Here is a 234,148-nt window from a genome sequence, read left to right on the forward strand (position 1 = left end):
CCTCTGCAGACTGATTTGTGGCTGTGACCTTTGCAGATTTGGTTAATATGTGTTCTCTAGGTGTTTCTAGTTCCTCCAATGTAAGACTATAATAGTCAATGGAGTTTATCACACAGGAGGAAATTCTCTTAATTTCGAATGAAAAGGAAGTGGGGCCAGAACGCATTCGCGTGGATTTGCTAGTTCAGCAAATTTACGTGAATTCGAATTGCGTCCGAACTGACTTCGCATTACCCGAAGATAGCTTGCCATCGGCCGAAATTGCGTGTGATCACCTCTCATGCAATAATGTGAAACCCCATGATTGCATTCAGACTTGACTTCCCATTGCCCCCAATTTTATGGGGGCCTGCACTCCTAATGCCAATGAATGTGGAGGGCCCACTCTAGTTTATAAAATAGAAACCTAATATATACAGTCCGCCCTTCTCTTATGCGAGGGATCTGTTCCAGATCCCCCTCGCGTAAGAGAAAATATGTGGATGCTCAAGCCCCATTCAAATGAATGGGGCTTGTGCCTGCGGCGGCAGTGCACAAGGCACACGCCACGGGAGTGTGCCCCATTCGTGTGCATATGCTCAAAGCCGTGTATAACGCGGGCACACGGTATGTAGCATCCCATTGATCCCACTTTCACTGTCATGGCTTCCTCCTGCAGAAACCTGGGATGTGTAGTTTGGGGAGAGCCTCAGTGGTCCAGGGGAGTGGATTTGCCTGGGTACCTTGTTCCCAAGTTATGGCAATTTAGCTTAAAGAGCCAGAGTAGTGGAATGGTTTGAATGTTGGATTATGACTCTGGAGAACATGAAACCTGGGGGCTGATCCTGGGCAAATCACACTCTCTCGGCCTCAAGGGAAGGCAATGGCAAAGCCCCTCCGAAGAAACCTGCCAAGAATACCCCCATGATCAGTTTGCCTTAGAAATGACACAAAGGCACACAGCAAGAGAATCCTGGGAACTGTAGTTTGCACTCTTTGGCAGAGAAGGCCAAAAGACCTTGCAAAGCGACAAATCCTTAAAACACTTAAAGCAACGTTGAACTTAACTACTTCCACAGTGTAGATGCACTCTAGGAGACCAGGCTCAGGGGAGTAATAGGTGAAATTTTGCTCCTCTGCTTAAAGTTTCACCCCCTAAAGGCACAACTGCGACAGCCGGGTTGAGAATTTGGCAAACCAACCCATGCCTGGATGGGAGTTCATGGATACTGCATGTGCTCAACAAGGTTTCTTCAAGGGTGCCATCTTCTGGGCATGGAGAGAGTACCAAGCAAGGCTGCCAAATCCATGCAGGGGATGGTCTAGCCCTGTTTAAGTATTTGAAGAGGTGTCATATTGAGGAGGGAGCAAGCTTTTTTTCTGCTGCTCCAGGGATGAGGACCCAGTGGAGCAATGGATGCAAAGCTGAAGAAGAAGAGATTCTTTCCTGGCAGTAAGATGCCAGGGATGCTATCGTGAGGATGGAGCTTGTTTTCTGCTGCTCCAGAGAAGAGTGCACTTTGCATCCATTGCTCCATTGTGCCCTCTTCTCTGGAGCAGCAGAAAACAAGCTCCAGCCTCACTATAGCATCCCTTCAATTAAACACTGGGAAGACCCTCCTGGGAGTAAGAGCTGTTCAACAGTGGAGGGCTTGGATTGGGAGTTCCTGCATGGCATGGCTGTGCCAAGGAAGGGGCCCCTGCCTCTGATCAGGTGCAGAGAGGGGCGGGAGGGGGGAGAGCAGAGGGAGGAGAGGCAGTGGGGCGTGGGCTGCCTCGCCTCGCCTTGCATTGCCTTGCCTTGCCTCTCTGCCTGTGGCGCATGTGCCAACCGCCGTCCCAGCTCCACAAGGAGCAGCAAGAGCCACCTTCGCCATGAAGGATCGTACCCAGGAGCTGCGGACGGTGAGATCCCCCGAAGGGCTCTCTCCTCTGGAGCCTTGGCTTCGGGGGGGGGGTGGAGGGTGGGGATGATGAAGGGGATGGGAAACAGGAGGAAAGGGGAGATCGGGATGATGACGACGATGGTGGCGATAGAAAGGATGGTGGTGATGAGAGGGGAGATGGGGATGATGGTGGGGATGATTATAGTTATGATGGTAGAGAGGATGATGGGGATGCTGAGAGGGGAGATCATGGGGTGATGGTGGTGATGATGATGGGAGGGGAAATTGGGATGATGGTAGTAATGATGATGGTTATGATGGTAGAGAGGATGATGTGGAGGATGAGGATGATGAGAGGGAAGATGGGGTGGTGGTGATGATGATGATGATGAGAGGGGAGATGGGGATGATGGTGGTGATTTAGACTGATGATGGGGAAGCTGGTAGCGATGATTATGTTATGATGGTAGAGAGGATGAGGATGATGATGGGGATGGGAGAGAGGATAGTGGAGATGAGCGGGGAGATAAAGATGGGGACGGTGGTGATGAAGATTGGTGATGGGGACGATGGTAGTGATGATTATGGTTATGATGGCAGGGAGGATGGTGGGGAGGAGGATGAGAGTGGAGATGAAGATGGCAATGATGTGGCAATGATGATGAGATGGGGAGATGGTTATGATGATAGGGAGGATAGTGATGATGGGGATGATGGAAATGATGGGAATGATGGGAATGGTAGAGAGGATGGTCTGGAGAAGGATGAGAGGGGAGATGAAGATGGGGATGATGGTGGGGATGAAGATTGGTGACGGTGATGATGGTAGTGATGATTATGGTTATGATGGCAGGGAGGAGGAGGAGGAGGAGGGCGAAGACGAAGTTGGAGATGATGGGGGCAATGAAGACTGATGATGATGATGATGATGATGATGATGATGATAGTGACGATGATGAGAGTGGGGATGGGGATGATGGTTTTGATGGTCGAGAGGATGGTGGGGATGATGATCGGGAGGATGCTAGTGATGATGGTCGGGAGGATGGTGGCTAGAATGGTAGGGAGGATGGCGATTAGGATGATAGAGAGGATGGTGGTGATGAGGATTGATAATGATGATGATAATGGGGATAGTAGAGAGGATGTGGTAATGAGGATGAGAAGGGAGAGGGGGATGATGGTAGTGAGAATGGTGGTGGTGATGGCAGTGACGATAACGGTTATGACGGTGGTGATGATGATGGTGATGATGATGGTGCTGGCGACGGCTATGATGATGGCGGCGACTGTTCTGATAATGGTGGGGATGATGGTAAGGATGAACCGAGCGGAGCAGACGACGGTGAAGGAGATGAGGCCTGCGATGGCAAAGAGGATGGCTGACAGCGGGCTGATGGTAGTGACAAGGATGGCGCTGTTTATGTCGACAGTCGTCCTGGTACTGTTGTTCATGGTGGTAAGGATGAGGCTGGGGAGACGAACATGGGGATGGAGATGGTGGTAATGAAGAATGAGGGCGACGATGACAGTGTTGGTAGCGATGACGGTGGTCATGGTGATGGCGGCGATGACGACGACAATGATTATGATGGCGGCGGTGACACCTGGAGTGGGCTGACGAAGTTGGAAAGGCCTGGCAGGATGGGAAAGAGGGGTTAAATCCCATCACCACCATCTTTCCTGATTTTGGGAGGGGCTCCACAATGGCAAGGGGGCCTCTGAGAACACGCAAAGTGCATTGGGTGGGGTGGGGTCTCCTCTTTGTCGACTGTGTTTTATCCTTTATCCTGTGCTTGTAATAAGTTGGCAACTCTTTCTAGAAATGCACTATGCTTATTGTAAGTTACACTTTTAGGAGTGACTGGGTGCAAGGTTGGCACAGGTGGCAGAGGTTGGCATTCAGCAGCCAAACATCTTGTGTCATCCCTGGCTTGCCAGCACCTTCCTCCTTTCTTCCGCAGCAAATTCTTGGCTGGAGGCCCCGCTTTTGTGGCGTTTGTGTCGTTCCGCCTCTGCTGGTGGTTCGAGGGGGCGCAATGCCATGCGGTGCCCTCATCTGATGCCACATTCATGCTACCCATAGCCGTTGTGCTACACATGGGTAAAGATAGGAGACAGGCCAACACAAGGATCAGTTATGAAGCGTCTGAATAAAACAAAAGGCGGGATGCAAGCAGAGCTATTCAGAGAGCTTAGAAGGTACCGCTCAACATCTGTATTCTGCAAGGGGTGGCTGTTACGTTATTACGTGGATAGCCAGCAAAGGGACCTGTGCGCAATGAGATTTGTTGCACACAGCGGGACCAAATGCACACAATGCGAGCCTGGAATTCATGCTTCCAGGGAGAGCCCAGGCTTTAATCTGTTCCAAACCATATCTGTTGGTCTTCTTGCTCCTCCATGGTGTCCTCAGCCCTCTTCTCCAATACCACATCTCCAATGTGTTGCTTTACCTCTGGTTTGCTTTCTTAACCGTCCAGCTCTCGCATCCATACATGATGATGCGGAAAACTAGAGCTCACACGACTCCCGACTTGCTCCGTTCCAAGCCATGAGGCGGTGAATCCGCTCTGGGTTTCAGACCAAACTTCTTAAGCTCCCCGAAATAAGCAGAAACCTCATCCTTACGAAGAGCGGTCGCAGGCTAAACCAGGACGCGTTGCTAGTCTTCCCGGCTCTGGAAACAAGACTTGACTGTTGCTGCTTTCTCCCCGCTTGGCAGACAGAAATGTTCAGCCTTGGGGTTATTGCAAGCAACACGAAAAGAAAAGAAATTACATTTCTCAATTAAGAGCTAAATAAGCCCTGACTTCCCTGCTGTGTGTGAGTGCAAACGCAGGCAGGGTATATATATATATATATATATATATATATATATATATATATTGCTGCTGCCGTCTCCGAAAGGAGCTACACATTTTTTGAAAGGCGGCAAACTCGGATGTGAAAGCCGTCGGATGAGCAACGCTGCCATGGACAGCCCCAGGCAATGGTTGGAGCCAAAGTAATGAGTGCCTAACCCAACAAAAGCCCAGATTTCACCCCAAAGGGATGGACGAAAGCGTTGCCACCCTTCTCTGGCCCTGAGAGATGGTGGAAAGGAAAGACCATCTTGCCTCGGAGTTAGTTTGCAGGAGACGCAATGAAGAGAAAGCAAAGGAAGAAAGGAGCCAAAAGAAAGGTCTGGAAACCTGGAAAGATCATAGAAGAGGCCCCAAGGGTCATCCAATCCAACCCCCTTCTGCTATGCAGGAATACACTATCAAAACACCCCCAAAAGATGGCCATCCAGCCTCTGTTTAAAGACCTCCAAAGAAGGAGACTTCGAGGATGTGTTCCGCTATTGAACATCTCTTACGGTCCTGAAGTTCTTCCTAATGTTTAGGTGGAACCTCTTTTCCTGTAGCTTGCATCCATTGCTCCGTATCCTAGTCTCAAGAGAAAACACGCCTGCTCCATCCTCAATAAGACATCCCTTCAAATATGTAAGCATGGCACTCTCAGACTCATTCGGCACACAGTCAGCTCTCCATATCCACTGGTTCTGCACCCATGGGTTCATCCATTCACAGCTCAAAAACATGTCTCAAAAAAGCCAACCTCGATTTTACTATTTTATATGCCATTTTACTATGCCACTGTATTTAATGGGACTTGAGCATAGATCTTGGTATCTGGAACCAAACCCCATTTTGGTTTATGTTTGCCTTTTTGGCTGTGGATGGTATCTGCAGACCTCTCCTCCAGCCACTCATCTCAACTCACCAAGTCCCATTATGGACAGCGGCATAGTAAAAAGGTGTCCCTTTATATAAAATGGCAAAATCAAGCTTTGCTTTTATATATATATGTTCAGCTCATCCCAACCGAGTTGATTCTCTTCCTATCTGTTTTCTTCCCTGTCCATCTTTCCAACCCATGCATAGAAACTGGAAACACAATAGCCTGAGCAATCCTAACTTTGGTATCCAGTTCTACATCTTTCCGCTTGAGGATCCCTGTTTTGTTCTTTCAAAGCTGCCCTTCCAAATCCTTGCCTTCTGACTTCTTCTGATTTCTGCGTGTTTGGAGGAAAGCCTTTCAGTTGTGAGCAGAAAGATTTCAGTGCCTCCCAGGCTCAGTTTCCCTCTTCCTCTAAGGCCTGCCTTATTAGAAAACCAAGCCTGCGGGGAGCAAGCTGGTGCTGAGTCGGAGCGCAATGAAGTAGGCACTGTCTGTTGTTCCCTGGGCCTCCGAGGAGCAAAGCTCTCTCTCTGCCTTAATGGATGCTCCATGTTTAAAATTTAAACTCTTTAATCCTCGGCTGCGCTGAGAGGGTGGCGCTTTTGCAAATGAGCTGGAATAGATTTCCTTGCCAAAGCTCCTCTCCTTGCCGTTGAATATTCATCCACAAATCTCTAAGCTGGCAAAACTGGGATAACTGGGGCAGATGTTTGGAGAATCTCCCTCGGTAACTTCTCGACTGAGGTTCCTTCTATCTATCAGCCAGTGCCGGCTGGTGGCTCCTGTGTCTTTCCACATTTTGGCTAGTTGCAAAAGAGTTTTTCAGACTCTGGGGCCGTGTTCTAGAAGAGTTTATGCCTGACGTTTCACCAGCATCTGTGGCTGGCATCTTCGGAGAATGGCTGGCATCTTCTTAAAACCTGGAGTGGCATGGCTGCCCCACTGGCATGGAAGGCGCCAGGCGACGGCTCCTTGAGCGTCCATCTCCACATCTCATGCTTTTAAGAGATGAGCAGATGGTCAAGCCTGGGGTTTCGTTTGAATCTGTACCCCTTTGGTTTGCCGTCTGCGTAGCAGATTGTAAAACAGTTGGAAACAGACCCATCTGTCATGGCTTCCCAGCAGCCCAGGTGAACAGAGCTGAGGAGTGGGCCTTTTCTGGTCCAAGGGAGAAGTTGTGTCTTTTGGAGAGGGAAGCAAAGAAGGGCGAGAGGACAATCATTCCAAAACCAAAGAATATGCAGAAACTCAAAGGTCGTCTCTCTAGGCTTTTGAAACAGCCACGGATTCATCTGAAATCGTCGTCTTCCAGACTTACAGCAGCCCAGCAAATGCGGAATTGGCAGGAATAGCTGTTTTATCTCATTTTCCCACCCATTTTAGGTTTTTTGCATGGAGGGGGGAGAGAAAGAGGGAAACCTAAAGCACAGTTGTTGCCAAAACGTTGCTGGCTGCGTTTGCCGGGGCTAAGAATAGCACCGCCGCCGAAGGGAAGGCAGGCCTGGCTAATTAGGCGACTGAATGGGTTTTCAAACAAGCCACCTTGGTCCAATTAGAGGCAGAGCAAAAGGCCACAGATCTCCTTTCTTGGAAGAGACGCTGCAGCAAAGACTGAATGTCTGTCCCTGGGAGGAGAGCCCCAAGGGTCATCCAATCTGACCCTCTTGCAGGAAGACACAACCAAAGCCCTCCCAATAAGGGCCAGCCAGTTTCTGCTTCCCTTCCCAAAAAGGGAGAGTCCATCACTCTCTGAAGCAGCGTATTCCACTGTCAAACAGCAATTGCCATCAATTGATTGCCATCAAGACGTTCTTCCTAATGTTGAGGTGGAGTCTCTTTTCCTGTGCAGCCATTGCTCCGATCCTGTTCTCTGGAGCAGCAGAAAACAAGCTTGCTGCATCCTCGATATGACCTCCCTTCAAATATTCAGACATGGCTACCATGTCACCCCTTAACCACCTCTTCTCGCGGCTAAATATACCCAGTTTCCTAAGTAGCTCCTCATGGGCCCTGGTTTCCCTTTTTGGCGGCATGTTTTGAAGAGTCACATTTCCCTGCTCTCCCCAGTCACCCATCAGCCATCCCCAGAATAGTAGGAGATGATGGTGGACAGACAAAAAGACGTCTCTCTTCGCACAGGACCTCACTACCCCATAGCATATTATGCTCAACAAACCGGGTGCATTCAAAAGGAAGCCAGCTTTCCAAGGTACCAAAACCTCTTCCTAGCTAGATTCAGCCCCAAGGAGAGCACCCTAAAACATGGGGTGGATTCATTGCCCCACTGACAGGGGACCCATCATGACTATTGAGATCCTTTTTCACCTCCATTCTCCCTCTCTGGACAAGAAACAAGATCAACCCCATTGCAATGAACATGGGTCACCTGGCTCCCTAACTCCAAAGACCATCATCTTCAGAGTTCCTTCTCCATGCAAAACGGCAACTTTCAAAGCAGCTCTGAACTTATAACCCAGTGATGGTGAACCTTTTCGAGGCCAAGTGCCCAAACTGCAACCCAAAACCCACTTATTGATTGCAAAGTGCCATGTCCCTCTGGCTTTCTAGTAACAAACTCTGGCAAACTCTGTGCTGGGGCGATGGCACAAGTGCCCACAGAGAGGGCTCTGAGTGCCACCCCTGGCACATGTGCCATAGGTTCGCCATCACTGTTATAACCAGTCAGCTCCATCCTTTCCTCTTCCATCTCAGCCAGTGTTTCCAATTAAACCAGAGCTGCTTTGTCTCAATTACGGCTAGACTAGAATAGGAATTAATACAATTTACCTCTTGGCTGACACACCACTCCGAATTGATCCAATGCGTCTGCCGCAATTGGGACCAACCAATGAGATCCAGGTCTATGTGGGTAGTCTAATGGGATGCAAACTAATATTGCAGATGTTTTCTGTGTTCTGCTTATAATTGGTAGAAATGTCATATTGGGAAGTGGAGAAAGGATTCAAGAAACAAACAAGGCAGCGAGGTGAATTTAGTTGCCAAAGCGGGGCCTTGGTATTCATTTTGTTGACTTGCAAAGAAGTATTCCTTCGCTGCCCACCAGATAGATATACTTCTATCTCTCTTTAGCGGCTCATATTCTCTTTGCTGCTCATCTTGCTCTTGCTCAGATGCTTCGTTACTGTCATTAATTAATACGTCAATTGAATCGTTTCCACATAATTACAGGTTAATTCTCTCTTATGCGGAATTCCGAAATCCAAAATACTCCAAAACTCAAAAAGGTTTTTCATAGGCGGCTGTGATAGCGACAGCTTGGCTTTCGGATGGTTTGGGGCACTCAGACTAAAATATTAGATTAAATTACCTTCAGGCTTTATGTATAAGGTGTGTGTGTATATATATATGTATATATGTATATATACATACATATATATAAACTGCATTACTTTGATAGTGCAGATGGACACTTGGACCCATTTGTTTGTCTTTTTAGCCGTTCCTTTCCTCCATCATGTCTTCCTGACCGCTTTCTTCCTCGTTCTGCTTTCACAGCCATGGATAGAAATGAGAAATGCCGTGTCTCATGTACTTTACAGGCGCTTTCAAGAAAAGGGGAATTTTCTGGGTTCGCAGCCTTCAAATCTTAGCGTCGCCTGAGCCCCAACCTAGAGGATAGTATGCTTTTGGTACGCACTTATTTTGAGCAGCCGGAGGAGGTGAAAGCCAATGTGTCTTGTTTGAGTGTCGAGATGTGTATTTAAAACATGGCACGTGTGAATAAAAACATGGAAAAACAGGCCTCTTTAAAAAAGAGTTAGCAATCCACAGATGGTTAAAGGGCTAAAGCGACCGCCCGAATTTAAGGAACCAAAGGATCAGCAAAAAGGCCGCTTTACCTATCCATGAGAAATGTAGGTGGCATGATCTCCGTTGGGTTTGAGCATTGGATTGCAACTCTGGAGACCAGGGTTTTGTGGATTTTGGAGGTTCTTCTACTTTGCTCTATGGCCAATATGCCTATCCTGGGATATGTTGTCTCACTAAAGGAATCTGGATCAGCTTCCTAGGCCAATGGTCCCAAGCCATTTTGGGGTTTATAGGGTCAAGCGCAGCACCTTCAAATGCGCTTGGAAGCAAAGGTGAAAGCAAAGTAGTTCTGCTAAGACAAGGATTGCATGCCGTCTGAAAGGCATACCCAACAACGGTCTGCCCAGTGTCCACTGCATTTCTTTTGCATTAGCTGTAGCTTCCAAACACTTTCTAAGGGGAGCTCCATGTTGAGGGCATTGCAGGAGACTAATCTGGAGCTCATTATGGCAAATAGTTCTGTTTGTTTTGGTTTAACAATCCTTGCAATAGATATATATTGCAAGTATGGGGCTATTAATGAGAGTCATTCATTGGTGGGATCAATTGCCTAGAGAGGCGATGGGGTCTCCTTTTCCAGATGTCTTCAGACATAAACTGGACATAGATCCCTCTTTCTGGGGACGAAGATTCTCAGGCTCGCCAACATGAGAACCAGACGCCGCCACTGCTCCCAGTGGTCTTCCCCAGTGTTCCCAGTTGTGTCTGCCGTCTCCGCCGCTTCTCTCCTTTCTCCAAACAGGGGAGCATTTGGGGATCCTGCGTGGCTACCTCCCAGCCCTGGGGATCAGGATGGCTGAGGAGCACCATGGCAACTGCTTGTCAAGGAGGAGGAGCCGTGGCTGCTGGTCTTTTCCCTGCTTGCTTTGTTGCTTACTTGCCTCCCTTCTCTCCCTGCGGATCGATGCAATGAGGTCATTGCTCCAGCTCAGCCTGTTGCATGCAAGTGCCAAGAGAGACTGAGCTCAGAGAAGCACCGGTCCAGGGAGAGTTGCAGGAGGCTGGGAGGGAGAACCTGAAGCCGGAGGCATCACAATTGGGGGGCAGGCAGGACGGTGTAGTGGTCACGCAAGGGTAGGGTTAGGGTTGGGTTAGTTTGATTTGGGATCTTATCTACACTTGATCTTAGCCAAAAAGCCAAGAAGCAATATTGCACCTTTGAGACTCACTGAAAGGATCTGCATGAGATTTGGTAGACTTGGGCCTTCCTCCTTGGAACAGAAAATCCAGGGCCAGACCTACGTAAACCTGTTGAGCATGAGAAGATCCATAGGGATGCAAAACCTTGTGAGTGTGGAGGTGGCAGGCCCATGGTCCTTGCAAGTAGGAAGGCAGGAGGAAGGATGCTGCCTAAAGCCAAGGTGAGTAGATAACCGTAGGAATGAGTATCGAGGACCAAACAGAAGATGTGAAAAAGTTGCCAAGAGAGTCCCCCATGAGCCTGGAGGGTTAGCTAATGTGCACATAACACACATAACACACCTTACAACACTAACCAATGCCCCAGCCTCGTGTGGGTTCTCTTGGCTAGTTCATCACATCCTTTTTCAGTTCCTACACTACACATCCCAATACGCATCCATACGGTTATCTCTTCACCTTGGCTTTAGGCAACATCCTTCCTCCTGCCTTGTCCCCCAACCACTGTAGTCTAAACTGAACTGGTATGCCCCACATATCTGTGGGTTCAGGATCTGTGGTTCCACTTACCCATGTCCAAAAGAATATGTCCCCTCTAGGCATTTTCTGGGTCCTCCAACACAGTTCTGTGGATCGGTAGAAGTTAACTATAGAGTTGCGCCGGAGGACCTAGAGATGCCTAGAAAGGTGCTCCGTCTAAGGATCTCTAGGTCCTCCAGCGCACTTTTATGGTCAGCCTCCTTTGGAAGTGATTCATTTCAATAAGGTTTGGTATTATCCACAATTCCATGGTTCCATGGTAAGTTTGGGAACGTATTCCCCATTGAGAAGGGGGCCATACTGTACCAAGAGACAGAGACTATAAGAGGAAAGTACCTGGGAAGGCATATGCTTTCACCCTGAGGTCTTGCAATACAGGGTAAGAGAATATAAATATTTTAATAAATAACATTAACAAATTAATTTATGCTGGCAATAGCCTGCATCCTATTTGTAATGTGATCCTATTGAATCCACCAATGGATATGGAGTCAACACTTATGTAAATGTCATTGATTTTTTAATGGGCCTCATACGTCCAAACGTTTTCTTAAAGTTAACATCTGGAAATATATTGGATGAATTGAACAGATGGGTGAACGGAAGGAATCATTGAATGACAACTACAAAAAGGTTGGCGTGAACACTGGTTTCTATGTGGGTCATCCTCACGAGGAGACATCACAAGAGATGCCCAGTAAGCACCCGTTGTGTAACACTCTCAAATTTAAAGTCCACTTTTGCTTTTCTTTCTCCAAGGCACTTTCAGACATTAGAAATTCACATCCGGTGGTGGCTTCCATGTCGGTGGCCAGCGAGGCCACTCCAGGTTTTGGCTTCAAAGGAAGCCTGAGTTAAAAACTCAGGTGGATTCGCTGTCCCACTGACATGGGAGTCTTCCATCACGGCAGTAGGGATGGTCTTGTTCACTCCGTCCCTTGTATTTTTCAGGCCAAAGACAGCGATGAAGATGACGAGGTTGCCGTGGGAGTGGATCGGGACCGTTTTATGGATGAGTTTTTCGAGCAGGTGAGGAAGAAATACATTGGAGACCCATCCACTTCCATGACTTGCTTGGTCCAGGTCCTATGTGAGCCTGACCGTGTTTTGAGGAGGCCTTTCTCTGTGTCCTACCAGCTTCATGGATAGATCTGGTAGGAACACAGAAGACAGGGCTTTCTCAGTGGTTGCTTTGAGGTGTTGCAAATAGCAATGAAGACCTATTTGATGCTCTTTGAACCAGTAGTGGCTGATGGTCCCTATGTTAGCAGGATGATGACTCCAGGGCGGGTTGAATCCAAGCTCTGAAGACTTGTGCTGAGCACAAATCCTCAACATGGTTAGCTCCTTGGAGATCTTGGAAGCCTTTGAAAACCTGTCATGGATTCACTGCCCCACTGACATAGGAGTCACCAGACAAGGAGCTCTTTGTCACTAAACTTGTCATGGATTCATTGCCCCACCAACATGGGAGCCATCAGCCTCCACTGAATTGAATTGTCATCAGAAACCAATACGTTTAACTTGAAGCTGTCACACTTTGGACGTATTAAATCAGATAATGCTGGAGAAAAGTAGGAAATGAGGAAGACTGGTGACAAGTAGGGAAGCTCCATCGAGGAAACCATGATGTGGATCTCTTTAAGGTCTCTCATTCATAGGCTTTGGCGAAGAAGACTTCTAGCCTCTCCTCTCTGTTCATTTCTGGCTTCCCATCTGCAGGTGGAAGAGATTCGGGGATTCATCGAGAAGATCGCCGAGAACGTGGAAGAGGTGAAGAGGAAGCACAGTGCCATCCTGGCCTCCCCAAACCCCGATGAGAGTGAGTAAGGCCGCCTCGCCTCTCCTTTCCAACTGGGATGGAGAAGGCAATGGGAAATTTTGTGCTAGCCTCACGAGAGTTTGGCATCCAAGTAAGTCCCCTCTCCTGCTAAGCATTCCTGGTTTTCACTACAATGTTATAACAGCTGTGCAAAGTGCTGAACCTGTCTGGATTGGACTCATTGGAGATGCAAGCTGTCATAGCCCTTCCCAACCTGGGCAATCTTGAACCGTTTTCGTCTTTTATCGGTATCACCCGCTTGCTCAAAAGCTGCCTGGTTCTTTGGCGGCTTATGAGTTTTAGGTTGCCCAGGCAAGGAAAAGAGCAATGGCAAGCCCTGATCTCCCAGGCTGAGATTTATAGCTGCGGCAAACACACACACAGAGAAAATTGTCCCCCGGAGACGCTTTTGTGTTTGCAAACCCAGAGACAGATCCTTATTATATAAGGGACAGACATGTCTTGTAAAAATAAAACAGAAGGGAAGGTTTGGGAAAGGGAGGCTAGAAATGTTTTCAACCTGAATACGGAGCTTCGTTTGGAGGCATTTGGGGTTGTGTCTTTGTGATGAGTATTTCTATTTGTGTGTGTGTGTGTGTGTGTGTGTGCGTGCGCGCGCATTCATTATATATCCATCTATTTTTTCAGTTTGAGTTTTCCTTTCTGCTTGCTAAGAGAGCTCTGCACACCCTTGACAGCCATATAAATACCCGTATTTATATGGTATCCATATTGGCTATCCATACATCACCTTGGCATCAGTTCACAACAGGGTATTGCCCCCTTTGGATCTGGATGGGAGCTGAGCTAGGAATCAAAATGTGCCATTGTATGCAGGAGCACACTCCTCCAAACTGGGCATGTTTTGGATGCACCTGCGGGGGCCACCCAGAGTCCTCTGTTGCTCTGCCACATTTGCTTGGTTACCTTGGGAACATTTGGTGTTCTAGGTAAGGACAATTATCTCTGCCCTGGGGTTTGCAGAGCGGGCAGAGAACGTAGCCGCACACCTGCCGCCTCCGGTGCCAGGTGGCATGGAGAAGTCTGGATGGGAGGGATCGATGGGAAGTGGCAGAAAGGGACAAAAGGCTCCAGTGGCTGCCTGCAACCTTTTCTGTGACCGGCTTCTTCTTCAGCATTAGAAATGCCACCGTTGCGATCTCTGCGACGTTATTCACGACAATGACATTTCTTTTCAAAATGGGAAAGGGCAGAGAAAGGATGGAGATGTGGAAAAGCACACAAAACAATTGCGTCATGGTTAAAGTCCGATTTTGGCAGAAGGCAGCTCATTTTCAAAACCTAGGATGGAATCAATATGGGGCATATCTTTGTAAGTGGATTTAGGTGTGTGGGATATAAGACTCAGCTCTTCCACAATATCCATGCTCAGCTAGGACCTGCCTTGATGTTACAATGCACATCTGTCTGTTGCATAATGGTAGCCAGTGATATAGGTCGAGCATGGCGTCGTGCTTTTAGTGTTGGACTAGGACTCTGGAGACCAGCTTTCCATTTGCACAATATGCTACACGCAATGCACAACCACAGTGCAAAGTAAAGAATGCACAGCTTTGGTGTGCAACCACAATGCGAAGAACAGGAGGCACAACCCAAATGCAAAGTATGGGAAGTACAAGCGCAATGCAAAATATAAGATGCACACAACCACAACACGCAATTTGCAAAGACAAGGGACAGAGGAAAATGCTGTCTGCACAACTCCGCTTCTGCCGCTATCACCAAAATAAATCTGTTGTGCATTGGTGGCTTTGTGATATAGCATGGGATGTGTGTTTAGTTCTCTAAGGGAATTCCAGTTGTATTGTAATTCTTCCCATAGAACCTTTTCACTAAGCGCTGCTTTGCAAGATCTCAAGTGTTGATTTCCTGCACGCTTTTGCATCGAATGGCACACGGCCCAGCCATGTGTGCACCTCATATGCATCTGCATGTTCTTAACATGTAATATATGTGCTTTTAGTCTTTTTAATAGCTTCTTAAAGGTAGTCTTAATGGGGCTGATTGTTTAATGCTTTCTAAAAACATATAATACTACTACTAATAATAATAATAGTTTTAGCACTTTTGTTTTACATTTATGTTGCAAGCCATTTACTCTGAGTCTTTTATTGGGACAAAGGCAAGTTATGAATTAATTTACTGCATCAGATAAACGACTCCACGTCTGCAGCACTGACTGAATACAGATATTCCAGATCGGCCAGATCATCTTCAGAAGGTGCCAATGCCAGGGAAGGGGCAAGTCTTTCTGCCGATTTCAAGCCTGCTTGTGCCAATCTCCTTTTCAGAAACCAAAGAGGAACTGGAGGATTTGATGTCGGACATCAAGAAGACGGCCAACAAAGTCCGCTCCAAGCTAAAGAGTGAGTATCTGCCACCTGGCGGTGGGCTAAGAAGTGAGTTACTTGGAAAGGGTGAGTAGGTGCCACTGGGTCAAGGGATTCAGCTCCGCTTCTCTCCAACTTTGGGCAAAGTACAATGCCCATATCCTCAGGAGATACATTCCTGGACCTACCATGGAAACACAAAACCATGGATAATAGTAAATCCCATTGAAATGAATGGCTTCTAGTGGAAGGTGACCATAGAGTTGCTCTGGGGGACCCAGAAATCCCTAGCGATAACACCTCTGTAGGCATTTCTAGGTCCTCTAGTGAGACTCTGTGTTTAACTTCCACCAGAAGCATAGCATAGAAACATGTTGGAGGGCCTATAAAATGCCTAGAGAGAACATGTTTTCCCCTGATGTGGGTAAATGAAACCGCAAGTCCTAGTCTCACAGATACAGGGGTCATATTGTATTATCTGCGAATCCATTCCTTTCACTGAGCAGCAATGCAAAGGAAGGCATGATGCCAATGACACGCAGATGAGGTTGGGGTTACTGAGTTCACCTTTGGGTTGGGCTAGATTTGTGGCTGCCTTAACATTTAAAAAAGCCCCACAAGTGAACAGCTCTAAGGAAATCAGGTGGGACCAGTATTTGAATGCATTAGCATTCCTTCCCCAAAGGAAAAAAACGGGCTGTAGTTGGACTCCTATGTTCTATGGATCTATTTTTAAGCTGTCCTGAAATGGATATTTGGCACGGAAGATATGGGGGCTGAGGAGGGAAAGAAAGAGGCCCATCTGTTCCTCACAGCCACCCACAACACGCGCCCGCTTACCTCTGAAAACCTTTCCAAATCGGCTCTACTCTTCTGTTTCCTCTCAGGTATTGAGCAGAGCATTGAACAAGAGGAAGGGCTGAACAGATCCTCTGCGGACCTGCGAATAAGGAAAACACAGGTGAGGAGCAGAGTGGATTGTTCCCAGTCCCCGGTTCCCATCAAACATGCCCAGTGTGGGTTTTTTGTGGGTTTTTCAGGCTATGTGGCCATGTTCTAGAAGAGTTTATTCCTGACGTTTCACCAGTCATCTTCAGAGAATGCTGGCATGGAAGAAAGTGGGGTACATTCTCTGAAGACACCAGCCACAGCTGCTGGCAAAATGTAAGGAATAAACTCTTCTAGATCGTGGCCACATAGCCCCCCAAACCCACAAAAAGCTATGGATGCCAGCCATGGAAACCTTCAACTTCACATGTCCAGTGTGCATCAGAAGTTCCCAACTCCCATCAAATGTGCCCAGTGCACATCAGAAGTTTTCAGTACCCATCAAATGTGCCCAGTGCACATCAGAAGTGCCCAGTGTGCATCGGAAATTGCTGTCCAATGTGCCGAACTATCTCCCCAAAATAGGTTCAGCACTTTAGGTTGCTCCTTGAAACACTAAATTAAAACCTGGAGTGGATTCACCTCCCCACTGACAAGGAAGCCACCATACACCAGTGCAAAGGGGAACCAAACAGCTTTATCTTCACAACAAACAAAACTGGATCCAGGTCCCCAAATTGGAAGTCAAGGGTTGGTTTTAGAAGAAACAGCACCTCTCTCTCTCTCTTCTCTCTCTCTCTCATTCTCCCTTTCCGAAAACGGAGCAGATGGACGATGCACACAGAGAGAAGCAACCGGGGAAATTATAGACACACAACAGCGCGTTCCTTAATCAAGTGCAAAGAGCTGGAACGCGTGTGCCAAATGCAGCGGGGAGGGAAGGAGAGGGAAGGATTAGGCTTTCAGTCAGCCCTCCACATTTGCAGCTTTGACTTTGGCGGATGTAATTATTTTCCCATTTGATGAATATGTCCTCCCTAGGAATCTCTAGGTCCTCTGCTGGAAACTGACCATAAGAGTTGCACTGGAGCATTGAAAGGTTACTAGAGAAAACCCTCCTTTAGGCATTTGTCAGGGTTGAGGGCCAAGTGAAAAACTAGTCGAGGTTTTACCAGCCCAGTTTTAAACTTGGTAGCCCTGTTATGGCTGGAGGGAGGACTGGTCGAATGATCTGCAATTGGGAAGACTGGTGTTTTCTTCCCCTCCTTTCCCTGTCCAGCATTCAACCTTGTCTCGGAAATTTGTGGAGGTCATGTCCGAGTACAACGCGACGCAGTCCGATTATCGGGAACGCTGCAAGGGACGCATCCAGAGGCAACTAGAGATAAGTCAGTGTGCTTCCATGCACCTTTTCTCCAAAGCTACCTCACCACAGATAAAACATAAGCTGGGTGCATCTATGCTGTAGAACTAATGCAGCATGGCACCACATTAGCTGCCACGGCTCCATCCTACAGCACTTAAATGGGTGTCAAACTGCATTATTTCTACAATCTAGATGCACTCGCTGATAAATGAAGGGGTGATTCACAATCATCCATTACCTTCCTCCACCAAAAAAAGGATAATGAACAGGAAGAAATGACATGGATATTACTTGTAAGGGGGAAAATATGTCACTGGAGATCCAGCGCTTGAGAAAGTAACTTCTGTGTGGTGGGAGTGTGAATAGCAGGCAGAACAGGTAAGAGGGCGGTGAGGATGGGAGAGATGAAAATAGAAGGACTGTGTGGGAGTCTGAAGGAAAGGAAAGATGGAAGAGAACGGGGAGGAAGGACGGGTGGACAAGTGGATAAGAGATGCACTCCAGTTGGATGTAGGACAGTTAAGCGGGTTGGAGATTCATAGAATCGTTGAGTTGGAGGAGACCACAAGAGATTGGAGTCAGGATGTAATTTTTCACTCACATTCTTCTTGAACGAAGGGATGAGTAAGTTTAGCTGTGAAGAAGCCTTCGAAAAACCATACTGAATTTGCAATTCAGGACTTATCCTGCACAGAATTTACCTCTGGTTGTTTTGTGGAAACAAATGTCATTGCCTACGCAACCCAAGCGCATGCATATTTTGTGTCCTTGACTGAGAGCCGGTGTGTCATAGCGGTTTGAGTGTCAGACAATGAATCTGGGACCAGGGTTCAATTCCCTGATCAACCACAAAGCCCACAGGATGACCTTTGGCAAGGCACATGCTCTCAGCCGCAGGGGAAGGCAATGGCAAACCTCCTCTGAACGAATCTTGCCAAGAAAACCCCAGGATAGCTTGGCCTTAGGGCTGCTATAAGCAAAAGCCTTTGAAAACAGCAGAAAAGGACTGAGATTGTGAAAGGAGTGAGATGCAGAGTGGTCTTCAAAATGAGGGATACTGGGAAGAAGAAGGGATCTGTCTCAATGTTCTCTCTTTGCTAACTATTGACTTCTTGGTGTCCTTTACAGCTGGCAGGACTACCACCAGCGAGGAACTGGAAGATATGCTGGAGAGTGGCAACCCTGCCATTTTCTCCTCTGGGGTAACACTTCCCTCCCTTGTCTGTACAATTTTGTCAGCGGAGAACCCCAAAGGGGAGGCTCTTGGTGGCCCAATGAGGAGCGCATGTCTCCTTCTCCACATTGCCATTGTATGCATGTCTGTACGCATGTCTGCAGTACATGCTTTCTATCCTTTCCCAGATCATCATGGACTCCAACATCACCAAGCAGGCGCTGAACGAGATCGAGACGCGGCACAGCGAGATCATCAAGCTGGAGAACAGCATCCGGGAGCTCCATGACATGTTCATGGACATGGCCATGCTGGTGGAGAGCCAGGTGAGAGCTGCCAGGTCGGGAGGGGAGAAGTGAATAGACAAACAGCTCTGTCCGTCGCATGCGCAGGGTGAGAGGCGCAAGGAAGCAAGGAAGGGCATGGAGCCATCACAGCAGTTCAAGCGGTGTCAACATTGCATTATTTCTGCAAGTGCAGGTGCAGCCTAAGCCCTTGTATGTTCTTTTGTCTGTATTTGTTGTTGATTTTGGTAAGTCAATGTGAGTTCCAGTTTTTATGCCAATTGGCTGGCATTCTGCTTGGTGCGGAACCTATTTAAGGGTAGAATTCAAAGGCACAGTCATGGAAATTGTCTGTAAAACCAGTCTGCATCTTAAGCACCTTTGAGACTAACAGAAAGACAGACGTTGGTAGCATGAGCTTTCATAGACTTGAGCCTACAAAAGTCAACAAACGCTCATGCTACCTTTCAGTTAGCTGCCTTTCTAGATTTCCGTTAGTCTCAAAGGTGCCGCAATACTGTTTAAGGGTAGGTAGACTCCTTCCCTTGATCCGAACACTATGCTCCTGTCAATGTGACATAGAATTGCGTTGGCTTTTTGACATGTCTTCATTCACTGTCAAGCTCTCAAGACCTTGGAAAACCGTATTTTGGTGGTACTGCCCTGCTTTGAGGATGGGTTTTGTGCCATCCAGAGTAAAAAGGGCAGAGATCTGGTGCCCCTTGGAAGCAGAGGTTTGAGCTGGCCTTTCTTCCTTCCTTTCTCTGATCCTTCCTCTTTTCATCCCCCATGCACACTTGGAGAAGGGCGCTTGGGAACCACCAGGTAATGCCATTTCCAGTCTTCTCATACTGCATGTTCTGTGTTGCATGGCTGTCTGTGATTCTGCATGGCCCTGTAGTGAGCATTGCCTCTGCCACCAGGCAGATGGGTACCACCATCCTTGGCATCATCGTGGCCAAATGGTAATGCCTTAGAAACAGTTGGTTTGCATATCACAGGCCCTGCTAGATAGCTTGGCAACCCAAGGCTAAGAAGCAGGACCAGCCTGTGGCTTCCATGTCAACAGAGCATTATATCCATCCTGGGTTTTAGACCAGGCAATAATGGAGGCCTCCGAGGTGCTGAACTAAAAGAAGAGAGGAGAGCATTGACAAACATCTTTTGGAGAAATGCAGCACTGAGGTGGTAGGAAGGGTCCTGCATGCATTTTGTGGTCCTTTTTGTGGTGTGGCGCAGAAAGCTCTGTGGCGTTGGGCGACTCAGACGAAGTGTTGTAATGTGCTTTCTTTGTTATTGATGTCTGTAAGGAAGACCAGATTCCTCTTTGCTAGAAATAGTGGCTGATCGTGTCAGGGAACAGTGAATCAACGCCAGGTTTTGGATCGCTTTAAGGAGCTTTCTGAGGTTCAGAACCTGTATGGGCAAAAGGTTCTGTATCAGAGAGCATTATTATTATTAAACATAGCAAGAGCATGTACATTTCATACTGCTTCATAGTGAATTCAGCACCCTCTAAGCATTTTAATAATGTGTAAGCCAATTGTAAGCTCTTCTTTGTCACTTTCTTTTGCAACAGGCCTAGCTGTAAAACGGGACTCCAGATGAGCCAATGGCTCACGGGCACCAGCACCTTTTTCTGGAGGTTTACTATTTTAAACAAGGAGGCCTGTGCGTCCCTCTTCCCTCCAGGGCGAGATGATCGACCGGATTGAATACAACGTGGAGCACGCCGTCGATTACGTGGAAAGAGCCGTGTCGGATACAAAAAAGGCCGTGAAGTACCAGAGCAAAGCCAGACGGGTGAGCTGCGTGCGTTTGTGTTTGTGTGTGTATGATGCAAGTGACACTTAGAAAGCTCGCATCCTGTTTTTGGTACATTTTGCTCAGCCAACGAAAGGTATCGCTGTTTTATGGATTTGGGATGTAATGGTACTTTACCATTCCTTGTGGATCTAAATAATCTATTTCATCCAGGAACCCCTGGAGCTAGGAAGCCACCATGTATTCTCAGAACTTGGTCCATGAAAGGAATATTATGCCTCAAGGGCCACAGGTCAAAACATCATAGAATCCTAGACCAATCCAACCTTCTTCTGCCATGCAGGAAAACCCAATCCAGGCCTTGCTTGTGAGATAACTATCCAGCTTCTGCTTAAAAACCTCCAAAGGAGGAGACTCCACCACCCTCCAAGGCCACAGTGTCTTCTTGCCATTGGGAAGTTCTTCCTAATGTTCAGCCGGAGTCTCTTTTCCTGTAGCTTGTATCCATTGCTCTGTTTCTTATTCTCTGGAGCAGCAGAAAACAAGCTTGCTCCCTCCTCAATATGCCATCCCTTCAAGTATTTAAACAGGGCTATCATATCACATCTTAACCTTCTCTTCTCCAGGCTAAACATCCCCAGCTCCCTAAGTTGTTCCTCGTAGGGCTTCATGGTTTCCAGACCCTTCATCTGTAGTTTGCATCCATTACTTCATGTCTTAGTCTCTGGAGCAGCAGAAAACAAGCTTGCTCCCTCCTCAATATGACATCCCTTCGAATGTTTATACATGGATATCGTGTCATCCCTTAACCGTCTTTCTCCAGGTCGCTTGTCTCGACGTTCATAGTTTGGCATGCTGTTAGTGGCATATGTCTCCATAGGTTGCCCACCCTCACCTCTCCTCCTTCTCTTTGCAGAAGAAGATCATGATCATCATCTGCTGCGTGGTGCTGGGCGTTGTCATCGCCTCCACGGTTGGAGGGATTTTTGGCTAGGTGGCCCACGGCTGGGACTGTGTAGTCTTTGACAACGCCAAGGCGGAAGAGAGGGGCACGCCGGACCAACTGGGGCCCAATGCCCAGCCTCTGCCCTGGAGCAGCTGCTGGGGAAGAGGGCACAAAATGGGCAGCCCAGCACTTCTGTCTCTAATGCATGATCTTTCGTGTTAATGCTGCGTGTCAAATACAAGGGGTATGTGCATTAAGGGGGGAGGCGGGCTGCATGTGAGACGGCACAGGGGGCTGGCACAGGGGCGCAGAGTCCCTCTTGGCAGCCTTTCACTTGTTTTTGGACCCCTCTTCTTATCCCAAAGTTCAGCCATTTTCCCTCTCCACTTCTGTACCAGCATAGGATTCAAGGTGACTCAGCCATGGGTGATCTTGGACAAGTTACATGCTCTCAGCTTCAGGGGAAGGCAATGGCAAATCTCCACTGAACCAATCTTGCCAAGCAAACCCCACGATAGGGTTGCCTTAGGGTCGCCACAAGTCAGAAATGACTCGAAGGCACCCAACGCACGCAAGTCCAGTTTACAATCTCATAACTACTGAACAGAATGCCAACCAATGTTTCCCATGTGTGGGGGTTGTTTGTGCAAAATCGCTGGTGTGTGTGTGTGTGTGTTTGTTTGTGCATTTGGACAAAAGCAAAACCCTAGCCATTTGGGGCATGTGGGAAGTGGTGTTGGGGCACCAAAATGTGTGTTGTGCACAAAAACCAAAACTCTGATTTTTATGCCAAAAAGGATCACAAAAATATTTCTGCACAGAATCATTTCTCAAAATGCTTTGAGGTTAAGATGTGTGCAGAAATGTTTTGTTTTCACCTGCAAGCAGGGAGAAAACAACGGACGTTATTGATCCTTACATGTGAGAATATGTTTGGATGTTACACTTAGGTGCAGAGTCCAGAAACCACCTCTTTTCCAGTAACTCAGACTTTAAATTTAGCCTTTTCTTGTGCGGTTCCTCTCTGTGCTTTTCTCATGCGGTTGTGCGCTTCCACTTTCCTTGGGAGCTGCTGGGCCCATGAGCTTTGTCTTCCCTCTGGGACCTTAATTTCTTAGGAAACCACCAGCATATGGGGCGAGTGACCCCTCATGACTGGCACCCTGGCACCCCCTGCCCACACATCCTTGGGGTCTTCTGCCTCCATCCGCTCATGCCTGCCTTTGTTGCATGTCTAAACTGAGCCGTCGGTGGTGTGTCTGTGTCGTCGGGAAGCTGTGTCGCTCTCCAAATCAGGTCCGCCACAATGCGTCTTGCCGTCTATTTCTTTGGGAAGGGAGGTCTCTGGCGGGGCCACCACTGCCACGACCCCCGTCCTGCCGCCATACTTGGCATCCTCGCCTGGGGCAAAAAGGAGGCATTTGCAAACCATTCAGTGTGTCTTTTTGGAGGCCTTCTCCAGAGCTGTAACATTGCCGTAAAAGTGTAACCCAAGTGTCCTTGTCTTTCTCTCTTTCTCTTGTAGCCCTTCAAACCTGCCTTGCTTTTTCAATCCTGGTGGATTTTGAAATGTCTGTCTGTTGCCTTTTTTCTCTCTCTTTCACTCACTTGGACTCAAGTCCTCCCTCCAAAAATTTCAAGGGAGTGGGGACAAAAGACAAAACAAAACGGCTTCCTTTTCCGGATGGAATTTTATGTAGAATAAAGAAGTATTTATATCCGTGAAGCGTCTCCTGACTCTTCCATGCGCTGCACCAGCTGCGGGGGAAAGGAGCAGTCACTGAGACCGTTCGGCTTTGACATCCCAGTTTGAGCTCCAGTGTGGTGTAGTGGTTGGAAGTGTGGAACTGGGACTCTGAAAGATCAGGGTTCAAATCCTCACTTGGCCATGGAAACCCACTGAGTGACTTTGAACCATCACAATCTCTCAGCCCCAGGAAGGCAATGGCAACCTCCCTTTGAAGAAATCTTACCAAGAAAACCATATGATTGAGTTGCCACAATTGGCAACACTGGGCACACGGCAACAATTCAACATTAATTCTTCATTCAGTATTACTGAATTCATTAAAATTCCCAACTCATTTTTACTAACACCTCCAAGTTACACTCTTCTCAGCTTCAGAGGAAGGCAAAGGCAAACCCACTCAGAAGAAATCTTGCCAAGTAAACTGATGAGTTTGTCTTAGGGTCATCATAAGTAAGAAATGATCTGAAAGCACACACATACACACATTGTAGTAAATAAATATGACTCTATGTTCCCTGCCAGGAGCTTTCTACACAACACCCTGAACAAAATAGCGACAGTGCAGCGTTCGTGTCCAAGACCTCATTTAATAGGCAAACTAGCTTTCCAAGAGAAAGGCTTTATTGAGTCCCTCTCGACACACAACCTGCAAAGGCAGGTACCACACTGTCTCTCCAAATCTGAGCCAAGAGAGATTGGGCCAGCTGAAAAGGAGGTCCTCCTCCTCCTCACTCCGGATCCTGGGCTGTTCTTGTTTGGTGTCCAAAAGGATGCTTGGGCCGGCCCAAATGGCTTTCTGGGCTGCAAAGGCTTCCAGGGCGGCATCAGAAGTGAGGCCTTCGTTTCCGAGCCGTGTATCTCGTGTCCGCTCGCACCTCTCTGCGGTCAGAGGGGGGAAAGAAAGGGAACGGGATGGGGAGAAGGTAGAGACATCTTTAGGAAAGGCAAACAGGTAGTGTAGCCTTTTTAAAAACCTATTGGATAAAGCCAAGGGTAGGCTCCCTCAAGCTGGCACCTCCAGAGGTATGGGCTGGCAAGTGTCCATGATAATAATAATAATAATGCTGCCTCTCCTGCAGGATGGAGGCTGCTCACAATATCAGAAGACCCCAGCCACCTTGGCTTCCGGCAACATGTTATCCAAAGCTTTGGAGAACTTTAGGTCGAGGAAGCCTTGCATGTCCTTGTTCCCCATAATCCAAGAGTAGGGAAAGCGAGGCCCGTTGGCCCTATATTGTAGCCGATGATGCCCGCCGCCACCCCCCTCCCAAGTAGTCCCCATCTTTTAAAACATTCGTGAAATTTATGTGTGCTTTTCACCTGAAAACAGTACAGAAAGTTCCACCCAATGGATGGAAACGTTCCCCGCATCACCTGTACAGTCTCCCTGAAATGCTCCATTGTCCCCAAATACCTCCATTTCCCTCTTCAATCCCTCTCAAAACGATGAATGGAAATCTCGCTTCCGGCCAACGTTTTGAGAAGGGTTTGCAGGGGAAAATATATTTGGGCTTGCCCTAATGTGATGGAAAACAGAATCTCAGAAAATATGGAGACAAAGAGGGAGCCGAACTTACTTGCCCTGCCGCCGTCTCCGTTCTTTCTTTTCTATCACCCAGTCCCGGCTCTTCTTCGCCGACTTCCCTTTGGCGTTTCGAAACCTTGCCCTTCAGAGGAGCAATGTGTAGGGAGAGAAAAATCAGGGTGGTAAAACATTTTGAACGGCGTCTGGGAAGATACTCAGATGCATGTAAAAGGTAATGCAAGAGAATCTTGCGTTAGCCAGTTCGAGATTCTGCATTGTTTCTATGCTGTCTCCTGGGTAGCACTGCATTACAGTAGCCTAAGCCAGAGGTGAGGTTTGATGTGGACCTCCAGATCTTGGTGGACTGTAATTCCCATTATGCTGAGCCACAATTCCCTCACTGCAGGTCTAGCTGAAGGCAGGCTTTCTAGTGTTGGACACAGCAGCAAAATTATATCCAGGCCTCATATCCATCTTGTGCCTGGATTCTCACAGAGCAACTTTACCACTCGGTTGTCAGAGGCAGGAAAACATGGCAACCCAAAGCTGAAAGGCACCATGACGATGGCCCTCTGCCAAATGCTTTTTGTCTTTCCCACAGGCCACGAAGGGGGTGATGTTGCCCTTTGTGGCCAGCAGAAGGGAAGAGACATGACCAACGGACTGTATGGACGACTCAAAGGAAGAGATGCTCAACTGGAAAAGCAGCATCTGCTTTAGGCACCCAGTTCAAAATCAGAGACCAAACTGTCATTATTCCCATTTTACAGTTGGGGAAAGTGAGGCCAGAAAGAGGGAGCCCAGCTCTACTAAACCAGCATTCACCAAACCCAGCCTCAGTTACAGCGACTCAAGGAAGGGTCTGGCTATCAACAGTCCAACAAATGAGTCCTGAACTGAATTCAGATCCCAAAATAAAGCTTCCCTTGCATTTTTGGGACATGTGACGGAAGTCTGGAGCTTCACGATTTCCAAAGTCTGGAAACTTCACTCCGTCCGCATAGGCTTTCCATCCTGCTTTGACAACGCGTGTCGAAAGCTGCCTGTACATGTTGCAGTTGTTTAGAACTTGCATTGTATTTTGTGAAGTCAAGCTTTCAGCTCGCCTAGCCTCCCTGTTTCCCTCTTTATTCAACACCTTGCTAAGTACAACATGAAGGACTCTCTTGCTATGGCTTGCAACCTCAGCCCTTGGTACCTTTCTTGGGTGAACTTGGCCCGCGTTGTCTCTTCCTCGCTGCATTCTGTTCCAAGACCCTACAAAAGAGAGCACAACATTCATTTGCATCAGGGAACAGCAAATGCCATGAGACTGAAGCAACTGTCATTACTATACAGGAAGACGAGAGGCAGAAAGCAATGATGAACTGATATGTTCCTTTCAAACCAGGCACACTGAAGAAATTAAATAATGTTCAGCAATCTGACCAGCATGTAGAGTTATCAGGGAATGAATTGGTAGACTGTACAGCAAAAACTGCTTTATAATGCTAGGCTGATGCCGTTTCCAGGCAAATTAAATGCTACATCCGAAGAACAACAAAGAAAGTTTTGGAGACTAGACTAGTTTTCTCCTCCTGTCTTTCTTGGGGGGGATTTTGAGATTTTTAATCGACAGGGTCAAGTGAGATGCCTGGCTCCATAATCTTGCACAGTTATGTCACTGTAAAATCTCCAAGAGGGTTATGGCCCCCAAGTTATGGGACAACTACTATGAAAACTCTTCCTTGGCCTCTCACTGCAGAAGGAAACTGAGGGAATATGCCTATCCAGCAGGTCTCCACCATTCCTAGGTATCTAGCCTAAGACAACTTCAACGGCCCAAAGCTGGGTTTTGTTACCTTTGGCAACGCATCACTTGTGCCAACAAAGAGACACAGGAAGAACCTGGAAAACAGAGAAAGACAGATGAAGGAGGACTGAGTATCACACACTTTCAAAGAAGCATCAGCCTCCAGATGTAGTTGAAGAGTTCACCCCCACCATCTTTCACTCCTGCTGTCACAATGCAATGTCCGGAAGTCTACGCTTTGACCTCTTGACGAAGAAATTGACCTTTTGGGTCACTTGTGGAAAGAAAGGTCTCCCGTGACCTAAAACAACCCGAGGCAAAACAGAACAAAGCAAAATGGCTTCATAGGATTCCTAGGAAGTATTGGCAAGGTATCTGGATGAATTTGTGTGTTTTCAGGGGCACAAGAGAGGCAGTTGCCCATCCCTGCTGTGGGCTCAAAAGCTTCTGCCCAGACCAGTTTCTTCCTCCAGATGGAAAGGTACTCACTTCTTTGCCTTGGCACTGTTGGGGTAGTCCACCACCATGCCGCCGGTGAAGCCCGCCTTCATGGCCTGGGTGGTGATGAGTTCCAGCTGGCAGGAGAGAAAAGGACCCAGATGAGGCCTGAGCAAACGGGACCTGGCCATCTTCAGAGTAAAACAGACCGGCCACTTCAAGCCAGCTCTTCTCTGCCAGATAAGGTCCCTTTAACACTCAGTGCCTTTCATTACAAGAGGCTTAGGATTCCATGGCTCTGGGCACCGGCAGAAGGACAAAGGGTCCCCCTCGGCTCAGAACAGACTACTTCAGAGGTTGGCAGTCTTTCCTTCTTACCTGCTGGGAGTTTTCAGGGTAGAGCTGTAGGACGGCACGGGCCCCTCGAGCCTGGAGGAGGAAAAAACGGTTAGTAATGGAGCGCGCCAAAGGATTTCACAAGATTTATATGTGCTTTATCAATTTCTTTATGGGTTGCAGCAAAGCTCTTGGTCGTGCAGATCATGAAAAATTGTTGATCGCGCTAAAAGAAATGGGTGCGCCACAACATTTGATGCGTAAGCTGTACTCACTGCATAAGAGGCTAGAAACAGAAAGGTTTCCAACTGACAAGGGGGTCAGACAAGGCTGCGTTTTACAGGAAAGTAGACCTTGATAGAACATGAGAAGGAAAGACTTGACCGTAAGAGCAGTTTGACAATGGAACCAATGACTTAGGAGAGGCTGTGGGGTCTTTTTCTCTGAATGTCTTAAAGAAGAGAATGGACGGCTATCTGTTTGCCTTGCTCTGGCTGGAGATTTTGCACTAAGCAGCGGGTTGGATTTGATTCAATGCTTCTAGAAGGAAGAGCAGTAGCAGCATCCACCTACATTGCCACTGCTTTCCTGCTGTCTCCCCACAGTCTTTGGTTACCTTACGTATTCACCCCAGATGAAGAAAACATGTGGAGGCCCTGGACTGCCTATAGCTGTGGAGCACCTTCCCATCTCTTCGTTCTCAGCAGTTATTTGGAAGATTATTATTATTATTATTAACCTTTATTTATAAAGCGCTGTAAATTTACACAGCGCTGTACATACAATCTTTATAATTGGACGGTTCCCTGCCCTAAGGCTTACAATCTAAAAAGACACGGCACAAAAGGAGAAGGGAGTGGTGGTGGGGAAGGGGCCTCTCTAGTAGGATAATACATATAAAATACATAGCAATACAGGAAAAGATTCAGGATGAGGAATGAAGGAGTAGTCAGGGAGTGTAGCCCTTACCAACGCTGTGTAGAGAGTGGAAAAGAAACGATACAGTCTTTTGGGAGGGTTGTGGGTCTTCTTGTCAGCGTTACAGAGCCACTGCACTGCAGAAATGCTGCAGGAGGGGGAAAATGGTATTTCAGTAATGTGTCAATGAATACAGTCTCCAGGTACAATCTCATGTCATTGTTGTTTCTTACTCATCTCTCCTTACGGTGAGGAACAACAACCGGTAACATAACGCAACATATTGTATCAGTTAAAAGACCATATAGAATAATAATAATGTGAAATACCTGATACATCCGTCAAATGTCCCAGGCCGAAAGGGAACCCCTTGCCCCATGTCCGCAAGCATCAAGTCTCCTTCCGCTTCTCTCTCCACAGCCACATCTGTTCAAAATAACATGTTTCCTTGTTTAACTAAAATATTTGCACCCCGACCCATCTTGCAAAATCTTTGGGCAGCTTACAATAAAATCTGTATACGCAACTGTGAAATTGGAGCGGTTTGAATATACGCGAGTCTCCATTTCCGCTTGAGCCTCTGGGACAGATGGCACAGCGGATACTCACCCAGCATCGCGGAGCTGATGTCCATGCCAACCCAAAAGTGTCCTTCCTCGGTGATATAGTCGCCACTCAAACCAGAGCCACAACTGAACAGGAGAAAAACATGGTTAGAAATCAGAGAAGACGCACAGTGGGCTCCTAGTGCGCCTCGCCCCTGGAAAGCGCTGGTGAGATTTAGAGGTCCACAACTTCAGGAGACGACTAAACTGAGGCTGCTGTTTTGGGGCATATTGTGAGAAGATGTGACAAGATTATAGTTCTGGGGAAAGTACAGTAATAGGAAGAGACTGCATTATGGGAGGATTGGTTCCATCAAGAAAGCCATAGCCTAAGTCCTGAGTTTGCAAGACATGACCAGGGAAATCTTGAGGGACCTCTCATTCAGAGGGTTGCTTTAAGTCAAAATCTTGAAACAGTAACTTACAGTTCACATGCAACTCTACACATTCATCTACGTATAGGAAATAGAGGCAGATCGGCTGTATCTTTTTTCATAAGCTGCATTGTCTTGCAGTGCAGGTTATAATATATATCAATATATGTATGTATGTTGTCAAAGGGTGGAAGGTACAGGACGCCTGGCCTGCTGAAGTAGGACGTCACCATCTCCGTGGGAGGGCTGAAGAAGGCAGGTGGGAAAGTGAGAGGGACCACCCTGTGGAAAGTTTCTCTGCCCGGCGGGTTGCACCTTGGCCCTTAGACGCAAGTGAGTGCCCTTACTAGGCTCGGCCGTTTATAGCTCCTGGCCCTCGCCTGCCCTGGGATATCCGTGGAAGGGGTTGGCCTAGGACCCGGGAGTCCCAGGGGAGAGTTATAGGAGAAGCTGCAGGTGGAGAGGAGGGGACCGACTCAAAACCCTAAGCTAAAGATACGGTCGTGGGCGGCAAAGTAACTAGTCTGTGTAAGTCGTTGGCAGTTGTTAAGGGTTGAATAAAGTTGTTGAGCATCACCTCGGTGTACTGGCTATAACTCAACATGGACCTGCACCCCATATATATATATATACACACACACACACACACACACACACACACAGTGGACCCTTGTTATATGCTGGTTTTGGTTCCAGGTTCCCCCGTCGATAACAAAACCCATGTATGCTCAAGTCCCATTGAATACAATGACACAGCAAAATGGTGTCCCTTATACAAAATGGAAAAATCAAGGTTTGATCTATGAAATTAATAAGTCTTTTGAACATTTCCGAACTGTGTATGCTTGAACCCGTGTTTAAAAAATCGGTGTATAAGACTGTATATATATATATATTTACTGTGTGACCCCCAGTTGGGAGGAATGATTCCCATGTTGATCTGTGTAATGTTCTGCATTATGCCACTCACCTCCCTGAAGATGCCAGAGACATCAGGAATGAGCTCTTCCAGAACATGGCCACATAGCCCCCCAAAACCCAGACTAAAACTATGGACAGCTTCACAGACTAGGTTTTATTCTGCTCTATTCTGGACCCTGCAATCCAAGGAAGCTCCGCATGACGGCCATCTCACCCCACGTCCAGCAAGAAAGACGGCCGGTCCTCCGGGAGACCCAAGAGCTCCACGGCCCTTTCGGACATCTGCGACTGGATCTCAATCATCCGGGAGCTGGAGGGAAGAAAGGAGACGCGGATCAGAAAAGAGGTTTGCCAATGACAACAACAACAACTACGCTCTTATGGACGCATGCATTCCCCTTGTAGCCCAAGCCTGCCTTACTTGTGAGTGTATTTCCGAGCTTCAGCCTCATCGTAGAACTGGGGAGAGAAACAGGAAGAGGTTGGAGCCTCTGGACTAAGGCATGCACACACTTGCAAGGAAGGGAAAATGTTTACACCTCAGGACTACAACTCCCAGAATACACACACACATATATATATGAGTCTAAGGAGCTTGCCCAAACCTTTATCCCTCCAGACTGCAACCCCCCCATAGAAATATGTTTGCGTGTGTGTATATATCTATCTATATCTATATAGATATCCAGAGAGCATTATACCTACAGTTCCCAGAATCCACACACACACCATATATATATATATATAAATATATAATAGCAGAGCCCCCAAAGTTTACACCTCAGGACTACAACCCCCACAATGCACCGCGAAGGACGTTGCCTAAGGGATTCCCTCCCAGATCTTCCTCGGTTTCTCTTACCAATTCTGGGGGCCCTCGATGCTCGGGCCGCTTCCCGGAGGCCGCCATCTTGGGCGCGCTGATGACGTCAGAGCCGCGCGACGCCGGCAGGAGCCGATAACCGGGTTCTGCGCATGCGCGCCACGTTCAACACCGGCCTGGCGCTGCGTGCTCTGCGTCCGTGTGCGCCTGCGCCGGCTTAGGCCCCGCCCCCTTTCCGTTCCGCCGTGGCGCTGAGGTGGCCGACTAGGGAAAGAAATGGAGGCGCTGCCGCTGTGGAGCCTCTCGCTCCTCCTCGGCGGACTCCTCTTCCTCCTCTTCCTCCTCAAATGGTGGAGGAGCGGCGGCGCAGAGGTGGAGGAGGCGGGGCCACGCGGGAAGGGGCGTGACCAAGAGGCGGAGCCAAGCGGCCCGGGAGACGGTGAGAGGGGGCGGAGCTTCTTGGGCGAAGGGGCGGGGCCAATGTAGTCTACGCCACGCCCACCGTCCCTAGCCCCGCCTTTTGTGGGCGGGACCTGAGGGCAGCATCCCCCCTCAGCCTTTTCCTTTTAAAAGGGAACTCTGCTTTATTCCCAGATTTATTTAATTATCAATTGTTTTTAATAACAATTAAAACAATGATTAAAAATTTGAAATAATTAATTAAAAAATTAATTATTTCAAATTTTTAATCATTGTTTTAATTGTTATTATTAAGCTCGATTTAATAATTGAAAATTAAATTGTATTTTATTGTTATCGATGGTACATAAATACATTATTATTATTATTATTATTATTAGGGTTATAATGCTGTAATATATATTTTAATATTATAATACATTAAATAATATAATATATGATAATATTATAAAATGTTATATATATTATATACATATAGTATATATTTTATTATATTATAATATATTATAATATAGTATATTGTATGATAATATTTTATATTATATTATATTATTATATGATACTGTATCGATATTGACCAATATTGATACAGTATCATACCAAAATTATATGATATCGTATCAATAGTGTATCTTATTGGTTTGTTTTAATGTAAGCCGCTTCGATCATTCAGGGGAGCGGCATATAAATGAATATAATTATTATTAGGGTTATAATGCTATTATATTATAATGCTTTTATATATATTATAATGCTATTATATATATTAAATTAAATTAAGAAGAAGAAAAGCATGCTTGTGAGGGTGAATTGGAAGCCCTTGGTGGCATTCGCAGACACAGAGATGGCTTTGCCTTTTCCCCATTGGGAAAGCATCTGGAAGCAAACCCCATTAGATGGATGATGTTCCCCCAAAACACACTTCTTTTTTCTTCAAGTCCTATTTCCACTGTATTTCTTAGATGCGAACGGCGAAGCGTCCGCCAGAGCGTCGTTTATGAAGAAGCAGAAGCAGCTGCGACTTCGGAAAGATAAGCCACAGCAGCACACCTTTGCGCATCCGCTCCTGGCAGCGGCACTGAAGGTGAGTCCTAGAAACGCTGGGCACCGGCCTATGAGCCTTTGTTGGTGGTTGGCAGTGGGCCGTGGCGGCTGTATCGGACCCTTCCAGGCGTGGATGCCATTACGCTCTTGTGTCTCTGGCTCCTTTGCTGGTCAATGCTAGTTCCTTCCGCTTGCATCCTTTCCAAAGGGGCTGGTAGGAATTTCACTGGTGGCGCAAGTGTGGATCCATGTCCTCCTCTCCCATCCCTCCCTTCCCCTCCGTCGAATTCCTTCTCTGTTTGCCGAGACGAACCAGCCATTCTCCGGCTTCCCCTTCCGCAGGGCCACAGCGGGAGCGTCACCTGCCTCGACTTCAGCAGCAACGGGAAGTACCTGGCCTCCTGCTCCGACGACCGGACCGTGCGCATCTGGAGCACCAAAGACTTCCTGGAGCGGGAGCACCGCTACATGCGCGCCAACGTGGAGCTGGACCACGCCACCTTTGTCCGCTTCTACCCAGATGCCAGGTGAGGGGCAATGCCCGCGGGTGGGTCCCTTTTGGCTCAGTCAAAACAGGGAAGCGAGTTGGAAGAGACCGCAAGGGCCATCCAGTCCAACCCCTTTCTGCCATGCAGGAACTCTCAGTCAAAGCATCCCCATTGACAGATGGCCATCCAGCCTCTGTTTAAAGACCCCCAAAGAAGGAGACTCCATTGCACTCTGAGGAAGGAGTGTCTTGCTCTGTCGAACAGCCCTTACTGTCAGGTAGTTCCTCCTAATGTTGAGCTGGAATCTCTTTTCTTGGAGCTTGCATCCATTGCTCCATTGGGTCCTGTTCTCTGGAGCAGCAGAAAACAAGCTCCATTCTCAATATGGCATCCCTTCAAATACTTAAACAGGGCTATCATATCACCTCTTAATCTTCTTTTCTTTTCTCCAGGCTAAACATCCCCAGCTACCTAAGTCGTTCTTCATAGGGCTTCATGGTTTCCAGACCCTTCACCATTTTAGTCGCCCTCCCCTGTTCTGGCCCCCTGCATTGCTTTGTTGTTAAGCTGTAAGGGTATAAGCCATGGGAGGGGAATAGAAAGTTGGTTAGGAGCCATGTAAGCTTCTTACTGCCCTAACCTTCTAGCCACCAAGAGGATTGGAAGATCAACCTTTAGGAAAAGGGCTAAATGAACGCAGGACGTGGTAAACCCAGATGCTTTTGCACCCAGCTGGCAGGGCATTGCCCGTTGAGGGGTATCTGGTTGCTTCTGCCGCTTACAGCCCAGGCCCCTCTCCCCTTCTCTCAGAGCGTTCGTTGTCTGGCTGGCCAATGGGGACACTCTCCGGCTCTTCAAAGTCACCAAGAAGGAGGACGGCAGCTTCACGTACGTCTCCGTTCCGGAGGACTTCCCCAAGCAGCACAAGGCCCCTGTCATCAACATCGGAGTCGCTGACACAGGTAGGGAGTGCGGTTCATTTCAGCAAACATTAAAGACTGATCCAATTCCTTGGATACATTTTTTTCTACTGTGGTAGCCCTAGTCAGTATTTAATCAATATATGTAGTTAACAGGCTAATGGAAAAGTGATTCAGAGATGAAGTCCAGGCTGAAGGGGTGTTTAGAGATAGATAAGCCAAAAGGATCAGAGTGATATCTTGAAGGCTTTCCTGCCCATAGCGGCGCCTGAGAGCATGCATTAAGACATGATTAATGATGTTAAGGATTGCCAGTTTGGGAACATCCCGGTGCTGGGAGTTAAAACAAGACTGATAAGAAAAGATAGAGTATCTACAAATGGGGTACCCAAATGTATGCATTTTGTAGCCAATAGATGAATAGATGTGTGATCTTGGGCAAGTCCTGCTCTCTCAGCCAGAGAAGGAGGCAAAGGTGAAGTCCCTCTGAACAAACTCCGTAAGTCAGAAACAACTTGAAAGCAACTATTTATCAACAGTTAATTAAATCTACTAAGATGGGAATACAAATTTTTATGTATTGGTGAGATGAGCAAACCTATGCAATTAAAATACAGCCTGCCAGCATTACTAACCCTTAAGTAACATTCCATGAGTTGGCCTTTTGCGTACCTGCAAATGCATCAGCCGCAAAAAAGCTGCTGTCCCTCCTCCTCTCTTCCCCTCAACTACTAGGAAAATACATCATGACTGCTTCCAGCGACACCACCATCCTGATCTGGGACCTGAAGGGGGAAATCTTGGCTACCATCAACACCAACCAGATGAACAACACCTTTGCTGCCGTCTCACCGTGTGGAAGGTAAGGAGTCGAGTCGCTTGCCTCTCCCTGCCCCGGTTCCTCTCCGTCCGTCGCCTTCAGGGCAACGGAGTCCATTACGTTCCCACTGGCTTCAGCTCCAAATTAAGATGGGTCATCTGAGAAGCGGCAATGTTAAATCTCTAGCAACCTTTGGAGGTTTTTAAACCAAGGGCTGGATGGCCATATGTCACAGGGAGGGCTTGGGTTGTGTCTTCCTAATGGACCTTTGGCTTGTAAGGGACTATGGTCTCCTGTTATCACTGTATTCTTACCGTCCTAGTATTTGTATTGAACAGTATTTTTTGCTGCTAGGGGGAAGTGTTATTATTATGTAATGTTTTGGGAGCATATGGGACTATGGTCCTCTGCTCCTATTGTGTTATCATCATCCTAGTATTTGTATTGAACTGTATTTTTTTGTTGCTAGGGGGAAGAGTTGATATTTGTTAGCTAGAATAATTATGTTTAGGTACATTATTGTTATTTGGGGGACGGAACCAAAGTCTCATAAAGTTGGATGGGACCGATGCATACACACAGAGTGGCATTTTTCCCTTATCTCTCCCTCCAGGTTCGTTGCCTCGTGCGGCTTCACTCCCGACGTGAAAGTCTGGGAGGTGTGCTTCACCAAGAGCGGAGACTTCCGAGAGGTGGCCAGGGCCTTTGAGCTGAAGGGCCACACGGCCGGCGTCTATTCCTTCTCTTTCTCCAATGACTCTAGGCGGTGAGGGACTTTGTATGGTCAGTGGCCTGGAGCGAACACCCTTTGGGCCAGAGCCTTGTCCGTTCCATGCTTGTGAGGCATGATGCTCCTGGTTGTTTCATTCTGTCTTGACTGGGCTAGAATCTCCTCTGGCCTCAGTATAAGTAGCCCACTCTGAACCATTGCCCTCTGCATATAGGAGGGTTCTAGGGTTTGCGCGCTCTTCCTTCTAGGTTGGTTAACCTAAAGATGGTTTTATGGCCTACCTTTACCCAGATACTTTGGGTAGGTAACAAGTGTGATTTCCAATAACCCTTGTCAGTGCTGGGAGCTGTAGTCCACCAACATCTGGGGGGGGGGGCACAAGTTGCCTCCCCTGTTTTAAGGTCACAGGGTCTTGAGGATGATCCTTTACAAGTCCATGGGGAATGGACAGTAGAGTTACAGGGAACTATTCAGTTAACCTCTGGTGCTGAGGAGCTGAAGGGGAATATACTTTGTAGAGACCAAAATCCACTTGGCAGCTATGCTTCCCATCTTCCAGGAAGAGCATCGCAACAAGCCAGAACATTGGCTGGTGAAATAGCTTTTTAATATTTGCAGACTACTTAGAAAATTCAGGGTGTTTGTATTGCGCTCATCACCTTGATGCCTGTGTTTTCTCACTTTCCTTTTGGACAGGATGGCCACGGTCTCGAAGGACGGGACGTGGAAGCTGTGGGACACAGACGTCGAGTACAAGAAGCAGCAGGACCCCTATCTCTTGCTGACGGCGAAGTGTGAGGTGGCGCACCCCTGCCGCATTGCCCTCTCCCCGGACGCCCGGGCTGTGGCCATCTCCAGCCGCACCAGCATCGCGGTGTACAACACCCGACGGGGCGAGGAGGAGGAGCGCTTCGAAGGGGTCCACGGGGAGCACATAACGGACTTGGCCTTCGACGTGAACGGCCGCTTCCTGGTCTCCTCCGGGGACCGGGCCATCCGCGTCTTTCACAACGTCACAGGCTACCGGGCGGTTGTGGAGGAGATGAAGGCCATGCTGAAAAAGGCCTCCAACGAGTCGACCAGGGAGAGACTGCAGCAGCAGATCGCCAGTGCACAGAGCGCACTGGACAGCATCTACGGCAAGCGCAACTGAGCGAGGAGAGGCTCCGGGGCTGGGCTTTTTTACATCATGCATCGGGGAGAGTTAGTTGAAATAATAATAAAATATTTGCACAACTCTTGACCACTTCAAGGGGTTTTTCTTGGAGAGAGGTGCAATGTCATTTCGGTTTTGGCAAGGATGTGCATCGGTCTTGCTCCTTTTGACCCAAGGCCAAAAACATCCCTGCCTCCAACGCATGGAGAGCAATGGGGTCGGTGGGTCGGACTTTGTGGGGCAAGGCTCAGCTCTGGAATTGTGGGCCTTCCAAGTTGTTTCTGGCTTATTAAAGCGACCCTAAGGCCTTTCCTGGCAAGATTTCTCTTGTTCGTTCCATACGTACATCCTCCAGATCTTCATCTACGCTTTTGATGTTTGCCAAGGGACTCGGCGTTCTGGCAATTCGGCAGTTTCTCTTTCACACTCAAAGCTCTCCTTGGATTCGCAGACGAGCCTGAAAACGCTCAGATGCCGAACGGGGGAAAAGGCGACCCGTGCCCCTGAGCTCTTTTGTTGCCTTATTCCGTTCTTTCCCTGTATTTTCACAGACCTTTGCAAAACCCTGGGAGAAAATACAGTCTAAAACGATCTTTGCGATACAGTTCGGAGATTTGGGATTTCCTTCTTAAGATGCTGGCTCCGATAATGAAGTAGGTTACCAAGGCTTCCTTGAGTTGGTGCTTTCTTGAATGTCTTTGACTACGGCTCCCATAATTCCATAGCTGGGTAGGATTATGGGATTCTTCATAGCTCCTCCAGCGCAGTTCTATGGTCAGCGTCTGTCGGACGTTGACCACAGAGTTGCGCTGAAAGACCTAGAGATTCCTAGAGAGGTGTCCTCTCAGGTAAAAACGTGGCATTTTCGTTATTTGCGGTTTTTCCATATTCACGGGGGTCTTGTGCCCCTAACCCTGGCGAAGATGGAGGGACAAGTGTGTATATAATTGTTGCCTTGTTCTCTTATATATGACCTAGTTCTCCCTTCCAGACATTGTAGGACTGCAATTCTCCCATGGGCTGGGGCTGCTGAGAGCTGCAGTCCGACAAAATGAGGACGGCTGTAATAAACGTGGCTATGGCTGCAATGTTAAATCAAGGAAAGAAAGAAAGAGGCCCTTTTGTCTTCCTGGCCTTAACCCCAGCAGCTGAAAGCGGGAAAGGGAAATGCATGGAGGGCAATGGGCTCAGACTTTGTGGGGCAAGGCTCAGCTCTGGAATTGCTGTTGTGGGGTCTCAAAGTCATTTCTGATGTATGGCGACCCTAAGGCGAGGTTGTCACAGCGTTTTCTTGGCAAGGTTTCTTCGGAGGGTGCTTACCATGGCCGTCTCCTGAGGCTGCCCAAGAGGTTTCGTGGCCGATTCAGGATTCGAACCCTGGTTCTCAAACCACTCCGCTGGCTCCCTGAAAAAGGATCTGTCTGTACAGTATTTCTCCTTACCCATGGGGCTTGTCCTAGCGCCAAAAAATAAATATGAACAAGTGTGCCCTTGAGCGTGTACAGAAATAATGATAATAAATTAAAAATTAATAAAATAATAAATTAATAATAATAAAAATAAATAATTAAATTCATTTAAAAACTTAATAAAATAATAATAAAATTCAGAATAATAATGATTTTAAAAATTAATAGTAATATTCAGAATAATAATAATAAATTAATTTGAACATTAAAATGTAACAATAAAATTCAGAATAATAATAATACAATTAGTTTAAAAATAATAAAATCAATAATTAATAAATTAACTTTATCATTTAAATTTAATAAAAAAATAATAAAATTAAGATTAATAATTTAAAATATAATAAAATAATAGTAATATTCAGAATAATAATAAAAGTAATGTAAACATTACTAATATAATAATAAAATGCAGAATAATAATACAATTAATTTAAAAATTAATAAAATAATAAAATCAATAATTAATAAATTAACTTTATTATTTAGAAATTAATAAAATAATAAAATTCAGAATAATAATAATTTAAAAATAAAAAACAATACTAATATTCAGAATAATAATAAAAATTAATATAAACATGGCTAACATAATAAAATTCAGAATAATAATAATACAATTAATTTAAAAATTAATAAAATCAAATAAATTAAAATTTGAAATAATGATAAAATTCAGAATAATAAAAATAATGAATGTAATTAAAATTAATAATAATAATAATAAAATTAATTTAAAAAATAATACAATGATTATAAAATCAATTAAAACTTGATAAAATAATAACGACAAAATTCAGACTAAATAAAATTAATTTAAAAATTGATAAAATAATAAAAAATCATAATAAAATAATAATTAAAAATTAATGAAATAATAACAAAATCAATTGAAAGTTTATACAATAATACCAAAATTCACAATAAATAATAATAAAATTAATTTTAAAATTAATAAAATAATAATAAAATTCAGAATAATAATAATAATAATAATAATAATAAAGAAATGGGGGAACCTAGAAAGACAGGGGGCCTCTCGCGCATGCGCACTCACCCGTCCCTTCCCCCCTTCGGCGTGACGCGTGACGTCATGAGAGGAGAGGAGGGCGGGGATAGGAGCGCGCATGCGCATCAGAGCCCGGCAGAGCAGCGGTGTCTAGTGGTAGCCAGGGCCCCAGAGGCGCCATGTCGGGTCGGTCAGTGCGGGCCGAGACCCGGAGCCGGGCCAAGGATGACATTAAGAAGGTCATGGCGGCCATCGAGCGCGTCCGCAAATGGTGAGGAGGAGACGGCGCGAAGGGGAGGCAGGGGAGCGAGGGGGCGCGGGGGAGGAGCCAGGGGCCGCCTCAACCAATCACAGACCAACCCGGCACCGGTGACAGCCAGGCAGCCAATTAGCGTCAGCCGTTTGGCGCGAGGGCGGAGCCGTTCTCCATTCACCAATCCCGTGGCGATCCGGGGTGTGATTGGTGGCGTCACTAGCCAATCACGCCTCAGGGGCGGTGAAAGAAGATTTTTTTTAAAGAAAATGGTGTTTTGGATTGACAGGTCAACGGCCCAATAGCATTTCGAGGAGGTTGGGTTGCTAAGGGGGGCAGAGGCGGGCCTCGCTGCCCCTGAGTGATCCATTTAGAGGCCTAGGCCTGTTGTTTTGCATATGCATAAGCTCGATTTGCATATGCATAGAATGTCGTAGGATACTCACAACAGCCCTGTGAGGTAGACCAAGTATTCCCCAATGATTCCCTATGGGCAAATATTCCCCAATGTTTCCCTATGGGCAAATATTCCCCAGTGATTCTCTATGGACAAATATTCCCCAGTGATTCTCTATGGACAAATATTCCCCAGTGATTCTCTATGGACAAATATTCCCCAATGATTCTCTATGGACAAATATTCCCCAATGATTCTCTATGGACAAATATTCTCCAATGATTCTCTATGGACAAATATTCCCCAATGATTCCCTATGGGCAAATATTCCCCAATGATTCTCTATGGGCAAATATTCCCCAATGATTCCCTATGGGCAAATATTCCCCAGTGATTCTCTATGGGCAAATATTCCCCAGTGATTCTCTATGGACAAATATTCCCCAATGATTCCCTATGGGCAAATATTCCCCAGTGATTCTCTATGGGCAAATATTCCCCAATGATTCTCTATGGACAAATATTCCCCAATGATTCCCTATGGGCAAATATTCCCCAATGATTCTCTATGGGCAAATATTCCCCAATGATTCCCTATGGGCAAATATTCCCCAGTGATTCTCTATGGGCAAATATTCCCCAGTGATTCTCTATGGACAAATATTCCCCAGTGATTCTCTATGGACAAATATTCCCCAATGATTCTCTATGGGCAAATATTCCCCAGTGATTCTCTATGGACAAATATTCCCCAATGATTCTCTATGGACAAATATTCTCCAATGATTCTCTATGGACAAATATTCCCCAATGATTCCCTATGGGCAAATATTCCCCAATGATTCTCTATGGACAAATATTCCCCAGTGATTCTCTATGGACAAATATTCCCCAATGATTCTCTATGGACAAATATTCTCCAATGATTCTCTATGGACAAATATTCCCCAATGATTCCCTATGGGCAAATATTCCCCAATGATTCTCTATGGACAAATATTCCCCAGTGATTCTCTATGGACAAATATTCCCCAATGATTCTCTATGGACAAATATTCTCCAATGATTCTCTATGGACAAATATTCCCCAATGATTCCCTATGGGCAAATATTCCCCAGTGATTCTCTATGGGCAAATATTCCCCAGTGATTCTCTATGGACAAATATTCCCCAATGATTCTCTATGGACAAATATTCCCCAATGATTCTCTATGGACAAATATTCCCCAATGATTCTCTATGGGCAAATATTCCCCAATGATTCTCTATGGGCAAATATTCCCCAATGATTCTCTATGGGCAAGTATTCCCCAATGATTCTCTATGGGCAAGTATTCCCCAATGATTCTCTATGGACAAATATTCCCCAATGATTCCCTATGGGCAAATATTCCCCAATGTTTCCCTATGGGCAAATATTCCCCAGTGATTCTCTATGGGCAAATATTCCCCAATGATTCTCTATGGACAAATATTCCCCAATGATTCCCTATGGGCAAATATTCCCCAATGATTCCCTATGGGCAAATATTCCCCAATGATTCCCTATGGGCAAATATTCCCCAATGATTCTCTATGGGCAAATATTCCCCAATGATTCTCTATGGGCAAATATTCCCCAATGATTCCCTATGGGCAAATATTCCCCAATGATTCTCTATGGGCAAATATTCCCCAATGATTCTCTATGGGCAAATATTCCCCAATGATTCCCTATGGGCAAATATTCTCCAGTGATTCTCTATGAAGAAATATCTATCATTTCTTTTAGTACTTCCAGTTGTTGTTGTTGTTGTTGTGTACCTTTTCAGTCTTCTCTGACTTCTCTGACTTTTGGCAACCCTATCCTGGGGTTTTGCTGGCAAGATTTGTTCAGAGGAGTTTGCCATGGTCATCCTCAGAGGCTGAGAGAGAGTGGCTTCCCAAGGTCACCCAGTCAGTTTAATGGCTGAGTTGGGAATTAAACCCTGGTCTCCTGGCTTATAGTCCAACACTCAAACCACTATGCCATGCTGGCTTATTACTCTTGTGTCTATCCTACTTCCCATCCAGAGAGCTGCTTTTCAACGCAGCTCTCCTTTACTTTCAGCTTTAAAACAACCCTGTGAGGTAGGGCTGTCTGAGAGAGTTGTATGGGGACTTGCTGAACCTGGCTGGAGGGGTGCATCCGTACTGTTGAAATAACGCAGCTTGACACCATTCTTTTCATGCTTGACTCCTCTCTTTTCTGCCCTCCTCCAGGGAGAAGAAGTGGGTGACGGTGGGAGACACCTCTCTGCGGATCTTCAAGTGGGTGCCGGTGGCTGACAGCAAAGAGGTGAGATGGAGAAGGCAGGGACGGACAACGGTTAGGGGGTTTGGGACCCCCACTGGACCCTTGGGGACTTTGGAGGGCCACACACACAAAGAGACCCAAACATTAGCCTGGAGAAGAGATGGTTAAGAGGTGTTTCAATATTGGAAGGGATGCTGTATTGAGGATGGAGCAAGCTTTTTTTCCTGCTGCTCCTGAGACTGTGAAACAGAACAGTAGATTCAAATTGCAGGAAAAGGGGACATTAGTAGGAACTTCCTGACATTAAGAACTGTTTAACAGTGGAAGGCAGTGGAGTCTCCGTCTTTGGAGAAATTTAAACAGAGGCTGGATGGCCATCTGTTGGGGATGCTTGGATTGAGAGTTCCTGCATGGCACAGGATTGAATGGCCCTTGGGGTCTTTTCGAACTCTATAATTGTACGATTGATTATTATTGAGAGCTTTTAGGGCTGAAGACCGGGGTATAGATACTGTAAATATTACTCTTGTCTCTCTGTCTATCCCAAACGCCGCAGAGAGAGGTTTCTCCACCTTGGGCCATTATAACCCTCTTTGGGCAACTATAGTCCCTTTTCTCCAAAAGGATGTGACCTGGATCCCTCCAAACCGAATTTGCCAGTTTCCACTGGGTGGCTGGAAAGAGGGTGTATCCCTTTGGGGACGGGTCACTGGGAGACGCATCCCCCTTTCGTCTGCAAAACCCACCAGCTCCCTTCTCTCCCTTTCTCAAGAAAGAGAAATCCAAGTCTGGTGGGAGTGCTGTGCGGGAGGCCAACGGGTTTCCAGCTGAAGCGACGGCCAACTCTTCCCTCCTCTTGGAGTTCCAAGGTGAGTAGGCTTTGCCCCAGTTGGTGGGAGTTGTACTCACCTGGAGTAGGAAGCCATAGGAAAAATTGGGCAGCAGGAGCAGCAGTGCCCACCCTCCAGAGCTGGTATGCACCCTTCAGATTGTGGGGAAGGATGGAGAGGCTTACTGCTCTACTCTTTCCATTGTAGAGGCTTCTGGTAGGCTCCTTCTCCCAGGGCCATTTACATTGGTTTTCCCCTGCCCTTGTGCTACAAAGCAGGGCCAAAAGTCTGATTCAACTGCAGACTTTCATATGGGAAGGGCAGTGCCATGCCCAGTCGGGTTGAGGACTCTGAGGACAAGGAGGCTGAGTTAGCGCCTCCACTGGGAACTGAAGCTGAAGCTGGGTCTGAGCCTTCTTGGCTGCTTTCCCCATTCTGCAGAAAATCCAGGCCATCTCTTCCTTAATTGACTTTTTAAAAAGCGCACTATTTGCTCCAGACCTTCCAAGAAATCTGGAGCAATGCCAGGTGGCTTTTTCCACAGTGGCCCACTGTGCTGCCCACCACCACTGGCGCTAGTCGCTCCCTCGGAGGTCACAACATGGTGCCCAGCCGTGTGATCGACCCTGGGCACCTTGTTTCCAACCTCAGAAGGTGTGACTCCTGGCAGTGGGCAGCACAGCGGATGTGTGCGTAAACAGCCGCCCAGCATTGCTCCGGAGTTCCCAGGTAACAAGGAACTGGGCCCAGAATATCCTGGGAGCAGTCCAGAGTATTTTGGCCAGTGCAGACCTGACCTCAGACTCCTTTTCCTGTGGCATTCCAGATGAAAACAGCAACCAGAGTTCCCTCTCTGACACCTACCAGCTGAAGGCGGACAGCAGCCCTGCCTCCAGCCCCAGCCTTCAGCAGAGCGAGTCCATGAGTCCCAGCCATGCCTCGGACTTCCGGACGGATGATTCGCAGCCACCCACCCTCGGCCAGGAGCCCCTGGAAGGTAAGGAGGGCCTTTACTGTGTTTTCCTATATGAACCTGCCCCAGGGTTCCCCCAACACCTTTGCAGGCACCTCTGGTAGGAACATCTATCCATTTTAGACAGCTTGGGGCAGGCTTCAGGCAGAAAGAAATGATGTCTCCTGACAGTATCCTGACAGGTGGGATCAGTATTGGTGCAGTGAAGTCTGACCCATGTGGGCAGTCCCTGGCACGGGAAGTGGCACCAGCCATTCTGGGCAGGGGAAGGGCTAATGAAAGGACCAAGGCTAGCCGTAACCGCGTAATCCCAAACTTTCTCTCCTTTTCCAGAGCCCGCCCTCCCTTCCTCGGAGGTAGCCGATGAGCCGCCCACTCTCACCAAGGAAGAGCCGGTGCCGCCTGAGAAACAGGTGAGAGTTGGGCAACTCCTTCAGACTCTTGACTCCCCTGTCATTGGGGCAGTTTTGGCTAGCTTTAAAGGGGCTTTCCAAAGTGCTCAATCTATTTAGGGATAGTGTTCAGCCAGTTGGACAGCTTCTTCACAGCCTGCGTTGAAACCTGGAGTAGATTCACTGCGCCATGTAATCCTTGGGGCCACCAGCCACCATGTCTGTGGTCCAGCCATATCAGGGGCCAGAGGCCCAGGCCCGAAAATCAATGGCAAATGCAGACTATTGGGGCAGCTTCCAAAACCGTTTCCTTTAGATCTGCAGCCTTTGGAGACTTAGGAAATGACTGCCACTTGACTCTGATGTTACAGTCTGGGGGCAGGGGCTACAGCTGACTGAAATGGTGCCACTCCTGAATATTTCCAGGATGGAGCCAGATGGCAATTAAACTTTTCTTTTTGATCGGAAAAGGGCAGTCCAGGGGCTGGAGAGGGATCTCAGAAGCCGCACTTTGGCAACCCAGCCTATTTTCAATAGATGAGAGTCCTTGTGCTCAATCTCCTGTGTCTCTGTTTCACAGCTGAAGTCTCCTTGTGGGAAGCGCTGTGGAAGAGCAGGGTCCTGGCCAGTCCATGCCCTGCCTGTCACTCACCAGCTCTCTCCTCCTTTCCCTTTCCCCTTCTTTCCCTTTTCCGCAGGCGCCTGGAGGGGAGGAGGACACGGGAGCCCCGCCGCTCAAGAGATTTTGCGCCGAACAGAACGCCACGTGCCAAGTGGCCTCCGAAAGCTAGCCAGCCCGTCGGCTTCTCCCTCGAGGTGGGGCCCTTTCCGAGAGCCTGCCTGATTTACACCCCCCCCCCCAACGCCAGCCCTTTTTGAAAGATGGTCTTCTCCTCTGTGGGACCTGGGCACCGTCCTCCAAGATACACCCTGCTCTTTCTTCCCTCTCCCCACCGTGGCCTGTGCAATAATCTCCCGGGTGCCCTTTGCGCCAGGCTTGCGCCACCCACCCCTACTTTGCACGCCTGAGGAAGGAGGCTTCGCGGCCTCTCTTGTCTTGCTCTTTCTTTTTCCTCTTCCTGGGGTGTGTGTGGTGGGGGGTCCTTCTAAGGAAGATGGGGTACTATAGCACTTAACTGGGCACCCCAGAAGTCCATGCCCTCCCCATCTTTCTTACTCCTCCTCTTTTTAGGGGACCGTGAGGACCTTACAGGGGTCCAGCTGGGATGCAGTGCAATAGTTGTGGGGTGAAGCCATTTGCGCCAGGATGCTGCCGTTGCCGCCTTCCCTAGCCAAGGGAGCTCAGGAGGAGTCCCAGGGGGCAAAGGCTTGGATGCTGCCTCTGGGGAGCAGGAGGTCGGCAGAAGATGCTGTTAAGCAGGGCAATCGCCCTCCCAGTCTGCTCCTCTGGGGCAGTTAATCCATGCCAGGATTCGGCTGCCTGGCTAGCTTTAAAGGAGCAGTCCAAGGCCCTGAACCTTTTGAAGGATGGAGTCCAACATATTGGAGAGCTCTTTGACATAAAGGGCGGGGGGGGGGGGTCTACAGGATGTCGGACTTGTTCAGGGATACAGTTCAGCGCCTTGGAAAATGCTCTTAAAGCAAGGGTGAAACCCCGGAGCGGATCCGTTGCCCGACCGACCCGGGAGCTCAGCGGCTGATGCCCCTTCGGCAGGCCTGGCTCCCGCATGCGGAGGTTGGGGGCATGTGAGCCAGGCCCTGTGGCGGCCACAGCGGTGACGTCGAGGGACGCTTGGCTGCCCAGGGAAGGAAAAGAGATATTTTAGCACTGAAGAGAATATTTTTTAAAAATTAAACTATTTCAAATAGAGATTGCCTGAGACACTCTTATGTATGCGATGGGAGACTGAAAGCGAGAAGAGGGCGAGCATCCTTTGGGTGGGCGCATAGAGGCAATGGCCATGTGCATTGGAGGCTGGAAGGGCAGGAGATGGACATACAACTACTACTAATATTATTATTATTATTACCCTGCCTTTCCCGACGGATCGCGGTGGCTTGCATAGATACAACATAATAACCATAATATGGCAAAATAACATAAAACTAAACCTGTCTATCCCCTGATCCTAAACAAATCCAAAAAGACTAATTACGTAAAACAAAACTAAACACAATAACAACATTAAAATCTCTTTTCAAATCCACAAAACCGTTAAGGCCCTATCCCCCGGGAGCTTCTCCTACGCATTTCCCTTTTCTTTGCGCCAGACGGCGGCCATCTTGAGCTGGGAAAGAGATGGGTTTTGAATTTTCTAACTCAGGCCTTTCTGTCTTCAGCCTAGTCCAGGGATTCTGAAACATTGATGCGCCGGGTGTTTTGGACTTCAGCTCCCAGAATTCCTGAGTTGGCTGGGAACCGAAGTCCAAAACACCTGGAGGACCAGTTTGGGAACCTAGGTGACGGTATAAGTGAGGGGCTGTACATTGGACACCATCTTGCCTGTCCCATGCTCACTGGGTTCGCATGATGCGCGGATACCAAATTCAGCACCACTTTCTTGGAGCAGAGCAGGAGCAAAAAACATGGTCCTCCTCTCTCAAGCTGTGGCCCTCCAGATGTTCCTGGCATGAACCCCCATTGTGCCTAGATCGCACAGCTATCCGGCCGATGGATTATGGGCGCTGCAGTCCAGAAATGTCCAAAAGGCTGCTGGTTGAAGCAGTTTGAGCACAGGACTACAACTCTGGAGGCCAGGGTTCGAATCCCAGCTCAACAATGGAAACCCACTTTGGGCAAGTCTCACTCTCTCAGCCTCAGAGGATGGCAATGGCAAACCTGAACAAATCTTGCCAAGGAAACCTTACAACAGGTTTGCCTTAGGGGCGCTGTAACTTGGTGCAGCCATACCCCTAGAAGTGTATCTGGAGTGGTATTATGGAGCTGGCTCTAACTGGCTAGGGAATCCTGGGAATTGTAGTTTTATTGTGGCACCAGAGTTCTCTCTGACAGAAGGCTCAATGTCCCACAAAACTACAGATCCCAGGATTCCCTATCATGGAGGCAGGACAGTTAAAGTGGTGTCAAACTGGATCAATTCTGCAATGCACATGCGCACATGCAACCTGGTTGCACCAGAACTACAAATCTCAGGGTGCTCTAGGGAAGTACTGCAACTTCCTGGCCGTTTCCTACGCTGGCAGGGGATGATGGGAACTGCGGGCCAAAGAGATCCAGAGCTGGGTAACTATCTGGAATAGAAGGCGAGTAAATGCAAAAAGCCTTGGGCTATGGAAAATAAACCAGGATGCCAGCTTGGCAAGTGGAGGATCTTGGGAAATGTAGTCCCCAGCGAGGAGTATGTCCACGCTATGGTGACGCAGCAGCCCCTCATTGGCCGCTCCTGCTTAGCCCACGCCCCTTCAATTCGACAAAGCAGGAGCAGTTAGCCACGCCCTCAAATTCTGATAGGCCCAGGAACGCTCCAAAGCGGGAACTACCAGCCTATCGGCGCCTCCGCTTTTAGCTCCGCCCCTTCACCAAAAGAGGGGCGTGGCTAAGTCGGAATGAGCGAGGAGCAGAGCGCGACTTCCGCTTCTTCTACCTGTGGCCACACGGGCGCCATTTTAAACCGGAAGTGGAATCCAAAAACCCGGAAGCGGGGTTTTGAGGGAGCAGAAAAATGGAGCGACGGTTCCCTGCGGCGGTTGCTTTGACGGTGCTACTGTCGCTGTTCGTTTCAGGCCCGAGGCTGCTGCGTTGGAAGGGCGGCGGAGAGGAGGCCGAGGAGGGAGGGTCGGCCTTCTCTCTGGGGCCTGAGGCCTTGCAGGGGCTGCAAGGTGAGCCCCTCAGTTTCCCATTCAGACAATGAGGGTGAAACCAGGGTTTAAAGGCAAGAGGGTTCGACTGTGGCTGAAGCCAAGAGGGTTCAGGCATATATAATATAATATAATATAATATATAACATTTAGAATATGTTTATAATATTTATATTCTATAATTAATATATATTTATATTATTATAAGTAATTCTATAAATTATATATTTATATAATCAACATAATATGTATTATAAATATATATTATTGATAGAATGTAAATATTATGTTATAAACATAATAAATATATAATTTATAGAATTATTTATAATATAATAAATATATAATTTATAGAATATAAAATATTATAAACATAATATAATATTTATGTTCCATAAATAATATATTTATTATATTATAAATAATTCTATAAATTATATATTTATTATATATTATGTCTGTATTGTATATAAATATATAATATTATATGTAAATATATAATAATGTATATAAATATATAATATTTAACGTATATAAATATATAAAATTATATATAAATATATAATAATGTATATAAGTATATAATATTATATGTAAATATATAATAATGTATATAAATATATAATATTTAATGTATATAAATATATAAAATTATATATAAATATATAATAATGTATATAAATATATAATATTTATATTCTATAATATATAACATTTAATAATTGATCATTTAATTGTATTTTCATTATTGTTGATGGGAGGGTTAGGGTTTTAATATGTTATTATGTGATATTGTATTGATATTGTAATTTATTGGTTTATTTTAATATTTAATGTCTAATTTAAAACAATGTAAGCTGCCCTGAAAGCCTTTTGCCTGAAGAGCGGGGTATAAATACTATAAATCATCATCATCATCATCATATTTAAATGTAAGCCGCTTCAATCATGTTATTGCTGTTATGATTACTGTTAGGGTTATAATGCTATCATATGATATTGTGTTGATATTGACCAACAGCAATACAATATCTTAGCAAAATTATACAATGCTGTATTGATATTGTATTTTATTGGAGAGATCCTTTGAAGCCCTGATTCCCAGACTTTGGTCCTCCAGATGTTTTGGACTCCAGCTCCCACAATTCCTGACCGTTGGCTGGGGCTTCTGGGAGTTGATGTCCAAAACACCTGGAAGGCAAAGTTTGGGAACCACTGCCTAAAGCCTGTAGAGGAGCCACTGTCCCAATGATACTGGAAACACCAACACAGGACCCAAGGGCAAGTTGTGTCCATCCATCCGGTTTCTAACCCTTTATCTTGATGAATAGGCATTCTGGAAGTCTTCAAAAGGACGATTCATTAAAAGGTCATAACTATGTTCCCTGAGGCTCCTAAGATGCAGTGTTGCCAAATTTCCCAACCTTACCTGAACCCATTACCCATTTAAAAGTCCAAGCTTGTCTCTAAAATGTCTTCTTTTTTCCCCCTCTTGTTCCTCAGTTTATCGGCTGGTGACCTACATCTTTGTGTATGACGACCCAGTCTCCTGGGTGTGCGGTGCCGTCATCGCCTGGTACTTCGCTGGCAGCTTCGAGAAGACTGTGGGCACCGTGAAGCACAGCTTCCTCACCTTGGCCTTCGCCGTCGCCTCGGCCCTGCTCTACCTCCTGCTCCGGGCTGCCTTTGCCAGCGTCTTGGAGGTGACGGACGCCAAGGGATTTGCACCCGTGGCTTTTGCCATGCTGGCTGCATCCATCGCCCGCTCCCCGATGAGAAGGACGCTGGTTTTGGGAGTCAACCTCCGGGTGGCACTAGTCCCCTGGTTCCTGCTCTGCGTGGCTTGGTTCGCACTGATCTCTTCCTTCCTCGCAAACCTTTGTGGCCTCATGATTGGGAACCTCTGTATCCTTTACAATAGAACCTCACAAGCTGGCCATGTGAGCTTGCCTTGTGCCAGAACTGTGTATATTCAGGCCTCTTCAAGATTAGAAACATAGCATCCTAGAGTTGGAAGAGACCACCCCAAGGGCCATCCAGACTAACCCCATTCTGCCGTGCAGGAACACACAATCGAAGCACTCCAACAGATAGCCATCCAGTCTCTGTTTAAAAGTCTCCAAAGAAGTCTCCAAAAGCCACAAATAGAAATGGTGTCAGGGAGTGGGAGGCATAGTCCTTTCTGGAAGCTTGGGTGAGCCAAATTTGTCACCCCAAGTGAACTAGATTTGGCCCCTCGTCCTGAGACCATCCACCCCTGTGTTAAATGGTTTGCACCAACATGTTGAACGAAGCATGGAAATACCGGAGACCAACAGAGCCAGTACAGAATGGATGCTCTGTCCCAGTGAGGGCTCATGAGGGAGGTGACTTGATTTTGGGCCGGTTGAAGCTGCTGAGCATTTTCCAGCGGCTTCTTAGGAGCATGGGCTGAGGTGATCAGATGTAGAAATGCCTTCCTTTCTAGCCACAGTAGTCCTCCTTATCCTGCATTCCAACATCGAGATGGTTACGGCTTCTGCTCCCGCGTGGATCTCCCCGAATCGGTCGTCTCTCGTCTGGATCAAAAGTTCCCTTTCCAACTGCTGAAGAGAATCCCAGGCCTCAAGTATGTTCCGGGGTCCCTAGCAGAACGAAGAGCCTCTCAGAGCCGGAAGTAAGTGTGCGAAAACCCTGCTAAAGGGAGTTGTGTTATCTATTGGACTCCTCTGGTTGACGGACTCCCATCTCCCATTGTTCTTAACCAGTGCCCTTACCAGCTGGAGCTACTGGGAATTGAAGTCCAACAGCATCTGGAGAACCGTGGGTTGTATACTCATGCCCAGAAAAGCTTTATTCTTATACCCCACCTTTCTGCGGCAGCAATCAAGGTGGCTTACATGACTAGAATATATTGGAATAATATATACTCTCAATAAATAAATTGACACCCCCCCCCTTTAAAAAAGAATTAAATATAATAAACATTTATTTATTTATTTCATTTATATCCCACCTTTCTTCCCGGAGGGACCTAAGGCAGCTCACAAATACAACCTATACAACTTTTATAAAATTCAAACAATTAAAACATCTCTATGTAAAAATCACATTAATTATATGTAATAAAATATAATATAAAATCACACACAATGTAGTTAGATTATATGGCTGGAAGGCACATGGCAACGTGAAGTCAAAGGCTTTCATGGCCGGCATCCATAGTTTTTTGTGTGTTTTTTGGGCTGTGTGGCCATGTTCCAGAAGAGTTTGTTCCTGACGTTTTGCGGGCATCTATGGCTGGCATAAACTCTTCTAGAACATGGCCACGTAGCCCGAAAAACCCATAAAAACATGGCAACATCAATTCATTAGCCAAGTGACCACTCTCTGGACTAACATGCATCCTCTCTTCTCTCCAGGCTAAATCCAGTGCCAGGTTCTTACCCGACGCAGAGCTATCACAGCCCGCCACCTTCTGCCTTCTTTGCCGTGCCAGGCCCACATCCCAGCATGCACCCACTATCGCCTGCACAACACCCAACCACCAGTGCCTTTGTAGAGCCGTGTGCCCAGCACCATTTCCATGCTCCCCCAGGATCCTCCTCCTCTTCTCCGCATCTTGGTGGATCTGACTCATGGGTGCCTGCAAGAACAGATGGCTCCAGCATCCACCAGGCGCCTGGATTCATAACTACAGCAGCAGCCCCAGAATCGGTGGACCTTTGCCGGGTTTAGGTAGGTTGAGGGACTGGTGGGCAGCCCAGGTCCCTGGACCTTGCTGGAATTCGGATGAGGAAAGGGGCTCCGGACTCTCCAGATGGATTGGCGTTGCATTTTGCTGCTGGGCTTGCAGAGACTGAGTGAAACAGGGGGGAAAAGGTTTGGACCTCCATTTTGAAAAACAAAAGTCTCTTGTGCAACTCAGAAATGTCTCCATCTTGTGTGAAACTCATGAGCTCCTTTGTTGATGGAAAACATAGAGGAATGCTAGAGGGTCTTTATATTGAGGTGGGACTCATAGAGCCCTCCTGATATCATTGGATTGCAGCTGTTTTGAAAGGTTTGAATGAAATGCTTCTGGCCCCTCGGAAGGCAATGTGAGTAAATTATTATTATTATTATTATTATTATTATTTCATATGCAACCCTTTTAAAAGTCTATATTGCAAAATCCTTATGAAGCTGCCCTGCTGCATGGAGACTGATGGTTCTCTTTGAGAAGCTGGAGCATGTGCCAACCTGGCTGCACAGGTTTGTTCCTCAGAGCGTTTTCCTTTGCATTTTGGCCTCTCTGCCTTTATTTGGGTTTCCCCTTTGCTTTCCTTTTTTCCTTCTCTGAGGTTCCAGAGCTTTGAGTGGCCACCAAACTGAGTTTGAGAGCAAAGCAAAGCCATGCGTTGTCACTCTGTGACCAGCAATTTCTAAAGGGCATTCATTGCACCAGACAGTCCTGTGGCACACAGTTTCAAAGGCTAAAGCTGTATTGTGATAGAGTTTCCAAATAGTAGAAGCCACACCACATCCACATTGTATGGATTGCCATGAGAAGGGAAGGGGATAAAGGATGGTAAAGACTGAAGCACAAAGGCTTCCTATAGCGTTTTGATTTTGGGAGCAAATTGGTGCATCTTCAGGTGCCTTTTTTGTGGCTTTGGGCTAGTTTTTTCGGCCATTTTAAAAGCTGATAAAATTGAGGGGGTCGGGGTGTTTTGGAGACCCAGACTTTGCCCGCTTTAACCTATTATTTTATGATAGCCTGCTTTAAATTGCGTTTTTTACTTTGGAAGACACACATGTATTTCTCCGCAGCATTGTTTCCTGGGACACTTTGGGGCGCGCACCGAATGCAAAGTGGTATTCTGCGCCTAAAAGGCCACGCTGCTCCAGTTCTTGCATAGTTTACAAAAACCTTTTTTTTTCTGGTTGTCTGGAGCTGGTCTTCAGCTCACCAAAGGGAACTGGGCAATGAGTTGCTTTACAAACCAAGAAATAGACCTACAAACCTAAAAACCTCTTGAGAAGAGCCAAGAGATGGTGGAGTTCCCCTCCACCTGCCCCAAAATGCCACAAGGACACACTTGTCCCCTTCTCTTATGCTGCTTTATCGGGGAAAAGCTGTGACTTGATCCAAGGAACCCACGGTGCCATTCGAGGGAAAGCCACCGACTGCTCCTTCTTCTTCCCCTTCGGCTTGTCCTGGCTTTCAGGAGAGACTGGAACGATTCCTTCCAGGTAAACCTGTTGGTTCTCTCCCAGACAAAGAAAGGGCCCTCCTGTGCTCAACTGGCAAGACAGCAGATTTAAAAGGGGAAGGGAAGAAAAGACAAGTAAGTACTGGTCTACTGCATTGCTCGCTGCCTTTATTGTGTAAATAGTAGAAAGAGCATCTACCATCATTCATTTCCAGGTTGAAAAATGAGTTTTCCAATGCTGTTGTGTGCCTTCAAGTCATTTCTGACTTATGGTGACCCTAAGGCAACTTAAGGTCTTTAAAAGCAATAATACGGTTGGCCTTATGTATCCATGGATTGCTTATCCATGGATTCCACCATCCACAGCTTGAAAACATTCATGTATGTATGTATGTATGTATGTATAAGTTCCAAAAGCAAAATTTAATTTTGCCAATTTATATAACGGACACCATTTTACTAGGCCAGTATATATAATGGGACTTGAGCATCCAAAGATTTTAGTATCCATGGGAGCGTCTGATCCCAAAGTACAGCAGATACCAAGGGCTCCCACTATAGTTGTAGTAATAATAGTAATAATAATAACAATACCACCCCATTGTATTTAATGGGATTTCAGCATCCATGGGTTTTGGTATCCATGGCGGGTCCTGGAACCAAACCCCGGCAGATACCAAGAGCCCATGGTAATCCTGTTTTTTGATGCCACAACGGCATTGCCTCTAGCGCCTGGAACAGAATTGCTAATGTCCCATCAGCTGCTGGCAACTTACCTGGAGATGTTTCTTGAGGTCTGTAGTTTCTGCGCATGTTGAGTGCGAGGGAGAGGAGGGCTGACACTCAGTCTGGAAAGTTACTATCCACTGAAGGACTTCAGGTTTATCGGCTGGAAGGAAAGACCACACACTTCTGTAAATATGCACCTCCCCTGCCTTGTTTTTATTCATCCACAGCTCCTAACTACTCCTCTTCAGTCGCAGCTAGTAGCCCCCATGTCAGTGGGGTGGTGAACATAGAATCACAGAGTTGAAAGGGGTCCAAGAGGCCATCCAGTCTAACCCGCAGCTCAGTGCGGAAACTCCAGCTTAAAGCATCTTTTGGAAGATGTCCAGAGAAGGAGATGCCATTGCCTCTCATGGCAGTCGGTTCCATTGCTGAATCTCACTATCAATACATTCCTTCTAAAGTTTAGTCAAAATCTGTCCCTCTGTCACTTAAAACCATTAGAGCTGGTCCTAACCACTGGGGCAGCGGAGAACAAACCTGACCACCCTTCTCTTTGGGACAGCCCTTGAGATATTGAAAGAGTGCCACCATGCCCCCCGCTCCATCTTCTCTTTACCAGGCTTCTCTTTCTTGGCAGTAAGAGCTATTCAACAGCGAAATACACTGCTGCCTTGGAGAGCGGCGGAGGATAGCCGTCTCTCACAGAGAGGGCTTGGATGGTATATTCCTGCATGGCAGAATGACTGGATGGCCCTTGGAGCCTCTTCCAATTCCAGGAGTCTATGATTTCCCTCAACATTTCCTGGTAGGTTTTGTCATGCCTTGTTCCCAGGAACTAGGTTCAGACTTGGAGGGGGAAACAGAAGGACAAGGGGACATGTCAGTGCTTGAGACAGTGACACTCCCCAGCATCCACAACACAGAGACACTGGCCCAGTAATACCTACCATAAAGGAACTTAGGCATGGAAGGGTTTAGGTAGCTCAAAGCATTTATATAGAAAATATTCATTACTCAGGCAAGAGCTAGGAGAGGCTGCTAGGCCATAAGTAATCCAGCAACTCTTTTGGGAGGCTGTTGCTGACAGCCGACCATTCTGGAAGAAGCAACACTTTCATGCTTCTGAAGAACCTTGGACCTTGTGTCGTTTTGAGGAACCTTAGTCTTAAATAGGCTTAGTACCTTGGATTGCTCCTAGCCCAAACCTGCAATGGACGCACCACCTCACTGACATGGGAGCCACCAGCCGCGGCTTCTTGTAACGAAAAGCATCCCTCCTTGCTTACTGTGCTTTTCCTTTGATCCGAGAGCCCAGCATTCGGTCCCGGAAGGCGCAATGTGGGAAGGGTCAGGAAGGCAAATGGGGTGGACAGAAGAAGTGGCGGGTGCGGGTTTGGCCAGTTGGAGCAATGCGAGATCCTTTGGTGTTCCTGAGGGGTGAACAATCTTGTCAACCGAATGCAGCGATTCCGAAGGAGCGTGTTTCGCATACGGGGCAAGTTTTACGGTGTATAAGGAAGGGGTGCTGCAAAGGAGGAAAGAAAGTGAAAGCATAGGGCAGACGTTGGGTGGAGAGAAGAAACAACGTATTCATCCTTACTGTCAAATTATATATATATATATATATATATATATATATATAAAATCTTTTTATAGGTTTTTCTTATATCTATAAGATTGCATTATTAAACTGACTCCAAAACAAAGCAGAGCTGACCAAAGTTATTTTGGGGCAACGAGTCCCAGAAACCAAGCCAGGGGGGATTTAGGCAGCTACTTTTGGCGCTTCGAACTCAGTTTGCAGCATCTGAAATTCGCTGGGGACAAAAGAAGAGAATGGGACAGAAACCAGGATGTTTTAAATGCCACCGAGAAGATGGGACGACAGAGGAATAACTAGGAGTCTCCCTGACCGAGGAGGACATTTGAAAGGTCTGACACCTTTGGGGACATGGAAATTAGGAGACTCACCCAGATGCTACACAGTTCCTGGCAGTCAGCACCCAGTTGTCCATGATGAGGGTCCCATCGCAAACGGAGATGTCCTCTTTCATGACGCTGGCGACCCAAGGCCAGTCCTGTGCATGACTGAGACGTTTGGCATCCCAGTGGCTGTTTGGCTTGTGGTTTGCACCAAGAAGGGGGGACAATAATGACGTTGGCTTGGTCAGGCACAGTTCCTTGTAATCTAGCGACGAATAATCATTGATTATATTCAAGCATCACTGTTTCTGCTGAGCCACCAATGTGACCGAGATGGGCTCTGGTCAACATTGCAGTGTAGGAGAGCATGGGGAGTTACAAAAAGTAGTCCCCAAACCCAATTTATCTGGCCTTGGGCTACAACTCCCAAACAATTCTACAGTCTGTGATACTCCATGATAACGTTCAGCATACATGTTAAGCAAAAAAGAGCCATCCCAGGTGCTAAGTCAGGCTTGCCAAAGAGGTTCAGCACTTTGGAAAGGTCCTTCAATATAGCTAACCAAAACCTGGAGAGGATTCACTGCCTCCCTGATATTGAAGCCACCAACTGCCCCTGGACCTGGCAGAAGCAGAAATATATACATACAGGAGCAGAAATGGGTTTAAATTACACAACAGAAGATCCGTAAGGTTGTGAATTCTCCACCTGTCCTGCCACGAAGGTGTGGGATTGCAGAATCCGCACGTTCCTGACGCTCGCTGGGGAGAAACCATCCAAACCAAATGCCTGGATGAGAGTTGGAGGCACCCCAAGTATCGGATCTTGGGCCTCGTCCCTCCTAGTTGAGTGGGCCTATCTGGGCTTCCAATCTCAGGCAGAGTCATTTGTCCACGGCCACCTTTCAATTGACAAAATATATTGGTGACATTTGCTTAACCGACTCGGCCGGTGGAGCAACTTTGGAACGGTATTAGGCAACCAACTTTGCATTGGCCTGGCTATCAAAGCACCTACTCATCAGATCATAGGATTGGAAGGCTCTGGAAAAGGTCATCTTGTCCTACTCCCTGTCCTGCAGGAGTCCACAGCTAACACATTCCCAAGAGATGCCCATCCGATCTCTCTTTAAAGACCTCCAAAGAATGAAAAGCCACCACCCTCTGAGGCAATCCATTCCACTATTAAACATCTCTTATGGTCAAGAAGTTCTGCCTAATGTTCCTTTTCCTAGTCTCTGGAGCCAGAGAAAGCAAGTTGACTTCACCTTCTACATGAGATCCCTTCAGATAGTTGACGATGGCTATTCAAATGTTTAAACTGAAAGGTCCATCCCCATGTATGGATGGGAGAGCTGGATAGTGAAGGAAGCAGATAAGAAGAAGAACAATCCATTTGAGATGTGATGCTGGAGGAGAGTACTGAGGAGACCATGGACAGCTAAGAAGACAAATCAATGGGTCTTTGGACAGATGGAGCCAGAAATCTAATCTCCCTGGGAGCTAAGGTTATCAAATTGTGGAGTCAGTCCCTGTCTAAAGATCTCAGGGTGGTTTGCAATAAGATCACATTCTGGAGGTCACTTCATGAGAAAAGATCACAGATGGTCACCCCAACTCACCTTCCACCAGGATGCTGTTGACATCCACCGCAACTTTGTCTTGAGTTTCCTTATAGCCCTGGACCATTTCTCTGACCACGGTTTCCGGGTCGAGTTTTGGCCCGTGGTCGTCGTTGCTGAACTTCAGGAGGAATTTGGCCCTGAAAGGCTGAGGCCTTGAGAAGAAAACAAAGACGTTGGGCACCATCTATGAAGTTCTTCTCACCCCTCTGCTGCCACCGAAAGTGAGGATTTCCACATATTTCACCACTGCCCCCCAAAATGAGGGCTTCTTTAAAGATAACTATCATCACAAAGTTTCTAAAATGCACCCCCATATATATATATATATTAGTAATGATGATACCTACTCCAATCCCTGAATAAACGATTTCCGGTACTGATGCTTTAAGGCGCTCTTGGCAAACATATTGTCAATCTGGGGGGGGGGGGGGAAGAAGAAGAAAAGAGGTGTGTGACCGCTTGCTCAAAACAGGTCATTTAGGCTTCAGTACTATCTATAAGCAACCAATGCAGTTTATCTTTGGACACATATAAGCTCATGCTGCCATGTATTTTTATTTATTCATTTTATAAAACTCACCTGCATTTTCCCTTTGCAAACGGATGTTTCACGGTGCTTAGCCAAGGCAGGTGAGGCAGTGTTCCAACCATTTAAAAGTACAACGCGGAAAGACTAAAGTCCAAAACATACTGCAGAAATAATCCAGTTTGAGACCGTTTTAAGTGCCTTGGTTCAGTGCTAGGGAATCCTGGGAATTGCAGTTTATTGTGGCACCAGAGCTCTCTGACAGAGAAGGTTAAACGTCTCACGAAACTGAAAACTACAGTTCCCAGAATCCCCTAGCATTGAGCCAGGGCAGTTAAAGTGGTATAAAACTGGATTATTTCTTCAGTCAAATCTCTTTTCTTGCAGCTTGCATCCATTCTTCTGGGTCCTGTTCTCTGGAGCAGCAGAAAACAAGCTTGCTCCCTCCTCAATATGACATCCCTTCAAGTATTTAAACAGGGCTATTTTATCACCCCTTAACCTTCTCTTCAGGGTTTCCAGACCCCTCACCATTTTAGTTGCCCTCCTTTGGACACATGGCTTTTTGAATTGGACTAAGACTCCAAGGGACTGGGGTTCAAATCCCCTCTTAGCCTTGGGTAATCTTGAGCAAATCCCGCTCTTTCAGCCTCGGAAGAAGGCAACAACAAACCTCCGTTGAAGAAAACTTGCCAAGGAAACCCCATGAGATTGCCTTAGAGTCGCCATAAGTCAGAAATGACTTGAAGGCATCCAACAGACACAGTTCCCTGCATGTCCAAGGTACTGGGTCTTTAGGAGAGGGTTTTCAGCACCAATGTCCAAGTTCAGGCTAGAACATGGAGCGGATTCACCGCCCCATCCATGGCTGGCACGGGCGCTGCCCGTCCAGAGTGCATTGTGGGTTTCGCTTCTTGGAAAGCTGAGCGATGCAAACTGCCGACCTGTTGGTGCAAGAACAAACAATTCCCTCCAGGGGAAAGCATTGTGAAAAAGGACCTTTGGGCCTTTCCTCCCAAGGCTGTTCCTCATTTAGCTCCCTGGGTCAGATGAGCTTACTGCAAATGGAGGAAGGAAGGGCAAAAGGGCACAACTGAGTGTGTAGACAACCAGCGGAGAGATGAAACCACCTCCGTTTCATCCCGGCTCCAAGATGGGATTGAAGTGAGCCCTACTGTGAAGGCTGGGGAACCTTTTTTGGGGCCAACTTAATGACCATAGCGAGAAACACATAGAAAAAAAGGAGAATAAGCAGCTTTATGTCAAAAAAGATGGAGTTTATTAGGATATTAGGGGATAGGAGGTATGCAATCCTTGGGCACGTGACACTCTCTCGGCCTCAGAGGACGGCAACGGCAAACCTCCCCCGAACAAATCTTACCAAGAAAGCCCCATAATAGAGCCACCGTAGGGTTGCCATAAGTCAGAAATGACTTGAGCTCTGGTGCCACAACAAACTGTATCACCCAGGATCCCATAGCATTGAGCCGTGGCGGTTAAAGTGGTGCCAAACTGGATTATTTGTGCATTGTGGCTGCACCCCTAGGATTTAGCTGTGAGCCCCCAAAAGGTTCCACGTCTCAAAAGGGTTGATTTTCTTTCTCAATTTCCACCTTTCTCTTCTCTGCACAGTGATGGGGAATACCATGGCTTGTAGAAATCTAACTTTAACGCTCAGCTGTATATCTTTACTCTTCAGGATCGTCTCTGGTTCTTTCGTAGCTGCCCTTCCCATGTCCTAGCCTCCTGGATTTATGACTGCAGTCCCCATTCTGATCAGTGTTTGACCCAAGGTACAGGTCGGCCCCGAAAAGGTTCCCCAGCCTTTGCAAGAGGACTCACTTCAATCCCAAAACGTGGCACCCCATGGATGCGCTATGCGCCACTCTGCCACCAGTCACGAGGGGACCGAATGTTGTTCCTCGACAGATAGCAGAAGGCCTTCTTTCTTGGCAGGGCCTGGATGCAACATGAGAGACCTCACTCTGTTGACATTCAAAACCCATCTTTTGTCTCTTTCTCTCAGTGCGCAGGTGCCTTGCCACAGATCTAGCTGCCGGACCGGTTAAGGGAGTTTCTCCTGCCTTGAATCCTGCCTCTAAGCCAAAGATATTTGTGGGATCCCTCGGTCTGAGTTCAGTGAAACATTAGCTGAGAAAGGCTTGGTTTTTAAGGGAAGCTTGGACAAAGCTTGAGAGAAATTACCCTTTTGGACTCATTACTGCTGTTAGTTCCCCACAAGTTGGGTCCAGGTAATAATGGTTCTATAAAGGACCGAAACAGTGTGGCATAGTGGTTTGAGTGTTGGACTATGGCTCTGGAAACCAGGGTTCGATTCCCCGCTCAGCCATGAAACCCACTGGGTGACTTTGGAGAAGTCACACTCTGTTAGCCTCAGAGGGAGGCAAAAATAAACACCCCTCTAAACAAATTTGGCCAAGAAAATCCCATTTTAGGGTCTCCATAAGTGGAAGAGAACTTGAAGGTACACAACAACAACATAAATGGCCACAGCTCCTTCCATCCTCCAGCCAACATGGGCACAAGGGGATTATATCCCCCCCAAAATATCCCTTCCAAGGTGTTGATAGGGTTAGGCTTCAGGGATAGTGTAAGTTCATAGTAACGCCTGGAGCAGATTCACCCCCCCCCCCATTGACAAGGAAGCCATGTCCTGGAAAAAGAGGAGGTCTGGTCACCCTGATCATGACATATCCTAAACTTTTGCAGTGTTTGTCCATTTCCCCAAATGCTCCTTTGCAGCAGAGAAGCCTTCTAAAGTTTGGACTACAACACTGGAGCAGACTTACTGGCCCAATGGCATGGAAGCGGCTCATCCTCACCATTCAGCCTTCCCTATGGATGAAAAATAAAGACTTATGCTCACCATGTTTTCCAACTTCAACGCCTCGCTCCTAAAATCCTCCGAAGTGTGGTTGCTGTAGCTTGAATGGTAGACTTCCTTTGGAAGCTGGAAGGAACCATGGAAATATTGGTTGGTTTCATTTCCGTCAACTGGAGAAGTTACTGAAAACGGAAGCTGCTGAGAAGTTACATTTGGCCACGGAGAACCCATTATAGGATCCTCTGGAGAACCTGGCTTTGCACCAGTCAAGTTGACAGTTGTGGGCAGATGAGAGGAAGGACTCCATTGAACAGATGGAGTTGCTTCGCTGGGAGACGTCTCTTGAATATCTGTTGTTGGCTGAGAGGAAACACTCAATTTAGTGGCCAAAGTTGCCCAACCAGAAGATGTCTGCATTGTGTCCGTAGTCAATGGAGACGCCATGGAGGTAGTGACGTCCGCTGGAAAAGATGACGTAGCTGAGGAGAATAGAGATGATTTCCGTTCAGTAGTGGAAGGCGGAGAAGGTTGGCTCAACGCTGAGGTTGAGTATGGAGATATCGGTTGCTGCATCTCAGCGAGTTGAGATGACGGTTGAGGTGCATCTGGGGACGTTGACGTGAGACGGTCTAAGATTTGCTGGGAAGGAGATTTGTCCATGGCTTTGGTTTGAGCAACAGTCTCAAGAAAGCGTCTGGTGGGTCCTTGGGTTGGACCCAGGTCTGAGAAGACTTCAGTTCCGTTTCCGCCATTTGCGAACGAAAGACCGGAGAACTCTGTTGCGGCGTAAGGAGGAAAAAACGAACCCACAATGAATGAATCCACTTTGAACTCCCACTGCACCCATGTATGGCTTTCCATACTTCAACTGGAGCAATCTTTGGTCCTCCAGATGTTTGGACTTCGGTTCCCAGAATTCCTAACCATTGGCCAAGCTTGTTGGGGGTTTCTGAGAGTTGATGTCCAAAACGCCTGGAGGACCAAAGCTTGGGAACCATTGCACTGGAGGGTCCACTTCAATTGACTTGGCTGCATCCTCTGGAATCATGGGGTTTGTAGTTTGGGAAGGCTCTGGAGTTCCTTGGCTGAGAAGTGTAAAGGCCACATCCTAAACCGGTAATCCCAGAATCCCATAGGATACGGTCATGGCAGTTAAAGTGGAATACAGTACAGTACTTGAAACCACAAATAATAATGGACACTATTATTTTGAATGAGACAAACAACTTCTGGCCCAAGCGTATTATCGAACCACAACGGTGGACCTAAAAATGCCTAGAGAGAAGATATTATTTCAGAAGTGGATAAGTGAAACTGTGGATACTGGATCCATAGATGTTGGAGTAAACTATGCCTACAATGCATGTGTTAAAGGAGACGAGCCTTTGGGGGGCGGGGGAGAATTGGCAACCCTAATTCTTCCCATTGTGAGCATGAAGTCTAAATTTTCTGATACGTTCTTCTTAACAATGAGCTGAAATGCAATCCTCACCCATCCCTAAACCCCAATAGCTCTGTCTCCAGGCGCAGAGTTCAAGTTCTGGCCAAGGTTTTACCTAGGAAATAGCGTAGCAGCGTGATTACGGTGGCCACCGACATCAAGACGAGGAACCCACTGAGGCATTCGACGCAGCAATAACAGCACCGCAAGGACCTTCTCTTCGGCTGCAGGGAACAAAAAGAAAGGGCCGGGATCTGGTTTCGTTCTCACCTTGCCCATAAGCGCACAGTCTGGAAGGTCTACATTCAGAACTCATAGGATATCAGCTTCTTTGGTTGCATGCTAACATACCCTCTGTTTCATGGATGAAAACCCTAAGAAGCATGCGGTCAAGATGTCCAAAGGTTCTTCATGAAGAAGAATAGAGAAACTAAGAGAAGTTGTAGCAGTTTGCTTTTGCATGAACCTCTGGGGAAATGGCAAGAGATTGTTCCCTCTTCCCGGCGGAGTTAATGGAGTATAAACTGCTTTTGCACTTGAATTCAGTTTAATAATAATAATAATAATAATAATAATAATAATAATAATAGTAATATTTTATCCTGTTTGTAGCAAGTGAAGTAAGCTGAGGACGAAGGGGGGAAATGGGAGGAGAAGAGAGAAACCGGGACATTTTAAAAGCCACTGGAAAAGTGGGAATGCAGAGGATTAACTGGGACAGTTGGAAGGTATCTGCTCCTAGTCCCACAGCCTTGCTAGAATTCATTAAATAATTAATAGTATCAATAATGATAACGCCTTTACCTTTTGGTAATGGACCTGCCCCATCCTGGCTTTGTGCCGAGTTGTACTGCAGCTGACAGCGTCCAGAAGAGAGACTATGCAGGGACAAAACACCGCTGAAAGGCAAAACATTGAGATAGGCACCATTTTAGAATTGACCATGGAGGGAGAATTTCATAGGCCAGCATTTGATGCGCGATACACTGTTAGACTGTTTAAAATGCAAATACGTTTGCAGTCCCCAAACGGTTGAGACCATTGGCCCTTCTGTATGTTACACTGAACGCATCCTCTAATCTCGGACACTATATTGTGTATAAAATAAATGGATTTCATGTTTAGATTTGGGTCCCGTCTCCAAGATGTCTCATTTTGCATGCTCAACTATCCCCCAAATCTGAAAAACTCCGAAGTCCAAACCCCAAACGTTTCAGGTAAAGGAGGCTCAACCTGTACAGATATATAAAATCTAGAGACGGCTGGAGTCTCCCAAGTTGGTGGGACGCTCTGGATTATTACAGTGTGGACTTTAAAGAAGAGGTGGAAGAACCTGAGCTCTGTCAAAACATGTCCAACACGTTGGAGAGACTGTAGAAGGATTTCGACACAACCCCAGAAGTGACACAAGAGCCCTCAGCCATGGTTGAGAAGGTCAACAAGGTCCTTGCCAAACACAGAAACGCAAGCAAAAGTCTTACCTTTGCAGACGATGCCAGGATTGAGCCAAGATCTACCAAGGATGCTCCAAAGAGAGGCAGACGCAGTCCCAAACCAGAACCCTTCGCTACCAAGTCTTGCATTGACCATCACCTAGGATAATAAAAATGCTGTTACCTTGCTTTTGGGGTTGGTCCAGCGCATTGGCAAAAGCCAGGTGAGATGCTCCTCCTTGCAAAGGCCACCTGCATGTTTGTGGCTCCACTGTTTGCCCAGGTGCAGGTGCGGTTTCTGTGTAGCGCTAAATAATGCAGACAAAGAGGAGCTTATTTGGAGTAGTGGTTTAAGTTCTGGGTGCTGGGAGAACAGGGTTCGAATCCCCACTTAGTCTTGAAGGCCCATTGGATGGCTTTGGGCAATCCTACTCTTTCAAGTGTAGAGGAAGACCAAGGCAAACCTCCTCTGGCCAAGAAAACCCTGAGCTAACATGATGTAGCGGTTTGAGTGTTGGACTAGGTAGGACAATAGTTTAATAACCGAATCACCTGATTTAGGCCTTGGACTATAACTCCCAGCATCCTTAGAGGATTCAGTTCTCAAAGCTGCACTCCCAAACAAAGCAATATTGAAAGAGAGCAATCTTAAAGGGAGCGACTTAAGAGCTAGGTTGAACTTTGGCTGTAGAAATAATATAGATCAATATATGGAAATTAGCAGGGAGCAGCTGGATGGTTTTTGGAAAGAGGGCCATGTCTGGTCAGCGCAATGAGATGGAAATCGGAGCGACGCCGGATCCGACGTTGACGTTTTTGTTTTTGTACCTCGTTCACGCAAGTCTGTGACCTTAATAAATCTCCGCCGGGCCGATCTTTATAATAGGGCTATTCCTCTTTTGAAGAGCCAGTTTGTGTGATTCAGCTCCTGAGTTCTGGAGAAAAACACCTTCCTGAAATAAACACTCTCATAAAAGCAGTTGCTTCACATCCAGGATAATATGTTGATATTATCTGTAATAACTGAGATATTACTTATTAGTCAGTCCACCGCTCCCAACGTCACATGCCGCCGGGAAGTAGGTATGGCCCTATGGTTTCTCTTGAGGTCAAACACTCCCGCTCCTTATTGTGGCTCAGCCAGAGCTTGGGAAAGTTACTTTTTTTGGATCACAACTGTCAAGAATCGTAGTCAGAAAACGTATGTTCGTTATCACCACCTTAAATACTTAAATGCCACGGCTCCATGCTGTGGGATTCTGGAATTGGTGGTTTGCTGTGGCACCAGAGCTCTCAGACGTATCCAAATGCCTGACCTAGGTCCTCTCCACCCTGCAGACATGATCCAGTTTGACACCGCTTTAACTGCCTCGGCTCATTTCGGGAGCCATTTAGCCTCCTCTGGTCCCACAATAAATCCCCTCTCAGTTATTTTATCAGGTACGTTTTATCTTCTTTGTAAGCAGGTTGTATTAAATCAGAATTCATTCAAACGTAAGACCAACATGTGCTCCTTTTTCTTCCTTTACTTAGGCAGTCTGTGGTTTCCATTCTCGTCCATATCCATTTATTGATTTCTTATTGATATAACAGGTCAATCTGACCACTTCCATAGAATCGTATACCTTTAACAACCACGAATCTATACCAGGTATTGGCTCTCTTTTCCAAATAGCTGTGCCGACCGTGTAAAATAGTAGTTTTCCGTGTCTTCTTTCTAGGTCTTCATCGCCAATCGTATTTAGTAAAAGGAGGCGGCGTTGCTGTTTTTCATGACTAAATGTAACTTGCCCAAACGCTTTGACCCTGCCGTTGGAACAAAAAAGGGGGATCGACGCAACCCTCTTTCCGTCCCTCCTAGTTTTCTGCTCTTGCGAAGCATGCCTTGCATTTCGATTGCAGTTCATTAACATTCTGGAGGAGTAGATTAAAGATGTGTTGAGTGCTGTGCGAGTAATTGAATTGACCTACATCTCTAATGCATCGCTGGCGGTTGCCAAACGCACAGGCATGTGTGTGTGTGTGTTGTATGCGTTAGGCTGCAACCAAGAAAACATGTCCCAGATGAGCTCAGAAAAGCATCCGCTGGTGACCCCCAGGTCATTGGGGCAGTGCAAATGTCATTGTGCGCCATCAAGTCATTCCAGACCTCTGGCAGCCCTAAGATGGACCTATGGTGGGGTTTTCTCAGCATTATTTGTTCAGAGGAGGTTTGCCATGGTCTTCCTCTGAGGCTGAGCGCATGCAACTTGCCTATGGTCAGCTCTCAACAGTAGGATAGCCTGGATTTTGAAGGAATTATCCAAGGTAGCCCAACATGGTGGAGGGGTTGGAGCGTTGGACTATGAAGCTGGAGGACAGGGTTCGAATCTCCGCTCAGCCACGAAGACCCATCGGCTAACTTTGGGCAAGTCACACTCTCTCAGCCTCGGGATGGCAATGGCAACCAAAACCCCGAAGACGCTTGCCAAGAAAACCGCACGATAGGGTTGACATAAGTCACAAAATGAATTGAAGGCACACAGCAACAACAACAACAACCCCAAAGTGAAATCGAAGGCTTTCAAGGCCGGCATCCATACATTTTGTGGGTTTTTGGGGCTCTGTGGCCATGTCCTAGGAGGGTTTATTCCTGACGTTTCGCCCGCATCTGTGGCTTTGGCATCTTCAGGGAAGTTGTTAGCGAAACGTCTTCTAGGACATGGCCACTGAGCCCAAAAAACCCACAAAAAGCCAAAAACCCCAAATTCACCTTAATCTAACCTAGATCTATTACCATGGACAACTCCTTCAAAGTTTGGAATACAAACTGGAGCAAATGGAGAGAGAGGAGACGGAGACACCAGCCACCTCTGACTACATCTGCAAGGAAAAACCTGGGAGTTATAGTTCCCCGAAGCCTATGTTCCCAGCTCCTCTCTCCTCCTTTCCCCCCTTTCCCTCTCCCTCTCTTTCTCTCTCTCTCTTTGATATATATATCTAAGTTTATCCTGCCCCTGAACAGTCTGTCTTCCCAGATTAAAGTTGTGCAATCATGGCAGAAAACTTGCATCTCTCTCTCTTTTAAAAAAAGGAAAGTATAGGCAGAGTGCCAGCTGACCTTTTGCGCCAGGCGAGGAGGGCACACGATGCAAAGGGCGTCACTCGCCGGTTCTCAGAACTGCCATGTCGCCCTTCTAGTTTTTCTTAGAATCATAAACTTAAAAGGAACACGAGGGACATCTGGTTGGACCCTTTGCCAGGGCAGGAATACGCGGCTGAAAGACCCCCGAGAGGTGGGCATCCCACCTCTCCGGAAACCTCCGACATAGCAAAAGTTCCCTCGTATTTGCTGTACATGGACCAGTGGTTCCCTTCCCAACGTTTCGCAGAGGAAAATTGGGACGTAACGTGGTCAAGATGGCCAACATTATGGATGGGGCAGAACTGGCAACCTAGGAAAGGCCTGCAGCGGTTTGCTTTTGCCAGAGCTTGCAGGGAAGGAGAAGAATTTAAAACCCCTCTATTCTCCCTCCTTCCTGTTGAGTTAATGGAACGCAAACTACTTTTCCAGTTTGGACTCAGGGTACATCTAGACTGCGGAAACAATGCAGTTTGGCACCACTTTAAACGCAGAATCCTAGGATTTGTAGTTTTGTGTGGCAGCGAAGGCTAAAAATCCCAGGTCAGCTGAGCAAGATTGGCCCCAAGGATGCCAGGTCTCACAGTCTGCTGGGGATTTGAACCCGTGTCTTCCAAGTCTGATGCTCTGCCAAGCTCCCTTCCTCCTGGCAGCGATAGAAAAGAGCCCCTCGAGGGTAATGCCAGCCCGTCCGTCCTGTTTGCTCCATCTCTCTCTCCTCCCCTTTTCCGCAGCTGGCACAGCCTGAACCCAGGCCAAACGAGTCCAATATTAAATAAGAGGAGCTCTGGGGCAAAGGTGTGCCAGAGCAGGTGGCATCGGCAAGGGGCACGTCAGACCAAAGCGGGTCATCGCACGATCTGTGGACTTTACCACCTTACATCAGGCCAGTTGCGCAAGCGAAAGAACCACTGCAGGCGACCAGGGAAGGAGCTTTTCATAGCAAGGGCCTCCGAGAAGGTGAGTGGGATGTGTAGTTTTTTTCTCTTGTTTCTCCAGGGCCACCTTTCGCCCCCAAATAGACTCATCTGAGAGCGGTGGCATCACTAGGGTTGGCATCATGCGGTGTGTTAACTCACAGTGCCACCCTTCCTCCCATGCCATGCAAAATCCTTATAAATGCTTTTTTGGACAAATGGGACTTCAGCCTCCATGGATTTTGGTATCCACGGCGGGTCCTGGACCCAAAACCCAGCAGATAAGCTCACTCTAATAGTAGGACCGTATATACTCAACTGTAAGTCACGCTAGGTCTTCTGGAGCACTTTGGTTGTGAGTTCCTGCATGGCAGAAAGGGCTTGGATGGCCTTTGGGGGCCTTTTGTGGGTTTTTGGGGGCTCTGTGACTATGTTCCAGAAGAGTGTATTCCTGAAGATGCCAAAGCCACAGATGCAGGTGAAACATCAGGAATAAACTCTTACAGAACAGGGCCACAGTGCCCCCCAAACCCACAAAAAGCTATGGATGCCGGCCGTAAAAGCCTTTGACTTTGCTTTGGGGGTCTCTTCCCATTCTCTGACCCTATGCTTTTAGGGGCCACCATAGAAAAGCAACAAGGCATGCGGGATTCTATTTTTCATTATTTATTAATTTTACCATTAACATAAAAAGTAATATATTGGCAACAGCTTCTGTACTACTAGTACAAGGCATATGTATTTAAAGATAAAGCAAAGCCATATCGATTTCACTCATCTATCTTTCTATCTAGAATTTTGACTAGACCTTGGAACGGTTATATATTGTGGACTACAGCTCCCAAAATCCCCCCAGTCCAAAAAATAGTACCTTTCGCAGGCCAAAAGGGGTAATTGCCTGGAGGCTTCAAGGAGCTGTGGTCCCCAAAGGGACTTTTCCAAGCTCTGAATAATATAACAAATAGAATAAAAATAACAGTAAACAATAATAAATAAATAACAATACTAATAAATATTAATAAATAATATTTGTAATGTGAATAAATATGAATAAATATTAATAATAATATATAATAATAATACTAATGAATATTAATACCAGTAATGTAAATAAATATGAATAAATAATAATATTAATAATACTAATAAATATTAATAAATAATATTAGTAATGTGAATAAATATGAATAATAATATTAATAAATATTAATAAATATTATTAATAATAATACTACTGAATATTAATAAATAATATTAGTAATGTAAATAAATATGAATAAATAATATTAATAACTATGAATAAATAAATAATAATAATATTAATAATACTAATAAATATTAATAGATGATATTGGTAATGTAAATAAATATGAATAAATACTATTAATAATTATTAATAAATAAATAATATTGATAAATAAATATAAATAATATAAATAAATTTATAGTACTAAATATTATTATTGTGAATTGTTTATATTTTAGGGGGATTTGATTGTATTTTTAATATGTAAGCTGCCCCGGATGTGTTGCACAGAGAGGCAGGGAACAAACAAATATTATTATTTATATATATATATATATATATATATATATATGTAATAAATAAATATTAATATTTATTGTTAATATTAATAATACTACTAATAAAGGCACATTAATTAATAATATAAACAAATTCTGCAAGAAATATATACTCTCAGTTACATTTTAACTGCCATGGCTCCATCCCATGGAATCCTGGGAACTGTAGTTTTTCCCAAGGACCCTGGAAAACTACACATCCCAGCATGGCCTAAGGAAGGGGCAGCACTATCCCTGCGGTGCAGCTGCCTCTCCCTTTTTTATGTGTTCAATAATTAACCCTGTGTTTATCTTGTCTTTCTGTGGGACTTAAATCAAGGGACTTGACTCCCCAAAGTCTCATACGCCCTTTTCCTTTTGTGCGCATGCGCGGGCGGCCCAGGCGAAGGAGGAGGCGCCCCCTCCCTGGCTTTGAGTGACAGCGGGGCGGGACGTACCATTATCCCTCCAGCGTGGGGGGGAGGAGCCCACTTGATCCAATGTGTGTGAGAGCTTCTCGCTCTCCTTTCTCCTTGGACTTTCCTTCCTTCCCCCCTTTTGGTGCAATGGTATGCTCCGAGCGTAGGCCACGCCCCCTGAAGGCTCTTTCCGAGGGAAAAAAAAGGAGGAGGAGGAAGAGGAGGCCGCTCCATTCGCTTCTTCTTCCACCGCGGCCTTCCTTCCTTCCTTCTTCGGAGCCCCGATCGGTGAGTGAAGGGAGGAGGAGGAGGAGGGGAAAAGCCTTTCTCTTCGGGCCTTGAAAGGGCGGGCTCCGGGGGAGCTCTCTGCGGAGGCTCCGGCCTTCCTCGGGGTGAAAGGTCAAGGGGTCAGGGGTCCTTCGTGTGACGTCACTAAGAGGTCCTTCTGGTGGAAGGCTTTGCAGCTGAGTCTGGTTTTGGGGCTTCCTTTGGCTTTTGGGGAGAGGAGATCATATTAATATCATCGATTATTCTATTAGCTACTTTAATACAATAATGGGAAATGCTAATAGAAGATTATAATGTTGCAATTGTTATTGAGAACAGTTTATTACAAGGATATCAGCTGCTATCCTAGTATAATATCATAATATAAAACAATACTGTATAGCATAGGACAAGATCATACTGTCGTTTTATTTTATATGGCCAAGCTGCTGTCGTCACGGAATATAATATTGTCATATTATCATTATTATTATTCATAACAATTTATTATTATAGTACACTATAACAATTATGCTGTAATATATTACACTAGAACAGCAGCTTCATTTATATATATATATATATATATATATACACTAAAATAAATTGTTATAAATAATAATTATAATATTACAAAATTATATTGCAATATTATACTATGATATATTACACTAGAACAGCAGCTTCACCATATAAAATAAATTACTATAAATAATTATTATAATTATATATATATATATATATATATATATCAATGAAGCTGCTGTTATGGTGTAATATAATATTATAGTATAATATTATAATACAATTTTGTAATATTACAATTATTTATAACAATTCAGTATATTATATATATATATATATATATATATATCAGTGGAGCTGCTGTTATGGTATAATATAATATAATAATGTAATATTATGATTATTAATAATAATTTATAATACATATATATCTCAATGGAGTTGCTACTATAGTATATAATAATAATACACTAATAAAATAACATAGTGTATTATTATTATATACTATAGTAGCAACTCCATTGAGATATGTATATATATATATCATAAATTATTATTAATAATCATAATATTACATTGTAGTTACTTCATAAAATTATCATATTATGTTATGTTGTAATATAATATTATATTATAATATAATATTACAATATAATGTAATATGGTAATTATATTATAATATTATAATATAATATTGTAATTTATTTATAATAAATTATAATAAGTATATGTATGTATATATATATTTCAATGAAGTGGCTATCATAATGTAATAATATAATTATTATAATAATTTATAATAATGTATTAATATATATTTAGATGATGCATCTATTGCTACGTTCTATAGCTCCCGCAAACATGAGAGTATGAGAAAGCAAAGGCTGGTTTCAAAACCCCTTTCCTCTATGGAACACGTTTCTATACCTTAATTATTGTGTTGTTTTTGGAGGGAGGGGACGACGGATGTCATCTTATCCATGTCTTTATTAAAGAAGAACAGAGTCCTCTCAGTCCTGGCGCTTGTGTGTCCCTTAACCCTACAAACAAAGGGGGCAAGGGGCAGGGTCCTGGCATAGCTTTCCTCTCTGAGAAATGGATTTCAAGCCCTCAGAGCTGGTGGGAAGCCTAGTTCCCAGCGGTTTGGGAACGCAGCCTCTCCAACCTTAGGACTTTGGACTATAACCTTCCAGATTTGAGAGGTTCCTGGGGTTGCGGTCCCCCAAAAGTTAACTTTTCCAAGACGTAGGCCTTCTGCTTGGACCAGTCTCTCTTTGCGGGGGTTCGGATTCTGAAGATGTCGACATACAATCTTCCCAGAGATCATCATCTCAGAGGATGATCGGGGAGAAGAGAGATCTTGTTCCTGGATAAAAACAGGTGGAGAGACTAGTTTTGTAACCTGGAGGAGTGCCATGTGGGTGAACCGGGAGTAAAGAGGGTGCTTTTGTAAGTTACTTTTGGGGTAGGGCTTGTCATATTATATATATATATATATATATATATATACACACACAATGTTAAATGGGTGCTTTTGAAGTAACTACATCTAGCAAGGGGATTGTAAACCTGCTGCTCTTTGTGATGGTTTCCTGGAACAGGGGCTTAGAAAAGTTACTTCTGGATAACTGCCCTCCTATAGTTCCTGCCAAGTCCGTTTCCTGAGCTTTCTAGGCCTTCCGCCGGACTGACTAGTCAACCTTCTTGTCCATGATTTGAGTTTCGGAGGCGAAAGCTTGCTATCTGATCGGAGCTAATCTCCGAAGCCTGTGTCCCCAGATAAACAGGTGGAGATGCTAAACAGAAGACTTGGGAAGGCACACATTGCAGAAGGACAAGCCTGGAATCGACGGCCGGCTCCCTTAGAAAGTCTGGGTTTCAGGTTTGTTGGGAATCGGTCCAGCGTTGTAGTTCCTAGACTGGAACATCTTACATAAACATGTCAAAACCCAGGACGATCTTCACTAAAGGAATCTGAGCCCCTTTGGCGAACCAAAGCCTTGGTCCTGGCTGCTATTGTGATGGTTTCCTGGAGCAGACACATCCGTTGCCGTTCTTGGAAAGATCAGGGCCTTTGGAGGTCTTTGTGAACCTGTTTCCAAAGAGCGTACTTTCAGGCTTGGCTCCTTGCCTCCTCCAATTGAACGCCCCCCTTTTAGTTGTTTATAAAGCGCTGTAAAGTTGGCACGAGTTTAATAATCATAATAATACTAGTTACTCGTATCCCGCCTCTCCCTGCATTGGATTGAGGCGGGGAACAACATACAAGAAACCGTAAAATCAAACATGGATATCAATAGGTATATTAGGTCCTAGTTCCCCAATCTCCCTCCCACCCTAAAATACCATGAAAAAACAATTCCCAATATGGCGGTTAATAAAATAGATCGAGACCAAAGTCAAAGGGCCCGTATGGGTCGGCGCAATACGCTGGCTTCCCGGCAGCGCGGAGGCATGGCGTACAGATGGCGTTTTGACTCCTTTGGGGCCTGGAAGAGAGGCTTTGCACCAACTATGTTTCTTGGCTGGACAAGTCCTCATTTGTTCCCAGTCAGTGTTTGGCAGCTCCTTTCCTGTTAGATAATGCTGTCGGTTACACAAGTGAAACACAAGCCAGGATCGCAAGCGCTTGGGCTTTACGTTCTCCCTCCTCGAAGGCTCTCATCTCGGAATCGGAAAGGTGGGAAAGCGAAGAGATCCTGAGTCGAGGGTGGGTTCCTTCGGGAGGATCGAGGAAGGCTCTCCCCTTTGGTTCTTAGCAATGCCTAGGTAACCTTGGCCTGGATGTGTGGATGCTTGTGGGCTGGCTACATAGGGTCAGACCACTTCTCTTTCCGAACTTGGCTCAAGGCCCGGAATGTGTTGAACTTTTCCCTGGAACGACAAGTGTGTTTGTGTGTGTGCGGCGGTGGAAAGGAGGAGGAATCTCAGCTATCTGCCTGGCCAGGTGTGGTAGAGTTCAGGAAAAGAATATGGAACGTGTCCCTTGAAAGCCTAGCAGCCTGTTTTGTGTGTGTGTGGTTGTGTGGTTTCAGTCCTTTCCAAAGTTGCTCTTTGACTAACGGAGGCCTCGTAGTTGGTCCGGTCTTAGAGCAGTGCTTCTCAACGTTCCTAATGCCGCGACCCTTTAATGCAGTTCCTCATGTTGTGGTGACCCCCCCCAGCCATAAAATTGTGGTGCCTCGGTTCCTAAGACTGTTGGAAATGCGTGTTTTCCGATGGTCTTAGGCAACCTGTGAAAGGGTCGTTCGGCCCCCAAAGGGACCGCAACGCACAGGTTGCGAACCGCTGTCTTAGAGAGACCTTAGTGAGAGGTTTGGGAATCATAATACAGGCAGAATCTCCCTTATTCACAACGCTTGGGCCCAGAAGTGTTTGGGATTTGGGGGGTTTTATGGAGTTTGGAATATTTTCACGTACGTAATTGAAGACTGGTTTTATGTTTGCATGAGCTTTCGCGCATAGAGACCCACTCCTTCGGCTGCACCGCGTGGAATTAGGACTTTGGGTACAAAGCGTAAGGATAAAGGTGATGACCTGCAACTTTCTGGATCCTGTTCTACATTACCTCCCAGTCTCACGACTGTATAAATGTGCTTTATACCTGAGGCCTTAATACCACTCAGTGATAGCCAGCATGCTGTAGTCGTGGTTGGAGAACCGGCTTTGAATTCCAGTTCAGCCATCCAAATCCACTGGGGAAGTCGCATGCTCTCAGCCTCAGGGGAAGAAGGCAAAACCAAACATCCTCTGAAGATACCTTGCCGAGGAAACCTCATGGCCTTAGGGTCGGCGTAAGTCAGAAACAACCTGTAGGCACAGAACAACAACAACAAGGTATGTGCCTTCAAGTTGTCTGTCGATTTGGGACAAGTGTAATTTCAAAGGGTTTTCTTAGGCAAGGAACACTCAGAGGAGGTTTTGCCAGCAGCACCTGCTCCTTATTGGTGAGCTCCCCAAACTACAGTTCCCAGGATTCCCCAGGATGAAACCAGGGCAACTAAAGTTGGTCTATTCACAGCTATAAACTGTGCAATGTGTGTTCTGGAAGCTTGCCCATAAAAACAATTGTGCCTTTTGTTTTTGGGGTTGGCTTTGGGAACGTATTGTCCCAACATGGACTTTGGAGTTTGTCATATGATCTTGGAGAGATGCATTAGGTAACGCATACTATAGACTCTTGAGCATGTACTCCTATCATTTCCACATGAAAACAAAAGAAGGAAGCTTAGAGGTCTCTGGGGATATATTTGCTGGTTCCATTCCCTCCTGTTTTAACGTAGTTTTCCCTAACCTCAGCCCCTTTGTCGTCCCAAATAGGAAGGGATTTGTGGGTTTTGGTAACAACCTTCCAAATCAGATTGAAACTACATTTAACCCCATTTGCATTTTGCACCTGCTTGCTGGCATCACTATCTTCACTGTCATCATCATCATCATCATCTTTATTTATCCCCTGCCATTCCCCCCAATTTAGGACTCGTCTTACTCCTTTGTAATTTGTCACGCTAATTAAATTAAAACCATATGACAAGATAAAGTAAATACAATACACTTATTCCAACATACCAAAGGTCCACATTCACATGGTAGTAAACTCAATAACAATTTCAAGTATACAATTAAACTTATTGTCACTGTGTCGGCAGTAAAGGCAAGAAGGAGGAAAGGGTGGCAATGCCAGTTCAGTATTACGGTGGTGGAAAACCTGAAATTCGGAACCAATGCAGTGTTGGTTTTCTCCCACATATCGAATTGTTTTTAAATATCAAGCTCTTTTCATCCTGGATATGAAGAGCCATAGAATTGGAAGGGGCTGAGTCCAAGGCTCATGTGCAATGCAGGAATTTCATGTCACCCTTCTGTCCTCTCTTCACCAGCTTCAACCTTTCCTCATAGGTTTGGTTCTCCATACCTCTGGGCTGCAACAAGAGGAGTGTAGTATCCAGGTCAAGGGATACTCTCTTCTGCTTTGGTCACCTGGAATAATGTCTCCATTTCAAGGAGAAGGTTGGAACGTGTCCAGAGAAGGGCAACCAAGATGGTCGGTGGTCTCACAACCAAGGCTTATGAGGACCGACTGAGGGAGCTGGGCATGGGTAGCTTGGAGAAGAGGCGGTAGAGAGGTGACATGATAAGCAGAGGTTGGAAGGACACCTTTCAGGATGTGTGTTCTTGTATAGCAAGGGAGTTAGACTAGATGGCCCTCATGGTCCTTTCCAATTCTATGAGACCCACATCTCTCCCCAAAAAGAAGCATTTGCTTTTAATTTTCCTCTCTTTGTGCATCCAGAAGCTTCCAAACGCTTCTCAGAGAACATCGCTGCATCTTATCCGAGAGAGAGAGAGATACAATCAGGCCATCATCGTGTTTGAGATAACCAGCCCACCGCTTTCCGAGGTTGCCTTGACACTTCTCCTTACTAAAACCTCAGTGTGACGGCTGCCAAGGACCATTAGGATGAATTGCACCAAATTACACATCTCTTGGATTGGTCTGTTTTTTGTCCTTTTCATCTGCAGCTTTTCACTCACGCCCAAAAGCACCCTTAATATTACCTTTTGAGAACACTTTGCACCAAGGAGCTGATGGGGAGCGGATTTGCTCAAACAAACTCTATCCACTCCCCGTTTTCCCTCTCTAGTCACCTCAGGTAAACTCCATTCCTATTCTCCCCGCCCGGCCCTTCCTTGTTTATTTGCCTCTTTCAGCAAGGGTTGAAGAGTCCAACTCTTACATAAAGTGCTTGACAGGCCCAGGAGGTAACCTGAACCCGCATCTGCAAATTAATCTGCGAACAAAAGGGTGGGTTCCTTCGGCGCTTCGTTGACAGATGTCCGTTTCCAAAGACCAACATTGGTGGAGACGTTGGTTTCGAGTGTAGGATCTCATGGCCCTCTCTGGGCCTGCTTCCATCTTCCTTCACTTACCTTGATCTTGTTCCCTTCAGAGGAAAGAAGAGGAAAGGTACCTATGCCGTCTTGAGCTCAGTGGAAGAGATTGAGAGAGAGACATACATAGGGGCAGCAAATAAACCAACCTGTGAGTGTATTCGGTAACCTCTTCCAGTTATATATCTCCTTTTGTCGTTGCTGTTAAGTGCTTTCAGCCTGCGGCAACCCTTTCATTGGACTTTCTTGCGTGTGTGTATGTTCCTCTGCCTACAGGTTTCCTCTTCTTTTATGGCAGCTCCGTGAGTTTTGTTGGGTTTTCTTGGGCAAATGATAACCAGAGAGCACCTTGTAGCACCTTTGAAACTCATTGAAAGAGAGAAGTTGGCAGCAGGAGCTTTGGTAGACTTATGTCTCCTTCCAAATGCATCTGAGGAAGTAGAATGAGGTCTAGGAAAGCTCTTAGAATCATAGAATCGTAGAGTTGGAAGAGGCCACTAGGGCCATCCAGTCCAACCCCCTTCTTCTGCCATGCAGGAAATCCAAATCAAAGCATCCCTGACAGATGGCCATCCAGCCTCTGTTTAAAGACCTCCAAGGAAGGAGACTCTATCACCCTCCGAGGAACGAGTGCATTCCCCTGTCGAACAGCCCTTGCTGCCAACTTCTTTCTTTCACTGAGTTTCAAAGGTGCTACATGATCTCTCTACATACCTTTAAGCATTACATTACATTAAATAAATGCATCTGAGGAAGTAGACTGAAGTCTACGAAAGCTCATGCTTCTAACGTCTTTCAGTGCACCTCAAAGGTGCTACACGATCTCTGTACATACCTTTGAGCATTACATTACATTACATAAATGCATCTGAGGAAATAGACTAAAGTCTAGGAAAGCACATGCTGCCAACTTCTTTCTTTCATTGAGTTTCAAAGGTGCTACACGATCTCTGTACATACCTTTGAGCATTACATTACATTACATAAATGCATCTAAGGAAGTAGACTAAAGTCTAGGAAAGCACATGCTGCCAAGTTCTTTCTTTCAGTGAGTCTCAAAGGTGCTACAAGATCGCTTTGCTTACTGGTCCTATAGACGAACGCAGCTATATCTTTGAATTCTATCAGGGCTGGTCCTGCTTGGTTTCAGTGGTGTCTAGTGCCTTTAGGGTCTTTTAGGCATGCCTTCTATCTTACCAAGCCTCATTTGTCTTTTCTAATTAGTCCTACCTTCTCATGTTACATCCTAAGTATGAAAGTCTCCGCTTCTAGGGAGAGTTTAGGTTTGGCATGGATTAAGACCCATTCGTTTGTTGCTTGGGCAGTTTGTGGTATCCTAATAATAATAATAACATATCAAATGAATCTATTTTCTGCCTGTCATGATGGACATGGTGGAATAAATCTCTGGGAGGGAAAGAAAGAGAATTGTGTAACGCTTCCGTTGTGTCATAGTCATGCGCTGGTGGAGTTTCTCAATCGGGACTTGGGCGTCAGCCTGCGCGGCTGGCATGGTTTTGACTGGTCCTGCCAACCGACTCCTCCATTACTGCTTTGACAACTTTGCCCTGGCATTGCCGGGGCGGTTTATATTCTTTAAGTGCTGCCATTCATCCTCACCAGCCCTGGGAATCTGAAAATGAAGGCACCCGGGTTGATCCCTCTGAACAAACCAGTTCTGGCAGCTTGCCTCTCCATTAGGCGATGGCAGGTCTTTTGTATAACTAATGGCTCTTAATTTGCCCGTTTGCGTGGCACTGAGCCACTCCCAAAATACTTTGCATTACAACAGAGTAATTGTACAGAGGAAACAGGATCGCCTTGCAGGTTGGTAGTATGCTCATCCCTCCGTATTTGCGACTTTGATATTTGCATCTTTGATTATTTACGGATTTGATTAATCTGTTCTCTCTAGGAATATCTAGGTTCTCCGGCGCAACTCTGTGGTCAGCTTTAACTAAAAGTGGCACTGAAAGAGCCAGAGAACCCTTGAGAGAATACTCTACTAGGCCTTGTAGCTTTTCCAGTGCAACTCTATGGTTAACTTAAACTAAAACTTCAATCTTTATTGAAGAGGTGAGACAGAAATAAATTATTAATATTATTATTATTACTATTACTATTACTATTAATAGTAATATTATAAAAAGACTAGAACTACCTAACTGTTCTCTCTAGGAACCTCTAGATTCTTTGGTGCAACTCTATGGTGTGGGTTGCGCCGGAGGACCTAGAGAGGACATATTAATCAAAACTGCAAAATCCAAACCACAAATGTTTGTGGAGAGCAAATTGTACAATTAAAACACTGGAAGATGTACAAGCTTTAAATTCTGTGGCACGTTTTATACTATTATAGCTTTATTTGGCATTTGTGTAATCTTTCGTTTTACGTTGGTGACGACCTATGGTTATCGGCAGTTGAAATTGGGACGCAAAAGGAAAAGTCGGAAAGCAATTAAGTAAGCGACCGGATTGAATGCGTCAATTGAGAAGTGTTTTAAAAGGCAGCTAAAACCTCATAAAATGTCAGAAAGCTTTGCTTGTTGCAGATTCTGTTACTTTTAAACCTTGTTATATTCTCCCTGTCCTGAAAAGGAGCCAGTTATCGGTAACTACTTTACTTCCAATGATCTGAGTGGAATTATGACCACCGTCATTCTGGGCAGTTGGCCACGCTGCCTGGGGATGATGGAGGCTGCAGTCCCACTATTGAAGGGTCTAGCATCAGATAAGTTGTGTTACATGAGGGTTAGTGTGGTGTCTGGCCAGCTTCTTTCCTAGAAAACCCATCTGAGTTTTACCTATATACACACACACACACGCCGTCCGTCCGTCCATCCGTCCGTCCACCCATCCATCCATCCCATCTATCTATCCATCTGTCTATCTGTCCATTTATCTACACATCTGTCTATCCATCCGTCTATCTATCCCTCTATCCATCCGTCTGTCTGTCTATCCAGCCATCCATCCATCTACCTGTCTGTCTGTCCACCCATCTATCCACCCAGCCATCCATCCATCCACACACATACACACACACACACATATACAATATAAATATTAATTTAAAGACCCCCAAAAACCCATTAACTAGATGGATGCGTTCACACTGTGTGGTTTTATACCATTTGTTATGGCTCTTCTTGGGAGATGTAGTCTGGGAAGGGACTTAAAGCCCGCATCTTCACTGCAGAAATAGTGCCGTTTGAGACCGCTTTAGCTGCTATGGCTCAGTCAGTGGTGCACAATTCTGGGATTTGTCGTTTTGTGAGCTCTTTAGCCTTCTCTGTCAGAGAGCTCCGGGGCCATAACAAAGTACAAATCCCAGGAATCTGTAGCATGGAGCCATGGCAGTTAAAGTGGTCTCAAAACTGGATTATTCCTGGAGTCTAAAAGAACTCACAAAAGGACAAATGCAGGCACTCCGGACACCAGAGTCATGATGGTTAAACTGGTATGAAAATGGTAGAAGCGCATTACTTCTCATGCGACCGAATGATCTTCCAGCCTCTGTTTAGCTGCTGACTCACTGGGAGCGTTTCATTTTGGAAGTTGATTTAGCACCAAATTAATTAAATTTAATGAGCACTGGGCTTATTCTGGTGCACCGACTGCATTAAAGCCTCCTTTATGGGGCGGACGTGAGGCACTTGCCATGTGTGGGAAAGGTGGTTAGTTGCTGAGGTGTGACCTGGCATTAAAGATACTGCCCTAAATCCAGTTGTTCTTTCCAGCTAGAGTGGATCTGATGGATTTATAGGAAGTCGCATAAAACCATAGAGTTGGAAGCGGTCCCATTCAACTCCCTTTGCCATGCAGGAATGCCCTGATTTCTATGCCTTCAAGCCATCCCTGGCCTATGCTGACCCGAAGGCACTCTTGTCATGAGGTTTCCCTTGGTAAAAAATGCTTCAGAGGGTGTTTGCATTGCTTTCCCCTGTGGCTGAGAGTGTGTGACCTGAGCAAGCTCACCTGGAGTTTTCAAGGATGCCCAGGTATCCTGACCTGGTCTCCTTGGGTCCTTGTCCAACATTTGAAGCACGACAACACCATGCTGTGTCCCGTTGTTGTTGTTAAGTGTGGCTCCAACTCATTTTAGGGTAGCCTACGGAGAACCTATCGTCGGGTTTTCTTGGCAAGTCTCCTCATTGTCATTGCCGTCCTCCGAGGCTATGAGTATGCGACTTGCCCAAGGTGGGTTTTTATGTTCAAGTGGGGACTCGAACCCTGATCTCCAGAGTCCTAGTTCGACACTCCAGCCACTACGCCACCCTTGCCTTTTCTTGGGGATGTCCACTGGGAGAATGTGAAGTTGGAGGTACCCAGCACCTCCTGATCCCAATGCCAACCTCCAAGCCAAGGCTGGGATTTGTCCCAGTTCAGCCAGTCCAGTTGTGGGTCCCTTTGTTCCATTGGAAGCCATTGGAAATGGGAAGCGCTCTTTCCTGAGCAATGTTCAGGTGGAAAAATGGTTGTTTTGGACCATAGCTCTTCCAGCCATCATGCCTAAGAGTTACAGTCCAAAATAAATGTAACTTTTCTTGGCTCATGGAGGGGGCAGTATAGGAGGGCCGTACTTTGTTCCCCAATGGTTGCCCATTGAGGTCTGTAGGGGTCTGGGACGTGGTGGAGATGGGACGAAACCCAAGCGTCGATTGATGCCTTCTGGGAGTTGTAGCACAGGAGGTTCTGGCCTCGTCCCTTCATTTGCCCTTTGGTTTCCCAGGTGTGGCTGAGCATCTCCAGGAGTCAAGCTCTTCAAAGTGGGTGGCAGCAGAAATAGTTGGACTGCAGGGCTTCTTGCATCACTTGCAAAGGAAAATGCAAGGGGTGCCTGTAGATTATACTGTAATGGGGCCTTGAATCGCTTATGGATGCAAATGCATACTGCAGGGACTGTCCCACTGGCTGCTCTTTGCCAAAGGCGAATCAGCCCCAGTCACCTTGCCCAAAGGTTGCACAAGGGACCTGCTTGTGCAACGTGGCTTTGACACACGTGGAGCTGCTGCGTCAGGAGGCCTTCCAGAGGCCCTTTTAGCCAAGATGTCTCTCTTCCTCCCGGCTTTTTGGCTTTCTGTGGCTGCGTCTACACTGCAAAGTTGGTGCAGTTTGGCACCGCTTTTAACTGCCATGGCTCAATGCTGGGGTTTGTCACTTGGTGAAATATTCTCTATCAGAGGGCTCTGCAGTGACAACAAACTGAAGGAACGACTGAACAAGTGAACTACAAATCCCAGGATTTCATTGCATGGAGACATGGCAGTTAAAGCGGCATTGACCTGCATTAATGCTGCAGTGTGGTGGCACTTTTGCCGTCTTCCTCCTCCTCCTCTTCCACTCCTGAGTTTACTAGCTTGCCTTTTGACACGTGGGAAGGCGCAGTGACATCTGGTTGATGGAGGTGCTGCGTCCGTGCCGGGTTTTAGTCTAAATTTTAAGATAGAGTGCCTTGGAGATATCCTTTAAAGCTAACTAAAACCTGGAATGGACTCACTGCCCCGCTGGCAAAGATCTGTTAAAGTTCAGACCCAAATACGGAGTGAACTCAATTCTCTCTTCGCAGCACATGGACTGCAATGCCTTACTCCCATCATCCTAGCTGCCATTCCCACTGGTGAGAAACGATGGATGTTCCAGTCCAACATCATCTTGAGGGCCAGGTGTTCCCCGGCCCTCTTTTTAAAGCAAACCAGAACAGGTTTGGGTGGGAATTAATAAATCCGAGGTGGTTATTGATCCTTTTAAGTACTTGAAGCATGCAAGGATATATCAAACCCAAACAAATCAGGTGTAGCCTACAGTCCCAAATGGGCAGTTGAGGCATGCGACGTTGGCTTCGCCTCGAAATAAAGGTCAAGGCAGGTGGCAATGAAACCAAACAGACCCAGAAGCTAACCACAAACGTGACACTAAGAATAAAACCACACAAAATAGCATTCCTGTGTGATCGTACTCTTGGTTTAAGGTTGTTTGAGGAAGGCAGATTAAGGCCCTTGCCTGTTGTTCTGTCTTTCGTAAGGAATGGTGCGAAGGGCCACAAAAAGGGTGTGTTTGTGTGTAAGGGAGGGCTTGGTAACAGTGAGGACTGATAATCCCAGTGAAACATCTGAGCCAGCAAACACACACTTGCAAGGCTGTTGTTGTGTGTCTTCAAGTCATTTCTGACTTATGGCGACCCTAAGGCCCAACCTATCATCGGGGTTTCTTGGCAAGGTTTGTTCAGAGGAGGTTTGCCATTGCCTTCCCCTGAGGCTGAGAGTGTGTGACTTGCCCATATTTACCCAGTGGGTTTCAAGGCTGAGCGAAGAATCGAACCCTGATCTCCAGAGTCATAGTCCAACACTCAAACCGCTATGCCTTGCTAGCTCTCAACTTTGTAAGTACAAGGTAGTGTCCCTTTATCCGAAACGCTTGGGAACCAGAAGGGTTTTGGGGGGGTTTCAGATTTTGGACTGAAAGAATTTGCGCACAAAACAAAGTTTGTGAACTTGGAACCATCGGAAAGCAAAGGCGTCACTGTCCTGGCCGGCCAAGTTTTGGCTTATGGGATATGGGACACTCGACCTGTGTACCTCAGCCACAAACTTGCTTGTTCATAGTCCTGGGTGTTTTCATATACAGGATTTGGTTTCCTTTTGGGTGAGCCAATACACTGCCTGTCTACAGTTAATCCTTCGTTGAATGATGCATGTTCTTTGGGGAGGAGAAAAACCATTGTTGTGCTCTTTCACACACGATGGTTGCATAAACAAAGAGGCTTAGGGATTGCCTTTCTTTGTCCATCCATTTGTTGAATCAGCATTGGGTTGCGGAAATGCTGTGGGTGGATGCGGGAGGCATTGTATAACCTTTGGAGCTTTTTAAACAGAGGCTGGGTGGCCATCTCTTGGGGGTGCTTTGACTGTGAGTTCCTGCATGGCAGAAAGGGGTCTGACTGGATGACCCTGGAGGTCTCTTCCAACCCCAGTTGTACTTCCAAAAGGAAGAAGGTGAAGAGCTTTCCAGGCTCTGCAGTGGAAACTGAGCAGGCCCTGCTTGCGGCCTCTCTCTAGTTGCGCCTGTGTTTTGTCCCAAGGGAGGCATGTGCGGAGGCGCCAGCATCTGTGGATTCTCCTTCCAGAACCAGTGTTTTTGGAGAGAGAAGGCTGCAGCTGTACGATAAAAGAGTGCGTCCTTTGCCTGTCGTCCAGAAAGTTAATCACTGCTTTGTTTTTGTGCATCCGGTGACGCTAAAAGGTCAGTGCAAGACTTGCGGTTTGTGTAGATGTGAAGTGAGGTTGGCGGTGGCTGTGGGGCAAAATGGAGTGTCTAGATCGAGGGAAGCAATAGTCCCACTACGTTTTGCGTTGGTCAGGCCTCACCTGGAATAATATTGTGTCCGGGTCTAGGCACCGCAAGGCAAGAAAGATGTGGACAAGCTAGAAAGTGTCCAGAGGAGAGGGACCAAAATGGGGAACGGTCTGGAAACCATGCTTTATGAGGAAAGACTTGGGGAGCTGGGGATGTTCAGCCTGGAGAAGAGATGGTTAAGGGGTGACATGAGAGCCATACTTAAACATTTGAAGGGGTGCCACATTGAGGATGGAGCAAGCTTGTTTCTTGCTGCTCCAGAGACTAATGTATGGAGATGGAGTGAGCTTGTTTTCTGCTGCTCCAGAGAATAGGGCATGGAGCAATGGATTCAAAGTACAGGGAAAGAAATTCCAGCTCAACATTAGGAGGAACATCCTGACAGTAAGGGCTGTGGAATATTTTGCTGGCATGGGGGGTGGTAGAGCCTCCTTTGGAGGCTTTCAAATGGAGGCCAGATGCCCATCTATCCCAGGGGGAGCTTGGCTTGTGTCTTCTTGCATGGCAAAATCGGGTTGGGCTGGATGACCTCTGGGGGATCTCTTCCAGCTCTACGATTCTAGCATTGTAGACACTTGGAACTTCAATTGAGTTACTTAGAAATGCAGTTTCTTTTGCATTCTGGTAAGTTGATAAAGAACACTAAGGCAACTAATGAACCGATCCTTGTTGACTGCATAGAGTAGCGCTTTTGCCCAACCATCTCACCTTTCCTGGGCTGTTCTTGTGTGGCTTGGCAACTGTGATGTTTCTGTCCAGGCTTTTGTGTGTGAATGCATGTTGAAATGAATGGCTGGCTCCAGGTTTTCTCGCCCACCCAGTCTGCTGATTCATTCCGACATTTGCTCTGCCTCTGCCTGGGTCCTCCTTGCTAATAAAATGTGCAAATTTCCCTTCTTCTTCCGGTGCCATTGCTACACAGGCTTGAAAGCCTTTGGAGAAAGAGTGCAATAGTAGATCTCAGGGGGGTGGTCTGGCCTTTGGACCTGGCAGGGGTTTCATTTAAGCTAGTGACTCTCTTACACAACTAGGTCATGTCTTGCAGACATCCCTGTCGCTGTACAGTTTGCGTCTGATGGTCTGTTGTTGTTGTTGCTTCTTTGTTTAAAGCAGTGGTTCCCAAACTTTGGCCCTCTGGGCGTTTTGGACTTCAGCTCCCCATATTGCTGAAGTCTGAAACCTCATTGTACAAAGCTCATCCCTCCCAAGCAAACAACCTGAACAAAATGCCCTGTTTCCAAAATTCCTGGAGTTCCCAACAAATGAAGCTGCTCATCCCGCCTTGAAGCTTTGGGTCCTACAATTCCTCCGTCGGTCAAGATCGATGGCCACAACTTGACCCTCTTTCTTTTCTCTCTCTTTGCAGTCTTTCTGCCACCATGGGGACAGCATCGTCCAAGGAAGACGCCGCTTCGGCAAAGACCCCCGAGGCATCGGTCCCCTTCAGCATCACAGATGTCTTCCTTTTTTCCGTCATCATCGGCCTCTTGACATACTGGTTTTTCTTCCGCAAGAAGAAGGAAGAAGTCCCAGATTTCACCAAAATCCAGCCACCAAACACGTAAGTGGTGAAAGGAGGACAAGTTGTTTGTGCATGTCTGGGTGTGTGTGTTTAGACACCTTGGTCCCAACGCATTGTGTTTTCCCACAGTGAGTCCTGGACATTTTGTTCTCCTTGATCGGGATGGAAGGTGTTCCCAGGTGTCTAATAAGGACTGTGTTTATTTCTTTTTTATCAAGGGGACACAGCATTGCCATGTAATTTAATTTCCATTCAGAGAACATTAAGTATTACAGTATGTCTTAGATTTGCAGATGACACAGAACTAGAAGGAGCAGCAAATAACCCAGGAAGACAAGACAGGGACAGGATTTGAAATGGTCTGCAAATCCCAACATTCAGTAGGATGCAGCCATAACAGTTAAAGTGGCATAAAAGTGCTATAATTGTGGAGTGTGAAAGGGCCCCAGGAGGAAGAGCATTCCTCCCCATGGTGCCCCTCACTTCCAACAGTCACCAACCTCGCTTCATATCTGCAAGCACAACAGGTCTTACAATGACCTTTCAGCATGGCCACATGCAAAGGACACACTCGTATCGCACAGCTGCTGTCCCTTTTCTCTGAAAACACCGGCTCCACTTTCTAGATCTCAGGTTTGGAATGAGAATCCCAAACAGACGCTTGCACCTCAACACGCACCTCCATCATGAGGCGACATAGGCGCAACTAGAGAGGCCTGCAAGCGACAGGTTGCTCGACAGGTCCTGACCAGTTTTCTTTTGAGAGTCTGTCAAGTTGTTCGTCTTTTTCTTTTCGGATTATAACTCCCATCTTTTATGCCGACTGAGGATGCTGGCTGAGCTGGATGTTAGAGTCCTCAAAATATAGGGAACGTGGTTATGTTCAGCTTGGAGAAAATCAGATGGACATGGCAATCATCTTTACAGATCTGAATGGATGTCATGTAGAAGATGGAAGAAGCTTGTTTTCTGCTGCTCCAAGATTAGAAAAACCACCAGTGGCTTCAAACGACAAAAAAAGAGATTCTGCCTAAACATTTACTGCAAGAACAGATTGCCCCAGAAGATGATGGACTCTCCATCTTTGTAGGTCTTTAAACAGAGGTTAAGATGCATCCACACTGGAAGAATAATCCAGTTTGTCACCGCGTTAATTGCCTTGGCTCAAGGCTATGGAATTCTGGGAGTTGCGAGTTTGTTGTGGGCCCAGAGCGGAACAGCCCCTCACATCCTCTAACTCCCAGAATTCCATAGCCTTGAGCCAAGGCAATTAAAACGGTGCCAAACCAGGTTATTCCTCCAGTGTGGTTGCAACCCTAGATGGGCATCTTTCAGGGGTGCTTTTCTTGTGCATTCCTGCATGATAGGGGTTTGGACTGGATGGCTCTTGTGGTCTCTTTTGACATTCGACATGGGGGAATGTTGTTTTGTGCCTTCAAGTCGTTCCTGACTTAGGACCACCCTAAAGCGAACCTCTCATGGGGTTTTCTGGTCACATTTCTTCAGAGGGGGTTTGCCACTGCCATCCTGTGGGGCCGAAAGAGTGTGACTTGCCCAGTGTCACCCAGTGGGTTTACTTGGCTGAGCCCGGATTTGATCCCTGATCTCCAGAGTCCGGTGCTCAAACCACTATGCCATAGTGACTTTTGGTGGAATTGTGAGAGGCTATATGGTCCAGTCCCCTTTGCTTTGCTGCAGGAATCGTATGGCTATGACCACCTGGATGGATGGACCAGTCAGTCCGGTTTCTGTTTCAACATTTCCAGAAAGTCAGGAACTGCCCACCTCTTGGGATATCCAGCTAAGAATCTCCGAAAGCCATCAGACCTTGGAAAGGTTTCCAGCAGTTAGCCAAAACCGGTGTTACCCTTTTAGAAGGTCGCCCCGTGTCCTTTCAGTGTTTGCTTTTTAAGCGGCAGCTTCTTGCCAGGCTCCCCAAGTGGATGATGGCAACCTCTGCCCTGCGGTCTGAACCAGAAAAACTGGCTTCTGCAGCTAGTACGTGAGGAGGTGATTCTGAACTCATCTCATATGACCTCTTCTCTTTGCATATGATGACTTTGTTGCATAACTATGGAGGTGGTGGTTGTTTTTTAAGCTAATGGAGGTAGAAGGGAAAAGGAACAAAACCTTGGGAGACGGGAAACCCAGCTGTGCCCTTAGCTGAGTGGCTTCTATGTCAGTGGGGCATAAATCCATGCCAGAGTTTGACTATAAAGGAGGTCATGGTACTGAATATATGGGGCAGAATAAGGTTTGATACCCTGGAGAATGCTGTTAAGCCTTGAAGTGGAGCTCTAGAATTGTGTGACTGTGGGAACCAATGCTTTGAATGCAGGACTTCCCAGGTTGAGTCCCTGATGTCTCCAAACTGACAGAGGTGGCTTGTGGCTTCCCAAATTTGCACCTCAAAGGGGTTATATATCTCATGAGGCCGAGGGGTTGTACACACACTAGAGAACCTGCTTTAAAGCTCAAAGTGAAATGTGGCGTGGGTTCAGCACCCCACTGAATGGAAACCATGCTCTTTGGGTCAGTGCTGTGGGATCCTGGGATTTGGAGTTTGTCACGGCACCAGAGTTCTTTGATGGAGAAGGCGAAATAGCTCACAAAACTACAAATCCCCAATTTCCATACCATAATTGAGGCTATTCCCCTTTTCTTTTATGGCTGCGTGTTGTTTTGTGCTCTCTGCTGCACTCCAGAAAGACAAAGCGATGAATTTGTTGTGGTGCCGTGTTGTAAAATATCCTGTGTCCTATAAACAACCTTTGAAAGTCAAGATTAAGAAACTTCAGAGAGTCAAAAAGGACTTTTTTGGCTAACAATGCCTACCTCCTTTCGCTAGTATGGGATTCTGGGTTTTGTCGTCCAAAACAAATGACTTTTTCCAACATCTGCTGATTTTTACTTGTCCTTTTCTTGCTGGCGTTTCTGGATGCTGCTGTGCCAAAAGGTATCCTTTCCAGGCAGATTTAAAAAGAGGGAGGGAAAGCCACGCGAGAATTAGATTCATGCTTCAATGTGACATCTATTTCAGTCCAAAAGTGAAGATTACAACTTTGGGCTTTTTCCTATTTCAAAGTTTAGCTGGATTGTACAAAGCGTACAAAAGATGGAAGGGATTGTTGTCTTGGCTTTAACTTGTATTGTCAACTCCGAATGGGTTTAAAAATAGTTGAGGAACAAATTGTTGGCTGTTCTAGTTTCTCAACAGGGCAGAGAAGGTCTCCGTGTCTGATGTCCAAGGTATTTCATCATCTTACATATAAGATTGTTGCCTTAGGGTTTTCCTGGTCATTTATTCAGAGGAGATTTGCATGGCTTTAACTGGAGGCTGAGAGAGTGTGACTTGGCTAAGGTCACCCAGCGGGTTTCCATGGCTGAATTGCGTTGTTGTGTTCCTACAAGCTGTTTTCAATTTAGAGCGACCCTTGGGGAACCTATGACGTCTTTTGTTTTTGCAAGATGTGTTCGGCGCGGGTTTGCCATGGCCTTCCCCGGAAGCTGCGAAAGTGTGACCTACGCAAAGTCACCCAAGGGCTGAGTAGGAACTCTAAGCACACAGACTGCTACAAGAAAACCGGTTCCAAAAAAGTACCTGCGTTTTGTGCGCCTTGAAGTCATTTCCAACTTATGGTTATGGTTTTCATTTGCCAAGGTTCGTCCCAAGGAGGTTGGGCATTGCCTTCCTCTAAAACTAAGAAAGAATGACTTGGTTCATCATCACCATTGCCGGGCAAGGATTCGAACCCGGTTCTCCAGGAGTCTTTTTTTACTTTCCTCTTCACTCTCAAAGTGAACACTGGAAAGTTTGCTTTTCTTCATCTCTTCTTGTCAGTTCATTTTGGGAACTTGCAAAGAGAGTCACTAGCAGAGTAACAGAAGTTTCCCATCATTAAAAAAAGCAATGCCCAGACCCTTTCTCTTTATGAAAAGGCTCTGGTCTTATGCCAATTGCTCCGGGAACGTGGAAATCTCTTGCCACACAGATCTGGTCCTTGAATGGCAAAAGCGGAGACCCTGGGAACCTCCTTTCTCCAGCACAGCTTTCTCTCCCTCCCCTTGCTCTGTTTCTTTCCTCTTTTTCCCTCCCTTTCTTCATTCCTTACTTCCTCTGCCAGATGTTTCAGTTCTTGGGTTCGTGCCGGACCCCTCCGGGGAACTCGGGAAGCGTCCGGCACGAAAAATCGCAGAGGATCTCAGCGCCTCCGTGTCGTCGCACACGGGGGAGTTGGTATGCGTGCTTTGCTCCACTTGAACAAAAGGAGGCCGCCGGCCTCGGCAGGCTGAAAAGAACCGAGACTGGATTAGGATGAGGAGTGCCGCCGATGGGTTCTCACCGCCACCGAGCCAAGTTTAACCTCGCCGGATCTCTCCAGCTGCGCTTCTGAATCCATCATGGGTTGCAGGTATTCCTCCCTCCAAGAGGAGATGTCTTCTGGGAGGTAAGTCGGTCACTGGCGCACCCCTTGGCAACCTCTACTCCCTGGCCTCTTTGCACATTTTTGGACAACCGCTAGCTGTCCTGGCCCCGGGTAACAGATTCCCATCCCACGGCGTTGAGAACATTGGATGCCGAGGTTGTTGTTTTCTTTGCTGGCACAGGGAACATCTGGGAAATCAGTTCCAGAAACGTTCACGGATGCGGCCATGTGAGGCCGTCGGATTTCTGGGTGGCTGCTGTTGCAATCTTGGGACATCTTGTTCCTCTTTCCCTCTGTCCGAACTCTACCGAAAGTGTGTCCTGGTTGCGGAAAGTGAAATGAAAGGTCAGGGGCAAGATGTTTGCAAACTCGTTCGAGACTTAGCAGGACCTTGTAAAGGTTTCGGGACACGCACACCTCTCCCACAGGACCAAGGGTCAAAAAGGTTTAGCTGTCGGAGGAAAGGCAGCCCTGGAGGGTATTTATTCCAGTGGTGGCCTGCAGGCTTGACTGCTGCAGTGTGCTTTGTGTGGGGCTGCCCTTGGAGAGGATCCAGAATTTCTAATTGGGACTGAAGTGGTTCATTCTTACAGATGCCATTGTAGAGGCAGACACACGAAAACTGGAGATGGCTTGGAAGTGAGTGTCTTGAGAGGCTTTTTATGCTTCACCATAAGACACTTCATAAGGAGTAAGCTTTACAAAATACATGGGATCTCTGAGCAAACTGTATAGGATTGCTCTGTAAATGGCATTAGAAATTTATGGAGGTCCCAGCATGGTGGAGTGGTTTCAGCACAGGACTAGGACTCTGGAGATTTGGGATTCAATTAAGTGCTCAGCCACGGAGGCCCACTGGCTGACCATGGGCAAGTCACACACTCTCAGCCTCAGCAGAAGGCAAAGGGGACTCCTCTCTGAAGAACCCCAGCCAAGAAATCCCAAGGAGAAGGCCGCCATGAGTCCAAAGTCGACCGGACGACTGCTTTGAGAGTCTGAAGCGTCTAGCAGCATTTAAGCTAAAACAGAACGGCTAAAGCAATGCGTATCAGAAAAGTTCTGAAAGCGTTTAACATCCGATCCAAACGTGAATTTTAAAATGCGCAGTAACGCATATTTCAAAATGCAGCATCCCTCTGTGTTGGGTCTGTTTCTCCCCCGGGTCTTGCCTTCTTTTTCCATTGTGGAAAGAAGGGTAAAAAATGAGAACTGGCCCCTCATCCCCAGCCTTTGAATCCTGTTGGAAGGAGGAAGGTAGGCAGGCGGCCAATTCCTCCTCCTCTTCTGTTTTCCAAAAGCTCCCTGGTGTTCAGTGGGATTCAATTAAACCACCCCTCCTCCTCCTCCTCCTCTCTTTCCATCCCATCGGTGCCTCCCGCCTCTTGAGGCTGTGTTCGCTTTTTGCCAGATGTCTTTCTCTCAGATCCAAAGAGAGATCCAGATGAGGAGGTGCCCCACGTCGGAAACCGCGACCGCAAAGTTTCCAAGTCTCTGCTTCTCCGGCGTTGGGAGCGCTAGTCTTGCCGGCGCTCATCCGGAGCAGCTTTGAGTCCCCGGGGGAGTTGAGTCACTAAAAGGGCCCTGAGGAAAGTGGCGTAATGCAATAATAATAATAATAATAATAATAATAATAATAATAATAATAATACAGTTGGCCCTCCACATTTGCGGCTTTGACTTTTGCAGGTTTGATTCATTGCAATTTTTATTAATGTGTCCTCTCTAGGAATCTCTTAAGTCTTCCATTGCACTGGAGAACCTACAGCAGTGATGGGGAACCGTTTCGAGGCCGAGTGCCCAAACTGCAACCCCCAAACCCACTTATTTATTGCAAAGTGCCATGTCCCTCTAGCTTTCTAGTAACAAATTCCATGCTGGGACGATGGCACATGTGCCCACAGAGAGGGCTCTGAGTGCCACTTCTGGCATACGTGCCATAGGTTCGCCATCACTGACCTACAGGTTCCTAGAGAAAACCCTTTTCTAGGCATTTGTAGGTCCTCAACCATTATTTTGGACTACAGTTGCATGCTGCCTGAAGATCAGGGAGCTATCTGAAATCTGGGACTTGTAACCCAGAAAAGTAATGTTTTCCAAGCTCTGATTTGTCTGATTCGGGCAGCCTTACAGGTGTGGGACTACAATGCCTACAAGTCCCCAGCCAGCAGCTGATTTGTAGGCTGATGGGAGTTGTAGTCCATCACTCCAGTGCAGATATTAACATTTCCCTCTTTTTCTTTCTTCTAGAGGTCAGTCGACAAATGAGGGCAGCTTCATTGAGAAAATGAAAAAGACGGTAAGCGTGGCTTAATTCTCCCTGTGGTTTAGGCTGGTAGACCTTCAAATATGCAACCTAAGTGAATGCAGTTCTTAATGCAAAGGAGGGCAAAGTGTGGACTGTGGCACCCAGGGCTGGTTGTGTGGCCTCCTATGGTCCCACAAGGGACACCCTACATTTTTTTGTCCCCAAACCGCCCCCATACATCCAAGAACTCCGCATTAATACCAAACACATCCATTTTCTTCTGCAGCCCTTCTCAACTCCCAGTAAGCTTTGCCTGCAAAGTGATGGGGAATGCTGGGAGCTGCGATCCAAGAGCATCTGGAGGGCTGCATGGTTCTCATCCCAGATTTAGAGCTATATAAAGACACAGAAAGTGGGGAGAGAAAGATAATTTGTGAAGAAGGCAAGGTTGCTACCTGAGCAATGCAAATATCTGAAATAGCCAGTTTAAATATCGAATTAGCCTGTTACTTGTAGTTACCTCCATTCCCAGTGAGGATGGGTGCATGTACACTGTAGAAACAATGCAGCTTAACACCACCACTATCTTTACAAAGTGACTTGACAAGCTCTCTGCCTTACTGAGCCATTACAAAGCCTTCAGAACTAAAATACCCCTCCTTTTTTGTCTTCATTCCAGGGAAGAAATATCGTTGTGTTCTATGGTTCTCAGACGGGGACAGCGGAAGAGTTTGCCAACCGCCTCGCCAAGGATGCCCACCGGTATGGGATGCGGGGCATGTCTGCCGACCCAGAGGAGTATGAATTGGTATGTCCTCTACTAGTTTTGCCCCTCGAGGGGCTTGACGTGTCCTTTTTCTAAAATGACGATTTTTTAAAAATCACATTGAGTTACCATGGCATAATGGTTTGAGCACTGGACTGTGACTCTGAGGATCAGGGTTCAAATCCTGGCTCAGCCATGTAAACCCGTTGGATGACCTTCGACAAGTTACGCTCTCTCAGCCTCCTCTGAACAAATCCTGCCAAGAAAACCTCATCATGATAGATTCACCTTAGGGTTGCTGTAAGTCAGAAGCGACTTGAAGGCACACAGCAGCAACAACAACGGCATTACGTTATACGACTTTCAGTTACATAGCAGTTGAGTTTCCCTTATCTGCAATGCTTCACCAGAGGTAGTTCCTTATTTTCTGCCTGTCTTTCCCTTCCAGTCGGACCTGAGCCGCCTCTCGGAGATCGACAAGTCCCTGGCGGTCTTTTGCATGGCCACCTATGGCGAAGGGGACCCCACGGACAATGCCCAAGACTTCTACGATTGGCTTCAGGAGACGGACACTGATCTTTCCGGCCTCAAATACACAGTGAGTCTTTTCCGCCTCTTGTTTCTTTTCTCCAGTCCTTTTCAGGCGCTTGAAAGATAAAGTGAGAGCTTGCCTGAGACGGAGGAGTGGTTTGGTGCAGGGAAAGGTGTGCCGAAGTAACTTGACCTTCTTGGTCCCCAAATTTAGTTTTCTTTTTCTCTGTTGAACATCTCTTGCCATCAAGAAGTCCCTTCCTAATGTTTAGGTGGAATCTCTTTCCTTGCAATTCGGATCCTGGTCTCTGTAGCAGGAGAAAACAAGCTCACTCTTTATCTTCTATGCCACATCCCTTCAGGTATTTAAAGTTGGCTCTGAGGGTATTTCTACATTGTAGAAATAATGCAGTTCGACACAACTTTTAAGTGCTGTAGCTCCTGGGATTTGCACCTTCACGAGGTCTTTAGCCTTCTCTGCCAAAGAGTGCAAATCCCAAGTCCTGTGGCAGTTAAAGTGATTCAAACTACATTACCTCTGCAGTGTACATGCACTGAGGTCTTCTTTACAGTTGTAAACTGCGTAGTTCAGTATGAAGCGGTATATAAATGAAGCTCTACGATTTGTTTGCTTCTATTCTCCAAGCTAAGCATCCCCAGCTCCCTCGGTCCTTCCTCATAAGGCTCAGTATCCAGACCTTTCATCTTGACGGCTATCTTTTTTAGTCTTGTCCTGTCTAAAATAGGATACAGTACCCCACTGGAGCCCTGCGGCACCATATTTCCACTAGTGCTTGGAAGGTTTACTTTTGGGGACGACCACTCCCAGGATCCCCCCTGTCAGTCCAGAAAAGTAACTTATCTCAGGCTCAGTGGTACTCGAGAATATGCCTCTGATTCATTGCTCCTTCAAGAGCAATGCGTCACGGAGGGGGGGGGGGGATTGTGTGTGTATTTATAGCCGCACATGGCCTCTCTCTGGGCTCTTTGGAAGGCCGAGATGCGCTGCCGGCCTCGTCTTGCCAGCTAATTGGGTAGCCCTTGCTGACATCCGTCCTCCTAAATCTGTTCAAGCCTCCCAATTTAGTTGCTCTTTTCCGGTGCTTAAAGTCTAATTGCCAGGAGTAATGAGGCGAGGAGCGGCTCGGCGGCATTTGAATGGCGTCAGTGCTGGAGGGACGAGCCCCAGATGGAGGGAGAACAGAGGAGCCTCACTCTTCTACTACTCACCCCATACAATTGTGTCTTTCCTTTCCAAGCTAGGAGTGGACAACTTCATCAGGCCCTGAATCCGGCCCTCCTGGGGTCCAGATCTGGCACTCCTGGGGTTCTCCAAAAACCCCTACTTTGCAACATCTTTAATTTTGTGCTTCCCTTTTCACTTCCCATTCTTCAACCTTCTATACAGAAATAGACCTTTCTAGTCTGTTCCACCTCGGATAACTTAACATCACATATTGTACTTCATTCGTACATTTTTATCTACTGAAATACATGCAAAAATCGAATTATACGTGGTCCTTGAGGACCGAAAGCCATTCCCCATCCTTACTTCCAGCCCCAACTCCCCACCTAGGTTTACAGAGAGCTTCCCATTGTATCTGAGTTTCAGTGCCAAGAGAGCAAAGGCGAAGATTGTCATCTCTTTTACTTTCGCCGTTATAAATCTAAGTCCTTTCCCATTGAACAGCACCCTCTTAGGAAAAAGCGTGTTGTTGGGCCTGGAGCTGTATGACTCAGGATGCATTTTGCCTTGTAGCCTTGTAGGCCTTGTTCGCTTGGTTAGAGAATGGGTCAAGGAAAAGTCCTGCATCCGGAGATAGTACAGGGAGGTGGAGGAATCCTTATCCCAATGCCAAAAAGATAAGGCGCCCCATCTCTGGGCAGCTGGTAAACATCTCAGCAAGGAGCATGGGAATGTTTCCCCCTTTCTGCTTGGCCCAGACTCTTTAGGTTGGATGACCTGAAGCTTTTTTAGAAGCTTCTGTAGAAGGAAAAAGGTACGTCGGATGCTGTTACGCAAAGGCTTTTGCTTCACAGCCGCTTGCAACCCTGCATAGCTGGTGTGTATGTATTCTTTTCTTCTTACTTGCCTATCTGTTTGAAACCGATTTCTTACAAACTCATTAACACTCATTAACACTCTGGTGGTTGCTGTGTTCTGCATTTAATGTATGCCTATGTATGTCTACCGCTGTAAATACTATATCTCAATGTAGCTAAACAAGGATGTCTATCTTTCAGTGGTTTGTAGATCTTTATAAAATGGCCTTTCTCAAGACCAGGGCTGTAGGGTCATTTTGCCTGCCTCATACTCAGGGTCTTGTGCTGCGAGCGCTACCCTGCTCCATCTCCTGAATTCCCTCCTCTTGTCCTTTCCTAGGTGTTTGGGCTCGGGAACAAGACCTATGAGCACTTCAACGCCATGGGGAAGTACGTAGACAAACGGCTAGAAGAACTGGGAGCCCAGCGGATCTTTGAGCTTGGCTTGGGAGACGACGATGGGAAGTGAGTGGCTGTGCTAAAAAGTGAAGAGAGTCAGGTGATGGTGTGTAGTTGGATTCGGAGTCCCATTTGCTCCAGCTAGTGTTGCCAAATTTGCAAAACGGCAATAAAGGACTGTCAGAAGCCATGACATTCAAGGTGCCTGACAGACAGGACGCAACTGTTGATGCAGTTGAAATTAGCAAGGCATCACACCCTTAAAATCCCATTGCAGTTGGTTCCTAAAGCTTGAGTTTCTCTTCCTGGTGGAAAGAAAGCAGGGATGCCCCAGCTCTCCTAGGGAGAGAGTTCCAAAACCTGGGACCAGCTTGGAAGGATCCTGCTGGACTCTTTGTACCCTTAGCTTTAAATTATTTTCCTTCCTCTTCTTCCCTCCTGCTTCCGTCTCTGTTGCTCCGAACAGCCTGGAAGAAGATTTCATCACATGGAGGGAGCAGTTCTGGCCAGCTGTGTGTGAGCACTTTGGTGTGGAAGCTACGGGAGATGAATCCAGGTCAGTGCAAGGGGCAGAAGTAGTGCCAGAGGTGGGATTGGGAGACATGGGTAGAAGGGGTATTCTGTTGCTCTCAGACAAATTCAGTGCAACCTCCTGTCCAGATAACCAGACTCCTTCCACAAGTAATGGATTTAGGGTTACCGCAAGAAGGTAACAATCCCAAAACTAGCCTAACCGCTGGATCATTTTGGTTCTCTCGCTGTGCCCTCTCAAGAATCTGAAACCAGCTGTGTTTTTTTTTTGGGGGGGGGGGGGGTTGTTGATTATTCTCTCCCTTTTCTCTTCTCTTATTCTCCTTCTTCCTCTTTCCTTCCTTCACAGCATCCGCCAGTATGAACTGGTTGTCCACACCGACATCAACGCAAACAAGGTGTACACTGGGGAAATGGGCCGGCTGAAGAGCTACGAGAACCAGAAACCGTAAGTTGGGGGGGGAGTTATATTATGGGGGTCAAAGAGGAGGGCAAAGTGGAGATTGGTTGCGTTGGGGCAGCACTTGGATGCCATCTTCACAGTCTGTCATCTTCCTTAAGACAACAACCATGTGGTTTGTGGGCACATACAACCTCCAGGACGCCTACACACAAATGTCCCGATCCCATATTTTACAGCAATGGCAAATGTGGTCCACAGGCTATATATGGACTCCGAGAACTCTCTGGAGTAGCAAATTTAGCCACGTTTTTTCATGAGTGTGGAGAAGTCGTAGCCCCCAGACCTAAGGCTAAGTTCCTGATAGTAAGAAATAGGGCTGGTAATTCTTTTGCTCCCACCCCTTTTGCCTTTGGTTCACCCATCACTTGGAGCACTTCCCTGGATTTGGTCCTCCATCAACAAGAGACCTCCTACAACCACCTTCAGTATTGGTTTGCTAGCTAGTTTCATTGCTGCCCAGGGCAAATGGGTAACAAGGCAACCAAATGGAAGTGGACAGTTTTCAAAAGATCCTGGCACAAGGCAAGGAGTGAATCCTGGCTCCGCAGAGTTGTTGCTAATATAAGCCTCACGGTTACTTCCAGGCCTTTTGATGCGAAGAACCCCTTCTTGTCTCCAGTGACGGCAAACCGGAAGCTCAACCAAGGTGGGGAAAGGCATCTCATGCACCTCGAGGTGGACATCACCGGTTCCAAAATCAGGTAGGTATGGCAGCTGAGGACACTTCCAACTCTGTGATTCTACGATTCTATGACACAAACTTGATTTAGCTTGTTGGAAGCCTCTGGAATCTGCATGTTAAGAGCTGCCACCTTCTTCTTCTGAAGGTTTTGGACTATACCTTCCATCATTCCAGGATGGGAGGTGTAGTCAACCCAGCTAGGAGGCTGCCTGGTTTAGGAACGCAGAGGAAAGCCTTTCAGAACTTGATCTAAGGTCCATTTTGGCATGTTCTGTTGTGCCTTCGGTGATGGATCAGAGTCGCCAACTACCCCAGATAACTGACAGCTTTTATGTTAGGGGTTTTTATGTAGTGAAACTGCTTCGGTTTTCAGTAAAATTCGAAGACCTAGCTGTGTTACTCTGAGAAATCATTATGCAAAGGGATCTTGCAGCACCTTTGAGACTAGCTGAAAGAATGAAGTTGGTAGCATGAGCTTTCGTAGACTTGAGCCTCCTTCCTCAGATGCATTTAGTGGTGTGGAAACTGGATCTCAATGTGAACCTGAAGGTGCTGAACACCCCCCAAATAGATTTGGGGATACATGGTCCCTATGGCATAGACATCCTTCCCAGCCATTGGTGTATTTGCAAACAAACTGCTTCTGACCATATGGATTGTTTAGCCACTGTTGATGGGTGACGTCCTACAAAAATGGGCCGAGATCCTCTTTTGCAAAGCTTCTTCTCTACTTTGTAACCCTTGCCACCTCCATTTTGCTTGTTTTTTAAACTCCATGTTGCATTTCATGGCTCTTGTTGCAGTTATGCACCGAGAAGCATGAAGCCAGTGGGTCCCAAACTTTGGTCCTCCAGATGTTTTGGACTTTCAGCTCCCAGAATTCCCAATTGCTGGCCAAACTGGACAGGGCTTCAGAGAGCTGATGTCCGGAAAACCTGAAATACCAGAGTTGAAGATGCTAGTGGCTTGGCCCTACTGCTATTGCTTTTGGCTCTGCCTACCATTGGAAGGTGCCCCCCAAGAACTTTGCTGAAATCAAGTGCGGCCCTTGTTGAGCTGAAAGCGGTTCCCCAGACTTTTTTTATCTTCAGCATTGAATATTAAAAAGTGTGGCGTAGGGGAATCATGCAAGTCACTTGGTTTCTTTCCCAGATACGAATCGGGAGACCATGTTGCTGTGTATCCAGCCAATGACACCTTGTTGGTGAACCAGCTTGGAGAGATCTTGGGGGCTGATTTGGATACAGTCATCTCCCTGAACAACTTAGATGGTGAGTCACTTGTCCCCAATGGCCTTGTTCTTCCTTATCCTTTTGTTTCCTCTTTCTTTTTCTCCGTCTCTCTTTAGATTGGAGGTCAGGAATTGTAAAAAACAAAATAAAATAAGCCATTGTAAATTGCTCTGGAGGCCTGCATCCTCTAAAGGCACCAGATCCCATCCAATCTTGGAAGCTAAGCATGGTCAGCCCTGGTTAGTACTTGGATGGCAGACTACCAATGAATACCAGGCGCCATTAGGCTATTTTTCATAGGAAGCAGTGGGCAAAACCACAGTTTGGGATGTGGGGCCGTCTTTGCAGAGCGGCGTCACTGGATTCATTTTAGGGGGCAGCATTTTAGCTTTTTGCAAGCCATGCCCTCCCTTTTGTGCCAACTGGTAGAACTGGTTTTCTTTTCCCACAGTTATTGTGGTGCTGACTCAGACCTTTGCTTGTCTTTCTGGAACCTTCTTGACAAACCTGCAGGGCTGCAAACTACCTATAGTTTGTAGCGTATGCAAAACCTCTTTCAAATTCCCTGAAGGCTGAGGGGGTGGCACTGTGGGATACAAGCTTGTTGTAGGAGAGACAACAGGAAGGGAGCCAGAATGGGATGGGAGTCCCAGAACCTGTGAGATAGCCACTGAGAAGTCCTTCTCCCATGTCCCCACCAACTAGTGGTTGGCTGGGGGATTCTGGGAGTTGTAGTCCAAAAACGGTCAGACTTTCTTCCAAGTTCTGGACTGAGAGCACTTCCAACAAAAAAACTGAGGAAATCCATCGTTAGCCTCTTTCCTGACTTCGTTCCTTTGGCCTCTTCCTTCCTGCAGAGGAGTCCAACAAGAAGCATCCGTTCCCCTGCCCCACTTCTTACCGGACTGCCCTGACTTACTACCTGGACATCACCAACCCACCGCGCACCAACGTCCTCTATGAGTTGGCCCAGTATGCCACCGACGCCACTGAGCAGGAGCACCTCCGCAAGATGGCTTCCTCCTCTGCCGAAGGGAAGGTGGGTACCATAGGTGGCCTCTTTGGCAGCTCTTAGTGGCCAACATCCCACCTGCCACTGCCTCCAGGTGAAGGGCTTCCCCCAAGTTTTGTTGACTATTGGGTGGCAGTTTTCTGGTTTTTGGAATTATGTGAATTGTAGTGGGGGGAAAACATACAGGAACTTGGCCAAACCCTGAAGCTTGTAATGTAATTGCCAGGGAAGCTTCTCCAAGGTGGATATTACTTAACTGGTGCCACCACTGAAAAGTCCCTTCTCTTGCAAGTGGCCTCTTGTGGCATCATTTCTGGACTTCTAGGTGTATGACTTAACTGGAAATGTCTCTTTTTCTCCCGCCGTTGTTTGGCTAACCTGCGCAGGCCCTGTACCTTAGCTGGGTGGTGGAATCCCGGAGGAACATCCTGGCCATTTTGCAAGATACGCCTTCCCTGCGGCCGCCCATCGACCACCTCTGCGAGCTGTTGCCGCGTCTCCAGGCTCGCTACTACTCCATCGCCTCTTCCTCCAAGGTGAGCACAGCTGCGTGAACCCATCTTGGGGGTCCTTTTCACTGAACGAAAAATTGGTGGAGGTTGTAATCTGGGCAGGGGGCCATGTTATAGGTGGACTTTCTTGGTTGTATTTGGGGGTAGAGGAAGGGAACCACCAGGAAGCAAAGATGCCAGTATCTCACCCCATCCATGTGGAAAATGTTGTTTTTTGTGGAGTATTTGGGATTTCAGAATTTGGGATAAGAGAGGTTCAACCTGTAGAATTCTTATTTGGGGGAGCAATGGCCTTATTCTCCCCACGCTTCCTTAGCTAGACCCCCTGGTGTTTGGCGTCCACCCCCATGCTCCCCACTTACTGGCTTTCTTCCCTGCCTCCCCCCAGGTGCATCCCAACTCCATCTACATCTGTGCGGTCGTGGTGGAGTACACCACGAAAACGGGCCGGGTGAACAAAGGGGTGGCCACCAACTGGCTGAAGAACAAGCAGCCCATAGACAACGGCCACAAGTCCATGGTGCCCATGTACGTCCGCAAGTCCCAGTTCCGGCTGCCATTCAAATCTTGCACTCCCGTCATCATGATTGGGCCCGGCACAGGGATCGCCCCCTTCATGGGATTCATACAAGAGCGGGGCTGGCTCAAGCAACAAGGTGAGGAGTTCTTTTCATCCATGGAGACTCGTCCCTTAGCTGAGCTCTGGCCAGCTGGGCTAGTGAGTAAAGCTCTGGCCAACCAGGCTAGCCAGTAGAATTGATGTTCAGAGCAGAGTTGCCTCTTTGAAGCAGAGCCGTAAACATGGTGGTGTTGTGTCCTTCCAGGCAAGGAGGTTGGCGACACGGTGCTCTATTATGGTTGCCGGCATGCAAATGAAGACTACCTTTACAAGGACGAACTGGCCCAGTTCCTCAAGGAAGGGGCCCTCACGCAGCTCAACGTGGCTTTCTCCCGGGATCAAGCTGAGAAGGTAATGCCGTTTCCATTTCCCTCTATCTGATTTGGTCTCCTAAATGTAGTTCTGCCCCTCCCAAGGGGCACGTTTCTTAGGAGTAGGAATGGGGTGTGTGGAGTGGCAGGGCAGCCAAAGAGCATGGCGTCATGGCATAGACTTTTTACCAGGCCTGCGCTAGGTTTGTAAGTGGACAGTGGAGGCCAGGTGTATTGTTTCGGGAATGTAGGAATGTCCCAGAGGCTGACAGAAGGTGGTTACTTCTTGGTTTTTATATGGGATGGTGAGTTACCTCTGTGCATGAGTGTGGCAGAACCATTAGCCAGTTTGGTGTCTTGGCCATATAAGCCATACAAAGTTCCTCACTCAGGTATATCATTGCCGCGAGGATATTCCAAATTGGACCAAGGGGGCAAAATCCATTTTGGATCATTCTAGTCTTTTTAGCCAAGGGAAGGAACCTGCCTTTGCAGTCATAAGGACTAGGGCCTTTTAAAACTGGTGCCGTTTGTGAGATTCCTAACACCCCGCCATTCTCTTCCTCTCCAGATTTACGTTCAGCACCTGCTGAAGAAGAACAAGGAGAACGTTTGGAAGCTGATCCATGAGGATAATGGCCACATCTATGTGTGCGGGTGAGTCCAAGGCATGGGTGGTCAGCTCTGTGTTCAAAATCTGAAATCCTCCTCTGCCAGAGGTGACCATAGTCTCACACTGGAGAAGCTAGAGAGAGAACACTTCTCTAGGCATTTCTTGGTCTTAAAGTGCTTTTCAGGGGTCAACTTTTGGCAGATGTTGGGATATTTAGGGGTTCGGAGGTGGTTGGTGGGGTGGGAGTCTCTGCGGCAGCCACTGCCTGGACTCATCTTGGCTTTCCCTCCTTCCAGTGACGCCCGCAACATGGCCCGCGATGTGCAGAACGCTTTCTATGAGATTGTGGCCGAATACGGGAAGATGAGCCAGCAGCAGGCGGTGGACTACATCAAGAAGCTAATGACCAAGGGACGCTATTCCTTGGACGTCTGGAGTTAAGGGGGGGATGTCACTCGCTGGGGAGAGGAGGTGGGGTGCTTCTCAGGTGGCTGCTAGGAGAGTAAGGAAGAGGCTCCATAGTTTGGCTTCCTCTGTCTCCGACGCATTCCTTCCTAGGCTGTGTCCACACAGGCTTTGGGGTTCTTCGGCGGGACATTTAGGCCAGATCCAGCCAGGCACAGTCGAAGCACCAGCAAAACCCTGTCATATCTGTACTTTCTTTCTTTCTCTTCTCTTTCACCTGGGAGCAGCCGCTGTTGCGTAGATGTGCGTAAGGGGTATGTGTTCCTCTAGACACCTTTCTTTCTTCTTTTTTTGCGGGGGGAGGAAGAAACTCCATCTTTGTCTTGCAGCTATCTCTTGTTTGTTTTGATGGGACACATCCCTGTGAGACTTGGATGATGTTTGCAACTCAAAAATGCATAACGTCCCTCTTCTGTCCTCCTCCTGCCTTTCCATCTTTGCCTGTCAAACAGGCCGCATCTTTTCCTGGGCTGTTCTGGAAGCCTTTCTTGCTCAGAGGACCCATGCGGAGAAGGCACGGCTTTGCACTTCTCATATTTAAAGCCAACCATGGGGTTAAATAGGGGCAGGGTGGGTGGAAAGTAAAGCGACTCATTCTTTTAGCATTCTGTCCTGGTAGCTTGGAGCTGGTAGGCAGCAACGATTTGCACAAGGAACCAGTGAGAAATTGTACTCTTGCTCCCCTCTGAGTGCGAAACAGCACTTTGGGGGCAGCGAGGATGGATTGGAGCAATGGATCTCTCTGCCTGAATGGAGGAGGACATCTCTGCATTGAACTTTGTTTTCTCTTTTCGCTCTTCCCCTCGGTGGGGAAGCCCTTTCTGGTTTAGACCAGCAGCCGAGTGCCAGGCATTTCCTTAGCTGGCGAGACACGCCATGAAGATTGTCAAAATACTGGGCCAACTGAGGCAGGAGTGTGGCTTGCGGTGCCTTCTCAAGGTGGCCCCTGCCGTTCCTCTTCACGTCCGTTTGCCTCTCAGGCCACTTTGAAGCTGTTGCTGTCCGAGGCCCGACAAAAACGTGTATTTGTGCATTTGGGAGTTGAGCAGGCTGTCGGCTCAATGTACATAATTTTAGGAGACTCGCTCTTCAAATAAAATAAACCATGATTCTTCGGCACCGTTCTCTTTCTTGGCTGTGCGTCTCGGGTCGGAGGAGGGCTGGCGGGGAGATGGATAACGCTGAGAACGGAAATAAAGGGTCTCTGCGACTCCCACACTTGTGAGATACCTTCCAGGGACCCCCACGGATACCAAAATTGCCTCAGCTGGCGCACTTGGCGAAGTCCCTTTGTGCTCCTGAGGAGAAAACTTTTAAAATGGCACCCGCCTCGCTGGCGCACTCTCCACTTTGAGGAAAATGTTTAAATGGCCGCTGGCCTTGCTTCCTCGCTTGGCCGAGGAGAACCCAATTCATGGCCGTTTGCCATCGTACTTCTGAGGAGTTTATTATTGGCTGCCCCTGACTTTGGTCCTCGCCGGTCCCTGACTCTTTTGGGGTCAGACCCATTGGATCCATGGAAATGGAGGGCTGGCCGTATTTTCAAACATCCCTCGCTGACTCCAGCCTAAACACCCTTCCAAAAATGTATTCTTGCCATCCTATTCCTGAGGCCCTGTGCAAAATGGCTGCCCGCTCCCAGTGGTGGGTGGTTGGTTCCATGTCAGTGGAGCAGTAAATCCACTCCAGGCTTCAGGTAGCTTTAAAGCCTGGAGTGGACTCGCTACCCCACTGACATGGCAGCCACCGCCAACCAGAATTAACCTGGATTTCTTGCTCTTTCCCAGTCAGCAAGCAATGCCTGGCTAGCCTTTGTGGCTAAATACTCCAAAATATAAATAGCTGAGGTCCAACATGTCCACAGGGTCACTGAACTACACCATCCTTTCCATGGGATGGAAATAGGGAAGGAACAACATTTCACCCCAACCCCTTGTCTACAAAAGCAGGACAGCTACTAAGAAGACATTTCCCTTTTCTTTACTGTTCCAACATGTGTATATATTTATTTAATGACAAAGAGTACATTCTTAGATGGCAGTTTCAGGACGGCTTCCCACCCGGCATACAATAACATGGGATGGGAGACGCTGCAGCTCAATCCCATCAAGCCCTTTCTAAGTGCTCCTCTTCAGTTGGTCAGAAGAGAAGACACGGGGGAGACGGACGTGTGGCCCTTGTAACGTGAATGCACTACAATTCCCATCATCCCTAACCGGAGCTGAGACTTGCAATCCAAAAGGGAGGGCTACATTTAGTTGCAGTCCAACAGCATCAGGATGCCCATTGAAAAGATAACCCCCCTTTTGCCCACCCAAAGGTTTACTTTACACAGACAGGAATGGAAGAGAAGTGCTGGCTGGAGAGCGGTCTTAAGGAGAGAAGGTTCCGTTTGTACACCAGTTCAGTTCCGACAAATGGTCCCAAGCGCTCTCGGTTCCCAAAACCTAGATCTATGTACCTGTCTCCGTGGAATTGGCACTGCTTGTTTTTGCAAGGAGCGTTGTGTCCCAGCTTTTTGGGTCGCCAGCATTCTCCCATAATCCTCGATTATGTTTTTCACAAGAGAGGCCACACTCCATAGAGAACCCACACAAAAGCATCCTTTGCACCAGTTTCACCAGAGGATGGGACTGGGAGAGACATCCAGCGCGGAAGAGACCATGTTCGGGGGAGCAAGACCAGCGCTCCCCCCAAAAAGACGGAAGGATGATTGGTCAGACAACCAGCAGGAGAATATGGAAAGGAATGGAAGGGGTGGCACTCAAACCCGGCCCCCGGTCACTCGGCCTTCTGGGCCTTGTCCTGGAATTTCTGGTGCACGACCCGCAAAGTGGTGAAGAAGTTCCCGGCGAAGAGGATGAAGAAAGGGAGGCCGCACATCAGTACCTGCCGGAAGGTGAGAAATTGAGTTTGTAACGGATGAAGGAGCATCTTTTAAGGGGGAGTAGTGCCTTGTTTTATTTCCCCTTCTATATCAGCTTCTATATCAACTATCTTGCCCCCGTTGCGCCTTTATATATGCAATTACAACTGACAGTTCTGTATTAAAGCCCTCCATGGCTTTGTTTTTTAAGATCACATCATTTATAACCACCTCTTCTCCCCAGCGTGGGACCCAAAACAGCTTACAAAAGAGGCAAAAGCCAAGAAAAGGGCGCCAGCTTGGTGACAAAAAGGTTAAAATTCAACAGCTGGCATCCTGTTAATGCCACTGGCATCTCATGCGCCAAGGCAAAAGGTGTATAGAAGGGGAGTGACAGGAGATGTAAGCCTCCAACGACCTGTTCATATCTCCTTCTTCCCTTCCTTCCTTCCTTCCTTACCTGCCATTCTTTGCATTCTGGATGCTGGGCAAGTTGGAAAAGCGTGACGGCATTGTACAGTTGCCAGAACTACAGAGAAAGAGAGGAAAATAAGGGAGGGATCATTCCAGATGAAGCGCATGGGTCGTTGCTGTACATCCTTGACCTTTTAGGTCTGAACGACATTTCCCCGGTTGCACCATGTTTCTGGCCCTTTCTTTTTCTGCAGTGTCCCAAAATATTGGTATTAAAACATACATTTGGTCATTGCTTGCATTTGCGGCAATTCAAAATGGGAGACTCCAAATCCTCTGGAAGGTAAGACAAAATGCTTGCTATGAAAAGCCCCGGGAGATAACAGGAGATGGTTGTTATTGCATCGCCTCTCCTCTCCATCTTCTCTTCTCCAAGCCAAACATGCCCAGGTCACTTGGCTCTTCCTCAGAGAGCTTGGTTTTCAATTCTTTATAGTACTACTTTCCCCAAAGAGCTATAATTTCTGCCGCCAGAGAGACTCTCTCCCCAGGGAAAAAAATCCTTACCTGGCCAAAGAAGAGGAACGGAAGTAGGAAGGTGAGGCCTCTCCACATCCAGGACTGGAAGCCCTCTGCAGAAGAAGACAAATAATAAATCATATAATGTAATACGATGTAATGTAATAAATGGCAGGAAGCCAAAAGTGCCCGCTTACCCACGGTGAGGTCCATGTTGTGCCGCTCGCCCAGGGCTCTCAGCCGGTACAGGCAACCGCTCTGGTAGTAATACTGAAGGAACTGGACAAAACCTGTTAAAGACAGACACTTGTTGCTCACGCAGATTGATCCATTACAGTTATATCCTGCCTTCCCACTTGAGCTCAGGGTGGCATATCTGTCTCTCCTCTCCAGTCTGTCTTTACAACAATCCTGCGGGGTTTGTTAGCGTGAGAGAGAAACCGAGTGTCCCAATGAGGTCCGAGGCCTAGTGGAAGCTTTGGCCCCGATCTTCCAAATCCTAATGCAAAACACTAACGCTTACAGTTTAAGGGGCATCTGGCTATGTCCCTGTAGCCAAACGTGAAGCCATTACATCTATTACGTTACATTACATTACATCATAAACTGTCCAAGTAACCATTTTGTAAGCCGCTCTGAGAGCCATTGTGGATATAAATACTCTAAATCAATAATAATAATCTGCTGAGACTTTCATAGCATCCCAGCAAATGATGTTTTGCATCTGGCTATGGGACACAGCCAGATATTTCTCCCTCCCCTTTCCATCCCACACGAAATGTTCATAGGAAGGGACTTCAGCATCTCTGGGGGGATAGCAAACGGCTCATTTTACACAGCCCCACATAAAGAACCGCTACACTAGCCATGTACGGTTGCAGCAAGTGTGCAAACTCCAGTTCCTATCAGCCACCAGCAACTTGCCTAGTGGCGACAGGTAAGGGGTGGCTCAGCTACACCTGGAAAGCTCAGCATCCACATTCCTGACACATATGCTTCACTTACTCTGATACATGGAAAAGGTGAGGAACTGGTTTCGGAACTTGTGGTACATGAGTCCGTCGGGCCTGAAGGATGAGGGAAGGAGAGAGGAGCAAAAAGAGGGATTTACATTTAATGTAGGAGGTTTAATGCCACACGACGGGATGATAGTTGCTGGCTCAGAGCTTGGAAAGGTCACTGTTTTGGGTGACGCCTCCCATTGCCTCCCAACCAGTCATGCTCTCTACAATTCTAGGCACCACAATTCAAAAAGGATGTTGAGAAGCTGGAGCATGTCCAGAGGAGGGCAACCAAAATGGTGAAGGGTCTGGAAACCATGAAGCCCTATGAGGAGAGACTTAGGGAACTGCTGGGGATGTTTAGCCTGGAGAAGAGAAGGCTAAGAGGTGATATGATAGCCCTGTTTAAATACTTGAAGGGGTGTCACATTGAGGAGGGAACAAGCTTGTTTTCTGCTTGGACCGGATGGCCCTTGAGGTCTCTTCCAACTCTGATTCTATGACATACCCACATCCAGAACCAGAGCCATTGAACCAAAGGGAAGCTTAAAGAACCGACTCACCAGGTCAGCATGACTCCTGAGAGGAACGTAGAGATGTAGTGATGGAAAACCCACCAGCCTTTAATTCTGGGGAAGACAGCCAGGAGTCATCGGTGGAGCAGGAAGAGAAGGAAGGAAAGGGGACTTCCATTAGCCTTGAAGCCCAAATGACTAGGATGCTCTTTTAATGCTCACCTCTATACCCTTCAGCAATATTGAACTTCTGCCTTTGAGCCTGACAGCTCAAAGGTAAAGCATGAGACAGCTGCAATATGGCCACCACCAGGCCCTGCGTTGGAAAACCCTTGCTCCAAAGGGGAAAAGGGAGAGAGCTAGCATGTTGTAGTGGTTGAGTACTGGACTATGACTCTGGAGAGCAGGGTTTGAATCTCTGCTCAGTCATGAAAACCCATTGTGTGATCTTAGGCAAGTCACAGTGTCTCAGCCTCGGAGAATAGCAATGGCAAACCCCTTCTGAAGAGACTTGCCAAGAAAACCCAGTGATAGGGTCAGCGTAAGTCGGAGAAGACTTGAAGGCACACAACATCATGCAAGGGGAAAAGGAGAGAAATCAGTGGGTACTCCCCTTGATCTAGACACTATACTTCTATTGATGCAGCCTAAAATTGCACTGGCCTTGTTAGCTGCTGAGTCAACAATGCGATGCAGCAGCAAACAAGGCCAATGCAATTTTAGGCTGCATCAATAGAAGTATAGTGTCTAGATCAAGGGGAGTAATAGTGCCACTCTATTCTGCTTTGGTCAGGCCTCACCTGGAATACTGTGTCCAGTTCTGGGCACCACAATTCAAAAAGGATGCTGAGAAACTGGAGCCATGTGTCCAAAGGAGGGTGACTAAAATGGTGAAGGGTCTAGAAACCATGCCCTGTGAAGAATGACTTTGGGAGCTGGGGATGTTTAGCCTGAAGAAGAGAAGGTTAAGAGGTGATATGATAGCCCTGTTTAAATACTTGAAGGAATGTCATATGGAGGAGGGAGCATGCTTGTTTTCTGCTGCTCCGGAGACTAGGACCCAGAGCAATGGATGCAAGCTCCAGGAAAAAAGATTCCAGCTCAACATTAGGAGGAACTTCCTGAGAGTAAGGGCTGTCTGACAGTGGAACACACTCCTTCCTCAAAGTGTAGTGGAATCTCCCTCCTTGGAGGTCTTTAAACAGAGGCTGGATGGCAATCTGTCAATGGGGATGCTTTGATTTGGATTTCCTGCATGGCAGAATGGGGTTGGACTGGATGGCCCTCCTTGGAGTCTCTCCCAACTCTATGATTCTATGATTCTAATTTTCAGGTAATTGAAAGGAGGAGATCTGGTTGTGGAGCTTCCCCTTACTTGGATCCATTGTTGATCAAGATGCTCTCCCGAATCGTCAGGGTGCAATAATACCAGACCAGGAGGAAATTGAAGACGGCGTCCGTCACCCTTCGGCAAAAAGCAAGAAAGGGAAGAGGCGATCAGGAGCGAATGGAGGCCAGAGCTTGGGAAAGCAGCATTTTTAGACCACAAATCCCAGCAGCCAGACTGGCTGGGGTCCTCTGAGGACTCTGGAGTCTCAAAAAGTAATGGTCCCAATCTTTAGATGATGATGATGATGAATTTGTACCTTGTTTTTAATCCCACAATCAGGCCTCAAGATGGATTATAAATCAACAAGCACAATATAGTTGGTGTATGTATGTGTGTGTGGATAGATAGATAGATAGATCGATAGATAGATAGATAGATAGATAGATAGATAGATAGATAGATAGATAGATATTATTGTAAAATAAAAAGGGCTACTGACTCACCTGGAGTTGAGAAGGAAGCGGCAGGTGAAGGAGATGATGAGAAGGATGATGGTGAGGTAGAGCTTGAATTTCTCATACTCATCCTTGTATGCGAACCTGTTTGAGTGAGAGACCGGTTTGAGAAGCAGCATGGATCAGGTTCTGGCTCAGAGCTGGGCAAAAAGTCCCCCTTTTCGAGCTGAATAGCTAAATCTACAGCGCTATATAAACAAAGCATAACAACAACAACTTGGACCCCAGGTATTGCCCCACGACTGGAGGGCTCTCATCCAGTCCTGGTCAGACCCTCCAAGGCCAATCTCCAAGGCTGCACCTATCTTTAGATAAGTCCCTAGCCTTTACGAAGCGCGAAAGAGGGCAAGCGACGCAACGGATGAGTAAGCCCTTACTTGGCCTGCTTGCTGAGCAGAGTCACGTTCACGTTCCCCAGGACTAGGCTCAGGTACAACCTGGATTGCAAGGAGAAAGAAGAGCGTTCAAAGAAGGCCATGCAATGGGGCTGGAGGCCAAACGGGTCCCATGCTCCAGCCATTCCTCCGTTTCCAGCCGTTGTGGCTTTCACAACCAACCTGGCCCTTCCTTACCCGTTCTTCTTGGGCAAGTAGGCCTCCATTTCGAAGAAGACATTCTGCCGCTCTTTGACCATGCTCTGGAGCTCCTGGATGGTTTCTTCCTCCTCTTTCGCCTCCTGGTCGCAGAGGGAAACCTTGCACCTGCAGGGTCCAGGACAGCATTTACATTCATACACTGCTTTTACCCCCAACAAGCTCAAGGTAGTATAGTGACTCTCCGTGGGTTCAACCACTGACAGCCGCCATAAGTCGGAAGGCACACAACAACAACAACAGCAGCACAACCCAAGAGGCTGCATCAAATGGAGCAATCCTCCACCGCAACCGCCAAACATACCTTTTTAGGGCGAGAGAGAGCTCCTTCAGCTGCTTCTTCTGCCGGGAGATGGAGCTGGAGATCCCATCTTGGAGCTTGGTCAGCTCTTCCAGCTTTTGCTTGTAGAGACGGTGAGTTTCCTGGCCGAAGAAAGATAAGAACGGTTTAGAAAAAGGAAAAGAACAGGCTCTATTTATTTATTATTATCTAACTCCCGGCGCTCCTCGTCTTTGGTAAAGGCTATTGTGAGCTGCAATACAACAGTATCTGGAGCTTTGCACACAACTGCACATGAAAATGCCCAATCTGGAAGCTTCCGGAGCTGCCCTCTCTCTGGCAAAGGGCAGGCCTTGCTCAACCGGCGGCAACTGCCAAGAGAAACCTGATTGCGGTGTCAGAGCGACAAAATCCTCCATCAGCCAAGGGTTAGTTTCAAAGGCGCATGACGTCTGGGTGAATCACACAACCGTGTCAAGGCAGAGACAAACACACCCACACATGTGCGTGCCTCCATCCATCCATCCCTGTCCTACACACATCATCGCTCACCAGGTTGGCAGAGGATGATGGGAACTGGAGTCCTGCCTTGTCCAGACCAGGAGAGGCAGGGGAAGACTCGAATGTAGTACATCAAGGTAGAGAGAAGGGCGGAGGAGAAGTCCCAAGCGTCGAAAACACCCTCCGCCTCCATCCTGGGGATAAGTGGAAAGCAACTCCCATTTCTGATAAGCTTTGTGATAACTAGGACGGAAACGCCTTTGCGCCACGCACCCGGCTTATTGTCGCATGTGCATCGTCTTCATGCCCAGGTGCGCTGCCCAGCCACCAAGGCGTCTGGAAAGTCATGCTTTTGGGGCTAGAGTTGAGAGAATCCCTCGGCAAGGATAGCCAGTGGGGGATTCTGGGAGACGTGATCCAAACCAAAGGAGCATTGCTGAGTTCTGTTCCTGTCACACTTCCTCACATAAAGAGAGAGCGGTCCGAAGCGCACTGCGCAAATGATCCAATGTGAGACCTGCTTTGACTCAGCGCTAGGGAATTGTAGTATCTTGCGGCAGCGGATTACATCAATAAATTAACACAGTAGAGATAGAAAACACTGATCAATCACAGACTGATGTTGTTATTAGTTCAGTCAAATAGCTAAAACGTCCAGAACATGTCAGACATGCTCTTTAGGCCGGATCTTCTCCCGCTCCTTCCCATGCTGTGGAACCATGATAGCCTCCTTCTCAGGCATCGCGTCCCAAACGGGTTGGTTTTCTCCTTGTCCGCTTCTGCGATGGGAAATACAACGGCTTGGAGGGTTCTAACTGTAGGGCTCCCTTGAATACCTTTAGGGTCTTGACTCGTCCTTCCATGGCTGCCCTTCCCATTAGCCTTAGTCTTCTGATTCACTGACCGCAGCCTCCATCCCAGCATTGGAACCAACGTTTGACTACTCTGGCCGACTGGGGCCAGTTCTTGCAGACCTTCCGCGGCCGTTGCTTTTCTCGCTGCTGCTGCTGGTTTTGATCCTGCCTTGGCCCTCTCTCTCCGCTGGGCCTTCCTCAGCCCTTGCTCCAGGCCTCCCTTGGTTTCTGAGGGCAGCCAGGCCTCAGCCTCTGCCTCTCCTCTTCAGGAACCAGCTCCCCTTCCTCCAGCCTCACAGAAGAGTCCAAGCCTACTCTATGGACAATGTTCCCTGCCTACAGCTGGAAGATCTCTAGATAGATTTCAATAGGATATAGGACTATACATATATATATATATATATATATATATATATATACACACATACACACACACACATACACACACACTTATATACTATATATAACTATATTTATATATACCTATTATATATATAGAGAGAGGTATATATTACAGTAATATACAGTATATAAGCATGTATATATATATTCATATATATAAGTATAGTATAGTATAGTATATATACTATATATACTATATAGTACTTATATACTATACAATACTAATATATATAAATATATATAGACACATACTTATATACTTATTACTATAATATATATATATACTTACAATACTATACTTATATATACATATATACTGTATATTACTACACTAATATATACTTATAGTCTTATATCTATATAGTCTAATACACTCATATATTTAACTATATATTATAGCTGACTATATACTATCAATGTATTTATTTATATCTCTCTGTGTGTGTGTGTGTATATATATATGTATATATATATATATGGGCAGTGCGCAGCCTTTTGGGAAGCCAGAGTAGTGCCTTGCTTTGAGACTATGCCTCTGGAGACCTGGGTTCGAATTCTAACTCAGTCGTATCAACCCATTTGGGAAGAGCCCTAGAGACGAGGGAGAGGGAGGCTCCTGGACTACAACTCCCATCACCCCCTGGGGGCGCTCTGCCCCTGCCTCGGAGCCCCCTCCTCTCCCCGTGACGTCACTTCCGCCCCGCCCTCCTCTTTACCTGGACCCTCTGGAAGCCGCCCTGGAGCTCCTCCCAGTCGCGGAGGCAGTCGCTGACCGAGTCCCTGCGGCTCATGGCGGAGGCTCCGGCGGCGACGCTTCCCCTCCGGAGGCCAGGCGCAGAAGGTGGTGAAACCGCTTCCGGGGGAGGGACTCCCGGCGCCGCCGCCTCAGCCAATCAACAGGTCGAGGGGGCGGGGCGTCGCCAGCGGCAACCGTCTGAGAAGAAAGCCCGCCCAGGACGGAGTGCCTTTGTCCCTCCAAGCCCCGCCCCCTTGTGGGCGTGGCCCCCGCCCATCCCACCAATAGCGTGGCTCTTCAGGCGCCTCTATTTTTAATTTATTATTATTATTATTATTATTATTATTAATATATTTTTATTAATTTTTAATTTTTTGTTATTAATTTTGTTAATTAATTAACAATTTGCAACCTGTTCTGACAGCCTAAATAAATACATTTTAAATATATTAAATAAAATACATATTGAAATAAATATTATATATTTTTATTATTTTTATTTTATTATTATTATTATTTTAATATATTTTTATTGTTTTCATTTTTAAATTATTTTAATACATTTTAATATTTTTTATTTTTATCTTGTATTATTAATATAATTTTATTGTTATTTATTATCATTTTAAGAATTTTAATATATTTTATTATGTATTTTTAATTATTATTTTAATATAGTTTATTATTGTTTAAAATTTTTAAATATATTTTATTATTTATTTTTAATTATTATTTTTGATAAAATTGTTTTATTTTATTTTTATATTTTTATATAATACATTTTAAATACATTTTTATTAAAGACATGCTCCTACAACAAAGTCAAGCTCAGAGAGTCAAGCCCAAAGTCCATTGCCAAGTAGGGACTGGATTCAAACTCGGCTCCCAGCTCCTGAATCCCTGTCTGGCCCCAAAGCCATGACGCAATGATGTCTCATCTCCCTTGCTGCTATGATTTGAACTCGCTTCCCCTCTTTCCCAACCTCTGCTTTATTTCGCAAGGGCAAATCTGCAATTTTCAGCTTTGGAAGTATGCCCTCGTTGGCCTCTTGGTTTCGGAAATATTAATCTTCTTTGGTGCCAGTTTATTCTCCTTGTTGACTGAAATATCAAATCCGCAAATATGGAGGGACGAATGCAATGATGATGATGATGATGATGATGATGATGACAAACCTCCGAACAAATCTCGCCAAGAAAACCCCAGGACAGGGCCGTTTTAGGGTCGCCATAAAGCAGAAACGAAGGCATGCAAAACACACAGAGAGGAGAACACAGAATACAAACACATCACAGGTAACAACAACAACAACAATAATAAACACTGCAGTATAAAAAGTTAAGGTTTCTTTATATATATATATCTTAAAATAATAGATTCCAGTAACTGAAAAAAAGCATTCTCTCTTATTCTTCCCGATCAAACAGTGCTGGAAGAAATCCCACTTGAAAGGAGAGCCCTGTCCCTTCAAAGCCTGGCATTCTGGGAAAGAGATGCTGCTGCCGCCGCCGCCGCCGCCGCTCAGTAATTTGGTTCGGAGACGTCGGTGATGGCGGTGAAATAGATGCGCTCTTCCCATTCGGACAGCTGTCGCACGAAGCCCCGGTTGGGACGCATGTTGTTCTTGCACTTCTGGACGTAGCTCCAAGCGTTCTGGGAAGCCCAGGCAAAGAAGAAAAGGGTCAGGAACCAAGGCAGACTTTCCTTTCTTTATATGGGGAGGAATCTTCTATTATTATTATTATTATTATTATTATTATTATTAGTATTATTATTATTATTATTATTATTATTACTCTCTCATGCATCCAGCCTTTAGGGTTACGCCTGTCAAAGGTTTAGAGACCTTTAGCGTCTTTTTCCATTGCTTCGTCCTTTACATCCTTCGTCACACGACCCTAAGTCAACGGAGATTAAAACCAGGCTACAAAACGAAAAGCGCAGTGCGGACGCCATCCTTAGCGTGGGTTTCGCTCACCTTTAAGTAAAGCCGGCATGAATGGATCAGGTAGGCCAAGACCGCCGTGCTGCTCCGGCTGATACCCAGCGTAGAGAAGACCAGGATGGCCTCTTTGTGTATGCGAGTGTCTGAAAGGAGGAATATGGGGGGGAAAGTTTTGCTTTTATCCTGAGGTCCGTTTATACAATCATGTCAGACCTACATTGAATAGATATCTTAGCGTTCCAAAGGAAAGTCTAGTACACTTGTCCCTCCACATTCACGAGGGTTAGGGGCACAAGACCCCCGTGGATATGGAAAAACCACAAATAACAAAAACGCCATGTTTTTACCTCTCTAGGAATCTCTAGGTCCTCCAGGGCAGCTCTGTGGCCAACATCCGACAGACACTGACCATAGGACTGACCTGGAGATGCTACAAAGGCCTAGTAGAGCATTCTCTCTAGGAATCTCTAGGTCCTCCAGGGCAACTCTATGGTCACCGTCCGACAGACACTGACCATAGGACTGACCTGGAGGAGCTACAAAGGCCTAGTAGAGTATCCTCTCTAGGAATCTCTAGGTCTTTCGGTGCAACCTTTAGTTAAAATTGACCATAGAGTTGCACTGGAGGACCTAGATATTCCTAAAGAGAACATACCTGAATAACCAAATCCTCAAATATCAAAGCCGTAAATATGGAGAGATGAGTGTACTTACACACTTGTTCTCGTTCCTGGGTTGATAGGAATTAAGAGGAGGTTAAAAACCTAAATCCAGACTCATGGCTTCATAAAAGGTCCTATTTAAAAGGTGCAGGTTTGGGAAAGAGCAGCCTGACTGGGAAAGGACTATTTCACTGTCGTTGTGGTGCCTTCGTGTTTGGGATTCAGGCTCTTTCAACCAAACTGAATTCAAAATGCCTGACAAGCAGATCCCATTTGTGGAAATGCGGTTCATTTCTACCAGAGTCAATAGGCATCACTTCCCTGGAGGGATATATCAGATTGCTCTGTTAAGACCCTTGCCCCATGGGTCACACAGAGGATGTATACGGATGGGGTCAGACATACGAGACTGTGCTTGTGAAAGGGGTTGTGTACCAGGCAACTTGCCAGGCAGAAGGATGGCAAGGAGGAACCCATCTTGGGCAACTCACCAATGAAGTGGCAGATGTCGCTGAAGTAGGGAGAGATATCTGCTTCCACCGAATCCGGGACAGAAATGTGAAGGAGCTTGTCGCTGTCTCCAACGAAACTGGGGAAGGGCAAAGAGAGAAGATTTGCTTAACAGTGTGCCATTTCATAGACTTCAGTCCAACCCCATTTTGCCATGCAGGAAGACACAATCAACATACACCCGAAAGATGGCCATCCAGCTCCCTAAGTCTCTCCGCATAGGGCTTGGTGGTTCCCAGACCCTTCACCATTTTTTAAAACTTATGTACCCAAGAAAAGTGAGCGCCAACAATATGGTTGCAGCCATAAAATCATCCCCATTTCATCACTGTGCCACTTGGGCAGCGAATCCAAGTTCTATTCAGGACTTCAGAAGAGCTGGCAAAGGTGCTGAAGGTGATCCTCTGCCACACAAAGGAAGCCAGAAGGAACACTGAGCATGTTGCTACCGGGGACCATGCAACTCACAATGTGCCATCCTCCTCGGAGATGTTGATGTGGGCTTTGATTTTCAGATCTTTCTGGATCTGGCTATCGCAGGCTTGGGAGTAGTTCCCCATATAGAGCTTCTGGGGCAGGATCTCCACCGGATAGGGTTTAAAGGCTTCCAGTTCCTGCAGAGGAAGAGCCAAAGGACCAGATGAAAGGACGGAGGTGCAGCTCGGAAACCCAAAACCCTTCCGACAACGATCCCACTCTAGTCTTTCTTACACGAGGCATCCAGAATATCTTCTGGCTCCTGAGGTAATGGTAGTATCGGGTGAACAGTTGATAGCCGCCCCGCAGGACCAAGACGGGGAAGCGGGTGACGCGCTGCATGACCCTGGCGCAACGGGCTGCAGATCCGTCCTTAGCGTCTATGGGGAAAAGGAGAAGAGGAAGGGCGTTGATCCAAGCACCCGGCTGTATGGCCCATGCCCACATAAATATATACGTCTCCCTGATTTGAAAATCCCAAAACCCAAATGCTCCAAAACCTGAAACTTCCTGAGCATTAAGGCTTCGGTTTGGGACTACTTTGGAACGCAAGGAGCATAGTATGTACTGTACTTGGAGGAAAGGAAGGTAGGTTTGCGCTGAACGTAAAGAAGGCTTTTGCAGACAAGGCCCTCTACTCAGCAAAGGCCATGTTGGTCTTTATCCTGATACTACTACTACTACTATTATTATTATTATTATGTTTATTTATATAGCGCCAGAGGCTTTACACAGCGCTTTACAAAGGAGGAAAACAAGAGTGATAAAACCAGCCTTACTTTCCTCAGAGGACGGCTTGTGTCTCAGTTGCGAGATGTCTGTCCCCGCGTCGAAAGCTAAGTGGAGAGAAGAGACGAGCAGGGATTTGTAACACATATCTTTGTCTTAATTTCCAAAGGCAGAAGCATTGGGCCATGCTCCGGAGGTCCTGCTCCCAGGCTGCCCACTCCCTTCGCTGACCATCCAGAGACGACCCCAGCCCCAGCGCCAAAGCTTGCAGGTAATGGCCGGCCGCAATTCTAGAGCAGCTACTTGGTGACATAACTACCTTTGTTACATAGCTTAATAAAGGCCCTATACAGACAAGCCAAAATAAAGCTGGTTTGGGTCACTTTGGAGGTATGCAGTTTAAATGACGCGTGCCTCCTAAGAGTCCGGAAGCCAAGCCAAAGCTGCGCTCCAGTCCTTAGGACTAGATTGTGGCTTCCGGATTCTTAGGACACATGCATCATTTGAACTGCAAGCCTCCAAAGTGACCCAAAGCAGCGTTATTCTGGCCTGTCTGTATGGTGGGTGGTAGTGCCTATGCCAGTGGGGTGACCGATCTCCTCCGGGTTTTAATCCAAACGTTAAATGAAGTTTACAAAGTCATACATTTATGCTAGATGATGAACATCGCTCACTAGAGACATTCAGAGGACCCCAAAGGACCTCAGCAGAAAATGCCATCACTTCATGTCTGCCTAAGGGGGACAAAGCCAGATACTTCCAAAACCACCCCACTCTCCACAAGGCACAGAACGGCTTCAACAGCTCTACAATAGATCTATAGTTTTGCATTTGGAACTACTACGTTAAGATCCAGGATTGCGGCCGACGATTGCCAGGACATCAGTGGAAACCAGGGATATGTCGATGGCTATGATCCAGGCCTCCAAGCACAAACCGCCCAGCCTGCTCCCCAGTAAAAGAAAGAGGCAGGACATACGCTTCAGCTCTTTGTCCACTTCGTACAAGTCGTAGTCCATGTCGAAAGCCGCCTCGACGGAACTGGTGACGCCGTCGTACACCACGCAGTGCCTGACGCATTCTAGGTTGACCGACTCGGGAACCATGTACTTGCCCAACGGATTCTTTAGACAGAAGAAAAGTGATAAAGAAGAAGAGAGGTGAATCCATCAAGTCAAACTATATTCTTCCATGAGTTGGAAATGCAATTGTTCTCCTTAATGTTCTTTTGGATCTGAGGGATAGGAGTATGGGGAGAGACCTTAGGGCTCCATATGCCCACGTCCGAGTTGGAACAAACCCTTGCCAGGGTTGATTAAAGACACCCAGCAGGAGGAGCAACAGAAACGAACTACCCCCAATCAGTTATTACAATCCTGCCAATGAGTATTTCTTCCATTTGCTTCTCTTGAGGCGCACCAATGTGCAATGTCTGTAAAGGAGAGCATTCCCCGCCATAGAGAGGGAAAAGGAACTGACAGCTGACGCATTGAAAAAGGGTCACTTGCCGTTTTGGCTCGTACGGCTGTCATCAGGTGGTCTTCGTTGTACTCTCTCTTGGTGCGGGCGTCTGGAAACAAGCAGTGAAAAGACAGGCGTTAAGACACGGTTCTCCCTTTGACAGACTCTTAAATAAGAGTTAAGATACAGTGCTTTAAAATATCAACCAAGGACTGGATCGTGGCTTTGGCACGGCTTCCGGACTCTTAGGACGCATGCAGCATTGAAACAGCATACCTCCAAAGTGACTGGAAGCAGCTTTATTTGGCCTGTCTCTATGGGGCCTATATACAGTAATATGAAGCACCCTGAACTGGGGCTTGGCTAGTGAAGAGTGAGTATGACTTTCCTTGGCTTGGAACCTATGGTTCGGTTATCGCAGGTTTCCTTTGCGTCCTTTGCTGCAACGTCCCATCGTCGGCTCATGTTCAATACAAGAAGGCTGCACATGAGTGTAACCTGCGTCTACTAGACTTGTGACTTACCCAGCAAACAGAGGTAGTTGGGCTCTGCCAGCCGAGAGACCCTGTTCGCTTGGTTCAACAAGTTGTACAGCTCCGTGGGCTCACACAGCGCCACCCCCGCCATCTTGGAGAGCCAGAGGAACCCGACGCCGACGGGGCTGTTGTGTCCTCATGCGGTGGACAAAGGTACACTTGGCTACAATGGGGCTCCAGGGCTTCAAGGAAGATGGGTTTCAAGCAAGGCTGCCAGTGAGAGCCCTCTTGGAAGGAAGAGGCATCCCTTCTTCTATTCGGATGCAGGGCTGAAAAAGGGTTTCCACCTTGGCTTTAGTGAGTGTGACTTTAGAGGAGTTTATTGTATGTATGTATCTATACACACACACACACATATATATATATATATATTATTTATTTATTTGCAGAGCCTAAATAAGGTCTTTAAGAATATTACATATATATATACATACATACATACATATATATATATAGTGTATATAGAATATACATATAATGTACAATATATATATATATATATATATATATATATAAAATTTGTTTGCAGAGCCTAAATAAGGCTTTTAAGAACCATATATATATATATATATATATATATATATATAAAATATACATGCAGTGTACAATATATACGCACACAAAGACTATTTATTTATTTATATTTATATTATTTATTTGCATAATTGTGGAGCCTAAATAAGGTTTTTAAGAACGACACACACACACATATAGAATATATCTATAATATACATATTATGTACAATATATATATATATACACACACACACACACACATATTATTTATTCATTTATTTGCAGAGCCTAAATAATGTTTTTATGATTATATATATATATATATATATATATATGGTTCTTAAAAACCTTATTTAGGCTCTGCAAATAGATAAATAAATAAATAATATATATATATATATGTATATATATATATATATATATATATACACATACATACATACTATAAATCCTAGTCTTTTGTAGAGGTTAATAATAAGAGACAGGGCTGAAGGATGGAGGCCCAACCCACCTTTTATGGACAGAAAAGCCTGCATCCCCCTGTTGCTACGGCAACCCGGCCTTGGAAACCGTCGTCAGGGCAACCGTGGAACCTGGTACCCTAGTGTGACGTCACAGCCACCTAAGCTCCATAGTACAATACATCTCTCTTGTCACGCCTTCGGACAAGAAGGCCAAAGTCTCGCGATCTGCGGGTCATTCTCCGTTCCATTGGAGCCAAACGTCTCGCGAGAGTTGGGCCAAGAGGTATTAAACGAGCCTCGTCGGCAGCCATTTTTCCCGCCCGTTCTCGCGAGACTCAGGTGCCCGAAGAGCCTCGCCGACTGGAGGTCGTCGCCTGAAGGAGCAAAGTCGCCGCGTCCTTCGTCGCTGCCTTTCTGTGGCCATGTATTCCCGGCTCACCCGCCCTGCCTCGGCCGCCCTCCGGAGAGGGTTCGCCTCCTCCGCTCAGGTAACCCGAGCCCCGAGGGAGGCCGCGTCTGACTGAGGCGGAGGGGAAGCAACAGGCAGCGAAGGCCGCGTCTGAGGCGGCGGCGGCGGCGGCGGCGGCAGGAGCAGCTACTGCGCATGCGCATGGCCTTAAAGCCCTCCGTTTCAGCTCTGCAACTTTTCAATGGAGTTTTTAACCTCAGCTTTCCTTCCCTTCTTTCCTTCAGAGCCTTTCAGGGGGCTTTCTTCCTCAGGATCTTCACGGGGAGATTATATATATATGTGTGTGTGTGTGTGTGTATATATATATATGGATATATATGTATATGTATCTATCTACATATGTATATATATGTGTGTATACATATATATGTATGTATATACATATATATGTGTGTGCCTATGAATATCCGTATATACATATGTGGAATGACAGAATCACAGCGCTGGAAGAGACCCCATGAAGGGACCTGATCCAGTCCAGCCCCTTTATTCCGCCAGGCAGGAACTCTGAGGCTGAGAGAGTGTGACCCAGTGGCTTCTCCAGAGCTTTATTCATTCAGGTAAAAAGGGGGGATACAGAATACCTCTCTATCTCCACCTTGACTGCCTGAAAGGAAAGACGCATAGTCCCTCCTGATGTTGAGGCGGCATCTCTTTTCCTGTGGTTTGCATCCGTTGTTCAGTGTCTTTGTCTCTGGAGCAGCAGGAAACGAGCTCCCTTGCTTGCTCCTCAATATGACACCCCTTCAGATACTTAAACAGGGCTGTCATGTCTCTTCTTAGAATCATAGAGTTGGAAGGGACCATCATGGTCTTCCAGTCCAACCAGTTTCTCTCATGCAGGAAGTCATCCAAGCCCTCCCTGTGACAGATAGCCATCTAACCTCTGTTTAAAGACTGCTAAAGAAGGAGACTCCCATGATCCAAGGGAGTCTATTCCACTCTTCACCAGGAATTTCTTCCTAATGTTTATCATAGAGTCGTAGAGTTGGGAGAGACTCCAAGGAGGGCCATCCAGTCCAACTCCTGTATTCTGCCATGCAGGAACTCTCCATCAAAGCATCCCCATTGACAACAGATGGCCATTCAGCCTCTGTTTAAAGACCTCTAAGGAAGAAGACTCTGAGACTACATCTTCCACTGTCAAACAGCCCTTACTCTCAGGAAGTTCTTCCTAATGTTGAGCTGGAACCTCTTTCCCTGCAGCTTGCATCCATTGCTCTGTATGTCCTGTTCTCTGGAGCAGCAGAAAACAAGCTTGCTCCATCGTCAATGTGACGCCCCTTCAAATACTTAGACAGGGCTCTCGTATTACCTCCTAACCATCTCTTCTCCAGGCTAAAGAGACCCAGCTCCTCATAGGGCTTCATGGCTTCCAGACCTTCCGCCATTTTGGTCGCCCTCCTCTGGACACACTCTGTTGTTATCAGCCTCTTCTTATCAGTCGTGTTTTGCGTATTGGGCTGCAATTCTCGAGACTCACCTTGGGCAAGTCACACTCTCGATACCCGATATAGATGACTGGCTCCAAAAAATTTGGGGATGGAGAGAAACGGATAAATTTAACAGCACTGTTACACAACAAATCTGTAAAAAAAGGGAATGGGGTCCATTAGAGGAATATATGAATAAGCTCTGGGATACTAAGGGGAAAACGATAATGATATCCTAGATCGCGAGAGTATAATAAAAGAAGAGCAAAATCAATACATAGAAATAGGAAGAGTAAATGAAATAGGAGGGCTAGATGTAACGGATTAAGGTATTGCATTGAAATGGCATAATTAATTTAAGACTAGTAATAACATGCAAACATGTATGTTTTATATTGGAGTGGTGGGTCGCATATGTAAATCAGGGGAATTGAAGAACACCAGAATATCTCTTGTGAAACATTATATAATCTTTGGGGCAGCGGTTAGGTCTATTGGTGCCAACTGTGGGACCCTTTGTTCCTGTTGGTGTTAAATCCTCCCACTTCTCAGCATCCAAGGACGATGCCCCCCCTAAAAGTTGCCTTGGAGAGCTTTCCTCCTCCGCTTTCCAAGGCCATTAGCTAGTTGCGCACACATCAGCTCCACGTTCACCTTCGCTTGGCCGAGGACCATCTTGGCAGGCCCTCCAGAACCACGGCGTCAGCAGTGTACCAAAGTAGCTCTCAGGCCTGTGCCAGTGACTTCACTCAACTTGGCCAGTGGACAGAAGGCATCTCCTAATAGCTGAGCAACTCACAACCTCCTCTTGCCCCTCATAAGTTCCTTCACATATATCTAAGATGGGATCCCTTAAAGAACTGGGTTTGCTGCTTGCTTTTGGCGTCTGCGTTCCTAATGTTCAGGAGTCTTAACTTTCTTTTTCTCATCCTGATTTTGTTTGGGTTGTGTAAGAGAGTCCCACTTCTGGGAATTGAAGTCCAAAACAGCTGGAGGGCCGAAGGTTGAGAACCGCTGCTCTAAAGAGCCAGCAGATGCTCACTGCTGTGACTGCAGCCATGACCTTAGTTAGATAACAGATTTGAGGAGGCAATACACTCTTTGAACGGTTTTAATCCCATTCCAGAAATGAACAGATGTTCCAAGGATGCAGCACCTTCGTTTCTCATCAGCATGGGAGAAACATCCATTTAATGTCTTTTTTGTTCTCTTCCCCATCTAGAAAAATGCGAAAGTGGCGGTGCTTGGTGCTTCTGGAGGGATCGGCCAGCCTCTTTCCCTCTTGCTGAAGAACAGCCCTTTAGTCAGTCACCTCAACCTCTATGATATCGCACACACTCCCGGCGTTGCCGCTGACCTCAGCCACATCGAAACGAGAGCCGAAGTAAAAGGTATGGAATGCCTTCATTTTGCTGGTGCATAGTTATGTCTTGTGAATCCACAAACTTTGTGAACCATCTTGTTTTTTTATACCCCTCCTTTTCCCCATGACAGCAGTGCAAGGCGGCTTATCAATGACAATGATTACAGGGTAGTTAAAAGATACACAAAAAGTCAAAATTAAAACTGATACTAAAACCGTTTGAAAAGGTTGGTCCTTGTCCTCTTTTCCAAGCCAAGCTTTTGGGCCAAGTCCTCTTCCTAAAATGGGTGATTCTCAGAGAAGATGGAACTGTAGCTGCAGCTGTTCTCATCTTACCTCCCTCCCTTGGTCCCCTGTGTCCTTCAACTACAGGAGGACGCTGTAGTAGGAGAGATATGAGAGTGCGATTGTACAGCTGCGGTGGCCATCAATCTTAGCGGGAGCACCTCCTTCCACTTTGGAAGGCTGCCCAGAGACACATTTCCCTTTGCAGTGTCTACCGGTCTGAGCAGGAAAAGTAATAAATAAAGACCACTTCTTGATAACTGGTTTCGATACTTCACAGCAGCCTCTGGTGACCACTTCTGCTCATTTAGAAGGGCAGAGCTTTGTCTAATCAAAACAGACTTGGGGTTTAATTAAAACCACCATAAAGTTGCTTGACGTATTTCTGAACTGTTCCAACTCAACACTTTATTTGCTTCCCTGGCTTTTTCTGCCTCGCCATACCACCTCAGTGGAGACAGCATGCCTGACACCTCTGCTTATTGATGTACCATGGGACTCCTAGTCTGCCCATGTCTGTCTGTTTCCCGTGTAAATAAAGTATATTTGTAAGTGCTGGCATTAAACTAAACATCCTGGTAGTCAGGACCCCAGGACTTGCTTAACCAACAAAGGTTATTGGGAACGGTTCTTCAGTATTTCATGTGTGAATAGTCTGTCAGTAGATGGCTGTAAGCCTGGATGTTTGTCACTCTACTCCAGGTTTTCTAGGACCTGAGCAGCTGCCAGAGTCCCTGAAAGGCTGTGAAGTTGTAGTAATTCCAGCTGGAGTCCCTAGAAAGCCAGGTAAGTCTTCTGCCCGAGAAGTTCTAAAGGGAACCAAGGTGACTTGGGATGGCTGGGCAAGTACCTCTGCAATTAATGCTGAGGTTGATCACTATTTCTGCCTGAGAGATATGACAGGGTTTCTCTGTTTGTTCTCCAATGCCAGTTATTGCTTGGGGTGGATAACTGTCACTCTTTAGGTGTATTTTGGTCTACACCTCCCATCAGCTTTATGTGTGTGTATGTGCCTTCAAGTCACCTGTCAAATTATGGTGACACCCCCATGGCTTTCATAGGGTTTTCTTAGGCAGAGAACCCATTCTTTCCTCTGAAATATAGTGTATTCATTATCAGTCTCCCATCCAAGTACTAAGCAGGATGAACCTGCTTAGCCTCCAAGATCAGATGAGATCTAGTGCCTCTAGGCCAGTGATGTCCAAACTCTAGCCCTCCAGATGTTTTGGACTTCAGCTCCCAGAAGCCTTGGCCATCTTGGCTAATGGTTTAGGATTCTGGGAGCTGAAGTCCAAAACACCTGGAGGGCCAGAGTTTGGACATCCCTGCTTTAGGCCCATCCCATCAGATTTAGCCAGCATAATTAATGGTGGGGAGTTACAGGAACTACAGTCTTATATAGTCACTGAGCCTCCAAAATTTCAGTGACGTGGTAACTGGGCACTGACAGGAGGTGCTGAATGGTCCTCCAAGGGAAAGGTGTATACATAGTGTATTACTCCAAAGAGTGGTACCCAGAGGAAGGACTCCTTTAGTAGACAAGCAGTGGCCAGGCTGGAATATACTGAGAGAGATGCCACCCAGTAAATGAGGACTCCTGTGCCATAATGCCAAGTGCCAGTTGGCTCTTTCCCCTCCCACTTTGTAGCTGGAGACCAGAATGCACAAGATGGGTGTCGTGGAATGGGTTGGACACCTTGCTTTTTCCTGGCCCACTTTGTACTGTATGTCAGAGAGTCCACTCAGAGGCATGGGACATTACCATCTTAAGATCCCTGGGGGGTGGTTTAGCTGCTGGGGCAGGCCATGGAGAGCAGAACATTGCTAGTGACTTCTCTGCTCCGATCTGCAGGCATGACCCGCGATGACCTTTTCAACACAAATGCCACCATTGTAGCTAACCTTGCGGCAGCCTGTGCCAAGCACTGCCCCGAAGCCATGATCTGCGTTATTGCAAACCCGGTAAGCAAAACCCAGCATTCCTCAAGGGATCTTAAGCACTATGTTTTGAAACTGGATGAAATGTTTTCCTGCAACCCATTCCTTTCTTAGCCGAAAGTCTTTGGCTACATATTGGGCAAGTGTGGGGGTATGTCATACCTACCCAGCTATACAGATGTTGAACAGGGCCATGCCACTCTGACCGTCTGTATTACCTGGACTGGATTGGCTGTTCCAGATCAACTTGATTGGAGGACATATTTTTGCCCCCAGAACCCATCTTTGAAGATGAAAAGACACTCATGGACAAGAATAGGCCCATTTCTAATTAGTAGTTATGATAATTAAAATGTCTACAGGTTCTGTGCAAGTCAGGCTGCTGCCACACTACAGAAGTAATGCAGTTTGTCACCTCTTTAATTATTACTGCTTCATCCTATGCAATCCTGCGATCTGTAGTTTGTTACAGCCCCAGAGCTCTCTGTCAGACCTGGCTAAGTATCTCACAAAACTACAAACCCCAGAATTCCATGGCATTGAGACATGACACTTAAAGTGGTGTCAAACTGCATTAATTCTGTGGTGTAGATGTAGCCTCACCAAAGGGTGCTGGGGAGAAGCAAAACTTAGGAGGGCTTTTGCTTGGAGGAAGGGTTTGAAGGCTTCCCAGAGACAACTGCTTGGCTTCTCTCAGAAGTGCTGAGTGAGGTAAACCATTGATCTGATCCATGACAGCATTTTTTATGTTCCTGGGACTGTTTACTTCAAGATAATATGCAATTATGTGTGGATTTAAAAATTGTGCTTTTAACCTTTTGTGGCAAGAGGTACTTCAGAGGACCCTGAAGGACTGAAAAGCGGGGTACATTTCAAACAAGACTTAATGGATTACCGTCACCTTGCTTTTCAGGTCAATTCCACCATCCCAATTACCTCTGAGGTTTTTAAGAAGCATGGGGTGTACAACCCCAACAAAATCTTTGGAGTCACAACACTGGACATTGTTCGAGCAAATACTTTTGTAGCTGAGCTGAAGGTAGGTTGGGGCCATTTCTGATATGTGAGGACCTTTGTAATGTAATTGCAGAGGACAGAATCCGACGTGTAAAAATTAAAAGCTGACATTCTCAGTCTGCCACGGATAGAGGCCCTGCTTGCATAGCAGGCTGGGAATGAGTGGCAAAGCACCTTCTATGCACTGTTGCTTGAGCATTATTCAGCAGCTGGCATTCAGCAGCCTACATTTCATTTGCCCAAGACGACCTGATCTCTGATCTCCTGCGGTGTAGGTTTTGGACCCTGTCCATTAAATTGTGAAGGAATTTGGACGTTGGCAAGCTTGTGACCTCTTTTGCCAGCTAGGCCTTGTGAAAGAAACACAAGGCCTAGTTGGTCCTGTTGAATAGTCCTGAGCTATTGCAGCTGGCTAGAGACCAGGAGAACTGGTCACTGGCCAGTTTCAGCTCTTGTCCAGTGTTGCAGAGCGGCCTGTGCTCTTGTCACCTTGCCCAAAGGGATCATGAATAGAAGTCCTACGATGTGGTTTTGACTTAGTTCTTTCGGGCTTTGGCTGGGTGCCCGATCCTTACCAAAATTGTCCTCCATGTATTATTAGCTTTTCTCTCAGAACATAAAGAGGTGGCAAGAGTCTCTGTTGTTTTACCACGCTCTTGGATATCTCAGTTTCAGAAACCCAGAGTGGTTTCAAACAATAAAACAAAGCTAACAAAGGGATAACAACAACAAGCTGCGAGGACATGAGTAGATTTTTTAAAAACAAGGTTAGAGCTGGAAGTATGTCACAACATAATTTCCACTTCTTTAGGTTTTCTGTTTTGTCAGGACCAGGAACGTTTCCCGCCCCTCAAATGATGGAAGTACTCCCAAGAATAGCCACCTCCATTTGTTCACTAGAAATCTGGTTCCATACTTGAATGGCAATTGAACTTCAGGAGTGCGGCTGCATGGTTCATCCAGTCCCAGCCCATTTAATAGCAGTTCCTTCTCATTCCTGCTCCCAAGTGAGCTACACAACTTCTTCCAGCGTTTGGTTCTGAATTTGTGCTGAAACTGCCTTTTCCATCTGCAGGGCTTGGATCCAGCCCGGGTCAACGTCCCAGTCATTGGCGGCCATGCAGGGAAGACCATCATTCCACTTATTTCTCAGGTGTGTGTTAGAGGGGCATTCCCTGGTTCCAGAGCGTGATAATATTTGTGGGTCTGAAAAAGTGGGGAGGATGAGAGAGATGAGTAAGTTGCCTTTTGTCAGCATTACCATGCAAATGGTAGCAAAACTGGAATGCCCATGAGAGGAGAGTTTAGATTAGGCAGGATTGTATAGCCACTTGGAAAGAGGAACGATTTCTCTGCTTTCAGACAGTAAGGAAAAATAGTCACAGGTTTCAACATGGAACAGTAGCCTAGTCTAGAAATTGGGTTGGAGAGACACAGCCACATTCTTATGTTAGGAATCTCTGCTTTATCACAAACCAAAGCTATAATGGTGGACAGTTGGCAACTGAGGGATCAGTCGCAGCCTTCATTCTGGTTGTTTCTAGCAAAGAGATGGAGAACCTCAAGTCCTTGAGCCAAATCTGGCCCTTTCAATTTTCTGCACAAAGCCACAATCCCTTCTCTGTGCCACTGTTGTGAGTTTCTTAGCTCTTTTGATGGGGTTCTCCCTGCCCTTCTCCAAAGCTGAAATGCCTCTCCTGAGACTGATGTGAAACACTTTAATCTAAATGTTATGCCGGTACGGGTATGAAGTCTACACTTTTAGGCACACGAAGGTGGAGAGCACTGATGTCAAGGGTAGCTTTGGGCACACGATAGAGCAAATGTATATCACTGGCATCTGGTGCTGAGGGGTAGATTTCTGGGGGAAGGAGCACTCATGCTTTGCTGGTAGAAGGTTGGGGACAAATCCAGATGATATGAAACTTTGGTAGATGTGGAGGAAGCCAGGGGTTTAAAGGCCACCCTCTCCTTGTTCTTACTGCAGTGTACACCCAAAGTGGAGTTCCCTCAGGACCAGCTGACAGCCCTCACCGGAAGGATTCAGGAGGCTGGCACAGAAGTGGTCAAGGCCAAAGCAGGCGCAGGTGGGTTTGGGGGAGTCTTTCCCCTCTGGGTTCTGCGGAACCTCATACATGCATAGCACAGACTGACCATCATTGTGAGGCAGGTTGTCTTCCAATTTCCATAGCTGCTTCTTGTTGTGTTACCTCATCACTGAGAGCTTCTATTTAGCCACCAATTGTGAGGAGTGTCCACCCGCACCTGCTTCCCAGTGTGAAGACTTCCTCCTGTTCCACAATTGTGGCATTGAATGTGAAGACCTTCTAGATGCTTTCATGATTCCTGTACAAGACTTTATTTGCCTTATACCACCATTAGACACTACCACCCTTCAGTAACTAATGTCACCCCATACACCTTGTGTCTGAACTCAGTGATTCAAATAACACTTCTGTGGCGTTCTCAGGGGCACCAGTGTGTAATACCAAATATATATTATTAAACAGATAAGTCACACTTTCTCAGCCTCACAGGATGGCAATGGCAAATACCTTGTGAAGAAACTTACCAAGAAAACACTATGACAGTTTTGCCTTAGGGTCGCCATAATTTGGAAATGTCTTGGAGGCACACGCAACAAGAACAAAAGTAAAGGAAGACAAGCATTTGTGCCCACAGTCCTTTGCATCTCTCCCCCTTTGCTCCACCAGGGTCAGCCACGCTTTCCATGGCCTACGCTGGAGCCCGGTTTGTCTTTTCTGTCCTGGATGCCATGAATGGGAAGGAAGGAGTCATTGAGTGTTCGTTCGTCCGATCCGAGGAAACGGAGTGCACGTATTTCTCCACGCCGCTACTACTTGGGGTACTGGAGCCCCAGACGGGGCTTTACTTAATATGCTACACATCTAGGGAGTCCTCCAGTAAACTATTTAGTAAATGTATAGTCTGTCGTCTGGGACAACATTCAGCATAAATCAACAAAACTGGGGTGAACACTAGTTAAAAATAGTCATGAGACATAAAACAGCAATCGGATAAAACAGTTCGGAACAATTTCAGGCAAAACCATAATACAGCTTAAACGTAAGAACTAGTTAAAAACAGTTTACTTTGATTTAAAGTGAGAATAGAGAGCAAAGCCTGGGATTGTGGTCTTAAAATCCAGATAGGTTCATATAGGTAAAGGTGGTTCCTCAATCAACCAGTTCTTAGACGGACAAGGCTTTTCATAGATCAGTACCAAAACTTTGAAGCCAAGCTCTGAAACAAATTGACAGACGACGCAGCGGAAGGTAGGATTGGTGTTTCCAGGCAGTAACACAGTAAACATAAAAAGTGCACTTGAAACTCTTCAGCTCTAGGAGCAATTGGCCAGGCTCTTACTCAACAGCAGCAAAGGCAGAGCATTGGAATCCCCTGCAGCCATTCGTCTGTGGAGTGGTGGAATAATTGGAAGACAGGCCTGTGGCTGTCAAGGCCTTTTGGTTCAAGTTTGACTCAACAAGCTCATTTGGCACACTTTCAAAACTTTGAAATGTAGCTTTGTTTGCCTTCCGGCTCCCAGGGAGCCGACTCCGTACGATTTAGGGAAGCTGGTAGCTTTCGCATGAAAGCAGCGCTTATCTCTCATTTCGTTCCAGTGTTCTAATGCAGTTTTTTCCTCCCTCCTCCTCCTCCTCCTCCTCCTCCACCTTGGTTCCCTCTGCCCCCAGAAAAAAGGCATCGAAAAGAACCTGGGCATCGGCAAGATCTCTCCCTTTGAAGAGAAGATGGTGGCCGAGGCCGTTTCGGAGCTGAAGGCGTCCATCAAGAAAGGCGAAGATTTTGCCAAGAGCATGAAGTGAGGCCCTGACCACCAAAGCGAACTGCAGTCCCCTTAATTTATTTTAAGGTGCATCATGTCACTTTAGAGGTGTCCGGAGGCAAAACTGGGGTTTTTGCCTGAAAGGCCTTGGTATTACCTGCCCTATAATCTGTCAGTTGGAAATCTGTTCCTCCATTAAAAGCTGTTATTATTTTTTTCAGGGTATGCCCTGGCTAACTGGTGTGGTAGTCCTAGTGTACATGCGTGTGCACGCAAGGGAGGAGGATGGTTGGGGGGTATTTCCAAAAGGGTTATCATAAGAGCACTGGTCAATTTGAGCCCTTTTCCTCAAGGGAATACTGTTAGGTTCTTGGTAGGATTTCCACCACGTAACCCCAGGAAATGAGATGGGAAGCTTTGCATGAATCAGAGACCAGCACATAACAGTTGGCCAGATTGTGTCAAGGCACATTCATTTTATTTCCAGCCTTTCTCTTTAGGGTACAGTTTACAGCTCCTTAGGCTGTATGTCTTGTAGGTTTTAGAAGTATTTCCCTGACACGCTGCTCTTTCCCTCGATTATACAACTTAGGGGCATATAGCAAAGGGTGAAGCAAACCAAAACAATGTCAAAGAACCTACAAAATTCCAGCCACGATGTTTGTGCTCACACTTATCGCTGGATAGATAAGAGAATAGAGAGGGTTGGTGCTTCCAGGACAGATTATACTCTTGCCTTTCATCAGGGGATGAGTTAAGATACAGTACTTAAAATTGACCCGTGAATTAGTCGACTCAGGGTTTTTGGGTCATTTTTTGGACCCAAATTTCTAGACTTATACATGAGTATATACTGTAAATATACAGCCAGGTCTTTGAAAATGTAGCTGCCACTACCCTGAAGGGATGCTGTAATTTCTACCCATTCCATCTTGCTACCTGACATCCCGATATGAGATAAAGGGTGGTGGTTATACTCTTCTAGTTACAGAAGAGTTCTGGCTGTGAAAGTGGCCACTGGTGACACAGAAGCTTGTGTGCAAAGAATTTAAGTTAAGAACCAAGAAACACAGTTGCACATGTGCTTCCAGCGCATGTCAGTTGGAATCCTAATGGTCAGTCCAGACTACAGTCGCCCATTGAATTAATAGGCAAAAGGATCTTGTAGTACCTTTGAGAGGAAGGAGTTGGTTGCATAAGCCTTCGTAGACTCAGCCTACTTCGTCAGACGACTCAGGACTAAAACACACTGCGGAAATAACCCCATTTGGGAGCACTTTAACTGTCCTGGCTCAGTGCTAGGGAATTCTGGGAATTGTAGTTTATTGTGGCTCCAGGACTTCACAGAGAAGGCTAAATGTCTCGCAACACTACAGTTCCCAGAATCTCCTAGCATTGAGCCAGGGCTGTTAAGCGGCGTCAGATCGGATGATTTCTGCAGTGTGTTTTGGACCCCAGTCTACTAGAAGTTATTTTTCTCTAAAGGTGCTTCAAGACTAACACGGCTATGTCTTTGATTTTGACCACCATTGAATAAACGTTTGAGTCAGCAGATAAATAGAATTGATCCAAAGGCTCTATGCAAAATTAATGACAGGATTTAAGCAATTGCCTAGACTGCTCCAGTGGACAAAAGAGAGAAGGTTTTGTTTTGACCCCTGGGGGAGGAAGGCTCCAAACGTGGTGGCAATTCATTCCCCACCTCCAAGAGATTGCATTATTTCACGTTTTGGAGCAAAACCCTGCTGTCCAATGTAAGCACCTACAAATCTAGTTTGTAATTCTCCACATGCTGTTTAAAAGGGTTGTACTTTCAGCCCCCCATATCCATGGATTCAAGCGTTCACGGCGTGAGGATATTCCAAAAATAGATAAATTCCAAAAAAGCAAACCTTGATATTACCACTTTATATACTTTCCATTATATGAATGGGGGAAAAAAGAAGACGATACGATCATGGAGAAGCCCAGTTCTCTACATAATGTGTATTGTGTTACCAAATTTCTGTCCTGACAGTTGTTCACAACAACATTGAAGCCCTTTTTCTCCCGTAGTACGCCTGGTGTACTGTAAAAGAGCACTAGTAGCGTCAAGTGAAGAGCAGAAAGAGCACTAGTAGCGTAAAAGAGCACTAGTAGCGTCAAGTGAGGAGCAGACTTGCTACAGATGATTTACTCCACAGTAAGGTGAGTTAGAGCCGGCCTCATTGTAGTGGGTTTAAGTATTGGATGGTGACCGGAGATCAGGGTTCGATTCTCCGCTCAGCCATGGGAGTCTTTAAACAGGCTGGATGGACATCTCTTAGGAGGGTTTTAGTTGTGAATCCCTACACAACAGACGGGTTTGACTAGATGTCCTTGCAGCCCCTTCCGATCCTGTGAGGTTTGTCCGTCACAGCTGAAACCTTTTGTAACGCTTGTGCCACAGTTGAGGGTGTACCAAAGATGCACACGCATGGAGAGGAATCTGGAAACTGGAAGATCAAAATGTGGTAGATTGAAAATCTAAGCCAATTTGCCCCTGTTGTAAAGGACAGTGCAGTTATCTTAGAAGGTTAAGGGAAAAGGAAGAGGAGCTAGAATTCATAAATCCAGCCAAAATGAGTTCAGATGTAAGGAATCGTACATCATCTTGGCATCTTAGCACACTTAAAAGGAGCTATGTAGTCGTAACCTTTGTAAGGGTTTAAAACCTCATATATCTTCCATATTCTCTTCCATATTTGGCAGTCAGGGAATATGAAAATTAGCCAAAATGTAAGCCTTCCCCGCCATTAATTTTCGTCTTAAATTTCCAGTGTTTGGCCACTTTTGAGGGGCAGCATTTCCAGAATATAAAATGAATTCGGAGCAAAGCACTAAAAAAGAGGGTCACAAGCTATTTCTATTAGTGATCTTAGTTTTTAGCACATTTGGCCTTGAGTCCCTTTTTTGCTATCTGCTTGTCTATACAGATTTGCAGATGAACTCCTGGGCAGACCAAGAGATGGAGCTAGTGGGTTTTTTTCTCTCCTTCCTTTCTTTCCGCCAGCAAAAGCACGGACCACTCCCAAGGAGTGTATATAAGCCAGCTTTTGTAATTAGAAATAGGAGGGAAGGAGCGTTTTAAAATCTCAAAGCAGAGCAGCAAACATTTTTAAACTTGAGTGGGCTCTCCATTGCTGTAATGTGACTGATGGAGTTTTTATCCTAAGATGGGATTTCAAAGGTGGCTTACAATGATTTCAACAAGATTAAGACATTAGATTACCAAAATTAAAAAAGAATGATGTAACGTTAAAAAAAAAAGCATGGTTAAAATACATTCAAAACACACTTCTCACACACACACTTCTGCTCCAGAATTAATATCGAAACACCTGCCAGCAGAAAGAAAGCCAACTGGGCCTCCATTGGAAGGGACTTCGGTGAGCCGGATCTCTTCCAAGTCTTCTTCACCTGCAAAGAGGATGGGAAAGAGAGAAAGTTCTCCCCTGCCGATCAGAAAATTCAAACTGAGTTGTATCAGGAGATAGCCACCTTTCAGATAGTCTGGATCCAAGCTGCATTGGGCTTTAAAGGTAAAGCACTTTGAATACTTCCCAGAAATGGCCCAGGAGCCTGTTTGGACATGCGGTCGCACAGTCCCTGTAACCAGCTTGGCTGCAGCGTTTTGGAGCTGCCAAAATCTCAAACCGTTTTCAAGGGCAGCCTCGCATAGAGTATGTTACAGTAATCCAAACTGTATGTATCACCATTGTCAGATCTGGTCTGGGTTGAATTTACGTAGGTCTTCCATGGTCATTCTTTTTTGTTTTATGTCCAGGAGTAAGCCCACCTTTACTCTTTCTTCCTCGGCCTTCCTCAGCAATTGTTCCAAGTCCATGCTGTTTTTTGCTAGTACCAAGTACGAAGTATCTCTTCGGTTGTTGGTGCACCTTCCTCCGACCTTTACTCCTCCTCCAAGTCAGTGGTTGCCAAACTTATCCAGATGTTTTGGAGCACAGCTCCCAGAATTGTTGGCCAAGTCGGCTGGGACTTTGGGAGGAACACATTTTTGGGGACCACTGTTCTAAGTCTAAACCTTTGTAAGGAGAGTATGCAAAGATGCATTAGAGATGGAGAATTTGCAGAGGCCACATTAAGCCTGTAAACCCCGGTTCTTGCATCCCTGGCACCCCTTGCTTTTAGGACCAGAAAGCTGAATGTGGAACTTATAAAAGATATCTGGGGAAGTAGATTTAGGTCTGGAAAAGCTCATATTGCCGGCGTCTTCCGGTTAGTCTCGAAGGTGCTACAAGATCTCTCTACGTACTTCTACGCCAGTCTCTCTGATGCCATCCTACCAACCCCATCAGATAGAAGTTGCTTGAAAAGGACACTTGCTTTTTGTCCTTTTAAGTTTTATTTTGGGTTGGTTATTTGTCAGTCATGTAGGCAGCTGGTCACCAACTCAAGGGCATCTTTCCTTCCCCGGTGCAAGAGGAGTGGATTCTCATCAATCACCGCCTCCTTGGCTGGCAAGGAGCGTTCCCAGGGGAAGCCGAGACAAAGATCTTAAAACCCGAGAAACCGGCAGGGAATGCCATCAGAAGAGCATTTGCTTAATAATTTGCAGTCGGTTAGGAGGGCTTGGATGGTCTCTTCCTGCATGGTGGATAGGGTTGGATTGGATGGCCCTATAAACAATGCTCAGCTATCTGAGTTTGTTTCTGTTTTTAAGAGAGTCAATTGTCTGGAAGTCTCCAAGAAGAGCTTTAAAACTGGCCCCAAGGCTTCCCTTCGTCCTTGTAAGCTCCAGACCATATGTGTGTTGACGTTAGCGAGTCCCAGGGGATGGTTTCCGTGTTGTTTCCTTTGTTTTCCAACCTGTTAGGGTTCCCCCCCCATTCTATTTGGATGTTGATCTAACGCCATTGGCAATGTAGCAAAGCATGGTACTTTCTGCCCACTCGCGGAGACCTTTGCCTCTTGATCAGTGAAAGAAAAGTGGTCTTTGGCAATGAAAAGTGAATGCGTATTATATAGTGTGAAAGCATGTCCTTGGGTGAGATGGAATACCATGGAGATGGAGGAACAAAGGCTGCTTCCCTCCAAAGAAAGGGATCTTTCCGTAACATCTCTTCCAGCAAACAAGATACATACATTTCCATCCTTTCAGGTGAAGGTGCGGGCATCCAGAAACATTTACGGACCAAACGAAGAGAGGGTTGTTATCCTTATTACATTGATTATTATATTTATTTGTATCCCGCTCTTGGACTCGGAGCGGCTCATGATATTACAAGAACGGTACAACTAAAAACATAGAAAAAGTGATACATTAAAATGGGACTACGTACGTTATTCCAGTATTAATACGGGTTGCTTATTCGCTGGGTGACTTTGGGCAAGTCTCTCAGTCTCAGAGGATGGCAAAGAATCAAGTACAGTGTGAAAAGACAAAGTGTGGAAAGCTAAAGAAAATTTTGCATCCCAGGGGGGGAAAACAGAATTCAGGGACTTGTCTAGATTTTGCAAATGAAGGGATGGGTTCATTCATTCTTTGCTTACCTTCCTGGGATGCAGGCAAAACACGCTGCAGAAATAATCCAGTTTGGGAACACTTTTAACTGCCCCGGCTCAACACTAGGAAAAGTAGTTTTGTGAGACGTTTAGCCTTCTTTCTCAGTGAGCCCTGGTCCCATAACCAACTGCACATCCCAATATGGCATAGCATGGAGCCATGGCAGTTAAAGTGGTGTCCAACTGCATTCTGCATTGCGGAGACTCGAGTCTTCCAAGTCAGCTTGTCTGTCCTACCACACTGCCTCTTCTTTCTGCAAACGTAGCCTTAAATTCCCCTTGAACCAAGCTGACCAGAAACATCCCCCTTTTTCGGGACATGTCCTACATTTCAGCTTTAGGAGGAATTCAAAAAGCGGCCTCCATTTTGAGCATGACTAAGAAGCACAAACTTAGATTTCTTTGAGGTTTTTTTAGCGTTCGTTTTGGAATGACCTCCATTTTCCGGCAAGGACCTACATTTTGCCGGGCCTTGTCCTCCTTTGCGGTTAGGCCATCTGGTCATCTTGACCTGAATCTTTTAGCTTGCCGTGCGTCTGGGGTTTCCAACCTTTCCAAAGCATTGCAACCTTTCTTTTCCTCTCCGCTCCTTCCAGCGTCTGCTGCCCGTTTACCTTGCAAACTTGGAGGCATGGCAAAAGCTTTCGATCTAATTTTTATGCAGCGCCTACTGATCGAGGAGACCAGACTATTACTTTACTCATCGTCAAACCCCCATAATGGTTCTCCCCTTTTCTTTCTTTTTTGGGCCAAAGAATTGCTTCCTTCCTCTTGCAGGCCGAGTCTCCTCCTGTGAGCGGACTGGAGCCATTTATCTCAATTTGACCCGCTGGCGCTCGGGGCTGGCGATGCCACACAATTCAATTACAAGATGGATGGCGACGAAGGACGGAGGGATTCGGCTACTGATTAGGCCCTGTGTGTGCGTGCGCGCGCATGTGTGTGTGTAAGTACGTGTCACTGCATTCATAGTTGCCAAAATATCTGGGCCACTTTCTCATGGCTACAAAAGATGTTGCCAAGCACAGTCTCCATCCCTTGAGCACAGTTAGGGACACACATTGGCATAGTTAAGCCTTGGGTACCTACTGGGTACGTTCCATGAGATGCCAGACCTGGCCATGGCGACACAAATGCCCATTTGCCAGTGGTGTCGTCATCTGAGCTTTGGACTATGACTCGGGAGACCAGGGTTCGAATCCTGGTTCCCCTTTGGAAACCCACTGGGCAACTTTGGGCATGTTTTTCAGTCTCAGAGGATAGCGATGGCAACCCCTCTCTGAGGAAACATGGCAAGAAAAGCGCCGTAAGTTGGAAACGACTTGAAGGCACACAACAACAACAGCAGCAGCGACAACAAACTACCTTAAAAGCCTTGGCTTTAAAAAGGTGAAGATCAGTACAAAGGGGACTGTTCTAAACTAGGAGAATTCTGGAGCTACCGAAAAAGCCTTATTATGTATACCTTCTCGACTAAAATATGAAATATTGAAATATGGCTTTTTTGGTGTCTTTGGGGGCATCTGCAAAACCCTCTCAGAGGCTGTTCATGGACTGTGGGTCACAGCATTCCCCTTGTGCTTTTAACTTCTTCCCCATCCTGACTTTCTGAGGGATCCCAGATGTATTGTTCATCCATTGCCTCCATCGTTCTTCCTTGGATTCTTTCCAGTCTGCCAAACAGTCTCTGAACTCCCAATTCTGAATCTGATTAGCGGCTATCCAGAGACATCGCAGAGCTGACAGCTCCTCCAGGGCTGTTTGAAGGATGGTTTCATTACGGTCCAAGAATGGCCAGTTCACCCATCAGGGGAAAGATCTATAATGATCCCTTTCAAATGCAGGAACCGGTGCGAGTGACGCGGGGGCCCTGGGAATATATTCGAGCGATGCTTTCCTCCCGTTGCAAATTGCTCATCCTGAAAACCAAAGGGAGGTGCTGAGATGGATAGATGGATGGATGTTGCAATGCATTGGTTCCTATGTGGCACAGTCTGTATGGCCCATTCTCGACAGGGGATTCTGGGAACTGTAGTTCAACAAAGGAACCTCCCTGAGCTCCAAAACCAACGCTGAGGTTGTGAGGACACTTGATGGCTTTAAACTTTGTGCATGTATTTTTTATTCCCCTCCGTGATGAAATGGCAAAGCAGATCTATAATTGATGGGGAGGGAAAGAGAATGACACATTTCTGCCGCCTTCATTTGGGTTATTTTCCTTCTCACACGGCGGGGATTTTGCGGTCTTAGGGAGCCGGCTTAGGAAATATTGGATTTTGGCTGCGCTAATAATACGCGGCGTTATTGCCTTGAAATTTTTTGATTGCCAAGCTTAAGCGATTTGAGAGGCACTCTTTAAAACCCAGCAATGCCAGGGGGAGCGGGCATCGGCACACGGTTTCCATTTGAGAAGAGGTCCCGCATTTGATCCCCAGCTAATATGACTAGGAGATCTCTTTCTCAGCTCAAAAACCTCAACCGTAGTACCAACCGGGGTAAGTAATACTGGGCAGAAGGGGCCGCCAGTCTTGGCTTAGTGTCTTGATAAAACATACAACAAACAGATGTTCAATTCAAAAGATATACCCCTGTTAGTCTGTGGAAATAGTCTGCAGAGAAATCTTGTGGTACCTTTGAAAGAAAGAAGTTGGCAGCATGAGCTTTCCTAGACTTCAGTCTACTTCCTCAGGTGCCCAGCTTTATTCTGAGCCGAATCTTCACGATGGTGCCTACATTAATCTTGAGCCTCCCTGCAACTTGGGCGCTATTTATCAGCCAGACAGTTCTTGACAGCATGGATATGTGTCTGTGTGAAAGCGAGTGTGTGCTTGCAGTGAAATGTCAGCTGAGACACCAAGATCCGTGCTAACTAGTCTGCAACCTTTCATCCTTGGAGGATGCAAACCTCTCTGAGTGATCGGGAACATCTTTTACAAAGGGAGCCATGAACAGCACTGGAAGATCACTAGGATAATCCGAGGAGATTGGAAGGCTGGGACATGCAGTCCATCTCATTTGGAGGGAGATAGGCAATTTAAGAGAGCAGGTGTGGCGTAGTGGTTTCCGTGTTGGACTGTGGAGAGCAGGATTCGATTCCCCGCTTTGCCATGAAACTCACTGGGTGAGCCTAGGCAAGTCGCACTCTCTCAGCCTCCAGGAAAAGCCATGACAAAATTTCTCTTGCCAAGAAAACCCCATGAGGGTCTCCATAAGTCAGAAATGACTTGAAGGTACACGGCATCCACAAATATGGAGGTCCAGCGAGGCGTTGGGGTTTGTGCATTGGAGTGCAGGGTTCAAATCCCATCTCGGTCATGGAAACACAATGGGTACCAAGGGCAATTTGCACTCTCTCAGCCTCAGGGGATGGCAAAGGAAAGCCCCCTCCTAATAAATCTTGCCAAGAAAACCCTGTGAGAGGTTCACTTTAGGGTTGCCATAAGGTGGAAATGATCTGAAGGTACACAACAAGAACAATAAAATCAGTGTTGTTGAGTGGGTTCACTGTTGGAGTGTGGTTGAGTGGATTGAGTGGAGACTGGGGTTCGAATCCCTAGTCGGCTGTGGAAGCAAGTCACACACTCTCAGTCTCAGAAGAAAGCATATAGGGTCGCCGTAAGTCGGAAATGACTTGAAGGTACCCAACAACAACGACAACAGGCATCAATTTGGATCCAACCCAGTTGTCTTTACCATCCTTTGGTCTCTCTCATCCTCTGTAACATTGGATTGTGCCCCCCCCCCCCCCCCGCAGGGAACCAGACTATTAACATAAAATGACAAATGCCTGCACGCCATTCTGAACCCGGTGAGATCTAGAGTGAGATGTAAATCGAATGAATAATAAATCCTGTCAGGAACAAGTCCCTCGGCTGAATATCTTTCTGGTCTTAGCCGTTTCCTGTGCGCCTGAGCAGTCCCAGGTCTGTGCAAGCCTGAAACCGCCACGACTCTGATGCATTTGGTCAAGGGCAAACCTGTCTCTGTGTCCCATCTCCTCCTTTCATAGAAACCATCGATTGTAGGAGAAATGCTGCATGTGCTTTGAGGAAGCATCAGTCCATTGCAAAGTTGACATCTAATCCTAAAACCCTGAAAACAGAATACTGGGATTTTGAGTCCTAGATGCACCATGGTGGCTTGTATTCAAAGCCATGGCTAATCCATAAGTTGGAATGAAGCTTTCGAAACTTGTCATGAGCAATGCCAGCATCTGTATCCATTCTAGATTTGGGCCCAAACCCGATGGAGTTGGTCCCTTGTGTTGCTGCCAAGCCAGGCATCCCACATCCTATATCTTTGCTTTTTTAGCTGCGGCATCCCCTCCTTTTCCCTTTTGCTTCTTTAGTCGCTATCAAACTGGCATTTTAAACAGTAAGTGGATGTTTCTCCCCTCCCCACAATCATTTAGGGGAAATGTAAGTGATTTTGTTAAAAGGAATGGGGTGAGGAGGAAGGCCTCCCGGATTCCTCCGCAGCCTTTGAACTGGCATTCGTTTGATGTGTCACCGCCGGCGTGCGGATGGCGCACTGTCTCAGCCGTCAAGTCAGGCCGGCTCCAAAGGGAGGTGGAGATGAAGGCAAGCTGGCAACCTCTCTGCCATCCTGAAAGGGATGAAAAGAAACGGCCTGGAAAGAGATGGAAGGCAGGCGTGGGGGAGAGGCGTATAGAGAGTGATTAAATGGGGACCAAGCGGCATCAGAGACGCCAACATTTTGGTAACCGTTATCCCCGCACCACTCTGCAAGTGACCTAAAGGAAATAAATTGGCCTCATTGGTATAAAAGTGCATGTGATAAAATCATTTTTTAAAAATGTAGCTTGGTTTGATAGGAGTTTGGCATTATAAAGGCCGGAGCATGGAAACCCACGGTCGTGGAAAGCTATCGCCAATGGTTGCCAGTGGAGAGGAGTGCTTTGGAAGCCTTTCCAAAAAGACTGAGATCAAACATCTGAATACGCCATACGTAGGATCGTGAGAGTGGAATATATGCTTAAATAACTATTATTATTATTATTATTATTATTATTATTATTTTATTAATTTCATTTAAACCACGCCTTCCTCCCCGAAGGGACTCAAGGCAGCTTGCAGATGAAATCAATTAATATAATAAAATATAACAACAATTAAAATGACTTTATATAAATTAAATGTGGAACATGGTACAAAATCTGATGATATCCCACTGTTTCCTAGAGTCTTGGGTAGAATCCAGGCTTTTAATGGTCCAAAGGTCCAACCGAGAACGCCTGGTAAAACCGTGAGATCGAAATAATTATAACAATGCTAATAGTTTTTATTCTTTTTGCCCTTCTTCAGAACTTGGGTTCAAGGGCTGCTGAAGATGACAAAGGTGACCGGTGCAGCCATTGCCCATGGCGGCTGGGGGATCCTGGAGCCGAACCCTAAAACAGATCTGCGCTGCAGGTAATACATCATAGCATACCTGCACCTGTTCCTTATCCATCCCTTGCAGACAGCAAACCCCTGTTGTTGCTGCTTACTAATGTGTGTATGTGGGGAATTGATTCATGCCACATAGGAGCCGCCAGACTCAGCTTGGTGCAGAAAGAAATGAGAGTGTGTTCCCAGATGGAGTCCATCCAACCTCCTTTTTTCTTCCTCCAAGAGCCCAGAGTAGCCTGTAATATCTCCTTCTTCGCTCCCCTTTCTATGGTAAGAAGCAAGCTGCAGTCTGCATGGGGAGGTTTGAGGATTGAGTGTAAGACTTGCACATGTAAGCCACACACTTATGCACACACACATCACTAACAAGAGGCTGGCCTGTGTCTCCAAGCCCTGAACTTGTGGCTCAGACCAAGAGCGTCATTATTTTTAAGTGAGAAATACAGCCAGGAACTGCAACCCATTTTCTTTGCACCATAATTTTTGCAGAGATGTTTCCCCAGAGCCAGCCTTAAAAGCCTACTCCATATCTTCCCTTTCTTCTGAAAACTACTCCCATGTTCCAAAATGAGAAATGTCTGTGTGTGTGTGTAAGTAAACCCACCTTTAAAAGTATGAGCTGACAGTTATGATGTTATAAACTAGACTTGTATGTATGTGTATGCCTGCAAATTGCTTGTTTGACATGGCGACCTGGTGGATTTCACATGATTTTCTTAGGCAAGGAAGACTCAAGAGATGGTCTTACCAGCTTCTTTCTCTGAAATACAGCCTACAGCACCCGGTATTCATAGGTGGTCTCCTATCCAAGTATTGACCAGGGCTGACGCTGCTTAGTTTCCAACTGTTGTTGTTGTTGTGTGTGCCTTCATGTCATTTCCAACTTTCCAGGTCTGTCCTGAGTCCCAGAGGATGCTGAAACATTTCGCTCCATGTATATTTTTCAGTCCTGCTTAGTTAATAACACAAACACGCACTTCATTTGTTTGGTAGTTCTTGTGTGCCTTCAAGTAATTTCTGACGTATGGCAACCTTAAGGCAAACCTATTATGGGGTTTTCTTGGCAACATTTGTTCAGAAGAGGTTTGCCTCGAGGCTGAGAGAGTGTGACTTGCCTAAAGTCACCCAGTGGGTTTCATGGCCAAACTGGGAATCAAACCCTGGTCTCCAGAGTCATCATCCAACATTCAAACCACTACATCACCCTGGCCCTATGTTGTTATTATGTGCCTTCAGGTTGACTTAGGGCAACCCCATAAATTTTACAGGCTTTTCTTAGGCGAGGAATCCTCAGAGCTGGTTTCGCCAGTTCCTTCCTCTGAAATACAGCGTAGAGGGATTCCTTGGCAGTCTCCCCTCCAAGTACTAACCAGGGCTGGCCATGCTTAGCTTCCACGATCAGACAGGATCTGGGGCATTTAGGTGCTTAAGACCTACATTATATTGCTCCCGAACCCGTCATGGCAGCTGCTTATAAGGAGTCGGCCACCAGCAGCGGACACACTTTTGCCCCAGATGCCATTGTGCATAGATTGAGTCCCTTGGGACCTGGGAGGCCGAGCGAACAATGCAACCCAGTTGGGAAGGAGCGGTGCCTTTTGCTCTGCTTATAGAGCCATCTGGGAACCCTGGACTTTAAAGCAGGCCTTTAAAGGACAGCATTAGCAAGAGCAGCAGGAAGGGAAAGCCAGCGAGCGAGCGTGCAGCTCCTTGCCAAGACCCATGAATTTTTCATGGGCAGAAAGAAAAAGGACAGCTCGAAATTGGCCCGGCCGGTCTTGTCTGGTGCAGCTGTCTGACAGCATCTGCAATTCTTCCATTTCCAGGTGGTTTTTTCTGCCGCCTCCACCTCTTCTTCTTTCTCTTCCCTCCTCCTGCGACGGTGGCTCGGTTTCCAAAGGTCTGGTTCTCTCCCTTCCACCTTCTTTTGACGTTTTTCTGCAACTTGTAAAAAGACGAAGAGAGGAAAGGCGAGAATGGAGAAAATAATGAACAGGGAGGTACATAGGATGGAAGTCATACCTTGTCCCTTTTCCTGTCGCTTGCATCCATTATTCCAGGCCCTATTCTCTGGAGCAATGCAAAACAAGCTTGTTCCAACCTCAACATGACGTCCCTTCAAACATTTAAACATGGCTATCACATCATCCCTTAATCTTCTCATTTTCCAGGCTAAACCTACCCAGATCCCTCAGTCGCTCCTCACAGGGCTTGATGGTTTCCAGACCCTTCACCATTTTAGTTAACCTCCTCTGGATATGCTCCAGATTGTCAATATCCCTCTTGAATTGTGGTGCCCAGAACTGGACGCAATATTCCAGGTAAGGCCTGACCAAAGCAGAATAGCATGGTACTTACTATTACATCCCTACCAGTCTCGACACTATACCTCTATTGATACAGCCTAGATTCGCACTGGCTTTTTAAGGTGCCGCATCGCACTGTGGACTCATGTTCAACTTGTGGTCTGCTAGAACTCCATGATCCCTTTCACATGTACTGCTATCAAGTCAGGGGTCCCTCATTTGTATCTCTGCATTTCATTTGTACATTTCTCCCCTTGCTTTCTTGGTCACCTCCCCTCACAGGCATCCAGCCCCGCAACCTGCCATGCTTCCATTTTGGAATATGCGCTCTGGTCACAGTTTCTTCAGAAGAGGCGCTTGGATAGAGCATCCCTCGGCTCTCCTCTGCTCCCTACCCTCCTTGGGAGGAAAAAACACATCTCCTTTCCTGATTTATGCCAGGAGTTTGCAGGCTTTACGATGGCTGCTTACCCGTTTATTTAGGGATTTTAATTTATCCGCCTGTGATTTACCGCCGCCTTACTCGACAGCCGCACGTCAACGCTGCTCCGGTGCTGTTTTCCAATTTCTTTGCATGCAAAGGGAAAGGGAGAGATGTGAGCTCCTTGGTGGTTTCCTTAAATTAAAGCAATTCCTTTTATAATGAAATAAAAACAAGAGCAGAGAGTTCCTCCCTCGATCCCTGGAGAAGTTGGGGGAGTAGAGATGGGAATGGATAGATCCCTGGGACTAATACTATCAATTGTTTTTTCTCCTGTATGATTTTTAACACCTTTGCCCAACGAAGAAGACAGTGGACTATCAAACTGTATTGTCACCCCCGTCTCCCAACAAGGAGAAATGTAAGGTCCTGCACTTAGGCATTAAAAATGAGATGCATAGATATAGGATGGGGGACACCTGGCTTCCCAAGGCGACATGTGAAACGGATCTAGGAGCCCTAGTAGACCACAAGTTGAACGTGAGTCAACAGCAGTTCGATTCAAAAAGGATGTGGCCAAGCTGGAACATGTCCAGAGGTGGGCCACCAAAATGGTGAAAGGTCTGGAAACCATGTCTTATGAGGAGAGACTTCGGGAGCTGGGTATGTTCAGCCTGGAGAAGAGAAGGTTAAGAGGTGGTGGTGATGATGATGATGATGATGATGATAGATTTTATTTATATCCTGCCTTTCCAAAAGGATCAAGGTGGGTTACAAGAAAATACACAAATGGTACATAACACGTTTGCAACTAAAAATTACATATCCCCTTATCCCTTGCCTTAACTAAAATACCAACATCATAATTACAAGTTAAAATTAATTTAAAATATGATTATTATAAGTATTTGATGGGACGTCGTATTGTCATATTGCAGGCCAAGCAAGCTTGTTTTCTGCTGCTCCAGAGACTAAGACAATGGAGCAGTGGATGCAAGCTCCAGGAAAAGAGATTCCACCTCGGCATTAGGAGGAGCTTCATGATGGAGAAGAGAAGGTTAAGGGGTGACATGATGCCCATGCTTAAAGATTGGAAGGAGTGTCATGCTGAGGATGGAGCAAGCTTGTTTTCTGCTGCTCCAGAGACTAGGACAATGGAGCAATGGGTGCAAGCTCCAGGAAAAAAGAATCCACCTCAACATTGGGAGGAACGTCCTGATAGTAAGAGCTATTTAACAGTGAAACACACTCCCTCAGTGTCTCCTTCTTTGGAGGCCTTTAAACAGAGGCTGGATGGCCATCTGTCAGGGGTGCTTTGAAGGTGTATTCCTGCATGGCAGGGAGTTGGACTGTTGCAACTCTAGGATTCAATGTCCTTGAGTGCATTCCCTAGCTTTTCGCGCTCAGTTTCTCTGGCATTGTTCCGCTTCTCCTGTCCTCTGGGTGGCGCTCTGCGGCAGGTGGGGCCGCTCTGGCCCTAACTCAGCTCTATGCTCCCGTGAGCTGTCCAGCACTTCAGCATCTGCAGACCAGGCAGAGGCTGCAAAAGCAGCCAGGCAGGGAAGAGGTGAGGAGATAAAACCAGGGAATAGAGAGGACTAGAGAGGGTGGGGTTTTCTTTGGGAGGGGGGGATCGAGAAGCAGATCCAGGGGTGGGCTGGGAGGGGGATCAATAATTTGGATTGCCCCCCCCTAAAACAATAAGGGGTCAGAAATCCAAGGCAAAGCAAGGCTGGCGGAAAGCAGAAGGCCAAAAAGCAGCTGCAGAGGCTGGCGGAGAAGCATCAGCAAGGCTGCGGTTGCATCTCTCCAAGGTAAGGGAAGGATGGGTGGGGTTGCGTTGATGTGTTGGTGCTTTATTCATTGCAAAATTTGGATCTGTTGTGCTGTTGACGTTGTTGTTGTGCGGTGCCTGGATCTGTTGGGTGGAGGGTGGGGAGGGGAGAGGACAGCTTGCTAAGCCTTTTATATTTCCCCCCAGCCGGCCTGATCTTATGGCAGGAGGCGATTTGGCCACAGTCCCATCTGCTGTGTCTCTGTGTGTGCATGTCTGTCTGTGTGTGTTATCCAAGACTGGGTCCTTCTGTCCTCTTCTTTCTGCAAAGAGCAGGTGGTGTGTGTGTGTGTGTGTGTGTGTGTGTGTGTGTGTGTGTGTGTAACGTATGTGTGTTTATATTTGCTTCTGGAGATCTCTTCTGTCTCCAGGGAAGGCAGATGCCAAACCAGGTTGACGGCTGTTGTTTGGAAAACCTTCCTTTCCTAGCAAGGATGTCTTAAAATTCCATTTATTGCTCGATATCAATAAATATATACTTATTGTTTGATATCAGTACATGTATATTTATTGTTCAGTATCAATATATCTCTATTTATTCTTCAGTATCTGCTCTGTGTCTGATCAAGACTGAACGGGAGCTTTCCAAAAGTGCTGAATTCTGGCTTCTAAATCCATTCGACACTTTGGAGAACTCCTCTCATGCTGTTGTTGGATTGCAGCTCCCAGCATTCTCCGTCACTAACTCTGCTAGATCAGCCTGGTAGGACTTTGTCACCTAAGAACATCTGCCCCACATGTTTCCCAGTCTTACCATACCGGTTGGGGGGATTCTGGGTGCTGTAGTCTCCAAAAAGGAAGATTTCCAGACTTGGTGCCTGTGTAGAGATAGACATGTATAATAGACAACTTTAGTGGAGCCATTGCTCTTGAATGGGAAGGTTTGATGCCAATGAATTAAAAGGAGCACTTAAGATTCACACGCATAAAGACATAATTAACTGTTTGAACCCCGGGCCGGCTGTGAGCATTAGAGGCTTTCCAAAGGATTAGACCTTTCTAGACCAGACCTTCAGTAATGACAAAAGCCCCCCAAAAAGACAGCAGCCTTTTCCTTCTCACAAAGTGGCAATCCTCTCTTCAGGAGCAGATGGCTGGGATTTTGTCTTTTTTTAAAGCAGAGAAATGCCCGGCGGGTGAACTTGGCCCATGATATCTGCAGAGCCACTCCAGGGAGAGGGAATGCACTCATCCCTCCATATTTGCGGCATCGACATTTGCGGCTTTGGTTATTCGCAGATTTGATGCATAGGTTCTCTCTAGGAATATCTAGGTCCTCCAGTGCAACTCTATGGTCAACTTTAAATGTTGCACTGAAAGACCTAGAGAGAATACTCTACTAGGCCTTTGTATCTCCTCCAGCGCAGTTCTATGGTCAGTGTCTGTCGGACGTTGGCCACAGAGTTGCACTGAAAGACCTACAGATTCCTAGAGAGAACACTCTACTAGGCCTTTGTAGCTCCTCCAGCGCAGTTCTATGATCAGTGTCTGTCGGACGTTGGCCACAGAGTTTTGCCGGAGGACCTAGAGATTCCTAGAGAGGATACTCTACTAGGCCTTTGTAGCTCCTTCAGCGCAGTTCTATGGTCAGCGTCTGTCGGACGTCTGTCGGACGTTGCAATGGAGGACCTAGAGATCCCTAGAGAGGTGTCCTTCCAGGTAAAAACATAGCGCTTTTGGTGTTTGCATTTTTTTCCTTATTCTTCCTCCTCTTCCTTTCTAGTCTTTCTTTTCTTCTTCCCCTTCTCCTGCCTCCTCCTTTCTCTCTTCCTCCTCCTCCTCCTCTTCTCTTCTTCTTGGTCTAAATTGGCCTGGGTCCCCAATAAATGGTGGCACTGCCCATGTACCCCCCTTTAGAACCCTTTTTTTTTTTTGAGGGCAAACATTTTTAGCAACATTTTTCAAGGCCTCCCCCCCCCCCACTCCTAGAAACCATATTGTGGTTTGAGTGTTGGACTATGACTCTGGAGACCAGGGTTCAGTTCCCAGCTCGGCCACGAAACCCGCCAGGCAACCTTGGGCCTAAATCACAGACTCTCAGCCTCAGAGGATGGCAACGGCTAACCTCCTCTGAAAATATCTGCCCAAGATAAACTCCATGATAGGGTCACCATAAGTCAGAAATGACTTCAAGGCACACAAACAATGACAGCAAAGGTGGCCCAGAGAGTCTCTGTGGTGGGAATGGCCTGCGCAGTCCCTAGAAGCCATTTCGAAGCACACATTTCTGTTATTAGCCCCTGGCGGCTACAAACCAGCCTTGTGGGGGTTGCATATGCCCCTTGGGATGAATGCATGATGCAGGAACATGTGCTATCTCTATTCCTAGGGTCAGAAAACCAGCAAGTTGGCATGAGTTGGCATAAGTGGTGGCTGTTGACTTCCATGTCTCTGGGGCAGTAAATTCAGTCTAGTATGTATGTATGTATTTATTTATGATAGCTTTAAATAAGCGATTCCTGCTGCTTCTATTTAGGTACAGGCTTTTAACATGCTTGGAGAGAGCTTTGAAAACCTGGAGTGGGTCTGCCATCCCTCTGACATGGCACCCAGTGCTTGCAAGACCAAAGGGTGGATTTAAACCCCATAACTGAGAAATCCCCTTCTAAGATGAAGTGGCATATCATGTCATCTTGGATATCTCATTTCTTTGTCAAGAGGGGAAAAAATGTGGTTTAAATATAGGTGGGAACTTTGGTTCTAGGCTGTGGCTGACGGCACAGAGAGATGTGAAAGAAGGCAGCTGTTTCTCCTGGCTTGGCATGCGCAGACAAGGCCAGAAATACCTCTTCTCTCGGTATTTTCCCCTTCCCGCGCTTCCCATTGTCCTCATTTCTCTGGACAGGTGGCAGGCAAACTTACATAATCCTATTAGTACAGGAATAGCGGCTTCTCTCTTATATAAGCATCCCATTGATGAAAGATAGGAGAGACAAACCTTCTAAAAAGACGTGGCGGAGGGGATCCATAATGGGCGAGCGATACTTTGGGGATCTCCAGAACGTGCGTGCGTTGCTTCTCTAAACTGCCCAAGACTTTATTCTAACAGAAGAACAGGTTTCTAGCCCTCATGGTGTGAACCTAAGCTAATACTGTAGTATGTTTAGGCAGGAAAACAAATATCGAAAGGCTCAGATATACAAAGGGGGACACCTGGCTTGGCTACAGTACCTACGAAAGGGATCTCCAGGAGTCTTAGTGGATCACAGGTTAAACATGAGCCAAGAGTGTGATGCGGCAGCTTAAAAATGTGATTCTAGGATGCATCAATAGAAGTATAGTGGTCCATATAGCAGCAACTGGGTTGATTCACATGCGTTCATAGAACCATAGAGTTGGAAGAGGCCACAAGGGCCATCCAGTCCAACCCCCATTCTGCCATGCAGGAACTCTCGATCAAAGCATCACCGACAGCCTCTGTTTAAAGACCTCCTTGGAAGGGGACTCCACCACACTCTGATGCAGCAGCTAAAAAGGCCAATGCGATTCTAGACTGCATCAATAGAAGGATAGTGTCTAGATCAAGGGGAGTAATAGCACGGCTCTAGTCTGCTTTAGTCAGGCCTCCTCACCTGGAATATTGTGTCCGCTTCTGGGCACTACAATTCAAAAAGGATGTTGAGAAGATGGAGGGTGTCCAGAGGAGAGTGACCAAAATAGTGAAGGGTCTGGAAACCATGAAGCCCTATGAGGAAGGCCTTAGGGAGCTGGGGATGTTTAGCCTGGAGAAGAGCAGTTTGAGAGGGGACACGATAACCATGTTTAAATATTTGAAGGGTTGTCACATTGAGGAGGGAGTAAGCTTGTTTTCTGCTGCTCTAGAGAATAGGACACAGAGCCATAGATTCAAGGTAGAGGAAAAGGCATTCCTTCTCAACATTAGGAAGAAGTTCCTGAGAGTAAGAGCTGTTTGACAGTGGAATATTTTGCTGCCTTGGTGTCTGGTGGAGTCTCTTCCTTTGGAGGTTTTTGAACAGAGGCTGAATGGCCATCTGTCATAGGCTTAGATTGTGTATTCCTGCATAGCGGAATCGGGTTGCACTGGATGGCCCCTTGCTATCTCTTCCAATTCTGTGAGTCTATGAATCCGTGGATACAGAATCCGCAGATATGGAGGGCTCATTATATTTCTTCACACCAATTTGTGATTCCTAGATGCCCAATGAAAGTGCGCTTACAAGGGTGAAATTGAAATCTGCTCCAGGCTTTAAGTGAGCTTTCCACGATGCTGAAGCCTGAATGGGACAGTTCCTTTAAAGTTAGCTAAAGCCCACAATGGATTCACTGTCCCATTGACATGGGAGTCCCCAGTTGCTACCGGTGCAATGAAACGTCCCAATGTGAGGAAAGGGAATATATGGACTTCCCTCTAGCAAGAAAACTAGCAGTGGATATATCTGCAGCCTGGTTACCATGGGGAGATGCGGCCGTTGTGTCTGCAGGTTTCCCTTTTGGGGAATTCTTGCAAACCAAGGACCAATTGTATCTTTCCACAGCAATGCCAGGGGAGGAAAAAACGAAGAGAGTGAAAAGCTGACTCTTGGACTGAAATCCGGCTACCTTGGCCTGCTGCAAGGTACTGAGACTGCGGCAGGATTGTGGCAGATTTGGCGCGTGCAAATTTGATAGTAGGTTGCAATTCTTCGTCCACGGTAGGCATGCATTGCAAAGTCAGGGGTGCGCATGTTGCAAGGCCCAGGGTGGGAACGCTATGGGTTTTGCCCTCCACTTTTGCAGCGTTGACTTTTTATTTGTGGATTTGATATGTTATCTCTCGCAATCTGTAAATCCTCCGGTGCAACTCTGCCAGAAGTTGACCATAGAGTCATGCTGGAGGACCTAGTGATTCCTAAAGATAACACTTCTCTAGGCATTTGTACGCACGATTCTATGGTCAACTTTTACCTGATGTTGACCATAGAGTTGCACTGGAGGGCCTAGAGGTTTCCAGATTTCACACCTGTAAAATTTCTGCATTGGAGGGCTAAGGAGTTGCGTCTCTCCAAATCCTCTCCCTTTCTCTTTCCTCCTTAAAATCCACAGTGTTTCCCTATTGGCTTTGTGACTTCTCATCGTCCTCTCTGCAAAAAACACCAGGAACACAAGCCAAGCTGGCAGTGATGAGGATAAGACGGATGATGCTACGGAGATGGGTTCGGTGGGCGGGCGAGAAGAAGTGGGTTCGAACGCTTGGTGGATTTGAACAACCGTGCCTGGATGCCGGGAGGGTGAGACGGGGGCAGCATCAAAAAACATGCCAAGAAAAAGATGCCCTAAGCTGGGATTTAGTGCATCGCTGAAAATAACATAAGCGGGATTTCAGCCAGAATTATAAGGGGCTGGCGTATTATATAAAAGGAGGGGTTTAAGGGAATGCGAGCGCATCTTGTGTGTGTCTCTCTCTCTTTGCAAAAATGACTGACCTACAGAGAGGGCTACTGCTGCGGAGTCAGTATTTATCAGTATCCAAGAGAGCCCTTTAAAAAGGAAAGGATCATCACATCCCTTTCTCCTTGAGTCTCTCATGATGGAGGCCAAAAGGATGGATGGATGAAACAGGGGCAGAGGCTGGCTCCCACTTCGGTGGGATAGGGACTCCGCACCAGATTTTAGCTATCTCCAAAGCGCCGAAGGGATAAAACCCATCACACTGGGAAACACCTTGATGGCAAAAATAATAACCATCGGTGGATTCGTCATCCAAGCAAGTGTCACGCATGCTATATATATCAGCCTTTCAATGTTTATTTCTTGCTTAAGTGTAGTACATTTGGTTGAAATTCATTTGGTTACTTTGGGCTTGACTCTCTATCCTCTTAAGGTCGTTTTCAATTCTGATCCTGTCAAAGAGCTCTTGCCATCAAGTTCTTCTTAATGTTGAGGCGGAATCTCTTTTCCTATAGCTTGAATCCATTGCTCCATCTCTTAGTCTCTGGAGTAGCAGAAAACAAGCTTGCTCCATCCCCAACATGACACCCCTTCAGATATTAAAACGTATCATGTCAGCACTTAATCCTTCTCTTCTAATTTCCAATTTCTCTTTCCATGATGAAGCTCCTCCTAACATTTAGGTGGAATCTCTTTTCCTAAGTTTGCATCCATTCTTCTGGGTCCTGGAGCAGCAGAAAACAAGCTTGCTCCCTCCTCAGTATGACCTCCCTTCAAATATTTAAACAGGGCCATCATATCACCTCTTAAACTTCTCTTCTCCAGGCTAAACATACCCAGCTCCCTAAGTCTCTCCTCATAGGGCTTTATGTTTCTCAAACTTCCACCATTTTGGTTGCCCTTCTCTGGACATGCTCAAGCTTGTCCACATCCTTTTTGAATTCTGGTGACCAGAACTGGACACAGTATTATTCCAAGTGAGGCCTGTCTAAAGCAGAATAGAGCGGTATTATGACTTTCCTCCGTCTAGACACTATACTCCTATTGATGCAGCCTAGGATCATATTGGCTTTCTTAGCTGCAACATCACACCGTTGACTCATGTTCAGCTTGTGGTCCACTTAGACTCCGAAATCCATTTCACATGCATTTGTTTTCAAGCCTGGTGTCTCCCACCTTCTGTTTTTCTTTCTAAGTGTAGCACATTTCTCCCTGTCGACATTTGTTTTGTTAGTTTTGGCCCAACTCTTTATCCCGTTAAAATCATTTTGCATTCTGAGCCTGTCCTCGGAAGAAATCTTGCCAAGAAAACTCCACGATCGCTCCATGGCCTTAGGGTCACCATAAGTCGGAAACAGCTTGAAGGCCCACAGCGACATGAAGTACGAATCTGATAAGCGCTATTAAGGTTTCTATCCTTGGAGCAGCCTTGCATGTGCATCTTTGCAATTCGCTAACAGGGCTTCGTTGCCCCTCCGAAAGAGGTAGCACCGGGTTCGGAAAGTTTCGTACCGGGGGACATGACGTAGAATCGTACCGTAGAACCGTAAGTAAATAATAATAATAATAATAATAATAAATAGAATCACGGTCCATATTCTCACCTAGCTCTTGTTCTGACTCTGCCACCTTCGCTTAAAATCTCAGGGCTTGCATTGTTTCCCAAAGAGATTACTGGGCTCCACCTGGCTCCCGTCGCTGTGCATTTGTCCCTGGATCGATTGTCAAGAAATCCTTTTTCACTTAATGCTTTTCCTTTTCCTTCTGCCTCAGTGATATATATCCTCCCTTCCCCTTTCCTAAAATGTATTTTTCACTCCTTCAGCCAAAAAAGAAAAGTCAGGAAGGAGTTGTGTTGCTTAGCAGCAGCAGCAGCCTTATATTGCTGGGCCAGGGAATGCATGCACACGCATGCACACAACACACACACAACACACACTCCAAGATGCTCCTTGTCTTGGCTTTCCAAGCCCAGTTGGAGAGAACTGGATGAACCCAGACCTGGGTTGCTTAGCAACCTGTGACAGCTGCCAATCAATGGAAAAGGAGACGCAGGGGCGGGCGGACAGAGATCCAAAGTCGGTCCCTCCGGTTCATTCGACCGGTCAGTCCCCAGTTCCTTGAAACCCGCATAGATTTCCTTGGATTCCCTTTTTGCACATTTCCCTCGCCGCTTCTCTCCTGTGTGCAAACAGAGCAGCATCTTTCGCTGCAGATGGCGATGTCCCTTAAATCCCCAAATGTGGGTTTTATTCCAGGCTCCTCTACTAACAAATGTCCAAGATGGGTTTCTGCCACAATTTCATCCCACCTGTTGGAAAAAGAAAAAGACAAGGAAATTCACTTCGAAATATCCACCGGCTTCCGGTGACTCCGGGGCGGCGGGGCGGCGAATCCATTCCGGGGTTTGCTGGCTTTAAAAGGACCGTTCTGTTTGGGAATGGAAGGCCGCTTTCTCAGAGAGAATCCTTTGTAGCCTGGAGTGGATTCATCGCCACTCATCCCTAGTTTGAAAATATTTTGAAGGTATAGAAGGTGTCTAAAAGCAAACCTTGATTTTGCCATTTTATATAAGGGACACCGTTTTACTACGCTGTTGTATTTAATGGGACTTTAAGATCTTTGGATTTTGGTATCCATGGGGGGTCTTGGAACCGACCACAAAAGATACTAAGGGACCACTTTTATACTAAAGGGAATTGTTTTACTATTCCAGCTATTGGTTTTTCTGACGACACTAAAAGTCCATTCTTCTTTCTCCTTATCTCTGTTGTTTCCTCGATCCCTATTTAGCAGAGCCTGCATGCTTTGCTGGATGCAAAAGAGGTGAACACTGTGGGAAGAGGGAGGTGGAGGGACGACGCGGCCCATAAATCCCCCAGTGGCTTATCTGTGTGTCACCGCACATAAGGGATCCACCGGCATTTTCCAGATTTAGACACACTTAGGTCAGGGCTAAATCGGCAGCAGAGCATAAAGACATTGCGAATCTAGAAGGGAAAGGTCAGGCACGCCATTGTCAGAGTTGGGGAGGAATAGAACGAACTCTCCTGGGTTCAGCCGAAAATAAGAACCATGCATGCTCAAGGCGCCAAATACCCTAGAAAAGAAGGTGCGATGCCAGAACAAGACAATTCTGGGAATTGTAGTTGGTTGTGGCACCGGAGCTTTAAGTACTCCCTTTGTATTCTGTACAGATAACGGGTTTTTATATTTAGGTTTTTCACACAACTTTTTGTCAGGTTAGAAATGTGTTTTTTCGGCACACAAAAGAAATTCCTCCGCAATACTTGAGGATGTTTGACTATAGGGAGGACCCTGAGGAGGAACATGAGTTTTTTCCTTGCATCTGGGAGGAAAGGACCACAATTATTTCCCCCTACATACTTGAACAAATTGCGCAAGGATTTGCCTCCCTACTTCCACCCCTCCGTCTCTAAAATGGGAAGAACGGTGCAGATTTATCCTCTACTTCCTTTCTTCTTCGGAGCAGGAAGGCGATCAAGATGAAGAAGCACCTTGCTTATTAAAAGGCCTCGATGAATGATTAATAACTTCCCGGTAAGCGAGACTTCATTTAGACAAAGCCATGCCTTTCAGCTTGAGACAGAGGAGTGCAGCGGATGGAAATCGGAGACTCGGCTGGAGAATTGGTATCAAGATGGAGTCTTCTCCACTTGCGCAGCTTTAGTTGATCTTACCTTTGTACCAGACTGTGCATTCCTCTTTCGAAGCTGAGAGGAAAGGGGGAAGAAGGCAAACAAATGGGTTCTGGAAGTCTGAAATCTCCCTGGAAGCCAAGTTGAGACTGTCATACTTTAGCCACATCATGAGAAGACTCACTAGAAAAGCCAACAATGCTAGGAAAGGTAGAAGGCAGCAGAAAGAGAGGAAGACTACAGGCCAGATGGATGAACTCAACCAGTGCGGACATGGGCCTGAGCTTGTAGGGCCTGACGACAGGGATCTTGGAGATGTCTTACGGTCGCCATGAATTGAGGTCAACTCAACGGAGCAATCCAGGTACTGGACCTATTGAGGAACCAAGTCCAGAACTTTGGATTGCTCCACCTGAGCAGATCGGTGGAGGACAGGAGATCTTGGAGATGTCTCGTGGTTACCATGAATTGAGGTCAACTCAGTGGAGCAATCCAGGTGCCAAACCTATTGAGGAACCGAGTCCAGAACTTTGGATCGCTCCACCTGAGCAGATCGGTGGAGGACAAGAGATCTTGGAGATGTTTCGTGGTCACCATGAATTGAGGTCAACTCAACGGAGCAATCCAGGTGCTGAACCTATTGAGGAACCGAGTCCAGAACTTTGGATCGTTCCACCTGAGCAAATCGGTGGAGGACAGGAGATCTTGGAGATGTCTTGTGATTACCATGAATTGAGGTCAACTCAACGGAGCAATCCAGGTGCTGAACCGATTGAGGAACTGAGTCCAAAACTTTGGATTGCTCCACCTGAGCAAATCGGTGGAGGACAGGAGATGTCCTCCACCTTGGTCGATGATCTCCGTCTGGGCATCGACAGGGGAAGCGTGTCCCTGTTGGTGCTCTTGGACATCTCAGCGGCTTTCGATACCATAGACCATGGTATCCTTCTGGGGCGCCTGGCAGAGGTGGGAATCGGGGGCACTGCGCTCCAGTGGTTCCGGTCCTACCTCTCCGGGAGGTCCCAGATGGTGCAGCTGGGAGACGTGTGCTCCGGTGAGAGGGCCCTTAAAACTGGGGTCCCTCAAGGAGCCATTCTGTCTCCCATGCTATTTAACATTTACATGAAACCGCTGGGAGAGATCATCCGGAGACATGGGGCGCGGGGTTATCAGTACGCTGATGACACCCAGATAATTTTCTCTATGTCTCCGACTGATGCAGTGACTGAGGATGGTGTCTCTCCTCTCGTGGCCTGTCTGGAGTCAGTAATGGGCTGGATGAGGGAAAACCGACTCAAGCTGAATCCAGAGAAAACGGAGGTACTCGTGATAGGTTCCCCTGGTCCAGGAATGGCGGTGGTTCCACCTGTCCTGAACGGGGTCACGCTCCCTGTGAAGGACTCCGTGCGCAGTCTGGGGGTGCTCAGGTGAATGCGACGGTCAAGAGCACCTGTCATCAGCTTCGGCTCATTCGCCAGCTGCGCCCATACCTGGCCCAGAGGGACCTTGAAACTGTGGTACACGCCCTGGTAACCTCGAGACTGGATTTCTGCAATGGACTCTACATGGGGCAACCCTTATACCAAACCCGGAAGCTTCAAATGGTGCAGAACATGGCAGCCAGGCTGGTCACTGGCACTTCCAGGGCCAGCCATATAACACCGGTTTTAAAAGATCTCCATTGGCTGCCCATTCGCTTCCGGGCGCAATATAAGGTGTTGGTGATGACCTATAAAGCCCTAAATGGCCTGGGCCCAGGATACCTGAAGGACCGCCTCTCCCCGTACATTCCGCCCCGCACCCTCAGAACATCTGGGCAGCAACTACTTAGGGTTCCCGGGGCGAGATTGGTCTCCACTTCTAGGAGGACTTTCTCCATCACCGCCCCGGCCCTTTGGAATACGCTGCCCATAGAGCTCCGCTCAGCTACCTCCCTGGCCCAATTCAGACGGGATTTGAAGACCTACCTGTTTCAGATAGCATTCCCCGAATAAGGTCCCATAGGCCCCCCCGCCGCACAGGCAATGGGATTGGCTAACCTGGGGGCCTTTTATTCTTGCTTTTGTTGTATGGTTTATGTAATTTTAGTATGGTTTTTAATGATTATTGTGTATTTTAATTGTTGTAAACCGCCCTGATCTTATGGAAGGGCGGTATATAAATAAAATTTTTATTTATTATTATTATTATGTCTCACGGTCAGCATGAATTGAGGTCAACTCAAGGAGCAGGTGCTGAACCTATTGAGGAACTGAGTCCAGAACTTTGGATCACTCCATTAAAACCTCCTAAAACCTAACGTTCCCAGCCGCTGCTGGGATGGATAGAAGAAGGGTTTGAACAAAAACCTTTGCAAAGGAGGATCTATTTCCCTACCCTTGGCACGAAAAGATGCGGAGAAGGGGACTGGATTTTTGTGAAGCTTCTTTCTCTCTGATCGTGCCTTTTTAAAGAAGAAGAACAAACCGAAACGCCTCATCTCCTTTTGTGTTTGCACAGGCTCAGCTGTCAGTCCAAAGGGTCTGGGATCTTAATTATATTTCTCCCTGACAAACACAACATCTGAAATTAATAGAGAGAAAGAGGGGAAGAAGGGTGGGGGGAAAGAGAGAGAATCTCCTGCCGCATTATCGCTTCTTATCTTACCCAAGATAATTGCCTTTGAGGGCGCTTGCGATGCCGAAGGATGAGGCAACAAAGCCGTTGTTCTCAGTTTGACAAACTGGGAATGGCTCAATTGTCCACGTTCGTCTCGGTTTCAAATCCTGTTCCAACCTGGCACCCTGGTTGATGTATTGGACTTCAGCTCCCATCGTCCCCAGCTGGCTGTTAGTGTAGTGATGATATTTCGTGGCAGCTGGTGGCTTCCATGTCAGTAAGGCTTTAGGCAGAACCGCCATATGTTGGAAATGACTTGAACGCAGACAGCGCAAGTCGGGTTTAAAACCTGCAGTCGAATCACCATCCTGCTGATATTGGCAGCTACTGGGAACGCTGCTCTAAAGGGGTTGAGGAACATCTCTTACCACTTTACAATTCAAGAAGTCTTTTGTTAACCAACATTGGCATCTCTGGCCTGCCAAGGGAGAACCTACAACCCACACTTGGCAGCATCAGGAGGAGAGATGTGTTTGTTGTTGTTAACTGCCCTCACGGCGATCCTGACCCAGGGCAACCCTGTGGATGAGACATCTCCCATCTCCCTGCCCTCCACTGCTCTACTTAGGTCCTCCAAATTCATACCCATGCCCTCCTTAACAGACACCATCCATCTTGCATGCAGCCTTCCTCTCGTTTTACTTCCCTCCACCTTCCCTAGCATTATTGCTTTTTTCCAATGAGTCCTGTCTTCTCAGGATGCGTCCAAAGTACAACAGCCTCAGTTTTGTCGAGGGAGATCTGCTCCAGGACCCATTTGCTTGTCCTTTTGGCCATCCTCAGCCCTTTTCTCAGCCTCACGTCTCAAATGATTTCCCTTCTATCTTCTTTCTTAACTGTCCAGCTCTCACATCTGTACACGGCAATAGGGAAAACAATGGCATAGAACCATAGATTCTTGTACGGTTCTCACTTTTTGTGTTCAAAATTGTATATCTTAACATTTTAGGATCTAGTAATTGTTCCAGGTCTGGGAGGTTTACCATCTTGACCATGACCAGGTCAAGACTCTGCTTTGTTGCTTGGATGGGAGGTTTTGGGTATGGATGGATTTCCAGGTGGCACCATGGATGGAAATGAATGAGGGCACCTGAGAAGCTAGGGATGACCCAATCCATATCGACCTCCTTGCAATCCTCAGGTCCCATCAGTCCCGGATGATGGGGGACCATGGGATTTCTAGTCCAAAACAGCCTTGAGTGATGAGCTGAAAGATATAGCCTATAGAATCAGTATGTGGAGAGATCTTGTAGCACCTTTGAGATGAACTGAAAGAAAGCATTGGAAGCATTGCTCTTGAGTGTTTTATCGACTAAGAATCCGAATTAATGATACATGATTTAATATTGGAGATTTGACATGAGGTGTTAAGCTAGTGTGGCGTGGTGCTTTGAGCATTGGTCTACAACTCTAGAGACCAGTGTTCAGTTCCCGACTCAGCCATGAAACCCACAGGGTGAGCTTGAGTAAGTCACACTCTCTCAGCCTCAGGGGAAGGCAATGGCAAACCTCCTCTGAACAAATCTTGCCAAGGAAGAGTTGATTTTTTAAAATGATCTAGTCTTTGTGGCTTGTTGTCATCATGCGCTTTCAAGCCGTTTCCAACTTACGGCAACCCTAAAGTGAACTTATCGTGGGATTTTCTTGGCAGGTTTCTTCAGAGAGAGAGTTTGCCCCTACCATCCTCTGAGGCTGAGAGAGTGTGACTTTCTTTTAGTTACCCAAAAGCATCACAGAGCACCTCACCTTGCCATTAGGCTGGTGCCAAAAGACTCCAGACTACCCTCCTTGGTGCTGGTCATCCACCCCCCAGCTTTTAAGATTGCGTTCATCCTCATCCATTAACTACATTACCTATTGAACCGCCCATGGCGCCATGCCCAGCCGCGTCTCCGGTGTCTGCTTTGCAAAGCGGCGTATGGAAAGCAAGCTTTTCTCTCTTCCTCCCCCTCGAATGAGGCTGCCTCATGCTTTGACGCTAATGCGGGCAAGCGGGGCGTTATCAGGTGTCCCGGATTCCACCTCGGGATGCCGCCGGGGAGAGCTGGCATTGCTTTTCACCATTGCCAGGCTCATATTTTGTGAGATAGATGGGTTTTGCTGCTGGAAAGCTGGATGGGTCTGTTTGAGCAGAGTAGACAGATTGCATTTCGCGCAGTACGTTTCCCAGATGCGCCCGAGTGGGAGACAGTCCTCTGTTTGAAAAGACTTGCCTAGTGTAGTCCTCTATTTTTAAGAGCATCTCCTGTTTGAAGGGCTTCAGTACAGTGGACCCTTGCCATCCACTGGGGTTTGGTTCCAGGACCCCTCCATGGCTTACAAAATCCATGGATGCTCAAGTCCCATTAACAGCAATAGCACTTTGCATATCTGTGCCACTTCATAGCAGTCTATAAGTGGTTTACAGTCTGTAAGCCAATTGTCCCCAAGAAGCTCATTTTGTCGACCTGCAAAAAGATGGAAGGCTGACTAGATCTCGGAGTCCTGAGATTGAACTCAGTGGCTGCAGTACTGGCATTGAACCACTGTGCCACCAGGGCTTCTTAAATACAATGGCATAATAAAATGGTGTCCCTTATCTAAAATGGTACGATGAAGGTGTACTATTTGGAGTTTATACTTTTTTGAATTATTATCAAGCCATGGACGCTTGCATCCATGGATGAAGAATCTGTGGATACGTACATTGGTGACCGATGGCGTCACTAAGGTGGGCATCACCCGGTGTGGTAACTCATGGTGTCTCCCCTCAATTGGCGTCTTAATTCACAAAATCATAGAGACCTCAAGGGCCATCCAGTCTGTCCACCCTGCCATGCAAGACTCCAAGGACCAAGCAGTTGCATTTTTTGTGCCAATGTTACTCAGAAATCCTAATTCCCGTATATCATAGAATCATAGAGTTGGAAGAGACCACAAGGGCCATCCAGTGAATGTAATGGCAAGAGTTGTGACACAAAGCAACTAGCAAAATGAAAATAAGACAGCTGGTTCTCCCTGTCTGCGGACTCACTGATCGCCAATTGGCACCTCTGCGGATGGCCATGACCCCTTTTCCTCAATGGTGGTGTGTGCCTGTGGCCACGCCAACACAGTTGCACGCATGTTGTGCCACCATTGAAGAAAACGGGGTTTGTGGATGGGCTGACCCGTTCTCCTCAATGGCAGTGCATCCACAAGGCCAAACCAGAATGGTTGCGCCCATGTTGTGCCACCATTGAGGAAAACGGGACTTGCAGATGACCTGGCCCTTTCCCCTCAACGGCAGTGCATGCACAATATACGGTTGCGTACATGTTGTGTCCCTATTGAAGAAAATGAGACTTGCAACCCTAAGAAATTTGCCATCCATGGGGAGCTTTTGTGTGCAAACTGCACCAAACCATCTCATACATGGCACCAAAACTTCACCAAAGCATCTCATACGTGACAACACAACGGCTTTGAGCTTACAGGGTCAAGAGAGGGAAACCAAGCAATGCTGGCGATGCAAAAAGAAAGGCCCAACTATCTCTTTTTGTCCTGCCTGAAGCTGATGCCAAGCTTTTGTCTCCACTAGGCCACTCGCCTTTTGAGAAATGGGTCACAGTTAGGAGAGCAGGAGCCGATGATGATCCTGCTAATTGCTGCATTTTAAATGCTTTCCCCATTTGCTCGATTATTGCAGCGGCTTTACCCTTGGGGTGGGAAGGGAGAGGAAAACCGCCTGGGTTTAATTAGATTTGCCAGCCACCCCATTTCCAAGGATTGGGGGCAAAGGACGTGCCCTTGTCCTCAAAACCATCCCCTGGAAAAAGACTTCCTTGGCCCAATGAAGGTATCCCTGTTTTGCGTATAAGGAGACTCAGGGCTTTGACACCATTTGCTGCAAAAAGAGATGACGGATCTCTGACGTCAAACCGGGTTTGAGGAGTTAGCAAGCTCCAGCCTGATATAGCTGCCAAAACCAGAGGAGGACTTCTCTGTTCCTGTTTGCCAGAACAGATTTTCAGTATTGTCGCACTAGGCCAACGCACGCAGTTCCTCCAGAAGCTTGGGAAGAAAACAGCAAATGGAGACAACGCCTCTTTAGGAATCGCTAGGTCCTCCTGTGCATCTCTGTGGTCAACATCCGCCAGAAGTGTACCATATCATTGTTCTGGCAGACCTACAAATGCCTAGAGAAGTGTTCTCTCTAGGAATCTCTAGGTCGTCCAGCGCAACGCTGTGGTCAATGTCCAACAGACACTGACCATAGGGCTGCGCCGGAGGAGCTACAAAGGCCTAGTAGAGTACTCTCTCTAGGTCTTTTAGTTAAAGTTGACCACAGAGTCGTGTTGGAGGACCTAGCCATTCCTAAAAGGAATATATTTGTCAAATCCGTGAATAATCAAATCCCCAAAAGCTTCTTGGCGGCGGAGAAGTCCCCAAAACATAACGTTGGCTGTTGCTAAATTTCTTTCAGAGCCAAAGAGGATTAGAGCTCTCTGTGTGTTTTAGATAAAGCTGATAGTAGTTGCTTTTATTGTTTTTACTGTACTGTTTATTCCTTTTTGGGTGTTGTTTTCAATTCCGTACTTGAGTTTGCTGTCGGATCTGTTGATCGTGATAAATGGTATATTGATATATATTAAATTCCCCCAAAGTTTGCAAATGCAGAGGGCCAGCTTTAGTACCATGGAGTACTCCTTTAACGTTAAGGAAGGCCTGGGATGGGTTCAGTGTCTAGCCCTGCTGGCTGGGGGATTCTGGGAGTTGTAGGCCAAAAAGGCAGACCTTTCCAAGCATTGTCCCCATACTCTTTTGAAATAGTTTCTCTACTCCTCTCACATTATTGATAGCGAGGTTCCATGCTCCCGGCAGCAACCAACCTACTGAGATCTAGATCCTCTTAGCCGCCCTTCTCTATCCTTCCCACTGCCCCCCTCCCCATCCTTTATGCCATATCCATGCCTCCTACATAATGCAGACAGCTTTTATTAGCTATTAGTACTATTACTCATGTCTGGGTGTTATTTAATCCCTCGCCCCTCCCTCGGCTCCCATTGTACTCCGTTGCCTATGATAAAAAGCTGACGAAAGCTTTGAAAACTAGACTAGGAAGGAAACAGGGAAAGTGGGAACCAGGGGATGAAGGGCATTAGTGGGGCATTTTTCTGGGATCCCTCTGCAAGAAATCCAGGGGATCTTTATAGCCATGGGTCAGGAAGGTGACAAGGCCAGGAAAGAAAACATTGCAATCCTGTTGGTTAGGCCCAGTCAATGACTTGTTGAATGATAAGTCAGCGCACAGATAAATCCCATTGATTGAGTGGGTCTACTTTGGTTAGGACTAGCAACAGAATCCATGCCAGTGGTTGCAATCCAACATCCCTTCAGCAGAGCGTAAATATTGGCATACAGAGATTATTATGATTATGTTTATGTTTATACTCCACCTTTCTACCAGTGCAAGGACTCAAGGGATGCTCTACACCATCCCTATACAACCTTCATGTAGAAATAGCCACCTTGCACAACCTATGTCAATGACTGGGCGCTGTTTCACAATGCATGATGCACAATTCACAACAGGCAGTGACAATGTGCAACTGCAGCGCACAATGTGTACCCATAATGAACAATGCACAACCAAAATGCATCGTGCACAACTGCAGCGCACAGGGTGGAACCACAGCAAGCAATGCACAATGAGCAACGCACGGCCACATCGTGCAGTTTCAGTTTACGATGCGAACCCATAAGGAACAGTGTACAGCCGCAATGCACAAAGTGTAACCACAATGAGCAAGGCACAGTGTGCAACTCCAGTGCACAATGTGTAACCATAACAAGCGGTGCACAACCACCTTTCCGGAGTGCTGTAGTTATGTGTTATTCTGTAGCAGCGCTTTGGATTAGACAGCCCTTTTTGTCCCTTCCAGCTTTATGATTTTGATCTTAACTTACCGGTGGAAGGACAGCAAAGATGGAGCCATTCTAGCCTTCTTAGGAAGGGAATTCCAAAGCCTGGGAGCTGCCACCAAGAAGGCCTCCATCTCCCTTGTTCCCACTAAAGAAGCCTAAGAAGGTGATGGGTCTGAGTGAAGGTCCTGTAGAGAAGATCTTAGAACTTGAAGGGACTCATAAAGGTAGATAAGGTCCTCATACCCTCTCTCTTTGGGAACTTGCTGCCTGTCACTTGCGATTACCACCCTGGTTTTATTGTTTGGATATTTCTTTTCTTTGGAGTGTATTAGTGCAAGAAGAGCCTGGAATGGGCAGGGAGCAGAGGCTGCAGATATGCCTGAAGTAAATGCAAATCAATAATAGATGAAGAAGAAGGTGGCCTTTTTTGAGATCAGCCAGAGACACTGACCCCAGCAACCTTTCTGAAAAAGCCTTTCTTGCTATACTTACAACTAATGAGGATTTGAATTAGGTTCTGCTTGTGTCTGCTAACCAAATATCCCCACTGCGGCCATTTTAATCGGGATTGTCGGCTTGAACCATAGGATTTGGGAAGCCAGGGAGAGTTTTTCTGCTTTGGTTTCTGCAAAGGCTGCAAGTTCTCTCTCTCTCCTTGTTCTCCAGTTTCTCTGGCAGAAATGTGCTGCTGAAGTAAAGGAGCTGAGAGACCAAGCTATAAAACAAATCTAGTGTTGGAATAGAGGAAGGAAAGAGCTGGAGGAGAGTTGAAGCCCCAGGGACGTGTCCTGGGTGCTGTTCAACATGTTTATCAATGACTTGGGTGAGGGAATAGAGGGCACGCTTTTCAAATTTGAAGATGCCACCAATTTAGGAATGGGTATCTAGTACCCCAGAAGACCAGAGGACCCTCTGATGCCTTTGTCTTAGTGTCGCCGTAAGTTGGAAATGACTGGAAAGCACACCGCAACAAAAACTCTCATTTTAAAATCAAACTAATTAGAGGAAATTTTCTATATATATATTTTTTTAAAAAGGTAGACTGTCAGGCAGAGTCCTCAAGTGTCCGCTGCTCTGCCAACATGGTGGCGGAGCCCCTGTGAAAGACGGAGAAGATATTCTTTCTTGGCACTTTGAGTGGCATGCAACCAAACCCAAATGCCCCGTAATTGGGATCAGGTAAATCCGCTGCACAACGGGTCCAGCTTTCCTGACCAAACTCCCAGTAATGGATGGCACTAGAATAACGGTCGTAGCTGTCCCCGCCAAAAACGTAGATCCTTTTCCTCCAGCAGATGACGCCTGGGTAGGAGATCGCAATGGGAAGGGACGGGACGGAGACGTCACGGCTTGTCGTGCCATCTTGGCAGAGGCAGACACAGCGCTGGGTAAAGCGACGGCCTTCTTGAGTACCATCTCCAGTGAGCCCACCGATGACAAAGATGCAGTTGCCCAAGGCGATGGCGCTGGCCTCGTAGAATTCGAAAGCCACAGGGACCCGGGACCACTCCCCGGATACTATATCGTAAACCAGGAATCCTCGGTGTGGGGTTGGCAAGTCAGACTCCCCCATTTCCCCACCGATGAGATACAGTTTGTTTCTGAGTGTTGTAGAGGAAAAATAAGTCAACGCAAAAGGGAGGCTGGAGATGGCAGTCCATTCTTCATGGACCAGGTCATAACTCTCCGCACAGACCAGGCTACCTGAGTTGTCCCAACCGCCGATGACATACAGCTTTTTCTGGCAGATGAGAAAAGCATGTCCAGCTCGGGGGATGGACATAGAAGGGAGCTGGGTCCAGCAGCCTCCGATGGTATCATAGACCAGCAGACTGTCTGAATAAGAACCGTCTAAATGCTGCCCACCTGTGATGTAGAGCTTGTGGCTCATGGAGATACAACTGGGGCATGTCAAGGATTTTAGGTCGGGGAGCTGTTCCCATTGCTCAGTGGAAGGGTCAAAGAAATGCACATGAGAATCCAGCTCCTCATCTCCTACATTGACTTCGCTCCATTTTGGGAGCCCCACACATGCCACCCCTTCGTGGTACATGCCCCACCGTAGACCTCTGCTGGCCCACAGCCGTTCCTCCACATTTAGTTCCTCCCACGGGAGCCGTACGCACTCGTAAAATTCCTCTGTTTCGGCCCGGACCTCGGTAAGTTCCTCTGGGCTCAGGAGTGGGAGACGGACTTGATCCATCAGCAAGGGGAGCTTTGGGAAGCGGTCGGCAGGACGGTGCATGATCCAGCGGTGTACCGCCCGGTACACTGTCAGTTCAGAGTCCACCGCCAGGTTTTCCAAGGCGATGATGCCGACCAAGACGCTGAAGTCCAAAGCAAGGAAAGCCGCAAGCTTTGAGAGGTGCTCAAAATTGAAAGCGACGTGGCGGGAGGCCGGACGGAGGAGAGGACGGTGGTTGTGGGAGTGTGCCAGAATGTAAAGCTCCAGGCAGTTCTGGGTGGAAATCCTTTCCGTGAAGAACCTACAAAAAAGCGACAGAGGACAGAACTGGGCATTTGGGTGAGAAGAGGCACATCATACAGTTCAGGTACAAAGAGTCTCTCTACGTATCCCTTCCTGAGGATTGAGATCTGTCGGAGGGGCCTTCCTCTCTGTCCCATCAGTCGGGGATCCATTGTGGAAGAACATAGAAGAGGATGGCATTTTCTATTGTGGCACCTCAGCTGTGGCATTCCCTCCCCTTGGAGGCCCAATTGGTGCCAACATTGGGATCATTTCCCCGCCAGGTAATAGGAACCATACAATCCTAAATTAGAAGAGACCCCAAAGACCATTCAGTTCAGTCCCATTCTGCCATGCAGGAATACACAATCCAAGCCCTTCCATGAAACAAATTCATATTTCCATTAGTGTTCTTAGCTTTTATTCGGTAATGCCCTAGGTTTTTCTTGAGTGTCCTACATTTTGCAGTGCCTCGTCCTCCTTTGTGGTTAGGACATCTGGTCTATGGAGTCTAGAACGGCCCCCTCCTCACTGTCCTTCTATCATCAGGCAAAGACTTTTCTATTTATTCATTCTGCCAGGCTTTTAGAACTGAAAGCTTTTAACAAAGGGCTGCAAGGGCTGTGTTTGTTTTAAACTGCACCACTTTAAAACGCTTGTTTCCAGTGTTACGTTTTTGATATGGTTAATAGTTTAATTGATGCGGTTGTTTTGTATATTTCAGTTGTAGTCTTTTTAAGATGTAAGCTGCCTTCAGTCTAAGGGTGCATCTTCACTGTCGAAATGATGCCGTTTGACACCGCTTTAAGTGCTGCAGCTCCGTTCTGTGGAATCCTGGGGTTTGCAGTTTTGCAAGGCCTTTCCCCTTCTCTGTCAAAGAGTCCTGGTGCCTCACCAAACTACAAATCCCAGGATTTTGTAGGATGGAGCCATGTCAGTTGGAAGTGTTAGTGTGCGTGTTTGTTAGGGGGAAGAGAATGCCTGTCGATTTATGGTGACCCCACAGATTTCATGGGGTTTTCTAAGGCAAGGAAGACTCAGAGGTGATTTTTTCCAGGGTCTGCCTTTGCAAAGCATCCTGGTATTAATTGGCAGTCTCCCATCCATGTACTAACCACGGCTGGCCCTGCTTAGCTTCCAAGTTCAGATGGGATCTGGCGTGCGTTTGGGGTACCTGGTGATAACCTCTAGTGCGGATGCTATCTGAAGGCGGCTGGCTGCTGTGAAAAGTTCTTCAGCCTCTTCTGCCCGGAAGGTGAGCTCCCCTGTGTAGATGTAACCCAGCAAGGTCTGGAGGGAAGACGCGGCCAGATCCATCAACACAATTTCTCCTTCCCGAGATTCTCGAAAAGTGCTGGAGAACATGCGCTGGAAGTAGAGGCTGACTGCAGCCAGGAGGGTTCTGTGGGGCACAAGAGGATTGAGAGGAAGGATCAGAGTTTGGAGATGATGTGTTAAAAATCCATTTCTTGTCCTTAACCCGGGCAACAATAACTTAACCCTTAACTTGATTTAAACTAGTTTCATCAGGGAGAAAAGTAAGATACTACACTTGAGCAGTAAAAATGAAACACACAGATATAGGATGGGGGGAACCTGGCTGGACAAGACGACACATGAAAGGGATCTAGGCGTCTCGGTGGACCACAGGCTGAGCATGGGACAGCAATGTAATGCTGCAGCTGAGAAAGCCAATGCAATCCTAGGCTGCGTCAATTGAGGTATAGTGTTTGATCGAGGGAAGTCATAGTGATGGTATATTCTGCTTTGGTCAGACCTCACTTGCAATACTGCATCCAGTTCTGGACAATTCAAGAAGGACATTGAGAAGCTGGAGCATGTCCAGAGGAGGGCGGCCAAGTTGGAGAAGGGTCTGGAAACCATGTCTTATGAAGAGAGATTTAGGGAGATGCTGGGTATGTTTAGCCAGGAAAAGGTTAAGGGGTGACTTGTTTAGATACCTGAAGGGATGTCATGCTGAGGATAGAGCAAGCTTGTTTTCTGCTGCTCCAGAGAACACAATGGATTCAAACTATAGGAAAAGAGATTCCACCTAAACATTAGGAGGAACTTCCTGATAGTAAGAGCTGTTTGACAGTGGGGTATGCTATCTCCTTAGTGTGTGGTGGAGTCTCCTTCTTTGGAGATTTCAAACAGAGGCTGGATGGCCATCTGTAAGTTATGCTTTGATGGTGTATTCCTGCATGGCAGGGGATTGAACTGGATGATGGCCCTTGGGGTTTCTTCCAACTCTATGGTTTTATATGGCTGAACGGGGTTGGACTGGAAGGCCCCTGAGGGTCTCTTCCAAGTTGAGGGTTCTAGAATTGTATGCGCCGTTCAAACTAGCCAAAACCTGGAGTGCGTTTGCATCTCCCACTGTCATGGGAGCCCCCAACTCTTGTCCCACTGTTCCTGCTTTTGTTCTCTAGAGTCTCCTGCTTTATAAGGGATGTGATTCCCCCCCCCCCCTTCAAGTCAGTTTCCACACTGTCCCTTGGGACAAAGCGTTGAGTTGGCCTTTCTACCTGTGGCAAGGAAACCTTTTCCCATCTGCTACCAGGGTGACGTCGCAGAGCTGGTGAGTCTCATACAACCACTTGATACCTGTGGGGGCAAAGAATAGTTTTCCTAAGGCAAGGAGTAACAAAAACAACAACTACACCAATCTGCTTCTCCCCATGGATCGAGGCGCAGAACCACAACAATTAAAATACACATCAATTTAAAAGGACAAATAAGATATATATTAAAACTATCCACATCTAAAAGGTGCCTTTTTGGGAAGAGGGAGATATAAAGTCCAAATCCTTGGAGGACCAAAGTTTGAGATCCGCTGGACTGAGCCTTCTGAGAGGCGTTTCCATAGCTCTACTGAATCTGGGTAAACGGCAAACAGTGGTGTTTTGACTCTGAGGGAGAAGGCCATGGCCATTTGGGGAATCCAAGAGGGCCAGATTTGCTCTGTGGGCTTGAAGTTTCCCATCGTAGCCGAACTAACCTTCAAGGATGATGGGAGACATTGCTCAGGTAGCGGCATCAAAGTCAGAAATCAACAGCTAGTCAAGTCCATGCATCAGGACTTGTTTTCAGCTTGTTTTCTGCTGCTCTAGAGACTAAGACCCGGAGCAGTGGATGCAAGCTACAGGAAAAGAGATTCCAGCTCAACATTAGGAGGAACTTCCTGAGAGTAAGGGCTGTTTGACAGTGGAACAAACTCCCTCGGAGTGTAGTAGAGTCTCCTTCCTTAGAGGTTTTTAAACAGAGGCTGGATGGCCATCTGTCATTGGGGATGCTTTGATTTAGATTTCCTGCATGGCAGGGGATTGGACTGGATGCCCCTTGCGGTCTCTTCTATGATTCTATAATTGTAGGATTTGAGATGACTTTTGCTTCAGGCAGGAAAACATCTTGGGTCAGCCTAAGCCTGGATGGTGACCCCATACTGTTACAAGTGCTGGCAGACCCTTCAGGGATATAATTCTGGACAGCGAGAGGGGTTTCTTACCCTGTTTAATGTACTGCTTCAGAGACGGCGGACTGCTATGGATGATGTCTGGCTCCATTCCTCCACCCCTTGGGGACTTTGCGGCTGTGGCCAGTGAAGATGCCTAACTATGAAATCTGCAATCGCGTCAACCAAAATACAAAATATTAGGCAACACTGCTAGAATGTGTGTGTGTGTGTGTGTGTATATGTCTTGGTTCTTATCCATTCACACCCACATGAGTATAGTTTCAAGCCGTGGAGGCTTGAATCCATGGATAAAGAATCAATGGATAGGGAGAGCTGTATGTACTTTCCAGAAGGTTACTATGGGTAGTTTGGTTCTCTTCCTACCTCTTGGCAGATGTGACATCATCCTCAGAGGGAGCGAACGTGAGCTTTAATGGTGGAGGGTTGTTGAAACAGGCCCTTGACATCCCCTTTGTGGATGCTCCTACCACTAGGACCATTCCCCAGGCGCTTAGCAACCGCATCCTTCCTCCCGTCTCCTAGCAACGCAGTGCTAAAGATGGTAGACAATCACCTCCAGCCCATGAATGGGGCATTGCAGGGAGGACATGCAGGGCTTTCCCCTCTCTGTTGACACATGATGCTTTATTGTGTGTGTGTGTGTGCATGAATGAAAGTGACAGATCCCACACACACACATATTGGGGAGTGGGCCAAATAGTACAGAAGCAAATTTGCAAGATGAATTAGAGATCCACACCTTTCAATATTTTGAAGGATGCTTCAAGATGTCGCACATGAGTCCAAAATAGCTGCATCACTTTGGACAGTGCCTTCAGGGTTAGCCAGATAAGGAGGCTGCAATCCAACATCCCCACAACCCAGTATAAATACCTGCCTTGAGGAGTGATGCTCTGCCAACACACCGAATAGCAGTGTGCCAGTGGCTGGATGTCATTGTGCAAGTGTGCAATGAACAATCCACAACACACAATGCCGCCGTATGTGGAACTCCACCTCCGCTGTGCTCAGCATAATATGTCCTTTCCACTGTGATGAATATGTTTTAATTGTCTTTCTTATTATCAGCAAATATCATAAAACAAATTTGTCATGAATCAAACAGACTGATTTTGATTTGAAGGCATGTGGCAACAATTACTGTATGTTGTAAAGTAGCTTTGTTATGTTCAAGTATAATTCATAAGATCTGTTTATACCCATTGTTGACCTCTCTTGGAAGAACCAACCTGTGGCTCGGAGGAGCCATTGGTGCCACCCACCAGGGCTTTCCCCGGCTTCATAGAGGGCACCATCTACGTTGGTGACACATCGCCCGCATTGGGCCTGTGTGGTGCAACACCTCTCCAAGGTAATTTCCATCTAATTCTGAAGGAGCACTTAAACACCAGGGGGAAATATAAATACAGCTGTCTAACCACGTTGGCGTTGGCGCTGACTAGTCCCGTCTGCTATCGTGGCACGACGTGGGAGGGAGGGCAGCGAGGAGACTTGTAATTAAGCAATCAGCCGCTTAATGAAGGTGGGAGATAAGAGCGCTTGGGCTAGAATTACTGGCGGAGAGATGAAGGGCCAGGTTTGCGCCGTTCTGTGTGTGTGCCGTACGCAAAAACGGAGATGCACCTCACGCATCCTGGGGCGCGACGCTACGCCGCAGTTGTAGCTCCAACCCTGGGAAATCTCAGTTTGGACTACAGCTCCCAAAAAACCCCAGCTGCTCTTCTCTCGGGGATTTGAGGAGGTGTAGTCCGAAACGGTTGGTTTCCAAACTCTGCCAAAGCGGTGACCTGTTTTCTCCTGGTTTAACCGATCAATTTGATTTCCCATTCTGGAGAACTCAAATCCCCAAATGTCTGAGCCAAACCATATATATATATATATATATATATATTCAACTATAATTCGACCTCATGTATAAGTCAAGGGGCCAAAATGATGGATTTTGCTATGACCCCTGGATAAGTCGAGGGTAAAACTTAGGGGCATATAGCAAAGGATCTAAAGGATGAAACAAAGCAAAACAATGTCAAAGAACTTGCAAAATTCCAACAGACATAACTCTTTCTTCTTACTCTTAAGGCTGGATGGATGAGAGAGTAGAGAGGGTCAGTGCTTCACGTATTATACTCTTGCTTTATACCAGGAGATGGTTCCTTCTTTTAAATAAGAGTTAAGATACAGTACTTACATTGACCAGTGGATGAGTCAAGTTAGTTTTTTGGAGTCAATTTTTATTGACCTTATACATGAGTATATACCGAGTATTATTATTAACGTGCAGTTTTTTAATATGTTGTACCTCACCCTGAGTCTTGTGAAGAGGCAGTTAAGAAATAATAATAATAATGAAGATGGAGATGGAGATGAATTGAATTGATGATGATGATGATTTGTTTCTCCTCGAGGTTAAAGTGGAGTATAGCATGTTAAAATACCAAACACAGTTCAAAACACACAAACCCTCAGTTAAAATGCAATACTATAAAATGATTAAAATATATTCATGTACAAATTAAAAACACATGATTTAAAATTGACTGGATATGGAGCATTTTGGCCTTTTCCTCCAGCGGCGCCTTGTTTTGCCGATTACGTCACAAGCCATTCCAGGCCTCCTTTTGACGCCTCCAGTGAGCACTTACATGGGTGCTTTGGCAACAGGGATGCTGGCTTAAATTCATGTAATGAATCATTCAGCTGCAAGTGATCAGACACTTTAAAAGGCCTTGCAGGAGTAAACACCCCTAAATACAACATGGGATGTCAAAGACTTGAATTGTGTGTCCCTTTAGCCTGGTCTCCAGAGCCAAAGTCCAGCACTTGAACCACTACAACACACTGGTTCTGTTAAGAGAAGAGAAGGGCCTATTCCTAAATAGGTTTGGCACCATGGTGAAAACCTGGCATGAACTCCTCGCCCTACTGACATGGGAGCCATGAGCCCCGCTATAGAGAAGGAAATAGGAGGAGAGAACTAGAAAATCTAGGGAGGAGCACATGGGAGGCCATTGGAATGCATCACTGTCCAGGCCACAGATGTGAAGCGAAGACCCTATTCCTAAATAGGTCCGGCGCCATGGAGAACGCCTTCAGGGCCAGTGAAAACCTGGCATGAACTCACTGCCCTACTGACATGGCTGCCACGAGCCCCATGGATGTATATCCAGGGGCATTACCTGGAAACATTTATATCCCCTTAAACCAGGTTAGGACAAAGCCCACCGTGAAGCGGCCATTCTGCGGTATGCCAGTTGATCCGTTGCTTTGCAAGACTCAGAGATGATATGAGAGAAGGAGAAACCAGCCTCTCTCGACGCTGGCCGCTGCTGCGGTGATGAAGATTAATCGGAGACGACGGGCCACATCTGCGACGTGGCACCTGGCCGGCTGCGGAAAGCCGAGGAAAGCTGGTTTTCTAATGCGCTCATCGCGCCAGGGGTGCCCCAGTTGTTCCTTGCAGCAGCTTTCTCAGGATGCTGCCTTGGAAAGACGCCTGGTTAGAAAACAAAGGCACCGTTTTGTATAAAGCTAGCTTTCAGGTGGCAACCTCTGTCTCCAGAATGCCTAGATTGGGGTGAGGGGCCTCAAGAGGTGCCAACCCATCTGGTGCCCAACCAAGCTGTCCAAATTTACAATCCTGACTTTTAAAACAAGAATCAGATAAAGACCAGTCAAAATAGGCTGCAGGTTGCCCCAAATAAAGTGGTTTGAGCGTCGGACTATGACTCTAGAGAGCAGAGAATCCCAACATGGCAACCCCAAGAATTTCCTAAGGTTCTCTTAGGCCAGGAAGTCTCCGAAGCATTTTGGACCCGTTCCTTCTACTAAAATCTTGCCAACAGTACCTTGTATTCCTTGTCAGTCTCCCATCCAAGTTTTAACCAGAGCTGACCCTGGTTTGCTTCCAAGATCGAGTGGGATCTGGTGCCTTTAGGGTCTTTAGGCTGGCTGTTCTCTCTGTTTGCCTTCAAATCGCCTGTTGGTTTGTGGCGACTCCGTGAATGTTGTAGGTTTTCTTAGGCAATAATGACTCGGGGGGTGGTTTTGCCAGTTCCTTCCTCAGAAATACAGCCCTGAAGCACCTGGGTGGCCGGGAAAGAACAATCCTGTTTAAAAATAGTCTGGATTATGGCCTCCATATTCTAATTCTGTGAGCTGTTGCTATGCATTGTTTGGGTCCCTCCTTTTCCAACCTAATTGCTGTTTTATTTTGTTTTCTCCCTCTCTTACTTGCTTTGTGGCTGCGATCAAAGCCGTCACTCCCTGCGGTGGGTGGCACATTTGTTTATTCGATTGTTTGCTCAGCCTTTCACCTTCCCTCCATCCTGCCCTTCATTCCTGCTTTGCGATGGAGATCCTCCACCATTTCAATGTTGGGTATCTCCGCTCCAAAGTGTTTGCAACCTTGGGCCAAAGTTGGCACCTGCCGACACCTGGCACATCCTTGCGCTCAGGCCTTGATCGGATGTGACAGGGATCAATAGACATGCAACAAGGTGTGACAGGTGACATGCCGTCGCTGTCAGGATGGATGCCTCTGATTGACGACTGGTCACAGGATTGCGCAAATTTAATATTAGCATCCTGTATTCTTATCAAAATGTGCCAGGGAAAAAAGGGAGAGGGGCAGGGAGAAGCAGTGGGCATCATCCAACTGTTTTTGTTGGGCTACAGCTCCCATCATTCTTCAGTACTAACTAACCTAGGTGGGACTGTTAGGATTTGAAGAGCACAGACAAGAATAGAGTTGCTGCCGGATGCTTCCCACATCAGTGGGGCAGTGAATCCACTTCAGGTTTTATTTCAGACCAAACAGGTCTGGAGACCTGGGTTCGATTCCCTGCTCAACCCTGAAACCCACTGAGTGATCTTGGGCAAGTCAGACTCTCTCAGACTCAGAAAACGGCAATGGCCAACCTCCTTTGGACAAACCTTGGCAAGAAAACCCTATGATAGCTTCACCTTAGGGTTAACATAAGTTGGAAACAAAGTCACACAACAACAACAAAGTAAGGGGTATAGAAATAAACATGTGTGTGCTTTTTCTCTTCTCTGTTCCAGTCTCTGACAAGGGCCACGCAAAGGGACAGACCCTGGCGCATTCCCCGTTGCTTCCCCACATCTCCCAGCCTGCATGTCTGCCTGCAACAACGGCGCCAAGATGCCTTCTCCTCAGGAGGCTGCCAATGGCTTCTCCCAACCCAGCGCCTCGGGCACTTGGCACAAACCAGAGGAAGAGGTGAGACTGGTGGAGTCTGGCCTGGTGAAGAAGGCCCACCGGGAGATCCTGGACCACGAACGCAAAAGGCGGGTGGAGCTGAAATGCATGGAGCTGCAAGAGATGATGGAGGAACAAGGGTGAGTTACTTACTTTGGGACATGAGACATGTCTCGGTGTTGGCTGCTCACTTCCATGTCACAGGGGTGGTGGATCTATCCCAGGTTTTGACTAGAATAAAGGAACTTTCTGGGGCACTGAACACATTGAGGACCAGAGTTGCGCAGCTTGGCCAGCTCCTTTAAAACGGTGAACTAAAACACGGAGGCTGAATCCGCACTGCGGAGGTAACACACTTTGACATCATGGGTCCATGCTATGGGGATTTGTAGTTTGTAGTAGCGCCACAGCTCTCTTAAAGAGAAGACTAAACAAAGTGAGTCCATGGTGTCTGCTGAGGTTTGGTTCCAGGACCAAAATCTGTGGATGCTCAAATCCCATGAAATACAATGGCTTTGGGAAATGCTGCCCCTTATGTAAAATGCCAAATTCAAAGGTTGCCTGTGGGAATTTATATACGCTTTAAAATAGTTTCAAACCGTGGATGGTTGAATTTTCAAACCGTGGATGGTTGAATCCATCGATAAGGAATCCGTGGCTATGGAGGGCCGACTGTATCTCGCAAAACTTCCAGTCCCAGAATTCCATAGCACTGAGCCGTGGCAGTTCATAGAATCATAGAATCATAGAGTTGGAAGAGACCACTAGGGCCATCCAGTCCAACCCCCTGCCATGCAGAAAATCCAAATCAAAGCATCCCTGACAGATGGCCATCCAGCCTCTGTTTAAAGACCTCCAAGGAAGGAGACTCTATCACCTTCCGAGGAAGTGCATTCCACTGACGAACAGCCCTTACTGTCAGGAAGTTCCTCCTAATGTTCAAGTGGAATCTCTTTTCCTGTAGCTTGCATCCATTGTTCCGGGTCCTGTTCTCTGGAGCAGCAGAAAACAAGCTTGCTCCCTCCTCAATATGACATCCTTTCAAATATTTAAACAGGGCTATCATATCACCTCTTAACCTTCTCTTCTCCAGGCTAAACATCCCCAGCTCCCTAAGTCGTTCCTCATAGGGCATGGTCTCCAGACCCTTCACCATTTTTGTCGCCCTCCTTTGGACACGCTTCAGTTTCTCAATGTCCTTTATGAATTGTGGCGCCCAGAACTGGATACAATATTCTAGGTGGGGCCTGACCAAAGCAGAATACAGTGGCACTATTACTTCTCTTGATCTAGACACTATACTTCTATTGATGCAGCCTAAAATAGCATTGGCCTTTTTAGCTGCCGCATCACACTGTTCACTCATGTTCAACTTGTGGTCTACTTGGACTCCTAGATCCCTTTCACACGTAGTTTCATTCAGCCAGGTGTCACCCATCCTATATCTGTGCATTTTATTTTTCCGCCCTAAGTGCAATACCTTACATTTCTCTGTGTTGAATTTCATTTTGTTAGCTTTGGCCCAGCTTTCTAGTCTATTCAGGTCATTTTGAATCTTGATCCTGTCCTCTGGGGTATTAGCTATTCCCCCTAATTTGGTGTCATCTGCAAATTTGATAAGTATGCTCCCAATTCTGTCATCCAGGTCATTGATAAAGATGTTGAATAGCACTGGGCCCAGGACAGAGCCCTGTGGGACCCCACTGGTCACTTCTCTCCAGGATGAAAAGGAGCCATTGTTGAGCACCCTTTGGCTTCGGCCGGTCAACCAATTACAGATCCATTTAACAGTTCCTTTGTCTAGCCCACATTTTACAAGCTTGTTTGCAAGAATGTCATGGGAAACCTTGTCAAAGGCCTTACTGAAATCAAGATATACTATATCCACAGCATTCCCTTCATCTACCAAGCTGGTAATTTTAATTTGTTTCGCCTTTGGACTGGCTAACTAAGTAACCAGAAGCTAGATGGGAGTAAGCCTTGCAACCAAGCATAAATATAATGTCGAAAGGGCAGGCATTCTTGTGGTGCAGTGGAGGCTTCCATATCTACTCCAGGTTTTTCTAGCTTTAAAAGAGATCTCCAGAGGGATGAACATGTTCAGGGCTAATTCAAAGTCATAACCATGTTAGTCTGGAAAGGCAGCCTGCAAAGGGATCGTACAGCACCTATGAGACTAATTGAGAGAAAGAAGTTGGGAGCATGATCTTTCATAGACTTGAGCCTGCATCTTCAGATGCATGTGGCCCCAGTGTGGCCCTTGGGGTCCCTGCGTGTGCCGTGGGCCACCTGAAGTTTTTAGGGATCCCTACACAACTTGGACGCAGCATGTGAAAAGTCCTATGCAGTATTATTTTCCTTCCAACACTGCCATATGCTCCCCTTGCACATTCTAGGGAAAAACAGGCTTGGGTGAGTGCTCCAAAACAGCATGAAAGGCCATTAAAAGTGACCAAACATTGGTTCCTGTAATCCAGAAGATCACTTCTGGTCACTTGTGATGTAGCACAAGATGCGCTGTCACCATCTGCTGAGGTTCAAGCCATGGTGGCTGGCGACTTCCATAGTAGTGGGGCAGTGATTCCACTCCATGTTTTAAGCCGGGCATTAAATGTCTCCACCCAATTCCTAAATCAAGGATACCTCCTTTAAAGCTAGTGAGAACTTGGAATGGATCTATCTCCCCACCGACATGGGAGGCACCAAAGTCACTGGGTTCAATGAGCAACAGATGACCCTCCAGCAACTGGTGCGCGCTTACCCTTGTTCTAGAAGATGCATGTGCCTTTCAGGATATTCTGTATGACCTAAGAGCATTAAATAAAAACAAACCAGCCAAAAAGGTGGGATGACAGAGTGTCCCTACCAAATCGAGACAGTGGGCTGGTAGGCAATTCCTTCCCGCCTCCTTCCAGTAAGCCACTTTTTTCAACTGGGTAGACTGGAACGCAGACCTCCTTTTCCACGAAAGAGAAGGCAATCCCATGAGATAGGCCTCTGAGGACAGTTGCTAAAGGAGAAGGATTTGAAGACAGTCCAGTTGAAAGCATCTGATTCCCTTTCTCTGAATGGGTTTGGAGGAGATTATATCATGTTTCCCCCTCCTCCGGCTCTCTGCCGCCTGCTGAGCAGCCTTCTGCTGCCCGGATCTTCGGCGTGGAAATCCCTCTGACTCATTTGTCCCTTGATGCGCCAACCTCCTGCACACAGATTGCGTGCTTGTGTGCATGCAAACACACACATACAGGCATCCATTTAGGGACAGACCCAAAAGTCACCATTGCACAATGGAAGTGCTCTACTGAAACAGTGGAAGCAAAGGTGGGCAGACTCCACGTTCCTCTGTGCTTTGTACGTTGCAACTGGACATTGTGCATTGTGTGTTACAGTGCTCCACTGCAGTTTCACATTGTATATTGAGCATAATATAGGAGATTATTGGTATCTGTCATGCACAGTATACAGCATGCCCCCATGCATCATGAGCGCCTGGTATAAAACAGGATTTAAAAAATGCAAGATCCTTGGTAAGGTTTTTGGACAATGCGTAGAGGTCATATCCAGCATAAGCAGAGCTACACATGTGAGACCATTGTTTTTGCAGAACATGGGGTGTGGTTGCACGTTGTCCCTATATATTGTGCATTCCTGCATTGCAATTGCACAGGGGGGTTTCAGTCATGCGTATTAACCGCTGATCCACAGAGGTTGCACTACATTGGTATTCGCAACATTGCTGCTGGATATTTACACGATGCTGTGGCGAGGTCGCCATTGTCTTTAGCTCACCCCATTGTTTCACGCAGATGGATTCAGAGGTCTGGGGTTAGATTCTCCGCACACAGGTGTGCGCACAAACACTGCACACTTGCAGTTAAAAAAAACGCAAGGCTTCCTTAGAGCAGGAAGAAAAAGAGGCCAGCAGGCAAGTCCACAGCAGGCGCTGGGCAGGATGTGGTGGATTTAATTGGTGATGCACTGCATTGATGTGCTGAGCATAGCTACTCCCCACAGAGTGCCAGGGAGAAAGCGGCTCCTTCTCCTGCATGCTTTATGATTCAGCGTTGCCTCCTTTTTTATCTCCTTCCTCAAGAACTCCATCTGGAAATAAATAAATAAGGAGAACCACTGAGGCTAATGAGAAAAGGGGCCATCTGCTCTGTTTTCTATGCCCAGTCCGATGACGTCCGGCATGCATAATGCGCTATGGCAAATATCTATCTTCTTTCCCCCCATCAGTTCCTCTGTTCCACGTGAGACTGATTTGTTTTCCCTTTCAAAACATCTTGCAAATAGTTATCTAGTTATATACGGTCGGCCCTCCTTATCCACGGATTTTTTATTCACGGATTCAAGCATGCATGGCTAGAAAATATTCCCAAAAAAGTATAAATTCCAAATGGCAAACCTTGATTTTCCCTTTTATATAAGGAACACTATTCTGCTCTGCTATTATATTTAATGGGACTTGAGCGTCCATGGATTTTGTTATCCACGAATGCTCCTGGAACCAAACCCCAGCAGATAACAAGGTCCCTATGCATCTAAAATATACTGAACCTATACATTATAAAGAACAGGGGTAACAGAAGCGAGCAATTGTAATGATTCAAGTAACACAGGCCAGAAAGACATTGCGAAGCCCAGATAGAGTTTATATAGATACCATTGTTTAGTTCTAAAACGAATCTCACCATATAATCTATGTCATGAAATATAAGTGGTATTCCCATTTGCTTTGGAGATACCATTAGATGCACATGTGGAAGAAGCTGAAACGGATCATAAGGCCTTCCTTCGTGGTCAAGGTAAAATTTGAACGCAGGTCTTCCCAGCGCCTTTAAACCAAGCCTTTCCAATGTCCTCGCTCTTCCGGGACTCACAAGGCGCCTCCTCCTTCTGTAGTCAGAGTTTTCTCTCCTTCTGCCTTACAGCCGAGGAATTTTGATGTATATTTCAAAAGGCGACGCTTTCACAAGCCTGTTCCTTCCTGCCTTCCCTTCCTTTCCGCGCTTCGCCAGCTCCCTTTTATCTGACAACCGTCCTGAAGCATCTCCAAAGCCACAGATTGTTTTCATGTTGCGGGTGCCTTCCCCATGCGACGCTTCAGAGAGACGGCATGGAGAGAGAGAGAGACAGGAGGAAGCGCGGGCCGAGATTTTCTCGCCATGCGCTGCAACTTAACAGGCTTTTCTCTACTGTGGAATTTGTTTTATTTTGCTTTTTCACCAGAGCTTGAGTAGGAAGGGGAAAAAATCAGAGAATCCTCCAGGATCAATCTGCCATAGACTGTTGATTGTGATGGTCGAATGACACCTCCGAAGATGCTAGCCATGGATGCTGGCAAAATGTCTTCTAGAACATGGCCACAGAGCCTGCAAAACCCACAAATAGCTATGGACGCCGTCCATGAAAGCCTTCAACTTCACGAATGAAGCCTCCATATGCAGGTGATGTCTGCTCAGGTCCAATGGCAAAGATATTACAAGAGGGTAGATTTTGGTTGACCTACGCCTAAAATGGCCCAGGATGGATCCCAGAATGGTGAAAACGCTCCCATGTTCACTACAGGCCTCTGGGGGGACTGAGGCAACCTTTTAGCCTTCTACGGTTGGACACCGCAGCGAAGATCATAGAATCATAGAGTCGGAAGAGACTCCAAGGGCCATCCAGTCCAACCCCATTCTGCCATGCAGGGACTCTCAATTAAAGCATCCCCGACAGATGTCTATCCAGCCTCTGTTTAAAGACCTCTAAAGAAGGAAGTCTTTGGAAATCAACATAAAATGAGAATGGAATTTTTCATTGGCTTGGATACTATATCTCTCAGAAAAACTACCATTTTTTAGGAGCGTCAACTCCCATCATTGTGCGGGGATCGAAAAAGTAACTATCATTCCCTGTCTCTTTCCCTCCCCGTGGCGTACATGTTCAAGCCGTGCTCTCTCCCACAATGAGTCAACTCTGTGCCGCTCCGAACATGTGGCTGCGCATCGTTTGAAGCCAGATGAAAAGGAATTATTGATGCCCTCATTACTTGAGCACCCGCGCGCACCCCGGGATGCTCCCAAGGGGCCAGAAAACCAGAAGAAACACTCGGCGTTTTGCAGGATCGTGAGGCACAGCCTAAATGCCAAGCGAGAATTAATCCCCCTCCGCATATGTACAACGGATGGGCGCTCTGGAGCAGAGGGCAAGGTTTTAGCCTAGGCTTTAAATAATAATAAGAATTATTATTATTATTTCAGATGCTGCTGTCGAAACCTCAGGAATAAACCCTTTTAGAACATGGACATGTAGCCCGAAAAGCCTTCTAGAGCATGGCCATGTAGTCTAGGAGCGGTTGAAGAAACCCATTGCTCAAATAGACATTCAGCATCCTGCTCGAAATAAGATTATTTTAATCTGATTTTACTTGCTTTATTATAATGTTGCTTTTGTGGGTTAGTTTAAGGTCATCGATAAGGGGATTTAAGCACTGATTTATGTAAATACCTATGTACTTTGCTCTATGTTGTAACCCACCTCGATCCTTTTTGTTTTTTGGAGAGGTGGGATATAAATTAAACTTATTATTATTATTAATATTATTATTAAGGCAGCTTGACGCCACTCATAACAGCCATGGCTCCATCCTACAGTGTCCTATGATTTGTAGCTTGGTGAGACACTGGCACTCTGGCAGAGAAGGCTAAAGACCTTGTGAAACTACATATCTCAAAGAGTTGCCTAAGGTAATACAGTTCTTTCAGATCTTTACAGGGGTCAGTCGGTGTCGGCGGCGCATGAAAGCAACATGTCTGCTTGGAGGGTTTATTTAGTTATAGCAAAAAGGAAAGAAACATGTGAGGAGGGGATAGAAATATAAATCAAGGAGGTGTTGACCCAGACCCACTCCAACACCTGGCCCTATAACTCAGCGTTAATGGGCTGCGGAGGCCACAAAAGCCTGGCCGAAATTGTCTCATAAATACTCGTTTGGGGCTTTTCAGTCCGTCACAAAGGGAAGCCAAAGTGGCCATTTGTCAACAAGGGCACATTCGAGGGATAAAATACGTCGCCCTGAGAGGAGTTTTTCTTTCGGGTTCCCATTCGGTTTTCTTTGGTTTTCCTCTGCTTACAACTTCTCCCATCTTTCTCAGCTGTTCTTATGGACAAAGGGACCTTTTTTGGACCATCACAAGATTTGAAGTTTAAACGGGGATGATTGCATGAAAGTCATGCATTCGCGATTAAGATTTTTGTACGACGTGGCCATTAAACTGCCATTATTCCCGGGAATATCCCAGGCAAATGGCGCAATAGTGGCAAAGGTTTTCACATGACGTTGCGATGAAAAGAGATCAAAGTGTCATTATCCTGGGAATAACCAGGCAATAAACAGCAGCGAGTGAATGATTTGCTGCTGTTTATTGCCTGGCTATTCCCTGGTTATTTCCGGGACGATGTGTGAAAATCTTAATCGCATTTTAATAGCAATTGCATAATGTTTATGGGATAATCCCTGTTTAAACTTCCAATTTCCCCCCGTGTGATAAACTCCCAAGTTGTGGTTGTTGTGTGCCTTCAGGTCATTTCTGACTTATGGTGACCCAAAGATGAGCCTTTACATTAAAGCCCATCTTTGACCATTCAGTGTAAGGAGCACAGAGAACTTCAAAATGGACTCATGTATGTGGAGCAAAGCTATGGGAAAGAAACCGACCCTGATTATCTTTCCCTCTCTTTCCCTTTCTCCTTTGTCTCGCGTTCCAGGTATTCTGAAGAGGAGATCCGGCAGAAGGTTGGGACCTTCCGGCAAATGCTGATGGAGAAGGAGGGTGTGCTCACCCGTGAAGACCAGCATGGACGCCACATGTGAGTAGAGACCGGTTGCCCTGCGAGCAGAGTGTGGGTCCATTTGACTGTATCCCTTCATATGGTGTGTTCGTGTGTATATTGTTGCGTGCCTTCAAGTCACTTCCAGCTTATGGCGACCCAAAGGTGAAGACCAGCATGGACGCACTGTGTTTTCTGCGGCTGAAATTGCGTAACTTGCCCAAGGTTACCCAGAGCGGGAAATCGAACCCTGGCCTCCTTGTAGTCCAACAGTCAAACCATAACACCACACTGGTTCTATTGATCGATCGATTTCGATTGATTATCTCTCTCAAGGGTGAGGACCTCTTTCAGTCTGAAATGTTCCGCTTCAGAGACGTACTTAATCTAGACATTGACCATAGAGTCATGCTGGAGGACCTAGAGATTCCCAAACTCTTATCTGGACATTTATAGGTCCTCCAAAGTGATTCTATCGTTGCAGATGTTGACGACAGAGTTGTGCTGGAGGACCTAGAAATCCCTAGAGAGGTGTTCTCTTTATCTGTTTGAGGACTCATGTCTGAGTCTTTTTGGCCATCCATGATATCCTCAGCACTCTTCACCACATCTCAGATGAATTTCTTTTCTTTTTCTCTGCCTGCTTCGCTGTCCAGTTTTCACATGGTAATGGTGAATACAATTACTTGGACGTGTCTAACTTTAGCACTCAGTTGTATATATCTTTACTCTTTAGGATCTTGTCTGGTTCTTTCATGGCTGCTCTTCCCATATCTAGTCTCCTTCTGACTTCTTGTCTGCAGTCTCTGTTGTGATCCAAGGTGCAGGAACTCTAACTGTTTTGATTTACTCACTGTCTAGGTTGAATTTATATCAGTTCGCTATGGCCAAGGTCCCATTGCATTGCTATAAAAGGGAAATTCACATCAGTGGGTGGCTAGCAGGAGAGGTGCTCTCAGGAGGTCTCCTTCTGCTTGGAAGAAGTAGGAAGAGAGGACCTCAGAAGCATTGTAGCACCATGTATAGATAGATATATTTCAAACGTGAACTGGAGTCACTGCCTTGCTGACCCTGACTCCTTTTTGGCTTCTTTTAAAAAGCAAAGGAGGTGCACTGACACCGGCTGGGTGCCTCTTGGTTTGCGTTTTCTTTTGGGTCCCTGGTGCCATGTGTTACCTTCCTGACGGATGCCATGGTCCCACCAGGCAAGCTGTAACTCTGCTTTCTGCCCACTTGAGAGGAGAGATCCCCTCCATTGTTCACGCTCCTCCGCTTCCTGGGCTGACAGTGATTTAGATTCGGAGTGCTTGGCAGCCCAGCAAACGGAGAAAACTGCGTGTTATAATCCATCATCCAGGGCAATGTGGCTGCAGAGAAGGAGAGAGAAACCACGTCGGTCAGGACTGAAATAGACCAGGCTGAGTCATTGAATATTTAAGACCTCTTTCAGGAGTAACTCTCAGGAGAGCTCGGAATAGTCCTTTTTGCCAGGCTGCTTCTTCTTCGTGGTCTCTGCGAATCATACAAATGGGTTTCACTGCGCCTGCGCAGTGCTGTTCGGAAACTTCTAGAATCACTGGGCAAAGTTAACTTTGCAACATATAGAAACTTTTTGGCGGTAACTCCGCCCACCCGTTATAAGGCCCCTGTCTTCCCGCTCTTTCCCCAGTTCCTTTTTTCCGCCGTGCTGGTTGCTGTTTGGAACTTCGCTCTTGCTAGCTTGTTGGATCACTGGTTCTATTTGACTCGGACTGTTTTTCTGGATTTTGGCTTCTCTTCTTCCCCCGTGCTTTTGACCTCGGACCGTCTACTTCGATTGAATTTCGGATCTCGTTTTGGCTCGTCGACTTCGACTAACGATGTCTCCTCCGTTCAAAAAATGCGACGTCTGTGGAGGAAAAGTTCCTGTACAGGACCCGCATTCTTCTTGCCTGCTGTGTCTCGGCCGGGACCACGACCCCAGGGCTTGCAGCCTCTGTAAGTCTATGTCTTCCCAAGCCCGAAAGAACCGGGAATCGCGGCTGACGTCCGCCATAGCCCAGGGCAAGATTCGGGAGGGGAACCCTCGGCCTACCTCGGCCCCCTCGACCTCTTCCGTGGCTCCTTCTCTTTCGGCCCGTGATGGTCCGGCCAGTGCACCTCCCTCTACTTCGCTGGTGCTGGATTCGGGGGTTTCCGACGCCGCACCCCTTGTGGCCCATGGCTCCACTAAGCCCAGTGCCACCTCCAAGCCCGCTAAACACCCTCATAAATCGGGTTCCTTGGGCTCTGCTGCCACCTCTGCTCCACCTCGCGAAGAAGGAGCCCCCTCCGAGCCGTCGGGGTCATCCCACCGAGCGTCCTCCGACCACAGGTCCCATAAGGCGGCTTCGGCGACTTCGTCTAGCTCCAAGAAGTCCAAGTCCAAGTCGGGCTCATCTGGCCGTTCCAAGCCCTCCGAGCCGGATGACTCCGTTTCGAGGCGGGCCGCCTCCGAACCCGATGCCTCGGGCCCGAAGGAGCCTTCCTCCGGGAAAAAGGATGGAGCTGGGCAGGTGGCTAGAATTTCGGAGTCACCAATTCTCTTTTTTCCCCCGGATGCACCTGCTCGTCCTAAGTCGGGCAAGAAGAGGCATTCATCGGTCCCAGCTGCGACCTCTGCCTCCCCCAAAAAGGCCAAGTCATCTACTGGTCACCCGAGTTCCAAGTCAGGGTCTCCATCCAAGAGACTGGCCTTACCCAAGGAGACTTCTCGGCCCCGCAAGGCCCAGCATCAGGACCAGCTTCGGGACCGCCCCCGTCCCGACTCTCCGGTGCCGATTGCATCCCTCGCCACGCCGTCCGTTGAGGTCCACTCTCCTGTGCGGGATCGTGACCATGACCGTGGGGCCGCTGTCCAATCCTCCCTGGTCCAAGATCCGTCATCTTCGACGGCTCTTCCATTTATTCTTTCGGAGGATGAGGACCCTTGTGACCTTCCAGCGAGGTCTCCTTCGCCTGCTCCGCGTTCACCGGCCCGGGAGCCCGATGATGTGACTTACTTTTACGATTCGGAGACTGACCAATTCTTTTTGCCGGTCCCGAGAGAGGTCGCCTTGGCTAAACCTCCGTCGGTTCGGGACCCCACCCGGAAGCAAGACCGTGCTCGTGGCCACGATCGACACCGACCCGAAGAACGGGCCGACCGACCGGGACCTTCCTCCGCTGCCTCCCGATTACCCGTGACCCGGCCTTCTACACATGCCAGACCTGTGCCTGCTGTCGACCTGCTTTCGTCTGACTCCGAACCGGAACCCGTCGGCTCTGATATCGCCTCGGGGGATGAAGAGTTAGCTCGTGATTCCCCTCAATTTCTGCATCACCCGGAGGTAGCCTCCCCGACGGATGATGTCAGATCTTTTGCGGAGCATGTCATCAAGATGTCCAGGGCTCTGGACATCGAGCTCTCATACCCTGAAGAGGAAGCCAGGGACCCGGTTGAGCGCAGGGTAAGGGGTCGGGTCCATGCGACACCCTCCGTGCCATTCCTGCCGTCTCTGGAGACTTTGGTCAAACGCTCCTGGGATGCTCCCTCTTCGCTCCTTGGCCCGCCGCGTAAGATCGAGTCCCTCTACAGGGTTTCGGCTCCGAACTCACCATGGCTGACCTCACATCCTCGCCAGAATTCGGCCATCGTCGAGGGCTCCCAGCAGGTATCTACTCAGCGTCAGGCGGCGTTGCCTATGGATAAGGAGGCCAGGAAGATTGATGCCCTGGCTAGGAAGGCGTACGCAGCGGCTGCACTGGCGGTGAAGGCGACCAACTACACTGCCTGTATGGGCGCCTACGTCCAAACCCTAATGGAGGGCATCTCCCCGATTGTGCCGGACGTCCCGGATGGGATCCAACGGACTTTGACCGAAATCAGGGATGAAGCCCATTCCATTGGCGCCTGGCTCATCACGGCGTCCAGGAATGTCGTTGAGTGTTCGGGCAGAGCCATGGCAGCATCACTCGCCCTGAGGAGACACGCCTGGTTGAGGGGTTCGGACCTCAACTCCAGCGTTAGAGCCACGATTGAGGACATGCCCATCGATGACTCAGGCCTGTTCCATGCCGAGACGGACGATAAGCTTAATCGTAAGTTCAGGCTGAAGGCGGCGGCAAAAAAACACGGTATGTCGGCCCCCGTTCCATCTCCTTTCCGCAGGCGATTTCGCCCTTGGCAGCAGCAACAGGGCCAATTTCATAGGTCCTCCTATCAGGACCGCCAGTTTCATCAACAGGGCCCCCAGCGCCAGAGGTACCCATCCCAGTCCTCTTCATCATCTGGCCGCCGTAACCAGTCTTCCCGGTACCGTAAAAACCGCCGGCAAGACCCCGACCAAGGCAAGAAGAGGGCATGAAAACCTCCTGCGCACTTCGCCTCCCCTCTGTATTTTCTGAACATCCTTAGGCCCTTTACCAACGCTTGGGCCTCTATTTGTTCTGACTCCTGGGTACTAGACATTGTCTGTAGGGGCTACGCCCTCGAGTTCGAAGAGCTCCCGCCCACCGGAGCTTTCATTTCCACCCCCCCCTCGGACACCCTTCTCGACGAAGTGCGCGCTTTGCTCCTCAAAGGGGCGATCTCTCTATTACCCCCCGAACACTGTTCCAGAGCCTTTTTCTCCAGGTACTTCACGGTACCGAAGGCAGACGGCGGCATCAGACCCATTTTGGATTTAAGACAGTTGAACCTCTTCCTCGAATATCGCCGGTTCCGGATGGTAACTTTGGCTTCCATTTTGCCTCTTCTATACCAGGGCTTGTGGTTCGCAACGGTCGACTTGAAGGACGCCTACTTCCACATTGGAATTCGGGAGTCCCACAGGAGATTCCTCGCCTTCGCCGTCGGCTCCACCGCATATCACTACAACGTGCTCCCCTTCGGCCTGGCCACGGCCCCACGGGTCTTTACAAAGTGCATGGCTCCGGTGGTGGCATACCTTCACCAAAGAGGCTACAGGGTCTTCCCCTATCTGGACGACTGGCTATTTGTCGCCGATTCTCAACAGGATCTCCGAGAGGCAATCTCATTCGCCTTGCGCCTGTTAGACTCTCTCGGCTTGGTCGTCAACAAGGAAAAGTCCCACTTCATTCCGGCCAGGCAAGCCAAGTTCATCGGAGCCATCCTCGACTCCGAAAGATGCTCCGCTTTTCTTCCCGCGGACCGCTTCCAAACACTAGTGGCATCACTGAAACCTTTCATTTCCCACAGAAGGGTGAGGGCCAGGGATGTCCAAGTTGCCCTGGGACACATGGCGTCAACGACCTTCGTGACACCGTGGGCACGGCTTCGCTTGCGCCCGCTGCAGTCCTGGTTCCTCTCAGTCTTCTCTCCGATGGAAGACCCTCCGTCAAAGTGGCTCACGGTACCGAGGCCGGTGGCCGCTTCCCTAAGATGGTGGTTGGACGATCACAACGTCTGTGTCGGGATGCCCTTTCATCAACCTCAACCTCAATTGACTCTGACAACCGATGCCTCTCTGGAGGGCTGGGGCGCCCATCTGCTCGACCTGGTGGTCAAGGACAAGTGGTCGACACAAGACAAACGTCTCCACATCAATGCGCTAGAGATGCTCGCAGTCGAGAAGGCTCTGAGGGCATTCGAGTTCACTGTCACAGGCAAAGTGGTCCTCCTCAGGACGGACAATACTACCGTGATGTATTACATCAACAAGCAAGGAGGCACCAAGTCCAGGACCCTGCTCGAGATCACTCTTCGCATCTGGGACTGGTGCATCCAGAGACAGGTGCTCCTCCAGGCGATTCATCTCCCAGGAGAGGACAACGAGTTGGCAGATCGCCTAAGCAGATCCTCTTCGGTGTGCCACGAGTGGAGGCTCCATCCGGAGACGGTCAGCGACCTGTTCGAGCGGTGGGGAACCCCCCGGATCGACCTCTTCGCGACCGAGTGGAACAGCCACTGTCCCCAGTTCTGCTCCAGAAGGCACATGGACGGATCTCTCGGAGACGCGTTCGCCTTCCTTTGGACGGGAGAGCTGCTGTACGCCTTTCCTCCCTTCCCTCTCATCACCAGGGTGGTGTCCAAGATGACAGCGGACCGTTCCCATGCGATCCTGATCACTCCGTGGTGGCCCAGGCAGCCGTGGTTCGCATCCCTTCTCCACCTCTCCAGGAGATGCTTCCTCCGCCTCGACTTCCGTCCCGACCTGCTGTCGACCCAGGACGGCCAGATCTTGCACCCGGACATCGTGAACCTACCGTTGGTGGCCTGGAGGATACAGCCCTAACCGCCCTTCCGGAGTCGGTGAGGACGGTGATACTGGCTGCAAGAAAACCTTCTACTCAGCGGTCCTATGCCCTGAAATGGAAGCGGTTCAGCCTCTTCTTGGATCGAAAGGGCTTGTCTCCTGTTCAAGTTTCTACTCCAGTGGTGCTGGAATTTTTGATGGCGCTCTTGGATGAGGGACTCTCCCTCGCATCCATCAAGTGCTATTTGTCTGCCATCTGTGCTAAGTACCAATTCGGGGGGAGGGCTTCTTTTTTTAGGGATCCTTTGGTGAAAGGGTTCCTTAAAGGGTGTGCCAACTTGCATCCTCCTGTGTCGGTACCGGCTCCGGCTTGGAGCTTGGAGGTGGTACTGTCCGCGCTCCAATCCAAGCCCTTTGAGCCGATGGCCACGGCGGACTTGAGACTATTGACTTGGAAAACCGCCTTTCTTGTGGCCATCACTTCTGCCCGCCGTGCGGGCGAACTCTGTGCCTTAAGGAGGGATCAGCCCTTCCTGAGATTTCACAAGGACAAGGTGGTCCTTCGGACAGACATTACTTTCTTGCCTAAAGTTGTGTCTGCCTTCCACATGTGTCAAGACATTGTGTTGCCGACCCTCGCTTCCAACCCGACTTCGGATGCGGAGCGGACCCTGCACTCTCTTGATGTCAGGAGAGCGCTGGCGTTTTACCTGGACAGAACTGCGGCCTCCAGTCGGTCCGAGAGACTTTTCCAATGCTACTCGGTACCGAAAATGGGGTTGCCCGTGTCTGCACAGAGGTTTTCCAAATGGGTGGCCGGTACCATCCGCCTCTGCTATGAACTCCTGGGCAAACCTCTCCCTGGCGGGGTTCGGTCACATTCCACAAGGGCAGTGTCAGCATCCTCTGCATTCCTATCGGGGATTTCCTTGGAGGATGTTTGCAAAGCTGCTATTTGGTCCCAACCTCTGACTTTTATCAAACATTATAGGTTGGACACCAGAGCTATTCGGGAGGCTGCCTTTGGGAGGGCTGTGTTGGTTTCAGGGTTGCATTGATTGCACTACTATGGTTGTGTTTAACATTTGTGTATATAATGTCTTTCGTTTGCATTCTGTAGAATGTTGCTTGCACAATTTTAATGGGATAGGTCTTGCACGACCTTATCTCCCCTCCTCAGGTTTAGCAATGTTGTTGCTACGTCTGGTTTCTACAAGAACAAAAGACTGACTTCTTTTATGGTTTAAGGTGTTTATTGTTGTAATAAATGTACCTTTGATTCACCATAGCTTTGGTCTCAGGACACTCCCTCCGCCGCATACCTAAGCTTGTCAGTCTAAACCCATTTGTATGATTCGCAGAGACCACGAAGAAGAAGGACAGGTTGCTTACCTGTAACTGTGTTTCTTCGAGTGGTCATCTGCGAATACATACAAATCCCACCCGTCCATCCCCTCAGTGTCCTGCTCTTATTGGCTCTTTCCATCGCCTGCTTGGCGGAAAAAAATTGCGGAACTGGGGAAAGAGCGGGAAGACAGGGGCCTTATAACGGGTGGGCGGAGTTACCGCCAAAAAGTTTCTATATGTTGCAAAGTTAACTTTGCCCAGTGATTCTAGAAGTTTCCGAACAGCACTGCGCAGGCGCAGTGAAACCCATTTGTATGTATTCGCAGATGACCACTCGAAGAAACACAGTTACAGGTAAGCAACCTGTCCATCCCCATCCTCATGCCAGCTAGTGGATTCTGGGATCTGCATTCCAAGAAAAGGAACTTTTTTCTGAGCGCTGACTTTGGAAAAACATCTGAGGCAGAGAAGAACCAATACTGAAGAGAGAAGCTTGACTGAACATTTCAAGGGGTCCATGGTTTGTGAAAGAGGCAGCCTCAAAATGCTCCGTTAAATGCTTTATCTTTGGACATCCCATGTCAGTGGTGCAGTGAATCCACCCCAAGTTTGGCAAAGTTTCCAAGATAATTGTGAACACTGTGGTCCGAAACATCTAAAGGACCTATGACTTTCTTCGAAGACCTCCCAGCGAAACCACCTCATACTATACAGAGACTCATCTCTGGCTTAGCCCTTAGTTTTCATGCACAGAGACGAAAATTCATGGGCATTGCAGTCAAAATTAATTTTGCCTCCCCAGATGGAGCTTTTTGGGAGCCTGGGGAGATAACTGTGAATTAGAGACACGCGTCCATGAAATTGGCAGCGCGACATGCTTGCGTCAGCTTTCCTAACAGAGTTCTCTTTTAATTTGTTCGTCAGACCATTTTGGACGGCAAGTGGTTACGCCTTGAAATTGCTGGAAATTGCAGTAAATTTGTTCCTTTACTGAATTTACACACATGTACCCTTTGCCACCGGAAAAGGCTCTTAGAGCATCTTCCAGACCGATATCACCATCATCATCATCACCATTTGCTGCCACCAAGCAATTCCAAAAAGACTGACAGAACATCTGACTGAAGTCACCACAATTCATAACACCATTTATAATCTTGTTTGTGGTTTTAGATTGTGCAACGTAGTTAGGCTTTGATTTCTCTCCTTCGTAAAATGCTTTGTAAAGCATGTGGCGCTATGCAAATAAATGTAACAACAACAACCAAACCCCAGGCACATTTCCAGAGAAGATGACAGTTCAAAAGATAGGATGTGCTCAAGTCATAACCACAGTTGTTGTTATTCTTGTTGTTGTGTGCCTTCAAGTCATTCCTGAATTATGGCGACCCTATTTCATGGCAAGATTTGTTCATAGGAGGTTTGCCATTGCCTTCTCTTGAGGCTGAGAGTTTGTGACTTGCCCTAACTCACCCCAATAGGCTTTATGGCCAAGCTGGGAATCGAACCCTGGTCTCCGGAGCCACAGTCCAATACTCAAACCGCTGGGAGACCCCAAAGCGAACCTATCTTGGTGCTTTCTTGGCAAGATTGGTTCAGAGAAGGTTTTTGACCATCGCCTTGCCCTGAAGCTGAGAAAAAGTGACTTCTGTAAGGTCCTCAGATAGCTGAGCAAGGATTCGAGCCCAGGTCTCCAGAGTGCAATGCTCAAACCACTACACTATGCTGGCTCCTTAGCCACAGACTCAAATACAGATATGTTTTCTTTCCCCACTCTAACAATCCTGCCCTGACGTCTCTCTTGTATTTGCTGAGCCAAAACATCCCCGGGTTCCTTTCCTTTAAAACAGACAATTATTCACTCAGCGGGTAATTGGGTTAAGATCCCTGAGCAACCGGGATTAAATGCCTCCCGGGCCGTCGCCAGCCAAAGGATATTTTGCCTCCTGCTAAAATATCTCCTCCCCATCCCTTCTAATTTCTTCCTGGGGGAAAGCAGACAAAGCAGGGGAAGTCTATTTTCCTCCCAAAATAGGCATTTTTTCCAGCCACAGTGTTATAACAACTGAGCAAGGAAAAACCCCAAAGGACAGAAACACAGCATTCTGCCGTTGCTGTTGTTTCTTTACATATTTGAGTGTTTTCGCCAATGAACTCCAGAAAGTGCTCATGCGAAACCCCCTCTGAAGAAACCTGCCAAGCCTTAGGGCTGCCATAGGTCGGAAATGACTTGGAGGCGCACAATGACAACAACAAACATCTCATGCTCCCGAGAAAGCCACAAAATAAGTGATGCGTCTCTTCTTCTTTTTCGTTGGACAGAGTGATAGAAAACCATCACATGGTGGACGGAGAAGGGTACGCGATTGAATACGCAGAATACCGGGAAGGCTGCCCACTCCAGTGCGACTGTACAAGCGACTGCTACCAAGATGACAGCAGTCACCGGGAATACAGGTGAGACAGTCCAAGAGGTGCATACGGCAAGGTTGTAGCAGCCTACAAGACCATTTTGTTGTCCCCAGCCGAAAAAGAAGGCATCGCCTATTGTTTTCCAAAATATGGGGAGAATTGGTGCCTGTTGGGTGTACAGTTAATTGATTAACTCCAAATAATTAACTCCAATTAGTAACTCCATATTCTCCCTATGTTTGCTGCATCCTGCATGTATGATACGAGGCCAAAACTGTAAATTGGGCTGTACCCGATTTGGCCTTTCCTCCCCTTACTCCAAGTTTCAAAATCTTGTCTTTTGCTGTGGGTTTTCGGCTCTCTGCAGCGACGGCAGGCAGCTGGCTTCCCACACAATCCCTGCAAGGGCATGGCACTGCCACTGGGCACAAGTTGCTCTGAGGTCAGAATGGGGTGTCCAATGTCAACAAACATGGCTGGGCGCCATGTTGTATCTCAGCCGTGGCACTGGGCGACGTGTGGGGATTGTGTGGGAAGGCAACCACCCCAGTTTTACTGCGGGGGAATGCAAAGGTAATGGAGGAGAATTCAGGGGTCTTCAGACCGGAGTATTCTGACCTGTGATTTTATATCAGCTACATTGTTAAGTATACTTAACTAAGTAGTATCTCCTGGATTGATCCCCTCCCAGTCCTGCCGAGCCAGGCAGCATCCACTGCTTGCAACAGAGGTCTGTTCTTCCATCAGTCAGGATACAGCGCACAATTCCCACTCCCTCGCACCAGTGCTCTCTCGTGTGACAATGCGAACCAGGATCCCTGTAACAATTCTGGTGTGACAATTGGAACCAGGGTCCCTGGTTCTTTTGCAATCTCTACATATTTCCTACACATTTGCCATGATCATAAATATGTAGGGATCACGAATACAAATCGGTTACGGATGCATAACCCTCGGTTACACGTTTGCAACCGCAATCATGAATCCTGGCCCTTCTTTTGTAATATAATAACCTCAAACACTATTTTGGGGGGTCTTGTCATATTATGAACAATTAGGGACAATTACAGAAATGCTAGGATTGGGGAAAGTATTGCTTATTCCAGCGGTAGAGTCCTCTCCAAAAGGTGGGCATAGCCAATCTCCTTACAAGGTCTTCTTGCAACTTCATCAAGAGCCATCTGACCTTCAGAAATACAACTCTTTCTCCCCACATACAAGTCTAATGTAGCAAAGAGAAGACTAATATACTATAGCCTTTCTTTCTAGGATTAAAAGGAGAGATCATCAGGAGTGGCCCCAAGCCCAGGTGCAGAAGTCCTAATGGCAGCTGGTGACTTCCATGTCAGTGGGGCAGTAAATCCATTCCAGAGCTTGACTAGTGTAAATACCCCCTTCATTGCTCTTGGTGAGGACTAGAGACATGAAAAATGTATATCACCTGCCTCTCTTCTCTCATAGGCTGAAGAGGCGATCCAGTAGCTCCACCTCTCCCCCACCAAAGAAGAAAAAGAAAAAGAAATCGGGTCACCGTCGAAGCCGGTAAGTGACCCAACCATGGAATTGCTCTTTGCGAAGAAGTCACAGGTCTTCAGTCGTCCGCCTTAGGGAGGTCCATCTTTGACTTTGCTTATTCTTTATCCCTGCACGCAACAATGCAGCAAAGTATACACAATTCTCTCTGTGTGCATGGCTGAAGGCTTGCTGGTGTTTCTACACAAACATAAATCCCTATGCAGAAGTTGGTGAGACCTTTTAATCTAATGCAGATTGGCCCTATTCAGCTCAAGGTTTCTTGATGTGGAGTTGTGGATGTGGTGCACTTGGACACGATTGAACATTGTGCATGGATGCATTGTATATGATGCACATTGCAAATATGATGGTGCATCTAGCTGTGCAACATCTGGATCCACTAAGGAAGCAGCATTGCGCGGCATAAAGTTATGTCCCGTCTTTTCAGTGTAAGATCTTGGAGATGTGTGTGTTTGTTGATTTAAAAGCAAACAGCGCTTCTGACAAGTTTGTTCTGGGTTCCAGAAGGGTGCACTTAAGCTCTAATATATATATTAGCTGAGTGCTGTCCAAACCCCAGCAAAGATTCATCACCTCAGTAACATGGGAGTCACGCACAAAGCACTGCAAATATCTTTTCACAGTATAAGGACAAGAAACATCTCTTTGTTGCTGCAACTGTGCTTTTCCAACAACTGCCTTTCAGGGCTCCACCACACATTGCCCAAGCCCCTACCTTTGGCCATACTTTGCAAATGTACAGTTGTGCATCACCCCACCGCCATGGGAGGAAAGGAAGGTGACAGACCATGAAGAAGCAGCTGGTCTCATTTTGCTCGTGGGGGGAAGCACTGAGGTTGTGCTCTTCAATGGAGCGCACCTGCTTTTTCTTTCTCCCGGGAGCTCAGAGGAGACGGGGCTTCATAGTCTAAATCACCATCTCTGTCCATGACAGTGACCAGGCAATGGAAGGCTTTGGGACGGAGTGTCAGAGTAAATAAATAGCCCTCCATGCCCCATTCAGAACTGAGCTTCGATGTATGCAAGCTGTTCTTTCCTGTGCATAAGTCACTAGCTGGATGCTGGCAGTTGTGTGCTGTTGCTTGGTCCTCATGTGATCAGGCTATATACCTACTCCTCTGAGAAACTGCGTTATTCTAGTCTCAGAGCTTGGGAAATTTCTGGACAGCAACCCAACAAACATGGCCAAGCATCCACTGGGTAGTCTAGAAAAGGCATTAATGGCTCCCAACTGAGACCATGCCTAGATCTGCTGTTTGGTCTTATCTGCAAAGTAACAATGAAGTGCGACATATCAACATTTGCCACCTCTGGCTTGTCTACCTTCGCTTTTCGCCTCAAGTCTTGCTTTGTATCATTGGCTCTCCACTTCTGGATGCGAGACATCTGGTGGATGAAAGAGCACCACACGCTTTGGTTGCTGGGGTGGGAGCCCTCTTCCGCATCTGGATAGACCTCTCGGTTGGGATTAGATTTGGCTGGGGTCGTTCATCAACATAAAGAGCACCTGTTAATTTTGTGGTGCTTCCACCTGGATTGAGAATTCTGTAAGCGTTTCTAGCATCAGCCTACATGGCTCCCATCACCGGTGTCTCCTGCCTGATGGGGAGACTTGCACAATACTCCCCGATGCAGAACGGCTTTAATGCGCTTCACTGCCTCCCTGTGACAGGACCTGGCTGCGCACCACACCACAGGTCTCATTGCTATCTAAAACACCGTGGGAGGTGCATCCATCACCAGCCTGTCTTCTTCCAAGCCTCCTCCTATGAGCATTTCAGATCTTTGTCCTAATGACTTCCTCTTTGGAGCATCGCGGTCATTTTAATGAGCATGGTTTCCTTAGAAATGTGCCTAATGAGAAAGAATTGGGGGTGTACCTTCACTGCCGCTGGGGCAGGGGAGCATTTTAGATGTTAAACTAAGGTTTGAAGGGGCTGTCTGATGCCTCAAATGGGCCCAGATCAACTTCCCTGTTTATCTAGAGGTCACTGGCTGCTGCTCCATGGGCAGCAATGGGCACTTTGGGTTGCTAGAACCAGATGGCAGGTGGGCATCATGTCTTGGAGGCCAGCCTGGGGCAAAGTTCATCAGAGATTATTATTACTGTGATTATTATTTATATCCCTTCTCTCTGTCCATGACGATGTAGATGAGACAGAAGCAGCCCCAGTTGTGTGCAGGAGCTGACCAGCCAGTGTCAGTTCTCAGAGTCCAGGCCCTGAGCCCAGTAGGATTCAGCAATAAATCCAAGGCATCTATCTGGCGGTTCAGTCTAATAAAACCTGGAGTGGATCCCCTGACCCCACTGACTTGGAAATCACTAGCAACTGCTGGTCGGCCCTTTTCTCTGAACCTTCCTCCGCCATGTGAACAATTTCTCCTTAACACTTGCTTTGTCTGGTTTTTTTTTGTCTTGCAACCTCAGCAAAAAAAGGAAGCCGGGATCAGAACGCAGGTGAGACGAGTTTCCTTTGTGCAGTAACATGTATGCAATTCTCTTTTTCTGTGTGCGTTTTTGTCCACACATGGCTGGAGTCCTGTTGGTGTTCCACACAAGCAGTGAGACATTTTGATCCAATGCAGAGTGGCCACATTCAGCTCAAGTGTTCTTGACATGAGAGTGGTGGCTGTGGCGCACTTGTATATGATTGCACATTATGCATGGACGCACAGGTGTGTCGTGCATGACTGCACATGAGGTGCATTGCACATTTGGCCGTGCCTTCCGTTGTGCCACATTTCACTCTCCCAAAGAAGCAGCAATGTGCAGTCGCCATGCTAACAGTGTGCGTAAAGTTTTGCGTGGTCTCCTCAATGTAGGATCTTGGAGAGATGAGTGTGTGTGTGTGTGTTTGTGTTTGTGTATTGATTGAAAAGCAAACATACACCGCTTCTGACAAGTTTGTTTTGGATTCCAGAAGGGTGCAGTGAAGCACTATATATATATATATATAGTAGCAGGATTAACAACAAGGACTTTATAATTATATTAGCAAAATGTTTCAGGTTTCTGCCTTCTTCAAAATGGAAGCGGACTGTATCAAAGGTTTTGCTAAAATATTTATAACGTTATAAATATTGATGAAGCTGATGTATTTAGAAATGTTTTGCTAATGTATTTATAAAGCTCTCCTTGCTTTTCTTGTTAAAGCATCCAAGCAGGAGAAGGAGAAGGAGAAGGAGAAGGAGAAGGAGAAGGAGAAGGAGAAGGAGAAGGAGAAGGAGAAGGAGAAGGAGAAGGAGAGGGGGGTTAACAAACAGAACATCTATTAGCAAAATGTTTCAGCTTTACCTTCTTTGGTTGCTCAAAATAAAATTTAATGATAGCCAACATAGCTCAAGATAGGGCTCAAAATACTGGAGAACTTTGAATACTGGAATAGAACCTGGGATGGATTCACTGCCTCACTGACACTGGAGTCAGCACTATGGCGGGGGATGTTGGAGCTGCCTGGTGCTCCCATGCCCCTTTTGCCAATATCTCTGGATACTTGTCAATATTGATTGATCTTTTATTGACTATGCCTATTTCCCCCCAACTGACCCGATATCTCCTTTTTCGCTTTGCAGTGGCGATAGCTCTTCCCCAGTCCGGAAGGAAAAGAAGAAAAAGACTGGGAAAAAACATCGGAGGGAGAGGTAAGTGGATGGTTTCTTTAATGGTAAGCATGGCACCCCCTTGATTTCGGGTAGATGAAGCTGGTCAGAGTCCATTTTAGGAATTTACTAATTTAAGTTTAACTTTATCTCTTAGATGGCAGGTCTTTGGTATCTGCTGGGGTTTGGTTCCAAGACCCCGTGGATCCCAAAATCCATGGAAAAGTAAATGGTGAAGATGAGGCAAGCTCAGGTCAAAAGGGGGAATATGTTTGGGTAAGACAGACCTGGGAGGGGAGGCAGTTTCCTCTGGGCTACAGACTCCCAAATCCACCAGAGAATACCTGGATATGTAGCCCCTATAAATACATATATTTAACCAGGCTCTAATGTTAAAAGTCCTACATGCCAAAAAGGCCCTACATTCATCCCTTGCAATCTCCGTCTGGAAAGAATCTGAGATAGCAGGACTGTCTATGAGCTTTGGAGCCCATTGAAGGAATAACTGTTTTGAGATCCTGAACACATACTGGAATATACTGGAATATAGGCCCCATACAGACAGGCCTAAATCAAGCTGCTTTGGGTCACTTTGGAGATGTGCTGTTTAAATGATGCTTGCGTACTAAGAATCTGGAAGCTGTGCCAAAAGCATGCTCTAGTCCTAAGGACTGGAGCGCAGCTTTGACGCAGCTTCTAGACTCTTAGGACGCATGCATCATTTAAACAGTATACCTCCAAAGTAACCCAAAGCAGCTTTATTTTGGCAGTCTGTATGGGGCCATCTGAATACTTTCCCCATCCTTTTTTGGAGTATATGGTGTATCACCTAGGAGCTGATGTTACTGTTGTGTGCCTTTAAGTTGTTTCCATCTTATGGCAGCCCCAAAGGCTGAGAGTTTTCCTTGCAAGATTTGTCCAGAGCAGGTTTGCCATTGCCTTCCTCCAAGGCTGAGAGCATGTGTTGTGCCCAAGATGGGTTTCGTGGCTGAGATGGGAATCAAACCCTGATCCCCAGAGTCATAACCCAACATGCAAACCACTATGCCACACTGGGAAAGTTCATTTAAGTTTTTTTGCAAAGACCTGGAATGAACTCACCGTCCTGCAGATTGGCTACTAGTTCCCACTAACCTCAACCATGAAGGATTATGTCTCACTGACCTCTCCACCATCCCCACCCTGAATCCATCATGCTGGGACATGACCAAACTCTAGGGAAATGGCTTTCAAGGAGATGAGTAGAACATCAGCAGTGGGGAAAGAGAAGCTGTTATCATTGTTGACTTTCTCAACCTGTATCTCCTCCATCCCTTTCCCTCCCTCTTTTTGTTTCCTGCCAGGTCTGCATCTGGATCTCGCAAGAAGAGGAGGCACAGGTGAGGGCAAACAGTATGGCTTCATCCCCGTTCTGCCTCTGCCATCATCTCTCTATACCATCCTTCCGTGCCTTTTCTCCCTGTCCATCTCTGGAGAGGCAAATCATGCTCTCTAGTGGCTAAAGTCCATATTGATGTGATTTTCACTATTACACCAAGGGGTTATTCAGGCGGTGAAAACAACCCATGTAGAATCCAAGTTGCATCTTTGTTGTTCACGTGCATCAAGTTAAGTTTGGAGGGGAGCTGCCAGGTTGTAGGATCCTATGAAAAGTGCATGATTCAAAGCACGTATATGCCATGGCAGCCACTCTAGGCATTAAAACAGGGGCAATACAGGGCATCCTTTACCTGTTATGAGATACATTTGCCTAGGGACACCTTTTGGCGATATGCATGCTGGCCGTGTATCTAAAAATTTGTATGAAATTTTAATATGTAAGCCACCTCAATTATCTTTGATAGAGAGGTGGGATTAAATATTATTATTATTATTATTATTATTATTATTATTATTATTATTTTAAAAAATAGAGATAGAGACGGACCCAAATGTGGACATGGTCATTTCATTTTCTCTCCTGTCCCATGTCACTGTGGCAGAGAATCTGTTCCAAGGAAGAATAAAATCTGGATGGGGAAATCATTTAGAGCCTGGTAAGGGACTAGTCTTTGCCACCTCAAATGGTGGGCAGGTGAGATGGCAGAGCTTGGAGCAGTTACTTTCTGGGCTACAACTCCCAACGGAGGTGTCTGGTAGCTCTCATGTCAGTGGAGTAGTGAATCCATTCCACGTTTTGGCCAAGATTAGAAGAACTCTCCAAGAGTCCATCTCTTTAGGAATAGGGTTCAAACCTGGAACAGAGTCACCGCTCCACTGACATGGACACCACCAGCCACCACTGATTCCTCAACCCATATGGGGTTTCTGGGAGTTGCATTCTCAAAAATGCAAAGTTTCCATACTTTTGCGTTGGTACCAAAAATGAGAAAACATTTCTCCCTTCTGATTCCAGCATTTCGTTGTAAGATTTTTCTTGCCTTCCTCTCCCTTTCACTACCACCACATGAAGGATGTCGAAATATTGATACTTCTGATCAACGGAAGAGTAGGAAGAGTAGGATCCCTTCTTCTGGTAGAATTTGTTCCTGAAAGTATCTATAGAGGATATTTAGAGGACGGTGCTTGTATCTACATGCTCTACTCTCTCGTTCTTTTCCTGTGCATTCAGTTTTCTGCTCTCTCGTAGGTCCAGAAGTCCCAAGAGCAAACGGAAAGAGAAAAACAAAGATAGGAAAAGGTGAGTTTCTCCCATAAGACTGGCTTTGGGAGTCATTGGCACAGAACTCAAGTATAACCAGAGCAGTGACATTGGCCGAAATCCCAACTAGAGTAGATCCCTTGATCAATGGGAAGTTTTAAAACTGGCTCAGAGCATGGAGATTAGGGGCAATTTTTGCCCAGACTTTCCCCTGCCATGGAGCAGTAAGCAGTGAGGTATTGATGATAACTGAGTAATAAGCACATTTTGTCTCCAAGATGGAATACTTAAGCATGTTTTTCAAGATGTTTGGTGAGGGATGTGTCCCTCTAGTCCACCTCTCATGAACTACAACAGGGACTGCACTACTCTCAAACAGCTCTTACTATAAGAAAGTTCTTCCTAATATTGAGATGGAACCTTTTTTTCTATAGCTTGCTTCCATTGCTCCGTGTCCTATTCTCTGCAGCAGCAGAAAACAAGCTTGCTCCCTCCTCAATGTGACACCCCTTCAAATATTTAAACAGCGCTGTCATGTCACCCCCTTAACCTTCTCTTCTCCAAGCTAAACATAACCCAGCTCATGCTACTCATGGGGCTTGGTGGTTTCCAGACCTTCCACCATTTTGGTCACGCTTCTCTGGACTTCTAAAATATTGAAATTGGTTTATAGAGACCCTTATAAACTTAGGATAGTGTTGAAAGGATGAGAGTAGGGCAAAGAATGAAGAAGCCCATGGAGCTTTGAAAGCTTGCAACAAGTAGATTGTGCATTGTGGTTGGCTAATAAAGGTATCACTGGTGAATTTTAGTAGGGCAAAGTGTTAGTGATCGGGTATCTCGTGAAGTTGGAAAGGGTATCAACCTAAGCCATCACAGAGTCCCTATCTTCTGTTTTACTGAAGGCTTCTGGGTGTAGTAAATGATGATTTCCCCTTAGAATTGTTTTCTCAGGGACCCAGCAGGATCATTCAAATGGCACTAGGGCCATTGCTAGCCCAAGAGCAAGTGCTTGCCCTCGGTGTCATAGGGCGCCCTAGTTGTTTCTTGTGTGTATGCAAGCCATTGTTGACTTATGGTGAATCTATCCTAGGGTTTTCTTGACAGGTTTCTTCAGAGGGGGGTTTGCCCTGGCCATCCTCTGAGGCTGAGAGAGAGTGACTTGCCCAAGGTCACCCAGTGGGTTTCCGTGGCCAAGCCAGGATTCAAACCCTAATCTCCAGAGTCATAGTCCAACGCTCAAATCACTACCCCATGCTGTAGACTCACTAGACATATTGTTAAATAAAATAACATTCGGAGAAGGGTTTCCATTTTCCAAAAACTGTTGGCAGTGGATGATAGGGACTGTAATCTGATACAACAGATGGCTCCTGACTTAGGGGAAGAGATGAGATCTGTTGTTAAAACCCACAAACCGTGAGCATTATTGTATTCCACACTTAACCAGATGTTCCACCAGCTAAGTGCGGCCACTAAGAAGGTCCTGCTGTTATCCCATCCCCAGTTATTTGGGGACACCGTTTTGGACCAGCTGCCTCAATGCCATGTTGTTTCTCTGCATCCTCTTCCAGGTCGCACAGTGGCTCATCGACCCGGCGGTCCCATAGACACAGTAGCGGCAGTTCGCGGAGCACGTCCCTCTCTTCCAACTATAGCGACTGCAAATCGACGAGCAGGTAGGAGGGCTGTGGGGGGACGCAAATCGACACATTCTTCCACCACATCGTCAAGAACGAACAAGTCCTGCAGTCTTCTCTCTGCTGGACACAAACATGAAATGCTCTGTGCAGTTCCCAATTCATAGATCCGAATTCATAGATAGACATAGAATTTCTAAATATTCCTAGATATGATGGTGGAAATTTCTTGCCTCTGTACTAGCAACATGCAAACCTATGGACTTCTAATGACTATCCATGATGGTTGAGGAAACCTAGGAGTCAATAAAAAAGGTGGCTTTCCCCAAGTCCAGAGTCAAGATGGCTACCGAACATCCCTCTCTCTTTCTTCCCATTTTTGCCTGCAGAGTGAGCCCCAGCTACAGAGAAGGTGGCCAGAAGGCCAGCAGCCACCGGTCCAGCCAGAGCCCATCCTCCTCTTGTACTGACCACAGTCGATCTGCCACCCCTCACCAAAACGGGCACAAGGGCAGTGCCCAGAACGGACGCCATAGCCACGGAGCTCCCTCGGAGAAAAAACAGGAGGTACGGATGCGTCTGTTTTTACTATGGTTCAACCTTGCCCCAACGCCTCCCTGTCTCCTTCCAAGAACCGTCCGCCCCGTCCTTACCCAACCCTTCTCTCCCTTTTTTGAGATACTTATGCCAAAGATGCACTTGTTTCTCATTGAAATCCTCCCTTCTTTCTGCCCACCCCGTCTGCAGAGCTTGGGAAATGAATGTTTCGGGATGATGACACCACCCTCAGATTGGAGATGTCATCCCCGAAAATCATTTTTCCAAGCTTTCCGCCATGACTGACCAACACACTCCCTCTACCTTGAACTGTGGAAGGAACATAGGAATCACTTTTTGCCGCAACAAAAGATCCCTTGGAAACAACCATTTGGAAGGAACCAAGGTGTCTTTGCTAAACTTTCACCTTGCCCACGTACACAAAGACACTGCTGCAAAGTGCCATTTTGTAAGTTCCTCCAGGTCAGCAGGACGAAGGCAGGGTTGGTGTTACTCCATGGGGACAGTCTTGTTTTGCGTTAAAGGGTTTACCAGATTCAATTCCCAGGATCCCCGGGTAGGGTTGGGACTGGGAGAGACCCCTACCCGAAACCCTAGAGAGCTTCTGCCAATCGCTATAGGCCAGGGATGGGACATTATCTAGCATTGGCACAATGGCATCTGTGGGGTGGTGAATCCATGCCACGTTTCAACTTAAACTTTAAAAGAGCTGCCCAAAGGTGCTGAACTCTCATGATGCTGAATCATTTCAGGACCTTTGATAACTCTTATACAAAACCAGTCAAAACCTGGAAGGGATTGATTGCCCCACCGACTTGGGTGCCTCTGTCATTCGGGGGACATTTCCCAGCCTTAGGACCCTCTGGGGTTATGCTAGGTTTTCCATCTGAAATAAGAAGAGAACCAAAGTTTGGAAGAAAAGGGTCTGTTGCTCCTTACTTTGGAAGAGGTTCATAAACTCTTAAAACCTAGCCAGGCGATGTGCTTTGGTGCGCCAAACCCCGGTGTTGAATGGATGTCTTTTCCTTGCTTCCAAAGGTGGCCAAATTGTCCCGATCCTCCCCTGTCCTCCTTTCCCAGTTTAAAAAGTTGAAAACCGCCTTCCCTTTGGGTGTCAGCGACTGTGGCAGGTGCTCTTTGATGCGACTTTTAAAAATATATCTATAATATATCTCTCTATATTATTTTTAATTCCATTCTGTGTTTTTCTTTAGCCTCCCGTCCAAAAGGTAGTAATATAAATGTTCAATTTTTCTTCTTTGACAGAAGTAGGGAAAGGCGGGTGGGACGGGTGGAAGGAGGATGGACCGGGCCTTTTGGATTCCCCCATTTCTATCCCATGTCTTCCTTTTTTTTTTTGGTAATGTACAGAAATGCAAACTATCCCTTTCTCTCTCTTTCTCTTTCTCTCTCTTTCTTTCAGTCTCTCTTTCCCCCTTTTTTTTCTTCTGTTGTTATATGGGTCTAGATGATATGATTTCTTCTTCTTCTTCTTCTTTTGCCTTCTATTTTCTTTTGGTTTTGTGTGTCTGTGTTACTGTGAAATCTGGTTAAGAAATGCACCGGCATCTCACTTTTTAATTCTTTACAGTTGTTGAACTTTGTTGTCTGTTTAAATTTCGGATTTAAAAGGGACGACAACTGTGCAGATGCTTAAAAGCAACAGGGAAAAGATGATTAAAGATCTGACTTTGGCTGTTTTTCTCTTTTATGAAAGCGAGTGGAGTGGAACTGACTTATTTTTTAAAAGCCCAAACAAACCTGATCAACTAGTTAATAAATCAATTGATTTTATTTCCCTCCTTTCTCCTTGCAGAGGGCTCAAAGTGGCTTACATCCAATTGAAACAAGGTACCACCAAAAAAAACCACTTGCACAAAAATATTTTAAAGAATAATACACTGAAACACAATGTGTTCAAAGCAGCTTGTTTGCCATCTACATTTCGCAACTGTACAAATCCATAGCTATGCTCCGGAAATGCAAGGAAAATCTATTAATGAATGGCAAAGATGCATATCCAGGCACTTCTGATTCACATTGGGGACTTCTAATGCATATTGGGAACTTCTGGTGTTCATTGGGAACTTCTGGTGTACATTGGGAACTTCTAATGCATATTGGGGATTTCTAATGGACACTGGGAACTTCTGATGCTCATTGTGCATTGTGATGTGCATTGGGAACTTCTGAAAGCATTAGGATAGGCATTGGGAACTTCTGATGTGCATTGAGAACCTCTGATGCCCATCAGGAACTTCTGATGAACATTGGAAACCTCTGGTTTGTATTGGAGGCTTCTGATGTGCATAATGAGAACTTCTGATGCCCATTCAGGACTCCTGATGGACTTCCGCAAGACTAAAAATCTTAGGTTTCCTACAGGACAAGAGTCATGACAATTAAAATGGGAAGAAACCAACCTCCAGCCTATCCAGAGATTAAACCTGGATTTGGGTTTCCTAGGTTTCCTAGGTTCCTAGGTGGACCTATGAAACCTATCAAAAACCTGGTTTCCTTTGAGGAACAAATGAAGCTGTGCTCAACTCAAGAAGTTGTCTTCCCTTTTAAACAGGCCGTTTTTAATTTCCTCGTCCTATTTTCATGCCGGTTGGCTTTTGTTATGGTTCTCTCTCTGCCTTCCCCACTCTTCCTCTTCCATTCCTCCCTCCCTCTTTTCCCCCCTTCTCTCTGTCTTTCTCTCTTTCTTCCTCTCTCTCTCTCTCTCTCTCTCTCTCTCTCTCTCTCTCTCTCATATTACACACTAAGACTCTTCCCTCTTTTGATGGGGCCACTTCTAACCTCTCCCAAAACACAAACCAGACCCTCCCCTCAAAAAATAATATTATTATATCTTGAACATATTCTGACTTCATCTTCTGCTTTACTTGCATGCTCTTTGGGAGTTTCTTTTTTTTCCTTTGAAAAACAAATGCTAAATGTTACGTAGAAACTTTTATATATACGTATATATATATATATATATTCATTTTCTTCCGTTTTCCGACGGCGGCTGCTGTTTAAACAATTGGGGAAAATAGAGCTATATATTTATTGATGTATTTGCAAGGGATAAATAGGTCAGAGAAATGAACAGCGGTCAAAAGTAAGTCTGCCGAGGCAAAGCAAAATCAAAAGAGCAGCTCAAATAAAGACGAGAATCGGTTAGCAAAAGAGGAGAGTCAATTAGCAAAAGACAAGAGTCAGTTACCAAAAGGTGAGAGCTGCTAACCAAAAGGCAAGAGTTGTTACCAAAAGGTGGGAGTTGGTTACCAAAAAGATCAGAATTGGTTTTCAAAGAGCTGATTAGCAAAAGATGAGAGTTGATTAGCAAAAGGCGTGAATTGATTTCCAAAGAATGAGCATTGATTACCAAAAAGGCGAGAGTTGTTATCAAAGATTACCAAAAGACGAGAGTTATTTCCAAAAGGCGAGGTTTGGTTAGTGAAAAAGGAGAACTGATAACCAAAAGACGAGAGTTATTTCTGAAAGACGAGAGGTGATTAGCAAAAGACGAGAATTGATAACCAAAAGACGAGAGTTATTTCCAAAAGGCGAGGGTTGGTTAGCGAAAGACGAGAATTGATAACCAAAAGATGATACCAAAAACGCAAGAGTTGCTTACCGAAAGGGGTCTGACGCGAAATACTAAAAAGAGTCCTTGTCTTTTTCCCCATTCTGCCCTCCAAAATGTGGAGATTATTGTTTCTTTTGTTTTTATTATTGCATTCCTGACCAAACCGAAGGTAGGTATTTCTCTCCCTCCGCACGTTCACTTCTACAGATCAGCCTGTTCAAAAGCACCGTAGTTTGATTATTAAATGTTATTTTCCCCTCCTTTCTCTTCTTCTCTCTTTCTCTCCTTCTCTCTCTCTCTCTCTCTCGCTTTCTCTCTCCTTCTCTTCCTTCCTCTCTTCTGACGCTTGTCTCTTTTTGGTGGCTCTGTACAATTTTTATTGCATTTTCTTTTTAATTTTTTTACAGTTAGCTACAAAAGTCATGCTTTTCTTCTTCTATTTCTTCTTCTTTTTTCCCCCCTCCGTGTAATCTTTTTTTTCTTTTGGTTGGAAATTTTTGGTCTTCCTTTTATATATACATATATATCTTTTTTAAAAATCCCTCGTTCTGTTGTAGAATGCATTTCTGTGTGTTTCTCAGCTCTTTTCAATCTTGTGTTTGTTATTCATAAATTGTATGATTATGTCCAGATGATTTTTGATTTCCTCTGTGTGGTGTTAGTATTATTATTACTCTTATCATTATTTTACTATAGTCTGCTAACGGAACAGGCTACTTTCACAAAGAGTCGCTAAATGAAAGGCTTCTTTGGAGTATACATTCCTGAATTTAGCCGCTGAGGAATGCTCACCTTTGAATGATTTGTTAGTTTATTTGATTTAAATAAAAAAGGGAGGAAATCCAGGCAACTGTGTTGAGATTTGCGGCTACCAAGCGACCCACATTTCCTAGGAAAGGGATAAAAACAAGCAATCTGGAGAGCAGATTTCAAAAAACAATTCATCGATGGATTAATTTGCTAGTTTAATTCACTGTTAAAGTTTTATTATTTTCGCCAAACAGCGTTCCCCTCGGGTTTCTCGTCCGTTTCCAGTTTCACAACCTCCGCCTGGTTTTGCATCTGGTTACAGTCATGTTGGACAATAACTTAACCTTAATGGTTTTCTGGGAGGAACGCAACCCCTAAAAAGACCCCAAACCTCCTGTTTTTAGCATTCCCTTGATATGGAAACATCCCGCAGCGTTGCAAGGGCATCGTTTCATAGTTCTGCACATTTCTCTGTGCAGAAAACAGGTTTTTGTAAGGGGGAAATACACACACACCTCTGTGGAATAAGTCCTCTATTATTATTATTATTATTATTATTATTATTATTATTATTATTATTATTATTAAGATTATTTATATCCCGCCTTCCTCCCAGCACAATAATATAACACTATAAATATGCAAAATACAATTGACCTCCTTCCACTTTGTTGTTAAGTAATGAGAGCCATCACGGTGTAGAGATATGAGCATAGGATTTAGGCTGCATCCGCACTGCAGAGATATTCCAGATTGACGCCACTTTAACGGCCGTGGCTCCATGCCGTGGAATGCCACAAATTGTAGTTTGTGAGCCGTTTGGCTCACAAGTAGCGCCAGTGCCACAACTACAATCCCTAGAATCCCATAGCGTTGAACCAGGGCGATTAAAGTGGTACCAAACTGGATTATTTCTGCAGTGCGGATACAGGCTCAGACTCTGGAGATCAGGATTTGGTTCTCTGCTCGGTGTGTGGTTGAGTCACACGCTCTCAGCCCTAGAAAACCCGATGATATAGGGTCGTCACCTTAGGGTTTCCATAAGCCGCAAACGACTTGAAGGCACTCAGCAACAAAACGACGTCACTTGGAAACATGTCCATACAGTGAAATGAAGCCAACAATGTCTTCATCCAAATCTTCTAATTTTCTGAGCAAGGATGCATGCGCACTTTGTGCAAATAACTTCCAAAGTGCACTGTGGGAGGAAAATTAGCCAAGGTATTCATTCATTGTTGCCTGGGAAAGGTGAAGTTGACAAAGATTTATGTTCCTAGTGATAAAAAAGGGCCTGAGTCTTAACCGGAGAGGCACAGCTTTCAGCGTAAATCTTGGAGACAACCGTGTGTCGTGAGCCCAATGCAAAAGCTTGGGAACGTGGGGCTAAAAGTCTCATGATCCCCAATGGATGGTGGAAAGATTCAAGTGGTAGTCCCCAAATAGTAATTTTCCACATCCTCATCCATGATGCACATCGAACTTGGAGTCATTTGACACCAAGTCTACTGCTAACAAAATTGGGAAAGTAATAGTGGAGAGATATATTAATGAAGAACCCCAGCAGATATCCATCATTCAGATTAATTCCAGAGGAGACAGGGAGTATGGGATCTCCATGCCTCACAGATCCTCCAAATGTCTGCCATCCCACTTTTTCAGCTGCTTTTAAAACGTCCCGGTTTCTCTTTCCTCCTCCCGCTTCCCCCCTTTTATCCTCCGTTTTCCTTCCATTGCTGCAAATGGAGTTGAAAGCGTAAAAGGAGTTTGCGCTCAACTCAGGAGAGGAAAGTAAGGGGCCGAATCATGCAAAAGCAAACGGCTACAGCCTCTCCTAGCATCTTTTGCCACCTTCGCCATACTCTGATGTTGCTTGGTCCCAGTTTTCACCTGGGAAACGTTGGATGGTACGGCACCATCCTCTTGTTAAAGGGCTTGGCCATGTCCATTTGATAAATATAGACCCAGTAAGCAAGCATGGACATAGCCCATCGGTTCCGGTTTCCGGAGCCCTTGGGTCTAATCTCCGTCAGACCATTCTGGTATGAATCAAACCGTTTTCACCAACACCAAAGTTGCGGGGAGTAGTAGCGTCAAGACTGCAACCTGGAGTCCGGGTGGCGGGGAAACTCTGCTAGGTAGCGTTTGGTGGTGGGAATGATAACCATTTAGACCGAAATATACTGATTTCCTTTTGTTTTCTTATTCATGCTGAAGCCTTCGTAGGGTGTCTCTCTGGTAGGTATATGTATCTGTAGACAGATTTGCTAACTTGCTTCAGGTTGAGTCTTGGGGAGGGCATGTTTGGAAAATGGGTAATGTGAGTTGAGTTTGGAGAGCACACCCCGGGGCCAACCTTACCAAGGCTCCCGTTGTGCATGTTCAGATCCCATGTCCCTTTGTAACTCATTCCTCTTGAGAATTAAGCCTTCTGCAGGTACTTTGGGATGGATGGATAGCATGGGAATGATAGAAACGTGACAAACGCAAGGTGCATATAAACCTCTCTCTGCAAGATGCAACTGGTGTTGTAGTCCAGCCTACATCTCTGGTTCCATCTCTTTGCTTCCAATAAGGGCTGATGGCCTCAGTGCCAGGGTTGCAGAGGATTTGCTTTAGGTTTTAACCCAGATTTTAAAAGATCTGGTCAAAGGGCTTTACCTTACCCCTCCAACAAGTTCAGCATCTTGGTGTGCGCCTTTAAAGGAACCCCTGAATGGATCCTCTGCACCCTGACACAAAGGCCGCCATGGGTCCTCTTTGTGACACACAAATGCACTTGGTTAGTTTGCCAAAGCCATTTGTTGGACAAAATGATACTATTTTTACAATGCGTGAGTGCTCTTTGCGCCAGGTTTCATGGGGGGCACCTGTCCCATGTTGAGCGCTTTCCCCGTATGTTTTTTTGGGGGTTATATTGTTTTCAGCACCCAAAATATTATGCACCAATGTTGCCATTTTCAAGGTTCCAGTCCCCTTCTTCCATCTCTAGACATTAATGCTCTAGCTGAATGGGAAGAAAGATCTCTAGCGCATATACACTAGTGTGCATGCGATTCAGGGGCGATGCATGGCCACTAAGGCAAGTGTTAAAGCGCGCATAAAATTCATCTACTGATAGCCACAAACTTTTCCAAATCTCTTTAGGCGTTACTGGGCAGGTTCAGTAAAACTGGGCAACGCAAACCAAGTCGGGGGGGGGGACATTGACAATGCTGGGAAATATATATATATATATATATATATATATATATATATATATATATGTTGTAAGACCCCTTGGGTCCCAACTTGTGTACACAGTATATACATTAAAACCAGAGCTCTCTAGTGGAGAATTCAAAGCATCTCCCTAAACTGTGTGTCCCAGGATTCCATAGGACAAAGCCATAGCAGTCAAAGTAAAATCAAAATGTAACGCAGATACACTTTGGATTTATCCAGCTCCTGGAAGAGAAAAACTGGATTGGTATTGGATTTTGTCCTTCAAATCCCTTGTGCGTTCAATGGCAAAGACTTAGTCTCTGATACTTTAGAGAGTCGAGTCAGATTCAATGGGTTTAAACTGCAGGAGGGCAGATTTCGCTTTCCGAAGCCGTCCATATACCTTTCCCATAGTCTGGTTGGATAGAAGATATGGGTAACGTTTTCTGAAATATGAATTACTACTATGGACTCTGAAGTGTAATATGCTGGAGGAGAAGAGATGGGTCGGTTGGTTGGGAAAGCTGCTTTGGGGACTACAACTCCAACTACAGCTGGATGGGGATTGTGGGAGTTGCAGTTCCCCTGCGGTAACTTTTCATTGCTCTGGGGTATAGGCGTTTCTCATTTTCAGTTGTGTTGTACCCACTAAGTGCTTTTCGGAGTGGCATCTTTTAATTCCCCCTCTTTCCGTCTTTTTCCCCTGCATTAGATTTAGGTTGGTTAGGAAATTTAGATTTTCTTATTAAAGAAAGATAGGATTTTCAATCCCATATACCTCTATTACGGGATCAATAAAGCAATGTTATCTTAGGTAATAGAATTGGATATTTGCATTGGTAACCTTTGGTTGAGTTTATCAGATAAAGCTTTTTATCCGACCTTTCTCCCAAGGCGGGACCCAAGGCGGCTAACATATATAAAACACAACAATCAAAATCATTTTTGTTCTTTTCGCCCGTGGAATTAAGAGACTTAGTCCGGCCAAAAAGAAAAGGAAGGAAGGAAGGAAACCACATACGTGCAAAACTATAAGATACTTGCTCCTTTCGGTCACTTAGGATCAAAAACAAGATGGGATATTTTGGAATGGAAGGAGCCAGATTGGAATTTTTATAGACGGAAATGGGTTTGAATCTTCTAAACAGATCAGAGACAGATTAGAGATCAAAGTGGGTTCGAATCTTCCAGATAAGTGGAGACAGATTAGAATTTTTAGGAAGGAAGAGAGTGGGTTTGAATCTTCTGGAAAAGGGGAGATGACAGATTAGAAAATGGTAGTTAAAACGTCCTAGTTTTTGTCCCCATCTCCCCCCTTTGTCCCCAGCCTACGCCAATTGCTGCAAACTGAACTTGAAATGCAAAAAATGCTTTGCATTCAGTTAACTCAGCCGACAGAGAGGAGAGGATGGGCAGCATCTTGCCCTTCCCAGCAGCAAAAGCAAACCCCTAATGTGTGCGTTCTTCACGATTGGTAACTTTGGCGCTCCTTTTCTGATGTTTCTGATGACTATCCAGGTTTTTATCTGCGCAATGTCAGGGCGGGGAATACGCCTTGATCGCTCTGCCTCCCCTCTTTCCTTTGAACGCCTGGGTTCTAAAACTGACATTTTAAGCAACACCTTTGGGGACAGGAGAACAAAATAAAATGGGAATGCCCTCCTTTTGGCCCTGCACCCCCAAATCCACATCTCTGGTCCAGCCCCGAATGGAAACACATTTGTATCATTTGAGAATCAGGCACCAAAGGACAGAGATGATGCGGATCTATCAATCCGTTGCAGCTTTCAGAAGATGCATATCTTAAGATATCCCCATTAAATCCCTCCATGCCCCTGCATCCCAAGACTGTGGCCTGTTACAGACAGCCAAAATAAAGCTGCTTCGGGCAGGAGCGTGGCTTTGGTGCGACTTCTGGACTTTTAGGACGCATACATCATTGAAACACCATACCTCCACTGTGACTCGAAGCAGCTTTATTTTGGATGTCTGTAACAGGCCAGAGAGACCCATTTATTAATCTACTTGGACTCCAAGTGCAATCCTTTCCTCCCCACTTTCCCCCGGTTGTTTATTGCAAGGCCCTAGGCGACGAGGGTGGTTTCGTTTTTTTATTTCTCTTTTTTCTCGTTCTCTCTTTCTTTCTCTCTCTCTCTCTCTTTCTTTCTCTCTCTCTCTCTTTCTCTCTCTCTTGCATTTTTGTCAATCTAACGATTCACTTATATTGCCCAACTTTTCCCTTCTCTTCATACCTTACCTACTAAAGGAGGAAATGCCACTTTCTTGGTAAGTGGATATTAACTAGGAGGGAATTTTAAAAACAAAAAAAATAAGTGGAAATTTAACCAAAAGCAATTATACAATGAACTTTTTTATATCTATATCTATATCTATATATTAAAAAGAGACTAGAACACTGGTGGAGGCTCTGCACAAAGGTCAAGACCCAGGACAAGTTCAGAACCTGTTTTCGTTCTTTTCATTTCTTCCCCCAGTACTGATGACATTTGTGGAGTTTCCTTTTATTTTGTCGGTTTCTTTCCCATTTCCCTTCTTCCTAACCCTTGCATCCTTTTTGATCCTCCTTCCCCTCATTTATATCACCTTTCCCACTCCTCACAATTCCGTTTTTTCCATGGATAAGCTGCTTATATCACCATCCCAATCACATACACACAAACACACACATAGAAACGGTTCAAGACCCTAACTTGGTACATAGTTCTGCATGCATAGTTCTTAGACCCAATACACACACACATATGCTGACTGACAGGTGTCAGTCTCTAGGATGGGTCCCCGCTGCCATTGCATACTCTTGGGAGAAAGTAAGCAAAGGAAGATGATTCAGACCAGAGGAGAAGCTGCTGGTCTCGGTTCATTCTGGCGACGGGGAAGGAAACAAGGTTGTACAGTTGGCCCTCCGCGTTTGCGGCTTTGATTTTTGTGGATTTGATTAATCTAGGAATATCTAGGTCCTGCAGTGCAACTCTCCTGGAAATGGACTATAGTTGTGTTGATGAATCTAGAGATTACTAGAAAGAAAGACTTGTCTAGACCTTTGTAGGTCCTATAAAGCAATTCTGTGGTCAACCTTGGGCCGACGTTGACCACAGAGTTGCAGTGGAGGGACCTAGAAATTTCTAGGGATGTGTTCTCTCAGTAAAAAGATAGTGGATTTTTAAATTGTGTTTTTTCAACTTCCATGGGGTCCTGTGCCCCTAAACCCGGCAAAATGTGGATGGACCACTGCACTCTTAAATGGAGTGTCCTTGCATTTTCTTTCCCCTTGCAGCCCAGAGCAGTCAGATCTTCATGGTCAGCCCAAACACCCTCCTTTTCTATAGTGCTTTTGTGGGTTTTTTGGGCCATGTGGCCATCTTCTAGAAAAGTTTATTCCTGACGTTTCACCGACATCTGTGGCTGGCATGGAAGAGGATGCTGGCATGGAAGAGAGTGGGGTACATTCTCTGAAGATGCCAGCCACAGATGCAGGCGAAACATCAGGAATAAACTCTTCTAGAACATGGCCCCATAGCCCAAAAAACCTACATGAAACTATGAACGCCGGCCATGAAAGCTTTTGACCCTCCTTTCTTTTTCTTTCCTACCAATATGCAACAGCAGTGTCTCCTCCTAGACTTTGACAGTGGCCAGGAGCTGGAAGGTTTTTGGATGGTGCACAAGTGCAAGTGAATAACCCTCGTGCCCGGTCCAAAAAGTGACTTACGTGTGCGTAATGTTGCACTTAGCTGCATATAAGTCACTAAAAACATGTCGACCACAAACCCCTATTTCTACTCCTTTCTTCCATCCCTTTATACCCCTCTCTTTGCACACCACCCATGCCCTCCTTTTCCCCCTCTTCCCCTTTCTTTCCCACCCCACTCACTTTCAAAAAACATCCTTAGAGATTTATCGATTTGGGAAACCGAAAAACAAACGAACAAACCACCCACCACCATATATGTTCATTTTTACAAGGATTTGTTCTTTTTTAAAAATATTGCTGTTATTATTATGATTCTTATTCCTGGCCCATGTTCAAACTCTCCCTCCCTTTCCGTTTTGGTTCTTTTGTTGGTTTCGTTTCGTTTTGTTATTCTTATTCTTATTTCATTTTGTTTTCCGTTTTTGCATGCCGGAGATTTGCATGAGATCTGCGTTGTTTAAGGACGAGAGGTCGAGAGAGAGGTGCAGAGTAGTTTTTCTGTGTTAGCCTGCCTTATTTCGATCATTGTGCAATGCTGTTGTGATTTGCAGCTTTCCTCGGCGGTCGGGAAGGGTTCCCCTGTTAAACACTTTTCTTCTCCTTCTGTCTTTCTTTCTCTCTTTTTGTTTTCTCCCCCATCCTTCCTTCTTGTCCTACCCCTTTCTTTCATTCTGCCAGAGGACGGATTCGGTCTCGCCCTCGGGCAGGGTGCATGTCAAGCCGGACGCCCCTTCGCCCCACTCCAAAGAGAGCCGGGGGAGTAAGCATGGGCCAAAGACCCCACGGCGGTCCGCCTCGCCAGGACGGTGCTCCGGAGGAGAGAAGCGCTTCCGTCGACGCCGTGCCCGGTCCATCTCAACTTACAAGCACAAAGGACGGAGCAGGGGCAAAGTGTCAGCCTCCAAGGAGTCACCCCGTTCGGTCAGCCACACGGGGTACAGCAGCGACTCCGAGGGGTCCGCCTGTTCGCATCCGTACCACGCACCGGCCGGGATGGAGAAGAACCATGGGGTACATCCGAAAACGTAAGTGACCAGTCTATGGGTCTTGGGGTGATCTGGTGGTCATACCCCTCCCGGTTTGGGGCAGATCTCGGAAAGCTTCCCTTACAGGACGACAAGTCCCAGAACCCTTCATTCAGCCTGGCTGAATCATAGGAGTTTATCACATGAAGGTGAGCGGGAATTTATCCCGTGAATAGCCTGGAAAAATCATGTAGCGATTTTGCACGACGTCGCACAAAACCCGCCATTAAAGTGGTCACAAAGTAGCATTAATGCTCACCTTTTTTACTTTTTGTTTAGTATTCTCAAGCCGTGGATGCTTGAATCGGTGGATAAAAAATTCTGTGGATCAGGAGGGCCGACCATAATAGGAAAATGGTGGCAGGCAGAGGGATTCTGGGGCTTGTAGTACCTTCTCCAGAAAAGTCTGTTTACCTTACCCAGCTCTGAATTATTGATTCGCTTCTCCTTTCAGAGCAAAAGAGAGGCACCAGCGGGGGAGACCCCACAGCAGTTCTCCAACCCAAGCCCCCAAACACTCCCGGCACAACTCAGAGCGGAGGAAGAGCCTCTCAAGGAGCAGCTCCTGGAGTTCGAGCCGCTCCCCATCGAAGTCGCGGTCCCGATCCCGAGAGAAGAGATCCGCACGCAGCAGAACGCGGTCGGGGTCGCAGAAAAAAATAACCAGCAGCAGGTGAGAGAGAGACTTGTAATACTGCATTCTGATGCTATAGGGATCCATGCTGAACCATACAGACTGTCTTTGTATGAAAGACTGGACACTAGATGACTAAACTCAACCAGAGAGGTCACATTGCTATCCTCTGTGGCTGAGAGAGTGTGACTTGCCCAAGGTTACCTAGTGGGTTTCATGGCTGTGTGGGGATTCAAACCCTGTTCTCCAGAGCCATAATCCAATGCTCAGACCACTACAACGCCATGCTGACTCTGCACTTTGAAATAACAGACTAAATGCTTGAACGCTGCTCATTTTTGCATTGGTTTGTTGCCTTGCCCCCCTCATCTAGAGAGAAAGACACAGAACCACGGACGCGGCACAGCGATACGGAGCCGAGTCGCGCCCGGCGTCGTTCTCGGAGCTACTCCCCAATCCGGAAACGACGACGCGACTCTCCCAGCTTCATGGAGCCCAGAAGAATTACCAGGTGAATGTCTTTTGGGTTTGTTTATTCATGTAAAGCACTTTAGACCGTTGTGCCTTCAAGTTGACTCTGACCTGTAGTAACTCAAGCTTAGGGTTTTCCCGTCAAATACTTTTTCAGACTTGCCCAAGTTCACCCAGGAGGTTTCCAAAGATGAGTACAGATTTTAATTCTGGCCTTCCAAAGTCCCTGAAATCATTGAAATCATCACACCACACTGGCTCTCTATAGTTACTACTTTACACTGGCATAAATAGTCTTACACAAGAAGTCACACTTTCTGGACTAGGAGACTGCACAAGGGAGGTATCTTAGATCTTAAAAGCATCGCAACACTCCTTTTTGGTCCTGAAAAGTAAATTCTGTGAGGTCTGGACCTGCATATTCCCACCCTCCCTCCATTTTCCACATCTTCCTTTCCCCTCTTCACCCACCCCAGTTTTAGTCTTTTTCCTGGAATATTGCCTAGAGGAGGGAGTTCTCCTGCAAACATGCAGAGTATCTTCCCAATGTCTCTAGACCAAGGATGTTGCAAAGGCTCTCAGATTACATCCCGCACAGAACAGCAGACACTTTAAGTTCACACTGTTGGTCAGATTTCTCAGAGAGTACCTTGTAAAGATAGCTCAATGATCTGCAAACTCTGGTCCTCCAGATGTTTTGGACCTCAGCTCCCATTTTGGCCAAGAGTCTGGGATTCTGGGAGCTAGAGTCCCAAACAGCTGGAAGACCAGAGTTTGGGAATCACTGTCACAGGAGCAATGAGTCCACACTCGCCCTTCAGTTAATTCCTTGACCAGCCTTTGTGGTGCCACCAAGCGTTTCACGTCTGTTGTGCCGTTCAAGTGCGCTATTCCCCTCTGCCTCTTCCTCCTCTTCCTCTTCCCACCATTAATGATGCAAAAATCTCTCCTTTTCCATCCAGTCTCAAGGTGCGTCCTGGAGAAACGTCCAAAAGGAAGCCCATAGACACATGGTGGGGTTACGATGGTAACCTTGCCTTCCGTCGGGACCCCGCTGTTGAACCCGCTACTCTGTGAGGCCTTATAGAGCTAAGCTTTGTCTCGGCTGTTTGTCTCTTTCTTGCTCTGTCGGTCGCACTTACAAAAAAACCCACCAGCAAATACACTTGAGGTCAAGGGAGCATGTGGATTATTCGGTGGATCTGTGGGGAAGCCCTGTTTAAGGTCTGGGAACACTGGGTCAGGGTCTGTTTTTAGTATTGGGAAATGCTGATTTGGATTCTGGGATTTGTTGTGGCATCAGAGCTCTCTGATGGGGAAGGCTAAATATCTCACAAAGTGTCCAGCCCCACAATTGCATAGCATTGAGCCATGACAGTTTAAAGTGGTGTCAGTACTGCATTATTTCTGCAGTGTAGATTAGACCTGAGATCATACCCCACGAAATAGATAGATAACTCAGAAGTCCCCATTGCCATTGTCTTCTACAAAAATTGGCCCAACCATCTTGAGCATGAGTGAGCATCCTAGAAACGGGGATGCACACTCCCCTTAAAGTATAAAGTATAAAGGGAGTTATAGTCTAGCACATCAGGAGGGTATCATGTTCAGGAACAGCACTGTAAAATCTGCCTCACTACTAACACCTAACCATTTCTTTTCCAGCAGCACTAACTCTTGTTGTCTTCCAGCCACAACAAAAACACCGGCGGTCTTTGCTAACTCTTTCGCACTCTGTTGTTCTAGCTGGCTAACCCGGGACTAACCAACGGAGGGTTAGCAACTCTGGCACTGAGCAAAATGGGGTCCAGTTTGGGGGATTGGGGTTCGGGAGGGGTTTGTCGGCCACTTGGAGATACATTTGGGTTGATCAAAATGGGGGCAACCAAATAGTCCATGTATGGAAACCGTGTCCCATCCAAATCCATACGGTGCGGTCCTGTTACGGCAAGGATTTGTATTAGCCACATGTGCTCCTGTTGGCGTGTAGAGCAAACGGCAGCGTGTTTCTGAACCACAAATTCTATTGCTTAAGTTGAACTAAGACTCAGAAATGGAGTCCTCCAGTTTCAAGTGCGTTGGCCCCATTGGCAGGACAGTGGGACATTTCTTGTCTGGAAATACAAGAAGTGAACACAAAACCTACCACTAACACTTAACTAGCAGTGTAACTACACAGCGAGGTAAATGCACACATTGTAGAATTTCCTTCATTGTCCAAATTTTTAGGACACTGGAATGTCTGCAGATGCTGAAAGCCATTCACACCCCAAACTGTTCCGTTTGCAATGTCCACATTCCCTTTGGAACATTACCTGTTCCTTTTCTTTGGACGCCTAAACTCTGTTTAGTGGATCCCAGGCTTTGGTCCTTCAGGTGTTTTGGATTTCAACTCCCAGAAGCCCCAGCCAGCTGGGCCAACAGTCAGGAATTCTGGGAATTGAAGTCCAAAACATCAGGAGGATCAAAGTTTGAGAATCACTGTTCTAAATGCTCAACTGATTGACGGTTTAAGTTGTTGCAATGTTAGAAATTTGGGACTGAACACAAAATTCATGGAGAGAGGAATTTTTATTTGGGGTCAATCCCCTCATTTCCACTCCTTTGTGTCAGTGTGTATTTGTGCGCCTTCAAGTCACCTGTCGACTTACGGCGACCCCATTAATTTTATAGGGTTTCCTTAGGCGAGGAAGAAACCATCGGAGGTGGTTTTGCCAGGTCCTTCCTCTGAAATATAGCCTATTGCACCTGGGATTAGTGGGGGGGGCTTCCCATCCAAGGACTAACCAGGACTGAACCTGCTTAGCTTCCAAGATCAGACCCCTGTCCTAACTTTAGGGATAGTGGGCGTTGTGATCCAAATGGTGGCGCATTGTGGGAATTGTCGTCCAAAATATCTGGAGAGCCAAAGGTTCTTCACCCCACAGTGGCAAACGTGGTCACTGTTGCTCTACCCATCAGCAGGGCAAAATCACCTTTCCCCCCAACGTCTCCCCACTCTCAGTGCTGAAGTGGCAATGCCCCCCGACCCTCCGTAATCCGACTCGGTTCTGCCTGCCCTGCCATCGCTGTCCAGTAACGGGATTTCTCTTTTCTCCCGCAGTGCCCGCAAGCGCCCGATCCCTTACTACCGACCCAGCCCATCCTCTTCCAGCTCGCTTACCAGCTACTCCTACAGCCGGAGCCGGAGCCGGAGCTACGACAGCTATAGCAGCAGCCGGAGCCGGACTCGAACCCCAAGCCGCAGCCCGAGTTACAACAGCCGGAGCAGCTCTGAGAGCGCCGGATTTTGACAGACAGCCGCTCGCTCGTGAGTTGGCTCATCCTTTCTCCAGCCTGAACTCTATCTCTCTCTATGTCTCTGCGTCCTACCAACCCTGCTGCCGACCAGCGCTCAGGCATGCCCAGCTCAGTTCCTCAACTGGTTTCCGTTCCTTGACCGTTTCCTCCAGAGCCGGCTCCTCGTCTCTCTGGAGATCTCGGATACATCCCATCAGCAAGGGCTGGGTAGCTGGTCGACCTGTTATCTTTGGGATCTGGGAAATCTACAGGTAGGACTTGCAGGGGAGGAGAAACTGTGGAGTCACCTGTTTCGAAAAGAAGCCACGGCACAGCATGGGAAACCCACATCAGAAGCAGACGTTTCGTTTGGATCTGAAAGACCCGTTTCGTTTTTTTCCTTGCAGCAAGGACCAGGTTGCTTCAATAGGCCTGGTAGAGTTCCCTCCTTCCATTCTTCCCCCTCCGTTTTCTTCTTTCTTTGTTTTTCCAGCGAAAAAACAATAACAATTCCTACAAATGAAAAGGTAGGGAACGGTCGGTCGGGACATCGAACGCCTAGCCTTCCGAAACGGCACACCGAACAAATGGACAAAACTCGACTCCGCTAACTGAGTTAGGAAAAAAGGATGCCGAGGGAAAGAGGGGGCAGTGGTCCTTTATTTATGTATTTATTTATTTGCTTATTTATTTATTTATTTATGATCCTTTACATTTTTCTTCTTTTTCCGTTCCCCCCACGAACGGACAGCTCACAAGATGGTTCTACTTCCAGCTCGGAAGGGCGTTATCGACTGTATTTATGTATTTTATGTAGTTACTTGGTTTTGTCGTGCTCGATTCCTTTCGGATTCTAGGACCGAAAGACTGGAGAGATTTGCACTTAATAGTTTATCCCAGGGGTGGGGAGAAGGGAAAGGTCGGAAAAGGAAAGGACGGGGAAGGGCCACGGCGGCACAGCGGTGTTTGTCGGGAGAAGAATATGGTTACGAGACGGACATAGAGAATGGAGGGAAACAAAAGGAAGGGGAGAAGAGAGAGAAAGGAAAATATACTATCTTTCTGCTCCATTGCTAGAGCACCTGCAAACATTTCTTGCCAAGACCCAGTTCTCTGGCGGATGTTACTTCTGGCAAAATAGTTTCTGGTCGAAGCTCTAGCTAAGAGGATCCATTAGGCAGCAATGAGAAGGAGATCTCTACATTGCTCTGTGGATGAGACTTTGGAGAACCATTCAAACTAGACAATCGGAGGTGAGATGCAGGCCAAAAGTTTGTCCTGGCCCAGAGAAGATGGACTATCTTCAAGATGATTCGGATTAAGACAACCCTTCCTACGAGGCCAATCCACACAATTCAGGCTCCTAAAGACTTGCGTGCCATTGAGCAACTCCAGGACGCTGCCAGACAAGGAATGAAAGAGAAAAGGATTTGAGATTGAGACAGTGTGAGAGAGAGAAGAAGACAAACTTGCCAGACCTAAATGCAAATTGCATTTGGCCCTTTGTATCTGCCGGAGTTTGGATACCAAAATCCATGGACGCTCAGGTCCCATTAAATACAATGGTGTAGTGAAACGATGTCCCTTCTCTAAAATGGCAAAGTCAAGGTTTGCTTTTTGGAATACATACATTTATATATGTGTGTGTTTATTTTCAAGCCGCGCACAGTTGAATCCATGGATAAAGAACCCATGGACACGGAGGGCCAACTGTACTCTGTGAGAGACTGGTTCAAAATAGCCTATTGCTTGGTGTATGATGACAAATACACACACACACACACACACACGGGCTAAATTATGTTGTCTTCAGCTATCTATCTATATATATATTGCTGAAGACAACATAATTTAGCCCATATATGTGACCAGGGACTTGATACTTACACCTGGGAAGTGAAGTCTCAAAAGTTGTAACCTAGCATTCAAACCACAACACCAGACTGTGTCCTCATTGCAGAATTATAGTGGGACTGTTACTTCCCTTGTCTTGAAAAAAAAATATGGCTCTGTTAATGCAGGTTCAGGTGTTATTTGCCTTGTTTGCTGCAGCATTACACTGCTGGGTCATGTTTTAACTTGGGATCAGCAAGACAGAGTCTCCAGAGTCATATAGTCCAGTGCTCAAAAAAACTACATGTTACAGATGTCTATAATCTGGAACAAATGTTGTCCTCGACATCCAGTAGTTTGCACTCTTACCCTGTTCTTGTAAATGCTTGAGGGCAGTCAAAATGGCTGAAAGGACTTCCTCGCATTAATGTGCATGCGCAACCATTGCCTTTGCGCAGTTCAATTCTTCGGACCCCGTTCAGCAAACAAAAACAACCGGTCATGGATGGATCAGGGCATCCGCCTCCAAGGAAACCTTACAAAGTGGTACAGAAATACACACGGCGCAACAAAAGGAGAAAGACGACGCATCAGGGAAAAACAATACTTTCAGTCTTCCTAGCGTTCTTTCGTAGTCTCCGCAAGCGGTAGCGAAATTGGAACAAATAACCCTGTAGAAAAACGTTCTCTCTCTCTTTCTCGCTCTCTTTCTCTCTCGGTTCTTTTGTTTCTTTGGACTGTGAGTTGTAGATCCAGTGAGCTGATTCAATTATAATAAAACATATAAGATATATATATATATATATATATTGTAATGGAATTGTGGGTGAAGTGCGGTCTCTCCTTAGTGGCGCCCATGTGCACGATGTCAAAGAAGACATCATTGTTAAACCGTAATGGACAAACCTGGTATACATCGGCTAGAGTCCTATTGCGATAGCTTCTGATGGGACCTTTGGTGATGTATTTTTGGGAAGGAACAACACAACACCTGGCAGAGAAAAGGGGATCAAACATAGTCTTGTTGGAGAGGTACAAACAGTAGTTTGTGCATGGTCAAGGCACCGATTCAGCATTATTATTATTACTAATTATTATTATTATTATTGTAGCATCTTGAGGTCAGTAGGAAAAGGAGAGTATCGACATGGTTTCAAGAAAGATAGGTGCTTCATGGCAAGCAGATGGAAAGAGAGGCCTACAGATGAGACTGGACCAAGGATGCCAAAGCCACTCAGGAGGCGAGAGAAGTTGGAAAGCAAAATGTTTGCTCCTCCAGATGTTTTGGACTTCAGCTCCCAGAGCACTTGACCGTCGGCCAAACTGGCTGTGGATTTTGGGACTCGAAGTCCAAAGCACTAAAGTTTGGAAAGGACTAGTGGAAACAAACACTGGAATTTGCGTGCCTTGGAGTCGTTTCCGACTTGTGGCGACCCTGTCCTGCAGTGCTCTTGGACAGATTCGTCCAGAGGATTTGTTCCCCTGAGGCTGAGAGAGTGTGACTCGGAGAGGAAACAACCCAAAGGCACACAATTGACAACAACCACAAATGGTCCCCCGGCTGTTGTGCGGATATCTGCCCAGCAGGAGGAGCTGGTGATATGAGCTTTTCCCAAGCCTCTTGGAAGCAACTCCTCTGTATGGCTCAGCTTCATGCCCAGGGACTCCCATGTGTTTCAGGATTGCAATCCCCATGGCGGCGGTGGTGGAAGAGGGAGTGTAGAGTGCTTTTTAGCCTGCGCATCATGCGCTATTATTGCTGCAGCTGGGAGATGGGCATAAGCTGCAGGCCAACTGAGACCTAGAGCGCTCTCCAGTAATTGAGACGCAAGAGATGTTATTTCTTGCCTGTCAGGCCTCTGCCAGCAGTTGCTCTGCCTTTTGGGTCTGCTTTGGGCCTGGGAGCACTGGAAAGTTTTTACTGCTGTAGTTATTAAGATGATGATGATGATGATCTACTGCAATAGAGCTACTGCAATAGTTACTGCATAAACTTCCATTGCAGCAGCAGGGATTTTGGAAACATGACTTGACAGCACAAAGCACAAAGACACATCCTCCAATGTCTTGACAGGTTTTGCAATCATGATGACAGCCCAATAACTTTTGAGGCTCGGTTGTTTATTCACCAATATGTGTACTGTTCCCATAACACATGCTCCAGTTTCTCCACATCCTTTTTGAATTGTGGTGCCCAGAACTGGACCCAATATTATTCCAGGTGGGGCCTGACCAGAGCAGAATAGAGTGGCGCTATGACTTCCCTTGATCCAGACACTATACTTCTATTGATGCAGCCTAGAGTCACATTGGCCTTTTTAGCTGCCGCATTGCACTCTTGGCTCATGTTCAACTTGTGGTCTACTAGCACTCCTAGATCTCTTTCGCATGTAGTCTCCTTAAGCCAGGGGTCCCTCATCCTCTATCTATGCATTGCACTTGTTTCTCCCTAAGTTTCTCCTTACATTTCGTGTTGTTAGTTTTGGCCCAGCTTTCTAATCTACTTGGGTCCATTTTGAATCTTGATCCTGTCCTCTGGCGTATTGGCTACTCCTCCTAACTTGGTGCCACCTGCAAAATTTAGCGTCGGTGGTGTTGATAAGGACTCTAAAGTCCATCTTTCTGTATCGTCTGCCTTGAGCTAAAGAAATACAAGTTAACCTTTTATCTAAGACTGGGTAACTATGAACCTGACAAAATTGGCAGATGAGGGATGGGCAAAGACTCCCCACAGATTTCCCCTCGCTGGTTTGGCTTTGGTTCTGGAACCGGAGACGGCCCCGGCGCCTCTGTTTTCGGCCACTGAAGCTGGTCCAGGGCCCAAGGGACGCCGGCTTTATAAATCAGTGCGTCCTTTGCGCGCCTGTCAACAGCTGCTCCCCAGAATATATTAATGCCATCAGCAACCGAACGTGTAAAAGTTGGCAGCCTCTGTGTTGGCCTCTTGGGATCGGAGAGCCCATTGGAGGAAAATATTCCCCATTCTCTGCCCAGGCAATAATATTTCAATACAGACATAGTATGGCCTGTGTTTTTGGGGAGGGTCAGGGAGCGTCCAGAAGGTCCCATTGACTTCGCCATCATCCTGGCTCTGTATTTCTTCCTCTCCTTTTTTTAAAAGAGGGAGTCAAAGGCAAGGAATGTTCTAGCGCCAGGGCCAGATCCTTCCAGGGCCCTCTTGCCCAGCCAAGGACAGGGACTTCAGGCCATCTCTTCATCATCAGGCATTTACACTTCCGTGACTCATGTCAACAAGGAGCCTGAAAGGTCTTACTCTCCCCTTGCTTTGGAAAAAGCAAGGAGAGCCACAATGGACTATGATCCTTCCCTTGCCTTTTCCTTCCTTCCTTCCTTCCTTCCTTCCTTCCTTCCTTCCTTCCTTCCTTCCTTCCTTCCTTCCCTCCTCTTTTCCTTTCCTGTCCTTTTCCTTTTCCTTCCCTCTTTCCCTCCCTCTGTCCCTTTTCTTTCTCTCTCTCTCTCTCTTTCTCTCTTCTTCCCTCCCTCCCCTCCTTCCTCTCTTCCCTTCTCTTTTCCTTCTTTCCTTTCTTTCCTCCTTCCTTCCTTCTTTCTCTTTCCCTTTCCCTTTTCTTCCCTCTTTTCCCCATCCCTCTTTCTTTCTTTCTTTCTTCTTTCTTTCTTTCTTTCTTTCTTTCTTTTCCTTCCCTTCCTTTCCCTTCCCTTCCCTTCCCTTTTCATTCCTTCATTTCTTTCTTCACCCCTTACATCCTACTTTCCTTTCTTTTCCCTTTCCTTCCTTCTTTCCCTTCCTCCATCCCTTTTCTTTCTTTCTTTCTTTCTTCCTCCCTTCCTCTCTTCCTCCTCTGTTCTTTCCTTCTTTCCTTTTCATACCTTCCTTCCTTCCTTCCTTCCTTCCTTCCTTCCTTCCGTCCCTTTGTCCTCACTCTATGAACTAGCCTGCTTTCCATAAAAGGTAGCCACGCACAAAAGCGTAGCAAGCCTCCTGTGCCTTAAAGCAAAGGGGCAAAATTCAGCTTGCAAGCCAAGCTACTAAGAAACACACTGATGCCACTTTCAGAGCCATGAGAGTTAAAGCGGCGTCCAAGGGCCTTAAATCTGCAGTGCGGACATGGCCTCAGAGTCTCAGAGACATCCTGGCCGGTGGATTTGGGGCCTTGCAGTCCAAAAAAGGACATTTCCCTTTGAACTCCCCCTTTGAACACTCAGTCAAGATGACAACTGCTGGAGGAGAATGCTGTCCAGGCCTGTCCCATCACCCACCCACCCACCGTTCGTTCGTTCATTCTTCGTTCCTCTGGCCAAGTGTCATTCCCATTAATAGAGGCTGAAACATTTTTGTCCAAAAATAGACATCAGACTCTTGATAAGAGCCAGCTGGCTGCGGATCCTCTATGCAGTCCGCTCCTGGGCAGAGAGAGCGCCTCCTCCGCCTCGACTTCAGCACCATGTCGGAACGGCAAGTGCCCTTCACCTTCCTCCGCACCCCCAGTTGGGACCCTTTCCGGGACTGGTACCGAGGCAGCCGCCTCTTTGACCAGTCCTTCGGGATGCCCATGATCCCCGAGGATTGGTACAAATGGCCGGCCGGGAGCAGCAGTTGGCCCGGTTACGTCCGACCTCTGCTCAGCGCGAGTCCCGAGCCGGTGGCGGTCAGTCCTGCCGTCACTGTCCCTCCAGCGGTCAACCCGGCCTACAACCGGGCCCTCAGCCGGCAACTCAGCAGCGGCATCTCCGAAATCCGGCAGACCTCCGACGGTTGGAAAGTGGCCTTGGACGTCAACCATTTTGCCCCCGAGGAGCTGGTGGTCAAGACCAAAGACGGCGTGGTGGAGATCACTGGTAAGTGTCCTTCCATCATATATATATATATATATATATATATATATATATATATATCAAGGAGGGATCTCAGGATCCCTGAAGGTCATCCAGATCAAGCCCTGTCTTATTTACCATATATACTCCACCTCATGTATAAGTCGAGGGCAGATTTGGGGGGCAAAATTATGGGTTTTAATATGACCCGCGGATAAGTCAAGGGTAAAACTTAGGGGCATGTAATGAAGGATGTAAAGGACGAAGCAAAGGAAAATGATGCCAAAGAACTTAGAAGGTTATGACAGACATAACTCTGCTCACCCTAAAGGCTGGACAAACCTATCGTAGGGTTTTGTTGGCAAGATTTGTTAGGGATGTGTGTGTGTGTCTGAGAGCTACTATTTGTTGTTGTTGTTGTTGTGTACCTTCAAGTTGTTTCTGACTTACGGCGACTCTAAGGCAAACCCATCATAAGGTTTTCTTGGCAAGGTTTTAAAGTGGATTTGCTTTTGCCCTCTTCTGGGGCCGAGTGCATGACTCGGCTAAAGTCACCCAATGGGTTTCCATGACCGAGCGGAGATTCGAACCCTGGTCTCCAGAGCCCTAGTCCAACGCTCAAACCACGATGCCACGCTGTGGCTCTATTGCAGATCCTTTAGGAACAAAGACATGTGCGGCTCAAGGAGCAAGACAAAGGCGCTCCCCCTCCTCTTTGAACGCATCTTTCTGCCACACGCCGGCTGGGTTGCAGCTGCCGCTTGGCAGCACAGCGGATTAAAATCAATGAGATCAATCCGGCCCCGGGTTCGAGTCAGGATGACAGGGCAGGTGGCACAGCCTTTTTGCAGAAGCCTGGAGACACCCGTGAAACCATTAAGTGTTGCGGCTTCTCTCCTCCCTACTTTGTCTCTCCTGTTCCCTTCCTCCTTCCAAATAAATATATCTCACCCACCCACCCAAAACTGAAAAAGGAAGGAAGGAAGGAAGGAAGGAAGGAAGGAAGGAAGGAAGGACCATTCAAGGGGTGTATGCTTCTGTTTTCTTGCATCCTTTGCGAATGCAATCCTTTCCGAATGCAAAATGCCAGCATCCCCAATGCAGCCGCTGCAAAAAACTTACCTCCCCTCCAACGCTATCCTTGCCCCAGTTCATCGTCATCTGAAATATCAATGAATATATGAAATCCGGGGTTTAATCACAGCCTTTTTTTGCATCCGCATAACCATGGGAACTGAGACTATGTCTCAGGAGACCCGGGTTCGATTCCCCGTCCAGCCACGGAAACACATTTGGTGACCTTCGGTGCGCCGCAGACTCTCAGCCCCATGACAGGGTCTCCTTAGGGTTGCCATAAGATGGAAACGACTTAAAGGTGCACCACAACGTACAACGCTTCTGTACCAACTCGAGTTTTTCCTTTTCACTCTTTTTCAGGCAAACATGAAGAAAGGCAAGACGAACACGGCTTCATTTCCAGGTGTTTCACCAGAAAATACACGTAAGTAGTTGGATCGGTAACTCAATAGTAAGCAGCGAGAGGGCTTTAGTAACATAAAACCTTGTGTGCAATGGTTCCAAACCCAGAAAACTCCAGAGACGGTATTCCATATTCATAGAAATAATATATATATATTATTATTTTATTTATTATTACAGTATTTAGTTTATTTAAAAAGAGGAATCGACATGCACAAGCGCACTCTCGCGCATGCAGCCGCTCGCAGATCACCGCCTTTTCCCATCCTTTGCCTTGAAACTCTGGAGGACCTTGCTGCAAATCCGTTTACTAGCCCTTTGGAGAGATGGGATTTGTAGCAACCCATTGGGATTTACTCTGCCTAGCCCTGAATTGCAGACCCCAAGGGTGCGAAATGCTGGGATTTGCAGTCCAACAAGATCGAAAGGCCAAGGTCTCTGTTTCGCATGGCCTTGCTCCATTTGCTAGCATTGACTGGTGTGAACCCATTGAGTTGGCGAGCATGAAGTCAGCGTTGACGTCAACCCCGCTGATGCAATGGGTCTACTCTAAATGGGACTCTGCATTGGATGCATTGAAAGACACATCCGTTAGGTCAGTGATGTCCAAACTCTGGCCCTCCAGGTGTTTTGGACTTCAGCTCCCAGAATCCCAAACCATTGGCCAAGGTGGCTGAGGCTTCTGGGAGCTGAAGTCCAAAACACCTGGAGGGCCAGAGTTTGGACACTGCTGCCTTAGAGGCAGAGGGCTTGCATAATACCCCTCTTATTTCTCCCTCCAGGTTGCCCCCTGGCATCGACCCGGCCGCCGTCCGTTCGTCCCTTTCCCCAGACGGCACATTAACGGTGGAAGCCCCTTTGCCCAAACCGGCCATCCAGTCCGCCGAAATCAAGATCCCCGTCAAATTCGAGGCTCATGCCCAGATCCCGCCATCCGACGCCAAGAAGCCAGAGGAAGGAGCCAAGAAGTAACCCAATCTGTGCCACGCAAAACAAGGGCATTTCAAAATACCACTGTCTTCCTTCTTCTTCCTCTTATTTTTTTTTTGTAAGGATATCTGTGCATTGACTTTGACAATAAATTTTAAAAACCTGTATATTATTTAAATTTATATATATATGACACGTATGTGGTTCCTATGGTCTTTGGACCTTACGTTTCACCAGCATCCATGGCTTTGGCATCTTTGGAGACGATGCTGGTTAAAAGGTCAGGAATAAACTCTTCCAGAACATGGCCCCAGAGCCCCGAAAAATAACCCCCCCAAAATACTATGTTTTGAAAAAGTTGGCAACACTCCTCTTTACTGAAAGGATGAGCAACCGCAGTTGGTCCAAGGGCCAGCTTTCCATACTTGGGACCCTTTTCAGGGCCACATACATTCATGCCAGATATCTCTAGCTAGCTCTGTTCATTTCTTTTGCGTCGGTGCCGAGGGATTTGCTGCCCAAAGCAGGCACGAGGTTGGCATCCCCATCGGAGTCGTCGGGATGCCTTTTAAAAGCATCTCATGGTGATGGGTGGCTGCTGTTATGGAAAAGGCCGGGAAATGTGCATGCAAGATGTAAAATAGGTCCAGGAGCGCACTCCCTTTGTGCCCACTTTCTACAAAGGCTATGCTCCTTCCCCATGGCTCCGCCAGCCTTAGCAACAGACGAGTGATTTGACGGCCAGCAGACTGGTTGCGCTTGCTCATTGGTCGGGAAGGCTTATGCGCCGATTGGACAAAAAGAAGTGTGTGTCTGTGTGCGCAGTTGTGTCAACGGATGTGGGAGAATGCACAAAGGGGGGAGAGATGATGAAGAAGAAGGAGCATGCTGTGCAGTCTCCTCTGCACATTGTGCATTTGCAAGTCAAGATCCCCTTCCAAATGAGTTGCAATGCTAAAACCCCAGAGTTGGAAGAGACCCCAAAGGTCAGCCTATCACATATTCTGCCAACCACATATTCTCCCAGCCATTCTCCTTGCATCCTGGCTCTTGGGCGCCCTCCTGTGGCTAAAAGAGGGCGCTGCAGGGCAGGGAAGAATAATAGGGTTTGCACCAAAGCCTAGTCAAGGGGCCAAAGCGCGCACTTTTAGCCACAGGAGGGCGCCAGAGAGAGAGAACCAGGAAAGAGATTGTAAATGCCATCTAGATCGCAAAAGGCCAATCGCAAATGCGATCTCCGTTCGTTCCCACAACGCCCCTTATCCGCCACCAGAGGGCGCTCCAGGGCAGGGGAGAATAATGGGGCTTGCGTCAAAGCTGAGTCAAACTGCGGTCTTTCAGCCACAGGAGGGCGCCCGAGAGACAGCCAGGAAGGGATCCTCGGAGCAGGAGACGAACCACTCGCCCTTCTTTCTGCTGCCGCTAGAGGGCGTGCCAGGACAGGAGGGAAGAAGGATAGCGTTGCTGCTGGCGCTGTTAGCTTTGGACTACAATTCCCATCACCCCCCACCCCTCATGGTCATTGTCCTGGAGGGCTCAAGCATTCTGGGAATTTCTAGAAAGGAGCTTGAGGGGGCTAAGGGTGCATACAGGCTGCAGAGAGACCTGCCCCAACCTCTGCATTGCCTGGGGGTGATGGTAAGTGTCCTCCAAGACCCCTAACCCTGACATTCAAGTCACCATGAAAATTATATATATGTGTGTGTATATATATATATATATATATATATAAAACTGTGTGTGTAATTTTATGTATGTGTGTGAATGTGTGTGTGTATATATGTGTGTGTTTTTGTTATCGTGTGCCTTCAAGTTGTTTCTAACTTATGGCAACCTTATCATTCATGTATGAGTATATATATATATATATATATATGGGGTTGGCATGGCTTCTGAGGTTGAGAGAGTGTGACATGTGCATGTGTAATCATATATAGCTGTGTATATATAATTATATATATGTTTATATATTTGTGTGTGTGTGTAATAGATATCTGTCCTGGAGCGCCCTCTGATGGTGGAAAAGGGGCGTTGCGGGAACGAACGCACTTTGCGATTGGCCTTTTGCGATGAAGGTAGCATTTGCGATGGCTCTCGGGCGCCCTCCTGTGGCTAAAAGGGCGCTGCAGGACAAGAAGCATAATGAGATTTGCATCGAAGCCTACTCAAAGTGGGCCCTTTTAGCCACAGGAGGGCGCCAGAGAGAGAGCCTTGGAGGGAGAACGACTCGCCCTTTCTGTTGCCACTAGAGGGCGCTCCAGGACAGGAGGAAAGAAGAAGAATGGCGTTGCTGCTGAGAATTCTTACCTTTGGACTACAATTCCCATCACCCACCACCCCACATGGCCATTGCCCTGCAGCAGGGCTCAAGCACTCTGGGAATTTCCAGAAAGGAGCTTGAGGGGGCCAAAGGCGCAGACAGGCTGCAGGGAGACCTGCCCCAACCTCTGCATTGCCTGGGAAGTGTCCTCCAACCTGCCTGCCATGCTGTGCCTGATGAGGATGATGGGAACTGTCCTCCAAGACCGCTAACCCTGACGTTCAAATCGATGCATATAATATTGTGTGTGTGTGTGTGTGTGTGTGTATGAATATTTGAATATGTGACTGATTGAATATGTGGTTGCTAGAATATGTTAACATGTGGTTGATAGAATGTGTGGTTGATACAATATGTGATATTCTACCAACCACATATTGTACCAATCTCATATTCTACCATGTGCATGTATATAAATGTGTATATGTGTGTGTGTGTATATATATATATATAAAGGTATATATCCTGTGTGCGTGTGTGTATCAAAAAGAGATGTGTTTGTGTCTCTATGTTCTATAGCAAAGGAGATATATAGGTGTATACAGAAATATATAGCAAAAGATACAGTACATACCTGTCTCTCTCCGTTTGTGATCCTAAACTCTAGGAGGAGAGGGCAGCAGAAAAGACACAACTAGCCTGTTTGATATGAGAGTATTTATTTGTTGATCGATGGCATCCTATTGCCATGTATTTATGGCATCCTATTGCCATGCCATTTGGCTCTCATTCTTCTTCTCCCTCTTTTCCTTGGAAGGGCAGGACCAGATGTGCCAGATGTGAGCATTTCTCCTGCATGCGTTCCTTGCCTGTGCCTCTGCCTTCAGGTTACTTACCCCTTGGGCTTATATGGTGGCCCCCATGAATTTTGTAGGGTTTCCTTCAGCAAGTGGGTGGGTAGGTGGGTGGGATTGAGAGAATTAATAGAAATTAACTAATTAAAATAATTTTTATTAAGGGAGGTTTCATTTATGCGACGCCGGCACCATCCTGCAGGTGGCAGCTGAGACGAGGGACGCAGGCTGGAAAGGAGGACGCACTGTGCCTGCGCATGGTTTCTGCATTGCAGAGATGGTTATTTATTAATATGATTGGAAAAGGGGGGAAACTGGAACTCAAGGCATCCTATCCGGGACCTTCATTCTCCTTCTCTGCAACATGGATTCGGACCAACGCTCAAACCACTAGGCCATGCTGCTTCTCATGAACCCCGTAACCGCAGATAAATCATCCATGTGTCCACTGCCATCTGATGCATCTGGATCAAGAGAAGTCACAGTGCCACCTCTCTTCCGCTTTGGTCAGGCCTCACCTGGAATAATCTGTCCACTTTTGGTCACTACAATTTATGTTGTTCAGAGGAGGGCCTCCAAAATGGCGGAAGGGTCTGGAAACCACACAGGCCCAATGAGGAGAGACTTAGGGAGATGCTGGGTGTGTGTTGAGCCTGGAGAGGAGAAGGTTAAGAGGCGATACGATAAAGATTTGAAATGCATGTCATATTTGAATCCGTTGCTCCATGTTCCAATCTCTGCTCCACAGAGCAGCTTGTTTTCTGCTGCTCCAGAGACTGGAACATGGAGCAACAGATTGAAAGTCCAAGAAGAGAGATTCCACCTCAACGTTTGGATGGTAAGAGCTGTTCGACAGTGGCACACTTCTTCTTTGGAGGTTTTCAAACACATGTCCATCTACAACGTCTTGTCCCTGCACACTTGTAGGATTGCCGTTCTCACAGGCTGCCACTCTTTCCCAAAGGGACATGAGTCACCCTGACTGTAAGGAACCTGCCACATTGCCGGAGCATTCATCATCGCCAGTGTCGGGTTTAGACCGAACAGGTCTTTGGGGCTGGCTCCATTTCTTGGGGGGAAGAAAAAAGCTGGTGAGTCAGCCTTCCCGAATCACAAGGGGATGGACACATTCCCACAAATGCACATGGATCCACATTGCAAGAGACCAAACTAAGCATGGGTGTGTTGTCAATTCATTTTTGCATGGCCTGGAAACTATGAAGTCCTCTACGGACCCCTCTTTGGAGACGAAACGTCCCTCTCTTAGCTCTGTGTGGCAAGAAACCAGCTCCTGTGGTAAAGCAAGACGCAATGGCCACTAAATCTGACCCACTGCCTGAGGAAAGAATAAGCAAGCATAACCTATTTGTGTCAAGTTACGCGGCGTATTAAGGAATACGGCCCCTATCTCCTTATCCTCCCTTCCTCACTGAACAGCCCACGTTGCTTCCAGCCAAGGAAAGGGATTTTTAGCACAGTTTCAAAGGAAGGGAGGGAGGAAGGAAGGAAGGGAAAGGAAGGTAGGAAAGGAGCAAAGGGAAGGGAAGGGAGGGAGGAAGGAAGGAAGGGAGAATAGAAAGGAAGGAACGAACAAAGGGACGGAAGGAAGGGGAAAGGAGAATAGAAAGGAAGGAAGGAATGAACGAATGAAGGGAAGGGAGAGAAGGAAAGAAGGACAGAAAGGAAGGAAGGGGAAGGGAGAATAGAAAGGAAGGAACGAATGAACGAAGGGAAGGGAGAAAAGGAAGGAAGGAAGGAAGGAAGGAAGGAAGGAAGGAAGGAAGGGGAGAATAGAAAGGAACGAAGAACAAATGAACGAAGGGAAGGGAGAAAAGAAAGGAAGGAAGGAAAGTAGGAAAAGAAAGTAGGTAGGAAGGGAGGGAGGGAGGGAGGGAAGAAGGAAGGAAGGAAGGAAGGAAAGGGAGGGGAGGAAAAGGAAGGGAAAGGAGGGAGGGAAGGAAGGAAGGAAGGAAAGAAAGAAAGAAAGAAAGAAAGAAAGGGAGGAAAAGGAGGGAGGAAGGGAAAGAAGGGGAGGGAAGGAAAGAAAAAAGGAAGGTAGGAAAAGAAGGAAGGGAAAGTCTCTCTGCTCTTGCACCCTCAAAGAGAGGGGCTCCCCATGGACATCCCCAAGTGCTTATTTACAATGACAAGCGTGTGGAAAAGGCAACCACAAAATGGAGGTCCAACGTTCTGCTTTGTGGCAGCCCCCCCTTTGAGATGCAAGGTCCCTCTCCTAGCGGTTGATGAGCATGACTATTGTCTTTGGGGGATATAACCTTCCCAAAAGCCTTACCTAAACTTGGGGAAGACCCCAATACCACTTTGTTAGGGAAACTTTTCAGAAGTGTCCTCAAGTTGGAACTGGCGACTGTAAGTTTGACGGATTAAAAAGGAAAAATTATTAAAATGCTTTAAACCACTAAAGAAATTAAAAAAGATGGAAGGAGAAAGATGGAGATAAGGTCACAGTTCAACGATAAAGAACTGATAAGAACACCACAGAAAAGATAGAGAGAAACTATAGGGAGGAAGGATAGTAGCAAAGAGATTAAAGGGAAGATAATAGGGAGGACAAAGGATAGTACAAAGATAGACTATAAATCGGAAGCGAGGAAGTCGGAGTGATCTGCCTGTTTGACTGTATGAATGTTTGTTGTCTTCATGGCCGGCATCCATAGCTTTTTGTGGGTTTTTGGGGCTATATGGCCATCTTCTAGAAGAGTTTATTCCTGATGTTTTGCCAGCATCTGTGGCTGGCTTCTTCAGAGAAAATGAAGACGAAGAAGATGGCATCTTCTCTGAAGATAGTTTGAGGGTAAAGTATGTTGGATGAAGGTTTGGGTAAGGTTGAGGAGAGGAGAGGTTAAGGAGGAGAAAGGAGATTATGTTAGAGCTAAGGAACAGAGGAGGGAATGGAGAAGAAATGAAGTTTGAGAAGAAGAAGGGCAAAGGGGGAAGGAAGGAGGA

General features: G+C 46.7%; 13 protein-coding genes across 19 annotated transcripts; 8 read left to right on the plus strand and 5 right to left on the minus strand.

Moving 5' to 3' along the window:
- Positions 1 to 1,778: 1,778 nt before the first annotated feature.
- Positions 1,779 to 23,374, plus strand: STX1A (syntaxin 1A). The gene is made up of 10 exons (XM_089493413.1): positions 1,779 to 1,884; positions 12,054 to 12,131; positions 12,825 to 12,924; positions 15,237 to 15,311; positions 16,163 to 16,236; positions 17,383 to 17,491; positions 18,598 to 18,671; positions 18,832 to 18,969; positions 20,620 to 20,730; positions 21,608 to 23,374. The coding sequence occupies exons 1-10, from the start codon at positions 1,855 to 1,857 to the stop codon at positions 21,683 to 21,685; spliced, it is 867 nt and encodes a 288-aa protein (XP_089349539.1). The 5' UTR covers positions 1,779 to 1,854; the 3' UTR covers positions 21,686 to 23,374.
- A 580-nt stretch (positions 23,375 to 23,954) lies between these two features.
- BUD23 (BUD23 rRNA methyltransferase and ribosome maturation factor) lies at positions 23,955 to 31,295 on the minus strand. Its single transcript, XM_089493414.1, has 12 exons — positions 31,159 to 31,295; positions 30,718 to 30,755; positions 30,511 to 30,606; positions 29,006 to 29,088; positions 28,726 to 28,822; positions 28,448 to 28,544; positions 27,521 to 27,571; positions 27,194 to 27,279; positions 26,754 to 26,799; positions 26,111 to 26,169; positions 24,965 to 25,054; positions 23,955 to 24,266 (listed from the first exon to the last, which is right to left on the minus strand). The coding sequence occupies exons 1-12, from the start codon at positions 31,204 to 31,206 to the stop codon at positions 24,212 to 24,214; spliced, it is 846 nt and encodes a 281-aa protein (XP_089349540.1). The 5' UTR covers positions 31,207 to 31,295; the 3' UTR covers positions 23,955 to 24,211.
- A 27-nt stretch (positions 31,296 to 31,322) lies between these two features.
- Positions 31,323 to 36,782, plus strand: TBL2 (transducin beta like 2). The gene is made up of 7 exons (XM_089493411.1): positions 31,323 to 31,558; positions 32,502 to 32,623; positions 32,926 to 33,110; positions 33,882 to 34,033; positions 34,727 to 34,853; positions 35,425 to 35,577; positions 36,238 to 36,782. The coding sequence occupies exons 1-7, from the start codon at positions 31,396 to 31,398 to the stop codon at positions 36,692 to 36,694; spliced, it is 1,359 nt and encodes a 452-aa protein (XP_089349537.1). The 5' UTR covers positions 31,323 to 31,395; the 3' UTR covers positions 36,695 to 36,782.
- A 2,501-nt stretch (positions 36,783 to 39,283) lies between these two features.
- BCL7B (BAF chromatin remodeling complex subunit BCL7B) lies at positions 39,284 to 46,121 on the plus strand. 2 transcript variants are annotated; one of them, XM_089493350.1, is made up of 7 exons: positions 39,284 to 39,446; positions 42,068 to 42,143; positions 42,874 to 42,970; positions 43,758 to 43,928; positions 44,238 to 44,317; positions 44,995 to 45,112; positions 45,489 to 46,121. In XM_089493350.1, exons 1-6 carry the CDS (start codon positions 39,355 to 39,357, stop codon positions 45,085 to 45,087), a joined length of 609 nt encoding a protein of 202 aa, XP_089349476.1. In that variant the 5' UTR covers positions 39,284 to 39,354; the 3' UTR covers positions 45,088 to 45,112; positions 45,489 to 46,121. The 2 variants fall into 2 exon arrangements, with proteins under 2 accessions (XP_089349476.1, XP_089349475.1); XM_089493349.1 differs by having other exon boundaries at positions 44,995 to 46,121.
- Positions 46,122 to 47,819: 1,698 nt separating this feature from the next.
- RHBDD2 (rhomboid domain containing 2) lies at positions 47,820 to 85,285 on the plus strand. 2 transcript variants are annotated; one of them, XM_089493373.1, is made up of 5 exons: positions 47,820 to 48,097; positions 49,580 to 49,981; positions 50,582 to 50,732; positions 51,478 to 51,793; positions 85,199 to 85,285. In XM_089493373.1, the coding sequence occupies exons 1-4, from the start codon at positions 47,941 to 47,943 to the stop codon at positions 51,791 to 51,793; spliced, it is 1,026 nt and encodes a 341-aa protein (XP_089349499.1). In that variant the 5' UTR covers positions 47,820 to 47,940; the 3' UTR covers positions 85,199 to 85,285. The 2 variants fall into 2 exon arrangements, with proteins under 2 accessions (XP_089349499.1, XP_089349498.1); XM_089493372.1 differs by lacking the exon at positions 85,199 to 85,285 and having other exon boundaries at positions 51,478 to 51,916.
- On the minus strand, positions 52,502 to 62,497 carry LOC149287082 (transmembrane protease serine 11E-like). The gene is made up of 8 exons (XM_089493514.1): positions 62,455 to 62,497; positions 60,941 to 61,674; positions 57,875 to 57,942; positions 57,525 to 57,679; positions 55,951 to 56,167; positions 55,266 to 55,504; positions 54,027 to 54,139; positions 52,502 to 53,341 (listed from the first exon to the last, which is right to left on the minus strand). The coding sequence occupies exons 1-8, from the start codon at positions 62,495 to 62,497 to the stop codon at positions 53,150 to 53,152; spliced, it is 1,761 nt and encodes a 586-aa protein (XP_089349640.1). The 3' UTR covers positions 52,502 to 53,149.
- POR (cytochrome p450 oxidoreductase) lies at positions 85,212 to 103,322 on the plus strand. Of its 2 annotated transcripts, none has more exons than XM_089493370.1 (15): positions 85,212 to 85,393; positions 92,029 to 92,077; positions 92,706 to 92,834; positions 93,241 to 93,390; positions 95,707 to 95,831; positions 96,232 to 96,321; positions 96,646 to 96,744; positions 97,344 to 97,460; positions 98,594 to 98,712; positions 99,531 to 99,712; positions 100,072 to 100,221; positions 100,586 to 100,853; positions 101,022 to 101,167; positions 101,699 to 101,784; positions 102,037 to 103,322. In XM_089493370.1, the coding sequence occupies exons 1-15, from the start codon at positions 85,212 to 85,214 to the stop codon at positions 102,179 to 102,181; spliced, it is 2,037 nt and encodes a 678-aa protein (XP_089349496.1). In that variant the 3' UTR covers positions 102,182 to 103,322. The 2 variants fall into 2 exon arrangements, with proteins under 2 accessions (XP_089349496.1, XP_089349497.1); XM_089493371.1 differs by lacking the exon at positions 85,212 to 85,393 and adding an exon at positions 89,624 to 89,802.
- Positions 103,323 to 104,159: 837 nt separating this feature from the next.
- Positions 104,160 to 112,857, minus strand: TMEM120A (transmembrane protein 120A). The gene is made up of 12 exons (XM_089493417.1): positions 112,712 to 112,857; positions 110,263 to 110,381; positions 109,938 to 110,066; positions 109,743 to 109,802; positions 109,354 to 109,449; positions 108,896 to 108,985; positions 107,569 to 107,634; positions 107,010 to 107,071; positions 106,202 to 106,294; positions 106,053 to 106,117; positions 105,532 to 105,600; positions 104,160 to 105,094 (listed from the first exon to the last, which is right to left on the minus strand). Exons 1-12 carry the CDS (start codon positions 112,784 to 112,786, stop codon positions 104,987 to 104,989), a joined length of 1,032 nt encoding a protein of 343 aa, XP_089349543.1. The 5' UTR covers positions 112,787 to 112,857; the 3' UTR covers positions 104,160 to 104,986.
- A 1,243-nt stretch (positions 112,858 to 114,100) lies between these two features.
- STYXL1 (serine/threonine/tyrosine interacting like 1) lies at positions 114,101 to 119,195 on the minus strand. The gene is made up of 9 exons (XM_089493315.1): positions 119,041 to 119,195; positions 118,564 to 118,625; positions 118,035 to 118,179; positions 117,106 to 117,162; positions 116,561 to 116,706; positions 116,318 to 116,463; positions 115,831 to 115,928; positions 114,711 to 114,820; positions 114,101 to 114,385 (listed from the first exon to the last, which is right to left on the minus strand). The coding sequence occupies exons 1-9, from the start codon at positions 119,141 to 119,143 to the stop codon at positions 114,254 to 114,256; spliced, it is 999 nt and encodes a 332-aa protein (XP_089349441.1). The 5' UTR covers positions 119,144 to 119,195; the 3' UTR covers positions 114,101 to 114,253.
- A 1,156-nt stretch (positions 119,196 to 120,351) lies between these two features.
- Positions 120,352 to 130,582, plus strand: MDH2 (malate dehydrogenase 2). Its single transcript, XM_089493314.1, has 9 exons — positions 120,352 to 120,520; positions 123,157 to 123,325; positions 124,285 to 124,368; positions 125,435 to 125,544; positions 126,434 to 126,559; positions 127,613 to 127,690; positions 128,525 to 128,624; positions 129,252 to 129,403; positions 130,254 to 130,582. Exons 1-9 carry the CDS (start codon positions 120,455 to 120,457, stop codon positions 130,383 to 130,385), a joined length of 1,017 nt encoding a protein of 338 aa, XP_089349440.1. The 5' UTR covers positions 120,352 to 120,454; the 3' UTR covers positions 130,386 to 130,582.
- Positions 130,583 to 132,406: 1,824 nt separating this feature from the next.
- SRRM3 (serine/arginine repetitive matrix 3) lies at positions 132,407 to 221,638 on the plus strand. 4 transcript variants are annotated; one of them, XM_089493259.1, is made up of 17 exons: positions 132,407 to 132,532; positions 133,688 to 133,905; positions 141,214 to 141,321; positions 174,459 to 174,755; positions 182,371 to 182,472; positions 192,318 to 192,452; positions 193,869 to 193,949; positions 196,372 to 196,401; positions 197,517 to 197,585; positions 198,887 to 198,922; positions 200,173 to 200,223; positions 201,759 to 201,863; positions 202,214 to 202,391; positions 214,301 to 214,647; positions 215,102 to 215,320; positions 215,655 to 215,792; positions 218,856 to 221,638. In XM_089493259.1, exons 4-17 carry the CDS (start codon positions 174,532 to 174,534, stop codon positions 219,043 to 219,045), a joined length of 1,905 nt encoding a protein of 634 aa, XP_089349385.1. In that variant the 5' UTR covers positions 132,407 to 132,532; positions 133,688 to 133,905; positions 141,214 to 141,321; positions 174,459 to 174,531; the 3' UTR covers positions 219,046 to 221,638. The 4 variants fall into 4 exon arrangements, with proteins under 4 accessions (XP_089349385.1, XP_089349384.1, XP_089349386.1 ...); XM_089493258.1 differs by lacking the exons at positions 132,407 to 132,532; positions 133,688 to 133,905; positions 141,214 to 141,321 and adding an exon at positions 145,699 to 145,841; XM_089493260.1 differs by lacking the exons at positions 132,407 to 132,532; positions 133,688 to 133,905; positions 141,214 to 141,321 and adding an exon at positions 146,436 to 146,564.
- Positions 164,498 to 169,485, minus strand: LOC149287088 (kelch-like protein 6). Its single transcript, XM_089493515.1, has 4 exons — positions 169,428 to 169,485; positions 168,448 to 168,526; positions 167,094 to 167,321; positions 164,498 to 165,938 (listed from the first exon to the last, which is right to left on the minus strand). Exons 1-4 carry the CDS (start codon positions 169,483 to 169,485, stop codon positions 164,498 to 164,500), a joined length of 1,806 nt encoding a protein of 601 aa, XP_089349641.1.
- A 3,589-nt stretch (positions 221,639 to 225,227) lies between the features above and the next one.
- Positions 225,228 to 228,234, plus strand: HSPB1 (heat shock protein family B (small) member 1). Its single transcript, XM_089493369.1, has 3 exons — positions 225,228 to 225,682; positions 227,096 to 227,159; positions 227,920 to 228,234. Exons 1-3 carry the CDS (start codon positions 225,235 to 225,237, stop codon positions 228,107 to 228,109), a joined length of 702 nt encoding a protein of 233 aa, XP_089349495.1. The 5' UTR covers positions 225,228 to 225,234; the 3' UTR covers positions 228,110 to 228,234.
- The last annotated feature ends 5,914 nt before the right edge of the window (positions 228,235 to 234,148 follow it).

Source organism: Sceloporus occidentalis, unplaced genomic scaffold (assembly GCF_023333645.1).
Source record: "Sceloporus occidentalis isolate IW3139 unplaced genomic scaffold, rSceOcc1.0.p SCAF_64, whole genome shotgun sequence".
NCBI lineage: Eukaryota > Metazoa > Chordata > Lepidosauria > Squamata > Phrynosomatidae > Sceloporus > Sceloporus occidentalis.

Coding starts and splice junctions, on each gene's coding strand:
- TMEM120A (XM_089493417.1), bottom strand. CDS start 112,786: ATGAGCCGCAGGGACTCGGTCAGCGACTGCCTCCGCGACTGGGAGGAG. Junction 106,295..107,009: donor CACCTTTTCCATGTATCAGA/GTAAGTGAAGCA, acceptor TGTCTTTAACAG/GTTTTGTCCAGTTCCTTCAG. Junction 105,601..106,052: donor CGTTCCTCTTCTTTGGCCAG/GTAAGGATTTTT, acceptor CTTTCTCTGTAG/TTCTGGCAACTGTACAATGC.
- STYXL1 (XM_089493315.1), bottom strand. CDS start 119,143: ATGGCGGGGGTGGCGCTGTGTGAGCCCACGGAGCTGTACAACTTGTTG. Junction 116,707..117,105: donor CAAGCCGTCCTCTGAGGAAA/GTAAGGCTGGTT, acceptor TTTTCCCCATAG/ACGCTAAGGACGGATCTGCA. Junction 114,386..114,710: donor CATGCCGGCTTTACTTAAAG/GTGAGCGAAACC, acceptor TGGGCTTCCCAG/AACGCTTGGAGCTACGTCCA.
- BUD23 (XM_089493414.1), bottom strand. CDS start 31,206: ATGGCGGCCTCCGGGAAGCGGCCCGAGCATCGAGGGCCCCCAGAATTG. Junction 26,800..27,193: donor AACAGTGCCAAGGCAAAGAA/GTGAGTACCTTT, acceptor TCTGTTTTCCAG/GTTCTTCCTGTGTCTCTTTG. Junction 24,267..24,964: donor CGGAGACGGCGGCAGGGCAA/GTAAGTTCGGCT, acceptor CTCTGACCGCAG/AGAGGTGCGAGCGGACACGA.
- HSPB1 (XM_089493369.1), top strand. CDS start 225,235: ATGCAGTCCGCTCCTGGGCAGAGAGAGCGCCTCCTCCGCCTCGACTTC. Junction 225,683..227,095: donor CGGCGTGGTGGAGATCACTG/GTAAGTGTCCTT, acceptor ACTCTTTTTCAG/GCAAACATGAAGAAAGGCAA. Junction 227,160..227,919: donor TGTTTCACCAGAAAATACAC/GTAAGTAGTTGG, acceptor TTCTCCCTCCAG/GTTGCCCCCTGGCATCGACC.
- LOC149287088 (XM_089493515.1), bottom strand. CDS start 169,485: ATGGAGCCAGACATCATCCATAGCAGTCCGCCGTCTCTGAAGCAGTAC. Junction 168,527..169,427: donor GAAGCAGTACATTAAACAGG/GTAAGAAACCCC, acceptor TTGCCCCCACAG/GTATCAAGTGGTTGTATGAG. Junction 167,322..168,447: donor AAAAGGTTTCCTTGCCACAG/GTAGAAAGGCCA, acceptor TGTGCCCCACAG/AACCCTCCTGGCTGCAGTCA.
- BCL7B (XM_089493349.1), top strand. CDS start 39,355: ATGTCGGGTCGGTCAGTGCGGGCCGAGACCCGGAGCCGGGCCAAGGAT. Junction 39,447..42,067: donor ATCGAGCGCGTCCGCAAATG/GTGAGGAGGAGA, acceptor GCCCTCCTCCAG/GGAGAAGAAGTGGGTGACGG. Junction 44,318..44,994: donor CGGTGCCGCCTGAGAAACAG/GTGAGAGTTGGG, acceptor CCTTTTCCGCAG/GCGCCTGGAGGGGAGGAGGA.
- SRRM3 (XM_089493259.1), top strand. CDS start 174,532: ATGTCTGCCTGCAACAACGGCGCCAAGATGCCTTCTCCTCAGGAGGCT. Junction 200,224..201,758: donor AAAAACAAAGATAGGAAAAG/GTGAGTTTCTCC, acceptor ATCCTCTTCCAG/GTCGCACAGTGGCTCATCGA. Junction 215,793..218,855: donor GAGCCCAGAAGAATTACCAG/GTGAATGTCTTT, acceptor TTTCTCCCGCAG/TGCCCGCAAGCGCCCGATCC.
- LOC149287082 (XM_089493514.1), bottom strand. CDS start 62,497: ATGTCGGTGGCCACCGTAATCACGCTGCTACGCTATTTCCTAG. Junction 57,943..60,940: donor CGTTGAAGTTGGAAAACATG/GTGAGCATAAGT, acceptor CCCCCCCCCCAG/ATTGACAATATGTTTGCCAA. Junction 53,342..54,026: donor ACCTCAAGAAACATCTCCAG/GTAAGTTGCCAG, acceptor CTGTCTTGCCAG/TTGAGCACAGGAGGGCCCTT.
- TBL2 (XM_089493411.1), top strand. CDS start 31,396: ATGGAGGCGCTGCCGCTGTGGAGCCTCTCGCTCCTCCTCGGCGGACTC. Junction 33,111..33,881: donor CGCTTCTACCCAGATGCCAG/GTGAGGGGCAAT, acceptor CCCTTCTCTCAG/AGCGTTCGTTGTCTGGCTGG. Junction 34,034..34,726: donor CATCGGAGTCGCTGACACAG/GTAGGGAGTGCG, acceptor CTCAACTACTAG/GAAAATACATCATGACTGCT.
- STX1A (XM_089493413.1), top strand. CDS start 1,855: ATGAAGGATCGTACCCAGGAGCTGCGGACG. Junction 15,312..16,162: donor AGTCCGCTCCAAGCTAAAGA/GTGAGTATCTGC, acceptor GTTTCCTCTCAG/GTATTGAGCAGAGCATTGAA. Junction 16,237..17,382: donor TGCGAATAAGGAAAACACAG/GTGAGGAGCAGA, acceptor TTCCCTGTCCAG/CATTCAACCTTGTCTCGGAA.
- MDH2 (XM_089493314.1), top strand. CDS start 120,455: ATGTATTCCCGGCTCACCCGCCCTGCCTCGGCCGCCCTCCGGAGAGGG. Junction 120,521..123,156: donor GGTTCGCCTCCTCCGCTCAG/GTAACCCGAGCC, acceptor TTCCCCATCTAG/AAAAATGCGAAAGTGGCGGT. Junction 127,691..128,524: donor TCATTCCACTTATTTCTCAG/GTGTGTGTTAGA, acceptor TTCTTACTGCAG/TGTACACCCAAAGTGGAGTT.
- RHBDD2 (XM_089493373.1), top strand. CDS start 47,941: ATGGAGCGACGGTTCCCTGCGGCGGTTGCTTTGACGGTGCTACTGTCG. Junction 48,098..49,579: donor GGCCTTGCAGGGGCTGCAAG/GTGAGCCCCTCA, acceptor CTTGTTCCTCAG/TTTATCGGCTGGTGACCTAC. Junction 49,982..50,581: donor CCTCATGATTGGGAACCTCT/GTATCCTTTACA, acceptor TCCAACATCGAG/ATGGTTACGGCTTCTGCTCC.
- POR (XM_089493370.1), top strand. CDS start 85,212: ATGGGGACAGCATCGTCCAAGGAAGACGCCGCTTCGGCAAAGACCCCC. Junction 98,713..99,530: donor CTCCCTGAACAACTTAGATG/GTGAGTCACTTG, acceptor TCCTTCCTGCAG/AGGAGTCCAACAAGAAGCAT. Junction 99,713..100,071: donor CCTCCTCTGCCGAAGGGAAG/GTGGGTACCATA, acceptor TAACCTGCGCAG/GCCCTGTACCTTAGCTGGGT.